General features: G+C 48.7%; 8 protein-coding genes across 13 annotated transcripts in view; 7 read left to right on the top strand and 1 right to left on the bottom strand.

Annotated features, from left to right (window-relative positions):
* FNBP1 (formin binding protein 1) overlaps positions 1 to 67,969 on the bottom strand; it is a gene marked incomplete at its 5' end in the record, with an annotated part of 94,585 nt that extends 26,616 nt beyond the window's left edge. The window contains 8 exons of the mRNA XM_080630541.1: positions 4,069 to 4,215; positions 5,150 to 5,278; positions 18,135 to 18,239; positions 18,970 to 19,032; positions 30,469 to 30,616; positions 33,180 to 33,236; positions 37,211 to 37,326; positions 67,946 to 67,969. Of these exons, the coding sequence (XP_080486667.1) occupies positions 4,069 to 4,215; positions 5,150 to 5,278; positions 18,135 to 18,239; positions 18,970 to 19,032; positions 30,469 to 30,616; positions 33,180 to 33,236; positions 37,211 to 37,326; positions 67,946 to 67,969 (789 nt within the window). The remainder of the gene's footprint in view (positions 1 to 4,068; positions 4,216 to 5,149; positions 5,279 to 18,134; positions 18,240 to 18,969; positions 19,033 to 30,468; positions 30,617 to 33,179; positions 33,237 to 37,210; positions 37,327 to 67,945) is intronic.
* A 5,651-nt stretch (positions 67,970 to 73,620) lies between these two features.
* GPR107 (G protein-coupled receptor 107) lies at positions 73,621 to 112,388 on the top strand (the record flags this gene model as incomplete). 2 transcript variants are annotated; one of them, XM_080630535.1, is made up of 18 exons in its annotated part: positions 73,621 to 73,747; positions 78,689 to 78,814; positions 79,407 to 79,457; positions 79,695 to 79,783; positions 80,452 to 80,618; positions 81,621 to 81,655; positions 81,859 to 81,915; positions 82,732 to 82,842; positions 84,342 to 84,475; positions 85,444 to 85,519; positions 86,467 to 86,540; positions 87,094 to 87,211; positions 88,181 to 88,311; positions 90,226 to 90,269; positions 98,569 to 98,618; positions 99,379 to 99,462; positions 100,287 to 100,411; positions 106,789 to 112,388. In XM_080630535.1, the coding sequence occupies exons 1-18, from the start codon at positions 73,637 to 73,639 to the stop codon at positions 106,883 to 106,885; spliced, it is 1,680 nt and encodes a 559-aa protein (XP_080486661.1). In that variant the 5' UTR covers positions 73,621 to 73,636. The 2 variants fall into 2 exon arrangements, with proteins under 2 accessions (XP_080486661.1, XP_080486662.1); XM_080630536.1 differs by lacking the exon at positions 106,789 to 112,388 and having other exon boundaries at positions 100,287 to 100,415.
* An 8,831-nt stretch (positions 112,389 to 121,219) lies between these two features.
* On the top strand, positions 121,220 to 136,918 carry NCS1 (neuronal calcium sensor 1; the record flags this gene model as incomplete). The annotated part of the gene is made up of 7 exons (XM_080630738.1): positions 121,220 to 121,283; positions 134,129 to 134,153; positions 135,434 to 135,572; positions 135,786 to 135,864; positions 135,996 to 136,084; positions 136,354 to 136,431; positions 136,820 to 136,918. 7 exons carry the CDS (start codon positions 121,220 to 121,222, stop codon positions 136,916 to 136,918), a joined length of 573 nt encoding a protein of 190 aa, XP_080486864.1.
* A 7,349-nt stretch (positions 136,919 to 144,267) lies between these two features.
* On the top strand, positions 144,268 to 178,630 carry HMCN2 (hemicentin 2; the record flags this gene model as incomplete). The annotated part of the gene is made up of 77 exons (XM_080630373.1): positions 144,268 to 144,502; positions 145,365 to 145,435; positions 146,293 to 146,451; positions 146,579 to 146,701; positions 147,482 to 147,653; positions 147,845 to 147,951; positions 148,169 to 148,289; positions 148,385 to 148,648; positions 148,813 to 148,957; positions 149,215 to 149,336; positions 149,429 to 149,701; positions 149,797 to 149,938; positions 150,556 to 150,683; positions 150,913 to 151,026; positions 151,129 to 151,278; positions 151,922 to 152,116; positions 152,448 to 152,543; positions 152,875 to 152,999; positions 153,276 to 153,420; positions 153,527 to 153,639; positions 153,840 to 153,996; positions 154,198 to 154,360; positions 155,173 to 155,300; positions 155,451 to 155,559; positions 155,682 to 155,851; positions 156,380 to 156,475; positions 156,582 to 156,758; positions 159,428 to 159,547; positions 159,708 to 159,869; positions 160,204 to 160,485; positions 161,067 to 161,234; positions 161,398 to 161,511; positions 161,683 to 161,769; positions 162,249 to 162,428; positions 162,837 to 163,010; positions 163,389 to 163,502; positions 163,996 to 164,138; positions 164,261 to 164,411; positions 164,626 to 164,844; positions 164,999 to 165,112; positions 165,180 to 165,367; positions 165,564 to 165,660; positions 165,911 to 166,072; positions 166,424 to 166,537; positions 166,652 to 166,783; positions 167,269 to 167,412; positions 167,507 to 167,666; positions 168,117 to 168,506; positions 168,692 to 168,789; positions 169,103 to 169,375; positions 169,467 to 169,657; positions 169,735 to 169,816; positions 169,923 to 170,059; positions 170,185 to 170,326; positions 170,498 to 170,645; positions 170,881 to 171,008; positions 171,136 to 171,292; positions 171,404 to 171,525; positions 171,747 to 171,911; positions 171,997 to 172,104; positions 172,209 to 172,343; positions 172,614 to 172,748; positions 172,870 to 173,060; positions 173,388 to 173,601; positions 173,763 to 173,897; positions 173,968 to 174,158; positions 174,235 to 174,316; positions 174,445 to 174,714; positions 175,536 to 175,685; positions 175,891 to 176,028; positions 176,196 to 176,317; positions 176,413 to 176,650; positions 176,930 to 177,058; positions 177,155 to 177,472; positions 177,704 to 177,823; positions 178,053 to 178,179; positions 178,288 to 178,630. The coding sequence occupies 77 exons, from the start codon at positions 144,268 to 144,270 to the stop codon at positions 178,628 to 178,630; spliced, it is 12,204 nt and encodes a 4,067-aa protein (XP_080486499.1).
* Positions 178,631 to 179,921: 1,291 nt separating this feature from the next.
* Positions 179,922 to 205,507, top strand: ASS1 (argininosuccinate synthase 1; the record flags this gene model as incomplete). 2 transcript variants are annotated; one of them, XM_080630662.1, is made up of 15 exons in its annotated part: positions 179,922 to 180,017; positions 182,511 to 182,622; positions 183,073 to 183,141; positions 183,407 to 183,595; positions 186,187 to 186,243; positions 186,714 to 186,788; positions 188,955 to 189,025; positions 189,383 to 189,413; positions 192,927 to 193,017; positions 194,754 to 194,838; positions 195,853 to 195,917; positions 199,878 to 200,009; positions 203,357 to 203,513; positions 204,886 to 204,951; positions 205,453 to 205,507. In XM_080630662.1, the coding sequence occupies 14 exons, from the start codon at positions 182,515 to 182,517 to the stop codon at positions 205,505 to 205,507; spliced, it is 1,251 nt and encodes a 416-aa protein (XP_080486788.1). The 2 variants fall into 2 exon arrangements, with proteins under 2 accessions (XP_080486788.1, XP_080486787.1); XM_080630661.1 differs by lacking the exon at positions 179,922 to 180,017 and having other exon boundaries at positions 182,515 to 182,622.
* Positions 205,508 to 217,819: 12,312 nt separating this feature from the next.
* Positions 217,820 to 255,397, top strand: FUBP3 (far upstream element binding protein 3). Of its 3 annotated transcripts, XM_080630898.1 has the most exons (18): positions 217,820 to 217,967; positions 224,801 to 224,906; positions 230,930 to 230,980; positions 231,457 to 231,490; positions 233,382 to 233,431; positions 235,018 to 235,089; positions 235,833 to 235,890; positions 238,450 to 238,612; positions 239,492 to 239,590; positions 241,548 to 241,652; positions 242,047 to 242,149; positions 242,790 to 242,890; positions 244,013 to 244,154; positions 248,639 to 248,799; positions 249,493 to 249,566; positions 250,057 to 250,133; positions 253,288 to 253,415; positions 254,436 to 255,397. In XM_080630898.1, the coding sequence occupies exons 1-18, from the start codon at positions 217,881 to 217,883 to the stop codon at positions 254,442 to 254,444; spliced, it is 1,620 nt and encodes a 539-aa protein (XP_080487024.1). In that variant the 5' UTR covers positions 217,820 to 217,880; the 3' UTR covers positions 254,445 to 255,397. The 3 variants fall into 3 exon arrangements, with proteins under 3 accessions (XP_080487024.1, XP_080487023.1, XP_080487022.1); XM_080630897.1 differs by having other exon boundaries at positions 231,460 to 231,490; positions 253,288 to 255,397; XM_080630896.1 differs by having other exon boundaries at positions 253,288 to 255,397.
* Positions 255,398 to 265,086: 9,689 nt separating this feature from the next.
* On the top strand, positions 265,087 to 272,165 carry PRDM12 (PR/SET domain 12; the record flags this gene model as incomplete). Its single annotated transcript, XM_080630571.1, has 5 exons — positions 265,087 to 265,300; positions 266,120 to 266,310; positions 267,208 to 267,363; positions 271,179 to 271,290; positions 271,783 to 272,165. The coding sequence occupies 5 exons, from the start codon at positions 265,087 to 265,089 to the stop codon at positions 272,163 to 272,165; spliced, it is 1,056 nt and encodes a 351-aa protein (XP_080486697.1).
* A 2,016-nt stretch (positions 272,166 to 274,181) lies between these two features.
* Positions 274,182 to 278,123, top strand: EXOSC2 (exosome component 2; the record flags this gene model as incomplete). Of its 2 annotated transcripts, XR_013958125.1 has the most annotated exons (10): positions 274,182 to 274,306; positions 274,391 to 274,492; positions 274,604 to 274,649; positions 274,904 to 274,993; positions 275,553 to 275,618; positions 275,765 to 275,833; positions 276,679 to 276,855; positions 277,040 to 277,168; positions 277,429 to 277,871; positions 277,974 to 278,123. XR_013958125.1 is itself a non-coding variant. In XM_080630540.1 (9 exons), the coding sequence occupies 9 exons, from the start codon at positions 274,182 to 274,184 to the stop codon at positions 277,507 to 277,509; spliced, it is 885 nt and encodes a 294-aa protein (XP_080486666.1). In that variant the 3' UTR covers positions 277,510 to 278,123. The 2 variants fall into 2 exon arrangements, 1 of the variants encoding a protein (XP_080486666.1); XM_080630540.1 differs by having other exon boundaries at positions 277,429 to 278,123.
* Between the last annotated feature and the right edge of the window lie 5,540 nt (positions 278,124 to 283,663).

The raw sequence follows: 283,663 nt of genomic DNA, 5'->3' as shown, positions 1-283,663 counted from the left end.
GCTAACAACTGAGCAGTCCAAGGTCATTCAAGCAGCTCAACACCTTGGAACTCCAGGCACTGTCAGTAAAACCATGCTCCCTCTGGCACCTACCACAAGTGCTAGATGCAAGCCAGACACATACTTGATGTATACTGTGCACGGTGGGTTTGCTCCTTTTTTTGATAGGGAAAAAAGAAAAAGTAAATCAAGGCAAGAACAATACACAGCATTTTTCACGTCTACAAACAATTAAATGTAAACTCAAATTCAGACCTCAGCTTGCCAAATGCATTTAAGTCTAATGGACTCACCAAATACACTTTAATATACTTCTCATCTACTTGACTTCTTGGGAAGAGAGCTTTTTATGTTACACAGCTCTAACAGTTTACTTCTAAGATCCTTAGAGAAGCTGTGCCACAGCACACAAATCTCTAGAGGAGCATCACCATCCTCTTCAGATAAAAAATATGAGCTTGTTTCTTTGAGGGCATCTCACAGATTCTGCTTATGGCCGTAGGTAAAACACTATCCATGAGAAATATAAACATATCCAGAGGCCAGGCTCTGCTGAGCAAAACACAGATACACCAAAAGCTTTGCCAAAGTCTTCATGGGATTACGAAGGAAATGAAGGTTTAAGATCCTCAACCTGTCAAGCGCACTGTGAAACTCATACACAGCTTTTAGGGAGGTAGAACAACACTTTCCATTATTTCATCCTAGTTTGACATTAAAACTTCCTGAGATCTAAACATTTTGAGAGATTTTTAATAACAGCCATGAAAGCAAGCTGAGGAAGGAAGAAAAGAAACTATAGCCATACACAAGGTTATATTAAATACCCTATTGGTATTTTATCCTATGGAGCTTTTCATTTTTTCCTCTTAATTTTAGTGTTCCTTCCATTTAGCCAAAACATCCTTCCACTACAATGGAGTTAAAAATAACCAGCACGCTCCATATATCACAGAGATAATGTCATAACAGGAACTCCATAACAGGAGTTCCATAACAAAGGAAGTCCATAACAAATTCATTTTATCTGCTGCTAGAGCCTCCCTGCACAGGTTCACCTAGCAGTCACTACAGCTTACCCTTGCAACATGACCTCTGGGTTGTCAGAGCTGCTAGAAACAGGACAGGAAAAAGAGGCATATTTATAATGGCATTGAAAACGCAGGGCTAACCAGTATTCCCAGCTAAATCCAGACAGTTTTAGTACTGTTAGCAGGAATTCTATACACTTCAGTGAAAGCATAAGGCAATCCTATTAACACAGTTGCAAATTCAGTTACTAAGCCTGAAAGATGGGCTGTTTTGCAAGCAGACATGAGGCTTTGTAATATTTAAGCTGCAGAAAACATAGAAAGTATTAAATCTGTCCCATAGATCATTCTGGTTCTTACACTATCCAATAGAATAGAGACCCTGGAAGAAATGTGATCTTCCAGAATCCTGCAGCATCTACAGACAGGGGGAACACAGAGCTGGCCATGGAAAGGAAGCCTATTAGCAGCCTGCACTTCCACAATTTCAAAGCCCCTATAGAAATACATCCTTCCTTACTATCGTACAGCACAATTCTCATGCTAGAAATCACAGTTTATCACTGGAACCCCACGCCTTCATAGACAGGTGTTTATAATGAACCTACCCAAAGCTAAAAACTCATTATCAAAAAGCTCTACAATACTTACATGAAATGCAAAGTTCTGCTGTTCTTATTTTCTTTTTCCTTTCTAAACAGTTAATGCCTTACCATCAGCTGGTAATATTCTACTGACAGTAAAAAACACTGCAGAACTTGCAGTTTCTTACATCCTTTCATCCAGAGTTGACATTTGGTACATGAGGTAGGTTACTGGAATCGGTGTTTTCTCCGATTTATTATTCCTTTCTCACCAATACACCTATATTAGCTGTGGTTGTTCCATTTAATGCCCTGGTACCTGAACTGAAGTGACTGCACAAAGAGCAGAGCTTTCATTGAACGTCTCCCCTTCTTCAGTAGCTCTGTATGTGAGAGCTGGGTAGAAAAAGGGAAAATAAAACCAAAGGATATCAACAGCTAAATAAGAACCCCAAATGCATCGCTGCCTTCTGTCAAGGCCACAGTGTCTGACCTTATACACTGCCAGTTTGGTGATACAGTACTTTTGTTTATGATTATCAGATCCTGGAGGTCTGCTCCCAGCTGGGAAACACATGTCCGTGTGGGCCAGAGTTTCACACAAAGCTTTTCCTGCTCAGCAGGCTCTTGGTTTTGCTCACCATTGTACTGGCTGTATTATCACCAGCTGTCCTTGAATTCAACTTTCCTGGAATCTGATCTCATTTTCAAGGCTGACTAAAGCACAGATCGAGTTGATTTTCCTAGGCAAAGCTTCTCAAGTTTGAAAAGATGAGTGAGTAAGGGAGACAACCTCCAATTTGAATCTTTCCAGGAAAAGGAGAAACTTTCCTGATGGGAGCCTAAGAGAGCCCAAATTTGCCTCTTCAAAAGGGGTGAGATATGAAAGGTCTGCTGGAACGCTCTGCATTAGTGACAAAAGCAGCATGTTAGATGTAAATATACAAAATGCAGCTTTTAAATTACTGTGTGCACCTATGGCCACCTTTAAAAAGTAGAAGGACCTCCTGTTCTGGAGATAAAAAAAGTAATCCTTGATGGTATTTAAAAAAACATAACCCTTTATAAACAGAACTGGTTTCCAGCCAAAGCCTTCTAAACCCTTTGTAATTGTTCAGATATGACAAATTTGGTTAAATACATTTTCGTTACATGGTGTTTACAGAAGATCAACGCTCAAAGGCACCATAGTCTACTGTCATACTGGTACACAAGAGGCATCAATCTGACCTGTCTGTGTGCAAGAGAGACTAATTGGAACATAAAATTCACAGTGATTCAAACACTCAGCTTAAGCCTTGTGTGTGGTTTACTAAGAGCTCACTTGAAGATTCAAGCAGAGTATAGGTTTAGGTATGAATCTCCCCAACACAATTTCAGCACCAAAAGCTGTACCTCCAGAAGTGTATGTTGTTCTAACATGGGAATCTGTGCCCCAAATCCTCTTCTCCCATTCTGAAAGGGTAATTTTCAGATTCTTTACTTTCCTAAGCTGCTCTCTGTGAGAGCAATTGCCGAGCAGAAAGCAGTGGATTAATTTCAGAACTTCAGCCTCAGGTCTATGCTGCCAATTAATGGCAGTCTCCAGGCTCTGAGCACTGAATAGCTCAGAAAAGATTCCAGCGAAAGAGACGTATGGGAAATGTGAACAGCCAGCAAGACACATGCTGTTTGTATTTGAAGCACTAATGTGATCCATGAGAAGAGCTGAAAGAGCAAGCACAGACTTCATTTACAAAGGGGGCACATCACTCTGAAAACAAAACAGAAAACACATTTGCCCTTGTGGTTACTGTACATCAGGAAGCTCAACTGAACTCGATATCGGCCTTTTTATCAGGAAGGCTTCTTTTTACTCCTACAGCGATGTCCACAAATCAAGATTTATGAGAGCTCATTTACAGATTGCCAGCATATGTCAACTCTGCAAAGACATCTTACAGTAAAGCAGACATTTTGAGAGCTGTTTGCAATAATTTATGTAGTCAATATTTTAAATACCTCCACTATTATAAACCTAACTGGAATGAAGACAGTTCAGCAACATTCAGTTTTCTGACTATTAGAGACAGAATCCTCTGAATAAAACCTGATGATTAGTTATCTGGAATTATGTCCACCATCTTCCTTATTCTACACAAAAGCCTGTTTTCCAATTACAGCATTTCAAAAGGGAATTATCCTAGTAAAAGGAAAAAAATATTGCGGAAAGAAAAAAAAAATAGGTTGAAAATCAAAAAATGTGGCAATAGAAGCATTTCTGGGTGTTAAGCAGATCTGGGAAATAATCTGAGCACATCCTGCCTCAGACAAAGCAGCTTGGGATGAGAAGCTGTGCTTTGTTTTAGTTCTATGACTATAAAGCTTCTGTGCAGCAGCCTGGACCCAGGATTTAAGTCTCCATATGTAAATGATCAATAGCAAAGATGAAAATCAAGAATCTAAACACTTACATTCTTGTGATCAATTGATTCCGCAGCCTTTGTTATTTCATCCAGACACTTCCCAATGATAGGGATCACTTGGCGGTCGACCTCTGCGAAAGTTTTCATGGATTCACCTATCCTCACAATTCTTCTTTCCTCCATCTCTTGTATTTTCTAAAACATCACGTTTCATTCAGATCAAATATCAAGATTACCTTCACAGTTTCAACCAATTTTTTTCCCCAGTATCCTTTAAAGTTCATGATTTAAACAAACTTGAGAACAAACTAGAGCAGCTGTTATCTCAAGACACTTGGTTGAAAATACCATGAAGCAAAAGGAGTTGCCCATTTAACTAAGGAGTTCCAGTTATAAGAAAATGTGTATCTGCTACGCAAATATCAATCATTTGATATCAGATGACAAGCATGTGACCTTTTCTCCCTTAAAGACGTTGTATTTTCCATTTCTGATGCTCATGAACCATTACAATGGAACAGTCATTTAGAACTTCTGCTGTACTACATTAATCTTCCTTGGTTCAGACAAGCACAAACTCAGACTGTCAGTTAGTGAAAATGTGATGGCTTTGTTCTCTCTCTAGTCTTTCTTCAGGTCCACTAAGACATAATCGACATTAAACCCTTTGACGTTCACTACTGAAGAATTATTGTGGTTTATATTTAAACATCTGTGAAGTCCGATTTGAACACGGGTTATAAAGGGCTGCGAGGCTTTTTGGATGTAATGATGCCCAGCTGATTCCTGCCCCAACAATGCAAATAATGCTCTCATTCCCCAGCTGCATGGGCACGAGTTTAACAGAGCAAGATTGTGAGGATTCCAAAAATGATCGTAATCTGTCATGCCAATTCAATGTCACCTTCCTCATTTATTACTGATCAGTTGATATCTAGTCTAAAAAAAGGGGACAATTTATTCTACCAAACTCTCAATTTTTGGGTTGGCAAATTGCATGCAAAATTTCCTAACAGCGACCAAAATCACCAAAAAGTAAAAGACAGGGTCACAGAAGTGAAGCAATATGCCCCTCTATTCTTACCAAAAGATTATGAGCTACTCTATGAGCAGTGCCAGTGACCCCTACCTGGAAGATGTGTGGTATGTGTGTGTAGTAATGGTCATGCTGCTCACTGTTGAACTTCTGTAGAGTGGAAGAATACTCTGCTTTGCTGTCTTCTGCCATTTGATGTCGCAGCTGGGCCTGCTGTCTTGCCTAAAGAAATGCCAAAAGAAATACAGAATTTATACTACATGGAAAGAGAATGCATTGTGTTACTCCTCATCTTACTATCCTTACCAGTAGACAGCAGAGAAACATAAGCATATGGGTCTCTGAACAGTTCAGCCATTGGTTTACTCATGATTTTTTAAGCAGTTGATCTATGCCTCATCCCTGGCAGTGTTCAAGGCCAGGCTGGATGGGGCTTTAAGCAATCTGGTCCAGTGGAATGTGGCCCTGCCTGTGGCAGGGGACTGGAACTGGATGAGCTTTAAGGTCCCTTCCAACCCAAACCATTCTATGATTCTGTGTCCAGCATAAGCCTGCAGTGTGCACACTGCTGCTGTTCTTTTCTTGTTTTACAACACACTGTTTCCACACACAACCTCTGTTCATACCGCATGTAACACACAAACAAGTTTGCCCCTTTACCAGCCCACTTAACACGCACACAAGTCTTGCTCCATCATATGCCCTGTTGGATGGCATCTGCTTTTTGTTAATAAACTACTTACCTGTTGCCTAGCAGTATTCTGGGGGAAGGTTAGAGACAAGAAACCAACATGGGTTTGTGTCATTTCAAATAATCATGACAAAACATCTGAACTGAGGCTCCCACTGTGCTCTCTGCAAAGTCCTTGATTTACACTTCCTTGAATAGCACTGGCATGGAGCGCATAAGGAAAGGGGAGCCTGAGGAGCAGCTGAGACACGACTCCCTCCCTATTTTTACCTACACGGATCATTTGCTACCCAGCATAGCAGAGCACTGGGCAATTAACCTCACTTCTTTCCCTGGAACAATCTGTCCCTGAGTGACCCTTTTATATTTTCATATTCCTCCCCTTTCAGTTCTGCTTCCCAAGGCCTCTGTTATCTGCTTTACTGCCCAGCTTTATTCCCTCACTGCCTATCCCATCTGTTTATTTTAGTTGCCTTTTCCTTCCTCGCTGTTGGCCTTCATACAGCGACTCTTCCTTCTCCTCCCTTCCTACATCTTCATCCTCTGGCTGAAGCTCCCCTCTTTCCCATTTCCCATTCACCCAGCTGGAGCTGTGCTCTCACCCTGCTCCCTTTTCCATGTGCCCCATGTCTGGGGACCAAATGCTTGCTCCAGTGAGAGCTCTGCCATTGGCTGATGTCAGCCCAGGACTTGGCTTTGTAAATCTAAACTATCCTGAGTTCACACTCATTTTTCAGGCACCCACCCTCCATTGCCAACCTAGCATTGAATTGTGAATGTCCAGAAAGTGTTGGGTTCCAATCACTTCCTCAATTTCGGAATAACCACTTTAAGGGTTATTTTATTTAATTTAAATTAATTTGGGGTGTTTCAGAGAAACCAAATAATTTTAGCGTATTTTAAGAGGGCTCCCATTAAAAACAGTTCAGAATGGGGTTAGTCTTTGAACTGTTCCAAGCAGACAATAGTTTCCTAACAATAAATCCATGAAATACCAAATCATGGAACATTTTAGTAATCATAACTGGAAAGCAACAAATTCTGCCAGAAGGTTTCAAATCTCAATTTGAAAAGAAATAGGCTTCACTCCCATCTGTCCAGCTCACACAACTCACCTAATAATTTATTTCACCTCAATTCAGCTATTTCTTTCGCAAGCACAGTCAACAGTAGGAATTTCCTAGATCCCCTTCATATTCTTCCTATGGTAATAATTCAAGTGCAGTGAGAAAATGCTGGGCACCGAGTGTGTAACAGGAGATGAAACAGTAGCACCAAATGGAAAAGACTGACTATAACCAAATAAATTCAGTAAAAGACTTTCAGCTTTGCTTGCTCCCCAGGAGTTTAAACTGTCCACTAGCTCCTGTAAAGGATGTATGTATCACTTCAGGATATATTTATCGGCAATGAAATTCCAACAAGCCATATCAATCCTTTTTCTGCCCGAGTGCTATAAAGCTTATTAAACTTTATCATCCATACAGTCATAGGTAGCTACATTAAATGAGTGGAAATCAAGATAGCCTTTGTACCACAAACAGCAAAACAAAGCCATGGCAAGGTGGACAGCTGAAGAGTAATGTGCATTCAGCTCCCAATCCCTCCCTCAAACCCCAGCTGCTATGGATCAATATCCATTTGTGAGGCCCATTCTCTTCATGTACCTAAGAGCAACCCATTGTCTGAGCCAGCTTCTCCACTAGCCCCAGTCCCACTCATACAGCTGGGGTAGTGCAACTCAGGAATTTGTCCCTTGACTCCATTGTTGAAGGAAGAAAACAAGAAATCCATTATTCCACATTTCCAGGCAGATCCAGCAAACATGAAGCCATCAGAGTTCATAGTCACGAGCAAGCTCTTTGGGTGGACATGAGCAAAGTAACTCGGAGCTAAATGTATACAGGAGTAGATGCTTGGTTTCCAAAACAATCTGAACTGGTTCATAAATAAGATGAGTAAGTAAAATTGGGAACGTTCCAAACCCAAGAATTTTTCTATGAGTGCCTCAGTGATGTTTTGTTTCTCCAGGTCACTTAATGCATTTGGCAAGCTTCAAACACAGTTCAAATATTTTTCCAATGAGGTATTTGGATCTTAAAATAAAAATATTTTTAAAAGCGCTAATTTTTTTATTATTACTTCATTTGAGTATATCACTTAAAACTAAAGTGATGCTGATAAGAGTAACAGAACTGTATTTCATAGCTTGGTTCCTGCACTCTGCTGAAGGACAGGATGATAAAAATGGGCTTGTGATGTGAAGCTTTACATTCAAAGTAATGGACGCAGTGGCCTGGCGCTGCACAGAGTCACAGGAGCTATTTCAGGAGTGATTTACAGTTGAGCTTTCCAGAGAATCAGGTTTTGCCACCTTTCCTGCTCACCTGTGCATGCAAAGAGCTTCAGAGAAGGTAATTTTGGGGTTTTTTTTAGAATTAATGTTAAATTATTTCCTTTGAACAGTTTTTTCAGGTGGAAAGGCTTTGGAATAATTGGTCTCTAAACCAGACCATGACTGTAGATGCAAGAGGATCATACTGTGAGGCAGCTTTCAGTCAACATACACTCTCCTTTAACTGGGCAAGGATGACTGAGCATAACTCCCATTTCCAGCACCACATATGAAACTATGATCCAGATGTTCTACAATCTATTGGAATACTCCATGGTAAGAAATGTCCAGGCTAGGTACATGGAATGCAAGGAAAGATCCTCTCCTTTCTTGAAAGGGAGAAAGAACAAGGTCATCTCATTCTCCACAGTCCTTGCAAACATGCAGAACTAGTAAAACTTTATATACTGATCTGAAATCAGTCCTTTGGCCATCTTTAAGATGGGTACTGTGGGCTCTGAAAGTGTGAGTAAATGTCAGCAAGCTGCTCTGCATTACATGCTGCCTCTTATGAGTATTTAGGAAATACCTTTGTGTAGTTTTCCTTGCATACACATTTTCCCCCTAAATCCAGTTTGGTATCAAAGACAACTGGTGATTCAGAGGAGGAGAAATCTTTAAGTACATTTTCTGCCATTGCAGTCTCCAATACTGAAAAGAATGAAGGATATTTTGCTGAGAACAATTTTCTAAGACGCATTCCAGAAACAGCAAGAGGGTCAATAGACACACTGTCTTCTGGGTTTACACAGACAAAAAATGCAGCTCCTTGAGGCTGTTATGGTGGGAGTGATATGAATAACTGAAAAGGGCAGAAAAAAAGCTTTGGCTGCTATTCAGCTGATCCACACTAAGTGGAACAGTTCAACTTCTCAGCAGTTGCTCGTGTCCGGAATGGCAGTTTCCAGTCAAAACTTTGGTGTAGTTTTCTTTCTTCTCTCTTTTCTCCCATTCTTTCCCCACCCCTCCTTTTTTGTTACACCCAGACACCATGTGAGATGCATCACTGCCAAGCCACTGCCTGCCAGCATTGAACTGTCTTTGGTAAATCCAAGATCAGCTTAAAGTGCAAACACAAAAAAAGTCATCCCTGCCCCCATCTCAGCTACCCAGTCCCTTCAAAACAGCTTAATGATAAAGGCAGACTCAGAAACACTTCACCAATTTCAGGAATGCTTTCCATTGCTCACAGAGTTTTCAGCTGCAGGCTCTGGTCTTCCCTCCATGCAAACCCGACATTGCTGCGCTCTGTTACAAGCAGGCACCAGCACCACCAGCAGCAACGCTGGCAGTGTTTGCAGAATCATTAACAACAGTGGGAATTCTGCCATGGACTTCAAAACACAGCCAGGGTTTCAGGCTCACATTTACATAGCCTCCCAATTGAGCTCTGCTGTTTACTATTTTACAATAACCAGTTTGGTTTCTCTGAACTGGCAAGCAGAAAAAGATTTTGAAATCTGCTTTCCTGAAAGCAAGAAGATAGAATGAAGGGTGCAAAACAGACAAAGGGGAAAAAATCCAAGGAGAAAAATCCTTTTAACATTAGAAAATAATCTGAGAATCTATGGATCCCTGAAATCCTCTGGCTGAATATAATATACAATGAGAGAATCGCTGGCAGGCGATGGAAAATCATCACAGATCACAGGAATTGTTATCTAGTGCAGTTGCACTGCACATAATTCTGCCAGACTACAGAAGAGCACACAAAGAGATATATCAAAGCAACAGAACACCAACAAAGCTCTAACAAGAAAAACAACCAAGTTTAACGGAGCTGAGACAGTAACAGAGCAAGCATGTTGCACAAGGCTCAACAAGGACTCCCCTGTGTCAGCTCTATATTCATAGGACCAGTCCTGCAGCATGATGGTTCTTGCTGATTAATGGAGTCTGACAGCTACAGCTTACTTGAAATTTAATTAAGTGAATGAGCCCAGGACTTCAGTTCCTTGGCTTTGGACCTCAGTTCCTTGGCTTTGGACCTCAGTTCTGCCGCAGACTCCCTTGCACAGATTTCAGTGCTGCATTTTCCACATATAAAACAAATGTATCTCTATGTCTTTTTTTATCACATCCAATCAACCACCTCAATTTGGTCTGCAAAGTGCTCAGAGCAGTCTAAATTGTGTAAGAGAAGGACCTTTATGTAAGAATTGAGAACAGCAGCATGTGCACCGTGACACGTGCCCGAGAAGCACCTCTCAGCATCCAACTCCAAGGCCCATGTGAAATAACTGTGCCTTGAATCAAAATGTTTCTCTCCTTGCACTGCCATTCTCATGTCACAAATACTAAACATCCAAACTCTGGGTGACCAAACTGTAAATTCCTGCTAACATCCAGCTCAGAGCAATGCAATTCTGTGAGGATACCCAAGAAAAGCCTAGTTTATTACAAAAGAAGGTGGTGTTTAGGGGGGGATCGAAGGCTATGTGGACTTGAGGGAGTGGTTTAAATGATTTCTGGAGTTCTGTTTAGTTGTACTACAGAGGCAGTTCAAGTCTGTGGGGTATAAATGTAAGTGTTGAATATAAATAATGGAAATTTTTTCTTGAATACACAATGGAAATTATTTCAGGACTGTATGTGTAATAGATGGCTTAGCTCATACTTTGAATACTGGGCACAGCTCTAGTTATCTCTCTCCAAGAAAGTACAAACACATCCAGTGCAGAGTGGATCGTCAGGGTCGAAGTTACCCGTACGAATTTGTTAGCATTAAAGCCTGACTTTATGGGTACAACATGCTGTGGAGCAAGAGACTCCCTTGACTTAACAGCAAGCTTCTGAGTTTGCTCAAAACCAGAAGAGAAGCATATCAGAGATGGAAACATAGTTGAATACCCATCAAGAACTACAAGGGCATTGCCAGTGCATGCAGAGATGCAGTCAGAAAAACAAAAGCTCAGCTCCAATTGAAATTGGCCAGAGATGTCAAAAAAGAAAGAGGTTTTCAGTTACATTAACACCAAGCAGAAACAGAAGGAAAACACTGGCCACTGTTAAAACAGGAGAGGGGAACTGGTCACCATCAATGCTGGAAAGGCAGAGGTTCTCAACACTTTCTTCGCCTCTGTCTCTATGAGCACTGTTGAGCCCCAGGCCTTGGGAACACAAATCCAGGTTGATGCAAACACAGACTCACCAACAGTGAATGAAGAGTTGGTATGTGAACTATTATTAGAAGCTTGACCTCTACAAATTGATGGGTCCTGACCATATCCACCTAAGGGTGTTAAAGAGAGCTGCCTGATGTCGTTGCGAGGCCGTTAACTTCACAAAGATTATGGAGAAGGGAGATGGGCAACATCCCAGAAGACTGGAAAAAGGTGAAGGTCACCCCCATCTACAAGAAGGGCTTAAAGGAAGATCCAGAAAATTATAGGCACATAAGTCTTACTCTTTAAGGGACTCTTGTCCCTGGGAAAGTTATGGAACGAATCCTCCTGGGGCTGTAACAAGTCAAATCAAGCGCATGATTAGGAAAAGCCAGCACAGACTCAGGAGGAGCAAACTGTGCTTGACAAACCTGATCATCTATAAAGTCACTTGCTCGGCTGAAGTGGGGCAAGCGGTGGATATTGTCTACCTGGATCCAAACTGCAGCTGATCCTTAATTCAAAATTGCTCTTAAGCCTCCCCTCCACACCTCCCTTTTCCTCCCTAACTTGTTTGCTCTTTTAGGAATCTACCTCCCAACAGAGTTGTATTGTTACAAAACTCAGTCAAAGTGCTAGGGAGAACATTACTGCAGAGAAGTACTGCTAAGAGGAAATATAAACTCAGATGGATTTCTTTATCTTACACTGGCTGTTACTTCTGTTCCTTGATCTCTTAACACCAAAAAACAGTGTATGCCGGGGATAGATATGGATATTTATTAAGTTCCCCAGCCACTCCTCCTGCACCCATTAACTCCTTATTGCCTAGAAATCAACAAACTTCCATTAGTCATGATTCCAAAAGGGAAACAGCTGCTATATGCAGAATGTCACAGACAGCAGGTTGTAAACAAGGCTCACTCTTCCAGAAATGCAAATTACTGTCCTGAGGGACTTCCCGTGTTCACACACTGCATCATCCACTAGGAAGGAAGCAGTTCAGGAAGGAGCTTGGGGTCTGCATAACCCAGAGGAATAACATTAGTGTGAATCTAATGGCCTTACATCACATTACCAAGAAAAGACTGCACTTGAATTGATGGGAGATTTGACCCACATCACAAGCAAAGACACAGAAAGGTTGATCCAGTTCCATCTGTGAAGCAAAAGAAAAGCAGCTGCCTAATCGAAATATGTAAAACTCACTACACAGAGAATGGGAAAATCTTAAGCGATAGCTAACTCCCAAGTAAGAAATGCACAGGCCAGGCCCTCTAGCACTATGTCAGGACTAAGCCTCATGCAGCTTGCCTGTGTGTTTCACTGAGCACTGCTGCTGCACTTTATACAGTCATAGCAGAGCATAGAAAAAGCAAAGCCTCTGGAACTACTCAATGCAGTATTTGCCATCCTAATGGCACAAACACCATGGAGCTTGTCCACCTTCTAATATTACCTCTACATGGCACTACATTTTCCAAATGTTGAGAAGTCCATTATTCCAGAAGGTGCCTCGAGGTGGGGAGAAGACAGGATACAACAAATCCCACTGTCACTGGGCAGATGGCTCTGCATCTCCTGAGAAACTAGGCCCATTAAGTAGTTCTGGTCTGCAGAAGGCAAGCACCCACAATCTCAGGTTATGCTCAACTTTACTGCTGATAGTCAGTCTTCACTGACTAAACCTCAGTGATGTACATTGCAACAACAGAGCACTTAGCTGGCGCTGTTCCTCTGTGGTTTGTCTGTGGGGTTCCGGTGATGCATGCTGCATCCAGCTCCGTTGTGACCTGACTGCTGTTCCAACAAGGTATGCTGCAAATGATGTATGCTGCAAATGATGTATGCAGGACAGGGCTGAAACACAGATCAGAGATTTCTGCAGAGCCCAAGTTAAAACAGCTGAATGCAAGCTTCACTGTAAGGATTTGTAAATTCTCAAAGAGAGATTTGTGTCCTGCAGCACAGCAGCCTGCAGGCTGGAAAAGCAGTTTACCACTTGACAGCATTTGCAAAGGCAGGAAGATCAGCTTATTCCAGTTTCAAAGTAGCAGTATTTCTACATGTGATCAGTAACACTTTGCCAGTGATTCAACCCATGGCTACCCAGGGCAATCTAAGTGGACGTATTTTCCATGGAGGGAGGTATAGACTCTTTACATTGCATTGAAATTGATGGAGGGCACCCAGGGAATATGGGCATAAGAAAAGAGGAGAAAATAAAACTTAAGTGTGAAACACAAGCATCTCTCTGCAGTTATGCTTACAGACTAGAGAATTAATGTCATGGTGGTATTGTATTACAAGGTTTTATGTCTTTATGCAAATCTTAAACTATTCTACGACTCCAAAAATGTTGGGTAGAGCAGGCATAACCTGATCTGAAAGCTGCAGAGCACGGGGGGAAGCTGCTAGAGATTGCAATGAGATGGAGATTACTCCCATTTCCCTCAATTTTTCCATTTCAAAACCAAAACAAAAAACCAAAAAGGCCAGTACATCTAAAACACGTAAGTATTTCAGCACAGGAATAGAACCATCAACTTTTTCATTGCTTTTAGATATGACATAGGATTGGGCAGAGAAGAGAGGAAGGAATGGAATGATAATTCTGTAATAGCAATTTTGGATGTAAGTTTGGATAATTTTTGAGTAATTTTGATTTCACACTAGCAGCTGACTTGCAACAAGCTCAAGCTGCTGTAAGCACGTAAGAAAGCAAATTCAGCAGCAAAATCCCACTGCCCCAGAAAAGATGTCTGAATGTCACAGGATCCAGAAAAAGATCTTACTACAGGCTCATCCTTTCTGGGAGCAGGTTGAAGACTTCCTAAAGATGAATCAAAAACCCACAGCAACACAAAATAGTGGGTTTTAGCGTGGTTTTAGCAATGTCTGAAACTTCTTCCCTTATGAGAGTTAAGGTTAAATTTGCACTTTTTGTCTTTCTAAATCTGTTACTACTACTTTCTAAATAAATACCACACTTACATTTATCTCAAAACCACTCAAGTGGAACCTTCCTAACATAACAGGAACAAAAATCAGAACAAGGTGACGAATCCTGACTTCAGGACAGCAGTTCTGGGAACTCAGGCACAGCTCAGTTTTTCCTGCTCAAAGTGGAAGTTGCTTTCTGGCAAAATCAGTCCCTAGGACACCACCAATACAACTGTGCTACTCTTCAGCAAAGCGAAGCAGGTACCTCAAACCGCTGTCCTTCCCCTCAACTGCTGTGCAAATAAAGAGGCAAAGCGTACACCCCCTCCTCCCATGGTTGGCCATGGTCAGCCACTTCCCCTTTAAAAACAGGTTCTGTCAAGGTCTACTTTGAAAACAAACCTTCAGAAAAGCCAGCTGAGTGCTGGGAGTTTTTTTTCCTCCTTATGACAAGTCTGCAAAGGCACCACCGGGTACCACATTATCCCATAAAGATGTCAGCTCTTTAGTGATTGCAGCTCTAAAGAGAAGGAACAAACAATAGTGCGCTTCCTTATATGTACAGCAGCTCTACGCTGGAGCCACAGACTGCTTCCCCAAATGGTCAAAAAACTGAAGCAGCTCCACTGTGGTTTTTGAATGAGAACAGCTTTAAAGTTCACATCCCACCATGATCCAAGTGACGCTGAAGCTTACGGTGATACCTACGCAGCTTCCCGGTACTGGCATCAGCAGCTTGCTATTTACTAACCGTTTACTTAGTTTATAAGGCTATTTTCACATTACAGCTTTCTGTGACCCAGTAAGTTCCTACCCAGACTTTGCTAAATTGAACTGACAAAAACAGCACCTTCTGTTGCAGTTCAACATCTCTCTGCAGACATCAGCTGCCAGTGATTTAAGAGGTTCAAGCAAACCCAGGAAAGGAGCTCAGGGGCCCAAATTTACTCTCCTGTGACTCCTGCATAAAGACCCTGACCACTGCAGAGACTGAACACAGCCTTTGCTCCATGTTCCTGCCACCAAAAAATGAGATTGGAGGAAACAAAACTCAACACCCTGCTTCACAAAGATCAACGACCAGACTGGCTGGCTGCAAAGATTATTGAGCCCATCCCGGCTACAGAAGCAGCACAGAAGGCATGTGCCCTCTGCATACTGAATCTGAGATGGTCCTACAGCAGCACACCGGACCCATATTCCATATCCAGCCCTGCCTCTAAGCACACAGCTGAGGCCCTACACAAAACAGTCCTGGAGAAATAAGGAGAAAAGTAACTCTTGATTTGCTTCTCTGCCACTAATCTGTTTGCTTACTCCTAGCAAACTGTAATACCAAGAGCTGTCCCTTAGGCAAGGCTACATTAAGTGCTGGTAGCTCACAGCTCTGTCACAGCATTTGCTGCTCCATTTGTCAAAGGCAACAAGGACTGAAATATTGAGAGACTTCAGCACTTCAGAGCCTCATACAGTCTAACTTTAGGTGCATTAGGGAATTGCTGCTATATATTCTTTCGATTGTATGTGTCATTGTGATCACTGCAGAATTTTAATTCCATTACTCTATAATGCAAGATGCAAAAAAATAGCTCTAGTGTCTGCTCATGTTTGCAGGTACAAGCTAAAGTAGCCAAGGTGTCAATGTCGAGCTGAAGAAATAAGGGCAACCAATTCCACTGCTTGAAGAGCGCCTTGTTCTGCCAAAGTGAATAGCACTGGCTCTGAACACAGCCAAACTGTCTGCTTTCCTGGCCAGACAAAGTTTTGGGAGCTTTTGAGAGTAGGAGTGCAGCAGCCAACCCATAAGGGGCAAGAGAAATCAGAACCTCTGCAATAGAAGAAGGAGGTGAAAGTCATCAGATTGCTCTGTTGGAAGCTGAGCAGCTTCTACACGTCCCTGGAGCGAGCTGGTGAGCGCTGCCCTGGCAGCAGCGCTGGGTCCAACAATGTCCTATTCTGCACCGTGGAGTTATGTCAGAGCGGTCCCAGTCACACGGGCAGAGGGAAGCAAAGAAAGCGCATTATTCACAGCCTGACATGGATGAACCCGGCCTAACACATGCACTTGGAAAACACTGTTCTCTCTGTTCAGTAATATTATTTCACATTCCATTCGTTTTGATAACCTTTTCCTTCTCCGTCTACCCTGCTGACGAGAAAGTCGACCAATGCCTTCTCCTGAGATTAGCCAACGCACAAAACTGCAACAGATACCACTAAGCCTCATTTCACAATAACTAATAAATGCATGTAATAAAAAGCTAGAGAAATTTAGAAGGGAAGCCCCCTTCCCCCCGGCAGCAGAGTAGGGATTGATTCTCAGAATTTACTTAATGCTATCAGATTGCTAATACACAGCCTTTCACTGTTACCGGAAAGGTAAGGTTTACAAAAGGATGTAGAGCTAAGGAAACTCAGACCTCTATTTCATGCCTCTGCGTCCCTCTGACATGGTCTCAGCTTTCAGAAAGAATCTAGGGCAAGTCCTAATTTTATCTATAAAAAACCCCTGTATTCTCAAACCACTTTATACAGATAAAGCAGAGATGATCCTCCTCTGTCAGGAAAACCCACATGTGGCGTTAGATCTGTAACAAGCCTGCATTCATCTGTGAAGTGTCCTGGCAAATCCAGAAGGCAACAAAGGATCAAATCTGCATGGTGAATTTACAACTAATAGCTAAGCAAATTACAAGACCACAGAGGTATTTTTTCCTGTGATGTGCTTTGGGGATGTTTTCTGAGCTGCTTATTCATTTACTGTCCTCATCTTTTAACAGCATCCTTGATGCTATCTGCTACCTCCTGGATGCTCAGTGTACTAGAAACATCTTAAGATCACACACGTATAGAAAAATTTGTATTTGATAGCTTTCCAGGATGGAATTCACTGAGAATAGAATGAAAAACAACTCTTGAAGAGCAAAAGCTGCATTTTACAAGGGCTATCTTGGACTGGAACAGATTCCTTACCTATAATTCAGTTTCCTTTCCTATCCCTGCAACAAAATGTTTGGTATATTTTAAGCTTCAGCTTTTTTTCCTTGGCTTTTCTTAAGAAACAAGCCTTTTCAAATGTTCTGGCTATTTTCTACCTATATGACTCAATACAAAACTGCCCTTACATATTGTAATGTGGTGCTCCTGATCTACCTTACTGCATCTTCTGAGCAGATGTGTAACACCAAAGAGAACCAATTTAAGCACACTTTCTCTCTCTCCATTGCTTCCTTCAGTTACAAAGGACATCACTGGACTTCAACATCTAAACTTTAAGCATCCTTCTGCACATCTAATCCTGAATCAAACTAAAGAAAGAAAATATTTCAAGACAGATACGCTGAAATAGCAATATATGTTTAAAATTAAGCATCAATTTAATGTATAAAAGCCACACATGACTCTGCAACCAGGCAGCAACTGAGAAATAAAAATAAAAGCTACATGGCATCTGTGAGAAGCACAGATTCCAGGATCCTGCATAACATCAAAATGTGTCCTGCTGTGAACCTAGGACCAGGAACAACAATCCTGGTCATACTTCATTGCAACCAGTGACATCAGGACATCTTCAAAGTGTTGCTCAAAAGGCAGAAGTTCACTTCTGCCTGGATCAGAGCAACCAACAATGTGTGGTAACTGCAAGCACTCCCCAGAGAGCCCCAAACTCAACTGTGTCACAATCTGGGATTAGATAAAATTTATTCTGCATAAACTCATTTAGAGCCACGACAGCTAAACTCAGATATCACCTTTTGAAGAAAACTGACTGTATTCATTTAGAATTTTTATGCAAATCAAGGTCTCTGCAAAGATCACCCTATTTTTAATTACCCTACAGACTACATGAAGCATTAAGCCCCAGAGGGTTTATCCTACCAGCAGGACTGAGGAGCTAAACCTATCAAATCTATTTACAAACAGCCTCTCCACCCTTTGGCTTACCTTTTCAACATCTGCTTTTGTAACATTGATGTCAGCATCCATTTTCTCAAAATACTGCTGTGCTCGATCAGCTTCTTTGCAATCACGCTCAAACCGCCTTTTACTCTGGAAAGGAAAAAAAGCCTTCATTATGGGAAAGAAACACAACACCAAAATCTACCCAAAATCAATACCTGCCCCTAAACTGTATGTCAGCTTAGCCTGTTCTTCAGCCTGCTTAATTCTACCAACATCATTAGCATTTCATGTTTTCTCCTGTTGGCATTTCTTCTGCTCTTGTAAGCAAGATCACTTCCTCCCTACGCTTAACTCCCTCATTTTTATAATGCACAAGGGAGTTCATAAGATCCATACATTTACAAGTCAGACTTTTGGTTTCTGATGTCCCCTTTCTTTATCCCTCCCTCCACTTACAGTCTCGCTTTTTATTCATCATATGAATGGAAATTCCAATGTACTTACTTTTGAGAAACAGCATCTCACTCAAAAGATGGTCTCGTTCCATCTCCTCACGGAGTATGAAGCTATTCAGCTTACAGATGAACAGCACCCTCAGGGACTCCACATTTCCAGCAATGCTTAGCACACTTTTCAAGTCATATCAAATGAAATGCTACTCATGATAGACATAAATCCCACAGAAAGCCAAATGTGCTATTAAACCAAGATTTTTTGTGTCTACCAATGTTATTTAAGACAGTGGAGTTTTAAATATCCCATTTCTACAGTTCTTATCGATACACCCTTGCCATTCCAAATATAACATTTGGAACCATCTCTATGAAAATAGTATAAAAATGACTTAAATGTGCTATCTAAGGAAGTTTCCACTTACTGCTTCAAGTTGTTTCCAGCAAGTTTCAATATGTTGTTGTGCCTTTCTGCCATCGTGGAAGTGCTGTTTAGAAAAAGAGAAAAAGCAAACATTTTGAATGACAAAAGAACAAACAGTCAATTATGCTCAAGGAGTTGCAGAAAAAAGCAGCAATGCTTCTGGCAGCTGTGTTCTGCAACGCTGGTGAATTGAGCAGGTGTATGATGAGTATCTGATGTCTCAGCAGGCTGCAGATGTATATTTGCATCCATTATAATGGTTAGTTAGACTAAGGCTAATTAATCCCTTTAGCAATTCTACCTTGCATTGTTCACTGTATCTCGTAATTATTGGTTTCCCATACCACAAAATCTGAAGCACTTTCGTCTGAAGACTGTTTCTTTGGTTTCTGAAGGCAAGCTCCAAATTAAAATCTTTCTTTACATGGCATTTACCAAGATGCCCTTGATTGGCACATTCTAACAACTGATGTTGGTCCTGATTTTCATTCAGACTCAACATAAAACCTTCTTCTTCCTCATCACTGGCTGCACATGCAAGGCCAGCTATTCATTTCTCTTGAGAGGTGCTCAATTCTCTGGGTTGTTCGTTGTTCCACCGCCCCCCTCCCGAACCCTCCTATCCCCACACAGTGGGGGTGCATGTGTGTGCACTATATATGTCAGTTCCATAATAAATGACAAGGAATTTCTCCTAACATGCTTTTTGGAGCAAGACTCTTAATTGCTGTTGGTTTAAATAACAGTTCTCAGCCCTTACACCATGCTCTTCATCAGAGAATCTAGTATGCAGTAGATATTAACCCCTCTATCTTCCACATGCCTCATTTTTCCTCAGGATAAGCGATTCATTCAAGATCTCCACATAAGTCAACGACACAGTTCTAAATAGGAATGTTAATGCAGCCCCCAACTGACCTCTAGAATCGGTTACTCCCCTGACAAACCACTTTGTAAAATAAATACTATGGCAAACTACAAAGAAGAAGAGTGATGCCTACAGCAGAAAGCCCTATTATGTACTGGCAATCAGGATGCTATATTCAAATACAGGTATGGCTTCATGCAGTAAACTTGGAAAATTAAGATCTGATATTGCCAGATAATCCCACTGGAACATGCTAGCATTCACACATTATCAAACCCACATGTAGTCAGACATTAGATGTATCTTAAGCAAAATGATTATCACCAGTTTGCTAGGGTAGATCAGCTCCAACTTAATAGCAGCCTGCCACAAACTGCCAAAAGCAGAGAAATGTACCTGCAAGCACTTCTTAACTGGCAGGTACTCAGTTCCCTGCATCTTCCACTGAAGATTTCTCCTATCAGAGGAAAAGTTCCCCTGGTATTTTCCTATCAGAGGCAGGTTTCTGAAGCAAACGCCCAGTGACATTTCCTAGCTGCCTTCCTGGCTCAAGGAGGCATATCAGCAAAAAGCCCCAAACCTGCAGTTCTCTGTCACGCCACATCCAACAGACTTGTATTGCCTTAAAAATCACCCCCACCTTCAACTTGCCTGCAAGAACAGACAACCACCACCAGTGTGCTCTGGATACTACTGCGTGTAGTCCCAAACGCTGGCTGTTAGGGACGGATGCTCACATACAATTGAAGAAACGGGCACTCTATAGCTTCAACTTTCTGGACAGTGTCTACCTCTGCACAAAGCAGAGAAGAGAGGCACAATGGCAGTGATGTTTTTAATTCCAGGCACGTGCCCTGCTCAGCTCTGGCTCTGCTCCTACCTACTGAGGAGGGAGAGCATGCAGCAGCCCACAGCCTGGCACTGCTGTGGCTGGGCGCAGACACCTTTTGCCATATATCCAGATGGTACTCGCGCAGCTCAGCCCCTTTTTGGCTTCTCCAAGAACTCAGCCACCACATGAGAGCATTAAATTTAAACAGATCGAACTGTAAAACTGCTGGGGCGGTGGGGAAAGGCTCCAAATCTCTTTCAGTTATTTTGTAGCTCCCTATTTCCTTTCAACTCTGCATGTGACAGACGGCATCTTCCTTGCCAGGGGGCTTTGAAACACTCCTCATTTCAGGCTTGCTTAGAGTTTAGGAAACCAGTCCCAAGCAGCAACAAAACCAGTCCCCAGAACCAACTGTAATTTAACACTACATTTTTCATCATTTTGCTAATGAGCATGGAATTCATGAAAGTCTTTCAGCAGTGAAGCTGCAAGTAAAATGACTTGGCTGTCTTCACAGTGCATTTCCTGCCTCCTCCCGCCTTTGCTTGTGTGCTCCCTTTTTCACACGCTCTGATCTTGCTGGAGTGTAGGAAGGGACTTCACTTGGGAACAGCTGGCCTGCATGGAACCTAATACTGTCAGCGACCCATAAACCGTAGGAAAACAACATGTCAGGTTAATTTAACAGAGCACAATTGAATATGGGATGAAAGATGAACCTGGAATCAAAAGCATATCAGATAACAGGACTATCCCAAACTCGTCTTTTTAAACCACTTTGCAGTTAATAATGTAATTGCAATAATGCTCTCTTATTTCCAAATTTGTCTTCCCTGTAAAATAAAAATAAACCCTACAAGCTGCTGGAAGTACATAGGAGAGAAGCAGAAAGCATGAGCAGTGCAGCTGCATCTTCATCAGATTTTGCCATATTTCCCTGTTTTTTTTCCCCCTCTCTTTTTGTAAAAGAAAAGATCTTTTACAGAAATGGAGCACTGGGATGTGAAATGGACATTACTGAAGATTATTAAATAGTGAAAGCGAGGACCTGATGCCAAGTGACAGTCTGATAAACGCAGGTGCATCCCAATTTGGAGGTTTCAGTGCAATATTGTCTTTTTTTAGTTCAACCAGTTTCTAAATTTATTACCCCCCATTCGCATCGTGTTATCCCATATCTATCCTTGTTATGAGATAAAGCTACACATGATAACATATGTAATACATACTGAGAGCACTTCTGCTTTTGTAAACCTTTTGCCCTCAAAGCAGGATTTCTGCTTTCCAAAAATTCATTTTTATATACAGCAACTAAGTTGGATGTTCCAACTCTCTGTATTTCTTCAGTACCTATCTTACGGGTAAGAAAATAGAGACAGCATGGTTAAGTGATCTGCTCAAAGTCATACAGGAAGCCTCCAGTTTCCTCAGACCCTGTAACTATCTTCAACTTCCGCAAACTCATTTCCTTTACAATCTTCTTAAACAGCAAATGTCTTTCAGCCTTTTTTCCTTCCCCTTCCAAAAAAATAAGGAAAAAATAACTAAGATCAGGTCCTCCTTCACAAAGCACCAAGATGCAGGTTCTGTTTTAAAATTAAATTAAATAATTGGTTTTTTGACACCTGATAACTCAGCAATGGAAAGATGACAAATGGATTTAGCAAATCATATGGAAAACTACCGTTATTAGTCACATACATTTCAGCAGCACACAGTGATGAATTTAGAGCAGTTGATACAATACAGAATATTGTTCGTTCCAATCCCCCGCCCCAAGCAAATGCTTAACCTAATACACCCTGATCAGGCTATTTCAAAACCTCAGATTACGAGCAAGATACTGAATCAGTGAATCACACTTCAAGTGTGCCAGGAAGACACTTGCAGCAGTGGTGTTGGCTGTTCACATGCTGTGATTTCCTCTGCACTTTTCAGCCACATCCACACCATTCAAAGCACATGTTAAAAACACAGTAAAGTGAAAGGTTTGGGTTTATGCATGTTCGTTACTCGACCTCCCTAAATTACCTTTTAATCTATACTTCGGAGTCTTTGGCTAGCAATCACCATATCAACTTTCAGATTTACCTGAAAAACATTTTATCCAAGCATTAGACCTACTAAAAACCACAGCAGCATCACCCAAACTCAAAGCAACCTGGCTACAGGACCACGACTGTGCTTTTATCCCAGTGTTACAGCACGGTGCAGTTCACATATCACAGGGTGCTCTGAACAATCTATAACTGGCCATGTTTTAACTGGCTATCTCCATCCATTCTATGCTCACATGGTAAGACCCAATAATGTAGTTTTTAAGTCATCTTGTGAAAGTTAAAAGTTAGGGATTTTCAGCACAGTGATAAGTTGCTTTATGAAGCCTCTGGGCATTACATTCTCAAAAACTCAAGGAATACTCAGCTACAGTAAAGGAAGAAAAGTTTTAGGAAGAACAGGAAATCCACATAAAGACCCACTGTACATGTGAGTTTTTCCCCTTTTAAATCCAGCCATACCAATGGGTGTGCTGCCCTCATTACCACGCTGTGCTTGCAACAGCTGGGAAGAAATCCTGGCTGCTGTGCAATCAAAGACAAAACTCTCATTGACTTTTGTCAGGCTCTGATTTCACCCATGTTGAGCAAAACACTGGGAGCAGCGAGTGGGGTACCTACAATCCAGCGCCTGTCACTGCCAACACCATTACAGTAAGCAGCAGTGGGATAGTTCTGCAAAACTCACACAGCCACACGGCTCTGGGAGCAGAAAACAAAAGCTTGTTAGAAGATGCCTCTTGTCTTTCTAACCTTTTAGAGGAGCAATAGAAAAGCAAGATGCAGTTAAAAGCATCTCCTAAAGGACAATACAGTACAGCAGTTCTGCTGAAGAATTCCTGGGCAGTTTTAAAAGAAAGAACTGCCTGAAGCAGGTAGACTACCAGCATGACAACGGAGCTGCTTCAATGCTGAATCAAAACCAGACCATGTGAAACGGTTTGAGAAAGGCTGAAACAAGACAGGCTTGGTTTTTCTTAAGTAAGTAAAGAGCAATTGATTACATGGTTAAACTTAAGACACATCTACAGTCTGTTTATGTTATAACTAGTCAGAAAAATACAGTTTTTATGCATAGCATATGTTGCATTTGACAACATCCTATTTAAGAACATTCAGAAAAGAGATCTATGACAAGGCTGCTTCATTCTCGTTTCTGTTTTCAAACTAGATCATAAAACACAGTGAAAAACCAGTTACAATTTGACTTCTGTAACTGTCACTCTCAGCTCACATTGATAGTCAATATAAACACACTCCCAGGAACTACTACCTCCTCCTCCAATCCAAACTCTATCTCCATTTTTGTTACAAGTGACTCCTAAAATAATGGCCAGCGATAAAGCAAACCAGAGATGGAAATTAGAGAACATTACTTCTTTTCCTCCTTGATTTTCTCAGCTCCATTTGCAAAAAGCCTTGTCAAATGTTGTTCTTTTCCTGGCTGCAAAGACAGGAAACAGTCTCCTCAGAAGAAATCTTTGTTTCCAAGAATAGCAATGTATTCTTGAGGCCTTATCGCTCTCATTTGTAGTAAGAGTAGCATAAGAGTCCTGTGAACGTTGACATGAAACACACGACTGTCTTCACACATGTTCATCAGTGCTACTTCATATTTTGGGATAACCCTGCTCTCCTTTGCAACCTTCCATAAGAACTTCAGTGTTCACATCTACCCATTGATTTGGTCAAATCTGAAGCAGGTTATATGAATGTTGTTCACAGTTGGTGTTCATTTGACTTGAACTGTCTCCTGAAACGGAGCATTCCAAACAAATTCCAGTTACAGACCACTAAGACCAAAGTTTCTCAGGCTTCAGACAAAGACCAGATGATAGAATCATAGAACAGTTAGGGTTGGAAAGGACCTTAAGATCATCATTGCACAAGACAACCAGAACTAGCTGCTCATGCCTCCTACAATACGTGACAACAGAGCAGTAGCGGTTAGCACAAACCTGGAAGACACTGTGACACTACGATTTGTAGTAACTTGTCATTTCATGCTACTCAAGTTTCTGTCTCTTCTACTTCCCAGTCTCATAACGAAGCTTCTCTTCCACTGATCCACAACCAAGAGATGACATCTCAACAGGATGTCTCTTCCCCCCATACAAATGGTCTATGATATCTGTACAACTCTTGCAGCAGTAAGAAAACTAGAAAGTGTACAGGCCAACAGGCAAGGAAGTATTTCTTGTTTCTTTAAATTGCTGCAACCTTTCAGCTGTTTCCATATAGCCTTCACGTAAATATATACTCACACATAAGTATTAAAACTGGCACCAGAAGTATAAAATATTGAATGTTATTAACTGACAGCTGAACATGCTCACACGTACCATTTACCTCTGGCCCTGGACAAACAGCATTCACACACACTTAAGGAATGCTCTACAAGCATACCTTTCTTGTTGCTTGTTCATTTTAGGTCAACATCTGTGGCTGGCTGGATAGAGCACAAAAGGGAAAATACACATGGTGTATGTGTATGCTCAACCCCTCTCACCCTCAGGCACTTCACAGTCATGCACTGAGCAGGAAATGTTACTGTCCATAAAATACATCTCTCATCTCGTCCCTCCCACAGGCTGTTGCTCTGCAGTGCAATATTCAGGCTAATATGCAGAAAATGTAACTACATTTGTTAGCAACCATATCCTGGTTCCAATCAGAATCCTGCATGGAGTAAACAGAAGCCAATATATTTATTTGAACTCTTATTTCATAGTTCAATGTACCCATTCAAAACTGGGAACAGCAGGATACTAATGCCCAGGGGTCTCACCTTTAACCCTGCTAAACTCAAAGTTCATATTATACCTTTTCAGCTGGATGGGATATTGGTGTTAGTTTCCCACATGTTTTTTTTTTTTTGGAAGCTTCTGCAATAAGCACTTGCTTTTTCCATCTCAGCACAGTCCTTCACTGCACAGTTAGCCGATGTGTGCAAATATTTAACATGGTTTCATTAAATCTGTACCACAGTTTGGAGAAAACCGACAAACACTCAATAAGAATACACAGAATTTATTATGATCTTTCCTAACCAGTTTTCTGCATTCCTTCACTTCTTACAGCTGCTACTTAACACTCTATGAGTACAATCTGACTTAATGAAATACAGGTGAAATATCTTGTAAGAACAAACATAGAGTTGGATCCTTGTGCCTTATTTATCAAATAGATAAATATTCCATAAATGCCCACTGGAGTTTTCTTTCTGTTCAGAAATGGCTCTTCATAAATAGCAATGCTTCTACCTGGCAACGTAACTATTTGTTTAATTTGTATACCCTTATACTTAGTTTTAACCTAAGTATTTCTAACTCCATTCAGGAAGTAGTAAACTACAAGTGGGTTATTCACAGAACAAAAGCTGGGGAAAACTCAGTTTCAACTTGAAGCTTGGTAAATCACTTCCTTCCTTGTCTCTTTTCCTCTTCCTACTTCCCGCTTTGCCTTTAGTTCGTCATTTCTGGAAGGCAGCAATATCTCTTTGTACCTCTGCAGCACAAAGCACAGCTGTGCTCCACACACTCCGAGACCTTGAGGCACAAAATGCAACAGGGAAGAATCCATTGTGCGCTTGATGGGGTTGTATTCTGCCATCCTGTCCCACGCCTGCACAGTGCATTATGCTGTGAGCAATCCTGCTGGAAACCACAGGACTGTTTGCAGAACAGGGCCCTATTCAGAATGAATGAATGTGGCAGAATTCCTCCATTTTTTTACTTTTCATCAACACCTGAGAGCCTACAAGAAACAGAAAGTTCTCTGACACATACTCCCCGGCATGAATACACACAGGGAGGGTGCACACACTCCACCGTAAAGAACCAGACCCATAAGGATGCATTCATTCCCTGTTCCCCTTCTACCCCAACACAAAATGGAATGTATTGACATCAGGTAAATTCTCTCCCAACCACAGAATCCCAGTGCTGCACCAGTCAAGTCTGCAGCAAAGCTCTTGGCTTCTACTTGACTTTCATGCTCGATTGTATGGAGCCAGCCTATCCCCAACGGGAGGTGTAGGTAGAGGTGAAAGCAGCGCTGGTAATAAGAGGGATAGTTCATGACTCCCAAAGACATTTTTAGCAAAGCTGACATGAGCAACAGCTACACAGAGCAGCTGCTGCCAGAGGAGACCATGAGTCAGACTTAGTTTGCGACCACAGATCTAAATCAGAATAGCCCCAGGAATTAATCCTAGAATTCCTATTCAGATAAACTACAGCATTGAGAGAATACCTAAACCAAGCTATCTCCTGTGAGACTTTAAGACAAAAAAGGGAATTCTGAATGCTTGCACAGCACTGGCTCCGTGTTTGCTCATGTAAGTACCACCCAAAGAAAGGGTTTTAACCCCCCCAGTGCCTAGGTTATTTTAATATTGATTTTTTAATAGAACAAAGCATGCTGAGTAACTCGGCAGCTGCAGCAATGTGGAGCAGCAGATTCCCCCAGATGAGCAATCAAAATGCTGCTATCTTTCTCTCCTATGGGAAATACCTGGTCTGCTTAGGAGCTATCACCACAACCATCAACTGCTGCAATGGGTGGGAGAAGAACAACTTGCCAGTGCATTTCCAAACTGCAAATGTATTACCTGTTAATGCTCATGAAGTAAAGCCCAAACACCTCTCTTGACATGCCTGGGATCATCTCCTTTTCCTCTGTCACAGAGAAGCAAGATTAAGACGCAATTTTGTACTGCTGCAGGGCCCCCAGCTCAAACCTGACACCTTCCACAGCCACCCCACAGCAAGGTTTTGGTGAAGTTGGGGGGCATGAAGAACGACCACAGAAGCAAGTTCTTTCCCTGAACCGCCCCGACACACAATCCCCAACTCATTTGAGTGGCTTGGTGATGGAGGTCTTTGGGTACTGAAGGGGAATTCAGTCACATGCATTTGGCCTCAATAACCTCAGAAGAAAGGTGGATGGGCATGACCTTCACATGTAGCACAGAACTGAAATTTCAGCTTTGAAGCAGCTAGCGAGACCATGACTGAAGAAGAGGATCGCTCACATCAGAGCAGGGACACGCTAAGATCAAGCACACACAGAAGCTGAAGAGAGAAGCGGTACTAGGAAGAGTTTCACTTCATTAAACAGCTCTAAAGAACTGAAACAGCATGAGCTCTCCTCACACACAGGCTGTGTGTGAAAAGCAGGCAGGGTATACACCTAGCTTCATACATAAAAACTGCATGCCAAGTTATTTTATCTAGCATAAAACCATTGCAAGGCTTCACGAACTATCAGGTTCTGCGCTGCTTACACACTACAGGCTTGTACTTGTCAAGGGAAAACAAAGAAATGTGATTTATTATTGTGCAACCCCAATAATCTGCCAGTGTAATTCCACTTTAATCAGAGCTAAATGAGCATGAAAACAGGGTAATGCAGGCATGCATCAGCCCCCACGTGCTTAAATCACCCTCACCCCTCATGACTATTAAATACATAATTCCTGTTGCACATCAAAGGGGTTTCCTTTGGAAACAGCTTTTAATTCTGATGTATTTGCCTGAGCACTTTCTGCTGTACTTGAGTTCATCTTTCACTCATTTATACTTATGACACCTCTGTGTATCATCTCCATCTTCCAGGCGGGAAATTACAGCAGAAAGAGCAAGGGTGATTATCTAGGTTAGTCAGACTGAAATCACTGGAAATTCGTACCATTTTACAGGTATCTGGACACCTGAATGACTTCATTCAAATCATACAAGACTGTAGATACAAGAATGTGGATCTCCCAATATCCTATGTGACCATAGCCCCAGAATCGATCATCTTTTCTTACAGCTTACAGCAATTTGGTGAACTTGGTAGTGCTAGGTTAATGGTTGTACTCAATCTTAAAGGTCTTTTCCAACCGAAATGATTCTGTGAACTTGTAACACAACAACAGCTGATGACAGATCAAGCAGCAAGCACAAGAACTCTGCCAGTAAAATTGCTGGAAATACCAAACCATTCATCAACTCCTATCATAAAAGGTTTTGCCAAAACATCAGCCTGTGTGATATTTACACAGCCACCACCTTCCCCTCCTGCGGATCCCAGCATGACTGACGTGCTTGTGTTCTACAGTATGAAGTGAGAGGCTGGGTATGAAAAATGCCTGAAGGAGGAAACAGTTTCCTTTTCAACACCATTTGCTCATAAATGAGAAATCTACAGGAATCAGACAAGGGTTTGTAATTTAGAAAGCTTCTATTCATGTTACAAGAACAAAACAACCAACCATGAGTGACAACCGTTTTCTGTTAAAGGCGGAGAATTATCAGCAACAGCAGGTAATACACTGCCGGTTTGTTTTTGCTGTTCCCATGTTGTTATCGTTCGACCTATATTAAAGCAATTTTCCTGTCATTCACCCATTACTTATGAGCCATACTTACTACAACAGTGTACAAACAAAACCAAAAAGCAATCATTACTACTCATGTTCTTCACAAGATAGACATTTGAAGTACAACAAAAGCAGGCTTGCTAACAGGTAATTCAATCACCTTATAAACCCATGTAATTGAAAAATTAGGTAAAAATATTACAAGTGACAGAAAAATGCCAAAGGAGAATGTTTCTTTTTGTTTTGCTTATTGTACAGAGTCTATGCTGAGTAAAAGGTCATAGATGTGACTAAGAAAACGTTCCCATCACAGCTATATGTAAAGCATCCTTTTATGCTGCTGCCAAATTATGTCCCAGAAAGATTACACACCATTCTATAAATTAAAGGTGTGTCTACGTATTCTATTACCCTGTTGATGACAGATATACCATCCTAATATCATACTCAGGAAAAGACTGTAACTTCCAGGACTTTGGTCCTGCACAGCACTTCAACAAGCTGAACTATTTATAAAAGCTTAAGTTCTGCTGGCCTGAGCATGAGTACTTCTGCACTTCCCACAAGGACCAACCGTCTGGAAATCAAATACAGTGCCCTGATGCTCCATCACCTCATTGCACTTTGCTTTGTCATTTTATACCTGCATTACAAGTATTTGTAACATTAATGCTTAGAATCATTATTTTATGCCCACTCATCCCAGGGATAAAAAAGTTCAAGGCAAGGAAAGAAAATCATATCTCAACTGTATGTCTTTTAGAGCTGGTGACATGCAAATTAATCAGCTTTGGACATTTACTGTAGCAGGCACATAGGTTCCTAAACTGTGAACTAAAATAGAGTACTATCACAAAGATCCTAAATCTACTCTTCCCAAAGGATAACAGGTTGAAAACCAGATTCCCCACCATCACAGAACACAACAGACCCCATATTTCTCATTAGAATCATTGCTTAGGAAGCTCTGTTAAGTTAGATCTGGCTGAGAAGCAGGAAAATGTGACCCAACTTCCTAATAGTTTGTTCAATCCGTCTCTGTCGCAGTTTCTCTGTTTATTTCAGGCTTTACACAGTGCTGCTGGACTCTTCCCTAAGCAAGCTTTTGGCTAACAGAGCCTTAAGCACAGATGGGCCTCTGACCTTATTTAGCAGGGATTCTCCTGAAGGCATTGCTGTCTGATTTTATAACGTTTGATTCAAATGCTTCAGTGACATGGCCAGGGCACGTAACCCACTTTTTTAATGCTTGGTTCATTAGTAAAGCTCATGTTTAATGAACTACAAATACGTTTTGCTTAACATTGAACTCCCCTACCACTAATTATCTGTCTTAAATAGCAATGAATTATGAATAATAAAAACCGATCCATTACCGATTTCCTCTCTTGCTTCAGCTCCTGCACATAGCGCGTTAGCTCTCCAGTGATAAGAGAGGTCATGTTCTCTGAGATGACCTCATGCTGTCCAGCATAGTCATTCATTTCATTTAAAGTGGCTAGGAAGGCTCTAGCTGATGTGTACCTGCAGAGGACAAAAATACATTTGGCTTTTAGTCCCTTTCTTTTCAGAAAGACACACTGCAAAGGGAGGCTGAATCCTTTTTTAGCAGTTTGTATTGCTGTGTGAGACTGAGTATGAATTAGCACCGATTCACTAGAAGGAAGTTCTCAAACACAAGCCTATGGCACACACTGACAGCTGTCTGATAAATCTATCTTGATTTAGATAGTTTGACATTAGCTCTTACAATACCACAGTTTTAAAGTGCCAGGTTTTTCATCAGCACAGCTCTGGAACTTCACTATTCTCATCCTTATTCAGCAAGCATCTCTACTTATACTCTTTCAAGTCCTACAATTCAGTGCACAGTAATCACTGTACCCTACCTGACAAAATCCTGGCTGAGCATCCAAATTTTTGGCTAGCATAGAGCAGAAAATAAGGCTTTTGATACTGCAAACTGGACTTCAATCAGCTATAGTTTATAAAGCTTTCAAATCCCGAGTTTATTCACCAGGTGTTCAGTGTCAACCCATGTTTTTAGTTCCTTCCATCACAAGGTTTATTTTTCATATAAAATAATCTCCCATACAACGTTGCATGTGTTAAGAGGAAGAAACGAACATCTGCGCACACAATTTCAAAACAGCAGATTATGTCACTAGCATATTCAGCACATCACCAACAGAGCCGCATTTAAATACCTCAGCTGGCTGCGCTGGTCAGCTGGAGAACAGCAGCTCTGAAGCACTGCACTTGTACATAATAAAACCAGCCCTATTAATATTAAATGGTAGTGGTCTACACTGATAGCATCACCTGAAGGTGAAAAGCAAAGAGGGAGAGATTTAAAGAGGGGAGTGGTACAAGTAGGGATAAAAAAAAACTAACCAGGAGAAACTGAGAAAGGAGACTAAAACTATAATCCAGTAGAAGCAGACGCTTTCACAGGCAAGCTGTGGTGCCTTGAAAGAAATCCCCATTGCAAAAGACAAAGATCAAAGCCACAGAACTACAGAGTGGCAACAGGCTTGAGCACTGATAATTTCTATAGGGGCTGTCTCAAAGCAGTGTTCAAGGCACCCAAAGGTCACGTGACAAACCCCAGACATTGCTTAGAGACATGAGGAAGCGATATTGAGGTAAACACGATACTTAAAAGGGCAAAGGATACACAGGATCTTCTGTGCCACATCATATGAATCATTTAACTCCAGTATCCTTCTCCAGCAATGAAAGATGTCTCAAAAATTGTTGTAGCAAGCTCAAAATACCCATTTATGGTAGAGCTACTCAAGGGTAGATTTATTCCTAACCCCAGGTACACACCAAAACAGCTGATGTGCTGGGAACATAACCTTCCTTGTGTAAACATCAGTATCTCAGGAAACAATGGCATAAATAATCCATTCCCAAACAATGTTACTAAAAATAAAAGGAGAACGAAAGGGCTGTTATCTCTGTTAATATGAGCTACTAGAGGAGCTGTATACAGCAGCTTGGGGGGCTGACCCCAAAAATCTCAATTAATATAATCATACAGTTGGATCCATATCCAAAGTCATTTGCAATGTTTCAAATGTCAAGGTCAAGGGTTTGAGTCTGCTGCTGGGCTTTCCAGAGGCAGAGCTGCCTCCTGCAACACAAGGCTGCAGGCTTGGACTTGGAATGCCTTTATTCAGAGCTGATGCATTACAAAGCACTGACACTGAGGAACTTCAGAGAGCTCTCAGGAAAGAAGTTCCTGCTCTGCTTTATAACCAGACATAGTTTGCTGGAAAGCTCATTCTCTGGAAAGTGCTCTCTGAAGTGTATCTTTATCCTCCTCAAAGGTGGGAATGTTCTTGGCAACATGGGGTCTATCACCCCCTGTACCCATGCCCGCAGTGCTGCTCAGTGAAGGAGCTGTGCTTTGATGCCACAGTCGCTATCTGTGAGCACATCAGTCCCCTGGCACCAGGGAAAGAGTCTCTGAATACATGAATCAACAGCAGACAGCTGAGGCCATGCAGCACCCTTCAAATGCAGCAAGTCCTGCATCGAGCCACCCCAGGATACTGCAAGTATAAACCACCTCCTTCATCTTACTCCTCAAGAACCACTGGTTTCTCCATGGTGTTATAACATTATCCCTTTAGTAAATTACAGATCTGCATTGTCAGTTCATTTGAGTAATGTAACACTTATACAGACTTCTTAAGTTTCATGCTAAAATTAACAACTGCTGCTGTTCCTGCTGAAAGTAGTTAAGGGTTTGGTCATTCACTTCAAAGAGCCAGGGTCACACAGGCTGACAAAGTTATTAAGGTAAAGAGAAAAATATAAAGCAAAAAGAAACTAAACCAGGCATCCAGAAGCCATAGCATTACAGAGGAAACTGAGTTTGAAGTTTTTTTTTACAGAACAAATCCAAGCTAAAAATCCACTCCTTAGTATCTGCCATATAAGTCTGCATCTACAATTTCTATACTCTTATACTTGACTTTAAAGTCTTTTCTTTAGAAGTCAAATCCTAGTTGGTAACCCAAACTTTTCCCCTTCCTCCATCAACACATGCTCACCCAGCAGTGGATCATGACCATACCTGTATTCCTCCTCCTCTTTGGAGTTCTTTTTGGGTTGATATTTCTTCGAAAGATTCCTAAAATTAAAAATACATACATAAAAAAATTACATTTTATGTCTCCTTTAACTTAACTGGGTAACCTTTGAATTCACACACATGCTGCGGAGCTGCAGTATTTATTGGCAATGATTAGACACCTTTTCAGAACTATGACTGTAATTAGGCTTTGTGTTGCAGTAGCACTTAACAGGCCACACAGTGCTTCTTCAGTCTCTAACTGCAAAAAGCAGCAGATTCTGAACCCAAGTTCCTAAATTAAGGTCATGACAATGATACACCTGAGTTCTGGTTCTGCTGATGCACAAGTCTCCTTCACCTGATCTAAAGGAGAGATCCTTTTCCAGAGAAAACACTGGTCCTTAGCTACACAGACATGCTTTACAAACTCTACCCAGCAGAAGGTGCTACTCCATATCTGAAGGTCAGACAGCCCCTTAGTCTGATTTGCAGCAGCAGATGACACTCCTGGCCAGTCAAATCTGCCAATTTTTAACAGGATGCTTCCAAGGAAAGGAACAACCTTCATAAACCCGCGGAAAGACGAGATGATGAAAGACGGATCATTTTATGATTATCAACTGATACTGGGGGAAACATGCAATTTGATTATCACAATTAGCACAGATGATTGCATCTCTCATTATATTTATAGGCTGCTTCAGCAATTAATAGCAACATACAAGTGGTATTGATGGAATCATCCAGAGGACAACAGAGTTTCATTGCCCTGTCTATACCAAACTCTTTGGAGGACTCCCAGAATGCATCCAGTTACAAAGAAACTGCTTTATCAGAGGTGTAACCCACTCCCTAAACTGGAGAACTGCAGGGCCTCATCTCCCATTTCTTGTTCCTTTTGTGCTCCTTAAGGAATTATGGAGCATCTGCCCAAACAGCAGTAGCCAGAACTCTGGCAGATTTGCACAAACATGCCTTTCTCAACATTTAAGTATCCCTACTGGAAGGGATCCAAATGAGCATCTCCTTTCCATTCCCTGCCTTCTCTGAAAAGAGCATCCTCTGAAACAACAGACTTGTCTCTAGTTTTACACACAGAAGCTTCAACGAAACAATACCAGCATGGGAAGAACTCTGCAAACTGTTCTGCATGATTACATTAAGTCTTACCGCCGCCTTCATATGCCATGGGAATGCCTCCTTCATTACACCTGCTTCCAGAGGAAAGGAAAAGCTACTAAAAAAAGTGCACAGAAGACTACACTAATACTGCATTTTCACACACACTCAAAAGGTTCATCTCCCTGCACTGTCGTGCTGCCCAATTAATTCTGACAGACACAGCTACTGTCATCTTGTGACTTTTTAAAGGTATAGAAATGGGGCAAAAGAAATCAGTATGATTTCACAGAAAAAAAATATCCTGAAAGCAACAAGAATTGGTATCTGGGTGACACATTTTATTATTTTCCAAGTACTTCGCAAAACATAAGACATAAAGTCTATGTATTTGAGTTCTTTAATTCCCCCCTTTATTCCTTTGTATATAAGCAATTATATTATTATTTCTTTGACATCTTGCTCTTTGTCTCTCATTTCTCATCCATCAGAGGTTCCCGATTCTCAGATTATCTTGATATCTTACACATTTTTTTCCCCAACACATCTTCCTCAAGGCTATCTATCCATCACAACCAGAGCTGATTGCAAATGGTACAAGCAAGACATGATAGTGCAGGCACAATGTGTAAGGGATGGGATACCTGGGAGTTTCTTCCACTGTAATCAGATAAATTTGATGCATCCTGTAATAACATAGATCTAACTCAAGACTTTCAAAAGTAAATATTACGCATATATCTGTGGAATTATAAAGTGAAGTAACAAAACATTTTTAATTGGAAGCCAACTGAACTTCAGCAGATGATCAGGTGGAGATGTAGACAGGAAGAACAGCTAGTTAGGGAGCCCAGACACCAAACGCAAGTTTCACAGAAGAAGATAAAGTTCAGCAGCTTTACTTACACTGTGAATAACACAAGATATTCCTGTGGACTTAGTCTTATCCTTTTCAATAATAGTATGTCTGCATGTTATGACATGCTGTGATATGCTGCAGCCCTTTGACACCAAACGGATGCCATACAAGAAAGGTTTGCACCAGGCTTGAGGACACTTATCAAAAGCAGATGCATGATTTTTGTTTTTAATGTCCAGCACTGTTTTATCTCAACATTTGACAGGTCTACATTTTTGTCCTTTTCTTTTATACCTCTAGCTTCTTAGTTGACTCCAAACAGCACTGGGCTTAAGAGCTCTCGAGGGACGAAGTATTTGACATCAAATCATACCTTGGGTGGTAACAAATGCAGCTATGTGTGGGGAATTAAAAACGCAGAGAGGAAAAACAAATCAACTGAGTTCAGTTTGGAAGTCTAGGACTGAATAAGAAATAAAACTTGGGAGTTCAGAGTTTCTAAACAGGCCTAGGTACAACTATCAGGTAAAAACATTGTTTTGAGTGTTTATTTTCATAGCTATGCTCTTTACACCTGAGATTTGTCAATCCTAAGAAACTCACTGAGTCTAGTGTGTGATTCTTCCTGAGCAGGCCTGCTCCCACAGATACTCTGCTGGGGCTTCCCAGTCCAGTCATATTCTCTTTCTTCCAGCTCATTTTGCCTCTGTAATTCAATCTCATCTCCATAGGATGTGAGCAATTTGTTCCTGCACAAGTCATCTTCTATTTCCTGCCTGTCTATAGCAGAAACCCTGGGGAATCCTTGTGGTATTCCCCTGAGAAAGCACATAACCATAAAGGCAGGGCATTATCAACTATGAGCTGCTTGTAAATAACAGGCTATTGTGCATCTCAGATCCATTCTTACACAAGCATCAAAAACTCTGGGTGATTTGTTTTTTCTTACAGACACTGTGGTTTAGATATATGCAGATCAGCTAGAACCTCAGCTCTCAATCTCTGTAAATACAGACAAGATGGAAGGAGCTCTAATATGTATTATCATAATTAAAAAGGCATTAGGAAAAAAAAGGTATGGATTTACTGGAGGGGTTAGGAGAGATGAGTCCTGTACTCTCCTCCTCAGATAGCTCCACTACAGCCAGTTTATCATCGTGGACACTAGTGGCTTCCGACAATATTGCAATCACAGCCTCTCTGGCAGCAGCAGTGCTGCCTGTGTGTTGTACTCCCTTCTAACCTCTCAGATTACCTCTCATTTCTTCTACCCTACTGGGAAAAGCAGGGTAAGAGCTCTCCTTGTGGGAGAGTTCTTAGTACCCCTTCCCCATTTACACTGGATCCGACCTCAGCGAATGTGTTTCATGGATCTGGTTCACATACAATCTCCTCTACCTACAACCTGATGGCCAAACCAGACACCTAGAAAGCATGCAGCAGGAATTTCCAATAATTTGGCTCCTTGAGATAAATTCACAGGCTCTCTGCTCTGCTCAGGAAACACATTGCAAGAACAGCGGCAAGATTACAGAAGTGCCAAAATTCAAACCTCAGGCTGCAACCTGGCTGACTACATGGATAAGTTTCCAAGGGCTGAGACTGACTTTCTGACCTGCAGTTTCTCCAACATGCATTAAAAAAGCCCGTCTTATGAAAAGAAACCCTAAGCGTTGCCTTCCAACAAATGATCATTATACTTTTGAATTCTCAAAGCCTGCAGCATTTACACACAGCAGTCCTAATTTCATGGAAAACATTACAATGCTATCCTCAATGCCTGAGCCATTAATCATGCAGAAGTTGCGAGTAAACCCTAGTATGCTACTCAGTCACCTAAATAACCTTTCTTGTTACAAAGCATGTGATTTTTAGCTGAGATAACAAAACAGTATCTTAAGTTAACTTTAGCTTTCCATTCTCTAAATTAAGGTTAATATCTAAAAGCCATTATTATAAACCAAATTGCACTCACTGAAACAGTAAACTTACAGATGATTACAGGCTCTGAAGAGATGCAACTCCAAGTCCAGAACTTAACATCTCGACTTACCTAAGCTGCTTTGCATAGCTGAGTTCAATCTCTGTTCTCTCTTTCACAAACTTGATGAACTTTTCCAGCACATCAATACCCCATTGCGTGTGTTTTTCTAAGTTGTCAAACTGGTCCTGCAATGAATCAAACAAAATAGTTTAGTCTCGTTGCACACAGAGATAACTAAAAATAATTTCTGAAGCACAGATCACCAAAGAAAGTGTTATTAATATTTTCCATTACCACAGACGGACATTTCTGTAGCAACATAGGTTTTTAATCAACAGAAACCTGTCTTTTAACATGAAACCCACCCAGTAACGTTCTTCATTCCTCATTTCTGAATCAGTTTCATTTCAGAAGTCCTGGCAATTTGACTGAACACTATCTTCTAATAAGAAGACATACATCAACAAAGGATAAGGAATAAAGACTCCTGCCAGTATTTTGCTTTACTCTGAGGAGCTAACAGAAGTCCCATGAATTTGCCTTCTTCTACTAGCTAATAATTCTGATTTTTGCCTGAAAAAAAAAATATAGCTTTAGACTCCAGCTCTGTGCATGATATACATTTAAACTATTCAGAGCAGTTAACAATCTTTTTACAGACTTTTTATAGACTGTTTTGTTCTAAAACAGAAGACATGCTAACAAATGATGCCACAAAAATGACATTAGTGATGTTTACAGCGAGTTTGCTTGTCTCCCGCCATTATAATACAGATGCTGCTTTGTTCTTCAAATATTGTTGCCCTCAGAAACGGTCACACATGTTTTCAATAAAACCTTTTTCAACCAAGAACATTCCACAAGTCAGTTTGGGATCTGCAAATGCCAAGAGAAATTAAGCAACTCTAAATCCAAATTAATTACCCAAGCCAGCTTATTCCAATCTGCAGATTTAACCTAAAATTACTTTCTTCTTTAAGATTTGGTTACTTCAGTGGCACTCAGATTCCATGACCATCCAACCCACGTGTCATTTCAGAAGCTGGTGTTTCTACACCACTTGAGAAATAGTTTTTCAACTGTGATACATGGAATACTCATCCTGACGGAAACACAGCATAAACAAGGTCTTTAATATCAGCCTGACTTATCTGGTAGCCTTTCCCGTTATAGTTCATAGGGAAAATACAGAATAAGCTTGTACATCTGCAGTACAAAGGTTGGGCTGACAACATTGTCCAATAGATTTGGGGCAGATGCTTTGCCGCCATAAGCTCCTGACAGAAGTGATGCTTCTTTCTGTCTGCCCAAGGTTTGGTCTTGTGACTTGCAGCCTGCAGAGCTATCATCGGATGTTATCTAAGCCATGCAAATCCACTTCCTTAGATGAACAGAGCAGAAAAGTAACAGAAAACTGCTACAAAGCCTAGCTTATTAATATATTGCTTCTAAGCAAATACCACTTTGTGCTCTGTAGCATATCTGGCTCTGACAGTAAGTTACATCAGCATCAGGAGAGATTCTTCCAGCACTGAACAGTTGTGTGCACAGAAGCTGCTACTTGCTAACAAAACTGCTTTAAGTGTGTTAAGGGGAGAAATAGAAACCGTGTTAGAGAAGGAAATTCACAAAAGCCTGGCAAGAAGCAAGTTAAACCAGCCGGTAATACGCATGGAATAGGACACAGGGTTTGTGTATCAGAGTATTTACTCTGGTTTAGCATAAGGTACTCTTTAAACCAATTCAGCCAAACCAGACCAGGCTTCAATTTAAATGATGTCAGTTTTAGTCAATTAAAGAGGCACTCGGGGCAGAACAGCAGAAGGGCAATAGTATAAAGTTACCAAAAATAGTAAAGAACTTCTCCAGGAACTAAGAAAGAGTGAAAAAGGGTAACTAGAGAAAAAAAATATTCAAACTACACAAAAGCCTGATTTCCAGCAATAGAAATTACCCTTAAACCCATGTAACATCACTGGCTCAAAAAGAGGATGCATGTATTCTGCAGAAAGGGAAGATGTGAACTAAGCCAGTACATATTTACGTATAGGTAACTCCTTATTTCAGCCAATTTCACAGCTAGACAGAATACAAAGATGACAAAAGGAAAATCACAGACCTGTCCTCTCCTGGAGGGCTCGGATCAGGAGAGAACACTGTGTGCTCTCTGTGCCAGCAGAGAGGCACCTTCTGCTCTCCTTCAAACATACCACTTCTACCTCTCTCAGATTGTGCTGGCGTCAAGAAAGCAGTGCAAACATGGCCTCATGAAGGTTGCTGATAAAGAGGTATTGCAGCTATCCCATACTCTTCTCTTCCAACCATTTACATTATTTAATATAAGCCCAGGCATATAAAATCAGTCCCCCACAAGGCAGGCCATTACTCACAAGTTTGCATGCGTTCACACACACTCCCACATTTGAGAAGGGAAATCTCAGGGAGGGAAATCCAATCCCTAATCACTGTAAGCAAATTAAACCACCTTCATCAGATAAACTATACCTGTAGCAAGAAACTAACTTGGAGTCCTGCTGTAACCCCATCCAAAGAGGAAAGGTCACGGTTTCCCGATAGGAAAGGATGTCTTCCAAGGAGATCCTACACTTCAAGATAACTCAGACTGCTGACCGCACAGAAAGATGGAGCAGGCTCACTCTGGAAAGGCAATCTTAGCAGTGGCTTGTCAAAACCTCCCCCCCACACTGTCCCCATCACGCTGACTCAGTTCTCAGAGCATCATTTAGATATGAGTGTGAATAAAAACCTGAAAATGGCTCCAGGTAGCTGCTTTGGTTTGGTCTGTTATCCCACAGATAGATCTGCTGGAGTGTTTCAGTGGCCTCCCTGTGTCAAGTTTGGCAACAGAAAACTCCATGATGGGCAGTGCAAAGGCAAATGCACAATGGTGTAGCTGCCAGGCAGACCGAAAGTGTGAGGATGCTGACTTTCTATTTATGAAGTGAACAGAGACACTTGTCCTGCCTCAAGCTGTAATCAGAGGAACCTTAACCATATAAATGACAAGCACTGACCTCCACTATCAACCAGCAAGGCAACGTGAAATTCAGCTTTCTGCACACTTTGCTAAAGAGAAAAGAGATCTTTTTCTGACAATGGAGCAGCTTTTGGCCATTTCACTAAGCAGCCAATGCCCCACAACATTGTGGTTACACTGGGGTCATGTACTCAAGTATTTCTTCTCTTTTCTGCTCCTTAAGGATGAAAAAAGTCAGTAAAATTGGAACACCATCACTTGCCGAGCATGAGTTTCCAAAGGAAAGGCACTGCAGCCAGAGGGACCCAACACAGATCGTCTGTTCCTTGTCTCATGGATCTGCTCAGCAAGCTGAAGGTAGGCAAGGGCTCAGTGTCAAAGCTAATGAATCAGAGGGATGACAGGACACAGAACGCTTTGATCCTAACACACAACCTTTAATTCATTGAATCGCAAAGTCCAGGGATACATGCAATCAATGCAAAACCAGAGCTTCTAAAAAGGAGATTTGAGAGTAGTTAATATCATGCCTTCAAGCAATTCATACTGAGAAGCTTTTTCTTTAAATTGATTTAGTATTTCCACAGTTCATTACAGAAATGCATTATCACATGGAATCTCAGCAGTTAAAAAGCCTCAATTATTCTGCAGCATATCTGGGCTAATTTTAGTATCCTTCATATTTTCACCTTTCTCCATAACAGACAACCTCCACACAAAAGGTTCCTGAACATCAGGACTAAGCTTCATTTCAGTTTTCACTAAAAACTCAAATCATTTTATAGCTTAAAAAAAAGCTTTTCACCGTAATTAAAAAGACGTCATAAGGGGGCAATGTCATCAGAGAATTAGCTAACACTTTGATTAACTTAATGAGAAACTTCTTATTCTCAAGCAGTAAAACTCAATGAGGATTTTCAAACATAGAGATCAATGAAGATATCAGTGTCCCTCTGAAGCCAGGAAAAGCTGGTGGCTGGGGAAGCACCTGACTTCCAAAGAGAAGCAAGAATGCAGCTTGTGAGCTGTCTTGGCTCCGAAGGAACTTGGCTCTACAACCAGTAGTCTAATGAGAGTTGCACATGGTTTCAGCTCAAAGCATGCCATCCCTGCCAGTGACAGATACAGGTTTAGCAGGTAAAGTGTGCCACTAGAGTCATGTGGCTCGGAGATGGCTCGAGAACCTCCACGAGTTGCTGTTTCACTTTTCAATTCCAATATACATACTCTCCTTGTGTTCATTCTTGCAGCCTGCTCACCCTGCCAGTTAAGGATAACATTAGGAAACAATGAATTCCACAAGGCTTTAGCATTCTTCAAGAAAAGCAAGAAAACAAGACAGGAAGCATGACAGAGTGTTCAGTGAGAACGCTCCCACCAGACCACAGTGAGGGGTGGAAACAAAAGGTCACTTTGCACCTGTTTTCTCTGAAAAATCACCACCAAAACATGTTCAAGAGCAATTACTACTCACCTCTGACTCAACACGCTGGCTTACTAAGAACTAAGAACACCCTTGAGCAAAACACAGCACTGACCATGAGCCATGTATCGCACAGGCTACTGCCACAGCTTCGTGTTATTGTCTACATCCTTTGGCCCTCCAACCTGCCAAATCTCATGTTCTCCCATTTTCACATCCCAGTAATATCAACAGATTAAGCAGCACAGACTTTCGATTGTCAGTCAAGATGTGCACATAATTAAACTGCTAATACAGATGTTACTTACTCCTCTTCATCAGATTCCACTGAGAATTCCCAATGAGAGCAACACGTGCCAGTACAAACACTTCAAGCCTTCCCCAAGCGATGGAGGAGTTTGAACCCACCTGACCTCACATGGGTGGGAAAGCAGAGCCTCTGCCACAAGTCATGTGCAACAGTGTCTTTACATTTGTTCAAAGCTTAACACATTCTTGGCTGTACACACAAAAACTGAGGCTCAAAAGAACTTTAGTCATTAACTTGAATGAGAATTTGACATCCAGGTACCCAGAATGCTTTGGCGGTTTTATCTCCAAGGCAAAGCATGTTTCCAGCTTCATTTCTGCTGCCCAAATAACCTCACATTCACGGATTCTTTCTGAAACTGGGCTGCATGCTTGTTACACTGACAATGCTTAAAATGGAAATAGTGCTGCCCATTCACTTTCCTTCATTTGAATGGCTACTTTAAGCTGTCAAATCCCCTCAACTTCTTAACCGTTCTACTGAAGTCACATTCCTCAGCTATGCAAAGTATTTTTGGAAGAAGAAACTGAGCTACTAAAGCTTTTTTCCCCATTTCTAAGTCACATAACATGGAGTACAACCAATTATTGAGCAATAAAGAAAGTGTTATTTGTGTGGCCTTTGAAGATCAGCTCAGTGAGGGAGTCCTTCCTCTTTCAAGGGTGTTCCCATCTATTGTGAAATAGTTCCACACAAGGCTGGTTCACATCTAACTGACCTTAATGGGGATGGGACCTTTATTTGCCACCAACGGGCTTCAGTGTTAACCTTCCTGAAATAAAGGAGGGGTCCTCACTCTTCTCTTGAATTATAGTCTCAGTTTCTGCAGCCAGACATCACTTGCTCGGGGTCACTGTCATCCCGTGTTCAGTAACTGCTTTCAGACAGATGATGTGGATTCCAGCTCCACCACACAGCTGGGCCAGAAGTCCTGGGATTTCTATTTGGTTTCTAGTGTGAACAAAACATTAGATGCTGGGAGACTTCACTAATTCAATCTGCAGTTTTAATTAGCACGTCGAACCTGCTCAGATAAGACTTACATGGCAGTGCTTACCCTACAGTAACCAGGCTGAACTGTCACCATCACACTGTCACTCTTCCTGCTGTTTTCACAGGTACATGTGCAGGAGTGTGAAATGAAGAATGCTAATACAAGTCATGAAGAAAGACCATGCTAAAAATTCAGATGCTAATAACAAGAAAAACAAAGCCTCTATATTTAGCATACTCCTCCTATCATTCTAATCCAGCAGTATAATAAAAGACCAATGACTTAAAGGCAGAGAACATTTTGGATACTTTCTACTGCCTCATTCTCCTGGGAGTTTGATTCTGTTTCCTCCCAAAATTACTTGTTTATCCACTGTCCTGAAAACATAAGTAGGAGCAGGGGAATTTAACGCTAATTTTTACCTCTGGTTCATACCTTCTCCTCCCACATCCCACTTATTGGTTTGGGTTTTTTTTAACACTCTCATCCATTTCCATAAGCAAAAAGAATTAAAGCGAGGATCAAGAATACATCACAGTGTTCAAATTCTAATTTTGGATTCCATGGTTTAACAACTTCTAATTATAAGAATAATTAACAAGACGACGAGACCTTCACAGCCTCGGTGAAGTCCCATATGGCACCCCAGTGCTAGCAGAGCACAACAGAATTCAGATCATCCATCCTCAGAGACCTACAATAAAGCTATATGCAAATGGTAAGTCTCCAGGCAAATTAATAATGAAATAAAAAGCATGAAATACAGCCTACCACTGCAAGAGCCTTCCACAAAACAGAGATGAGCAGAAAAAGGAAAGCACTTCAGCCTCTGTTGACCCAGCCACGACTGATGAGAGACAACTTCCCACACAAAACTGGTCAGCCATGGTCAGTGAAATCCTCAGTTAACGACAACTAAAACATCTACTTTTAACCATGTAAAGTATGTTATGTATGAAATGGAATACAGGACACTAACCTTTTGCTTCATGCAGCACAGACACAGAGGACTAAGAGTACCACAGAAGACACACCGATGGGACAGGGAGACCATCTCCTTTCAGTCTGCATTCAAATGGTGCTGTGGCTTCACAGGTTGTTTTCTGAATCTACCCTTCATTACCCTGGTGTATCCGGTTCTCATTTACAAAACTATGATCACATACATTTTTCATGCAGATCTCCCATCTATCCACATGTGTGTCCTGGGTTCATTTCATTTTACCCTTTAAGTACCAAAATTCTTCTTGATCTTTCACCCTAAACAGGGATATTTCTGCTTGAGCTGAGTAGAAAATACCCCAGGAAAAAAAACCATCCATTTACTTTCCCAACTCCATTCTCTCTTCATTGCTATCTCTTAAACTTATTTTTCCATAAAGCCTAAACAGTTTTTAACTCTCTCTTTTCTGATTCACCTCAGAGCTTGATTTAGTTAGGAGAAAACAGAAACAAAATGAAAGTTTCTGTGCTGCATCTTTAGGCAAGTGAGTGCATTTTGAACTTGAAAGGAAGGGAAATGCCAGAAATCAAGAGTGGAAACAGACTATGTTTTCTGTTGAAATATCTTTTATGTTGCTAGATAAACTCACCTCTAATTGTCCTACTTGTTCTAATAAATATTAGGAATTAAGCAGTTTCTGGTCTATATTTCAGCCTTGAAATGCTTACTCTTCACCATTTTGCTGAAGCTGAAAAGCAAAACTAAGTTCCACTGTTTATACCAATTTTAATTTGGATGTAAAATCAAGATGCCCCAGTACAATAGCAAGCAAAGGGTAGCAACAGGGAGTAACCCTCTTAATTGCTCCAGAGACCAACCACATTCATCCCCACCCAGAAAATTACCTTTCACAAACTCAAGAGTGACCCCTCCCGCTACTGAAGCAGAAGTGCTGTCTCAGGGACAGGTTTCAGCCATGCCCTGACCCAGCCTTGATGGAAACCTGATTCGAGGAGCACTTCTGGAAGAGGCCAGCTGAGCGTATGGCACAGAGACCAGCACTAGGACAGGAAAACGAACATTACAACCCCACTGAGACAAGCAGCACAACCAGATCGTCAAGGTTGACAGGGAATACATTAAATTGCAACATCTAACAAAAAGACCCACCTACAGTAAAGCTGCGTAGGTACATCCCCCACTAACGACAATGCTGAGCTTGTCTTCACTCTAGTGTATCTTACAACCTCATTGTAGGGAAGATGATGCACAACAGCAGACTCTAAAACACAGTGGTAGGTTATAGGGAGCACAACGAACACCAATGCAAAGCCAGCTTGTGAGCTTTGAAGGCAAAGGGAGGGACAGCAGCACAGAGCATGAAGTGGGCAACACAATGCAGCAGAAGCACAGCCTGAGCACCCACCTCCATGACCTATTTTAACACCTATTATGGAAGCCTTGCAAAACCGGACATGTGGTTCACGGGAGGCCGCTTCCCTGTGTGAGTACAACCAGTGTCATTGACTGCCAATACACTCACACACACACTATGTCTCAGTGTCTAGTTCTCTCTGCTGACAGCTCAAACCATGAACTGAAACTACTCCTTCCTGCAACAGCCAGAAGCCTCTGAGTCACTGCTGGCCAGTGGTGGTGCTCCAGGAGGAGCAGGTGCTCCTGCAGGAAACCTGCTCTTGGCTCCAAGAGCTACTCTCACCACTACAGCTAACAGCCTTCCTCACCAGGGCCTCTGGATACTGGTGTCAAACAAGCCTTCTCCTCCCCCTTAGTCTGTGTATCCTACAAAGGATGTGGTAAAGCAGAACTTGTGGTCCCTCTATAGCAACAGGGTAAGTAACATTGCTAACACAGCAGCCAGGAAGGAAGGTGAGAGAGAGGATGTGCTATACCAGAGAGGATGCGGTTGCTGGTACTGCAGCAGCTTAAAAAAGACACCACAGTAGGTAAGACAACAGAAATGAATGATTAATTCTGGGGAGTGGAAAACAGGAGGATGTGAACAATTCGGCTGGAGCAGGATGGAGCTGATGAGCAATAGGAGATTAAAAGAATCAGCAGCTGAATCAAAAGATACTGGATAGGCAGGGAAGTAAGACTCTCTTTTTGCAGGCAAAAAGGCTAAGGGAAAGCATGGTTTTCTTGGAACAAGGGAGATTTTGATGTGAGATTATGTAGTTTACATGCCCTGGATGACATGTATGGAAGAACAGAGTCCATCTAGTACAGAGCATTATAAAGGTGCTCTTTTTTATTCAATTACCTGAAAAGGTCATACAGAGGCACCATCTGCTGTTATCAGTGGGAGACAGTTCTAAGAAACTTGTGCTACTTCTCTAGAAAAATGAAATGTGCATCTGAAAGGTGTCAAAACTTCATGCTTTTGAAAATGAGTGTTAGTTTTCTTCAGATAACGAAATGTAAGGCTCAAAAACCAGTCAGCAATGTCCAAGCACACTAATAGATGGCCACGCTGCAGCAGCAATTCATTTCCTTCAAATAAGATTATACATGTTGAGGTTTGAGGCACTGCATGACTTCACCACAATGAGAACCATCTGTCATAAGCAGACCATTCAGAAATGAAAACTTCTTTTCAAGCACACAATTCTGCCTATAAAATACACACAAGAAACCCCAGAATGGGACACAGTTTTGTTTCAAAATACACTATAATGTGCAAATTATAACCCAGGATATAAGAAAGCTCTTAAAAAGCAAGATAATAAGAGAGAAACCTCAACTAATGCCAGATGTAAGGTCAGAAATGCCAAAAACTTATTGAAGGGCTGAAAGCATTTCAACCTTTTTCTGTACATGTTCAGCTCTTTAAGCTGAAGACAAACATGCACATGCTGCTTTTCCTTTTGGCAATACTAGTACAATTCAACTGATTGAACTTATTCCTAACTAAGTATGAGGATAACCAGCACAATCAAGACCTTAAAATCCAGACTCATTCGTTAAGCAAAGACGCCTAACTACTAAAATCTACTGGGGCCCAGAGAGATGATGCATTTCCACCATTAGCACTAATGATAACCACAAAACTCATTTAAAAAAAACAAAGCAGCAAAACAAAGCTATGCTAACCTCTTCCTTCTGCTCATCCTGGGGGAGCAGGAATGCAACAAGGATTTGGTTTTGCTGACAATATCCAGAGCTGCAGACTGAAAGCTGCACCAACCCACAGGGATTCGCTGTTCTGTGTGTTATAAATAAGAGCTTTGAAAATGAGCAGATTCTGGTGCGTTATCGCCTTGCTGCTGGGATAGGATAAATAATGAGCTGCAGCCCAACGCCAGACCCAAGCTGCCTCCCATAGGACTTGCAGCATGGTAACAATGCTAAATATATGTTGTTGTTCCAGTAAGGTTTTTCAGTTGATAGTGTTGCAACTTCTCACTGTTCCCCAGCACCATCCCACTTCCCTGATTCAATACACACCCATTCTCGTCCTCTGAAATTATTTGAACAAATGCAATTTTAGAGCTAATTCCCAGTAAATCTTTTGGTGCCTGGCTGCATCTCTGGATTAACTGTTGACTGATTTTCATCCTCTTTTTCCATTCAGCAAAGCTCTCCCTTAATAATACCAGCTGTTAAAACAAAGATCAACAAGATCTCTTACCCACACGGTTTCCCCTTTGGGCAGCTGTATACTAATAATTAAAAAGGAACCATAGAGTGTTCCTGATTATTGCATGGATAACTACAATAGAAAAACAAACAAGCCTCTGATCCATTTAGAAGATGACACACACACAAAAACAGCAAATCTGACCTCTCATCCACAGCAATACTGAATTACAGCAGTGGAATCTTATCCACAAGAACAATACTTCAAACCGTAGGAGGCAGTGGGAATGTATTTTGGGGAAACTAGCTTTTTGCCCAACTTCTTTGTAAACCAGTGTCACACTGGATTCATCATGTTGAATATCCAGGCCGTGCTAAGCTTTCCCAAAGTTGGGCTTGTTCAGCTTGAAGAAGAGAAGGCTCCTTAAGGGGAGACCTTAGAGCAGCTCCGAATGTCTAAAGAGGCCAACGGGAAACCTGGAGAGGGGCTTTGGACAAGGGCCTATAGGGATAGGACAAGGGGAATGGCTTTAACCTGCCAGAGGGGAGACTGAGATGAGCTCTTAGGCAAAAGCTCTTCCCTGTGAGGGTGCTGAGGCGCTGGCACAGGGTGCCCAGAGAAGCTGTGCCTGCCCCATCCCTGGCAGTGTTCAAGGCCAGGTTGGACACAGGGGCTTGGAGCAAGCTGCTCTAGTGGAAGGTGTCCCTGCCTGTGGCCGGGGGTTGGAACTGGATGAGGTTTAAGGTCCCTTCCAACACAAACCAGGCTGGGATTCTATCAAAGTGTACTTGTTCTGTCATTAGTATCAAACTTTCGTATACAGCACAGCTCTAACCACACACCTGAAGTTCAGGAACTCCTGAATTTTAATCCCATTCTGTTAAATTCCCTGGAGGAGTAATATTTGTGTGAGGGTTTTTTTTCTGTTTTGGGGGGATTTAATTAAATTATTTTCATATAAGCACTTCAAAAAAATCAGTAACATTGTTGAAATTCGCAAAACAAGAGCCCTTGATCTCTATCTATCTAAATGTAACCCACATGGGCTACACTTAAAAACCAAAGTAAAGGTCCCCCAGGTATGCCTGGTATTCTCAATAGCGGAACTTCTGATCTTCTAATCTCCATTAAATAAATCACCTGTCAGATGCAGAATAGAGCATTTGTACAAATCTCCTTGCTACAGTGATGCTGATGCAAAGATGTATTTATTAAACAGAACAGCCTTTACTCCTTTGATTCATTTTTGACTCCTCCGACTGTGCAGCACTGAAACGCAACCACCAAATCCACTGAAGGCACTGTGCCCCTGCGGGAAGTTTATGCAGACACTTGAAACAGAAAAACATTGCAAAAAGGCACTTGGCCGGAGGCTGCCTCCTGGAATCACTGGACCAATGGCAATACCCAGGGTCAGAAAAAAGCCCCCACCCAAGCGTGACCAAAGCCCTTCCCTAAAGTTCAAATGTAAAGTGAAAATCTGAACTGGATGTTCCCTCCTCTTTTTCCAAATTAAATGGAACTAACAGCTGAGAAAGACTAAAGGACTCCTTTGCAGATGGGGTTCAAAGACTATTTAATATCTTAAATACCGTGACATTACAAATACAATCCTAGATTTTTCAAGGGCTACTTCACACTCAGGATCAAATAAGATGACGGCTATGCCTTAAGTATTTCTATCTGCCCCTGCATTCCAATTTTAACCCAGAAATTCTATCAGTTGCTTCTGATCTGCTTCAAAAAATAGTTAAGTTTCCAAAGCAGAAGACTTCTCAGAGAGATGTACACAATTCAGAAAGTCTAATGTGATAGATGGAACAGTGTCATTCTGAGTACATAGCACTTTAAACGTCTGCAAAGCTAGGCATACATTCAACTTGGATTTCTGACACAAAATTGATCACTTCAAAATTTGTTAAACTCTGTTCAAAGTCATTTCAGAATTCAGCAGCATTCACTCATACACTCCACTCTGAAGTCAAGCACATTGGCACAATAAACCCAGATTAATTCTGCAACTAAGCCAGAATCAGAACACAAGCAAAGAGCTGAAGAAAAGCTGTAGAGAATATTCCTTAAATCCACCTACCGGGGTTTGTCACACAACTTTTGATTACTGCGAGACCCAGCTCTCCCTAGAGCTATGACAATGGCAACCAAGACATCCAGCCAACAGCCTGTCAAGTATTTTCCTATCACTTTTCTCATCTTGGCCTTTCATGGTAAATGGTTCAGAAAAAGGACTAACCCTGCATACTCTTCGTAGAGGCAGGCCACGGATTTTGACAACAACAGTTTCAGACTGATCCCACTTGTATGAAATGCTCAAACTTTAAGCTGAATCCTGCCATGCCTCTTCTCTGCAAAAGAAGATACCTGTATGGCCACAGAATTAATCCAGAATTAACAAGCTAAAATACGGTCAAACTAAAATGAATGCAGCAACTATATTACTGACACATCTTGCCAGGGATCAGAAACATCTACCTGTGCAGCAAAGCATATATTGCTGTCCATAAACAAAGGTTCCCTTGGAGGGAGAGAGCATATACTCATATTTATTCACACATGTCCGTTTCTATGAAGTTCATTCTCAGTTAAGAACTCCCATTAGTTATAGTATGAACTCACGTTAAATCAAACGTAATCGCATTTCCCTTCACCAAATAATCACTGTATAAAGCCTCTCTGAGACTCCAGTGGGTCTCCCCCCTCCTTCCAACAGAAGCCTCTCTCAGTTCTCAGTAATAAGATTGCAGTGAAAACAAATGAATGCGTCAAAGTAGGTGGAATAAAGAAGGGGAAATATTGTGCAAAATGCTGACCCACCAAAAGCACACAAAGCATTTCTTCAGTAGCCACAACGAATAATTTAATCTGAGGCAAATTACCAAACAAACATCAATTAAATTACATGCTGGAATACAAGAGAAAGTTCTCCCACACACATTTCAGGTTTGTAAAGTCAATAGAGCAGCATGCACACAGCTCAGCACAAGGCTCTGTGGACTATGGTGGAGTCATGAGAGCTGCTCACTCAAGGGTACTCCAGATTCTCCATAGGGTGAAACAATTACAGACATCTAAAGAGGTAAATATAACTTCATCACACTACTCTTCTTGTTTGAATGTTTGTTTAGAAAGAGCATGTGTCACTGAGCTTTGTAAAACAGGCAGAAATCTGCATTTCCTACCCTATAAACATGACATTCGTGAAACGTACACAACTAGAGCTTTATAACACAATTATCTCCACCATCCATAAGTTTTAAGTGCCCAATCACCTCACCAGAGAGCATCTGAAGCAAGTTGTAGCAGCAGCAGAGATCCCTCAGCTCTAACGGCAGCCCCATTGTGCTGAGTGCTGTCTGTATACCCAACAGATCCGAAATAGGGACCGGCTCACAGAGAAATCAGAGACAAGCACAACACAGCAACTAAGACGTAGTGGTTTTCTGACTCCCACAAAGATGCTATAGTAAGGCCACACTCCAAGCCCCAACAGACAGAGCTCAAGTTCAGTGTGTTAACCATACTGTGCTAACCAATACAACCCAAAATTACAGTTTCTAGAAAGTAGGGCATCCACTGACTGTGCAAAGCTTCCAGCCTGGCTCCCTACACAGCCTCCAGCCTCACGAAGTACAACACTCAGAAGATTTTATGGAAATAAAACACAATTACACTCTCTTTTGCCCAATACAACTTGGAAACCCGAACATCAGGAATAAATAATGCTTCATAATGTTTCACCATCCTGGGCAAGAAGAAAAACATTCTTTGATCCCTTAAGGACTGCCTCCCTCAGCAAGGATACTCTGCTCATCAGCTGGACAGGAAAGTCTAGCTGAGCAAAAATGGTAATTCAGTTTTCTTGTGACTACAGACTCGTGTCCTTGGGTTTCAAGAGACCCACAAGAGTATTTTATAACTCATGCTGTAGCAGTGGTGATGGTTCCACAACACAGATTTCAGGCCTTCACAATGCTTGAAGAAGCATGCAGCTTTACAACCCTAATGGGAATTATATCAGTGAACCCTATTAGTCTACTTTTTAGACAGTCGTGAAGAAAAGCACTACCCAATTTCAAACAGTGCGCATTTGAGCTAAGATCAAAAGCCACACGTATGACACACCACTCTGGTCACTTGCTTTCACCCATCTCATCTTCCAGTGCTACATATTTGCCTAAGTCCAGTATCAGTGAAACACAGGACAGCACAGGGTTTGTTTTGCCTTTAGTTCCCATTCTTAAACACGCAGCTGTGACAGGTTTATATTCAATTCCCAGTTCCAAACAGTGAATGTGTACCAGTTCATACACCTCAGATGGAAGTTCTGCTGCAGCAGTTAATAGCATATTGTACCCATCTAGGCAGCTCTCACTAAAAAGTTTGGATTTAATCTCATAGTAAAAGCACATTTTTGGACCCTAAAAATAGGCTTCTACAGTTTAGAACTTTTTAAAGTTTTAAAATCCATTTATACCCCTCTTCTACAAGAACTGCCAGAGAAAATACAGCATCTGGCGGGAGGAGGGCATTGGTTTACTACACAAAGATGACAAAAGAAAAATGGTTTAGAACCTATCTGACATTTAAATACCAACTTACAAACTTAAGCTGGAACGGCAAATACCCATGACAGAACTCAGGCTGACTGAATCCAGTCTCATTAAATTCACATTACGTTACTTTACCTACCTGTAAAGGCAACTATTTTTCAACATAAATCCTAGAGTGTCTATTGAGATTAAATGCTTATCAAAGCACGGAATAAATGTACCCTTTGGCATCGAGATAAAAGCACTAAGAGAAGCCTCATAAAATAATGAGTTCTACAGTAAAATCTAGAGCACAATGAAACTCCAAGACAATTAATACTGCCAGGAACAGATTCTTACCAACTGTGCTAAGCCCAGGACGCACAACATGTTTCAAATACAGATCTCCAAATTCTTTTACAAAGCTGGTAAGGCTACAGCAAGCAGACAAGAATTTCAAACTCTCTTTTAAGGAGTTTAGAACCAACAAAGCTCCTGGTATTTTAGTGCCATTGCAGGCTCTTGGAACACTGTAGGCATTTACAAGTGCTAGCAAATTAATATGCTGCACCAACTCATTTGGTGAACAATCTCATTCAGATCTTAAGCTGCTTGTCCTGTGTTCTGAATGTGTCACAGGCTGAAAAAATCTGAGGCACCAAAGATACTTTCTGAAAGGGTGCTGGAGCTTTTCAGGCATAAAGCCGCTTGCTGTACTTTGGACTGATTACTGGGCCAGTGAAAAAAAGGCATTCTGGCTTGCAGACAAACAAACCCAAGACCACCACATAAATCATGATGTTATTAGCCAAAGGACTAACACAAACTACAGTTCAATGTTATTAAAATCATCATAATAGCATTAATGGAGAGCTGCTGGTTAAGTTTGGAGTCAGTGTTATAGAACGGCCTGTTTTAAAGGAGTATTTCTTGATGAATTGCTCTACTAAGAGTATGTCACAGCAAAGAGTGCTGTGCACAGAGCACATGTGGTGAATATTTGTGAATAAAACTACACAGATGTGTGATCCCGATTTCCACTCTTCTCACATTCCTGGAAGATCAAATAGAAGGCTTGTGGCACAAGAACAACAAAAAATAAACAAACAGAGGAAACACTTACATTATAATGTGCTGCTTGTGCTTTCCTATCACAGCAATAACAAACCATGAAGTATCAAAAGAGAATGACAAGCACAGTGATGCTCTTTTCTATTACTGTTGTGGGAGGAAATGTAACAAATGTTTGCTTCATTTCCAGAAAGAACTCCACAGGTCTATTTGGAATAAACAGTGCCCACAAATTATAGGCAAATCTGTTACAAATTCACTTCTCCATAAGCCTGCTATTCAAAACAAGCAACTGATAACATAGCAATAAAATGAAAACGGCCAGTTCACGAGTAAAATACTGCAAACAGCTCAAGAGTAAACTGGTATCTCACAAGAGAACCATAAATTTAGGTCAGCTTGTAGCCGCGCTGCTCAACAGAACAGGAAACAACGTGATGTGCAGAATAAGATGTCGGTCACTTGGGCTCACTTTTTCCTGAAGCAAGAGAAGAATTGCAGCTCACTTTCAATATTACTTCTGCACACTTGCTTCAACTGGAAGCCTGCATGCTGAAAGGTGGAGACCAGCTCATCCCACCTGGGGAACAGAAACTCTTTCTGGTAACATCCACACACGTATTCACAGTGCGACAGCCTGCTAAGAGACATGAAGCTGTTTCCTACAAGCCATTATTTTTGAGCAGGGCAATGTAGGGCATCTCACAACTCCATCTTTAAGGACCAAGTAATTAACTCCTCAAATGAAAAGAAAACACACTCACATTCCATCTTCCATCAGGGATGTGTGAATATCACCCCTACACAACTTCAAAAGTTCAGACCGGGAGGGTTTTAAGCAGATGCCATTAAATATTGATGTTTTTTTGCATGACTGTTTATTTGAAGGGAATTAATCAGTATATTGGGAAAATAATCCTTTGAAATGTGGCTGTAAGACATACAGGCTTTATAGCATCCAGTGAGCACTGCAATTCTAGCAAGGAGAATCTATTCTGGGTATCTATCAGCATACTACACTGATTTTCAATGTAAGAACATACAATAAAATAGGTATACTCTGTTTTACTTTTTGTCTCAGAGTACAGTAGCTATACAGTAGTTTAGAATTTTAAAACACATAAGAACTTCCATAACAAACGTAGGCGCAAGAGAAATTACCCTCTTTTTCCCCAGAGTCACAAGATGGGAGAGGTTTGAGACCTGCATATCATTTCCGTGTCCTCAAGTGACATCCACTCCACCCCTCCAAATCTTGCTTAATTCATACATACTTCACCCGAGCTCAAGACTAAAGTATAGGGCATCTGCATGCACTGGAGAAGAATTTCTTAGTCAGGATATTGAAGATGCAAACACTTCAGCAAGCCACATGCCTGAAATGAGAGCGAAGGTTCTGAACATTGCCCTGCCTTGCACAGCCACCACTGCAAGCAGAGTGACAGATGTTCAGAGCGCAGAGTCAGCATTACTAAATTAAGCACAATGATCTAAATTTCTTATTAACCTAAAAAAAAAAAAAAAAAAAAAAAAAGAGCCAAAAACCCACAATGCAGACAGACAGAATGGATGGATGCAGAAACAAAAAGCCCACAGCTTCAGTTCTTATCTGCACTGAAGTAACTGAAATTACTCAAAGGGCTGAAGAATAATGTTTAGTCTTAGAAACTGTCATTTAGTTGAACAATGCTACAAAATATAAGCAATTGCTAAACTAACAGATGCACTAATCACTAGTTTTAGCAGTATTTCACACCAATGCAAGTGCTTCTCAAGACGAAGCTTATTACAAGGGCTCCATGTTAGAAGTGATAGTGGTGGCGAGGTAAAAATAAATCTCAGGAGTTTATTTTCTCTCTCAAATTAAAAAGCTGTAACTTAAGCAAAAATAATGAATTTCACTACAGGCAAAGTCCCCAATATTATCTAACTTTTCATATCTTTGCTTTCTTGTCACCTTTGTAATTCCTGTTCCATCTGTCTAGACTGAAGAAAATCACACGGTTTACGAACTTCAACTATTTTGAAACATGGATGTTAAGGCAACATGTATTGGCTCATTTCTACAACAGTAATTAACATTTGATCTTGGGCCAGGAAGATCAAAAATACCCTTTGCTCTATTGTCTTTTTAATGTCAATGCAAAATATAGGATAAATACCATCTTCTAAATCTGAACTTAAATACAATCCTTAGGTAACTGAACTGCCCTAGAAAAACAGACAAAAAGAGACAAAAATAAATTGTCAGAATGCTCACTGTCTGAAATGCTTACCCAGAAAGCAATTTCAAGAAATAAGAGCATCTATCATACCCAAAATGAATGTAACTATTGTAGAGACATGCAGCAAGACAATCACATTCAAACCAGAGCAGTCACAGATTTAAACTGCTCTGCAGGACTGAAACAGGAGCTTGGATCTCCACAAATGTTGTGCAAGGAAGAGCCCACAGCTGAAACGTGACTGTTCCAGCAACCGCTGGCACAACACAATCAAGGATCCCAAAGCTTAAGGTGGGCTGTCAGCTTGATATACAGCTGCTCCTCCCGACAGAAAGTGCACCTGTACCTTGGCAATCTGTATCAACTCCTGCTATTAAATATAATGATGTGCCAGCCTCCTCCTCCCCTTTCACTCTTCCTTTTATCTATGCTTTGCTTAATGTTGCTTTCATCCATTACATTGCTGCAGCTTTGTCTGTTGGAATAAAGGAGCACTCAAACACAGAAGAAATGCCTTTGCTTGAAGAACAAACGGGAACCTCCTGCCCAACCTTTGACTTGGATGCATCTGAGCTACTGATCTTCATAGAGCAACTGGAGCTTCTGGGCACAGTTCCCTGAACGTCCCATGACTCCCCAGCTATTTTATAACACAGGGATAGACCATTTGCTTGATGAGCAGTTGAATCATCTAAGAAATATGAAAGAGGATATTGACTTGAATCTACCAGATGATTTATCTGCCAAGCAGGGAAAGCAAGCTTGGCCTCTAAACCAGACTGATACAGATAAGGAGGAAAGAGGAAAACAGATGTGTGCTTGCCTATGTACACAGAGGGCAAATGAAAGAAAGGAAATTCCTCACAACTGGACAAGAACATCTCCTCCCACAGCAAGTAGAAAGGTCATTTGGCGCTTCTCAGTAACGACAATACCTTCCACTTAAAACAGTATTCGGAAGCTACAACTGTGTTCCAAAGGTTGACTCCAAACTACTATTGTATCTCAAAACTACTATAGCCACAAAGAGAAAGAGCTTACTTTTCACAAAGTTTAGATCCATCTCCCCAAATAAAGAGAGTTTTGGCTGCTAACAAACTAGTGAGCCATGAACCAGTAGTACCAAGATTACGTTATGGTAAAATGCTTTGGCAGAGCATGTCTGAAGTCAGAAGTCTTTAGGATGAGAACATCTGCCAGTTTCCACAAGGGACATTCAGGATGCCTTCACTAACATTAACGACAAAGAGTCATCCTAAAGCATTCCAGCTTCTCTAAAGTCCTCAGAGGCCTTTTGAATATATTTGTAAAGGACTCCAATATTCTGTAAAAATATTATTACTGGTTGCCTGACTTGGTGTGCAAAGCAAGATGGACTAAGACAACATGGCTAAGGACTAGGAGCAAGACTGGAGAAGCATCATGTGGTCTACCCTACTGCTTTGGGTTTTTTATTGGGGATTTTGAGTACTCTTGTATATGAATGACATTCATAATGATCAGTAAGCATATCCAACAACGCTAGTGACACATTATAGTTAATTCTTGCTTATGAACACCTATTATACAGACTAAAGCTCAGTCATGGTGTTTCACTCCTTATACAAGTTGATGAAAGCATTTCCAGAAAAGCTTAATGCAACATGACATTTTTATCCCCAAGAAATTCATGTGTAATTGCAGACTGTAAATACACACAAATAAACACAGTCTTAATACAAGATGCACAGGAGCCCACATTGCCTCAGCAGTGTCTGTTGTTAAGAAAATGGTGTATTTCCTGGCTCTGAAATGCTTTATTTTACTAATTTAATATTTGTGACCAGATCTATTTTTGGAACAGCTCTGGAACACACACACAAAGGAGAGGAAAAAAAAAGTTACGAATGCAATGCCATGAATAGAGCCATACAGTTCTCGCATTTTCCCCCTTAGAAGATTCTGAGCATTAAGCACTGCACCACACAAAGAAAATGTATTATAGTCCCCCTTTTTTTAGGGTGATTTGTGCCTGTGGCTTTTTTCTTTTCATTTTGGGTTCATCTCCTGATTATTTTCAAAATTCTCCTATCCAAGAAAGCCTCTTGACATGCATTAGGGCTTACACATCAGTCCCAGACTGTTTAATTTAGCCCTAATACCTTGAGGAAGGTTCAGGATGGATTGCTGCTATTCTGATTAAGGAATCAATCTCCCCCCCTGCTGAGAAGGTTGGATGAATGCCTCACCCCCAGAGGGAAATCAATATTGCTCCACTGACCAGCAGCTTCCATACACTGCATGTGCTGAGGTATAATGAATAAAGAAAGCAGCACTTAATTCTTGCATTATAATTATAAACCAGAAACTGAATTTCCACTGTTTTGACATTCTTTACTCAGTTCTTCAGGCACAGATTCTAGCTTTTTACCACTCTGTCAATAACCCAGATTTCTTTCTTTGTTCCCAGAGATTAACCCACAAGCAAACCACAAAACATAACTCTCCCAAGCCAACAAGATTCAACATTCAAGTCAACACAAATTTCTATAACCACATGCATGAAAACCATACATATCATCCAAAAGAGAATGTCTTCTGACCACTGTCTGATTGGAGTGCACTACTTCATCATGCTTTTCCTAACCACCAAGTATTTCAACTCAACTGCTAATAACCAAGTGAAATATATTTGTATTGTTCAGCTCAGCAAAGGCTTTTGTTAGCTGGAACAATTCAACACACTCCCAATTAAACATTGGCACTAGGATAGGCATGCTTTCTCTTTAAGACTAAGTATTTTCAAAGAGCACCAACAACTATGTAGATCGAGTCTCCAAAGGTACCTAAATCAGGTGCATGTGTTTCACAACAGCACATTTCTTGCAAAAACTGTCTTCCTCCAACAATTACAGCTTTCCTATTTCAAGACACTTTCATGTCAATCACACTGAACCTCTGGAAAGGGTGCTTCAACAATTTAATACAAATATAAGGATGACACAGACAAGAAGCAGAGCAAAAGCCACAATGCAGAAAGCAAAACCAGCTCACAATTAGCCAGGAGAAGTGACACAAAGGTGGTCATAGTTCAATCGTGCTGTATAGATGGATGATTCTACCCTTCCAAGACTGTTGTTTCCTGGGCAACTCCACTGCGTCTCAGAAGACTGCATGCAGCCATACAGCCAGAGAAGCATTATTTTGTCTTTAAATAGAGTTGGAACCAAGCTATCCCCCCCATGCCAAAAATAAGGCTGTAAATCCCCAGGGCACTGACTGAAATAGGAATGGAGTCACGCTTATCATGTGATATGCATTCTCATTACCTAAAGGATAGGCAGGTTTGCTCAGCTTACAATTTTGGTTTTCAGGTAAAGCAGGGAACATTTAAGTGTTGAATGCCTTGATCACCGCAGGTGTGCTGCTGTCCTTTGGGAGGATGCAGCCCTTCTGATCAGCCCATGACAGTGTTTTGGAGCAAAGCAGCAAAAAAGCTGCTAACCAATATACACACTGCTGAAACGTTTAGCTTAAGAGGTCTTTCGCACACTGAAAACTGAACTAAAGCTGTGCTACATGGTTTTTCAGCTTTTACATGTTAAGTTACAAACATATGCCAAAACGCATCCTCTGCAAACACAGATGTTTCACAACTGCAAAGAGCTGTAAGGAAATAAAGGCTCCAGACTAGCACATACAGCCTTTTCCTCTCTCCCTTTATTTTTAGGCTTTTCCAGTGACAACACACAAACAAAAGCATCTCAGACTGATACACTTGAAAGAGGCAAGATACGTGAAAAATAGTTCTGTAGTGCTCTACCACAGCTCTCCCAGTTCATCCACTGCAGTTTTTCCTTTACTCCAGCAAAACCTTAGTTACACATTCTTAATGAATGCCACTCCTTTAAGACCCACATTTGACAGATGAACAGCCCTCAAGAGGGCAAGAAATATTTCCCTTTCCCATTTAACTTTTGTCTGAGAAAACACACTTCCATTCACTCCCTGATGCATGCCAATCATTTCTTTCCTTTTGTAAATACATGATAAACATGTTAAAGCATTTATCTCTCAATAAGAGAAAGCATAATGCAGAGTGAGAAATATTATCTAAATGCATTTAAAATCTAATTGCTAAATAATTCCTCAAAGCTTTCTGCAGAGAATGATGGATGAAAACCATTTCTGCAGAGAATAAGGGCATGAAAACCAGCAGCACACACACTTCTGGACAGAGCTCTCAGGGATATGATTAAATATTCTTTCACAGCAAGTAAAGATACAAAACGCAACCACAGAAATCAACATACATACATTCAAACCAGTAAGTCAACTCTACTTAAATATTACATGGAAAAAGCCACATAAAACCAGCAATGCTACAAAGCCAAGCATGAAAAGAGGACTGCTAGGTTCCTTCACTACTTTTCTGCTTTACTTCGTATCTAATCTTCATCCTTTGCTACACCTGCTTTGGATCCCAAACTCTTGACTTGCTATTCCTAACGTGCTAATCCCATAGCACATCTTGTCTGATGGCAGCCACAATCCCACTTGTCCCATCCAGAGTCCAGCCCTGCTCTCCCCACATGCTCTTTATCTTCTCTTGATACTGATTCTTTGCTTTTTTGTTTAAATTCCCTTCCTACTCTTGAGCTCATTTTTGCTGTTTCCTTTGCCCAGTCAGTTAGTCCCAGTTCTCTCATCCTCCCTGCATTCACCATCAAACCACCGCTTTCCCCAAACGACCCCATTCCCATCATTCTCAGCACTTCAATCACAAGAACAGTTCCTAGATGAGCAGCTCCAGGTTTCTGTCACTAGATCCTAGCATGATCTCTACTCCTTCTTCCCTGCGACATTTGATCTGTTGAATCACCCAGTTTTCTCTCAGACTACCGCATCTCTTCTCTCATTCCTCATCCGAGGGCGAGTGACACAAGAGAACCATTGTGCCACCAGCAAAGATGGACCTTTAGCATGTCTCAGTGCAGCCATGCTTTCCATCCCCTCTCTCTCCCAGCTCAGTGATGCACACTATTCTTCCCACTCATGCAGGACCTTCTTCTTTCACTCCACTGAGTGCCAATAAGAGTCTGAGAGCAGGACAGGCTGACCCCTCCCTGGCCTGGAGCAGCCATGGCATAGGAAGTCTGGCTGTACCCTTGCAAGGACCAGACTGAGGCATGTTCAATTATTCTGTGTGTGACTCCATCACCTTGTCCCACAAAACCCCTCCAAGGCCAAAATATACTCAGCACATGCTGGAACTCTTGAAAACTTTGGCACTAGCATCTTGCACCAAGTAATTCAAAAGTTTTCGGAAAAATACCACTTAAGTGTTTGCCTAATTTGGGCATATTTTCTCAAGAGCAGCAGAAAGCATATCCCTGCTCACCACCTATTGTCTGCCAAATTTCAAAGCCTTGCTCCAATGAATAGGAGCACTACAGCTTTCCAAAACCAAACGCGCTTAGTATATGCAAGAAACTGGCCCTGGTAACAACTGAATAATTCTGACTGATCTGGGTTGTTCAGGCTGGAGAAGAGAAGGCTCCTTAGGGGGAGACCTTACAGCAGCTCCCAGTGCCTAAAGGGGCTACAAGAAACCTGCAGAGGGGTTTTGGACATGGGCCTGTAGGGACAGGACAAGGGGGAATGGCTTTAAACCAACAGAGGGGAGACTGACACAAGATCATGAGCAGAAGTTCTCTCACTGATACACTATGGCATTTCCTCAGCATTAAGGACTATATGGATGTAGCTTGTTGAGGACCATCCTTCTAAACCAGGCAATAATTCCCAAGAGACTCCATTTCAAGTTTTATTGCTTTACTGGGTTTCAGAGAGTGTCCGGGGAATTGCTGTTGTCCTTTTGGTTGTTTTTCCAATTAGGTTGACTCTTCCTCAGATAAATTAAGGACAACATTGCAACAGAGCTGCTTCTTTACGTGCTTTATAGCACGCATGTCTGCTTCAACAACCAGCAATGAACGCTGGGCAAGCAACATTTCATTCTTGCACTTAAACGCTGCTGCTCCAATGCTAGAAGTAATCTAGAAAGCCCATCTACAGCTTTGCCATCCTTGGATGCAAAAAGAAACATTTTATTTAATAATACCAACAAATCATCCTTAATAAACTGAGACAAAGGAAATTGACCAGATTAATAAGGTTACCCAGACAACACAAAGCTATCATGTGAAAGTTCCAAAGGGATCCCTAAATCATCCCTACCCCACCTGCTCAAGAAGACTAAAACCACTGGATCCCGTTTATCCATACAATTACTTTTTTGCCTATTCTACATTCTAGAGCCAAAGCCATTGATTGAAAAGAAGGACAAAAATACGCCAAAAAATATTGAAAAGAAGGACTGCAATACGCCAAGAGACAATTGCTGGTTTTCCTCCCAGTAATTTAATCAGCTTCTTGTTCTAACAAAAAGAAAGTGAAAAGCAGAGTTTCTAGGGGTAGGAGAGGAAGAGAAATTTCATATGAAATGCATACACTTATATCGAAGGAGGAAGTTATTTTAGCATATTTATATGAACACCAAGGAAACTCAACTGAGCAGTGGATTTTGATGGCTGGATTGGATTCAATGTATAACCCATCTCAGAGGCATTATTTCAAACAGGATGAAAGTGAATTTCCAAAAATTCATTAGCAGGTTACTTGTCCAGCAGTCAACAAAGGCAATAATGTAAAGCATGTTATTAAGTTACAGTGCAGCAGTGGCTCCTGCTCTTCATGTGGAGCATGGTTTTTGAAATTCTACTTTAAAAGACTGTTTCACAACATGAGTAACACTAATGAGCTGCAGAGAGTCCAGAAAAACATCGTCTCATGTTTGACTGCCTTCCCATATGGTTCAAGAAAGCAGGGGATCTGGAGCAGCCACAACACAAATGGGAAGAGTCTGCGACTGAAATGAGAAGTAAAATATATTCTGCAGTCTTGACTCGCACTGAAAGACCATAAATGCCCCAATTCTTTATGAATAGGTGGGAAACACAAGAATAGGTAGGTGACAATATTAAAGAAAACCTCTTTCTTAAAGCAAAGCATAAATGTAAATGAAATTACTCAGGCATTCATACGCAAAAGGCCCAGCAACTCCTTCAGGAGGCAGAAGGGAGTCTTTCTACTCCTAGTGCCTGGAAGTATCAAGGGGAGTACCCATGGACCTCACACATAACCCCATTCTCCTACCAACCAGCTCCTGTGAGCAGCAGGGGAGCCTCCACACAACACATCACCTTAAAGTTTAAAGATCATCTACTTTTAAGCCAATGAAAAGGACTGTGACAGCACTAATTTTAAAGCATATGTACTTACAGCTTCAGCAGCCTGAAATGCCATCCTGTTCCAGGCAAATACAGAGGTGTGTGCTTCAAAATTAAGATACTGTACAATGATTCAGCTTCTATAAACCACTTCTCACTTGGTGATCTGCATATACAAGCTGACCACTTAAAACAATGAGTGATCCACTGTGAAATGTAACACAACTTTGGTACCTCTAAACTACCAAAATAACTATGCAGAATGCTTCGCTAATGAAAAGTGTATTTGGCTTTGGAGTGACCATCTCCAGCACCCAGCACTCTGTATGCAACTCGTGCAAAGAGCCTTGGAATAGCCAAGCAAATATTGTAAATATGATGCTTTTATTCCTGACCTCAGCTTGTTTTTTTTTTTCCCCTCATTTCTTCACACTCTCTGCAGTTGTTTTTAGGGTGACTTACTCAGGGAGGATATTTTTGTGGGTGAAATTCCACCCCCTTGGAAATACAGTTTTAACATGTTACTAAATAGAAACCAAGATACTACTGAATACAAAGAGAAGGAGGTCAGGGGGGTCATCTCTATAAATTGTCTGAATGATTGCAACAATTTACACCTAATTAACAGGAACACATACTTTTCAGAAGAGCATTTGCCCTCACTACAGAACAAGATTTTCTAAGATACAAACAAATTATCCAACCCACATTTAAAGGTCAGGCCCATTGCCTTATATAATGGAAACTCTCAACTCATCATCAGAGTGAACTTGTGATTTAGCATGCAAGACAATACCTTAATCTGTGTCCTGGTCCCACCAGAAAGCAGCTCCTTTTCCTCTCAAAAAGTAGGAGGTGTGAGAATGGGATGTGTGGGATGACACACACAGATTTCTACTGTATGCAATCAACTACACTGGTGCATACAATAAACCTAAATGTTGGCTTAAGAAAAGAATCAATACATCAAACCTGGATCCAGCACTGCAGATCCTCTTATAAGGAACAAGCCGACAAGAACAGAACATTCCTTTAAGATCACATTTGACCACCGTGCCCAAGTAACACTACCTAATGCCACCAAGGTCAAGATCACCTAGGTACCCCAGTTACTTTCCAAGTGTGAGTCATCGCTACATACAACACCCATACATTACAAATACCAGTGAAGAACAACATTGCATTCAAGCAAATTTAAGAAACGCAAGGTTAGAGCTGTTTAAACACAAATTCTGCTGATGAAATAGAGACAAGTACTGAGAGAAGAAACGATTTATCAGCCACAGAAAGCAAGTGGGGCCTTTCAGTTCTCGTAGTTGCACCAATGTTTCATCTTCTACCAATGCAGATGTAGTTAAGAAAACATGATCTACAAGAATTCCACTTAGTTTAATACTGTGAATTAAGAAATTACTACCACTGAATATAATTTTCTAAACAAAACAAACTTTAATGGCAATTCACACTTACAAGTGGAAAGAACTTTATATGGCAAAAAAACCCCTGTATCTACGAATTATGTTTTTCATACTAACACATACTGGAACACTCTACAAACAAAAGGCGCGGTCCCCAAAGCATAACCTACGTGATGACTTTGCCAACAGAGTCCCTTGCACAAGGGCATCAAAATAAGCCGTTTGCAAATCCAGAATATTCACCTTCTTACAGTTTGAAAGGACAGTGACAGCTTCAGCAGCCACCCAGCTCTTCACAAAGGTCAAAGAAAATTTGATTCAATCATCCTCTTTCACCTTTTTTTTTAAGCCTCACCAAATGTGGAAAGAACCCCAACACCAAACCCACAGCATCTGCACCTCTGAAACATTCATCACAGAAAGATGAGCCTTCCCACATTTAATCACTTTACCACTTGCACTTGCTGTATGGCAGTGTTCCAAGAAGGCAGTTTTTCCTGGACCACTTAACCACAAATTTACACATAGCTCCCCCAAACTACATGCTGTATCAAAAATCATCATCAAGAAAGATCATTTCCTTCAATATACCAACCATGCAGCCACAGACTTCTTCTACCCAAAAGACAAGGACTGAGGTTAGTTTTAGCTCAGTTTGCCATGTAATTCCTACCACTTGATTTGAGGGCTTTGTACCACACAAAAGGACGCTGGTGGGAAGTGTAGCACACACTAACATTTTACTAGCTAAAGCACCCTTCAGAACAACTCTGTGTGCCATGCTCTGTGTCCTTCCCCATTACCCAAGAGAGGAAAAGAGTGGAAGAGATCTGAGCGTGCTTTTACAGCCTGCTGTCCCTAAGACATAGTTAACCGAAGGCGCAAATCAGGTCTGTAGAGTGGTACACAATCTTCACTTACCACTTACATTAGCCAAGTATTTAGAAAACAATACCAATTCCAAGAATCAGACATAAAATAACTATCTACAATACTCTCCTACCTGCTGGCCCTTAATGATACTCTTGAACTGGGCTGAAAAACAACATGACTGTACTTTGTCCCTCACCCACCGAATTCTTCCTCCAGCTCCTGAACATTTCACAAGTGTAAGGGACAGCAAGACTTCTGCAGGGGTTGGGGAGCCTGACAAACTGCACAGCTCAGCCACTGCCACACTGTACAGCATGCTTACACAGAGAAAATCCATCAACAGTTATAAAAGACCTTAAGGTTTTGCTCTGTAACACTGGATTGCTTGGATGCCCCAGATGATCTCATTGTCCTGAGTATTCAGTACAGGACATAAATGCTGCATTAGTACCTCTAATAATTCTGCTGGTTATGGGTCCATTTACAGTCACGGTGTCAAGCTCAAGATGAAACTCAAGTCTAGATGTGAGTGAAACATCAGTAGGAACTCTGCAATAGGATTTGCAAGCCAGAGGCACAGAATCCAAGGAACATCACAGTACAAGGCTAAAAGTCTGTCTTGGGAGTAACTTGCACGTTGCCAAAGGGATTTTATTGCTTCTGAAGTATGAGGCTTTCTGCAACCAGCTTTTTTTTTTTCCAGGATAAACAGAAATTCTACATAAATCCATGCACATTAACATTCTACATGCTCTAAAGAGTGAGCTCCATTTTACTTCTCCTTTGCTAAGTTTAAAGGGGTGAATCATAAATGCTCATCCAGTCTGGTAGATCAGCACATCAGAGACACGGGGTACAAGTCAAGCCTGATCAAACAATGCTGATCTCGCCAGGAAATTTTTCAACTGCTGTTGGAAACACACTTGTTACTGCTGCAACTTTCACCCATCAAATGGTTCCATCAAATTATATACCAGTCACATCATATAGGCAGCTGATTACACCACGTGCTCCTAAATACCCATCCCATGACTACCTGAAACAACTAATAAGCTTAAAGTAAATGGAAATGTAATTTTGCTTAAAAAGCATCCCATGATCAACAAGAGGAAATAGCACATATTAAATATAGGATACTTCTGTGCTTTCCTTTCCCCAGCGAACAGGAGAACATGGGGAGAGAAATCACTGGTCTGGCCTAAGTACCCAGTGCACTGGACACTGATGTGCTTTCAAAGCTCTGCCCCAATTAAAAGAAAGGAACTCGTGCCAATTTCATACCTAGAGTCATTTAATCTGTTGGTCCAACCCTTTTCTCCTCAGTAACCTGGAACACTTACCAAAGTCCTGCACTGAAGACATAAAAAATAATACTTTAATGCTGGTAAACACAATTTCACCCACAAAACGTTCAGGGGGAAGAAAGTGTCACAAAACCAGTTTGTATTGTTACCAAAGGCGAATGTAAGATTGCACACACACCTGCAAATATTTAAAGAAACAGAAAGAACTATTTATAAACACTACTCTACTACTGCTGTTTTGTGCAGAAACACCTTGGTATCACTTGCTCGCTTTTAAGAATGAAACATAACCAGGTTCATCTGGAGAATTCAGAGTTTATTTTCCTGTGTCAAACTTGTTATACTGGCTCACACTTTAATTCCACCCAAATTATTTTATCTCCTCTCCAAAGCACCCTAAATGCAGAAAAAGAAGGAAAACTGCAGATTTTCCCAGTAAGATTCCCGTGCAGCAGAGCTGTTTATATACTGATGATTCAATATAGCATCACTACAGTATTTCATCAGGATGTCTCACCTTTCTTCCCCTGGAGTATCCAAACATACCGCAATAACCTCTCTCAGTAAGCATTTGCGCCCTGATTTACTGTCTAGTTCGAACCAGATCTAGCTGTAACATGACTACAATGTCACAGCAAAAGGGGATGCTTGAACTGCCTGCCAGCAATGCAGCCAGAAAGGGCAACAATTAGCACATCTAAAATAACCATTTCTACACAGAGGCAGTTTAAAAGCTCAGATACATTGACATCTTAACTCGCACTGGTGATGAGCCACGGACAGATGAGCACAGGAGCAAAATCCTGCAGTGCTTTGCAATCCAGATGACCCTCTTGCTACTCATTCTTGACTTCTCCATTCAAAACACTATTTCGTTTTCCTCTTCACCTCTTTCCCATGCAGATTTTGCCCAAAGATTTTTAATGTCCCATCATTAAATTAACAACCGCTTGCAGAGGCTCCTGTCCACTATATAACCCCTCAATAACAGGTTTTGCTCCACCATTATGCCACCAAACATGGCTGCATCATGCCCTCTTTGTGATTGAATATGTATATCTCTTCTGCTTCCAAGATTTCTTTCATTTGCCTACCCTTAATTCTCTCAGATTAGCAAGGGACCATTCCAAATGCCATTATCCACTTCTAACAGTTTGGCATTTCACAGCAACGTTCCACCGTAAACGAAACGCATTTAGACTTCCCAGGTTCACTTCAGAAACAACCTAAGGGCTTTATACACCGAAACCCTCCCCACCATTAAAACGTACTTATTCACACACAGCAGAAAACTCTTCTAACAGAAACCTCCGTCCTCCAAGCGTGGAGAGAAACCCCTTCACAACAGCCAGAGGAAACGTTATCATCTGGCTTCTCTTCCCTGCAGCTCCCCCTCCTGAAATCGGACCCCCTTGGATATAAATCCACCTCAGAGCCTCTCCTCCAGCTACATACAAAACCCACCCCAGGCTTTGCTTTGAAAGCCTCCCTCCGCTTTCGAGCCGCGATCGCTTTTTGTGCTGCGGAGCTCTTCTAATACATATTTCACTTAAGAAAACAAACACAACTCCTCAGGCTCCGCTGGGATTTCCCCACAGAGGCTGCACGCGAAGTTTTTGGAAGCGGCAGACCCCCTGAGGAAAGCGGCCCCGGCCGGACCTCCCCTTCCCTCGGGGTGCCCCTCACAGCGGAGCCCGCCGCCCCGCCCGGCCCCCAGCCTCGCACTGGGACCGGCCCCTCCGCACAAACCGTTATGACACGGGGCGGGCGCGGCACTCCGCGGTAACCGCCGCAACGGCGGCCCCGCTCCCCCCTCATTCACTCACCCACAGCTCCGTGCCCCAGCTCATGGCTCCGCCGCGCCGCCGAGGGCCGGCGCTGAGGGGCGGGCAGGGGGCTCTCGGGGTCTGTTTGTGCCCTGGTTGAGGCTTCCTTTCCCTGTGCTCCCCGTGGGCTGAGAGCCGGGCCCCAGCGAAACGCGGTGCGGAACAGAGCGGGCCGGGCGCTGCTCACGGCCGTTGCTCACCGCCGCTCCCGCCTCATCGCGCCGCAAAATGGCCCGAGCGGCGCCGCGCGGTGAGGCGGTGGCGGAGCGGGGCGGGGGGAGGCGATTGACAGCTCTGGCGCACTGCGCAGGCGCGGCCCGAGGCGCGGGGTGGGTGCCAGAGGCAGGCACGGCGCAGGCGCGGCTTTCGGTCAGTCAGCGCGGTCCCGGTTCTCGGTGGCAGGGGGATAGCTTGGGCTTTGTCCCGGTTCCCCTCCGGTCCCCGCACGGGCAGGCAGCTCTGTGCTCCGAAGCGGGCCAGCGGGACGAGGTGGGTGCTCCCCGCCCTCAGGGCAGCTCTGTCGGACAGCCCCGCCCGGCCCGTTCTCAGGTGTCTGTTTCCAATTCCACCTTGAGCCAGGTGAGGCTCTTTATTAAAGCCAATGTTCCTGTTATGACCATTTGGGAGGGGGAGATCCACCCTAGAGAAGGAGGAAACATCCACCCTTCACACTGATTGCAAGGGCTGAGTTTAACTCAGCTCCCCAAATATACACACCCCAAAATAAACCAAATCCAGGAATATTAACTCCACCATCTGTCACCAATGCAATGAGCAAGCAGAAAAGTAGCCATATTATCTGCTCTTGCATAAATACGGGTTATTGTAGGAATTATGCAGGTCTTGCAGAAAATGGCTTATTCCCTTGCCAGAGAAATAAGATTTGGTTTATGCTCATCTTTCTCTATAACAGAATTTGAGCTGTTACTTCAGCTGATCTTAAATTTCTGTCTTCTCAGCTACGAGAGATGTAAAAATAGCTTTAGATGGGTATTTTATGTTGCTGCATCTGTTCATGAAATACATCAGGGAAAGGAAAGGATGTTTATTCATCTGAGGAAAAAGGTATCTGCTTATAGAGGGTGGGGATCCTGATGGCAAAAGATAACATTTGAGGAGCTGCTACAAGGAGCATTAACTCGTCTAGATTAATGTACTTCTTTCACTGAGGCTTGCCTATTACCCTGCGTAAGAAAGGACAAGAATAGAATAACTTATTAAGTAATTCCAACATTTATAAACAACAATGAAGACAAGTGTTATGTTAATAACAGAACTGTATGTATTTTTAACCTGACTCAACTGATTTGAACCTGAGTAGAATGCTGCTCTTCACACAGCTGCCTTTGAAGAGGGACAGGGAACAGGCAACGCTTTTGTTCATCATTAGAAGTTATTACTTTTAAAAGCAGACTTCATAACAACTAAGAGACAACGCTGTTCAACTCATTTCAGAGTGCTCCTTCCTGCTGCTAACAACACATTTAAATGTCTGAGCCTGCCACACTGCCTAAAGCACAACCACAATGTTCCAAAGAACTGTGCGTGGCTTTTGGAGAAGGGACACCAAAGCCCTCTGTCCTCAGAGCCACGTCCACCCAGAACACGTTGCAAAGCCAGACAACACAGTTACGTCATGACTTTAGAGCTTAATCCGTAACTACTTGAGTAAAGAGAACGTAGAGACCAAACAAAAAGCAGCGCTAGTATCATCTGAGGTAAATTCACTGTGGAATTTCCTTTTGCACAAAGAGCTGGGAGGGGAACAAGGCAAACCTGTTACACCAGCACAGGCGGGGAAACCTGTCCACGCCAGAAGATAGAACTGCTTCACCAGTTCCTGAAAGATAAAGGCCAGAAATGCAGGTTCTGTGTTGTGATGGCACGTTACTATCAGTCATGCCAAAACCTAGGAAAAGTTAAGGAAACTGCCAAATTAGCTGCTAAGTGATTCAGAACATATTTAAAGAACACAAAATTTGTGGGAACAGATGTTCAAGACAAACACTAAATAAAATTAATTTCAGATATTTCCAGAATGGGACTTTTTCCTATTTTGGCTATTATTTAGCTTGAAACTCTCCTAGACACGTTATTGCTTTCAGTTGTACAGTGCCCAAAACAGCACAGCCTGCACTTGGTTGGTCCTTAATTACTAATGTAATTAACAGCAATGGGAACATTAAAACTCCTTTTATGCTAAAGTAGATGCTGGAAGGCTCGGGAGGTCCCAGCCTGAAACAAATAATTCAAAATGACACTTGAAAATTACATTATCTGGCACGTCTTTACTTAATCTGCACAGTCCAAACCTGAGCAACAGGGAAGCTGGTGGGAGTTTTCTCTTAGCCACACCGAGGCCAAGACCATGTAGATCCATTATCCAGATATGGGCTTATTCCTGCAAATACTCTGTTTATCTCTCCTGTTGTTATAATTCAGAACACTCCCAGAGGTAGAGCCTAAGCCCAAGCAGAAGCAATTCCCTTTTTAGAAGGCCAGGACTTTGCTTAGGAAACCCCAACCCCACCTGAAAACAGCCAGATTAGCTGCTAAATGAATCAGAACATACTTGGAAAAGATAAATTTAACCCCTACACTACAATTCTGTCTAAACCCTTTTCTCTGGGTTTACTCATGCAAAGCAGGAAAACTCAAAACTTGCAGAGAACATACAAGCATTTCTGACTTCTAGATACAACAGGAAGAGGACCTACCTTCCCCCCCTGGAGTTATCACCCTCGCAGCTGCTTCCTTTTTAACTTTCTAATTCTACCCAGATCATCCATGTCCACGACAAGGAACACAGATACTGCTTATAACCTCTCCTACACTGGGACAGAAACAGCCCCAGGAAAGGAAGAGGACACACCTTTCCCTATAGCCATGGCCATCACAGCTGTTTCCTTTCCGCTGTTAGAACACTACACAGATCATTCAAGCACACAGCAGGGGGCCTAGGTTCTCTTTACATGCCTTATCAGGGCCCAGAGAGGCCTAATTAAGGCCTGATTAAGACCTAATAGCTCTGGCCAGTCTCAATTGTGGCCTTCACCTACACTATCTGCCTGTGGACCCAGAAACCCATTTAAGCTTTGGTCTGAAGGCTCAGTCTCCACTTGAGCAATGCTGTGGGGGTACTAGTTTCCGCTTCAGCCCCATGTAGGCTGTGCCTTAGTTATAGGTTCTTTTGATATGGAGCCTAGCTCATGTTTGATCTTGTATCAGCTCCATAGACCTGTCTAGCTACAGCTACCCTATATGTCAGATGTTGGTTGCCATCACCTGAACTGCGGATTGACTTTTTAACCCAGCCTTGGTGCTGTATTGTTGCTCTAAGCTTGCCTGATGACCTGGATTCTTATCTGCTCCCAGCTACTATCCCTGGGCCTGTTCCCCTCACCTTGCTTGATGGGACTGTACCCTGGGTGGTGAGACTCCTATCCTGTTGTCTGTGTTACTGTGCTCATCTCCCAACTCTGTGTCCCTCAGAGAGCACCTAGCCCTTTCTACTCCATGTCATGCTTACACCACAGCTCATGGAGTAACTGATGCTTAATCTGCTTTGCCCTGTACTGAGGCATATATGTAGACTATACCTACACCAGAATTTTTCTGACACTGCCAGTGTCTTACCTCCAATCTCAATGGTTGCTCATGATACACTTTGAGGAAAAAAAGAAAATAAATCTGTGAAGGGTTCTAATTAGATGTTTGGGTACAACAAAGGAGTAAAGAGAAAAAAATATGTTTAACTGCAGCTAAGAATAACTGTATGTGCTAGGAACAACACATGTAGAGCTGCGTGAATCTTGCCTGGAAGCTACAATGAAATGTATCAATGTAATGATGTGTTATAGCATGTTCATTACAGAAAGCAGCCAGTTTGCATATTGATAGACATGTAAGTTTAAGTACAGACATCTTTTTAACACACAAAATGCATAGCCAAAGAAAGCAAGCATGTTATAACTTCTGGTTTTGAGATCACTTAGTCTAGGTAAGTGGTGAACTTGCTATGATATCCCAATAGTTGGTAGAGTTACATTAAAACCCAGAAATTTTCAGACTTTGTGGCATAAAAATCCCTGATTGCTCTTAGGAAGCATCTTCAGACTGCTGAAGGCTTTTCAGCTGAACCAATCCTCATAGTTATAGGGGAAAGCCTCATGCTATCAAGTAAAAGTGGTATAACTTAGTGGAACAAGGTGTGAAAGGAAACCTGTGCTGCAGCTGTTTGTTGGGAGCCCAAAGCCTCCAGGTTTCCCAGGCGGTCCGTGCACAGGAATTATAATAATTAGAACATTAAAAAAAATTTAAATAAAATATCTGGACTAGCGTCACCTTTTCAGAATAAATTATCTGATGATTAATTATGTTGGCTTCTTACCGTCTGGGTGATGCAGCTACGTGCGCCTCAAGGCTTGATGCTGACAGGACATCTAGCGGCATGCACGAGTTACTGCCCTGAGTCCTACTAGAAAACAGATTGATTTTATTTTTTTCATGCTTCCAGGTATTTTCTGGTACCAGTCCAGGTTTCTTTGATTGGTGGTGGCATTTCTGTGCTTATTTTATCACCTAAGAGTATAAAAAAGGGGGGAAAAAGACAGGACATTCTACATAATCTTGCTAATTAGTCAAGACTACTGATGTTAATCTGCTTTTTCACCATGTCACTTGCACCTTACTCGTCTGGTCAAATCCAGTTGTTTATTTGGCTCTAGGTGAAGAAACTTGCACAGCTATTACTCCATACACTGAAAGGGAAAATCAGAATGTTTGAGTTCCAAGAGCTGGCAGCACAGAACTCCCCACTATAGAATTAGTGATTGTATTGACAGTTTCCCATTGCATAGTCTGTCAGAGCAGTTTAGCAATCTGTTAGCTTCAAAAACGTTTTAAATTGCTGCTATTCATGTTCACTTTGCTACTTGTGTGTCTCTGTTTCAACAAGTCACAGAAGACAGGCCCAATCTGCTTGTCATTTCATTTTTAAGTGGGATTTGAGCTATTAGTTCCAAATAAGTAGCCACAAAGCTACTTCTGTAAGGAAGCAGAAATCCCTTTGTTTTCTTATATATTTTTTGATTATGTTTGCTATTAATATTTAAAACCCAGCTTTAAACAGAAAGGTTTTCAGTTGTTTGGACTACCTGATGCCTGGGACATCTGCTCTCACCACACATCCCAGCAAGCAGCTGAAACCTCTTAAGTGATGCGCTTCTGAGCTGGAATCAACAAGCCTAACCCCTCCGTGAGCTGTGCTGCAAGACTGACGGGGGAAGAACTCCAGCTTTTACCTGGGGACAGCGCAACTCTGTCTCCTTACCCTAAGCCTTGCTGAGTACCGCCACAAAAGCTGTTCGAGGGGGCTTCTTTTTTTGGCTGGTGACCCCTTGTGAGAGCAGCGAGGAGGGAGCCCACCACAGGCCTCACTGTGGGGCCGGGGACCCTAGGAGGCGGCCTCCGGGCGGGGAACATGCGGCAGAGCCCAGATGGGCCCCAGAGAGGAGAGAAAAGCGCTGGGGAGCCTCAGAGTGCCGGTAACAGGGCACGAACCCCGGTGAGAGGAGACGAGCCTCTGGTACCGGTGGTGCCCGCGGTGAGGGGCAGCTCCGCCCAGGTCACGTGCCGCTTCCCGTGACCCCGGAAGTGCCGCGGGAAGAGGATGCTGATGCTGGACTAAACATGGCGGCCCGCGGTGCTGGGGCCGCGCTGTGGTGGGCGGCCGCCGTGCTGGGGCTGCTGCTGCTCTGGGCGGGCTCAGCCGGTGCCCGCGTCCATCATCTCACCCTCAAAGTAAGGTCTGCGCCGCACCCGGCCCTGCTGGCTCGGCCCGCGGCTGCGCTGAGCTACCCGCCGGGTCGCCTGAGGGGAGCGGTAGGGCCTGTCTCAGGCCGTCTCCCGCGGGCCGGGGTTCGCCGTCACCCGCCTACAGCTTCGTCCCGCTGCCTTCACTTGTCCTTCTTCGCTGCTCTCTGGGCTCCCCCCTGCCGCTCAGCCTGCTGAGCCCCTCTATGTTGTGCTTTCCTCGTTATTATCCGTTTTCCCCGCATCCCTTTAGCTCCAATCCCTGCTTTTTTGGGCCTCCTTTTTCTTAGTCATACGGAAAATGTGTGAAGGGGCATCAGAACTGTAGCGGGTTGAAGGCGGAAATGCTTCGCATTCTGTTGGAAGTGAAGCAGAAAGCTGTGTGCGATAAGAGGGCTGAACATGAGCTGCAGAGGATTTGGGGTGGCTTTTGCTTTTAATCTGTGGCCTGCAGTAGTATACCTGCCCTGATCACTGGTCTCTTGACTCTGAAGGGCTGGGTGGATGTTGTCATTCCAGATGTAGCTTCTTTGTACTAATCGAATGATCAGTAGAGATAGAAGAAAATACTGATGCTGATAACTCTCTATTTTGGTCTGGTAGACTTATGATTGTACTTTGAAAGAGTGTTGTGTCATTCTATGACTGTACCTGAGAAAAGCTACTTATTCAGGGTTGTGGTGGGAAGTGGTGCAGGTTGTGGTGAGGATCTGCAGCTCGAGTGCTTCTATCTATTGTGCTTTAAATGAAAAGTTGTGCGGTTGATGTGTGACAGGATCTGTGTGTTTGGGGTTGTGCTTTTTAAGGGCTTATGTACAGCATGCGAAGTGCTCTGTAAATCTTCAGAATGAGGTTGTTAATTATGTTTTTGTTGTCAACATCACAGATATTTTGCTAATGGAAATCTTGGAAGACGTTAATAAAGTGTGTGACTAGGAGTAGCATTACTGTGTTCTTGTAGCAGTGTAGGGAGAGTGCCAAACCCTTGCAGGAGCTCCCCTTCAGCCTTGGGATACAGTGAGTGCATGGGGGATGCTCATAACTTATTTATAGGGAATTTTCCAGATTAGTAGTTGTCTAATGTGCAACCACGTTAATATTGTGCTTCAGGAAAAGTGAACTGTTCCCTGAAGCAATAGATTAGGAGTTTGTGCTGGTTACATTACTGAGGATTTTGTGACCAGCTATTGAGTGCTGGAAGAATTTCTCCTAGGATGATACTTTTCCTTTACATAGAAAACTTTCAAACTGGCCTCAAGCAAATGTTCTGAGCAGCAAGCATTACAGCTTCAAGTCCTAATTAAGATATCTCTTAATTGCCTGTATTAATTACTAAACTGTGTTTGCCGATTTTCATGATTGGAGCACGGTTTTAGTTTTGTGGATGCTTTGTATGAGTTGCATCACTGACCTACAGAGCACTGTGGAAAGCAGAAGCGTAAATGTGAGCTTTATTGTTAGAGTACAGGCTCTCCCTTTCTGCTCCATCCAGTGCTTTATGGCATTTCTGTAAACATCAGACTCCAACAACTGCACCCTTTCACAATGAAATCTCCTTCCAGTGTTCTTGCCATTGGTTCCTTGATTGTAAGTGTGTCTTGACACTGTGCCAAGCCAAAGGCCATGGCTTTGTGCAAGTGTTTGATATTAGGTTTCCTCAACCAAGCTGTTACTGCTTAAGTTAGAACAGCCTCATTCTTGTATCTTTGTAATTAGTGTGCTAAGGTGAAGCTTTTTTTGTTTTCAGAAAAGCGAGCTGCAATCTGAGCAGTTTCCTGTTCTGAAAATAACTTTTCATCTTTATGAAAGCATCCAAAAGGATTTGTTTCTCCTGAGTAATTAAAACTATTTGTTTGAATCTTGCTGTTAGATTAACCTTGTCAAAGGAGACTGTCTTAGTAGCAGTTGTTATCTGTTTTTAAAAACCAAACACTACCAAACCTGGTTATAGGAGACTGATGGAAACAATTTTCAGCGGCCTTCAGAGGTAGCTGGGAGTTGGAACATTTCTCTTCACTAAAAATAAGATTTTTTTTTTCTTAACAGTCAAATGCATTAATACTGAAGCCTTACGTTTTGAGTAATGCAATGGCAAACTGTCTTACAGAATGAGGAAGCTGTCTAAACAAATTCTTTGTCAGGCACGCAGTTAAGTTTAACGCTAGGGAATAGCCCGATGTAGGGTTTCAAGAGGAGTCATCCAACTGACAGTGCTGTGTGGCAGCTGTGCTGTTAGTCTGATAAATGAGTTACCTTGCCGAATAACTGGCTTACAAAGGAAAGTGAGATCTCTTGTGTTTTATGATACTGTCAAGATTGCAGTTTAATTTTATTATTTGGAAGATGATCTTTTTCAGCAGTTGGTTGTAAATACTGGTGGCCTTTTAATGTTGGTGGGTCACAGGCTTCAAATGCTCAAGTTTAAAAATACCTTTCTCAATACCTTTTTCTGTGTTTCTTACAAAATACAAGTCTTCTGTTAGTCTCACACAAGTAATCCAATTCCTTCTGTGTAAGGATAAGCACTCTCTGATGAAACTTTCACTGTACTGATAGTGTGATCGCAATTAGATTCTGAATAAAATGTTAAAGGATATTTTTCTGTCTGTTCTGGGCTACCAGAATAGGCAGGATCTTTGTTACGATTTTCCTGTAATCTCAATCAAATGTTGTGGAATTGATATTTATCCTAAAGGAGCAGAAAAAGTGGAGAAGGCTTTTATGGAACTAAGCTGAGAACTTTATTGGTTTGACTGTAACCTGTTAGTGATGAGTCCCTACTCATCCCTTCTCAAAGGGGCAGGCTTAACCTTTAAATACATCCTACATAAATTAATATAACATGTATGTTAACACCTCAGATGCTTAAGTGTTCACACATTTGTTGTAAATTTGCAACTGAATGTTCTGAAGTCAGCAGTTGAGTGGTCATAAATGAAAGCTGGATTCTTCCAACCTGTTAAACCTCCGTAAGAGCTGAGACAACCATTAGTAAACCAGTATCTTTAGGCTGTTTATAATGTGGAGCAGTAGGTGCTCCTGGAGAGCATGGTGTTGCTTGGTGGCAACTGGTAGCTGTGTGGGGGGGATCATGTAAAGCTCAAGGATTTGTGAACTAAATCTGTCAACTCTAAGCACTCAAAGCTGAACTAAAACCAGGGAGGAATGTCTGTGTGTTGTATATTAATTATCTTTTGTTGGTTGGAGAATATTAGTAAACTGGCAGTGTAAATAAACTGAAATTGAGCTGAGCAGCTTTTGCACATACGCTGAACGAAGCAGCTGCCTCTGGTTGTATTTGCAAGGTGTAAAACACTTTGTGGCTGGATGACACTGTATTCCCAGCTCATATTCCTCTGTAATCACCCAGATAAATGCTTCTCTGTCCAGATATGTTTAAATACACATTATATGCTATGTGAAGAGCTGTATTAATCTTCTGTTCAGACTGAGAAAGTATGTTGAAAGTGGTGTTAAAGGAGCCAGATGGGCTCTTTTTTCAAGCACATTAAGTGACCTAGAACCTGAAGACAAGACAGCTATAATACTCTATAATACTCTATTAAATGAAGCATCTGCTATGAGCCATGTGTCCCCTCTCCTGAGCATTAAGGGAACCATCTAGTTATTTGCCAGGTTAACTTCATTCTATTAGGGTGATCTTATTGCAGCTAGCTTATAGGTTAGCTGTGGCAGGATTAGTGTCCTGCTGTTACAGTCAATGATATTTATGTGTCAGGAGTGTTTTAAGCAGAGATGTCAAAGTAGATTCTGAGGTGAAGCTTTTAGTTCTCTCACTTCTACAGCTCTTAGTTCAGTCTTACAGTACCTTGTCCAGAACATTTGTTTGCCTTTAGCAGCTGACTTCTCTCCTTAGAGAGTTCTGCAATCTGTTTATATTTTCCTAGAAGAAACAATTTTCTTATTGCTAGTGACAATCTGTAAAAGAGCTGTAAATCACCTGTTAAACTTGCTTTTTAATATTTTTGGTTCTATTTCTGCTTTTCTTCTAATTATTGATCCAGTAGGTTTGAGGACCAAATGCTTGCCTATTCATTGATTTATGAACGCAAAGCAACAGGGGTGTGACCTTTCATCATCTGATGTGGCAACTGTGTGTAATGTTTACTACTTCTTATGTGAGGTCCTTCATGACCTCTTTCTTTAAAAAAGAGCTCATTGGACTCGAACCTTCATCAGCTGAGCAAGGCATGGAAAGGGATCAATTTCTACATTTCTTTGCCAGACTGAGAGGAAGTAAACACACAAGTCTAGGTTTCAGTATTTATCGTACTTACAAGATGCAAGACCTTGCTAAAAATCATTTAGAGGAATGGGGCTACATTAGAAGTTTTCTGCTCTATACTACACACAGAGCTTTCTAGCGTGTTAGGTGTTTGTCCAAACACTGACCCTGCCTAATGTAGAAGATCTTGTGGGATAACAGTACACTGTGGTACTTGTTTAACACATGAGCAAAACCCAGCTCTCAGTTGGGTAAGATTACTGTAATCACTAATTCCTGTGCAGTCTGTTGCAATGGCAGTAGTTAGCATTCAAACAGCAGTTGTTAGTTGTCTTAATTTGTCTATAGTCTGTCTTTTTCCTATCAGTATTTTGCTTAATTAGTGATGCCTGACACTTAGTCTCTTCCAGACCTTTTTTCTTGTATATTTCTCAGCATTGTAGCTGGGTAATTAGCAAAGATATGTTTAAAGTTCTTGCTGTTCAAATTATTGGAAGAGTTGGTTGACTCCAGTGAAATAATCAGTTATATCCAAAGGTATTCTAAAGAAGTTTACTCTTGGTATGATCAGATAGATGTTTTGCACTTAAGTAAGTGTCAATCTCTGTTGTCCTGCTTCCTCTTTGACTGTTGCTGCAGATGACTGTGTATGTGAATGGTAAACTTACTTTCCTTTCTTACAGGATGATGTGAGGCAGAAAGTGCACCTGAATACCTTTGGTTTCTTCAAGAATGGCTTCATGAAAGTCAATGTTAGTAACCTTTCATTGAAGCCACCTGTGAGCTCTGATGACAAGGACAGCTTATCAGTAAGTTCCTCTGAGTCCAATGACTGCGTTAAGGTTCCTGTGAAATTGCCCTTGCACTGGACGCATTGTTTGAGGTGTCAGATCTGAACTGGTGATAGTAGAATCAGTGTTACTGCTGACAGTAACTGTCTCATCTTTAGATGACTCTTGCATTATATGTTATATAGCATATAATATTTTAATAGAGACTCTGAAATACTAGGGTAGAAGATAGACCTGTGTTCTTACTCTTTGGCACAGTTCAGCCTCTTTCTTTCTGAAAGCAATAAATGTTCTCTTCAAGCAGAAACATCCGGAAAAACACTGAAATAAGTTAAAAGTCTCAGGGGCAGAAGGTACTTCAGGTGAGTTCAGGATATTAGTTGTCCACTAGTATTTTATTCTTAGTGGATATAGATAAAGCAGCGAGTTTATTATAGCTGAATATTTTTTCTGTCTAATTAGATAATGAGAAAAATACCTGGATTCTGCCTTAAATGTAGGTTAATTTATTTAGAGAGCAGTATCTTTGACTCTGTGGTGATTTGGCTTCTAATACTACAGGAATGTGAGCTGGTTTTAATTTGACAGATTCTTCTCACTTGTCTCATAGGTGGGGTTCAGTTTGGATCGAACCAGGAACGATGGGTTCTCCACTTACCTGGTAAGAGATGTGAATTTGCTTTTCTAAGCTGGGGACATCTCATAGCTAACATTACTCCAGAAATGGCTGGAAGAAATAAAAGGGGCAGGCTTTAGGCATGGGCAGGTTGCTGAAGATAATTCAGTTTTACAACTTTCTGGACTAAGAAGAGTTATCTCTACATTGAGCGGGGGGGAAACATGTCCCACTTCTTATAAACAGGAGGGCACTTCAGAGATGTTTTCCTTCTATTACCAGGATGAAGAAGTGGATTACTGTATCTTGAACAAGAAACCAGATCAAGATGTCTCTGTTGTACTCTTACTTCTGGACTTCAAAACTGAAGTGTGAGTAAATAGTGTACTCTACATTTTATTTATTCAGTTCAAGCCAGTGCAACACTTGTGAAATTTACATAGAGGCTTGGAAAGCTGCTGTGCATGTAATTATTTGTTAATGGATTACATGAGAATTAAGGGGAGGTGAGAGTGAAGGAAAAAATCTGCAGTGTAAAATGGTCCAAGAACTCTTGGAGGATAAGGGGACATAGGCAGAAGGATCATACCTTAATTGTGGTTAATGCATAAACTTGAAGTCTTGGGTCACTTTTGCAGCTCTTGCGCTGGATATACCATTTTGTTGTTTGTCTTGAATTATCTTGAATTTTATGGAAATACCTTTGAGGCTGCGTTGCTTTCTTTTGCAAGAACAACTGTAACTGTTTGTGTGGAAACATAATGTCTAGTGAGACTCTGGTTACCAAAACTGAATAAGCTTATTTTTCTTCAGCTGCTCTTGTATTTGATGTAAAGATACAGTGTGACTTTTCCCACAGTGATGAGTTCAATGCCAGGCTGCTCTAAGTCATGATCTGGTGCTTGTCTGTCCTCTGTGGTAAAAAACCAAACAAGTTGATTTTCCTTTATTTGATATATGTAGGCTATGACAGCCTCTTTATGAATGTTGATTTACTTTCATTTTGAATAAAACCTCTTTGTTTTACTTATTTGTTTAGTGTGAAAGTACAGTTCTCTGCAGAAGCTGCTTCTTTGCTACCTAAAATTTCATTCACATCTGAGGAAAATGCTACTGCATTAAATACCAAGCTGCTAAAAACTTCTGAACAGAGCAGTGATTCTGATAAAAATCTTGCAAAGACCAGCCAAAAGACAGACAGCAAAGGTAGGCCTGCTAAACTTGACCTCTGTGTGCTGTCACCAAGAGTTCCTGGTTGATGTGGATCCAGCAGTGTGTTGTGGTCGCATTTTTGGAGTTGGGACTGCTGAGCAGCCTGATCTGAAGTAGCCTGAGTCTGTCTTGGCCCATCGTGTTCGCAAGCTTTTTAATATTGTTAAAACATTTGCACAGTTGTTCTAACGAGTCAAGAGCTAAAGCTTGGTGCCACTGAAGATGATTGATCTGATGGCTCTAGTTTTGCTTTCTCTTGCATTAAAAAGTGTAGCGTGCTTGTTGACAGTGCACTGAGGTACAGGAGCCAAAAGCAAAGCTGAAGTCTTGAACTTTAGCTTCCCGGTAGAATGGGATGACCTTATGTTTGAAAAGCTTCTCGCAGGAGTGAAGTGAAACTGAACTTGACATGCTGCTCTGTAGAAGTTTCCTGTCAGTATAAGTTTCTCAAGTTCAGAACAGAGATTGGCTCGGCAAAGGTCACCTATGCTTTTGGATTTTCTTTGATTCTTTTTTTACTGGGGCCTTACTTAGTAGAGAGCTGAGAACTTTTTCCTTCTCCAGGGCTAATCGTAACTTCAGTGTGCTTCTCAGGCCATGTATTAATGTCCAGATTAAGATTAGTCAGTGAGACTAACAAGTACACGGTCATAACGTTAAAAGTCATAGCTGTAGCCTGCATCTGTTATAGGTCGTCTGCCTCCTGGATCACTGTAATTGGAGGGGTTGGAAATATTTCTTGAGTATGCTTTTGTAGACGGTTTAATAGTAGAGAAGCTGATTCTAGCATTTGAAGATGCATTCAGAATGAATGCTAGTTGTGGGAAGTCCTGGGAGAGTTGAAGGAGAGACTGGAAAAGAATCTCTGTTAATGATTATCTAGGAAACTGATACGCAGACAACTGTTGGAAAGATTTGAGCAAGGTATTTGCAATGTGTAAAAGGATGTCTAAATGCCAATACTCTAAAATGTACTATTAATACTTTTATCTCTAGATAAAAAGTCCAAACGAAGTACATCATCCTCCCAGGTAAGAAACTGTCTGCTTTTCTATTTCAGAAAGAACCTTGGGGATTATTCCAGTGTAAGCATAGTCAGAAAGTGGAGAGTGTTATGCTTTCCTTAGCCTCCCTGCGCTGTAAATACACAGAATGCAGTTTTGATAGTCTGGATGATGTAGCCAAATGTGGTAGATAGCTGCTTAAATCTGAAAGTCTTTTCTTCTTTTCCCAGAGCATCATAGAACAAGAACATCCTGTTCACAATGACAGAGGAACTTTTTCATTTCAGGTAGGGTGCTGTCAGTGTCTGGTCTTAATGTGTGCTCTTTCACTGTATTACTGTTTGAAAAGTAGAAGCCTGTCAGAGATGCCTCTGATAGCTCAGGAAGTTTTTCAGTGGACTCTTGTTAAAAATAAATGCTGGAAATCTCTTTCTTCGTAAGGTGTGGAAGCTGTTTTGAACTGCCTTTGATATGATGCTGTTCTAAATGTCTTGGTCTGTGAGCCTCAGCATATTGAAGTTTACTGTGATACAGCTAGCGCATACAGATTGCTAACAACAGATAGCTGTGACCTGACTGGTGACTCACTTCAGGGGAAAATAATCTGTATGAAACCAGATGAACACTTTGTTTCAGCAGGCTGGTTCACTGATGATGGTTACTATAAAACAAACTCATTTTAAATCTGTAATGTGACACAAATCTCATTTGCATAGCTATCACAATTTGTATAATTGAGGGAAGAACAGAATAGCTGCTCCATGGCAAATATGATCAAAATTTTGTACTTTATCATATGATACATGATTCAATATGATACTTCTTGATGTCTTTTCTCTTCAGTGAACTAAGTTAGATACTGATACCTAAAGGTCTTTGATAAAGATCTTGGACTTACAGAGTGTATAATCATAGATAGGTGCAATGATTTTGCATGCAGAATTCTGTTGATACGCTGGTATCCCCAGACCAGTACACTTGCTGAAAGGAACAACTGACCCTCAGTGACAGACATTTTTCACGCTTCAGTAGAGATGGCTTCTTACCAGGGCAACCCTGTTGTGAATGAAAAGAATGCTAACTTTCCTTTTCCTCATTTCCAGTTCTTTTTTAACATCAGCTCTGATAACCAAGAAGGTCTCTACAGCCTGTATTTCCATAAGTGTGTTGGCAAGGAAGGGCCAGCTAATGATCAGCAGCTATTTAGTCTTGATGTGAGTATAGCTTCTAAAGGATAATTAACTCATTCACTTAGACTGAAACATGCAGCTTTCAATTCTGGCTTGTATATCCATGAGTATACAACACATGAGTGCATATATGGGGTGGGGAGTGATTCAGAGTTGTGCATTTAATCACTGTAGTGGCATTTCTGAAGGAAGCAACTACAATAAGAAGCATTGAAATACTGGTTTAGCAGAAATGTCTGGAAGTCTGAAGAGTGTGTGTGGGCTGGGTTCAGTCTACACAGTTGTGACTAGATGCTGTAATGAAATGGGAGCTAAACCAGCAGTTTGTGTTTTGCTATGCTCAAAAAATCACTTTTTTTTTCTTGACACAATTGCAGATGTTAAGGCTGTAGCTGCAGTCTAAATTGTTGGTATTTGTGAATTCAGTGTTTCTAATTTTTCTGGCCTAATTACAGATGTGTTCTGCAGTGTTAGAAGTGCATCTTAGAGACAAATGTCTTATCCCTTTTAATCATTCATGGGTTCGGTCCTATGTTCTTTTGAACCAGAGTGCATTATCACAGCTCAGGCTTTCCCTTTTTTCTCTTTCCTGTTCTCACATTGGTGTGTAGTTAGCTATTCTGTAACAAATCCCCTCATTGACCAAGGTAACTCTCAGCCAGATCAGCCCCTGACCTCCCTTTTACATGGGTGTGCTGATACTGCTGCAAGGAGAAAACAAGGGAACATGTAGGTGATAAAACTTAGCAGCCCTAACTTAGCTCAGACTAGGCTACATTAAATCTGCTTCTGAAGTTTTCTGTTTTGAAGACCAGTTCTTTTTAATTGCTGTTTGCTGCTTTGACCTGCTGAAGAAATTGGAAAGGAAAGAAAACCTGGATAACTAACCTGCTTGGTTTTATTTGTTGGTGCAGGACAGTTTTAGTACTGCAAACTAGTCTTGATGCATTATTTTAATGAAGTCCTAGCACATATAGCCAAGCTGGTTTAGGACATAATTAGGATGTTAAATAAAGCTTCTGTTTTCTCACAGGGTAATAGGCTTGCAGAAGAGTGCTTTCTTTCTCTTGCCAGGTGAAGAAATCTGCTGTAGTAAATGTAAGAGTGGGGTTTTCAGCTGTATATGACTCTCAATGCCTAAAATCAGGACTGTGCTAAAAATCGTGTTTGTTTGTGCAAGATTTTTTAGATACTGTTTGAGTCAAAGATGGGCAAACTCTTACATTTGGTATGGAGAACAAGTATTCTTTGGCAAAATTACTTTGCCTTTCTGAATTGTGTTGTATAACAGAAGCACTGGAAGGAGAACCTCTGTCCTTTTCTGGAAATTATCGTTGTGGATGTGATTTTGCAAAATATTTTGAGATTCTTGAGGATGGAGAGTTGCTTTAGGAGACTTATAACAGTCACTGCTTTAGAAAAGGTGATTTGAAATGAGTGAATTTGGTGAACTGTAATTGTTAACTCAGTGCTTTAACAAAATATTTTTTCAACTGTACATATAACACACCTTTAATATTCAGATAGAAATTACGGAAAAGAATCCTGAGAGCTACCTCTCAGCAGGTGAAATCCCACTGCCAAAGCTTTACATTTCCATGGCTATCTTCTTTTTCCTGTCTGGGACTGTATGGATCCACATACTTCGTAAGCGCAGGTGAGTGGACTGCTTCAATGTGAGTGAATGTATGGGCTTGCCCTCTTTGATTTGGGGGGGGGGGGGAGGTATTATTCCTTATATAATGCCTAATTCACACTCAGATTTCATCACTTAAAACTCCAAATCTGGCTCAATATTGTCTGCCTAACACATACAGCTTATATTGAAAATGATTGCTTGCATCAGCATCATGGTTGCAGACCGTTGTTTTGAAGTTATCAAGTATTATGTGAAGAAATTCATGTATTGTAGCAGCAAATAAGCAGGAAACTTCCTGTAGCTGGTGACAAAAGGAGAGCACTGTTTGAAAATAACAAGAAAAACTTGGTCAAGGGGTTCTTTGTATGGGGATTGGTAGCTTATGGCAATGGACAGCCATAAACATTTTGATTGCTGTTGAAAGTGGTAGGAAATCCTAATTGAAAACCATGCTTCTTCATAGTTAAAACATAGCAACAGAAGCCAGGAGCACCTCTGATTCCATTTTGGTTTTTCCTCTGACATAGTCTGAAGTTCACTTGGTGGCAGGATTACTTGGCAGTCTGGGTTCACTTGGTGATCAGATTATTTGGTAGTTTGAAGGTCAGTTGGTGATGATGATTTGGTGAGTCTGGAGTTCACTTTGTGGTGTAGAGTCTTGGGGGCGGAGAGATACTCATTTGAATTATGTTTAGCAAGTTTTCAAACAGTTATGGTCTATATAGGCAAGATGTTCCTATGAATTGCTATTTTTAAATAACCCAAGTATTAAAAATAGAGCTGCAGAACATGTAGTTGAAATGTTGTGCAGAATGTTGCAAAACTTGGACTGCAGCATTAGAGGGAATCCTTTTACACTAATAGTCAGCTCAGCCTGGGAATTACTGTTTGATATTTATAGGTTTTAAAGAAATACCCTTGGGAACTGGAATTATTACTGCTGGCTTTTAATTGATGCTATTCCTTCTTCTTTTTTTTCTCCCCAGAAATGATGTCTTTAAGATTCACTGGCTAATGGCAGCCCTCCCTTTCACAAAATCTCTGTCCTTAGTCTTCCATGCAGTACGTATAATGTCTCTGCCTTCAGTTACTCAGCAAGGAAATAGAAACATGGAATCCAGGGCATGCTGTCAGGGAAATCTGCTTTGTGGTGGGGGAAGAATGGGAGGGAGAGAAATGTCTTTCATATTGCAGCATTGGAACTCAACTGCAGCTGTTTGTTTAATTCAGTTTTCATTGACAGATTCTGACTTTAAATACAATTGAGATCGTGGCCTGAAGTGATGAGGCAGCAAGCATGCATGAGGGTTCAGTGAGTTCCAGGAATTCTAATGTTTTGGCCATCTGAGGCTGGCCTGAAAGCTTGAGCTGTGGTGTTTGAGCTACATGGCTTGCTATAAATGTTAATAAATAGAAACCTTGATGAATGTTTGTAGAATTCAAGGGCACTACTTTAGATGAAATATTTATGGTATACTGTTACAGACATAATGCTGTAAGCCTTAACACTTTCAATATGTAAAAGGCTCTATTGGATTGTGTTGACTTTGCCTTTCCACTGGAAGGGTCTCATAAACAAAGGTAATGGCAAGCTTTTCATCCTTCAGTGATTGTGCCAGCCATGATAACAGCTCCAAACATTTTTGGAGCCTAATGAACTTAATCTGATTTCTGATGAAAATGAAACTAGAAAGCCTCTAGTCACCCAGTGCAACTGAAGTTGAACAATGAATGAATAAATAGGTTAAAAATGCAGTTGTTTAACTATAGCTAAGTGTGGGAGGTGTGTGGGAAGGAAATAGATTGTATAAGATATATCCACTAACACTTGGAAAATTACCTCATTATTGCTAAACAAAACTAGAACAAGTTAGGAGGAAGAGCTGAGTTTGCACACACTGTTTGGAAAATGAAACTTGAGGTGGTTGTCAAGCAGACCTATTTTATAGACATGGATGGGGTACTGATGAGCAGCTTGTAAAGTAAGACACTGTATTTTCTGCTTCCAGATCGACTATCACTACATTTCTTCTCAGGGGTTCCCTATTGAAGGCTGGGCTGTTGTTTATTACATCACTCACCTGTGAGTATTAGCAGATTGTGGTGGATTCAAACAATGGAATTGAATTCCGCATGGGGCTGCCACCTCCTGAGCAAACTGGAAAATTGCTGATTTTTTTGGTACTATGGTCTGAATGACAAGACAACAATCAGCCCTGTGTGAAGGGGAAGGCTCTACTTACAAAGGGCAGCTGCAGAGAATTGGCACTTATGTTGGTGGAGGAGTAAAAGGATAAGAAATGCTTTTCTTTGTTCGTAGCAGTATTCAAGTATCTAATTTGCTCTTGGTGTGAATGGTAAGAGGGTACAGCTGCAAGTGTTTTCTCTTGTTCAGGGTGGTGAATGGATGACTCCCCAGGAAAAGATTGTGTATATTGACAGTTGTGAATGGAGCATAATGCTGCTGTGATACACAGTTGCGAGCAAATACATCTGCTTCACTGTTGTAGGATAAGCACTTGCCAAAATTATGCAAGGCATTTATTTGGGCTTGTGGCTTTACTGACTGTAGAAGAGAACCTGGGCAGAAGAGGAAGTTTGTTCAAGTCTTACTGCAGTATTTGTTTCTTTTTCAGACTGAAGGGTGCTCTTCTGTTCATCACTATCGCTCTGATAGGCACAGGCTGGGCTTTCATTAAACACATCCTGTCAGATAAAGACAAAAAAATCTTCATGATTGTAATCCCACTTCAGGTGAGGACTGAGCTGTGTCAGTACTTCCTACCTTGTGGGAGAGCTGCTCCTGCAAGCTGTATAAGACTGAATCCTTTACCAAGTACCACGTAGTTACTGCATTTATAAGCCTATTGGTTACAATAAAGTTGAGTTGGGATTTCCTGGGCCCTAAGTTACACTTTTCTTCCTATGCTGAGTATGAGATAATGGTGATCAAATGGTGTCAGCAGATGAACAACTAGCTATGAGGCAGGTTTATTCATGCTAGTGCAGAACTTGGGTTGCAGAACAGTACCAAACTACTAAGCAGAGATAATAAATGAAAGTTGTCACTTCTGACATGCTTGCTGAATAGGCTTAAGAAATAAAGAAGGTGGGGGGAAAACAGGGACTTGTAGGCTTGCTGGGTCTAGGGAAACCTTTCCAGCATGTTCAAAGTGATCAGTGCTTGTCTCCTGCTCCAGGAACTGAAGTACATAGGAGGGCAGCACTTCTATTTTCTTGTTGTAGGTAGAACAGCTTTTCTGCCTTTCCAGATGGGGTCCCTTACCCAACTGCAAAACCAGAAATAGATTTACTGTTTGAGGCTCTTAGAGCTCAGCTGTGGAGCTCAAACACGGTCAGTGTCCAGTCTGAATTATTGGTTTAATTGAGTACAATGAGTTTAAACTTTTAGCTATATGTGTCCTGTTTATTTTAATAGGTTTTGCACTTTTTATCTCTGAGGCAGTAGATTCAGCATAGCATATAACAAAAAGGACTACCTTCTGAAGCCAGTAGAAATAAGTTCCAATCAGTTTCATTTCTATAAATCCCGTGAAGATGCTGCTGAATCTGTGACTTTCTTGACACAGAGCTGCAGTAGAATTGATGTTACTGAATAGGCTTTTTCTGCAACTGTGCTACAGCTTTTGCTGAATTGGCAGCCTGTATCTAGTATCTCCTTGGAAAGCTGCTAAAACCATTAAACATGTTTTTGTCCTGTAGGTGCTAGCAAATGTGGCTTACATTATCATAGAGTCAACGGAAGAGGGGACAACTGAATATGGGCTGTGGAAAGAAATTCTTTTCCTGGTAGACTTGCTGTGTTGTGGAGCCATCCTTTTTCCAGTGGTATGGTGAGTCACTCACTGTATGCGTTCCTTGGTTTTTAAGTCCTTATGGCTTGAGCTGTTTCAGAATTAATAGATATTGACTGCTAAGTAGAGCTAAACGTGCTGCCAAAGCAAAAAATGCCAGTCCTTTGGAGTCAGGCTTTAAACTGTATCTGTCTTAACACTTCAGCCTTGTCTGTGGAACATGCTTGTTCTGGGGATGTTAAAGTGAAGATAAGGTAAGGTGGGTGGTGATTTAAGTGTGGCCAGCACAGTGCTTTGGAAACTTGGAATTTTGCAGAAGTGCTGACTCTTACAATGGGAAACAGGATTTTGCTTTGCTGACTGAGGCTGGAAAGGAGGCTGTTAGATTCAAAACCAGTAGTGCTGTCTAAGATCAGTGCTGCCTTCAAGCAGAGTGGCTGCATTTTTTACTTGACTGTTTAGAAGAAATAATCCCACGGGGAGTATCTCCCTGCCCTTCCTTCCACTCTACTTGGCAGGGAATAATGTTGGTTATATAAAACTCGACCAAAACACAGATAATTCAGATAAACACTATTGTTGCTTCTTGCCAGTTAGCCAGAACATTTATCTTTTGAATTCATTTTAGTCTTAATTGGATAAACAGCTGGCTATGAAGAAGCTTCTGGCTCCTTGGTTAGTAAACACATAATACTATTTTTCTCCAGTATTTTTGAGATGCAGAGTGAATATGAATTTCTAGCAAACATGTCATCACTCTAGAGTGTAACTCTTGAGTGTTTGTGAACTGTTTCATAATGCATGTGTTTGTGTGGCTGTATAAAGACAAAATACATGTTGCTCAATAGGCAGAAGTAAGCTTCAGCTTGGCTTTTAAGGGTGGGTTTCAGTTGTTCTCATCCCCAGTTGTCCTCTGTGTAAGGGCAAAATCCAAACACAGTGTTAGCAGCCTTCTGCCAAGGCTGAAAAATGTCTTCCAAGCAAGATACACTACCTAATTATCCCTTCCCCTACTCCATCCAAAATGCTGCGGCTCTTAAGAGCATTTGGTTAAGAACATTTGAGCATGGTAAATAAATCTGCAGGAATACTAACTTCACTTATAGACAGACTCTGATTTCCCATGATAAAGGTAGCTTATACAGTCAGCTTTTACGACCTAACGCTAGAATTTCTCCATCATACCTAATGATATGCAGGTACAGAACTTGCTTGCCATAAAAGAACATCTGAATATCTGAAGAACAACTGCATTTGGGTGAGCTGTCATGTAGCTGTGTATGTGTGCAACCACTGTTCCTGCATTGTCATGGTACCAACATAAACTGGCAGAGAAGCCCAGGACATAAAATCCTGTCCCTTTTTCATCTGGATAATGTTGCTGCAGCTGGTGGGCTGACTTGTGAACAAGGCGACTAAGGCTTGGCCCTTGAATTTACATTTCTGCAGGGTAGCTTCTGTTACATGAGTTGCCCGTGTAGACATACAAGCTATAATCAACTATCCAAATGAAAAGAGCTTAAAAGAGCAATAAGATGCCAAATGCTTGGCAGGACTCTGAGTAGTAGCTCAGCTTAATTGTACAAGTGGAAAGCATTATGATGGAAAATGCCCTAGTTTCTCGCCCTGCTCTCTCCCTCCCACAAAGCTTTCTGTAGGCTGAAATAGGTTCCTAGCAATCAGCTTTCTTAATCACAAGGAAATACATTTGCCTGAGCTGGGGAGATCATAGAATCTATGAATTAAGATCATCTAGTTCAACCCCATGCCATGGGCAGGAACACCTCACACTAGATGGGGATGAAATACATGCAGTGCCAAGCACGCTAAGCACAGCTAATTACAAGCATACTCCAGTCATAAAGAGCTAAGAAAACTTCTCAGTGTTCTAGAGGGCTACAGTGAAAATGGAGTGTAAAACTCATAGCTAATCCCCTCTCTTTTATTTTTCAGGTCAATAAGACATTTACAGGAGGCTTCAGCAACAGATGGAAAAGGCAAGTAATCTGTAGTGTCTTTTCTGTTGTGTGCCATAAGATAATGCCACAACTTCAAACACATGATGATTTAAAATACATAAACTAAAACTATGAATCTACACTGTGTCAGTGTGACGCTGCTGCTTTTCCTCAGTGGGAACGTAGGAATAACTTTTGGAAAATGACCCTTCTCATGTATTGGTTTGACCATCAGAACTTGTATGTGGCAGTAATTTTCTGGTACTTGCACAGCTCTCAGTGCTTGAGCTAGACATGACGTCTTGATAGATTTGCCTTCTTTCTTCAGGCTCGAGTGTTCAGAAACAGAACTAGAAATGAATTCCAGAATTGCTGACTATTAGTCAAAGTAGACCCCCTTATTTCAGTTTCTACAGAGGGAAACAAACCTGATTAGGAGACAAAACATAAACTGGCATTCAGTGTAACACAGTTCTTGACTTGTCCATGTTTGTACAGCAGCTTAAAGGATTGCTTGTGTAAGGTTGTGTTTATTGTAGCACTGCAAGTGATATGATGGATAGAAAGCAAATGTGGCTTTTGTAGAGTGTGCTTTTCCTGCCTTATCTGCTCACTTTATTGCGGGTGCCATCCATGGAGCATAGCACTGGCTTCCTTGTAATCTGGCAGCCATTTCAATACTCTTGTCTTTCCTTTCTGGAGATAGACTCCTAGATCTGGGTGCTTCTTCCAGCAATTTCCTTGGCTTCCACTGAGATACTTGTAATTCAGCACGTTGCTTCTGTGGTCTAGTAGGTAAAGTATAAGGCTGGGTTCTGAACTCTGCTTTGTGCAGACCACAGATAAGATCTTTTCTTGCTATCTGTTAAATTGAAACAATACTTAAGGTGAGCCCAGCATTTGGCTTTTTTTGAGATTCCATGCTGATAAAACAAACAAAGCCCAACCACTATACACACACAAAACCGCCACCAAATCTGAAGGGGGGAAATATTAATATGTAACAGAAACCAAGGTAAGAAACATACGTAAGGCCTGGTTCTTAGCAGAAGCCACTGGCTGTGATTGTAAAGGGAGGTCAATGTTCCTATAACCAAGGCAGAACTGTTGGGTGGCAGGGTGGGTCTGTGACTATTCCGATACTGAACACTCAGCATCTAGTGCTCGCTACTGAGACACAAACCCTCTAGATTTGAGGGGCCTCAAGTGATCACCCCATTGTCAATGCCAGCCTTGCACTTGGTGGTTCTTATCACAAGATGGTGCTATGGAGTTTGCTTCACTTCAGAACGTACTGACAGAAGGAGCAAAGCAAGGTGGCCAGCAGTGGGGCTGTTCAGCATAGTCTGGAGCTGTCCACAGTTCATTGTAATGGGTGGAATCCAGATATGAGTAAAACCAAGCAGTTCTAGAGGATGCATTGTAGTGTATAATGGAGGTAAAAGAAAATGGAGATTTGAGAAGAGCTGGTTGTGTCTTTATAGCCAGTCAGTGATAGGCACAACAGCTCTTAAGGATTGTTCTTGGTCCTCTGTTTTGTGCTATTCCCCATGGCTAATGGCACTTGTGAATGTTGCTTCTGGATCACTTACTGCTGTTACCAATGCTTTACCTTCTGATGTTACCATATGTACCATCAAGTTACAGATGATTGATCCTACAAGATCAGTAATTGTCTGTGGAGAGGGACTTAGCAGCTGTGTTATGCTGTACTAAAAAGAATAGCTAAGGAAAAAATGATCAAGGAAAACATTGCATAGGCTGCAGCAGATTGTTGACAGGACAGCCACAGTGCTGCACTTGCTTCTGAAATACAACGTGGTTGGAGTATTTAGAAGCTGTTGATAGGAGCCCACGGGGAGCAAGTGAGTGGCAACGTGATACCAGAAGCAGAATGTTATCTAACGTTGTCATGCTGCTAGTGTGCCTGTTTGAGAAAACAAAAAGTGATTTGGTTGCACTGTAATAAGATAAAATCAATCATGTTGGGCTTATCAATGAATAGTCTTGATTGGAGTCACATGCTCTTAACTCTGTAGGCTTCCCTTGGAGGCCCTTTTCTGCAGAGGCGCTGCTCTGTGTCTTAGCTTCTCATGAGAAAAACAGGACCAGTGCTAACTCTGAAATTACCAGTGTTTGGGTTTTTCCACAGATGAAGATGGTTTTCTCCTGAAGTGGTAAAAACTACTGGGTCCTCTCACATGCAGTTTAACTGCTGCACTGCCTGTGCTGTGAGCAGAGCTGACAATCTTGTGCAGACAGTTTTAGTTGGACTGCCTATTGCTTGTAAGGATTTATTGTCTAGTATTACCTCAGAGACAGTTTTCCCTGTTCTCTCACACAGACTTCATTAACTTATAGGGTGTCTTGGGGAATTATGTACTATAAATCCAAGAGCTGTTTTTCCTGGCACTGAGTCTTCTGGTGACCTTCTTGCTGGTGAGAAGGAAAATTGGTTTTGCTTCTTTGCGTCTATTAGAACTAACAACTCCAAGGACTTCATGGCTCAGTATCCTGGTGGTGTTTCCTAACTGTCTGTCTTGTCCTTTTCCAGCTACTTCACAACCTGTTTATTAGATAGCATTCCCTTGGGTCAAGTGCAGGCATGACTGCAGCGTGCGTGACTAGACCAGAAATGAAGCAGAAGGCTGTCAAGACTACCTGTCTTTCAGTCTTACAGTTGTGCTTGCCGTAGACCTTTGTATTAGCAAGGTACAATTGTTAAAATGGTTTGTTATATGTAACAGTGATTTGTAGCCACTAAGTAATGGCCATTTAAACTTGATTTTTCTTTTTTAAGTGGGAAAGCTGAAGGAATAGGTCTAAACCCAGAATCATCCAGAGAGACATTATGCACAGATGCTGTGAATTGCTGATGAAGGGTAGGCATGGCACAGTGATACAGCTGAGTTAGAGCTGTCTGGTTGTTGCTTTTTTCCCTTGAAGGTGATCTTTAACTCTAAAGCAAAGTATCTGACCTACACAGGCTTCTTATCTTGCACAGCAGTGGGCGTAAGCATCCTGGTTTTAGAAGTCTTTTTTTTCTTCCCCCTTTAAAAATCACCACCTTCAGACTTAAGCAAGTGCCTTGCTGCAGCTCTTTGGTCTGTCACTGTATCTTCTGTCAGTTGGAAGTACATGCTCTCTGCCCATTTTTAGGTCTGCTTTACAAATGTCTTGCAGATCTAAGGATATCAGCCTTGCAAACTGAATTGTTTGGGCTGAAAAGCTGCTCAACTGCCACTACCTTGTTTACAGGCATCATGAGAAAAGGAAGAGAAAGAGAGTATGTTGTAGTAAACTTGCTTATTCTAGTTTGGAACTCAAAGTTATTAGTCGCTGGCCTTCTCTAGTCTTATAACCCACTCCTGTGTATCATGTCATCTGTATGAGGGAGGATTGGAGGGCTGGAAATGCTGCTGCAGGTTTGATTCTGCTTGTACCTCTGTGCATGTGATGAGATGTGAAACTCAGTGCAGTCTGATCACGAACTCTTAGCTATTTTCCTGAAGCACTGCAGCATGTCATAGTTGGCAGCAGAATTAGGGGAAATACACTGCAGTGTGTAGCTCCCAGGCAGCATTCCCTCTGTGCTGAGCAGTGGGCAAACGATGATTAATGCTTTCACGGTTGCCCCCATGTCAGGAAAAACCATTTACCGTTTTCAGTGTCTTCCTGCTTCTGTACCATGAAAATGCTGTGAACAAAGAGCCTGGTCCTGCCTGGTGCAGAACACCCTCTGCTCAGCTGAACTCAGCAGACGCTGGAGGCAATGGTTTCGTGGAGACCCGTGACAAAACACCTCCGCAGCTTTAGAGAGGAGGAGGGGGTAAGCTTGCTCTAGGCAATACATGGGCATCTCAAACCTTGAGATAAAGCTTTAGTGATTTAAGTGTCAAGACCTCAATGGATAGCACTGGAGAGCTGGGAAATGTTGAGAAATGCAAGCTGAAAAGTGAAATAGGCCTATTGTGTTCCGATGTACCATTTCCAGGCACCCTAGATAGCTACCTAGGGTTGACGTAGCAGTTATGTGTTGGAGATACATTGCTTATCCTGTACTTTGGACTCCCTTCTAACCCTGGTGGGGAACTTCTGTGCCAAGTGGGTAATGTATTTCAGAATATTGAAGATTAACAAGTCTGTGCCACCTCCTCATGCATGACGCTGAGACTTACTGCATCTGGTTGCTTGACCTCTTTTTTCCAGTATAGGAATGCTTTTAAGCAGAGTGTTGTAGAGATTATAGAGCTATACTTCTCAGAGTTCCTTCTGGAGTTGCTTTTTGAGGTCTAGATCTATATGTGTGCCTTCATTCTTGGGGAGAATAGAAAAAAAATCCATTTACTATTTGGTAGCAGCACAGGTTGCATCTCAAATGCACCAGAGTTAGTATAGCATGCAAAGCATTGTGGAAATATTTAGCTGTACTTCAGTGTGTTCACTTCAGATGCATTATGGTTTGCCCTTGCATACTGTAGTGTCTGGACTTGAGCTCTCTGTGCCCTCAGTGCAGTCCTGTTACTGTTATTACATACATTCTAAAAAGGTCAGATTGATTGATCAGAAAGCTATTGTCTGGTGTATAAAGCTGTAGTGGATGGTGTGACTGGTTTTCTCCTATCTTACAGGCTGTCTCAGCATTTGAAGTTAGCACGAGGCAACCTGAAAAAGGGACTGATTATGAAAATACTGTGGTATACTGGTTTGATCACTGTGGATCAGACTATTGCAGACACAAGCTGTTAAAGTAAATGGTGATAAAGGGGGAGAGTGAAGGAAGAAAGGTATAGATGTTGTTATAAACCTTTTTTGGAGGATGGCTTTTATCTTTTTAATTACTCTATGAAAGGGATGGAACACTGGCCTGAATTCATTTGTAAAACCTTTGGTAGGAAGTCTCTGCTTTTTTGTGTTTTTACTTCTCTGCAGTTAAGTACTGTTCCTTGGAGAATGGTTATCATACTTGAAACATAAATTTACCCAACCTTTACTGCGTGCCGTGATTGCTGCTGTGTTGTCACAGCTTTACAGGTTGGAGCTGCAAGTGATTCAAGTTGTAAATGACAGCTGCTGGCCTAGCCTCTGTCCTTGGAAATGTTGCTGTCAGTGTCTGGACTGCCAGGCTGAGGTGAATCGAAGTCTAAAAGCGTCCAGCATAGCAGGACTCAAGTATTGCTGCTTGGAGCACGTTCAGCCTGTGAAGAAGCAATTCACAGGCGATGCCAAGCAATGATGATTTTAGATTTTTCTCCAGAACAGTTTGTGCTGTAACTTTGAGCTGTTTAAAAAAACTGGCAGAATGGTGTAGGCATGCATTAATACTGGCTTCAGTATCTGAGAGTGGAGAGAAGTATTCCTGAAGTTGAGACAGCCAGAGGAGAGCACCTCGTTGTGATAAAGGAGGAAGCCCGCTTCCAAAGGTGGCTCTTCAGTCTTTCTACCTAGTGGTGATTGGTTTTTTCCACCCCTCACCCTTCTTACTCATGCTCAGCTCTTTTAGATGTTTGGATGTACCAATTTGTGACTCTTTGGTATTGATTGCCATGATGAGTAGGTGAGCTATTGAGCTGTGCTCTGTCAGCTGGGAGAGGTGGCATTGTGATACTTCATTTGGCAGCCAGATCGTTGGCTTCATGATCCTTTCCTCCTATGCACTGTATGAATCCAACAGAAATGACTCCCCAGCTCACTCAGTTGTTGACTGTAAAGCACTGATGGCCTGGCAGTTTGAATCACAGCTGTTGAGTTGGTGTTCCTCTAACTGCAAAGCCTGGTAATTCTCATGGCCTGTCATTGCACCAGTTGGTGGCAGTTCTTGAAGATGGATGCGTTGAGTTCAAAATAGATCCTTCTGTGTATAAACTGGTATGTGGTAAATCACAGGATCTTTGTGGTTGCACTTAATGTAGCTCTCCTTTAAATAGGACAGTATTGCTTCTCTGCTTCACAATTTAATGAGCTTGTCCTGCATATTTAGATGCTCTAATTTTTCTCCATGAAAGGCTTTTATCATTAGGTTATCTGGTAGAGCACTGGACCCATAAAGTCCATAAGTTTTTGCTATTTAAATGCTGGGAAGTAGCTTTTCCAAGGGGTGGAAATGAAGAAGTAGTTAAGCAAATGTCTCAGTAGCTATGAAGGATTTAGTTAGGTTGTTCTAGCTGTTCTAGGTCTTGCCATCTGTTGCCCAGTGGAGTGCTCTGTGCTTCACTGCTGGTACTCTACAGATGCAAGTCTAGAGCTTGGCAGTGCTTTCTGGAGTCCAGGACTGTACATTCTAAGGTAGATGCTATTCTATGTTCAGTGTTTCATATTGCAGTTCAGAAGGGATTATGCTCCCAAAACTGGGAGCTAATGTGACGTACTGTGCCGTAAGATTGACCCCATGAGCACAGTCTTGCCCAAAGTCAACCCAGTTGGATTGGTGTTCAGATGAGCATTGTACAGGAGGAGTTTTAGTTGCATGGAAACAGTCCTTCTCAAATAAGGTTTGCTTTTATCCTCTTGAGCTCAGGCTCTGCTTTCTCTTACTGACATTCCCTGTCTTCTTGCAGAAGTTAAGCATGCTGTTTGGAAATACATAGAAGCCACTAACCAGCACTACATCAGAACTACTTTTAGTAGCTTAGTTTTATCTACCTGTCAGCTAGTTTATGGCTTGTGTTAGTCAGGTGCTATTGTTATAGTACATCTGCTGGAACAGGGTTTGTATCTGTCTCAAGGTGTCCATAGCTTTCAGTGGTTTTCCTGGAACACTAAAGGTAAGTTGGAAAGGGACTCTTGATCTCTGGATTGTACAAAGTAAGTTTAAAACAGAATGTTGTCTATCTTCACTGCAGCTAATGTAGTGGGAGCCTTTAAGAGTTTGAGTGATGCATTGGATATTACCTTTCCATAAGAAAAGCTTCATTTTTTTTTGCCACAGGAAGTAAAGCATTTCTCTGGTAGCTATTAGTCCTCCTCTTTCTCATGCATAATACTGTAGTCTTCACTGGTGTGAACCTGGAAGACCTTATGTGCAAATCCTTGCAAAAATCTGCTTTTTGCAGTGGGTGATTTCTGTGAGGGAGTGCAGGCAAACTTAAGCACAACGTGTTGCATTTCCACATCTGATAAAAAAAATGGAGGGCTTGAAGTGAATACCAACCAGTAAGCATGTAGCAGTACTTTCTAATTGGCAACTTGTATTCATTGGCTCTAAATTGCATTCCTGTATGCTGTCAACATATCTTGGACTCTTTGCCTCTCTTGTCACAAAAGCACCAGGAGTCTGTGTTTGTGATGCACCTATAAAACCTGACTGTCAAACCAGAGTTGACAGCTCTTCCATCTGCTGTTGACCTCTGCTCGGTCACATAAATATCTGTGTTCCTCAAGAGCTGATGTAATCTGTCCAGGTTTGCCTGAGGCCCCAGCTTACATGGTTTGTGAACTGAAACACATGCATTTGCTGGGAGAACTATTTAGTATGACTTCCCATTTCACTTGTTAGTTGTGACTGAGCTACAAATGATGGAGGATACTACTTGCTAAAATACTGCTGCTGTTGTTAAATAAGATGTAGTGGTTTCCAGAGCCATGGTTACCTCACAGTCGCTTGGATCAGCTGAAAGCACAGAGCAGGTCAGGAAGCAATCTAGAAAAGATATGAATTTTTTAGGAGGCAGTTATCCTGGTTTTGGCTGAGATGCTTCCTAGTAGCTGGTACAGTGCTGTGTTTTGGTTTTAGTCTGAGGATAATATTGGTAACGCGTCTATGTCTTTAGCTGTTGCTGAATAGCGCTTACCCTGATCAAGGGCTTTTCAGCCTCTCATGCTCTGTGCCCAATGAGAAGGTGCGTGAGAAGCCAGGAGGGAGCACAGCTAGGACAGCTGACCTGAGCTAGTTAAAGGGATATTCCATACCATAGATCATCATCAGTATAGAAACTGAGGAGATTTGGGTGAAACAGCAGTTGTGTGGTACTTAGCTGCTGGCTGGGGTTAAATGACAGCAATGGCCCTTCTGGCAGGAGTGAGGTGACAGTATGTAGTTAGCTATATATAGATAGAGGAAGGTTCTGTATTGCAGAGTGCATGCATATAAAATTTAGTGTAAAGATGATCTTAGTGAATTGCCTTTTTAAGAGAGAATGCAGCCCAGCCTAGGAGATGTCCAGCACATAGACAAGTCGGACTGGCACTCTTTGGAGCGCCCAGTGGGCTGTGGGACAAACCCTCTAACCTGGGATTACATGAGTCCTCGTTTTGACTACTTGCCTATTTGCAGACAAGCATCAAAAGAAACTGTCTCATTTTAACAATTTTCTGATAGACTTTTGTGTTCTCTTGATAGCTGCCATTAACCTAGCAAAGCTGAAGCTTTTCCGACATTACTATGTTATGGTAAGTAAAACATCTGTACACCTGCATACAGATGTACATTTAAATACAGAGTACTTGGAAGCCATTCAAGCCTTTTAACAGATTACTTGTTGGAAGCTACAATAGCTGGTGGAGATGGTGGAGATGTTCCTAGTTCTGTGGCAGTGCTATGCTTTAGCATCTTGGTCAGCTGGGTTATAATCCTCGAAGCAACTTCCTGTCTTTTCATACTGGTTGCCTCCTGCTATCTTTAAATTAGTTCCAGCTATTTGTAATGCTTACTGATTTCCTCTGGAGACAGCTTGAGCTGCCAGTTGAATTGATGGGCTTGAATAACGTACTGTAAACTCGCTAAAAATTAAACCTGGGACCAAATGGTGCCTTGAGATGCATGTGTGCAGTTTCTGATTAAGTCTGTGGGAGCCATGAGCATACCTCCCAAGAGAGCCTGAGCTTCTTAATGATTTCCAGCGGCCTCATTTCAGACTCTTGTAAGTAGGAAAAGTAATAAATTACAATCATGATTCTTCAAGTTCTACAAAATCGTAATACTTAAAGCATTTCCTGCTGTAACTTAAATATGTTAGCAACAGCTTGAGTCATTTGGATGTTCAACCAGCAGTAGAGCCCTCAGCCTACATCTCCCATGTTTATCGAGGAGCATAATAAGGCTAGTCTGAGTTAATGAGTTGCTTGGGAATTGCTTGAGCTATTTCTCTGGAAAAAGAGGTTCTATAAGGATGGTGCTATTGTTCTCATGCTTTCTCCTTTTCCTTCCCAGATTGTGTGTTACATTTACTTCACACGGATCATTGCAATTCTCATAAAGATTGCTGTTCCATTCCAGTGGAAATGGCTGTACCAGGTATTTGCCAAGAAAGGAAAACACATCCATTTCTTTCTTTCTTATTATTATTTAAATATAACTGCATCAAAAAATATTTGACTATAAATAACTGCACCATTGTTCCTCGTGTTATAGTACAACATCTCAAAGCACAGTCCTGCACCCTGTCTCCTCCTGATTTTTATTGCTAATGTCCCTAAGGTAACAGGAATATATGTTTTATGTTTGTCCAGCCAGTCTGCTGGATTATACCTGAGATGTCTGACAGTAATTGTATTATTGATTTTTAGTTTTTCAACTTAAAATGTCTGAAAGAAATTAGTCAAGAAGATACAAAGGGAGAAAAAAAAACTCCTCAGGTTTACCTTGTGTAATTGAGGCCCCAGGGAGCCAGTAAAATATGCTTTTGCTCTTCCATGTACAGGCTTATTTGCGTTGTGACTTTTAAATACTTGGTTTCTTAACGTATAATCCAAGTAACTGTGCAGAGAGTCTTTGGAATACATTAACTGTTGAAAATACCAAAACAACATAGGGATGATAGTCTCTCCCCGCTGCCCCCCCTTATTTAAAAGCCAAGTCTTGCCATAGTTATTTAAAAGCACTGGAGTGATGGCTAGAACTGTAACTGTATTTAAAGTGACAGGGGAAGGTGAAAGAACAAAGGGCTTGACAGCCTTTACCCTGGGATTAATGATAACAGGACAGGAATTGCTTTGTTATTTCTGCTGTGGCCCAGGCTTCTTGGCCCATTAAACCTTGAACCTCATGAATGAAGAGAAATGTTTCTTGACCATGAAGGATTACAGGACTGAACTTCAATCTTGTGTTTTTGCTTGCAGCTGCTGGATGAAATGGCCACCCTTGTGTTCTTTGTCCTCACCGGGTACAAGTTCCGTCCAGCATCAGACAACCCTTATCTACAGCTGTCTCAAGACGATGAGGATGACTTGGAGATGGAAGCTGTGTAAGAACCTTCCCCCCTCCTTTTTTTTTCACCTCTTCACTTGATTTGAGAAAGATGTTTAAAAACAGTTTACTTTAATCTCTCTAAATCCTCCTTTGGAAAAGATTAGGATCTGCCCACGTGTTTTAAGACAAGGTGTCTGTTTGCTGTGTGTTAAAGAGATTTGTGATATCCATAGGAGCCTCTGAGCAGGAGATTGCAGTAATGTGGAATAAGCTGGTAAAGCTTTCCATGAGACAAAAAGATGCTCATGAAAATATCAAATAAAAAAGCTTCTGTGTTTAATATATGTTGCTGAACACCAGCAAGCCTTACAGATTGTCATGAATGCTTCATGGTTTAGAAAACAAACCACCAAACCAACAGCAAGAACTAACAGTCTACAGAATGTAAATGAGCCTGATGTAAGGTCCCTTCTGCCTTGTTGTTCAGCCTCTGCAGAAACTTAAGTTACACTGAGCTGAGGAGATGGATTTTTACCAATACTCTTCCCTGTTCTATTCTTTGCTGTTAAACCATGAGGTACCACAAATGTGATAGGACTTCAGTCTGGAGAAATCATAAAGTAGGGCTCTGCTGAAGTCCCTGTCATTTTCTTTGCAGTGGTTTTCTGAGGACTTAAAAAATGAATGGCATTTCTGAATCTATACTAGAAACTGCCCTAAGAAATTCAGTATGCAAGAAGTGTTGAATACAGCTATAAATGTGACAGACTCTGTTGCCTTAATAGGAGCCAAGCTAACCTAATCTCTTCAGTAGTCACACATTTCATGCATAATTGCAATTCATGTACAGGCTCAGAAGCCTGTTCCTTAGAGTTTTTTCCACTTTGGCAAATCTTCTTTACTTGGGTGAAACAAATCAACATTCCAATTCTTATTGCAGGGGGAAAAAAAAAGGCAGAAAGTGTTTGCCATCATAGCTCGGAAAGAAATGGATCTTCTTGGGAAATAGCTACAGGGTGGTTTGAATCATAGAATCCAGCCTGAAATGTCATGCAAGGAGTTTAGTTTCTCAGAAATACCTCTAGTAACAAAGATCCTCTTTCCAAACGCATAGCTATGTTTGCTTTGAGTCCATAAAATCTGTCATTGTTGCAAGTGAGATTCAGTTAGTGCATACTGACTTCAGAATCCCAATCACTTAAATGTGTTTAAAATAGTTTCTATATGAAACTGGTTTCAGTTTGGAAGCTGGTAAATAGACAGTGCCTTTGTGATGCACATGTTTGAACTGGAAGATGTGGCAGGATTTGGGATTATACAGAAATGAGCTTTATTCCTTTTTGCCTATTAGAATGAATTTCAACCTTGCATTACATGCTTAGTGATTTTTTTATTTTGGCTCTTTTAGGACAAATAATATGGCACCTTTCAAATTTAGTGATTTCAGTAAATTGAAGAAGCTGCTATAAAGTTAGGAGAACCCGCCTGAACTAAGATGGTGAAAGTTTTAATGAACTAATCAAGTGATTTACATCTCCCCATAGTGAAATAGAGATGACTAGAAACTCAAGGATCAGAATTTCCTGTGAGCCTTTTCCTAGTAAGGCATTTTGCCCTTTGCCTTGGGAGTCTCCATTGTTGTGCCTTTTGTCTTGTTCCCCTTGGCTTTGATTGAATTCTTCTCATCTGATTCACCAGAAATTTTACTCTTTTGGGCATGTGGCAGGGTGCAATCTGTGTCTTGTTCTCCCTTCCCCAGCTGCAGCAGGGAGGTTGAGTTTGCACGTATTTGACAAGCATGGTGTATACACATTGTGACAGGTGAAGCGCTGCAAGTAAAGTGTATTAAGTTTCTTGTTGATATGGTCTTGCTGGTCCTATTTTTGCTTTTATAAATATTAAATGTTGTTTCTGTAGGGGAAAAATACCAAGGTTTATTTGAGCAAGTGACTAAGTGCCTGACAGCATCCTGACTAACCAGTGCATGGGTGTGTTTTGTCTTTCATGTGATAAATATCTACTTGTCTTCAGAGGCTATGGCAAAAGTTAAAAGCCTTCATACTTCATAATGTCCTGCTGTGTCTGATTGCCAGGTTTTATGGTTATTTTCCTCTGCAAGAGGACTTTTGTTAAAATCAGGCTCTTTAAAAGAAGGGGAGAGTTGTCTTTTCCAGGCTTGCTTGTTTTCCAGAAAAAATAGGCCATTTTAAGTGTAACTGTCTAGCTTATGCCTGTTTTCATGCAGTGCAAACTAGACAAAGCTCAGTCTGGCAGTAAATGTAAATGTTGTTAAGAACAGTGTGGAGATCTGCAGAGTTTCAAGACAAACACAAAGACTAGGTAGCTGTGACAGGAGCAACGTAAGGCACAAGCCTTTCCTGTGTAAGTTCTTATAACTCTCAAAAATAAAGTATAAATCAAGAGCAGCAAAGATAACTTGTAGTAAGTCATTTGAACTAACCTGCTTATATATTGGGAGAAAGCATCCCCAAATGGTATGGGACTTTCTTCAGTTATACCAGGCTCAACCAGGCTCTTCAGTTATACCTGTTCTCCTGATGGAGAGAAGAGTAAAAGTATAACTAAACCTGAACTAAGGACCAGTCTGTTCTTTTTCAAGTAGGGTCAATAGCAATTCATCATCAACAAAGTGGCTTCTGTGTATTTTCTGCTGGGCAGCCTCTTGAGCCCGTTCTGTCAGTATGCAGGCATGTCACTGACAGTTCGTTAGATTAAAGCACTCTGTTTGAGAAGTTGCAGCCACACTTGGCAGAAAGAGTTGTCAGACTCTCAGTCCTAATGCCATTTCTGGGGCATGAGCACAAATATAAATGGTACAGTAGATGATGGGGGGGTGACGAACGGGAAAGGAAGCAGGGTTTGGTTTGGGCTTCTTTATTCTGCAGTAAGTTATTTCATCAGCTCAGTAAATTTGCTTTAAATGTTAGGTACCAAAGTGCTCTTCTAAGGTCTTGGTTGAGAATGATGTTTATACATGCATGGGAGGCTAAGGTATTTCCACTGGAGGACGAATTGCAGGAAAAGCCATTAATGGTTTTGTTCTCAATTTGGGAAATCCATCTTGCTGAGTGCGTAGATACTAACTTTGTTTTTCCTTACTACCCAAAACAGTCTCAACATAGTGAACTGTTGTGGTAACACTGACCTACCTTTGCTTATGCTTTGGAATCTGGAGTTTCTCACTGAATCATGAGGCAACCTATTCTGTGCTGTGAAGTCCTGCTTGGTTGCTTTTCTCTGCTTTCTCTCAGGTTGTTTTTCATGGCAGACTGATTCATGATGCCCTTCATCAGAAGTGATTTTCTTCACCTAACACATCTTTCCCATGCAAAGGTCTGGTTTTTTGCTCTATGGCTGATCAGTTCTCACTCCAGTTCGCAACAGCTTGTGAAGGCTGGCTGCTGCCAGCATTGCAGGGGTTCTTGTTGGGCTATAAAACTAAACAAACAGAAAAACCAGGTGAAAAGACAGCTGAGATCCACCACAGTGGAGGGCTGAAGATGCTCCTGAATGCTTGGCCATTACTTGATACCTTGGATACAACACAAGTGGGAAGAGTAATGAACCCTGATATTTCCACAGCACATACCACTGTGCAATGTTCAGGGAGCTCCTTTTGTGCCTCATTTGTGATGGGTATCCCTTTGACAGCCACAGGAATTCTCTCCAGAGGGAGATGATTTAGTGAGGAGGATTTGTTGCACTTTAACTATTGCTAGTTTGGGGGCTAGAAATGCAATTCAGCAAACTGCAGGTGAGGAACACTTAATTGCAGTGTTGCAGGTTAGAACTGAACTGATACCCTTATTTTACTAAGCATTAAAACATGTTGGCTGAACTGACTTTGAAAGGGAGAGAACTTGCCCACTGTACACAATCTGATACAATGAGAATTCAAAAGCTATGCCATACACTTGTCATGAGACAAGAGCAGAGCAATTTAAATGGTCTTAAGTTTCCTTATTGAGGAATCCACCCCAAAATCTCTCCTAGTTCTTTGCTGCCGTTGCTGGAGGGAGACAGTAAATGGCTTCTGGTATAAATGACATGACTTGACCTGGCATCAATTTCAGTGTGTAGCTGTTTGTCTTGTCCCTCCTTGAATGTGGGAAGTGGATCATTCCCTCTTAGCCGTATCCTCTCATCACTTCTGTTATCATCTTGGTGTGCAGTGGGTTTATAATTGTATTAGAGTGCAGTGCTAAAATCCAGGCTGTGTGCCAGCTGGGGTCTTACTAGCTGTGACTCAAGTGGTAGGACTACTTTGGTGTCATGCATGTGGAAACCACCTATTTATATATCCCAGTATGTCTGCTGTTTCATTGCTATGTTAGATGCTCATTTTTGGTTTGTAGTCCATTGTAATCTTCAGCTCCTTCCTGAAGAATAGATATTTAGCTCCTTACTCTGTAATTACAAAGTTGATTATTTCTGAAGACTGAACTTTGTTGCTGTCTTGCTGCGTTGTCCTGTATTTTTCAGACCATTACTTCAATTTGCCAGAATCTGTCTGCATTCTAGTTCTCTTCTCAAATATGTAGCTCTTAGTGTCTTCTGCAGATTTAATAAGCAAGTTCTCTATTCCATTATCCAGGCAATTACTGAAAATATCAAATAGAAGTGAACCTAGGACAGACCTTTCTGGAACCACACTCCGTGTTCTTTCGTTTTTGACAGGAAACCATTAAGTATATCTCAGTGCAATTCCAATTAGTTATGCAGCTACTTTGGGTTTGTCTAGCTCACGTTTCCCCAAATTTTTTCATGTGTGACTGGAGGGGAATAACTTTCGTCAACAAGGAGAACTTGGGAGATCTTCATGTTCTCTGTGCTGATAAGCTTGATGTGATCTCTTCCAGGCAAGTGTTTGCTAATCCCATCTTTCTCCTTTAGGCAACCTGCTTGCTTTTCTCCCTTCTTTTTGTTTTTCATTTCAATAGGGAATAAAGTTGCTGTTTGATCTGTGCTCTTCTGACCCTTTCATAGAATTATAGAATGGTTTGGGTTGAAGGGACCTCAAAGCTCATCCAGTTCCAACCACCTGCCATAGGCAGGGACACCTTCCACTAGACCAAGTTGCTCCAAGCCCTGTCCAACCTGGCCTTGAACACTGCCAGGGATGGGGCAGCCACAGCTTCTCTGGGCCAGTGCCTCACCACCCTCAGAATAGTAACTTTCTTCCTAATAGCCAATGTAAATCTTTCCCTATACCTTAAGTTCATCTTGGCCTACTCTGAAGTGTCTGAACCACTGATGATCCCAGTACTGCCACCGCTAGAGAGTCACTGAACACACCAGTTTGAGTAAATTACTATTACAGTACATGAACAGAAGCTGTTATCTAAGGTGGAACTGTGGGCATGATCTGAGTGTATCTGAAGATGAGTTCTCTTGGGTTATACTGTGAAAATGTTGTTAGCTAGTCTGACCAAATAAAGTGTTCTTATGTGATAAACAGCAGATGAAAGCACACAAAGACTGACAGCAACATCTTTGAACAGGACAGTTTGATGTATGCTTCCAGGCATCCCTTGTGAATGCACTGAGCTATTGGTACTCTTTACTTTCAGCATCCCAAATAACCTTTGTAGCACATTTTGTAGGGGAAAAGATACCTGCATGGAATGAGAATCATACTGTGCAAAAGAATAAACCAAATGTCTTGTGCATGTCAATAGCCTGTTTTGTATAGCAACAGAGAAAACTGCTGGGCTGAAGAGCTTGTGGATAGCCAAGGTAGTTCCAAGAGAAGAGTGGTGCTGTTCTGCTTGGATAAACAGTTCAGTCTGTCTAATGTTTGAAGTGTATTATGAGGCTTTGTAGTTCAATGGTCAGATTGCTGTGGCAAATCCAGGCTTGGATGGTAGAAAGTTTTCTTCTGTTTTATTGCTGTTACCAGGAGTTGGTGTGCATTAAGCTAATAAGGTTCATTTGGGGCACTGTCCAACTGTGTGTGCAGTTGTATAATATGTTGTACCTATTAAAAGCATTGCAAATGCAGAAAGAAGTCTTTTAATGCACAGAATTAAGGGTGTTCTGCTGTAGAGCAAAGTGGTTTTTTTAAGCAAGCTGCTCAAACTGTAGTAAATAAACACCTGGTTTAACTGTTTAACCATCCTTGCTATCTTCTTATAGCAAATATTTGTTGGTTTAGTTTAACGATAGATGGGAAGAACCTTGAGGCTCTCAAGGACAGTGGTCTTGCTCCCAGCGTCCATCAGTATTATATCCAGGATGATACTTGGCCTGCAAAATGGTAGCAATAGGAGAGGCCAAGCATCAATACTGCTAGGTCTTGGTAAAGAGACACATGAGAAGCATTAGTTGGTATGCACAGGAAGTGTGGGGTATTGGTGCAATGGATGTGACAGTTCAAGTTCTGTTCTCTCACATTTCTCCTTTCTCTTCCAGGGTGACGACTTCTGGAGTAATGGAGGGCATGAAGAAGGTCAAGAAAGTGGTGAATGGTTCAGCAGAGCCACAGGGCGAATGGGAAAGCACAGCATGAATGGACTGGACTGAGGCAGCACTTTCACAGAGACTTTTTTAATTTATTAATATTCCTCTCAGTGGAAAGGGAGCAACTGGCACTTCCCAACACTGAAACTGCAGAGCAGGGTGTGCCTAGGGGGAGCAAAGCAGTGCAGAAACATAACTATTCCTCTGATCATAAGAAAATGGGATCTCTTTGGTACCTGCAAAGGAGCGCGAAGCTTTCCTAGGGATTTTGGGGTAGCTTGTTCTTTTTCCTCCTTTCTGGATTGGTTGGGTATTCCAAATTGTTTGAAGTCACATTCTTCAGAATGCATAATACTGATGTGAAGAGAGACCTTTAGCGTGTATGTAAAAGTATATATTTTATATAATGCGCATATATATCTACACAGTTGCTATGTAACATGTATGCTGGGAATTGCAAAGTGTGTCAGAAGGTGGGAAAAGAAGATAAGAGATGTAAGTATCTTATTTTTCTTTTTATGAGCTCTCCCTTTGGCTTGGACAAAGCATTGCAAAACAATAGAAACAACTGCAGTTATATGTGAGACTAAACTGGGTATTGGATCAGATGACTTCTGCCACTGCTCATATCCGTGGGAAAGTTAAGTATTTTCTTGTCTTATCCATGCAGGTACCCACTTGAATGTGTCAGGTTTTCAAACATATTGCTACATAGGAAACAAGTGACTGTTCTCCATTAAAAATGCTAGCCCATGGTGCAATAAGCATTAACATAGATTCTCCACTGCTCATGGTGTTGCTCTTGATTCACACCCTCCTGACAAGAAGTACACAAGAGGTGTAAGAGACTGATGCTTGCTCTTTAGGGGTCTGCTGTGCTATCTTAAACATTTAATTTCAAGCTGTGACCCAGAGCCCTTTGATCTGCTTTCTAAAATATTTTTAAGGTATTCCAAAAGACACTCTTTTCTGGCACAGCAGGACCAGTACCAGAATATCTCCAGTGGAAATCTGTCCAGCAAATCTGCTGCAGCCTATATCTCTGGTTCACCATTATCCTGAGTTACTTAGCCTCCCTGGATGGCTGCTTGTACCTCTCTGGCTGTGCAGGGTTGATGATGCTGCTGTTTGAGATGAGCTGAACTAGTCAAAATGGTACTGCCACCAAAGCCAGGCAACTGCAGCTCCCAGTCCTAAATGGTTTTTGTCAGGAAAGGAGTAGATTAGGACCAGAACCTCAGCCCACGGGAATACAGAACTCTTGACTATTCGCTGCAAACTTGCAGTGGAGTTTTTACAGACATACAACAAAAGCCATGTGTGTTTTATCTGTAGTACTCTGGTATTGTTAGTAAGGCAAGCTGGTGCCCATAGCTGGAGTATTAAGGCATAGTAAATGATTGTGAAATTTGGGGGAGGATGGAAGTGGTTCTCTGATGTGATGAGGATAAGCTTTAAGAAAAATAAATCAAGTATAACTCACTGACCCACTGAAGCCTTAATATTCATGTGGAGACATTGACATACGGTGCTGTCAAGCAAAGTGCTTCTAACAGGGTGACAGGGAGAGGTATCATCACAGAGCTTTGGATGTGCCAGCATCTTTTACAAGCTCCTTTAGGAATTGCTTTTTTGGCTGAAGGGACTACATCTCTGGGGCACAACTGATTAGAGTATTACCCATTACATTTGTTAATCTTTAAGTTTAGAAGGAGGATTTTCTTTGGAACTGTAAACCACTTTTGTCCCGTCTTGAACAGGGATTGTAGCGCTCTTAAATGAGCAATCTGTAACAAGACTTGTTGTTTGAGGGGCAGCTTCGTTTTCTCTGGGTAACACTTCTTTTCCCAGGTGTTGATTCTATATGCACCATGGAAATGGTAGAAATCAATCTGCCTGCTTTAAGACCTGGAACTCGTTTCTCTTCAGGTAAAGCATAAGAATAGCCCTCTTCTGGGTTAGAGAGTCCTCTTCTAGGTTGTTTTTTACTCCTCAGCTGTAACTGCATAGGAATCACAGCAGTGATAAAGTTTGACTGTTGCTGCCATTGTCTTGCAATGATACAGTTTTAGTATCAGAATCAGAGAGCCTACACCGCTAGAAAGACTGTTAGGTGACCTATGAGCATTTTAGACCTTCTGTATGAAGAAAACTGCATATGAAGTAGCTGAGGTGTGAGAAAATGGACTATAAAGAAACAAGGGCAGTCTCAGCTCATCATATGGCTTAAATACCATACCTGAAAAACTCATCCTCTCACTCTGCACTGTTCTTCTATCCCAGTGGAAATGTCACTGTCTTCATCCAAAAGGCTACTCAAACAGGCTGTAAACTTTGTTCAGCATAGTCCACTGGAGACCTGAAGTCTGTTGGCACTGAAGTATGTAAAGGATAAGGATTTGCTGTCAGGAACAGAAGTGCAATAACAGTGTTAATCTGGACATGATGCTTCCTTAGAACCTGTTAATACCTTTTGCAAATGAGGTGTGAAATTCAGATGGGTGTGTGGCATTTCACCCCAAGCCATGAGGGGCTGCACCAGGATCCCAGCACGTGCTGAGCTGGTTCCAGACAGCTGCCTGTTCCATACCTCAGCATCAGTGGAGCTGCTGATTTGGCAAATGCTTTTACCTTACTCTCAGGTTTCTGGTTTTTATACGCACTTTTTTTCCTCAATGCATATGGTGTAGGTTTATCTGCCAAGTCCCTGGCTCACTAGTCAAAGACCAAAAATGGGTGGTTTCATTTTTGCCTTGGCGTGAAAAGCCGTGACCATACTCTGAAAGTGCTTTTTAGAAGAGATTTTCTTAAGTTCAGACCTGAGCTTCAGCAGTCAGCTGTACAGCCGATCTCAGCTGGCACTAATGCAGGATGCTAACCAGCTGCAAAGTAGTAACTAGCGAGACCTAAGCATTGGTGTAGAAAAAGACAAGAGAGTGATAGAAGATCCTTACCGCAGCCATTTCCAAAGTGAATTTCCGCTTTCTTTAATGGAATTCCTTGGAGCAGGTCAAAAAATTTGTCTTGCAGGGTTGTGTAATGGATTGGACAATGAAGGGTGGAGAGGATGGCTGTGGTTGTGTTTCTCTTGCAGCACAGTGTGGTTTGCACTGCAAAGCATCAAAGGTTGCTCCCTCCCTCATCCTCTCAAGGTGAACCCACATCTGCAGAACTAGCTAGTGCATGGCTCTATTAGCAGTGTAATACAGCAGCTTAGAGCTCACCAGGCAGGATAATCACAGTGCTTGCTTTTCAGATGCTGATGGCTGCCTATCTGGTAGGAATATCTGTCTTTCAGGCAGGGGATATGAAACAGCTGCTTGTGGCTTACAAATAGTTTTGGGATGGATCCTTACTTTCCTGTTCCTGCCTTTTACTGAAGGGAGCAACTAAATCGATCACCTGCAAGTACACAGTGGTAGATTGACAGGAGTCCTGGAAAAGCAGGTGTGATGCAATTCAAAATAAATGGATTTAAATGTGTTCACATATGTTGCTGCAGTGGAGTCCTGTGCACCCTCTGCAGATGAAAATGAGATTGCTTCGATTTTCAGTTGTAATGCAGATTATGCCCCAGTAAATCCCTCTTGATGATGACATGCAAATACCACTGATGCACTCCTCCCTCCCACTGTAACTGTTCAGAAGCTGTCTTCCAGAGGAAACCTCCTTGCAGTGCAACTGCCAGACTCTTACATTCTTCAGGCTTGAAAATGTTTTCCTTGATGGTTCATCAAGAGATGTGCTAACAGAAAGCAAGACATAATGGGGTCATCTGGATCATTGCTGCTGCTCGCTCAAAACAGAGCGGTTCGGGCTGAAGAAGCCACACGCTGTCTTATTAAGATGCTCTTTCATGTTGTCATCTAACCCAGTGTGTCATGATCTGTGCCGTGCATTGTTCAGTGCTTCTCTCCAGCTGAGTGCCCTGTTCCTGGGTTTCCATGCTGGCATACCCTGGGAGCTTGTTGTAACAATTTGCTGCATTGCAGTATTTTGTCTTGGAGCTAGCAGTGTGGAAGGTGTATTGTGCTAAGCTAAGTGGACTCTCTGTAGCATCAGTGTGCATCCACTGTGTATCCTTCAGCACTGCAACATTCCTTCTGGCCATGAAAGTGCATATCCTGATCTCTTCAGTGTGCACATTTGAAAGTGCAGTTGAAGATTGTGTTGTCTTTTTCGTTTGTTTTCTTCCTTGCAGTATGCTCCTCTTGCAGAAGAGAAATGCAACCAGTGATAATCCAGTTGACAAGAAAGTTGTCATAAAGAGTTTTATGGTTGTCTATTTGAAAATTTCTTGTTTGCATTTGAAGCAAATATTGGGTATTTGTATGTTTTGCTCTGAGAACTGAAGTTGCTTAGCTATTAAAATAATCAGGTAGTAGCAAGGTATTGAAGGGAAGGAAGCCTCCTTCAGCCTACCTTGTTTGTCTCCTTCCATCTGACCTGTCATGGTAGCAAACAGCCTTCTGTTCCTTTAAAGCAGATGTGTTTTATTGATTCTGTGTTATCACCTCCAATCATCAAATGTTTTCCCATTTTCTCACCTTGGTGAAAGGAGCATGGAGCTGTGGTCTGCAGTAGATGGGAGGCACAGTGATATTTGAAATATAACAGCACTTACACTAAAACCTGTGATCTTGTAATTTCAGTACCATGAATGCTTCCTGAATGCTGAGGTGGTGCTGCCCAGAGACACTTGACCAAATGTTTCTTTGTGTTCCCTGGGGTTGATTTGCTCAAAAACATTGTTCTAAATTGGATGAATCTGGCTTTTCTTGTAGCTGCTGGATCTGATGCTGGTTGGGGCTTATGAATCGCTTTTACTTAGCAATGTTGGGAAGCTGTGTATTTTCCTTCCTTTAGTTTCTCACTTGGGTATAGCAATGATCCTGTAAGAACTGCCCATGATATGTACTTGCAAGTGGCTGGAACAGAACCTAAGAAAAATACTGAGATATTTATGTGTAAAGTGATGGTACTGGAAGAAAAGTGGCTGAGGAAAGAGTCACTCCTTGTAGATTGACTGCCTCAAGAACCCATTTATGTTTTGACTGCAGCAATCCTGTAGAAAGGACAACTCTTAATAAACATTTCCCTGTGGGATTTCATTCAGTTTTCTGCTCTCAGTGTAATAAAGTAGAGCCTGACCTCCACATTATCAGAAGCACTTTGTCTTGCAGCTAGGATACTGGAGCATTGGGCTGGTACCTGGTCTGCCAAAACAGAGTATGGGTCTAAATAGCTTCCCTTTCCCTTTAGTAACTATTAATAATTAATTCTAGATCCTTTTGTGTCATTAAGCAGCTTTAGGGCACCTTGTACAGTGTAACTTTGAATTCACTTAGTAAATGACCTCCAAAAGAACTTCAGAAGACTTCCCTGGGTACAGCAAGGTCCAGTTCCAGGGGTCTTGGTGACCTGTAAATATCCTATTCCTCGGTTCATGTTCAGATGTACAAATGGATTTTTTTCAGTATTTTTTTAAGCTTTATTAAACAGGAAACACAATTTGAAGAGAAGTTGAGCTAGACACATATCAGGACGGTCTGTGTAACTGGGTTTCCCTGCTGTGATGAAAACGTGTAAAATAAAGATTGACCAGAAAGAAGTTTAATGCATCACATTTTCTGCTTCTGAACTCCTAGTGACCAGGTTGACCTACGTATTTCTGCGTTTCCACATGCCTAACTTCCATTTGCAGCCATGAACATCTGTATCATGGATGCAGGGCCAAATCACGAGAATCTTGTGTGGAAGAAACTTTCTTAGGGGGAAAGCTTTCCTGCCAGGGGCCCACAGTGGGATTCCCAGAGGTGTATCCAGGTACTACAGCTGTGCTTGTATGAGCCTAGCTCCTGTTCTGGTTTTGGTAAGCTGAGCTTATGCACTAGTTTGTGGACTGAGTCTCGAATGGAAAGGTTTTCCTCTCATGGCTTTTTGCAATCTTGGACAAGGGGAAGGTGGGCATCTCCAGAGCTGGTTGCCAGTAGCCTTTCCTCATTCCACAGGGCTTGATATCAGCTTTGCAGTGGAAGGGAGGACAAAGAACTGGTGCTTTGAACTTTGGTGAATGGATACAAATTAAGGGTAGACACCTGAATTGTAAGTAATACCCTTTGTGGACCAGGCCACATTATCGCTGAGGCAAGTCCTTGACTTGTTTGCTTCAGGCTGGACTGAGGGATGCTGTGGGACTTCTGTAGACGTTCTTGTCCTGATACATCAGGGTTTAACCATGCATTTCAGTTCTGCAAACTAGTTGGGTTGGCAGGGATGAGGACAAAGGATTTCTGTGAAGTGTTCTTCCTGATAATCCCCCGCCCCTCAAAAGCATATGTCCTTCGTCACCAAATGTACGTCTTCAAGATGTTTTTTACAGTTTAGCCTATGGTTCTCATTCTGCCACCGAGGGGTAATGCCAAAAATAACCTGTGTTCTCTACCCTGTAAATCCCAAGCAGCCGGTTCTGCATTGCCTCAAGCCTTTGGGTGGGTGGTGTTTTACCAGGAACTAAACTATATAAAGTACATGGGTTCGGGACTTAGAAATACTGTAGAACAAAACAGACTGCATGTGATGGAGGGAATGGATGGCTGGTTGTTGTGCTGGGGTAGCCTAGATCTGTTCCATACAGGTTGTTCTTGGATGTTGGGTTTCTCCAAAATGAACATTCTCTACACTTTCTGTCTGTTGTATATTTGGCCTTAAAACATCCCACCTTAAAGTGACAGCAGCCGAACTCATCCCTGTGCACGTTGCTCCAGTGGAATTAGGTGTGCTAGGCCAGAAAATAGCTCTGCTGTAAGGAAAGGTGAAATGTGAGTGGTGGGGAGCATAAAGCGGGTCTAAATTGTGGGAAGACTCACTTGAGATGGAGCATAGGTTATTCTTGATTTCTAACCATCTTCTCCAAGGAAAGACAAAAAGACAAAGCCCCTGATTGCAGCAGAGCTCCTAATACATAAGGTCTGTTGCAAACAGAGATTGGTACACTGTGCTGTATTCGGGTGCAAGTTTATAGGTGTTCTCCTGTCCAGGGGAGGTCAATTGTTCTCCTTGCTTTAAGGATTTTCTTCTAGTGCCTGAAACTCTGAGCTGTCTTGATGGTTTGCTGCTCCTTGTTGCAGTGCAGGCTGCCTGCTGTCAGTGCTCTTGCTCTAGCAAGATTATCTTCAGGACTGCAAAGAGCTGCCTTCTCTTTAAATCTTGATTTTTACCTTCCTTTGCCTTCTGACTGACAGACTCTAATGAGCAGGAGCGTGTTATAGTGCCCTGTATAGCGAATGGTCAATAAAAACAAATTGTTTTGTACAGCAGAGGTAATAACACAGCTTGTGTTGGCACAGCTGATCCTGATATTAGGGTCCTTTGTTAGGAGACAAGGACTTTCATATGTCTTTAGTAACAAATGCGTGTCATCTCTTTCTTCTCTCCCCTCTCATCCATAGAAAATAATGTAATTTGGGGTGACACTGCTTTGTTGTGACTCTTTTCCCCTATGGAGTATTTTTAGTGGGATGGCTGAGACATAATAGATGAGATGCTGAAAAAATAGGGATGCAAGAGGAGGCTGTTAACAGTGGTGGTAGATGGCAAAGATGAGGATCAAAATGAAGGGGGTGGCTTAAAACCTTTTCTTACTGTTCACTCTTGGGATGATTGAGATGAGCTTGGCAAGGGACTTCTAGCATCCTTGATAAGAGGAGCAGTTAACAACATGCCTCCTCTGCAGCAAGGGCAGGTATATTGCTAAGAGGGTTTTTTGTCCCTGAGGACACTGTTGTGTGTCCTGGCTAAAGTCCTGAGTCATTCCTGTTAGGGTGGCACAATAGAATAAGGTTGCCCAGAGACGCTGTGGCTGCCCCATCCCTGGCAGTGTTCAAGGAATCCCACCCCTGGCATGGCTGTGAAGGTGTTGATCTGCATCTCCTGGGAGAAGCCAAACTTGTTCATTTGGGGCTGGATCTCATACCAGGAGGTGGTGGCCAAATTGGAGGGGCTACAAAGAACATCTGCAGTGACTGAGACAAGAGAACTGGGCAACGACAGCAGGTTGCAAGAATGAAAGCTGTAAGCCTGCCTAAGTGATGATTAAAGAGAGCCAAGGAGATGTAACACTCTATAAAATGGCTGCATGGGGGGGAATGGCAGAAAAGGATGGGGAATTCATTGATGTGGCTCAAGGCCTGAGCTGTGGAGAGGTGAGATGTAATGAAAGCGGAGGAAAACAAGATGTTGGGAGAAGACCTTTTGCCAAAGAGATAGGTTTGGCTGTGAACAATCTCCCTGCGGGAAATGGAGACGGTTCTGTGTTGTTTTAGGCAATCAACACTCGACTGGACATATCACTGCTAAATACACCATAGAGAGCAACCTCCTACCAGCTGTGAGCTCTGCCAAAGGCCCCACTCAGCCTTTTTCATTTGCTTATCTCAGTATGAAGTACATTGCGTGCATGGTTTCTGGTTTGGGGGCTCATTTTTGTGTTCCTATTAAACCTTGTAGATGCCTCAAGTGAGCTCAGCTGCTCCATAGGAGGACCATCAAAGTACAACGTTAAAATGAAGCTGGTACGTGTGTGTCCTCGTCTCTATTCCCAGTAAGTCAGACGTTTAACTGTTGCTGCAGAAGCTGAGCAGGAAGATCTGCTGGGATTCACTGAGCACACGATGCCCGTGCATGGCCATGAATCAGAGCAGCCTTGTGGGAGGCAATGCTTCAACCTCTTACGGCAATGGAATCTCAAAATAGGTACAGGTTGGTTTTGTGTGTCTGGATGTGATCCGAGCTGGGCTTTTTTTGGCTGCTTTGGGGGGTTTTTGGGGGGTGAGGGTGTTGGGGTCTATTTTTAAAGAGGGTAAATTTAGATCTGAGGCAGAAGCTCTTCCCTGTGAGGGTGCTGAGGCGCTGGCACAGGGTGCCCAGAGAAGCTGTGGCTGCCCCATCCCTGGCAGTGTTCAAGGCCAGGTTGGACACAGGGGCTTGGAGCAACCTGGGCTAGTGGAAAGTGTCCCTGCCCGTGGCAGGGGTTGGAGCTGGATGAGCTTTAATTTAAGGTCCCTTCAACCCAAACCAGTCTGGGGTTGCAGGGTGAACAGACATCACTGCTGCCAGTGCAGTTTCCTTATGAAGCTGGCTCAATAGGCTCATGTCTTGTTTCAAAACCAGACCTGCAGTGGCCCTGCTCCATGGGCTATTCCATGTCCATGGTGAGTGGTATGTGCAGCAGACAGACTCCACGCACTAAGAGACTGCCGATCTACCGTGACTCATGAGTGACCTTTGAAAGAGGCTGACTTCTGCCTGGCTGGCAACGGAAGAACCACCACCACCACTGCTCCCCTGCAAGTGCTGGCGGCTCAGCACAAAGATGCTGAGATACCTTCAGAGTGAAGCTTTGGGCAGGACAGACAGCTGGTGGCCACATACCTTCCCTTTCGTTTGAATGTTCTTATGTGTGTATATAGGCATATTTAAAAACCCCCTTTGTTCTGCTCCAGTTTTAGGGACATTTCTCTCAAAGAGGTTTTTTTCTGAGTGAAAACCTCTGCTGAAACCAAGCAGCGAAAGGAGTGAATGATGCTCGAATGACCTTGCACATCGCATCGCTCGCAGTGTGGGGAGCAGCCTCCCAACCTCCCTTTCAGCCCTGACAGTGCTGGTGAAGGCTGCAAAAAGCTGCTGCTCCCTCTGCGACTGTGATCTTATCTGAGGCAGACACAACTGCGCAGCGCTCGCTTGGTGCTTGTCACGAGGAGCCTCTTACTTTCTGTCCTGAGCAAACGCGCTTCTTGCTTCCAGTGCTGAGCCCTGGTTGAAGGCTCAAGGTGCCTGGACTGAGCTCTGCAGCTCCTGCGCTGCAGGATGAGGGTGGCAGGAGCAGTAAAAAGAAGGTGGTTTCCCAGTTGCCAGCTGTGATTTGTGATGTGCCACATGAAGGATTGCAACACTTCCTCCTGCTTGGCTTTGTCTCAGCCAACTGCTGCCTGCACACAGCAGGCAACCGGGAGAGCTGCTGCCGAGTTCCCCACAGCCACCCTTTCCAGGTTCCCACATTAGCATGACAATTGCAGCCCCAGAGGCAGGGAAGAGAATGCAGTCTTGGAAACAACAATATGCTAGGAATGAACAGAGAAATTAATAGCGTAGCAAATTGTAATGCTCAGCGCGTCAGCTGCGTGTCGGCCTTGAAACACAACAGCTCTATGTGCAGCCTTGGCGTGGTTGTGCTCATTTCCAAGCCTTCTATTGCATTTGGCCATCATTTCAATGCAATGGTTTCCTGGGGCAAGAGCCTGCAGGGCACCATCGCGGGTACCCAAAAACCTGATGTGTTTTATTCCTGTTGCCTTTTGTCCATGCTGTGTATTGACACAAAGATGCTGTGCTATCTGAAATGAATTTAGAACAGTGAGAGCCAGTGGGGCTGCTGGAGTTCAAGTCTCAGGGTGGTTTGGGTTATAAATCTTGATTTCCGAGGGCTTTCTTATTCAGTGGCATATAGCTCAGCTATCAACATGGTTACAGCAGTAACTGCCAGCGCTTGGTGCTTGCTGTGGCCTGCGGAGAACCCAGGGGCAAAGCAAGAGCAGCACTGCTCATCTCTTGTCAAGCTTAAAAGAGCTTCAGGAACACCCTGGATGAGGAGCTCGAAGCTGTGGAGTCCTATTTAAAGCTGCTCACATTACAACATACATATGTGTATGGTTTCAATGTGAGATTAGGGTGATGCCGGGGGAGCTGAGGTCCGGGCAAGGATGTCCCTGGCACTGGCTGATGCATTCCTGCATTCCCCATTTGTGGCTGTGGCACCAGGATGTTGAACTCATTCTAATGGCATTTCTTTTTCCAAACCCCTTTGAAAAGCGGCTCTTCAGTGGCTCTCTGTGCCAGCAGTGACCACAGCTTCTCTGGTGGAGCAGCCAGCACCAGTGCCAACAATTCCTTTGGCTCTTCTTCGAACTGAGTCAGTTCACTTAAGCATTAACCTTAAAATAGCAACTATTGCTGTAGTTGATGTAATTAATCTCGTGTGTGTGCGTTCCTTCCCCATCCTGAGCTTTGAGGCTTCACCACTCCCCTGCTGACCAACTCCCTGCTTTGGCACAAGAAAGCTCTTGGCAAATCTTGGCTTTTTCATGGAACAAACACCAAGTGTGGGCTGTGTGTGCTCTGCTCCCTGAGCTCCCTGCCAGGCAAAGGCTGTTTGCCTCCACCACCGCTGTCTCCAGTAGCAGATTCCTTGTTCCCATGCACCTTCTCGATCTGCTTTTGGGTGGGTGGATGCAGAAGGGGGATGTTCACAAGTGTGGGGTAGCACTGGCCCCAGAGATGGCAGTAAGAGGGATGGATGGGTGGGTTTAGTGATGCACTAGGGAAAAGGGGCTGGGGAAGCCTGACGTGTGAGTGGCCCTTGCGCGGTGCCTCATCCAGCCCTGGGAAGGGGAGGAGAGAGGCAGGGGCTGGGCTGGGATGTGGTATTTCTCCTCCCCTTCCTGGGGCAGCTCCTGCATCAATGCACATCCAAGCGTGCAAGTGTAGGATACAGGACACTACCCCATCCCCAATTTCCAGCCCTGCCTCATGGCTGCAGCTATGCTGCAGCGAGCTCTAGACAGTGCCGTGCTTGGGCTGTTGTACCACTGATGTGTCAGGTCTGAGCACATCAGCGAGGGCGAGGAAGGGGGAAAGAAAAGACCTTTTGCAGTGAAGCACAGAGAGGGAGTATGCTAGAGTGGGGGGACCGAGCCTCGCTGCTTGGATGCAGTGCTGTTCCCAGGGGGTGACTGGAATCCTGACACATCAATGAGGATGTGTTGGGGAAAACCCCCGTGGTGGTGTCTGGGGATGCTGCTTCAGCGCACGCAGCGCAGGGAGCCCACGTGGAACAAAAGGCTGCGCGGCTGAGCCTGGCAGACTCATTGTGTCCTGGGCAAAGGAGCTCAGTGGGTTTGTTAAACACTTTGAAGGGAAAACCCGAGGAAGGAAAAGCTCCCTGCAGACACAGAGCAGCCCACGCAGCTCCCGGCTTTTACAGTCAGAGCATGGAGCATCCTCAAGATCCCATCCCAACCTCTGGCGCTGGCGTGGTGGGAGAGGGTCCGGCTTCCCTATGAGCACGACCCTGCCCCGACCACAGCGCCGGCAGCCGATGTCTCCCAGGGAGCCATCATTTCCATGGCAGCACGTTGCAATATGGGGAACCGGCAGCGGATGCACACGCGGTTGCTTCATAAAGAAAGCAGCCCAGGAGCCCCTGCTGCAGTCACTGGTGATGGGGAGATGGGAGCACAGCCCAGGCTGCCTTGGAGAGGAGACACAGGGGCATTTGCAAAGCAAAGCTGCTCTCAGGGGCTGGCCCTGTGCTGGATTTTCCTCTCTGAGCAAACAACCCAGGTCCTTCCCTGGCGCGCTGACCGCATTCAGCTGGATGGGAGTGTTTCGTGCCCCAGACACTGTTCACATTTCAATCCCGTCAGCCCCCAGAGCCTTTCCAGGCTGGAGCTGTGTTTCTCCGGCTGTAGAAATGTTGCTGCATCCCAGAGAATGCCTCTAGTGCTGTTATTTAAACAATAGTGGGGTTAAAGCTAATAATTAGGAGGAGAAAGTAACTGGCTTGCACAGTTTCCGATTACTTTTCTCCTCTCATCTGTGTGATCTGAGCTCTCTCTTCAGCGTTCCCTGTGGTGGAGGCAGGGTAGGGGTTTAAATAGAATTAAATCCCTTTAACATAAGTTTTGCAGCAGCAGAGCTTGTGTTAAAATGCCTGTGCTGCATGGGGTGGGTTTGGGAGCTTGCTGATCCTCTAGCCAGGCATGGATGCAACATAGCTACAGATGAAGGGATATACAGCAAAAATCTGGTATTTTGCTGATGGACAGCAAAGGCTGGGGCTGCACAGGGTGTTTTGTAGCATATTTGGGGCTCACACTGGAATATGCTGAGCCTTTCTTCCCTAAAAGCTGTGCAAATGTTGGTAGTGACTGGGAGGGATGCTGGAGGGAAGGCAGGAGCCTTGATTGTGCTGCAAATCCCCTGTGTCCAGCACCAGCACACCCCGGGGGACAGCTGGTGCTGCGTGCTGATGGGGTGGTTTATACTCTTCTGCCTTAATGAGCTCATTTGTGGGAGGATGGGTTAAACAGGAGGATGCATTTTAGAAGCATCCACCTGGGGAACATGTCCCTGGAGAAGCGAGCATCAAACAACCGTTCGCTGGTAGAAATCAGGGTTGAATCATTGCTCCTTTGCCAACCCCCGAGTGTTTTGTGTTGAGCTCTCTGCAGCCATGCACACAGGTTTGACTGTATCCAAGCACAGCCTTTTCCCTCCTTGGCTTCACCCACAGAAGTCCAGGCATGCCCGGGCAGCTCCAGTGGGGCCTTCATTGCAACATAGGCGGGAAGAAAACTGTATTTATCATGTGCATCGGTACAGCTAATGAATGTGTGCACACACAGAGCTTTTGTAGAGGCAGAAAGCCCTGCATGGTTTTGAGGTGGAAAACAGCCGAGTGCCGCTGCTTTTAGCACTTGTATGGTTTCCTGGCTGTGCCACAAACCTGCTGTGGGTTCAGTCTGTGGGGTTTTGGAATTGGTCTCTGTTGTAGAGTGAGCTTATAGGAGACCTGAGGACCCTGGGGTACGGAGCACAGACCTGCCTTCAGCTGAGGGCTGCCAGGACTTCAAGATGCTTCTCCTCCGGCTGTAGGTGTCGGTGTCTCACCAAGGTCACCCCATCCCCAGGCCCTGAGCTTAGCCCTGCTTGGGGCTGCGTCCTCCCACCACCAGCTTCCCTCTCCCCATCCTCCTGTCCCCAACCCCCCCGGTAGGACACCCCTCAGCAGCGGGGCCCTCCCATCCATCACCTCCCCCTCATTTCCCGCTTCCCGACGTTTTCCTCCCGTTCCTCCCAGCGGAGCAGCTCGGGGTGCGTGTGTCTGGGATCCTCCCCCCACCAGGAATACCCCCGATTCGTGAAGCGGGGCCGTGCCGGAGCCCCCCCTTTTCCACTCCCCCCATCCCTATCCCGCAGCGCGGGGCGGGGCTCACCGCTTCCCCCCCCCCGCCTTCTCCGCTTCCCCCTTCCGCGCTCCCGCAGCGCGGCCGCGGCCGCTCCGCGCCTGGCGGCGGAGGGTGCGTGTAACCAGGGACACGCACACAGAGCGCGGCCCCGCAGCTCCGCGCCCATCGCTTTCCGGCCGAGCCCCGGTAACAAAGACCCGACCCGCACCCCCTCCATCCCGCTCCATCCTCAGCCCCGGCCCCGCCGCGGGATGTAGCCGGGCCGGGCGCGGGCAGCGAGGCTCCGCGGCGCCCCCGATGCCCCCGCAGTGAGGCCGGGCGCGGTGCTGCGCGCTCCGCCGGGGCTGCCGGCCACCATGGGGAAATCCAACAGCAAGTTAAAGCCTGAAGTTGTGGAGGAGCTGACCAGGAAAACGTACTGTGAGTGACCGCAGCGGGCCAAGGGTGGGCATGGGGGGGCCTTGGGTTGTGTTGGGCTCCGCGGTGCCGCCCCCCGCGGCCGCAGCGCAGGGCTGTGATTTCTCCGGGCAGCGGCGAGGCAGGGGCCGTTCCGCGGAGAGCGCGCAGGCTCGGCCGGGCTTTGTTGCATGGATCCGGGGTTAGCCCGGGAGGGTGATAAAAAAAGGGGCAAGGAGACAGGAGAACACTCTGGTTTCTCATTAAAACAACCCTTCGCGGCCTGTTTCTCAGTCTCCAGGAACCGCGGGCAAGGGCCGCATCCTGCCTTGCCCGGAGCAAGGCGCCTTCCCTTATTAACCCCGTACTCCGAGCATCTTTGCTCCCAGGGCCCCGCTGCCAGCCGGGGATGCAGGGACCGTGCTGGTTGTCCTCCGGCACTGCTTCCCAGGAGCCAAGAGGCTTCTCCATAAACAGGGAACCAAAGCGCCTGGGTGGGTGTCTTGCAAAGTTTGGGTGCTTTACTTGGAGGGTTTCCTTTGTTATTATGCTCCGAAGTGGAGCAAAGAGCCCGGCACCGGCGAGTTGGGTGTTTTTCTATGAGTATCTCAGTATCAGTTTAATAACCTGATTTTCTAAGTGAGTGGCTTTCCTGTCTGAACCTCCACTGTAATCTTATTAACGTGGCTGCTGTCTGAGCCATCCAGTTTTAGCACAATCAGATGGGTTTATTTCCCTGAAGGATGCACAAAGGAAACAAAGGGTTTGGTGGCTCAAGTTTGCCTCCCCGCTGGCAGGTCGGAGCTATTCCCCTCCTGTGTAGCAGCCCCGAGAGCTCTCCCCACCGTCATTGCTGCAGTCCCATGGCAGCGCTTACCCAAAAAGGCAATAGATCAGGATGCAGCAAGTTCTCCCATATGGAGGAGAGGCAACACTGGTGCATTGCACAACCCTGCTCGTGGGGCTGCTCTCTTGTCGGGAGCAGGCAGCAGGAGGGCAGGTTGTCTGCATAGCCAAACCGTGAGCGGTGGTGGTGGGGAGTCTGGAGTACCCCATTGGTCTCAGGGGGAAGAAACAGTGAGAACGTGGCAGTGATGCTGGGCTGGAGCTCAGCGCCAGGTTGGTTTTGGTGTCCTCACTGCAGCAGTGACCCGCGGCGGGTGCCGCCGCACTGGGTCAGGGGCGGTTGTTGCTGTGCTGCAATCACCCGTGTGGTTTGCTGCCACCACAATGATCCAGTCTCCAATGGAGAGGGATCTGGGAAGAGCCAGCCCCGGTGCAGCCTCATCACCTCTGTGCTGGGCTTTCACAGCCCGGGGTGGCTCCTCTCTGTGCAGGAAAGACACCAACCCCAGCAGGGCTGCTGCTGATGCCCCATGTCCTACCAGCAGCCGATGCCAACCAAACATAGCACTGTGAAACCACGATCTGCAGGCATGGGGATGTCTCTTTTGCAGGATAAGGCCAGCAGAGGGTCATTGCCTTTGGAATCACTTTATTCCCAACTTTTAACTCCTCTCTTTTGGGTGCCTTCCCCTTTCCACCACACCCCATCCAAAAACCACTCTGGTCCTCTGGTTGCTCCATCAATGACTTCCTGGCCTGCGTGGAGTTTTGCTGCCTGCTCCGTGTCTCTCGCTGCCTCTTTTTCAAGACCCATTTACCTGTGCAGGTGAGGCAGGAGCCCCGGCAGCAGTGCCATGGGGCAGCACATGGCCAGAGCCTGGTGCAGCATCCCAACGTGCTCCAGCAGCACGCGGCTGCTGATGCAGTGCCTGTCCGGGAGAGCCCTGGCTAATTCCAGGCTCAGTTTTGAGCTCTGCTCGTTCCACCTCTCGTCTCTGGGATTAATGACTTCTGCTGAGTGTTTTTGCCCCTTTTCTGCAGCTGTCAAGGCGAGCGCGCGTTCCCTTGTCTGGTGAAGCACTTCACAGGGCCCTCCCAGGCACGTCTGAGAGCCTCTGATTTATCTCCAGACCCTGGGAGGCTGGGAAGGTATTCATCTCCTTTAGCATTCTGGGGAATCCAGGAGGTGCAGGTAGGAGCGCAGGGTTGCACTGAGTGCAATGGGAGGGACTGATCCAGACCCCTGTGTCATGGCTCATGGTAGTCATACCCACAAATCCATGGCAAACTCAAGAATTCCTGGGACGTTTCTGCTTGGGAAAGGTTTTACTCCACAGCAGCGGCACCTTTCTGGCAGTGACCATCCTTCTAAGAGCATCCCTGCCATGTGCTGCCCATCCCGTGTGCTTCCTATCCCGTGTGCTGCCTGCAGGCGCTGGCTCTGCCTCATGTGTGGTGCTGTTTCTGCTGCTGTTACAACACATCTGGGCAGATACCTCCAGGAGCCCATACCTGGGTCCCACATTTTGTCCTGGGGAGGTTCCCATGGCACTGTGAGCTGTGGCTGTGGAATGTGCAGGGTTTCTCCCGCAATGGGATTTCCTTCCATTGCATCATTTTCTGTCTGTGCCTTTTCCAGGCAAAACGAAGCAAACAGCAAAAATCCCCTTCTTGGTTTTGTAGGACCTGAGAGATGGGGCTTTGTGGCAGATTTACCTCATCCATGGCACCCAGAGGACCCACAGCCTGTGCTGTGTCCCCTCGGGGCTCTTCCAGTGCCTGGTAGCTTCTTGCGTCCCCCAGCCACTGTCCTCTCTGGTCTCTCCATCTCCTCTTTGTGGCACTTCTCTGTCTTGCCTTGGTCACAGCACTCTGGGGGCAAGCAGGCGATGGGCTCATGGCACTGTGGGTGCATGGCACGGTGCTGTGCCGAGGATGCTGCAGGGCCTCCATGAGATGTGAGACTTCCTTCACTGCAGGCATTCAGAGGAGGTTGTCCCAGGCCCTGCTGGGGACTGCACACGGAAGGGCAGGAGTCTGTAAACCTCATCTCTTGGCTCCCCTTCCCACTCCGCTCCTGACTTACAGTGCTAGGGACCAGATTTTAATGGCCCTTGGACACCTGAAGGCGCAGGAGGACATCTGAGGGCTTCTTCATGGTGCTGGCTGCCCAGATCCTGTTGACTTGAACCCATCACCGTGAGCCTTTCAGGATCTCCAGGCACCTGATGCCCAGGATTGGCTGTCAGTGCCAAGCTCACTTGTCTGGCTGCAGGCAAGGATTTAACCTTCCTCGGAGGCCAGGCCGGTGCCATACAGGAGCGTGCAGGAGAAACCAATGCTGAGTGATAACAATAATGAATAATAAATCGTGTAATTCTTTGTACTTCCATGGAGCCTTTCATCCCAAAGCTCCTAAAGTGCTTTACGATCATTAATTTATTAATCTTCCCGGTGCCACATTGAGGTACCTCCCAGATGCAGTTTTGGCCTCCGTGTGTTTTGTCCCAGGAGGAGATAACACCCGAGGCTTGAAGGAGCCACAGTGCTCCCTCTGTCATGGCCCTTCTTTGGCAGGGATTTAAGCCTGGGCTTAACTTGGGCCAGGTGCTCGCTGCTCAGGGCTGAGGTGGGATTTGGGATTGTGCTTAAGAGCCTCGTGGGGCCGAGGGCAAAGGGTTCTGCTAAGCTGGAGCTTTATGAAGGTGCTGGGTACCACTGCTCCCTGCAGCCTGCTTGGAGCTGTGTGAAGGGCACGTGCGCAGCTGTGGGTGCACAGCATGTGTTGTGGGTGGAAGTGGTTCTGTATGGACCATGGGAGGAAAACGTGGTACTGAGCATTCCTACTCGCAGCAGCAATCCCAGCCACAGCATCTGCAACCCTTAAAATCATGAAATGGGCTTAAAAATAAGAGGTTGTTTCAGAAGAACACATTTTAGCTCCTATTTTAAGTCATTTGGGGCTGTTTGGATTTCAGGGTTCATTTTCATAATGATTTCCTATGTCCAGAACTCCTAACACTGGATTTTTCTAATGCTGGCTGCAATAGCCTTGCAGTCCAGCACCCTTGGAGCCATGTGAGTGCAGCATCATCACTGCTGGCACCAGGCACAGGGTCAGGATGATGGTCCTGGGGCTCTGGTGAAGGTGTGGGAGCCGTGTTGAAGGTACCAACATGATACCCACAGCGCTGGGAAGCCCCAAGCTGCAGAGTGGGAGCAGGGAGAAGAAGATGCTCTTTTCCCAAGAACTGCATCCCACCCACTGTGATCTATTTTGTGGATTCTAAACTCACTCTGGCAGCATCATTTTCTGCTCTTTTACAATAAGCTGCAGAATTGGCTCTGTGGCTCAACAGTAATGCTCTGAATTAATGGGCATTAGTTTAAGAGCAAACTACAAACATATTGATCTGTACTTATAGGGGTGCGTTGCGGTGGGGAGGATTCAGAGGGAAAGAGAATTCTCCGATTGCAGCAGTTTTCAGCCAGGAAAATGGGTCGGTTTTTCACTGGAAGCACTGGGATGGGGATTTGCTCTGTGGCTCCATCCTGCTGGTGGGCAGCAGCAGAGGAGGGACCTCCAGTGGCTTCCCATTGCTGGTTTGTTTTTAGCCTCCGAAGTGTTTGGCCTCGGGTACCGGGTTTCTCTGCCAGGTTGGTTGGTGTTGAAATGCCTCCTGTTGCTCATCCAGCAGCAGCGGGGCAGGACAGCCTGGTGGTTACGCACCCGTTGTCCCTCAGCAGCGAACACTGGGTGAAATACCTGAAGCACAGAGCCTCAAAACAGCCCCGAAGCTCCTCTCACCCTACAAGCACCCGTTTTGGGGCAGAGGACTGGGGGCAGGATTCCAGGCTGGGATGGGAGCCCCGTGGGACTTGCTCCTGGGAGAGGGGCATCAGGATGCTGAGGTGGATGCCTGCCTGGGTGTGAAGCTGGGGCTGGGCTGCTGCTCCCTGCTTCAAGTGCTCTCAGTGTGTAATAGGATTTGGAAGAGCCCAAAAGAAGAGTTTTGGGGGGAGGAGGAGAGCATCCACACAAGCACCCTGGAGATGCACTGGGGAGAGGGGATAAGGACAGGTGTGCTGCCCTGTGCCAGCCAGGGAGCCTGAGGGAGCGTGATGGAAGCACTGGAGGGATGCCCGTGGGCTGGCTTCTGTTTTGGGCCTGTTTTTACTGCTGGAACCGCGTGGAACCCAGAGCTGCAACGATGGGAGCTGCGGTGCAGTTTCACTGCGAGATTGATGTGGACCTGATGTCCCCAGAGGGCTGTGGGGGTCTGGAGGCATCTCAAGCCCCTTCCTCAAGGAGACCCCAACCTGCTCCCAGTGAATCTCATAACTGGGCATCCCTTGTGCATGTGGACCTGGGGCTTTGCAGATAGACGCAAGAGAAGCAAGTTTTGGAGTGTCCTTGAAGCCACTGGGAAGTGGGAAGGGGAATGCGTGCCCAAGGGTCCCTCGGGCTCCCTTTGCAGCAGAGCGGAGCAACAGTCCCCACCGGCCACACTGCTGCTGCTGCTCAGGCATCAGAAGAATCACATTTCATTTATCCCCTGGCATGTTAATGGATCTGCTTAACCACTCTCCTGACCTTTGCTGCTGCCGCTATAATTAAGGTTGTGAAACAAGAAGCTCTGAAGGCATCAAAGGAAGCGGCTGCTTCAAGGAGGAGCCCGCGGATGCACTCGCTCTGTTATCGGGGTGACACTTGCGGGGTCATTTTGTTCCTCCCTCCCCATCTCATCCTCCCGGGTCTTCTAGGGAGCTGGATGGGAAAGGAGCCAGGATCCATGCCCTGCATCCCTGCTGGAGGGCCAGGGGGACTGGGGGTTCTCAGCGTGGTGGGCATCACTCCTATCACCCCACTGCTCTGTGTTCCCAGTAGTGCGGGCACAGGACTCAATCCCCACACCTCCTGCACGTTGTTCTCCCTTCAAGGCACGTTTTTGCTTCCTGCATGGACAGAGAGCTGCCAGTGCTTCATCCGTCCGTGTTTCTCCAGCATCTCCTGGTCAGTGGCTGGACCTGTGGATTTGCCCTGGGTCTCTGTTACCTGCCATGGAGCAGCAGGTGTCCTGTGCCTCCAACACCATCCCTCAGTGCAGTGTGGTCCCTGCTGAGATAGGGAGGTGGCAGAGGCCCTGTTTCCAGTGAGGCTTCACCCTGCAGCATCCTCTGGACCTCTCCTTGGCTCCAGAGTCCCATGGCTGAATCACAGAGACTTCCCTTCCCTTGCCTGGGGCAGGAATCACTCCATGGGTTGGGACAGCACCTTGGAGCGAGGGACAATGCTGAAACCCCTGGTTCAGTGGAGGATAGAGCAGGGGGACACAGTCAATGGGGCTGCTCCATCCCTGCTCCCAGCAGCACTGCGGGTGCTCTGCCTTGCCATGGGGTATTGTTGTGTGGGCTCACTGGGAAGCTGTGATTAAATCCAGCCTAAAACAGACCTGAGCCACAGGCTCCTGCTGTGGGTGTGTTTCAGCCCGATTCAGTAACTTCCAAACGAAGGCACCGTCCTTTGCCCTTCCTCTGCTGCCTTTGCTGCAAAGAGCGACTGCTGCTTTTTCCCTGAACCCAATTTCCAAAGCCTAATGTTGGGCCCTTAAATATTTAATAAAGTCTAAAAAGGATTTTAACTGCATCTTGGCTTTCCTGTTGGTGCCAGCCCCAGGGGAGATGAGAACAGAGCTGCTCATGGACCTGTTTATCCAGTCTGGGAGCAAGACAGACCACTAATGGCAACCGCCGGCGAGAAGAGTGCCAAACGCACATGCAGTTCTCTGCACATATTGCTCCGTATCTCAGCAGTAACAAATGACACCAATAACGCTCTCGGGTTTGTGCTCTGAATGTCTCGGAGGCTCCCGAACCCGCCGTGCTGCTGGTGATGTCTGTGTCTGATGGGGAGAGGAGCCAAGTTGTGCATGGGGAGATAGGCAAGCTGGGATGGGGATGTTCTGCTGACAGGTAGGCAGCTCCGGCTGTGTTGTGCCTGCGTGGTGAGGCTGCTCTGACATCCCGTTGTGATGGGATGCTGCGGGGATGGGTGGCTTGCATGGGGATGATCCCAGCATGGGGACACTACTGGTGTATTGCATTGAGGCTGGGAGCAGGGATAGGGTGTGCAGGGCTGAGATGGGGGCACCGTGATTTGAACAAGCTGCCGCTGCTGGTCATCTCTGGGAGCAAACGGAGATGTCATCGGGCAGGCTTGTGCCACGGTTGTGCCCATTGGGGTGACCCTGGTGCTGCAGGAGGGGTTTGGTGTTTTAATGCTGCTTCCCCAAAGCTAATGCTGTGCTGGCCAGGAGCAGGAGCAAACCCCAGCCCTGGGGCTATCAAACCTCCCCGGAGCTGGGGTTGAGCCCTGATGGAGGGCAGCAGGAGGTGTGCTCTGTAATGTTTAACCAGGACACTGGCTGTGTACTGACACCTGAATTTGTTGCAATCTAGCTGGAACTGGATGATCTTAAGGTCCTTTCCAACCCTAACTACTCTATGATTCTATAATTCTATGAATTTGAATGGGCCCAAGTTACCGGGGCCAAACAACCCACGTGTCCAAGGTGCTGGTGTGCAGCCTATCTTAAAAGTTATCACATCAAATGGGGACCCGGGTGAGCCAGCACAAAGCCACCCGACAGCCCCGAATGGCTGGAGATGGTCTTAGCAGCAGATCCTGCCTGTCCCTGTGGAAGAAGCCCCACAGCTGCTGCACTCATGGGTACCTCCAACACCTTGAGCTGCCGCCGGGCTCTTGGGTTTGTGTTTTGTAGGGATGAGGCCTGAAATTGGTGATGACTGCTCAGGTTACAACGTGGTTACCCTCTGATAACCTGCTCTGCAGGGCCCTGGGTCCATCTGTGACTGATGGTACACCCTTGGGTCCATGTTTGCAGGAGCAAAGTGGGAAGCTTGCACTGAGCATCCACTCAGGCTGCTGTGCTGAGCTCTGATTGCTCTGTGGGGGCCGGGGGCTGATTCTGCAGTTTGGGCTGTGGTGCTGAGTCCCGAATCTGGGTCCCAGGACAAGGAGTGAAATCCACACGAGTGCATGTACTGTCACCCGCTTGGCAGGGAGGGAAGGGGGAGGTCGCAACTGGTCAATATTAACATCGTGATGATGTTCTGAGTGGGGTTTGTAGCAGGTTTGTGTTCAGACAATCCTTAAATACGTGTTCACAGAGGCGAGAGGTGAAACGTGTTGGGTGCAAATTGCAGGGTGTGCGGGATCGCCCCGGAGCGCCGTGGCATTTCATGCATGAGGGGCATTTCATGCATGAGCACCCAGTGATTTCTGCATCAGCACCCAACAAGTTCATGCATGAGCACCCAATTAATACACACATGAGTGCATAATTAACTTAACATAGAGCACCAGTTGGTTTATGCATGAGTGCCCAGTTAGTTCATGCTGGATTACACACTGGTCCATGCATGGGCTCCCTGTTACATGCTGCATGGGTGCCCAATTGATGCATTTGCTCTCCATCAGTTCATGCCCCAGCATCCAATTAATTTCTGCATGAGCACCTGATCCATTCACACCTGAGTGCCTCATTAGCACATGCACAAGTGTGTTACCTACTAATTACACTAATTCACCCAGGAGTGCCCAATTAGTTCATGCAGGAGTGCCCAGTGAATTCACACCTGAGATCTCTATTAGTCCACACATCACCACCCCATTGGAGTCAAGAGTGCCCATAAAATGTATGCATGAGCACCCCTTTCATTCACATCCGAGCACCCAGGTAGTTCATGCATGAGCACCCAATTAGTTCACCTAAAAGCATCCAAATATTTATGCTCAATTAGCCCGTGCATGATCACCCGGGTTATTTCTGCATGAGTGCCCATCTGAGCAGGCATGGTGCTCAGTTAGTGCATGCGTAAGTGCCCCTTTAATTCATGCCTGAGCACCCACTTTGCTCACGTGGGAGCACCCACTCTGCACATGCAGAGGTGCCAATTTGCCTTCATCTGGGCCCTGCACTGAACATCTGCAGCAGGTTTAGGCAGCCGCAGACCTGGATGGGAGCCCCAGGATGGGGCAGTGCTGGCTTCCCTAGAGCAGGATGCACAGGGACCTGTGGGGACCCCTATAAATGCTGCAGGACCAACAGTGCCATGCCTTGGTGGGTGATGCTGGACCTGTTGCCAGTGGGTTGGTGGTGGAGGCCAGGCCTGGCAGAGCTGCAGTGCCCTGCAGGGGAGGCAGAGCTGCTTTGTGCTGGAACTTATTAACTGTGGCTCCCCTGATAAGGCAGCGGTGGCACCATGGGATCAAGGTGCTGTTGTAGTGGCTGGAGCACAGGGGGACATGCAGGGGCTTGGTGCAGGCTCCTGCTGGCTGCTGCAATGGGACAGTGCTCGCTGAGCCTGTGGGAACCCAAAGGGCTGGAGCATTGTGTCACCTCCTGCATCCCACCATGGCCAGGGGTCTCAAGCCATCCTGAATCCATTCACTTCTCCTGTACTCCTTACTGCCATGGTCCAGTGAGCACCCAGCTCTCCTGCGGGCAGGGCGATGGATGGGGATTCCAGTCCCGTGTCCCTCCTCTCCTGCTGCTTGGCAAGCACAAATTAACAGGCTTGAGCACTGATTAACCAGAGCTTCTTGCTGCAGTGGCAGCTGGGTGGTGGGAAGAGAGGGGGCACGCAGAGGGCGGGTGGTGATGGAGCTGTCAGTCCTCGCTGCGCCGCTGGGGGTTGATGGAAAGGTGGGGGTAGAGACTTGGGGGTTTTTGGGTACCAGTAGCCTGGAGGAGGGGGCTGGAGGCTGTTTGTAGTGCAGTCACATCCGGTGCCTCTGCCCCTCTGTGCTGCATGAGATGTGTGGCTGAATCCCTCCTCCCAGAGGAGACGGGAATGGGGATGGATGGCCAAGGGGCAGCTCCTGTGCTGCTCTGGGGTCCCTGTCCCTGCCTGCGGTGTGAGCCCTGCACTCAGCGCTTCCCTGCGCTGTGCTAAGAGCAGCAGAAACAAAGGTGCTGCTGGCACGAGCTGTGTGCGGTGCTGTACGTGCAGGAGGGTGTCTGTGGTGCATACCCGGCGCTCCTGGCTCAGTGTTGCCTCTTACAGCGTTGTGGCTCAGAATGAATGCTGATACTTTGCCTTTATTTAGTGCCTTTCATCCCTAAGGATCCCGGGGCACGCTGCATCCTCTGACAAGCTGCTACGTGAGCTATTTATAGCCATTCCCATAGTGGCTGCGGGAACGGTGGTCCCTGTGGAGCACGGTTCAGCCGGAGCATGGTGAGGGAGCTGGCCCTGCTCCGGTGGGATGCTGCAGTGGGGATGCTGTGGGTCATCCCCGTGTCCTTGAGGAGTCAAACCTGGCAGAGGTTTATATCACTGCAAATTGATTTGCATGGGCTCAGCATCGCGCTGTAATCAATGCCAGGGGAGGGAAATGCAGCAGCCACTGCTGCATGGGTGCTTTCTATGGGCATGGTTGGGCTCTGTGTGCCAGGGAGCTGCAGAGGATGCATTGGGAAGGGTGGAGGGACAGCCCTGCCCCTGCATGTGTCCCCTGTCCCCAGCCCCAGCACGGGTGGATTGGCCTGGCCAGGAGTTTGGTGTCCCCAAGGCTTCCATGGCCACGGGTCCCTGTTGCAGGGATGGATGTGAGCATCCCTAACCAATGCCACTGGGAGTGTCGACACCCAGCGGGATCAGAGCGGCTGGAAGTGGCAGCACAGTTATCCTCTGCCTCGGATCCACAACAGGGATGCAGGTACCCGCCCAGCCCCAGCTTTGCTGGGTTCAGGACCGTGGTGTTTCCTTGCACAGGGAACAGTGCCCTAGGAAGAGGAAAAACTTGGTGGCAGCAAAGGGATGCACCCAGAGGTGGCGGTTTTCCAAAGGAGATGAGGCTGCGTTCCCATCCCAGGGCAAACCCCGCAGCTTCTCAGTGCAGGAGGTGCCAGTGCACTGGAAGAGGGATGGGGCTTTGCGTGGTCCCATTCCAGGGATGCACAGGAACAAATCCAACCTCGGGAACCCTGTGCTGACACCTGAACGTTCAGGTGTCATCACACATCTCTCTTCAGGCAAAGGGGAGCCGGCCCCATCCCTCCCCTCCCGCCCCAGCCCAAGTGTGTCATCACCAGCATTTCTCCTGTACCAGAAAAAGCACAAATTCCTTAATTGTTTCCTGCTGGAGTTGAAAGGCAGCTCCAGGGCCTGAAATAGCGCGCTGGGAAACACAGCGAATGAGGGAGAGCAGAAGGTGATTTGCCCGGAGGAGCTGAGCCGAGCCCTGTCCATAGCCCTGGGCGGCCCCTTTCTCCTGCCCCAGGGGCTGCCTGGAGCCCTGCTGCTCACCATCCTCCTCCTCCTCCCATCTGCCTTAGTCAGTGTCTGCAGGCACTGGGGCTGCAGAGCTGGTGCCTGGGGCATCCCCCGAGCATCCTTGGGTGCAGGGCTTGGCTGCTGTCCTGATGCTTGTGGGGAAGCCTGTTTCTGTTAGAGACATCACTCAGCATCTTTCTTTTGGAAGGATGTTTCTGCACAACCCTTTCTATTGGGAAGGGGAATCCTTCAGGACAGGCACGATTGCTGTTTTTGCCCACCCCAGCTCAGCTGCTGGATGCAGCGCATCCTTCCCAGCTTCCTCCTGCCAAGAGACCTCTGTCCTTTCCCTTGTCTGCTCTTCTCCTGCCAGGCAGCCCTGCCAAGACAACCCTCCAAATCCCTCCTGCGGCACGGCCAAAGCCCTCAGTGTCCTTCAGCCCAGGTTCTGAGCATCCCCGCGCCTGCCTCTCTTCTCTGGAGGTGCTGTGGTCCAGACACCCCATGGCAGTATGGTGGGTGCTGCTACCCTCCCAGCACAGCCCTGCAGCCCTTTGCCAGCTCCCTGGGGAAAGGGGGGAGATGCTGCCCCATGTTGAGCCCTTCTTGAGAGGGTTTGCAGGCTCTGTCCCTCCAATGGAGCCTGAGCTGGGATGGAGAGACCAACTGTATGTACAGGGACAGCAATTCCTGCCCATGGGGATGTGGGGCCCAACACTGGTCTGTATGTGAGGTGGGGGCCAGCATGTGTCCTGCAGCCCTTGCCTTCTGCAGTGCGCATCTTCTGCCAAGCATGCTATAAATCTTTATGAGGGAGAATTGCTTTCTTCTCTTTGCCATCCAAGATAATTGGCATCTGTTGATGTGTCTGGGGTCTCTATTTTTATCAGCCGTTTGCACACTGAGACATCTCCACTACGCCTCATTATCCCAGCGCGGTCCAGACCTATTGCTTTTGTGTTACTATTTAGATGCAAGACGCAAAGGAAATGACTAAAGGGGCTGTTCCCCCTGCCCCTGCCTTCTGGCACTGGGCTCTGTGCTGGCCAAGCGCTGCTCTTGCAGTGGGACATGAGGGGACAAGTACCAGTGCCCTGCCCCATTGGGATCCCCAGCATCCCGCATCCCTTCAGAGCCCTTCCTCTGCTGAGGACATTGGTGATCTCAGCATCTGTCCCCAGGCTGAGGACACTCGGTGTTGCCAATGCTCACCATTTTCCAGCTTTTCGTATTTTTGGAGTTTCTTCAGAGCCCAAAAGAGCTTCCTAGGGCCCTGGGATGGGTTTGGTGATGTTTACCCGTGTGGTTTACATGCAGGTGGTACGTGGGGGGATGCTGGCTCTGGGGCTGTGCCTGTGCCATGTTCAGTGTCTTGATGCTGGGGCCTGGCAGATGCTTGGGCAGATGTTTCCAGATATGTTTTGGCTTGGTCCCTGTGTGATCCACAGCATCTTGCAATGATGGTGCTGCACTCCTGGGGCAGGGAGCAGTACATCTTTGTGCTGTGATTTGGGGGCTGGAGGGACCCCATCATCCACACAGGGTTAACCCAGGCTGGGCCAGGATGGCAGCACTTACATGCAGGAGACACATAGCAGCGCAGGGGGTCCTGGGGCATCCCTCCCAGGGAATCCACTTACGGGAGGTGCAGGAGAGCAGCTGTCACTGGGAAAGCACTAAATTCCTTTCTTTTTCCTCTTTTCTCCTGCTTTCTCTTGCAGTTACAGAGAAGGAGGTGCAGCAGTGGTGAGTGTCCGGCGTGGTGGTGAGTGCTGGGGTGAGGGGATGGGAGCAGGCAAGGCTCAGCTCAGAGAGCAAACAGCAGAAACAGAGGGGTTTCCCTTGCACACCTTATGGTGCAGCTTGGCTCTGGCTGCTCTCAGCTGCCCATATGGGATGTCGCACACTCCCTCTTGCCTCTTCCTCCCCATATGGGTGGCCAAGGCGAGCAGGGACATGGGGACAGCCCAGCTGGTGGCCGTGGCCCTACTGGGGGATGCCGCTGCTGTCCCACCATGTCCCCATTTGCAGCAGGGCTGGGGCTGGCAGCAGGCTCTCACCAACCCATCCCCTCCACCCCACCGAGCGCGATGCCCTAGAAAAGCCACTGCTTCCCTTTCATCTCCCCACCAGTCAAGGGTTGCTTTCTTTATCTCCTTCTCTCATCCTTCCCCCCTCCTCGGTGAGTCATAGCTGCAGCAGCGTGAAAAAGATGTCACCGGCGCTTCGGTTTCCCACCTCGCCACCCCCTTCCCCTCCTCCTCCAGCCCTAGGCCTGCTGCAACGGGCGCCTGACAGATCTGGGAGACACGTTGCATAATATTCACACACCCTCTGTGGTCCCTGTGTGGTCCCTCCATGTCCCTGCCTGGTCCCTGCTTGGTCTCTGCATCCATGGAGCTGGCAAGCCTCTTCTCCTGTGCCCTCTCATATGGCGCTATGCAGCATCCAGGTCCAGACCGGAGCAGGGATCAAGGGTTTCGGGGGTGTTTAAGTGATGATGGGTTTTGGGAGATGCCCTGGGCTGTGCCCACGTCCTGCTGTGCCCACAGCTCCTCTGAGCAGCTTTCACTTGGGGTCCTCCAAATAATGCTGTCACAGAGTATGGTGCTTCAGGCCACTGTGCTGTTGGTACATGGCTGCAGCTTGTGCTGAGTGGTGGGGTTGCAAATTGCCTGTGGGGTTGCTGCCAATCCCAAGTCCCTTTCCTGGCCATCTCCGTGCTCGAAAGGCAGCTGGATGACTTGTAGCCATGGAGCAGCAGTGGAGGGGAAGGCAAGCTCTGGCCCTAGGGCACAGCTTTCCATTTGCAGCATCTTGCTTAGGAGCTGTGTGTATCCAGAGTTCTGAGAGAGGGCTATGAACACTGCTGCTGACCCTGTGATGCCTCAGTGCTGAGCAAGGCATCTCGGTCCCCGGCACCTCCACCTGCAGCAGGTGACTCTGCAGGGGCTTTTTGTCTTGAAGGAGGTTTCAAAGACTCCTCATGGTGCTCGTGGTGCCCATCCGCTGCCTTTCCTCCGCAGGTACAAGGGCTTCATCAAGGACTGCCCCAGCGGGCAGCTGGATGCCGCGGGCTTCCAGAAGATCTATAAGCAGTTCTTCCCCTTTGGCGACCCAACCAAATTCGCCACCTTCGTTTTCAATGTCTTCGATGAGAACAAAGTAAGTCTGGGAGTGGGGGGCACGGTGTGAGGGAGTCAGGGGAGTGATGCTGGGATGGGTTCGGAGTGTGGCTGCGTGGCACCGGAGGAGGACAATATTCCATCATTCCTCCCTCCCCATGGCCTTTTGGGATGTGCCTCCCAGGCATGGGCAGGGAGGGCTTTGCGGGGCAGGGGTGGCAGCGGTGCCCTCACCCATCCTTCTCTCCGCCAGGACGGGAGGATCGAGTTTTCCGAGTTCATCCAGGCGCTGTCTGTCACCTCTCGGGGGACGCTGGATGAGAAGCTGAGGTGTAAGTGCTCCCCATGGACACCAGAGGGCTCAGCCCCATGAAGGGGGTGACATGGGGACAGCTATGGGGGGGGTGTGCGGGTGCCAGGGAGGATGCAGTCCCCAGCACCTCGGTATGGCTCTGCCTTGCAGGGGCGTTTAAGCTGTATGACTTGGACAACGACGGGTACATCACGAGGAACGAGATGCTGGATATTGTGGATGCCATTTATCAGATGGTGGTAAGTGGCAGGGGGTGATGACGACTGTAGGGAGGATGCTGAACATCCCTGATTCCTTCCCTGGGATTTTTTGGTGGGTGTTTATGGCCACGGTGGCCAGAGCAAGGCTTGGATCTGGCTGCTGAGGATGGCTCTGGTGCCGGTTATGATTCTTTGTGCTCTGCCTGATGTGGGGGATTTCGGGGAAGAAAACACATCTACTTGCCTGGAGACACCATCCAGGCTGGGCACAGATCGGTGTGTGACCAGGTCCCATCTCGCTGCCACAGGGAAACACAGTGGAGCTTCCTGAGGAGGAGAACACACCGGAGAAGAGAGTGGATCGGATTTTTGCCATGATGGACAAGGTGAGGATGCTTGGGTGTTTTTTCCCCTGCAGTCAAGTGATTTAGGAACCAGTTGTGGACCCCCCTTGCTGCATCTCAGCTCTTGCATGTGCCTCCTTCCTTTGGCAATACAAGGTCTCAGCTGTTGCTGCAGACTGAATACAGGATCCCTGTATCTGGGATATCCAGGTCCCCAGTGTGGCATTGCACCCTCTGTGGTGCTCCTCCCTGGCTGCGGGCACTGATGACTTGACAGGGAGACTGAGGCTGCAGTGGTGATGGGGACCTGTGTGGGATGGCCTGGGTCCATGGTGTGGTGCCAGGGCCCTGGGGTGCTCAGATCTGGGATGCTCGGTCCCGGTATCCCCCTCACCAGGGCAAGGTGATGCTGAACAGGGGTGTTTTGCAGAACGCGGATGGGAAGCTGACGCTGCAGGAGTTTCAGGAGGGCTCCAAGGCTGACCCCTCCATCGTGCAGGCGCTTTCCCTCTACGATGGGCTCGTATAGTCCCGGGGCCAAGCGGCGGTGAGTGCAGTGCTGGGGAACCCGGGGGTGCCCCATCTCCCACCTGCTTTGATGCCATTCCCATCTTTCCCTGGGGTGGGTGGCTGGTTCTCCTCATCCCCCCCAGTCTAGCTGGATGGGGATGTTCCTACCCCATACTGATGTGTTTCTCCCAGTCCTCCCATCCCATAGAGCACTCCTGGACTGCAGCCTGTGAGGATGCTATAGTCACCCAGCTGGCAGGCATTTGCCTGTGGCACAGCTCAGCTCTTCCCTGTAGATGTGGCTGCAGAGGAGGCAGCTGGTGCGCTGAGGGCATGGGGATGCTCAGGAAAGAGATTAAATTAAATGTTTTATTTATATTATATCTCATTATATTGCACCCAGGAGCTGGCAGGGTTTGGCATGGCCGTGTCAGGGATGCGGTGCTTTGCTGAGCACACTGTGGTCCTCACCATAAAGCATGGGGCCATGCAGATGGGATGGTTTTGGTCATCACAGCCCAGGCAGTGTCCAACCATGGGTGGTGATGAGGGTTTTTTAACCCCACTGGAGTTCTGAGCTGTTCAAAACCATTATTGTGCTTCCAGCCTTGCCCTTCCAGCTGTGCTGGTGCTGTGTGCGGTGGCCGCGGTGCTTTCTGCCCTTATTCTCACCCTGTTTTTCTCCTCCCCACCCTCTCCTGCAGATGCCTGGGGGAAGATGCTCTCTGTGCCATCCGACCACCGCCTCACGAAGCTTGCCTGCCCCTCTCGGCCTTCCTCTCTGTTCCGCGAGCAGAGGATGCCCTCGAAGCGCGAGCTCTCTCCCCCTCTCCGCACTCCGAGCCAGCCGCTGCCATTCACCAACTTCTGCTTTTCCCAATACAAAACCCACCTCAGACCCCGGGCTGAGCGGCAGCGAACACCCGAGACTGCAGCGCGGGGGGAGCGGGTCGAGCATCGCTGCAGGCAGAGCCCCCCCCGGCCTCCTCACCCCCTTTGCTCCCCTTTTCCTATGTTTTCGGATGGGACTGTGGATGCGCCGGCGTTGTCCTCTCCTGGGAATCAGCTGGCTGGAGATGGAGCCCAAAGGTACCGGGGGACCCGCACCCCGGGGTGCTGCCTGCGCAGGGCAGGGGAGCCGAGGCACTGATGGCCATTGGGAACACACAGCGCTGGTGTCGCCAGCCCGGCCCGGCTCTCTAGGGATATATATTATTATATTATTATATTAATTTTTTTTGGTGAGACAGTATTGTGCTTTTTTCTCTTTTTTTTTTTTTTTTCCTCTTTCCTTTGGTGGAAAAAAAGTGAGGTTTGGGGTTTTTTTTTTACATGCCTATCTCAGCAATGGATATCCTTATTTATTTGTTGTAAATGTTGCTGCCGTGTTTAGTCTCTCGTGTGTGTGTCCGACCACCCAGGTGATGATGATACGTCAGGTTTACATGCTCGTACACTATTGCGGGGCACCGGGAGCCTGCAATAACAATGAAGCCAAAAAAATCTGCCTTCCCCTTTTCTCTTCCCACCCCCTGTATCCCGAGCTCCGTGGGCTGGCTGCTGTTTTAAGGGGGTGCTGTAGCTTCTTTTCCTCTCCCTGTTCCCCTCATTCCCTGTGTTTTTCTGTTCACCCTTCCCTTTGCAATCTCCGCCCAGGCTCTGAGCAGACTGAGCCAGCTCCATCCCTCAGCTGGGCAGGGTGCGGGAACCACGGGGCACCAGAACTTCCTCATTTCCTTTTCTTTTCCCTATTTTCTCTCTGCATGATGAAGTATTAATGGAGCCGAGAGTTGGGTTTTGCTTTCAGGGGGATTCCTTTACTATTTTCTGTTGTTCTGATGGTGGGAAGGTCTGTTGGCAGCCCAAGGGGGTGGCTGTGAATTGTCTCATATGTGGCAGGGCTGAGTGAGCAGAGGGGATGCCCATGGGAATGGCTTGCTCCATCTTCCCCATCCCAGCTGGGGTGATGCAGTAACTCCTGCCCTGTGGCCACTGGGCCGGGAGATGCTTGAGATGTCTCCTTATCCCCTTGCTCCCTGTTTAGGACATGGGAAGTTTTGCTTAATCCAAGGGCACAGCTCCAAAGCAGAGCCATTTGCATCCATGGTGGGAAAGAGCTAGGGAAAAGTGACTGGAGACACCCAAGTGTGGGGCTTGGAAATGGTCCCCTGTCCACAAGTGATACCTGTGTGGCTTCTCCATCACCTACCAGCACTCTGGATGTGCTCCAGCAGGGCTCAGCTCCAGGACACATTTGGCACCTCCACTGGAGGACAAGATGCTGCCGTAGCTCTGTTTCCATCTTCCTTGGTCCCTGCAATGATGAAGGAGAGATTTGCATGTCGACAGGAGCAAAGGGCAAGATGCCTGTGGGACCCCTAAAGCCAGCCGGGATGGCTCCAGCATGGTTTGTTCCTGGCCCAGCAATCCCAATGCAATGCTCCTACCACCCCAGGGGCTCACCCCTCTGTCCCTGGTCCGGTTGATGCTGGCAGTATCTCTCCACCCACTGTCTGCTGGGATGTCTGCAGCTCCCATGGCCAGGATTTGTCCCTGTAGTGGTGGGAAGTGACATCTGGACATGGAGGATATTCTCAGATGATGGAGGAGATAAGGCAATCCTCCAGCCGAGCGATGCTGGTCCTTTGCCATGCAGCCCTAATCCCCAGTTTTGGGGCCCATGTGCTGGTGGCGTTCTCCGATGCCCATAAAAAACACCCTTCCCTATTCCCCAAGGAGACTGACCTCATGTCCATGTGCAATATTTCTGCCTCCTCTATGGCTCCTGCCCCTGAGGGTGCCCATGTTTCCCTCCTGGAGGGTGTCACCTCGCTCCCTCCCATGGCAACCCCTTATCCTTGATGCTTTGTGGCCAAAACGCAACTCTCTTGGGTAGATCTTTGCAGTGCCTCCAACTTCTCTAATGCTTGTCTGCCAGACCGGTTCCTCTCTGGTGCCAATGTTCCCATTGAATGTGACACTGCTGTAATCTCCTCTGCTGATAAATGATGGACCCTGTGATGTTTGACACAATTCCCAGGCAAAGGCAAACCTCATTTGCTCTGACGCTTTGTTCTGAAAGGCTTTTAATTTTCAGAGGACCTGCCATGCTTTGAGTTCCATCAGTGCTTGACAACGTCTGACCAGGAAGCAGCCCCATCGCAGGGGGATGAAGGACCAACATCAGCCTGGGAAAGCTTTAGCCCCCGAAATACCAACATTGAGTGTCCATCAGGATGGTGCTGACATTTCTACCAGCAACCTCCTGCTGCTGCTGCCGCTGGGCTCAGGGATGGAGCCCAAGGCCTCGGCCTCCCCTGCCCCTTGTTAAATATTTGCACATTATCCCAGAAAAAGAGCAAAAAGGGAATAAGTTTTTGGCTGTATTCAAAGCTCTGCTGGCTGTGAGGACCCTGTTGGGTTGGTGGCAATGATGAGTGTTGCTGGGCAGGATTGGGGCTGGCTCTTGTCCCGGGTCTTGGCTCTGGCCCTGCAGTGAGTCTGTCCTGCTCTGCTCTTGGCATGCTCAGTGTCCCCATTCACATCATTTTGTCTCCAGTATTCCCCCCTGGCTGTGGATCTGGGGCTCCGGTTGGATGCTTCTGGCCTCCCTTTGGTGGCCCTGACTCCTGAACATCACCAGGACCTGCAGCTTCTCTGTGCCACTGACGACAAGGTTTGAAGCATCTCTCGCTTGGCAATGTTGGCCTTAACCTTCTCGTGCCTCAGTTTCCCCATTGATGAAATGGCCTGAGGGGTGAGCCATCCCCTCTGGAAAGTGATTCAATGCCTGTGCCCAGGGAGGCACGAGCACTGGATATGGCTCATGAGCTCACGGGGGTTTGGCAGGACCCACCAAATATCAGGCACACCAGGAGCAGTGCATGAACCACTGCGTCGGAGCTTACATCAGTGAATAGTCAATTCTGGTAATCGTCTTCCACCCGCTCATGGTTAAAGCAAACAGCCAGCAAGACCTGGGTTGTTTCTGTTCGTACCCGGGTTCCTGATGCCTGGATGAAAGTGGCTGCACCCTGGTGATGGGCAGGGGACCAGAGCAGAGCCGGGCACAGCGCAGGGTCCAGCCCCGGCAGCTGCAGTGTCCCCCCCCGCCCCATTTGTCCCGTCGGTGTTGCCCCATTAAACTGCAGTGTCTGCACTTCCCTTTCTTTTCACTCTTCTGTTCGAGCGCTGCCTGTTGCTGCTTTGTAACCGCCTTCCCTTGAGCTCTGGGGCTGGGCTGAGCTGTTCTCTCCCTGGAGAAGGCTCTGGGGGCAGATTCCAGTCCCCATCACGGCACAAACCAGGACCCAGGAGAGATGCAAAGCGGGTTTTTCCTCCACAGGAGCCCTTTAATTGCTGTGATTTGTAACAAGACCGGGTGGCCCCTGGAGTGCTCCGCATGGGGTTTATGGAGGGGGGTGTTTGCTTATGGGGTCCCCAGACCCTGTTTGTGCTGGGTACCAGCTGCATCCCACCCGACCACACAGAAGCGGATGTCTGTTGGTGCCTGCCTCCCATGCCACCAGGACATGCATCCCAGCTGGGTGCTGGGGGGGATGAGGCTGTGGAATCCCCATTCCAGAGCCACTGCTCCACTGGCATGGGCAGGGATGGAAGTAATACCACTGGCTGCGGTGGGGCTGTGCTAACCTGGAGGGTGGAATGGTCTTGGGTCTGGGGCTTTGAAGCAGGGCCATATGTGGCATGGGGGCAGCCAAAATCATTGGCATGGCTGCCCTCTTCCCATGCATTTAGGGTTGGGAGCGGTTGGATGGGATGGATGGTGATCCACAGCCAGCTCGCTGTCCCATTGTCCCCCTCCTGGGGGGACACAGTGAGACCTGGGGCATTTTAGGAGGGTATCAGTACACCTTCACAGTGGCATTACAGGGGATAGGTCCACCTGGGGTCCCCTTGCAGAGCAGTTCTGGCTCTCGATTCCATGTGCCAGCCTCAGCAGCACTGCAGGGAAGCCGTTTGTTCGTCCTCTCCCTGCTCCTGTAGCCACCAGCCCCGGGTTGAGTGCTGTGTCCCACAGGACCCCTGCCTGGAGCCCTGGGCTGAGAAAGAGCAGCTCCAGCAAAAGAGCCTTGTTTGTAAAGATGAAGCCTGTTTGTGCGTCCGTGCCGGTGTCTCGGCTTGCATGCCCTGCTGCCTTGTCTTGAGATGAATTCAAGAGCAAACCAAGCAAACGAAACAGTTTAATAATGACAAAGAAAACAAAACAAAACCCAGGAACTTTGTGACAGTGGAAATAAAAGCTTAATGACAATAACGAAGCACCCGTGGTCTGTGATGGTGGGGCTCAGGTCAGGCTTATCCCAGACTGGTTTGGGTTGAAGAGACCTTAAAGCTCATCCAGTTCCAACCCCTGCCACGGGCAGGGACACCTTCCACTAGAGCAGCTTGCTCCAAGCCCCTGTGTCCAACCTGGCCTTGAACACTGCCAGGGATGGGGCAGCCACAGCTTCTCTGGGCACCCTGCGCCAATGCACCGGGCTGGGAGCCATCGGGTTGCTTTGGGCATGCGCTGGCTGCTGAGGAAGCTTGGTTATTAATATCCCATAATAGTGCCCCAACGGAGGTGCCCCTTGGCAATCCCCCATGGCTGGCCGGGTGAGCAGGGGCTCACATTGGGCTTTTCACGTGCGGTGGGATCGCGTTTGCCGTTCTGCCCTGCCAAGGCCCCTGGAGCCCAGGGCCTCTCTGCCCGCCCATCTTCGTTTGTTTGCTCTCCTAACGAGCCTGGCTCATTGTTTCCAGGAGGCCAGAGCTGGTGCCCTCATGGTCTAAACAAGGAGGCTGTGTTTGCACAGGGGGGTTTGTTCGGGGGTGCCCTGTGCCAGCACCCAGGGATTTATCCCCGTGTGCCGTGGAGCGGGTGAGGATGAGCACAGGCTCCAAATCACAGCGGTTACCCAAGGCTGTGCCTTGCTTGGCTGTGCCCAGCAGCACAAAAGGGATTAAAGCCCAGGTAGTTCAGGTGGGAGCACTGGTGAGAGTGGTGAGGGATTAATTTGGTGATGGGGAGAAGCTGTTGAGTTTCTTTGTGCCAGCAGCACTGGAGAGAGGTGGTGGTTGCTGGGGTGCAGGATGGAGCTGGGTGTAAGGTTAGTGGATGGGGGTGCTCTGTGGTAGGTTTGGGGGCACTGTGGGGTGCGGGAGCCCCCCTGAGCTTGCAGTGATTGTGGGGCTGGGGGTGCCAAGCCTGGGAGGGACAAGAGGCTGCAGGTGGGTGCCTGCATCCAAGCCTGGTGGGGGACAGGAGAAGTCTCCAGCACAGCTCATGGCTCAGCCCCATGGAGCAGAGGTGCCATCCTCTGTCCTGCTGCAAGGGGGGTCCTTGCCTGCCCTAGGACTGTGCTGGGCTTCTAGGGACTTGTGGGGCAAAAGGGTGCACAGGAGGATCCCACTGTCCTGTGTGTGGGGTGTGGGATGGATGGTCCCCGATATCCCCCAACCCTGAGTCTGCTGCCAGTGAGGCCCTGGGGCTGGAGGAGGTGCTCAGTCCCCTGGGCTGGATTTGGTCCTTAGTGCACAGTTTCACCTGGAGCCAGCCCTTGGCTGTGGCCATTCCCTGGGTCCCGTTGGGAGAGAGTTGAGCAAGAGCAGAGCATCCCTCCAGAGCAGCCATGAGCTCAGCACTCTGCTTTGAGGGGAGCCAGGAAAAGCTCCTGTGCTCTGTCCAAGCGCTGCCTTTCCCAGCCAAGGGCTGCTTTTCCCACCCCTTGTCCTGGCTCCGGCTTTGTCTGTGCTTTACGTGGCTGTTTGCTCCCTGTTCTGGGGGCAGCTGTGCTGGGGAGCCCCCCCAGAACCCCTTAATCCCCACCAGCCCCATCACAGACCCCTATTCCAGGGAGGGCCCCTTGCCTAGCAGAGATAGGGTGATTCCTCAGTCCCTTTCCCAGCTGGATCTTCCGCTGCCTGCATTTGGCAGCGTGTCCCTGCAGGTGCTCAGCACCGAGCCCCCATGTCCTCCCCTAACCCCGGCTCCCCCCAGCAGAGCAGGGGCTCTCTGAGCTGGGGGGGGGGCTCTGAGATGGGCAGTGTTTCTGACAATCCTGTGGGCTGCAGGACCCGCTTCCCAACCCCTACATCCCCATCCCAGCTTCCTCCAGCTCCCACCCACCTCCCTGCCGCGTCGCTGGCTCCGAAAGTCCTGTTTTCCCTCCCTCCATCCCTGCTTCCCTCCCAGAAGCTGAACGCTGGAGGAGCCGGTCGGTGGCTGGGTGTCCCCTGGCCGGGGTCCCTGCTCTGTCCCCACTGTGTGTGGCCCCTTGCACCCTGTATCCCTCCCTAGCGCAGGGACGGTGACCAAGGGGTCTGGGAGAAGGAGAGGGCAAGGACAAAGGGGTGTCTCCAGCGATGCCACCCCATGGAGGGGTGTTTGTGGGTCTCTGGCTGCTGCTGGTCCCCAGTCTCGCCGAGCACCCCCCCAGCTCTGGCTGGGCCACCTTGGCCTTCGTGTTCGATGTCACCGGCTCCATGTATGACGACCTGGTGCAGGTGATGGATGGGGCCTCGCGCATCCTGGAGCGGACGCTCAGCAGGAGCACGAAGCCCATCAGCAACTACGTGCTGGTCCCGTTCCACGACCCAGGTATGGCTGGGACACAGGGATGGAACGTATCTTGCTTGTGTATGGGGCTGTGGGGAGCTGGGGTGTGGTTCTGGCCGAGTTTGGGGCTGGAACATGCACTTCACAAGTGCCTGCATGTCCCTTCTCTCTGTTTTAATGCCTTGATGGGGATGGCATTGCAGGAGGAGCTGCAGCTTGAGGGTATGATGCTGAGCAGGGCTCCCATCCCAAGCCACCCTGCAGGCACAGGGCAAATTGTACCTCTCTGCATTAATCCCAGTGATGCTGGCTCTCACATGTGGGTGGCTCTTCTACTTCCAGCCTGTTCCGATCTCCCCGGACTAATCATGGGGGGAATTTCTGTACAAGTCTATAACGTGCTGCTGCCAGAGGTTTTGGTAATTTACTGCAATTCCAGAATCATTTCTATCTGTCCCAGTCTTTGCCTTGGGATTTTTGTGCACACCCATAAATAGCAGCTGCTCTCCAATAGATCTCAGACCCCCTACAAAGAGAGCAGGATCGAGGGCTTATTCTCAGCAGAAACACTGAGTTTGAATGATAGTCACTGGAGCTGGACAGGGAAGGAGGCATTGGCAGTAAATGGGTTTCAGCATCTCTTTGGTGGGAGCCTGCCCCAGCAGAAAAGGGTTTGCAGCTCACCCTGGCTGGGTCCCCTGGTGTATAGAGGGGAGCTTTCCATGGGAACAGTGTTCCCACATCCACGTCTCTCTGGGTACCAAGCCAAGGTAGATGCTTAACCCCGAGTCCCTCAGGTCCCGTCAGGATGTTCAAGCCAGGGTGGGTGCTTGGGAACGTGGCACCAAAGGAGGCTGGTGCCGGTGGTGGGAAGGCTGAAGCAGTGGTGTCCATGTGCTTGCAGAGGTGGGACCCGTCACCCTCACCACGGACCCTCGGCTCTTCCAGCGGCGCCTGCGGGAGCTCCATGTCCAGGTAGGCATCCTCAGCCCCACAGTGCTGAGCTTGGTGCATGGCCCTTGGCACTCGATGGGAAGCCTGGCCCTGCATCCCTGCATGGTGGTGGGTCTCAGAGCAGTCCCTGGTGTCCCCTGGGAGTGTGGAGGAGCTCGGGGCTGACCACACCAGGGTGGGAGTAGAGAGGATGGTAATGCTGGCGCTGTGCTCCAGGATCCTGGGATGGGGCAGAGCGCTCCCAGTTCACAGCTCAGTCAGATAATGGGAATGCTTTGCCCAGGAGAGTTTGCACAGACTCTCCATGGAACCAAAAATCTCTTCTTCTGGAAGTGCCGTTTGAAAATCAAGTTGGTTTTAATGTATTTGTTAACAATTTCAAAACACTCTCTGGGAATTCAATCATGCTTTATCCATCCCTGCCCTGCCTCCCGTGCATTGCTAAATATCTGTGGTGTTTCCCTTCGAGTGCAGCTGTGTTTTGGCAGGAGGTGTAAAGCTGTGGCTGCAAATCGTTTCCCAGCCCTTTGGAGTGCAAAGCCCTGTGGAAACGGGAGCTGGTCCTCACTGTGCCTCAGTGCTTGCCTGGAGAGTGATGGGCAGGGGTGGGCATGAATGTGCTCACTCTGTAAGTTTGTGGGAAGCCAGCAGCTTCTGTGAGTCTGGATCCCAAAATGAGTGTTTTAATCATCATTAGTAGTGAGGCAGGGACGGGTCAATGTGATCCTGCATGTCCCTGAGGTCCCATCACGCTGCTTTGGCTGCGCTTGGGCTGATTGCATCAAGCTGGTGCAGTTCCTCCCCATGAGCAGACGCTGGGTGGGATCCTGCTGGGAGCGGAGCGCTGGGTGTCTGTGCCCCATCCCTCATGTGTGCAGGGTGGAGGGGACTGCCCAGAGATGAGTGTAGGAGCCATCAGGATGGCTGTGGAGGTCTCGCATCCCGGCTCCTTCGTCTACGTCTTCTCTGATGCTCGGGCCAAGGACTACGAGCAGCAGGAGGAGCTGCTGCAGCTGCTGCAGCACAAGCAGACCCAGGTGAGCTGCCTGTTAATGGTGGGGATTGAGCATCCCCTGGGCTGGCTCCATGGGAGCTGGTGGATGCTCCCTGGATGCACAGACACCTTGTGGCTGTGTGACGCTACGGGGACCGTTGCTGATGCAGGTGGTGTTTGTGCTGACGGGGGACTGCGGGGACAGGAGCCATCCTGGGTACCGCGTGTACGAGCGCATCGCTACCACCAGCTCGGGGCAGATCTTCCACCTGGACAAGCAGCAGGTCACAGAGGTGAGCGGGAGCCTGTGGGAGCAGGGATGGCGTGCCCGGGGTGCGTGTGGTCCAGCCCAGCTTGGTTGCTCCTATATTCTCCCTGCGGTTAATCCTCATGCTCAAAGCACCTCCAGATTGATTGAGAGCCCCGCTTCAGCCGGAAGCTGGAGAAGACTGGCTGCTCTTGAGCTTGCTGCTCGTATGATCCTTGGGATGAGTCCTGTGCAGGGGAAGAGTTTGCTTGGGGCTCAGGCTGGGGTGCTCCCATTGCTCTCAGCATCCTGGGAATCAGGCAGGTGTCATGGTCATAGGGAGAGGAGCCTCTGCCCATCCCTGATCTTGAAGCTCTTGACCGCCATGACATCTTGGAGACCTGAGGAACAGCAAGGCGCTTTTCTGCTCATTACTGGGCAGCATCTCCCTCATTGACCCTGCCCAGCCCCCAGCCCTTGTGTGTTTTAATGGTTTCTATTCCCCTGAGCAAGCTGGGGGTAATAACATGCTTGTTCTGAGTGTCTGATCAGGAGCCACCTGGCTATAACAGTGCCACTAAATTACTCAATTCCTTTTGCAACTGCTTATAGCAAAGTGGGGCTCAAGAAGGGCTGCCACCTTCTGCCCACCAGTCCCTGTGCCACCCTTGTGTTGGCTCTCAACGGACATGGCTGGGGCTGGTCCCTTGCCAGGGCACTGTTTCGCAGCCGTGCCTGTGATTTTGACCCAGTGCAACCTAACCCTGAAATGGTTGTGCCTGCTGGTGAATGGGAATCCAGGTTAATCCCCCCTGCATGCCCCCAGGTGCTGAAGTGGGTGGAAGAGGCCATCCAAGCCTCCAAGGTCCATCTGCTGTCCACGGACCATGAGGACGGTGGGCAGCACACATGGCCCGTCCCCTTTGACCCAAGCCTGAAGGAGGTCACCATCTCCCTGAGCGGTCCTGCCCCAGGGATCGAGGTCCGGGATCCAGCAGGTAGGAGCCCAGGGGAGGGGAATGGGCAGGGTGTGATGCTCTGCCTCCTGGAGAGCCTTCTATGCCAGAGGGGAGGCTGGGTGATGGGCTCTGCACTGCAGTGAGCCCTGAGGAAGGGGGCTTCTTGGTGGCTGTAGGGACCAGGGGATGGAGCTGGGTTGCCCACCCCAGAGGTTCACTCACTGTTGTAGGAAACATCCTTGAGAAAGGCCAAGGTCTGAAGGAATTGCTCAGCATCCCCAACTCAGCCATGGTGGTGGCTGTGGAGCCCCACGAGCCAGGGACATGGTTGGTCACGGTAAGCTGGTGGCAAATCCCTCACCCATCCCTTGAGGGACATTAAGCTCGGCAGGCTTTGCCTCCTCCAGCTGGGCAGAGGATGCAAGAATGGGCTGGAAGAGGGTGGCTGTTGCTTTCTCCCTTCCCCATCACCTCTCCCTTCCCCATCACCTCTCCCTTCCCCATCACCTCTCCCTTCCCCTGCCCTTGGTACATGCCTCTCAATCCACTTCCAGACCCAGAGCAGCGGCCGCCACTCTCTGAGGATCACGGGCATCAGCAACATCAACTTCCAAGCCAGCTTCTCCACCCAGCCAGACTTTGATGCCAGGCAGCTCAGAGAGCGGCCGGTGCAGGGTGAGGCTGGTGCAGCCCAGGGCCGTGGATGCTGCATTTGGGCTTCCTGCATCTGGGAATGTAGCTGGGTTGTTTCTTCCCTTCCCTCTCTCCAGGTCTGCCCATCTCTGTGCTGGTGAACTGCTCCGGCCTGAAGCCACCGGGGCACTTGCAGGAGGTTGAGCTCTTCAACACCTCTGGCCATGCCCTGCTCTCACTGCCCATGCGGCCCCTCTCCAACACCTCCTCGGGGCAGCTCTGGGTGGCCTCGCAGCTCCATGTCCCCCCGGGTGACTTTCTGCTGAAGGTGAAGGGTGAGGATGCTGAGGGCCACCCCCTGCACCGCCTCTCCGGGGTCACCTATACCAGTGTGATCGCTGGTGAGTGGTCCCCATGGTCCCCAAGGGTGCTGAGATGGGATCAGAGGCTCCAGAACTGCCTCTGCTTTGGTTTTCACTTGGGAACTCTTTTATCGTGCTTCCCAGTGCAGCTCTTGGTGAGCTCCTGATGAGTGCAATACGTGTGTGTGTCCAACTACTTCCAGGTCTACCCAAAGTGAACATCTCTAGCAAGATCCAGGCTTACAACCGTGAGCCGCAGCTGATCTCCTGCTCCGCACAGAGTGAGGTCCCTTTCCGCCTGCAGCTCAGCCGCGGTAGGACCAAGCTTGGGGAAGAGCAGCTCTTCTGGTGAGCCTTTGGTTTGACCCATGATGGACCTGTGGAGGCTTCAACAGCCCCCTGAGCTGTGCTGGTCGGGGGAATGCTGTGTGTTGGATGGGTGCCTGCAAGTTCTGAGCATTCCAAGGCAGAAAAATAAAATCCCATGGGATGTGTCTGCACCCTTCTGCCTGACTTGGATGGAAAAAGTCTGAGGGATTTGGAGCAGGGTGGTGGCATGGCAGCCATGCCATTGGGGTGACTCCGTAGTTTCTCCCTTTTCATAGGAATTTGGGGAACATCAGCTGGTTGATCCCTGCGGTGTCCAAGAATGATGAAGGGTTTTACGAGTGCACAGCCAAGAGCAAGGTTGGGGTGACGCGGGCTCGTGCCTACATCTCTGTCTCAGGTGGGGACTGTTTGTGCCAAGCCTCGGTGCCCACCAGTCTCTGCTCTGCGATGGGCACAGCCTCATCTCACCCTCGCATGCCGTGATTTCAGATCCACCACCGCGTCTCATAGCTCCGGCCAACATCACCGCCTCCCCGGGCCAAGATGTGGTCATGTCCTGCCTGGTTCTGGGTGACATGCCCTACAACCTGACGTGGAGCTGGGATGGGAAGGCGGCACAGCCAGGGAACGGCCGGACCCGGCTGCTGCAGAACCGCTCGCTGGAGATCAGCCACGTGCAGCCGGGGGACGGGGGCCAGTACGAGTGCACGGCACAGAGTGCCCACGGCACAACCACTGCTTCCCTCTGGCTCTTCATCGAGGGTAGGTTTTGCCCCACTCTGGCCCAGGTGATGCCTCACCCCACGAATGGGTGGTGATGGCACCCGAGGGCTGAGCCCTTCTCCAACCCCATGCAGAGGCTCCGTGGGTGATGGTCGATGCCAGCCCCCAGCGCTTTGGCAGGGGCCAGGAGCTGCGGCTGAACTGCACAGCCGGGGGCCACCCCCTGCCCAGCATCACCTGGAAGCGCTGGGGATGGGCGCTGGAGCAGGGCGAGAGGTATCCCATGGGGATCTGGGTGCCCCCATCCTCCCCGTCCCACCAGGGATGTGCTCCCTTTACGGGGATGTATTGGTTGAGGGAGAGGAGATTGAGGTTGCCCATAGCTCTGGAAGGAGGAGGGCATTGCAATACCCCCACACCCTGTGCCTGACATGGTTGGCACTCTGCTAGCCTTAATTTCATATGTTTATTTTTAAGCCATCCTGCCTTATCCACGTCACCGTGCGCACCGAGGGGTGTTTGAGGTGCTTTGTACACCCAGCGTGTGCTCCGCTCTCAAAATACTCCTTGTGCTTTCCCTTAATTTCTTCTGCCTTTTGGCTTCCACCTCCCTGCCCGTGTCAGGCTGTGAGTGCTGGAGTGGGCTTTGGGGAAGGTTTTTGTTGACTTTGAAGATGAAAAAGCCCAATTCTCAATGCTTTTCCCTGCTTCAAAGCAATGTCCTTCCCTGCAGCAGCTGATGGAGCTGGCTTTAAGTGCTAACCCACATCCGTCATACCCACCACTTGCTGTGTGTGTGGGATGGCCTTAAGCTTGCTCACTTATTTCAACCCGTTTTAAATTGGCTCTGTTTTCACAGGGCTCGTTTTCCCCTCTCTCCCTGTTTGCCACAGGGTTTTCACAGATGCTCAGGGTACCCTGCACATCAGGGCCGCCATCCCAGAGGATGCAGGGAATTACAGCTGCTACGCCAGCAGCGCGCTGGGCTGGGATGAGGAAGTCATCACCCTGGAGTTCACTGGTACCTGCTTCCCACTGGGAAAAACCCAGGCTCAGGGGGATTTATTATCCCTCCTTGCTTCCCTTAGCTGCCGGCTGGCACCTTGCAGCATGCAAGCCACGGGATGGGGCTGTCTGCAATGGAGGGTGTTGAGGGGCAGCTCCCAGGGCTTTGAAATTCCCTTGGGGAGAATGGCACCACACCAGCACTGTGGGGAGTCACTGGGGCCATGTGTCTCCCCACGGCACAGAGCCTCCTGTCATCCTGGCACTCTCACCCAGCCTGAAGGCACTGGCTGGAGAAGACGTGACCCTGGAGTGCTGGGTTTTCGGAGTGCCCCCACCCTACATTGCATGGTACAAAGGTGAGACTGGGTCAGACCTGGGGAGCAGACCCCCTCCACGCAGGGACATCAGGCACGGGGTCCCCTGGGGCACTGTGGTGCTGACGTGGGGTCCCGGGACAGGCGAGCAGGCGGTGGCGACGTTCCCCCCCGGCACGCAGCGGGCGGTCCTGCGGCTGCAGGCGGTGCGGGAGGAGGATGCGGGGCGGTACAGCTGCGAGGGGCTCAGCGAGGCTGGCGTTGCCTTTGACAGCACCGTGCTGGACGTGGGGGGTAAGTGCCTGCCTCTCCTTTCGTGCCCCACTGAGCCTACCTCCCTGCTGCCCCTCCAAGCTCATCTCCCACTTGCTGCTTTCCAAGGCTCATCTTGCCCCCAGTTCCTGGGTTTCGCAGCGTGGGAGCAAACTCAGTACAAGCAGGCTGACGCCTGGCAGGATTTCCGAGGGTTAGGAGGATGGATGAGGCTCAGTCATTGTCAGAAGACCAGCACGGATGCTATTGCATGGGGACGTGGCAGCTGGGGACTAAACTGGGAATGCAAAGCACAAGCAGTGGGGATAGGCAGACGTGGAGGCTGGCTTCTGGATATCTGAAGAACAAAGTACTCTAGCTGGTGCTCAGGGAGGCAGAAGGGATGGAAAAGCCTGGGAAGGAGGAGGAGACAAGGTTATGTGTTGGGGCAGCAAGGTTTGAAGCAGTTAAAGGTGGAAAAGTGCAAGAATTTTCACTGAGTGTAACTGTAAGGGATGGAAACTGCTATGTCTACAACAGCTTTGGAGAAACACCAAATGCTTTAAGTCAGTCTCATAACTCCTCAGGGCATTGGCTCGTGGGTTCTGCCGTCCCCTCTCTCTGGGCTATGGGGACACGGGGGTGCTGAACCTGTCTGACCCCTTCTCCCTGCTGTCTCTTCCAGCTGCCCCTCACTTTCCTGAGCCCCTGGGGGACGTGGTGGTGGAGGTCGGGGAGCCCCTGCGCCTGCTGTGCCGTGCCGAGGGCTCTCCAGCACCACGGGTCTCCTGGTCCCGGCAGGATGGGAAGCCCGTGCCGGGCTGGCACGAGCCTCATGGTGTTTCCAGCCAGCTGGAGGCTGCCGAGCTCCTCATGGACAGTAAGAGCCAAGGGCACATTTTGTGGCATCCAGCCTGGGTGATGCTTACACGGTGTCACCCACGAGTGTTTTCCCCCTGCCTGCTGCAGGCTGCTGTCCCAGCATTGGGATTAGCCCCTGCACGCACTCTTTCTGTGGTAGTAAAACATGGACATAGTGGGTTTATTGGCACTTTTGACTCATGCAAGCTTAACAGCCTGCAAGCCTTCAGTGTGGCAGGGTTGCTCCATTGGAGGTAGTGGTGGGGCAGGGGAGGATTGTGTCACCCCATCCTGGCGCTCACTCAGGGCTCTTCAGCCCCACAGGGCTCATCCTTCTCGCCATGTTCCAGGTGCCTCGCTGGATGACCAAGCCATCTACATCTGCAAAGCCCAGAATGAGTTTGGGAAGATCCAAGCGGAGATCAAGCTCACGGTCGCCGGTCACGGTTTGCTTTGACATGCTTTTCTTGATGTGTTGACCCTGGCTGCTGCCAGCACCGGCACCTCCGTGCAGCCACGTCTGCTCCTGAGCCGGCCAATGAAAGCTCAGGGTTGGGATCATGCCCTTCCATTTCTTTTGGCTTCATGCACTGACACACACTTGAACCCAAACCATAGATTAATATCCCCAAAGTCTTGGGGGAGCTGAGCGTCGGAGCTGACTTGTGCCAAGCCAAGGGCTGGACCTTGGAAGCAAGGCAATCCAGAGCTGTTCTGAGTGTTCTTGGCCAGTTCAGCTACAGTTAATATTGATTCCCTTTCCTGTCTTTCAAGCAGCCCCAGAAATAGCTCTTGCATCCCCCGTGGTCCGAGTGCTCCTGGGCCAGCCCGTGTCACTGCCGTGTGTGATCCTGGCTGGGAGGCCATTCCCGGCCCGACGCTGGCTGAAGGATGGGCAGCCGGTGAGGGTCCTGTGCCCACTGCAATGGTGGGAGCTGCAGTCACGGCCCTATGGCTGGGGCTTTGCTGCAGGATGGATGCCTCAACCTCCTGGAGCCAAAGCTGATGGTGAAAGATGCCAGGAAAACCCTTGGGTTGGGAGGATAATGTGGGTTTAACACCACATCAGGATGTTCCTGCTGCTCAAGGCTCAGTTTCTAGATATGCCCCAAAGACACAGGGGTATGGTGATGTTTGACCCCTGGTCTGTCCTGTTTGTGCTCTCTGCCTGTGCCCAGGTAGCCCCAGGCAGACGCTACTCCATCAGGGCTGATGGAAGCCTTCACATGGACCAGGCATCGCAGGGGGATGCAGGCAGGTACACTTGTGAGGTGACCAATGCCCTCGGCTCGCACAGGCAGGACGTGTCCCTGGTCATCCACAGTGAGTGGCAGGGTGCTGGGTGTCCCCACACTTCCTGAACAGCAAAGCATGGCTCTGGTAAATGTGGCCCTGGCCACAGCGATGAGATGCTTCTCTTCCTCCCCAGTTCCTCCCAGCATTGAGTTTGGTCCTGTCCTCATCACTGCCACTGAGGGAGCAGCCATCACCCTGCAGTGCAATGCCACTGGGGTGCCCCCCCCTACTGTCACCTGGACAAAGGTAGGTGACAGGGCCAGGCTGTCCCCCTGCCAGGCAGGCTGTGAGTCATCCTTGGGTGCAGGGCAATGTGTTTGGAGGGGGTATAGCTCACCAGTGTGGCTGTGGCAGCCTCTGATGGGTCCAGAGCTGCTGCCTTGCCCTTGGGTGCTCAGCTCATGAAAGGCTCTCTGTTGTCTTCCTCCCTTCCCTTTCTTCTGCAGGGCACAGAGCCCATTTCACTGAGCTCACGCTACCACCTTGACCCCAATGGGACCCTCCTGATCCCCTCATCCTCCCCTGAGGATGCTGGGACCTACTTCTGCACAGCTACCAACTCAGCAGGCTTCTCCAGCCGGGAGATGCAGCTCTCCATCAGCAGTGAGTGCCCCGGGCTGGCTCTGGCACCAGCTCCCAGTAAAGCAGCTCCAGAGGGTGACTGGCTGGGAGAGCAGGACCTGGGGACTCTCCTTGGGCCACCTAGCCCAGTGCCAGAGGGGTTTGTGGGATGGGAAGGGCAGCAGCGAGGGCTGTGGGGAACCTGAAGTGTTCCTACACCAGCCGTGTTCCCTTTCCACCCAGCAAAGCCCAGGATCAGCGTGAACGGATCACAGGCATTGGATCCCATAAGCATCCTGGCTGTGCTTGGGCAGGAGATCACCCTGCCCTGCGAGGTTCAGGGCTATCCTCCTCCCTTGGTGGTGTGGACTCGGGAGTCCCAACCGCTGCCTCTTGCCACCACAAGGTAAGGAGAGTTGTGGGCCCCAGGGCTATGATCCCTTAGGATTGTGTGTCTCCCAGAAGGAATTTTGGGCCATGACCTCTCAGGATTGTGTGAATCCCTTAGAGGGATGCTGGGTCCATGAAGGGACTCAGCTGCTTGGTAGGGAGGTGCAAAGACATCAAGTGGCTGATGCTCAATGCTCTGGCAGGAGCTGAGACAAGAGGTATAGCATTATCTCTGAGACAAGAGGTATAGCATTATCTCTGCTCCTCAAGAAGAGCAGAGCAAGAACCACCAAGCTTTTAATTTCGTCATACAAACATCTGCTGGGATGGAGCAGCTGTGGCTCGGGGAAGCAGGAAGGCATCTTGGGTTTCTCTTCTTGAGGGACCGTGGTGCCTTGTGGTGTGTTCTTGGTTGACTTGTGCTGCTCCTCACATCTCAGCTGCCTTGTCCTCATGTGCCCGGGTGATTTATAGAAGCACAGGAGCAGGGATCTGCAGTCATGGGCTGAGATGATGTTATGTCTGTGGAACACAGTGCTGGGAGCGAGAGCATGGCCAGCTCCAGCTGCAGGGGCTGTGCTCCATGGGAAGCCCTGTCCCCTTGCATCAGTGGCTTGTGCACTGCCTCGTGCTGAGCTCACATGGGAGCTGAGCAAAGGGGATTTGCCCCCATGGGCAGCTCTGCCATCCTACTTGTGCAGGAGGTGACCCTTTTCTTGGCTGTCTCAAGGCACTGGTGATGTCCCAGCCCTTAGCTCCTGCCCAGGGGTAGGTGATGGATGACATGGATGTTCCTCCCATCCAGCTTTTCTGTTCCCTTTCCCCAAGCTACAGCATCCTCCCTTCGGGGTCCCTTCGTCTGGCAGAGCCCCGGGTGATGGACGCCGGCCTCTACACGTGCACAGCCACGAATGCCGCAGGGAACGCCTCGCTCAGCTACAGCCTGCGCGTCCAAGGTCCATGTCTGCTGCTTGGAATGCTCCTCCTGCGGGCTGTGGGTCTTAACGTACCACCAGGATCCTGCCCCCTCCAAGCCCTTGGTGGCTCCCACATCCCTGTGCCAGGGTCTGAGGGTGATCCCAGGCTAACGTCCTCTTTCCCACCAGTTCCCCCCCAGATGCTGATCGGTGATGGGGAAAGCCACCTGACGGCTGTCACCAATGACTCCCTGAGGATTCACTGTCGTGCCATGGGCATCCCCCCACCCCGGATCCAGTGAGTGTTGCAGTGGTGGGTCCTGCTCATCTTCCCCCTGACCTCCCATAGGGGCTGCATAGCTCCCTGGGGGTGCCCTGCAATGGACAGGATGGACTTGCCCCCTCTCCTTTTCCTTGCAGGTGGCTGAAGGATGGGTATCCGCTGCACGAGCGGGATGGTGTGGTGGTCTCTGAGGATGGTGGGACTCTGCTGATCACCCGTGTGGGGCTTGATCATGAAGGGCTTTACATCTGCCAGGGAAGCAGCCAGGCAGGGGTGGCAGAGGCGGAGGTGCAGGTTTTGGTGCAAGGTGAGCACAGCATCTGGGGTGAGACCCACTATCCATCCCGTGTGTCAGGGAGAACGTGGCTGGTCAAAGGGGTGCATGCTCTTGGCCCTGTTTTAGGGAGGCGTAGGGTCATTAGCTTGATCCGTTGGGAGCTTTCTCTTTGCCAATGAGGCTGAGAGCTGGTGGGTGTTCCCCAGGGGAGGCTCTTCTCACAGCCCCATTTCCCCTTTGGCCAGAGAACCCCTCAATCAGCATTTCAGGATGTGATGCTGAAGGGTGTTGGTTGAGAAACCGGGCAGGGAGTGGAGTTCCCTGCGCTGGAAGGATGAATATCTCGTTAGGGCAGGGAACAACTCTGCTATAGCTGACTTGGGGAGCAGCAGTGGCACCGTGTGGTGATGTGATCCCCTTCCAGAGCAGGGAATGAGCTCTGGCTGCTCCCAGGACTCAATACATGCTGAGTGCCCCTGTGAGCCTGGCCATGCCCGTGCTGCTGCTCTGTGTGGCTGTGGCCATGCAGAGCTGCTGACTGCGTGTGCTGTGTTGCAGTGCCTCCCAACATTGAACCCAGCACCGTGGACCTGGTCATCCTGGAGGACAGCACAGTGTCCCTGGAGTGCCTGGCCTCGGGGCTGCCTGCTCCTGGTGAGCTGCTCCTCTCCTTCATCCCGTGTATCCCTGGGCCTTTCCCTGGTCCCCTTGGTGAGATGGGCAGCAGCATCACTCCTGACAGCTCCCTGCTTCCCTCCAGACATCACCTGGTACAAGGAGCATGCGCAGCTCTCAGAAGGACCAGGCATGATGGTGTCCGGGGATGGGAAGCACCTGGAGATCCAGCGTGCCCAGCTCTCTGACACCGGCAGCTACCGCTGCGTGGCCTCCAATGTGGCCGGTGTCACTGAGCTCTGGTACAGGCTGCAGGTGACCGGTGAGTCCGCGGTGAGCAGGGGAAGTGTCTGCTTCCCCCACAGCATCTATCCTATGTGCATGGGACTAATGTGGCTGTACCAGCCCTTGGGACACCCCCAGAAGATGCTTTAGCAGAGCCATTGTCCTCTGCAATCCCAGCCATGCAATTCCCTGTGTTCATCCCAATGTCCTAGAAAATCATGGCCCAATGGATGGGTATTGCCTGGTCCACACCAAGGTGTCTCCTACCTATCCCATCCCTTTTGCACCCTGCTGCTCCTGGTGACACTTCTCTGCTTCCCAGTGCCCCCACGGATCAGAACTGGCCCAAGGTCCCTCAGGGTGCTGGTGACAGAGCCGGTGACACTGGAGTGTGATGCCACGGGGACCCCAGCTCCGGTGCTGCTGTGGCTGAAGGATGGCAACCCGGTACCCAACGAGGTGGCAGACGGCCTGAAGGTGAGACAGCTCCTGATGGAGGGGATGTCCCTCCAGGGATAGGCTCCTTTTCCTCATTCTGGCCTTTAAAAAAGCAATTGCTGGAGCTGAACAGGTACAGTGCTGCCCAGACCTGCCCCGTGTTTGGTCCATGGGAGCATGAACCTGCTCAGTCCTGTGCTGAGCTTTCCTGCCTTGAGGGCATAGATGGGCAGAGGGTCCATGGGATCTGACAAAGACGGGCTCAAGGCAGGCTTATGCCCACCCATCCCTGCTCCTGCTGGCTTGCAGCCCAAGCTGCCTGTGAGTTTCTTTGGTTTCATGCTCACCTGGGCTCTCTCTGCATCCCGGGGAAGCACAGATCCTCTCCGATGGGCACGTGCTGTCCCTGCCCGCTGCTCGCCTCCAGGACACGGGGACTTACACCTGTGTAGCCAGCAGTGTTGTGGGGGAAGACAGACAAGAGGCTACCCTGGAGGTGCAGTGTAAGTACCCCTGTGCATCCCCAGCCGCTTCCCACCTCCATGGCTGTTGGGTTGGAGGTGATGCTCTGGATAACAGGGCTCTCCTTGTACCTCACACGGGTACAAAGGGGGTGTCTTGGGGAAGGTGTTGCCCTGTTGATCTGTTTTCCAGTGCCTCCCACCACGCTGGGTGAGGAGGAGAACATCTCTGTCATCGTCAACCAGACGGTGACCCTGGAGTGCCCAGCTCCAAGGGTCCCCGCTCAGGGGTCCCACTGGCTGAAGGATGGGAACTTGCTCACACCAAAGCCAGGCATGCAGCTCTCTGCAGAGGGGACCGTGCTCCAGGTGATGTTTTGGGGTATTGCAGAGGATGGGAGGGGAAATGGGGCTGAGAATATCCCCCATTTCCTCCTTCTCACCCTTGGGTGCAGAGGGAAGGGGCCCCCCTCCTTTCTGCCTGTGTTCAGCACCATTCACACCTCTCACACTGATCCCATCCCTGTGACTGCTTCTGATACCAAATCTCCTCATGGAGGGGCTGCATGGGTCCAGCTCTGCTGTGGATCATCTTAGTACCTCTACTTGTTCTGGTAGATCGAGCGAGCCAGTGTGCAGGATGTGGGCAGGTACACATGCCAGGAGAGACACTACAATCTCGATGTGTGGGGTAAGGTTGAAACAGCCCACTGGGGCAAAAATACATAGTGTGTGTGTATATATAATATATATACTTTATGCTATGCATATATATACTATATGCTATACTGTGTGTTTATATTTAAAATATGTACCCGGAGTACTTGAAAAACACTAAGACCCGAATATTTCAGCTCTGCAAACAAGGTGGTAGGGAATCCCCACAGAATAGGTGTCAGAGGGGAAGACCCCAATGTTTGCGTGAGTCTTGAGGGGAGATTTCAGTGATGATGCAGACATGGTGCCTTGCCCAAATTTGGGCAGGAGACTGATGGGATTTCCTTGGCATTGCCAGGACTCCTCTGTCCTTTCTTCACACTCAATCAGTGCAGTGGTCACTGCAGGTATTGCTCCCCTTCTCCCCCAGTGCCTGAGATGCAAGCCAGTGATGGTACCCAGGATACCCAGGATGGGCACCAGCCACTTTAGCTCTGATTTAAGCATCCTGCAGCCTCCCATCCCATTCAGCTCGTCTGCAGCACCCGGGGCTGAGCCAGGGCCTGGCTTTTCTCAGGGATGCTCTAGGCCAGTTGGTGGAAGTCCTGCAGGCAGGTAGCCAGAGAGTGGAGAAAATCCAGTTTGCCTGATCCGGGGTTGTTCCTGCGATCCCTTCCCAGGGAAACGTTTGCACGTCTGGCGGCCTGGCTCGGGTGGATTGTTTGGGTTCTGCTGTTTTTGTTTTCATGGGGTTTCTGGGTGTTGGGGTTTTTCTTCTACAAACTGATATCCCTCCTGGGAAGGAGTTACCATTTGCTAGCCAGCTGTATTTATGAGCAACTCAGAACAGCATCCGAGAATGGAAAGAGTTAGGTAACCTTCCCAGCAAGCAGCGCTACCTAATAAGGCTGTGTCTGGCCAACCAGGGTGGCTGGCACGGGATGCTCGATTGTCCTTTGCTGTAGGCCACGTGCAGTTGAAAGCATCACTTGCTTAACAGCTGCAGAGTCAAGATTATTGTTTCCACATGGAACCAGTGTAGAGGAGTCTTGCTGGTTCTTTATGCACAGCCCAGCTTAAGCTGCAGTGGTCAGAATTCGTCTTGTCTGGTGCCATCAGTGAACTGCTCCTCTCCTCTCTTCCCCTGCAGTGCCCCCGTCCTTCTCCTCATTGGAGCCCACCGCCGTGTCCGTGCTGGAGGGACAGTCTGTCAGGCTGGCCTGCGAGTGCCATGGGATCCCCTTCCCCACCCTGACCTGGTGGAAGGACGGTAGGGTCCTGCCCCTCAGCCTCATCCCTGCACACTTGTTGACCCACCAGAGGGATGTTGGTCTCCTTGGAGCAAGGAGTGCTTTGTGTTCAGCAGTATCCAGGTGGGAACTGGTCCTGCTGGGAACCTGAGAGGAGGTTGCTGTCCCTTCTCTGGGTAGGTGAGCCCCTCTCCACCCATCCCGGGAGCCCGAAGCTGGTGTCCACAGGAGGGAGCATGGTGTACATGGAGAAGGTGCGGCTGGAGGACAAGGGGACGTATACCTGCGAGTGCAGCAATGCTGCCGGCAGCAGCAGCAGGGACCATCACCTGGAGGTGCACGGTGAGCCAGGGGAGCCAGAGACACAGAGGAGCTGTAGGGGTGGCTGAGGGTGCCATGAACCACCTCAATGCAAGGTCCAGATGGATCCAAAAGCTCAGAGCCATTGCCTGCTGCCTCAGGTGATTTGGAAAGGATGTTGCTAGCTGGGCCAGCTTTGCCCCCCAGGGTTCCTCTTGGCTCCAAGCTGGTTACAGTTGGTTGTCACTGGTTGTACCTGCTCACATTTGCTTTGTCCTCCTGCTGCCACCATCCAGACCAATGGTGTTCGTATATCCACTTGCACATAAGGGAGTAGCTACAGCATCACCTCCACCCTGTGTCCCTTTGCCCGCAGCGCTGCCGAGGATCCTGGGCAGCAGCAAAGCCCTGAGGAAGGTTTCCGTTGTCAAGGCTGGAGAGGTGGTTTTGGAGTGCGAGGCCATGGGGACACCAACACCTACAGTGACGTGGGTGAAGGACGGGCAGCCCGTGGCCGGAGGGGACGGGCTCCTGCTTACGGAGCAAGGGAAGCGGCTGCGCATCCGCAAGGCAGAGGCGGCCCATGCAGGACGCTACACTTGCCTGGTGGCAAACACAGTGGGGCAGGAGCAGAGGGAGTTTGATGTTGCAGTGCATGGTAAGAGGGTGGGATGGGGCTGGTGGTTGTGGGGTATGGATGCAGGCAGGCTCAGGAGGGTGGTGGTGTCCTACCAAGTGTTTGATGCAACCTGATGTGGAGGAGATCTTGGACAACCCAGCACATAGGAGGTCAGAAGGGATATGCTCTAGGAACAGCTGTAGGACTGGCTCTATCAGCAGGAGTTTCTTTCCAGGGCCATCACAGCAGATCATCTCACACTTTATAAAGTCATCTACTTTCTAAGGCCTTGGGGAAAACTCATGGGTGAAGGCACCAAGCACTCGAGCTGAGAGAGGGCTGAGGTGGCTCAGACCCTGTGGCCAGGTTTGTGTCACACCTGTAAGCATGGGCTTGGAGAGCAGGTAAGTGGGACATACTTGCTGTGAGCCACCTGTGCCATGGCATCTTCAAAGCTGACAACTTCAGATGATGCTAATGGTCCTTCTGGCCTCGTGTCCTCAAACTGTACAAAGCAGGAGGGTGAGAACAAGCTGGATTTACCCAGTTTTCCCCATTTGACTTGCTCCTTGGATGTCTCGGCTGCTTTGCACATGGATGCCCATTTTCTGCGTCCCCAGTTCCTCCTGAGTTCGTTCAAGGATCAGGATCGACAACCAATACCAGTGTCTCTCTGCAAGGATCCCTGACACTGACCTGCGAGGCCACTGGCGTTCCCTTGCCCACAGTCACCTGGTCCAGGGATGGGTCTCCCATCACCCCCAGCGAGCACACACACGTGCTTTCAGGTCAGGGCTGAGGCAAGGATGCTGTAAGAGATGAGTGCTTTGGGAACGTGTTTTACCCTGATGCTGATGGGTTTAAATGTGACGGAGCTCTCTGCAGGAGCACTGTGGGATGGGCTGGTGCCTGGATTTGTGGCCATGAGACCTCTCTGCTCCTTGCTTCCAGGGGGCTGGCTGCTGAGGCTGACTCATGCCCGAGCCCAGGATGGTGGCCACTATTCCTGCCTGGCCAGCAACATGGCTGGGGAGGCCAGGAAGCATTTCTATGTGGAGGTCCTAGGTAAGGAGAGGGCTTCAAGGATTTCAGTTTCATCCTTGCAGGAAGAGGCACAAGTGAAGACTGGGCATGGTGGGAGCTGCAGTGCTGGACTCCTGTGTGCCTTAGCCTGTGAGCTCAGAGGCTCGGTGAGGCTGCCCAGCTGCTGAGGTCCCTGGTGCCTTGTGTTCCCAGTTCCTCCCCACATTGAGGACGCGGGTGAAGAAGAGATCACCAAAGTGCCCGAGGGTCACCCTGTCACCTGGTCCTGCCTGACTGCGGGTGAGCATCACGCGGGGTGGCACGAGAAGGTGGGAGCTGACCTGAGTCTCCCTTTGGGGTGCAGAGCAAACAGATGGCTCCAGCCGATGACACGAGAGTGGCTGAAGAGCTTTTTTGGGATAGGTCCTGGCTTTGCAGTTGGGCTGTCCGGGAAGTGCTGGGGAGGGGGAGCCCACGTGGGGAACTTGTTCCACAACATAAGCTCCGATCTTTCCCAAATGGAGCTAAACTTCCTCTAATCTGGTTTCTCCTTTAGTGGTGGGAATAATCAATCACCTCCTACTCAGGACAGCTTTCTTTCTTCTTGCTGGCTCATCCAGCAGCCTGTAAAATCCTGATCCAGATCATGACAATCTTGGATTCGGGCTGGTGTTCCGGCTTCCCAGAAAAGCTCCAGGGCAGTGACCCCGGTCAGGCTGTGCTCACACATGGAAAAACTTTACTGTTGAAGGCTAGAACCTGCTTTCCATCCCACACAGGCAACCCCCAGCCCCAGATCACCTGGCTGAAAGATGGTCACCCTCTGCCTAGTGGGGACACCTTCTCCGTATCTCCTGATGGCTCCAAGCTCCACATCCCCCGAGCCTCCCTGTCTGATGCTGGCCGCTACTCCTGCTCTGTGGCAAATCAAACCAAGGACTACCTGCTAGATGTTTTGGGTATGAGATGCCTTTGGATGGAGACAGTCTCAGGTGTGAGCAGGGGACATGGGCTTAGAGGGCTTTCTCATTGCCTGCCACAGGTAGGCGGTGAGGATCCCTTGGTCCTACAGCCAGCAGCATGGCATGAAGTCCTAGACCTGATCCCAAGCACTTGTGAGACCTCTTGGAGGGTCCAAGTAGTGCGGGATCCATTTCTGATGATGGTTTATGGGAAACGGGTGTATATCTTCTGGTTTTGGAGGGCGGCACTTCAGGGCAGAGTCTGAAGCTGGACTTGTGTTGTGCGTTCTGTGTGGCCAAGTCCAACTCCCTGATCTTGGATCATGATCTCTGGTTGGGAGGTGAAGCACTGGGAAGCCCAAGTGGGTGCTAATGCTGACCTGCCACACAAACACATCTCTGCAGCCAGTCCTACCTTTGCTGGAGATGCCCACAGTGCTGCTGCAGAGGAAGTCACAGTGATCATCAACAACCCCGTCTCCCTGGTCTGCGAGGCTCTGGAATACCCATCTCCCAATATCACCTGGCTAAAGGATGAGGTTCCCCTCAAAGCATCTAGAAACATCCTCCTGCTCCCTGGTACTGTGCTGGCATTCACTGACTGCATGACCACAGTGCCCCCTTGCTGCATGCCTGTGGGATTGGGAGCGGGGCTTCTCGGCCTGGCTGTGGTCCAGGGCAATGGGATGGTGAGGTCATCATCCTGCAGGACCCATCAAGTGGATGCTGGTTTTCCATGTGCTGCATCGTCTGAAAATCGCTAGAGCCTCCTCAGCAGCATCAGTGGGAAGCACTGATTTCCATAAACCTGGAAACGGGGCTCCTGAAGAGCATCAGAACCCCTTGGGTCAGGCTTGTGGGTGGTCAGCAGGTCCCTTAGGATGCCTCCTGTGCTGCTTGGGGATAGACAGCTGAGGCTGTGAGTAGAGACCCTCTCAGGAGATCCCCTTTGCTCAGGTGGCCGTGGGCTGCAGATCCTGAATGCCCAAGAAGAGGATGCAGGCACATACAGCTGCACTGTGGCCAATGGAGCCGGGGAGGCCATGAAGAACTACTCTGTGAAGGTCCTGGGTGCGGGAGCTTTCCATGTCCTTCTTAATTCCTGCAGCGATCCCACCACTGTAACCAAGCCGGTGCTCCTTCCTTCCCTTCCCATGCCTTCATCACGGGGAGCTGCACCTTGTGCACCCAAAAAAGCATCTGGTCTCCCCCATCAGGTTAAAGCCATTCGCCCTTGTCCTGTCGCTACATACCCTTGTCAAAGGCCCCTCTCCAGCTTTCTTGTTGGTCCCTTTAGGCACTGGAAAGTGCTATGAGGTCTCCTCGGAGCCTTTTCTTCTCCAGGCTGAACAACCCCAACTCTCTCAGCCTGTCTTCACAGCAGAGGGTGCACTTGCTCCCACTATGCCACTGATGTGGCACAAAACAGTACTGGTCCCAACACACCCCCGAAGGACACCGCTTGTCGAGTCCATCAGTATCCTGAGGTGCTGCCCATCATTGACTAGGGCAAAGCAAGGGCAATAAGAGCTCTTCTCTCATCTGTGCCATCTCTCCACACTAGTTCCTCCCTGGATTGCCAGAGATGAGCCTTCAGGGGAATATGCTGTGAAGGAGGTGAAAGCCAGGGTCAACAGCACAGTGATGCTGGAGTGCGAGACGTGGGCTGTGCCCGAGCCCACCATCCGCTGGTACAAGGACAAGCAGGTGAGGCCCTAAGTGTGACTCCTAAAAGAGGAGCTGCTGGCTGGGCTCTATCCCGCTCCTGGCTGTATAATCTCCTCCTACCATCGTTTCTTCTGTGCCTTGGGGCTGGGGTCCCCATGCAGCTCCTGGAAAGTGATGGCCACCTCCAGATCCTTAGCGAGGGGCAGGTCCTTCAGATCAAACCAGCCAGTGTCTCAGATTCGGGGCATTACACCTGCGTGGCCACCAATGCTGTGGGTGAAGATGACAGGGACTTCATCGTGCATGTCCAAGGTGAGCCAGTGCCCGTAGCAGTGGGTGTCTCAGCAAGAGGAGGTGTCCTTGGTGAGGTCCTTGTGGGAGCAGAGCAGGGAGCGCAGGAAGGGAGCTTGTACCTGCTGGAAAACAAGCATCTCCTTGGCCCTGGTCAGGCCTGGGCAGATGCTCTGGTTGCATGTGGAGGTGTGAGTCCCTATTCCCCACAGCTGACCACAGCCTGTCCCCGCAGTGCCACCCCTCTTCCAGCAGCAGACAAGCTCCAGTGAAGCCCTGGAGGTCTTCTACCGGGAGGAAGACCAGGATGGGGAGGTGACGGAGCACCGGCAAGCTGTCCTCAACCAGCCCACCGCCCTGTACTGCGACACCAATGCCATTCCACCTCCCCAGCTCACCTGGTACAAGGATGGAGAGCCCCTCTCCCCTGGCCAGGGTGTGCGGATGCTGTTAGGTAATAGGCATGGACAAACACTGTGGGGTTTGGAGGGGGCTCCTGCAGAAGCTTTGCAGGTTGAGAGCATCCATAGCATGGAAGAGGTTGGATGCTGTCTGTGGGACATGCAGGGATGCAGAAGGGACCCTCTGACCGCTGCTCTTTGGCACAGGGGGCCGGGTGCTGGAGCTGCCGGCAGTGCGGGAGGAGGATGCGGGCAGGTACACGTGCGAGGCAGCCAGTGCAGCGGGACGGGGCCGCCTGCACTATGAGCTGGAGGTGCTGAGTGAGTATGGGGCTGGGGCAGGGAGAGGATGGAGGCACATGGCAGCCCCATAACCGCTTGCTTCCAGCCACCCCAGCCATCCACGGTGCCACAGAGGACCTGGCTGAGGAGGTGACAGCCATCATCAATGGCACCGTCCGATTCAAGTGTGAGGCCACTGGGCACCCAGTGCCTGCAGTGTCCTGGCTCTGGAATGATGTCCCTGTTGGGGCTGGCCCACGGCATCAGCTCCTGGAGAGTGGCAGAGTACTGCAGGTTGGTGTTCCCCTCGGCTGGGTGGTTGTGCTGGGGGGGAGCACAATAGAGATCAGATGGAGGGGATGAGATGCTCTTCCCTCCTAAAGATGCTCTTCCCTTCCTCAGTCTTGCCATGTGCCGAAGTCCCTAAGGGAGCCCCAGCAGCTCCATGGGTCAGGGCAGCCCTCAGCAGAGCTCTGCTCCCCCTTTGCAGGTGGCTGCAGTGGAGGTGGGTGACATGGGCAGCTACACGTGCGTGGCAGAGAACCCGGCCGGGTCAGCTGAGAAGCACTTTGCCCTCACTGTGCAGGGTAAGGTGTTGCCAGCAGCCCTTCCCTGGGTTGCTGATTTACCACCCTCCTCCTCCTCTTCCTCCTTTGCCAACGGTGGCTCCTGAACCACGTGGCTGCCTCTGTCTCCTTTGTGCTTTCACGCTTACCTTGTGCCAGGAGGTTGAGGTGCCAGCACAAGATGCTCAGTATGCATTTCCTCCTGTGGAGAGCTCAGGCTCTGTGGTGATGGTTCCCCTTTGGCTCTGTCTTTTGGGGTCTTCTGGAGCAGAAGCTCCCTGGATTGCGGGCACAAACCCCGAAAACATCGACGGTGTCATCAATGGCAGCATCTCATTGGTGTGTGATGTCCGGTCCCACCCCACAGCAGAGATTGCCTGGTACAAGGATGGCCGCATCCTGCAGCTTGGTGAGGAGGTGACTGTCACTCCAGGTACATCAGGATGACAGCCTCTGCCCTGGGGCTGGGCATAGCCACGGGTGGTGGGCTCTAGCTCTTGTAATCAGCCCTTCTGTAAGCCACACGTGGGCCTCGAGCTCAGAGTTTTAGCTGTTCCATGCACTAACAACCTGCTGCTCTGGAGAGCACCAAGGGTTGCATCCTGCAGACTCTGCACTGCTACTCCCCAGGAGCTCAGCACCCTTTGTTGCTGTGCACCATGAGGCCTCGGACCTCAAAGAGGGTTTTGGATGGTCAGACACCTCTCGTATAGAGCTTGGCTGGCTGCTTTCCTGTAGGGAGGTCTAGACCTGCTCCTGACTCCGTGCTCTGTGCTTCCTGCAGGCTCACGGGTGCTGCAGCTCTCTCACCTGCAGTCTTCCAGCTCGGGCACATACACGTGTGTGGCGTTGAACGTGGCTGGCCAGGACGAGAAGCGCTTCATCCTCACTGTGCATGGTAGGTGGTGAGGGCTTCGGAGGGAGCTTTGATCCCCGAGTGCACGACGAGGAGCCGACAGCAAACACCACGTTCCTTTTCACACATCCCATCCCTGCTCCTTCTCCTCCTCAGAGCCCCCGGACATCCAGGACCCGCAGCAGGAGATGCTCGAAGCTGACATGGGGACCCCCCTCGTCCTGACCTGTCAGGTCACTGGTGTGACCACCCCTGCCATCACCTGGCTGAAGGATGGGAGCCCGCTGGGTATGTGCACAGCACAGCCTGTGCCATGCAGCCATCCCCACCCTCGCTGCCACCCTGTCTGAAGCAGTCCTGCTCAGTTTTCCCATTCTAATCCTGCTGCAAGAGACCCATAGGGCCTCACAGGGGAGGGGATGGAGCGTGAAGGGGCTGGTATTTTCCCTATATATTTTTAACAGGCCTCAGATTTGTTCCTGAGGCTTAAAGCAACGCGATGTGGGCACAAGATGTCATGGAGGGATGCAGGAGTGAGCCCTAAGGGTACCAGCTTTTGGGGTATCTGCTGGGACAGGGGTTTGTCCCAAAGCCAGTGGCCCTTTTCTCCTGCAAAGCTCTAGTGATGCACATTGTTCTGCAGACCCCATCCTCTGCTTTAACAATGTCCTCAGACCTGGGTCCTGGGGGTGGGAAGAGGGGAGCATGATAATATCCTTGGGAGATGGCTTGGTAGAGCATCCTGCAGCCACCTTCACCCTGTCTCCTTGCAGACAACAGCCGGGAGCAGGGCCTGGTGTCCGGGGGGAGCCAGCTCCAGCTCAGCCCCCTCCAGCCCTTCCACCAGGGCCGGTACACTTGCCTGGTGCAGGGCACAGGCTCTGAGACACGCAAGGACTTCCTGGTGCTGGTGCGAGGTAGGGCTTCCTGCAGCGGCTCCTCCATCAGAGGGGAGCCTTCGTTCCCTTCCTCTGCCTCACCATCCTTATCCTCCCTCTCTCCCCGGTGCAGTGGCACCCCGGATCACCAGCGCAGGGGTCCCTAGTGAGCACAGCGTGCTGGAGGGCGGACGGGTGATGCTGGAGTGCCAGGCAGAGGGGCAGCCCCCCCCCCGGATCTCCTGGCTGAAGGATGGGCAGCCCCTGGGGCTGCAGCCCCCTTCCCACGCCCGGTGAGTCTGCACTGTCCCTGCCTCAGTTTCCCCATGTGCAGTGGGAGGCAGGCTGAGCTCTGCTGCTGCTTTCCTCTCCGTCTGCTTGGGCTGGGACATGCCCAGGCTGTGGCTGCCCCATCCCTGGCAGTGTTCAAGGCCAGGCTGGACAGTGCTTGGAGCAAGCTGCTCTAGTGGAAGGTGTTCCTGCCCGTGGCAGGGGTTGGAACTGGGTGAGCTTTAAGGTCCTTTCCAACACAAACCCCTCTGTGATTGCTAAGGAACATCATCATGCATTAAGCCCTGGTGTCCTTGGTGGCCCTGCATCCTGGCAGAGTCCCAGCCACTGCCCTGGCCTTGCAGCGCATCCCAAACCCTGCAGCCTGGGTTTCAACCAAGCACAGAGCATCTCTGCCCCATGGGCACATCAGGGATGGACACACAGGTCACTGCTCCATCCTCCCCATGCAGGATGTCTCCGGATGGCAGCTCCCTGCTCCTTGAGGGTCTCCAAGCTGCCGACTCGGGGGCATACACGTGCCTGGCCCGAAACAGCGCAGGTGAAGACACACAGCTGCACACACTGAACGTGCTGGGTGAGCAGAGCCGGGACCTAAGGGCAGTGCCAGGGCCATCAGCCCCTTACAGCCACATCAGCCCCTCTGTCCCGTCCCCAGTCCCTCCTGCCATCCAGAGAGGTGCTGATGACTCCGAGGTGGTCCGTGGTGTCCTGTCTGCAATGGTGACACTGGAGTGCCAGGCACGGGGGTCCCCTCCACTGCACGTGACCTGGCTGAAGGATGGGCTGCCCCTCCTCTTGTCCCCCCGTGTCACCCTGCTCTCAGCTGGGCATGTTCTCCGGTAAGAAGCCACCCCTGGAGTGATGCTCGGATGCAGGCTTTGGGGCTGGTACCCAGGTTTGATTGATGGGGTGCCCATGGCTGCACCCTGAGGTGGCTGCATCTCAGTGTGGAGGCTTTGGCGGGCAGAGGGGAACCTGGAGCTGATGTCTCCACCCCATCCCTGTTTCCCATTCCATGGGATAGGATCTCCAAGGCACAGGTCTCTGACGCCGGGCTCTACACCTGCATTGCTTCCAGCCGGGCAGGGGTGGCCGATCGCAGCTTCGTCCTGCAGATACGGGGTATGGGAAATGGGGAATTTGGGGAGAGCAGACCAGAGGGTGCCCAGGCACTGACTCTGCTCTCAGAGCACGTGTTGTGCTTTGCAGCCCTATTTCCAAGTGGGGTCCTGAGCTGTCCCTTAGTCAGGGTGTGCTCAGAGATAGTGGAGCAAGGCAGGATCAGCTTGAAAGCAGTCCCAGAGCACCCTGTGGGGATGCTGAGCCACCTCTGGGTGCTCACAGGACAGCAGGGACCTGCCAAGCACATCCCCAGTGCCTGGGCACCCACCTTTCCTCCCATAACCTCCTGTAAATAGAATTCCTTCCTCCCCAGTGCCCCCAGTTCTGGAGAGCCCAAACAGCAGTGAGGAACAGATGGTGGCCGAGGGCTCCGATGTCACCTTCACCTGCGATGCCACCGGGTCCCCAGCACCAGCAGTGACCTGGCTGAAGGATGGAGAGCCCCTGCAGTGGCAGAGCACCCGGGAGCCCGGCGGCCCGCAGCTGAGCCTGGGGGCCGTGGGGCCGGCTGATGCTGGGGTGTACTCCTGCCTGGCGGCAAACGAGGTGGGGGAGGCCAGCAAAGCCTTCCACCTCCTGGTGATGGGTGCGTGCCGTCCCCCGGGGATGTGGGAGCAAGGATGTGTTTTGGGTGCAAGGAAGGGATGAGCCCACCCATCTCACTGTGTGCCTTGCAGAGCCACCCCGCATCAAGGCTGCATCCCAGCCCACCGAGATGTCCATCACTGTGGGCACTCCGCTAGAGCTGATGTGCGTGGTGACGGGGGTCCCCGTGCCCACTGTCACCTGGGAGAAGGATGGACGGTTGCTGGCAGGGCCCTGGCTTGTGTTGGGGAATGAGAGCACCCTCCACATCGAGAGCACTAAGGTAGAGGCTTCTCATTCTTCTTCCCACCTGCGCTTTCTTTTTGTGCCCCAGTTTTTCTCTCTCCTGGCTCTGTGTAGGTGGCTGATGCTGGTTTGTACACCTGCCTGGCTACTAGTCCTGCTGGGGAGGAGAGCAGGAGCTTCCACATCAACATCCAAGGTAGCATGGCCCTAGAATGGGGGCTTTATGCATGATGTATGGGGACAAATATGTGGGTGCCCAACACATTTACCACCCCCTGACTGCCCTGGTGCCTGTCCCACAGCACCTCTCAGCATGGCGAGCGTTGGAGAGACCCCCAGCATCACTGCTATGGCAGGGGGGCAGCTCATCCTGGAGTGCCCAGAGGATGCTGTGCCATCCTCTCACATCGAGTGGCACCGGGAGGGCTCCCCGCTGCAGGTGTGTGTGATGGGATGGGACCCGGGCTGGTGCAGGGGCTGGGGTGCACCTCAATCAGCCCCTTCAGGCTCGTGGTGGTGGTGATTGGGGAGAAGCTGCTGATGGGAGGTTCTGGGGGGTGTCAGGAGGATTCCCGCAGGCAGCTCCTGGCCGAGGGACGCTTCCTCCAGATCCAGGCTGTGGTGGCAGCGGATGGTGGGGAATACAGCTGCAGGGACAGCAATGCACTGGGGGGCACCAGCCGGAACATCCACATGGAGGTCCATGGTGAGCGCCACCCTGTCATGGGGCTTTGGTAGCGGTGAATGCTTCCTCCCCATTAGCTTGGGGATGTGCCATGTTACGGGGTGCCCTGTGGTTGGGGTAATGGGAAGGCGGGGTTGGGGCTGAGGTTCTCCATCCCCTGAGCCCTGTCTCTGCCTTTCTGCTCTGCCGCAGTGGCCCCAGAGATCCAGCCGGGCCCTGAGGAGGTGAAAGCACTGCTCAATGGCTCTGCCGTGCTGCCGTGCCGGGCGCAGGGGTGGCCCGTGCCCCGGGTGACGTGGCGGAAGGATGGACAGCTCCTGCCCCTCCGCGGGAGCAGCAGGTACGGGGCTCTGGGCACCAGGAGCTGGCTCTTGGGTTGTGCCACCCTCTCCATCAATGGGTGTTTTGATGTGCCTGGAGCACTGTCCCGCTACGAAAAGCTGGCCCCGCACGAGCTCAGTGGACACGTGCTACATGGCTGCAATGGCACGTGTCACCCTCCCAGATGCCTGTCCCCATGTGTTGCAGCCCGGACATGCAGAGCCTCAAGAGGCTGCTTTGCTCTCCTTCCCCAGGCTGCAGCTCTTGCCAGGAGGCTCCCTGCAGATCAACCCCGTTCAGGTCCAGGATTCAGGCTATTACCTCTGCATGGCATCCAGCCCCGCTGGCTCTGACTGGCAAGGCCTGGACCTTCAAATCCTGGGTAAGCGGATGATCCAGATGGATCCTTCCTGGGCTCATCCCTGTCCAACCCGTGGCTGCTGGGCAGCTCTCATCAGTGCAACGATGTGCTGCTGTTCTCTGCTCATCACCACCACATGCTTCCACAGTCCCTCCTGGCATCACCCCTGGGCCCTCCAACCTCACGCTGCTGGCTCAGCAGCCGGCCACACTGAGCTGTGATGCCTGGGGATCCCCTGAGCCCCACATCAGATGGGAGAAGGATGGTCACCCCCTGAACCCACACCTCCCGCCCGGCGCCTACAGGTACCCACAGCACCGCCCACCTCACCCACCAAAGGGTTCCACCATAGGTTTTCTCCCCTTCTCACTGTTCCCCATGGGGCAGAGGTTGACCCCACTGCTCTGCCCATGCAGTTTGCAGTCCTCGGGGTCGCTGCTCATCACCAGCCCTGGTCCCCGGGATGAGGGGTGGTTCGAGTGCATCGCTACCAATGCTGCTGGAGAGGCACGCAAGGTCTTCAGCGTGTCCATCCATGGTGAGTGAGCTGTTAGGGCTGTGAGTCTTGCTGGGAGCAGCTTTCCCAGGTGACGTGGCTCTGCTTCAGTCCCCTGTGGGGTTGAGTCTCCTCTCTAGAACTGGGCAAGACAGAAAACAGTCAATGTCTGTGCCCAAGATGAGCATGGAGATGGATGGGGATGGAATCCCCTTCAGCATCTGCCATGCAGCCCTGCTCACCTTCTTGCCTCGCCTCCCCAGTGCCTCCCACCATTGCCGATGACCTTACGGACGTGGTCGTTACCCGACTGTCCCCCGCTGTCCTTACCTGCTACACCTCCGGTGTGCCCCCCCCTGCAGTGTCATGGAGCAAGGAGGGGGCTCGGCTGGGCAGCCGCGGAGGGGGGTACCGCATCCTGCCCACAGGTACAGGCATGGGGCAGCACAGCCCCAGCGGGGCAGTGGGTCCCTGTCTGCCTTCTGCCTGCTGCCTCCCTCTGCTGCCTTCCAGGGGCCCTGGAGATCAGGCAGGCGCTGCCCACACACGCTGGTCACTACACATGCACGGCGAGGAGCGCTGCGGGCACAGCCCGAAAGCACCTCCGGCTCACGGTGCATGGTACATGCAGCTCCGGGGGTCCTGATCCTGGGGGTCCCGCTCCCTGTTCCTTGGCACACCTTGGAGGGGAGCCCTGGTGAGCAGCGCTGCCCCACTGCTTGCAGACCCCCCTGCCTTGAAGCCCCTGCCTGGCATGGTGATGGTGATGGTCAACACCAGCACGGTGCTGTCCTGCGAGGCGACAGGAGTCCCACAGCCGGAGGTCACCTGGCAGAAGGATGGTGTTGGCATTGCTGGAGGTGAGAAGGAGCCTGCTGGGGCTGGCAGAGCCCATGCTGCCTGCAGCCTTTGCCGGGGGGGGGATTGGGTGTCGTGGGTTGTGGGTCTCCTAGCAGGGTGCTGGGTGACACTGTGAATGGTCCTCCCAGCTCCTGACCAGGATGGGTGCAGTGGTTGCTGAAGCCATTCCCTGGAGTATCACCAGGAAGGGTGGGAAGCAGTCCCTGCACACCATCCATCCACATACTGGCATGGCTGTATTGCACCATCCTACCCTTCATTCCCCGCAGGGCCTGGGCTGAAGGTGCTCCCCAGTGGGCAGCTCCATCTCTTCCGAGCCTCCCCAAGGGATGCAGGCACCTACCTGTGTGTGGCTCGCAACCCTTCAGGCACTGCTGCAGGGAGGACCAGGCTGATTGTGCAAGGTAAGGCAGCAACCAGAGCCCCATCACTTGCTCTCTCCTCTTGTTCTGCTCCTTCCCCTGCACCTCACAGTGAAATGTGGCTGTCAAGGTGCAAGCAAGTCCCTGTCCTTGCCCCTTCCAGTGCCCCCCGTCATTGTGGCCGGCCCAGCAGAGCTGGCTGTGCTGGAGGGGTTGGAGGTGCTGCTGCCCTGCGCTGCCCGTGGTGTTCCTGAGCCTCGTGTGTCCTGGAGCCGGGATGGAGCCCCAGTGCGGGGCGGTGGGGGGAAGGCCACTGTCCTGCCCTCTGGGGACCTGCTGCTCCGGGATGTCCAGGTAAGGATCATCCCTTCCTGCTGCCAGGCCAGCTGTAAGGCCAGGGGGCTGAGAAACAAGTGTCTTCTGTGCTGAAAAGAAAGGGTTGTTCTGCATCATGCTGTGTCGCTGGCTGCTTTCAGAAACATTGGGTAGAGGGAAAACTCTGTTTGGTGCTTTGCAACAGGCTATTGGGTTGGGGCAGTGTGGGTTTGCTAATGTGGGCTTCAGTAAGTGGATGACCTATGGCTTTTTGGGTGCACAGAGCCATAGCCCAGTGAGCCAGGGCTGCATCTGGACCCCAGACTCAAGCTGGCCCCTCCTTATCCTCCCCTTTTCCCCGTGCAGGAAGGGGATGCCGGGAGCTACTCCTGCACCGCGGTGAACTCGGCTGGGAGCGCTGTTCGCCGGCTCTCCCTCTCCATCCACACCCTGCCCACCTTCACCCGCCTGCCCCAGGACATCACCCTGAGCCGGGGCGAGCGGCTGGAGCTGGTGTGTGCTGCCACGGGCAGCCCCCAGCCCCGAGTGTCCTGGATGTCCAATGGGCAGCTCATCACTGGTGCGTTGGCAGCGGGCAGGGGATGCTGAGCTTGGGGGACGATGTGATCCTGCTGCTATCCCAGGCCCTGTTCCACTTTACTGGAGTGCCAGCATGTCCGGTTGTGCAGGGATTGTATGGCTGGTCCCCAACCATGCTGTTTGGGTGTTTTGCACCCACAGATGGAGTGTCGGGGCAGAGTGGCTGGAGCACCCTGAGACGGGAGGCAGCCACACGTGCCGACAGTGGGACCTACATCTGCCATGCAGAGAACAAAGCCGGTGCCATCAGGGCCACTGCCTTTGTCTCCATCAGAGGTAGGTGCTGGCAGGGAACCCGGGGTGCTCAGCAAGCCCCCTACCTCTGCCATCCCTCTCCCTTTCCCAGAGGCACCCATCATACAGGGGGACCCCAGCACCTACCAGGTGGAGCATCCCGGGGATGATGCCCTCCTCCATTGCGATGCCCGGGGCCAACCCCTGCCCCTTGTCCGCTGGAGCAAGGATGGGGTGCCGGTGGTGGCTGGCGGGCGCCTGCGTCTGCTGCACAACGGCTCCTTGGCCATCCATGCCGTGAGGGTGAGTGGGGCTTAAGGGGTGCCAGTGCTTTTCACATCAAAGCCAAGCACCATATTGATGCTGTTGGTACCGCTAGAGCACAGACGCGGGTTACTACCGGTGCGTGGCAGAGAACGATGCAGGCACAGCGGCAAAGGTGGTCACCCTGGCCCTACAGAGTGAGTGCTGCCTCCTCTGCACCCACTTTGTGAGGGACTGCACATCACATCACCCCTCAGCCCCTCAGAGCATCCCTTGGGGAATGGCCGCAGTACCACTGGGATGCTCCATTGCTCTCCTTGCCCAGGTGCCCCCGTGGTGGTGGTGATGCCGCGGGTGGCGGTGGTGCGAGCCGGGCAGCGGGTGCTGCTGCACTGTGTCGTGTCTGGGGAGCCCACCCCATCTGTGGAGTGGCAGCGCAACGGGGAGCCATTGCCTGAGGGTCCCCGTGCCCGCATCCTGCCCAATGCCACGCTGCTCCTGCCCGCCGCTGCCCGCCGTGATGCTGGCAGATACTCCTGCCTTGCTCGCAACACCCTGGGGGCTGCTGTGGCCCATGCCTCCCTGGCTGTGCAAGGTGGGTGTCCTCCCCTGCGGCTGCATAGGATCATGGAATGGTTTGGGTTGGAAGAGACCTTTAGAGCTCATCCAGTTCCATGGGCAGGGACACCTTCCACTAGACCAGGTTGCTCAAAGTCTGGGGGGCTTCTTGCTGGCTCGGGGCAGGGGCTGCCCATAGTGCTGTTACACCCCAGGGTAAGACCTCCTGCAGGGTGGTTTGGAGGGATATTGTCTTTCCTTGCTTGCTCTAAACCCCTCGAGTCATGCTCTGGTTTGCCCTCTCTTCTCTTCTGCTGCTCACCTAAAGGTCTGAGCCCAGTCAAATCCTTATCCTACAGCTGCCGTGTGCCAGCCCACATCCCTGTTTGCCTCTCCTCAGCCTTCCTGCCCACGATTAAATTCCCATTTCCCAGGGGCTCTGCTTAATGTTCAGGCACATCCTCTCCCCTTCAGGAAGCAGAGGGCCAGGCTGGCCAGCAGCACAGAGGAAGCTCTGTGTGCTCCTTGCATGGCTGCTGGCATTTGATGCTGGACATGCCAGAGGAGAAGCAAATAAAAGCTTGGGGCTGTGGCCAGGACCAGGGGTTGATACAGAGGAGAATTTGGGGGGTTTTGGTGCACATCTGTGTGTACAAGATATGGAGCCACACTCACAGCATCCCCTGTCAATGTGGCGCCATGCTGCCCAGACCTATGGGGTCTTTGAGGGCTGTGCTTGCAGCCTTCACCTCCAGAAAATGAGGTTTTCTTAACACACAAACTATTGAGAGGGCAGATACCCCACTTTCCCAAGGGACAGCAGCACCAACACCACTGCTCCTGTCCCTCTCACCCCAGAGGAGCCACGCCGGGTGCGGGGCAGCCTGGCCGGGGCCATCAACACCCATGAGCTCGGTGTCACCACCCTCGACGCCAGTGTGCTGGATGACCCGCGGTCCGGCACCACCGCCATCCGGAGCAGCATCGGCAGCATCCCACCTGCTGCAGGTAGGTCACCACCTCTGCCCTCACCCCAGGGAGGGGTTTGGCCTGTGTCAGGTGTAAATTTGGAAGGAAAGATGCATTTTAGTGTTTTTCTGCCCAAAACCAGCACCCCAGAGCTGTGCAGTTCCCTATGGGAGAGGAGCCCGGGGTAGTTGGGGAGGGCTGGGTGCATGTTAGGAGGGTGACCCCTTTTCTCCTCTATCTTCAGGGCCACTGATGCGGGTGCTGGTTGCTGTCATCGCCCCCATTTACTGGTCCTTGGTGCACACCAGCAGGGAGGCCCGGAATGGGCTCCTGCTCACCCGGGGCACATTCCATCAGGAATCTCAGCTGCAGTTTGGCACAGGTAAGCAGTGTTGTGGGCCCCAGGAGTGTCTGGGGGCTCTGGAGCCTCCATCTCCCTCATGGCCCATTCCGGGGACTCATCTCCACACTGGGCTGAGGCTCCCATTGGAGATGGAGCTGTGTTTAGGGATGCTGTGGGCTGCTGCTCACTGTTCCCCACCATGGCAGGAGAGCTCCTGCGGGTCACCCACCTCTCCCGGGGCACAGATGCTGCTGGTGCTCTGCTGCTGGACACCGTAATCAGCGGCTCCGTGCCCGACAGCATCGGCGATGCCGCGGTGCTGCTGCAGGTGCTGGTCCTGCCCATTCTCCCTGTGGGGCAACCACTCCCATACTGGGAGCCTGGGGGGTCCATGGCCTGACCCCGCTCCCTGCTTCTCCCCAGGACTTCAGTGAGCGCTATGTGCAGACGGGCACAGGGCGGCTCTCGGGGGGCTCAGTGCAGAGATTCCTGAGTGATGGGCACATCATCCATGCCCGCTGCAATCACACCATCGTGTATGACCCCCCCGTGGGCCCGCAAACCCCCCGGGTGCAGCATGTCCGGGCCAGTGCCATCAAAACCTCTTATGACCCAGCCTCAGAGCAGCTCCGCTTCCAGCTCCGTGCCTCACTTGATGCTGGTAATGGGGGAATTCATAGGGATGGGGATGGAGACACCGGGATCCCTTGTCAGCCCTGGGTGGCTCTGAGGGCGCAAAGGCCATGTCCATGCAGTGACCTGTCCTTTCTCATCACCTCCACCTGATTCCCAGCAGCTGATGGAGACCAGTGCCCACTGGGATTCATCCTGAGCCCTGGGCAGCTGCACTGCATTGGTACGGACCCTTCCCAAGGGGGTGTGAGGGTGGTGCTGCATGGTGCTTCCTCCCCATCACCCCGACCTTGTCTCTGCTCCCCAGATATCGATGAATGTGCCGAGGGGTCCCACGCCTGCCGCTACAACCAGCTCTGCCAGAACACTGCAGGGACCTACCGCTGCGTCTGCCCTCCCGGCTACCACTCACTGGGCACTGGCTGGCCATGCCTGGGTACGAGCTGGGCACAGGATCACAGTCGCTCTCCTGCCCTGCTCCAGCCTCAGTTTCCCCATCCAGCTGCAACTCCCCATCTCTTTCCTCCACCAGACATAAACGAGTGCCTGCAGTTTCCTCCACCGTGTGCCTTTGAGTGCCGCAACCTGCGGGGCTCCTATAAGTGCCTGTGTCCCTCCGGCAGGACCCTGCTGCCAGATGGAGAGTGTGGGGCAGCAGAGGAGGATGGAGGGGACACAACAGATAGCACCCACCGGAACATCCCTGCGCGCAGGCTGGGGCCAAGCAGCCCCTGGGAAGGGTCCTTATACACCCAGCTTGCCCTTCGTCGGGTGGCAAAGGATGTGGGGCTGGGTGCCCGGGGTCCTCCATGCCCCATGGGCTTCATCAGGAGGAATGGCACCTGCACTGGTGAGTGTGCATCAGGGAAGGGCTTTGCAAGGAGTTCCGAGGCCATAAAGGCAGCTCCTGTGCCAGTTGCTGCCCTGTCTCCCATTTGTTTGAGCCCCTGTCCATGGGATTGGGGTCTCTCTGGGCTTGGCTGTGCTGGGAATGGTTGGTGAGAGCCAGGATGCAGCAGGGCAGTGGGTACCAGAGGGTACTGACACCTCCCAGCTTGCCTTCATCCCTCTCACCCCACAGACCTTGATGAGTGCCAGATGCTGAGGCAGTGCCAGCACAACTGCAGGAACACCCCTGGCAGCTACCACTGCATCTGCCCCCCTGGGTACCAGCTGCTGCCCAATGGGAAGAGCTGCCATGGTCAGTGTGGGGATGCAGGAGGATGCTGTATCCCTTGGGGTGTGAATGCATTCCCCATGGTGCCCTGGGTGTCACCGCTTTGGGGCTGCAAGTCTTTCTCCTTCTTCCTCCTTTGGTCTCTCTGCCCCAGTGTCTGAGGGCCCAGGCAAGGGGTGGGAAGTGGGGGTGAATCCCTATTTCATCCTGGGATGCTCCAGCACCATCAGATCTCTCTCTCTTCTTCCTACAGATGTGGATGAGTGTGCAGAGGGCACTATCCAGTGTGGCTCGGACCAGATGTGCTTCAACACCCGTGGAGGTGCCCAGTGTGTGGATGCGCCATGCCCAGCTGGGTACCGGAGAGGCTCCAGCCCCGGGTGAGTGATGCTGCGGGGCTGCTGGTGCCCATCCCACACTTCTCATGGCACCATGGACCCCAGTGTCCCAGCTCTGACACCCCTCTGCATCCCCCCGCTCTCGTGCAGGCTGTGTGTGGGTCTCTGCACCCCAGACTGCGGCTCTGCTGGTCCCCCCACGCTGCGGTACGAGCTGCTCACCCTGCCCCTCGGCATCGCTGCCGGCCGGGCCGTGGTGCACCTCACCCAGGCCTCTGCCCTTCACCGCCATCCCCTCTTCACGCTGCTGGAGCGGGAGCCGGGCAGCCCCTTTGCCCTCCGCACCGAGCGGGGACGTGGCATCATCTTCACCCTCCGCCTGCTGCGGGACCCCGGCACCCACCGCCTCAAGGTGCAGGCGCTGGCCCCGGGCAGGCAGCGGGCGCCCAGCATCTTCATCCTCATCATCTCCGTCTCGCCCTACCCCTACTGACACAGCCAAGGGACAGGAGCGGATGTGGGGTCTTGTCTCCTCCTGTCCCTCGCCGCCGCGGCTCAGGGAGAGCTGAGCTTGCACCTTTCCTCTCCCCCCAGACCCCTCGGTTGCCTTCACCCTTGGCTGGTCCCTGACTCAGCAGGGCCCCGGGGGGGATGAGGTGCCCCACCAGTCCCTTGCAATCGGGTTTTGTTGCAATCTGCAGCTCAGAGCAAACACAGCTCTGAGTGGCCTTGGCCATTATCAGGCCTTGGATAGGGGATGAGCTGGGTGAGAGGGGCCAGTGAGGGTCCTCGTAGGGTGCAGGGTGGGATTCCCTGCGCTGGGGCAACCTCAGGCTCGCTGACATTAACCTTGTTAAACCGAAATAGCCTTTTCTTTTTTAGCTCACTTGGTTTCTGTGTACACTTAATTATTTATGGTTTTTTCCCAAATAAAGGTGTTTTGTGGCTAAATATCAGCCGTCCCTGAGGAAAGCAGCTTCCTTCAGCATGGGGGAGGAGTGCCCTGACTTACTGTGTTAGACACCTCCCTGTGTGTCCTTGGATCATAGAAGGCAGATTGTCTGCATGGGGCAACGCTGGATGGCCAATGTCCAGCATCTGAAGGTGCAATCCTGCCCCATGGCCAGGTCCTTTGTTCAGCGTGAGCAGAACGTGGCCTCTCTGCACATGGTGCAGATTGAGGCAGGTCCCAAAAAGCTGCTCAGTCCTCCTTTGTAGTGCTGGCACCAAAGACCTGAGCCCACAGCTCCCCAGGTTAGGGCCATTAGGTGTGATGATGGGTGAGGTACCAGGTGAGGGTCACGTCACTGGAGCTCACAGGTGTGCTGACATTGCCTATAAAGGCTGTGTCCTTTGGGCTAGGGGCTTCACATCCTCTAGGGCCACTTCTGCTTATGTTGCATGTAACCCATGGGTACATACAATGGAGAAAGGTGGGTTTGCCCCGTGCACAGCCCCCTGCCCCATCCCTACCTGCCCACCCAGGCTCCTGCTTCTCCTCACGATGGAGTTTCAAGTAAGTTCAACCTTCCCCTACTCCGGGGAGGAGCACTGGGCATGGGCTCCCTTCTGCTCCCCTGTTTTCTCTGCCCTTGGAGCAGGCAGCTCTGTGGGGTTCCCTAGCGCAGGGGGTGCTCTGTGGAAGTCAGGGATGGGAGGACATTGGTGGCAGCACTCAAGCAGATGGATTACAGCCAGGCACATCCTCCCCCAGCTCGGGATGGGACCGGGCCCCCCCCTTTGTGCTGGGGACGGTGCCCACAGAGGGGACAGTCCCGCGGCGGCTCCGCCTGCCCGCGCCCGGTTATAAGGGAGGAGGAGGAGGATGCTCCAGGCACTGGACCGGAGCGACCAGGGCAGCCGGGCCCCGGAGCGGGTGAGTGCACACACGGCATGGGGCGGGGGGCGAGAGGAAAGGGGGCCCTTTGCCTTGCGGGACCCATCCCCTCGGCCATGGGTGTCCCCTCTCCACACAGCCACGGGACTCCCGCACCCCTGGGTGCTGGTGGAGGGCTTGCTGGTCCCTGCAGGAGCAGGGCAGCGGGGTCCCAGCCCCTTCCCCGCGCTGGGAGGTGCAGTTAAGCCCCTTCTACCTCAGTTTGGGGTTTCCAAGTGAGTCCCGTCTCACTGAGGGATCCCCATGTCCACCCCCAGGGAGGGGAGCTGGGACCTTGGCTGGTGTTGTCCCCACTTTAGGGATGTGGGGGGGGCAGGATGGGACCTCCGTAAGATAGAGGAGTGATGCTGAGGTGAAACCCAGTGCCAGCGAGCGCAGCCCCACATACCTCTGCAGCAGGGACTCCTGGGGAACCCTTGCTGCTGCCTGCCCCATTCTCTTCCAGCCTGGCTGGTGAAGGTGGTTCCTCTCCTTACCAAAGTTTCAGGCTTTTTATTCCTCTCCCCTTTGTTTTCTTACTTTTCCCTTGGTTTCAAAGCAGAAACGTGGTGTTCCTGCAGAGCAGGGCAGCCGCAGCCACTCCAGCCAAAACCCTGCCCTAACTCACAAGGAAATGGCTACAGAATAATAATCAGGGCTGAGAAAGTCCCGGCCACGTTCCCCTTCATTGAGCTTTGTTTGCTCTGATTTATTATCCCCTATCACCAAAAATCTGGGGCTCTCCCTTCCTGGGCAGGCAGGTTTGGCACAAGCCTCATTACTGGAGCTGGAAATACTGGTGGGCACACACCATTCCTGGGGTGCAGGATGTGTCCCCAGGATAAACTGCCCCTGCGCATCATGTGGGCAGCAGGACGTGTCTGAGCAGGCAACAGTTGGATGTTTCCTTAACCTGCTGCCCTGCCACTTGTGAAGTGAGCGTGCCCGGTCTCAGACATGTTGAGTCAGGACAGTGATGCTGCAGCAGGGATGGGTTTTGGGGGTAAAGAAGGGAATTTGCCCTGCTGGTGCAGGGTCACGCTTGGGCTGGGCCCTTCTGGGAACGGTGTTTGCCTTCCTGTAAATGCCCCGGAGAGGAAGGGACTGGCTGAGCCTCCCCAGCTCAGTGCGCTGCCTGGTAGGGAAACACCGGTTGCACAAGCTGGGTGCTGCGCGGGCAGCACAACGGGCACGGGCAGGCTCAGGGAGCTGAGTTGTGGTTATGGGGCTGCCAGATCCCTTTGCTTTTCAGCAAGAAACTGGCAGGAGCACGCCAGATCCTGCGACGGCTCCAAGCCGTGCCCTGTGGGATGCTGGCCCCACACGGCGCTGACAGGACCGGGGTGCTGGCATACACCCTGGCATAACCTCATCCTGCTGGGAAAGGTGCTGGGTGAGCGAGGCTGGGAGCTCGGCACAGCGCCTTCCCCACTGGCAAAAGCAGGATTGTGCTGACTTGGCAGCAGGACTGCTGCTCAGGATGGGATTCAGCTGGCTCTGTGGTCCAAGGGTCAGCTGGCATCGCCTCTTCGAGAGGCCCTGGGGTTCACAGGACTGCAGGAACAGCCCTGAGCCCCTTCCCACAGCAGGACCCCCATCACTCCCCAAGAGCTCTGGGGAGCTTCATCCTTCATCTCCTGGTGTTGGCTGAAGTCCTTGATATCCTTGGCTGAAGGGTGAGAGGCACCGAACCCCTATGTAGGTGTTTCACGCTGGCAGAAACGTCGGGGCAGTGTAATTAAGACAAATGCCCAATAAGCATTAATTAGACTGGGGGCTGGGCAGTGCTGGTGGGTGCTGCACCCATCTGCTGCGGCAGTGCCTATGGCACAGGGCTCTGATGTGCTGGGTCGTGCCTGAACAAAGCATTGGGCTGCGTCTTCCCCGTGGCTGAGTCCTGGCCCCTGGTGTTGCGGGGTACTTGCAGAGCTCAGGGCAGGCTGTGCTGGGAGAGCTGCGTGGAGCAAAGGTAAGAGCAAAGGGGACCTCTATCACTGCGCTGGTGTGCTCCATCACACTGCCCGGCGTGCAGGCAGGGTGCCCTCCGCGGCTGGGAGCTGCAGCCTGGATGTGGCTCTTCCTCCTGCCCCCAGCCCTTCCCTTGCTTGTTTTCATCAGAGAGCCTGTCCCAGCACCACCATGTGCTCTTCTACCTACTAAAGCCACTGGTGGTGTTCAGCTTGCTGTGGGTTGTGATTCTTGCTTTCTGGTTATTCACCCCCTAGGTAATGTTTGTGATGCCCAGAATATCCCACCCTAGGAAAGCCCCCAGCACCTGGCTGGACTGTGATGGCCCATGGCCAGGACAGGGCACTGGGAAGTGTTTCGTAGCTGATGACTGCAGCATCCCTGCGCCCAGCAAGGGCAGGGGCTGGTGGATCATAGAATCATAGAATAGTTAGGGTTGGAAAGGACCTTAAGATCATCTAGTTCTAACCCCCTGCCACGGGCAGGGACACCTTCCACTAAACCATCACAAACCCCTTTGCTTTGCTAGCACCATGGCTCAGACCAAGGGCACGGTGGTGCTCGCCTACAGCGGGGGCCTCGACACCTCATGCATCCTGGTGTGGCTGAAGGAGCAGGGCTATGATGTCATTGCCTACCTGGTGAGTTCTGTGCTGAATGCTGCCACATGGACCCTGTCCCCAAGGGCTGGGGATGGAGGGGATGCTGGGCTATGGGTCTGGGGACCTGGGTGGGAGACATGGCTCCTGGTGTGTGTACATCCGTGGCGGTGACCCTGCTCTCCCTGGTTAACCACAGCCCAGCCTGGGTGCTGCTCTGCTGAGCTGTCAGCCCTGTGCGGTACATCCCGACCTGCCAGCAAATAACCCTCTGCTAATGAGGGCAGCTCACAGGGCAGAGCCAAGGGGCTTGGCACAGGGTGGCGTGGCCCTGTGGTTTGTCATCCTGGGGAGAATCCGTCCTGAGTGGCCTCAAACCCAGCCGGCATGGGCTCTGTTGTGCCTTGAATGATGCTCTGTTCCAGGCTGGGCTCTCACTGTGTTTTGTGGTCTCCTTTCAAACTCAGCTTTGAGTTTTTCCCCCTATTCCAGGCCAACATTGGGCAGAAGGAAGATTTTGAGGCAGCACGCAAGAAAGCTCTGGCACTGGGGGCCAAAAAGGTAACGGTGCCCCCTCCCTACGGGTGCCTGGGGAGGCTCTGAACATCCTCTACTCACTGCTGGGGGGCTGAGCCTTAGGATCTTGCATCCCATGGCTGGGGCCACTGCAGGGAGTATGGACAGTGCCAGCGAGGAGTCCCTTTCCCAGAGGTTTTGCTCCAAAGGAATCGAGGAAAGGGGAGGTGAAGGGACCCTTGGCTGCACTGGAGGAGTGGGATCCCCCTGCGGCCACCCTCCCATCACAGGGCTCCCTCCATCCCGGCAGGTTTACATCGAGGACGTCAGCAAGGAGTTCGTGGAGCAGTTCATCTGGCCCGCGGTGCAGGCCAACGCTCTCTATGAGGACCGGTACCTGCTGGGCACGGCGCTGGCTCGGCCCTGCATCGCCCGCGGGCTGGTGGAGGCGGCCCAGCGGGAGGGAGCCCAGCACGTCGCCCATGGGGCCACCGGCAAGGTAAGGGGGAGGATGGGGGGATCGGGGGGTCTGGTCAGTCCATTGGCCAAGCTGTGGGTGCCGGGGGGTGCACAGTGTTTTGTGTAAAGCCCAACCGCGTTTCAACACTTCCTTCTTGTTTCTGGGAATTCTCTGCCCAATTTCGGTTCCATTTCCTCATCGGAAAGGTTTGGGTCATGGCCAAACCCTGCTTTTGGTTGCTGCTCTCTGAAAGCTGCTACTGACAGGAGCCGAGCCGGCACTCCGGGAAGGATGTGGGGATCCCGGTCCTCATCCCGATCCCCATCCTGGCTCCCATCCCGGTCTCCATCCCCCGCTGTCGCCGCCGGCCGCAGGGAGGCTGCATTGCCACTAGAGGCAGCCAGAGACCGTGGAAAGGATGCCAGGGATAGAGGAACACCCTATGTGGGCCCCCCCCCCAGCACCTCCAGCCCCTGCCCTGTACTGGGACACCGTGGGCAGGGTGGCACTGTCGCTAGAAGACTGTGCAGGGCCCTTGGGTGCTGTGGGTGCACGCAGAACCTGCCCCTTGCTCCCCATCCTGAAGGGACCCAAAGTGTAGACCTTGCTTGTTTTGTCCCAGAAGCAAAGGTGAGGTGTCTGCTTACCTCTCAGTGCAAGGGGCTGGGGTTGGGGGGGCTGGTTTGAGTGTCCCTGCCTATAGGGAGGACCCTGCTAGAAGGGCAGCCAGGTGATAGCCAAAGGGCATGCTGGCACTGGGGAGATGGGGCAGAGAAGTAACTGTGGGGCTTCAGGGCTAAAATAACTCATTTCTGCTGCAATGGGTTCCCCATATCTCTTCACCATCCAAGTCACCCATCTCCAGCAGCCCCCTCTTGAAAGCCCTCCCTCAATGGGAATAACCTCCCAATGTGATGATGTCCGCTTTGCCCCTGGGTACCACCAGCACTTATGTCCTCACTCACAGGGGCACCCTCGGGTGCTCTCCAGGCTCTGCCCACTCCCCAAGCCATTAAGGCACAGGCACTGACTGTAGGTAACTCAATCCTGGCCCTGGAGCCTTAAATGTGACCATCTGCGGTGTCCCCACTGCCCGAGCAGATGGGCTTGTTTTGGGCCTGTAAGGGAAATGAGTGCTTTGGTGAATGTACTTGCTTGTGTGTAATAGTCCTCGGGGATTTCCCAGCCTGGTTGTAAATGTATCCTCCAGAATGGGGCCAAGAGGAGGTGTGGAGGGGGGTCCTTACGCCCCTTGGAGCTGGTGGAAAACAGGCTTTGATGAGCACTATTCCCTTGGAAGCACTAAACTCCCAGGCTTGTTCCTCACCCCTTCCTGGCTACCTGCCCTCATTAGTGGGACCTCATCAGCACGGGCCAATTAAGACAAAGGGAGGTTCAGAGCTATTTAATTATGAGCTGCTGCATCCTCCAGCACACCATGGTCTTCCCCCCCCAGCTTGCCCTTTCCTTCCATGTGTCCTCTGATGCTTGCAGGGGTGAAATACCCCAGTCTGGGTTTCTGCTGGTTCAGTTTTTAGGAGTGTCAGCCCAGGGAAGAGTTCCACTCTTGGGTGAATGAGCTGCAGCAGGGTTTTGCACACCCAGCTGTCAGGAGTACCAGGAAAGGTGATTTTGGGTTCAAACCAGCCATAGAGAGGGACCAGAAGTGATACCACTGCACAGAGCTAGACCAGGCCGTGGCATCCTTCATCCTCTCCTGCTATGGGAATGGAGGACATAGATGGGTCCTCATCCCCGGTTTTTCCAACGAAAATTGCCAGCAATTCCATCCCATCCCAGTGGCATTCTCTGCTGAAGGGAATTTGGTCCTGGCCCTGTGCAGGGGCGGGGAAGCAGTGGGTCCTTGGCCACCATGCCAGAGGTCTCCAGTGTTGCATGGAAGACTTCATCGTTTCAGAGTGGGGATGATTTTCTGGCAAAGAACGGCCACACACCCAGATCAGCAAGTGCCTACGTGGAGTTTGACATGAACCAAGGGACAGCTAAAGGTGAAGGAGGATGGGAGTGAGGCGCTGGGAGTAACAATCCCAGCAAGATAAGAAGGAGCTGGAATTTACTGAGTTGCTAAGTTGAAGACTGCGGGCAAGCTTTGAAGGTCAGGGTCTCACACCTGTGCTTAACCAATTATAAACTAGTTGTTAAGGGCCTTAAGGATATGTATCCAACCACAATGTACCACATTACTGTAAACAGTTTTGAGCTACAGTATATAAGGAGCTGATTCTTTGTATGAAATGGCTTTTGTCTGGTCTCCGACTGAGTCCATTCCGTGACATCAGAGGCTGCACATACGTGCACTGCCACACGTGTGCTCTTGCCAGCACCCAGCAGCTCCTGAGCCTCCCAGCTCCATGGATGAAGCCGTGGAGCTGCTATTTCATCATTTGCACTTTTAATGCTCCTTTTCTTTTTTAGCAATTCCAACCAATTTTTCAGCTTCTTTCCCCAAATCCAAACCTGCAGCCGTGCCAAGTCATGTTCCTCTCCTGAGGATCCTCTATGGCTCTGAGTGAGCTGGTCCAGGGGTGATTCTTCATCCCCCATCAGTGGGACCAGCGTGGGGGCACCCACCTCCCATGCACCCTCAGCATCTCCCATTGATGTTTCAGGGCAATGACCAGGTTCGGTTCGAGCTCACCTGCTATGCTCTATGTCCTAAGATCAAGGTAAGGTCCCCAAAATTGCCCCCTTGGGGCCCTATCCCTGGGCTTTTATCCCCCTCCCCAGCCGGTGGGGAATTTTAACACCGATGCAAGCGGCTGTGCTTCACTTTAACAATCTGCCAGCTGCACAGAGCCACGTTTTGGCATTTGAGGGGCTGTAATGATCCTTAATTGACCTATTTTTACCCCAAACACCATGAGGCCACAGAGGAAACAGTACCAAGGCAGCTGTCGGATGATCGATGCTGCGTGTTTCCCCCATGCATCCAGCGCTTCGTTAGGGTCAGGGGTTTGGGTTACTCCATCCTTGAGCACTGAGATTAGATTTCGGCTGTGGGACCAACAGCCCGTGGGACCTTGTTCCCCCAGGGAGCCCTTTCCTATGTGGGAGCCCGGGGAGAGGAAAAGAGGACCAAGGTGCTGACAGGGGGGCCGGGGGCTTCTCATCTCATGCTCCTGCTTCCCACCACCAGGTCATCGCACCATGGAGGATGCCTGAGTTTTACCAGCGCTTCCCTGGGCGCCGTGAGCTGATGGACTATGCCAAGGTAGGAACCGGTGTTGGGATGGATGCGGGATGCTTGGGATGGATGCAGGATGCTTGGGGCAGCTGTGGGATGCTCACCATGGTTTACAAGCCCCGCACAGCATCCCTGCAGCACCACACTGGAGCTTCTGGTTGGGATTTATTCCCCCCCTCCATTCTTTTTCTCCTTACTTTCTAAAAGCTCCGTAATTACGTGGCTATTCATGTAACCTGCTTTCCAAGGAAACAGGTCCCAGCTCCCTGACTTGCGTAACAGACAAAGCAAATCCATTCACCTTTGTTGTCCCTTCCTTTTTGAAGTACAAGTTGCAATAAAACATATTAGAAGTTTTGCATCAGGTTTTAACGTGCCCACCAGGGTACCTTTCTTCCTTAGCGACTTCATGGCAATGCTTGACAACTCTGCTCAATCAATCAAGAGGGAAAAGGCAGCTCTGTGCATAAACCAGAAAATTACTTCAGGTTTTAAATAGCTGCCGTCGAGGCTGCCTGGGTGAGCCCTGCAAAGGCGAGGTGTGGAGCCAAAGGGATGCAGTGCGGGGCGAGGAGCCCTCTGAGCCCATTAGGGCCGCTGAGAGCAGCGTGTCGAGGATTGTGTTTGCCATCTGCTGTTGTATTATGAAGGGGCGAGTTTACGAGAGCTTTCCATATGTTGCCAAACAAATTGTCAAATAGGGGAGTTATTAAGAGCGCCGCGGTTGTATTATATGGAAAATGGAACATGTGTTTTGGGTTTGGGGGGTTTGTTTGAGGGGTTTTTCTTTGGGCTTTGTTTGGATGTGGGGAGAAAAAGGGAAATGAAATGGGTTGGGGCCCCGCTCCAAGAGGAAAGGTTGAGGGTCTGTAGTACCTTTTGGTCTCTGGTTATGTGCAGTGTTAAAAACAACAGGGGATTCCCTTCTCTTTCATGCTCAGGAGAGGGTGGTGAGTGGCCGGGTCCTTTCAGGACTCTGATGCATTCGGCTCAGTGCTCAAGGAGTTATAACGTGATGACATCTGGGGCTCTGCTGATGCTGGGGAAAGCGAGGATCCGTGTCCTTGTGGCACAGCTCTTGCTGTAGATTTGCTGCCCAGGGGCTGGACCCAGCCTTGCTGCTCCCAGTTCATCCCCACAACCAGCCAAAGCCAAAACACCTTCATGAGAAAGGTGAAGCTCTCCTGGATGCTGCTTCAGGATGAGCCATCAAGCAGGCAGAGCCCAGTGGGACACAGCAGAGCTGTTAGTCCCTCTGCAGCCTTAGGTGGCACCTCAGAACCTTGCTCTTATCTCAGGTGCTTGGGTCGATGACCACAATTTAACAACCACAAGCATTTCCTCCACTCCTCCTGGCAAACAAGGGGTATCCTCAGCTCCTGCTCCTCTATTCCTGGCAGAGCCCTTGGCTGACATCCCTGCTGTGGTGACACTGCACTGCCCAGGGATGGATGGGCTGCAGAGACACCCCAAGGCACAGCAGGAGCCCGGCGCTGCATCCTCCATCCCTGGCTCGCTATGGCAGGGCGGGCGATGATCCCGCTGGCTCCGGTTGTTGCTCGCCACCATCCCCTCTCCTGCTAATTCCCCAGTGTATTCACCTCGTCTTCACAGGCAATTTCCTCCATTGAAATGTCAGCGGATAATGGAGCGTGCTGTGACCTTGTTAGGGAGCTGTGCCGGGAGGCAGCCGAGCGGGGCCGAGTGTCCGTGGGCACCGTGGGCTCCCGGGAACGCTGCTGTGTGTCTGCATCACTGTATGTCCGCATGAGGACGTGGGGATGGGCGTGCTGTTCCCTGTCCTCAGCATCAGTCCTGTGTAGGCTGCAGAGCATCCGATGGTTCTGGGGAGTTCTGTCCCCATGTCACCTCCTCTTGCTGAGGAGCCCAACGGGGGGAATGCACCATACTGGACCTGGGAAAAGCACATAGCATCCCTGCTGGCATCGCCATCACTGGGGTTCCTGGGGTGCTTCCTGGGCTCCTTCTCCTCCCAGTCACACCATGTCCCTGATCGCCAAGGCAGCCCTCATGGTGGGAGCTGTTGTTGGCCAGGGTCAAGGACATGGATGCCCACCTTGTTGGTGGCCAGAGTTGTGCTTTTGGGCTGATCCCAGCAGGAGCTGGTGCTGGTAGGGGCTGGTTTTCCCTGTGGACTGTCTCACTCCCTCTCTGTTCCTCTTCTCTCTGCAGAAACACGGGATCCCGGTGCCCGTGACACCCCAGACACCCTGGAGCATGGATGAAAACCTCATGCACATCAGGTGAGAGGCCAGGCGGGTGGAGAACTCCTGTGGGGTGAGGACCCAGATCCTGGGGGCCCCATTTCCCCTTGTGCTGCATGGCCAGGACAGCTCTTTGTACCTGCAGAGCTGCCCTATCACATGCTGGGTAAGAGTGACCCCAAAACCTCCAACCTCCCTTTCTGCCCTGTTGACCATGCATCATCCATCTCCCAAGCCTGGTACTCCTTGCAGGGTTGGTGTTAAAAGCCCCTGGAGACCCATTCGTGTATTTACACCCATCCTCATGGGGTGGTTGGGACTGGGGGGGATTGTCCCGCTGGGTTTTGGGGTTGCAGGTCCTGCAGTGATTTCTCTCTCCTTCCCTGCCTGCTGCAGCTACGAAGCCGGGATCCTGGAGAACCCCAAGGTAATGGATCACAGCCACAGGGCCGGGGTGTCTCGTGTGTTTGCAGCCTAATTGGGAATTTCACGGTGCCGTGCATGGTGCCGAGGCCCTGCTGCCTCTCCCGGCACGTTAATTGCCGCCGGCGTGAAAAGGGGAAGGGACCGTTTCAGGGTGACACTGGAGGGGACAATATCATGGGGCAGCAATAAAGGAGCAATTAGACAGATGAGGTGCTGGTGGGAGAGCTGGTGGCAGAGGTCCAGGCTGGCCCCTGCAGCTCAGGTCCCCTGCCTGTGCCTGCAGGTCCCTCCATGCTTTCGCATCCCCAATATCCAAAGGGATGCGGGATAAAACATCCTCTTGCATGGGGTGATGCTTTGGACCCTTGGAACCACCAGCTCCCGGGCAGCATTGCCTAGCAATAGGGCTAGGAGCCTGGTGGCAATGGGTGTCTGTGAGCATGGCACATCAATCCTGGATGATCTTAAAGGTCTTTCCCATAGCTGATTCTGTGTGCGGGTCCAGCCCCGGCTGCCTCCAGCAGTGCTCGTGGTCCAGCTGCCTGCTGGCCCCTGCCTGCACGGTTCATGCTCCAGCGGGTCACGATGCTCCTGAAACTATCCATCAGTGCTAATTAGACAATCAGGGAGAGGAGGGGGAGAGAGACAGGAGCTGGATGGAGCTCAGCGCCCGCAGCCTGCGCACCACAGGCGCGTGCCTCCGGCAGGGATGTGGGGAAGAGGAAGGTGAAAAAGGGGTCCTGCTCCCTCTTCAGTGCCCTCCGGAGGGGTGTCTGTGGGTCAGGCTTTGAAAAGCTGGGTCCTTGGGGTTCTTCCTCTAGTCTGGTTGGCACAGGGGTGCGTTTTCATGCCTGTACCTGGAGCTAGTGAAGGACTAACCCGCGCCCTTACCTGTGCACCCATCCTGACCCCTCTACATCCAGCACCTCTTGGGGAAGACCCCCAATCCCAAGGCTTTGCCAAGCCTGCTTCCTTCCCAAAGCCAGCTCGGAAAACAGGGCAAAGCAGTGCCCTGACCCCCTTGAGCATCCTTCACTCGGGTACCTCTCCATCTACCAGCACTGGAGGTGGCTTCCAGGATCATGGCATCACCACCATCCCCTTCCCCATCCCGGGAAGCAGCAGTGGGCACCGTGGCAGGATCCGGGGTGCCAGGCGCAGCGGGTTCCCCTCCCCAGACCCCCGGGACCTGCCAAACGCAGGGATTTGAAAGCAGATGGTTGAGCTATTTTCTGCCTCTGTGAGGCCCGATTGAAGGGCAATGAGGCAGCTAATGCGGAGAAAGATAGAAATTTACTTGCTTTAACTTCATATGGCACTCTGAAAGAGTTCATTCAGGCCCGGGCACAACAATATCAGCCGGATGAATAAACCATTTGCGGCATCGATAGCTCTGCATCATGGTTTACTTCATGGACCATTTGCTTCCAATTTCTTCTCTTCTTGCCCCGTTTTTCTTGCTTCTTTCTTCCCCCCTCCCTTTCTCTCTTTCCACACACTCTTCCCTTTTTTTTCCCCCCTTTTTCCCCCCCTTCTTTCCCCTTTAAAGATGACATTGCAGGACGAGCCCCCCTGCGGGGAGGGATAAATAGAAGGCATTGATACACTGCAACAAACTATTTGTCATTTGAACTGTGCTTTTAGGAGGGAGAATAAAAAGAGGACAGCCTCGCACCGGTAATGATGGAATGCAAGCCAAATGTCACTTTTATTTCTATTTAGTTATTTTATTTAATGGGGGTTTTCATAGTTGGCTCGGAAAATTGGAAACTGCCTGACTTTGACTTCCAATGTTTAGTAAAGAGTTTTTAATACTTTCCAGTGTTCCCCCCCCCATCTTTCCTTTTGAACTCCAAGTTTTCCATCATCTCGTGCAGGTTTGTCTGGTTAATAAGTGTGATCAGGGCTAGGAAAGGCCAGATGATGTAAAATTGAAATCCTCAGCGCGTGTAATCTGTGCACAGGGGGCACTGGGGAGGCGTTTTGTGGTTAAAACAAGGGGAAAAGGGGCAAAAATGAGGTAAAATGGGCATCTCAGAGTGGTTTTGCTAGGGATTTGTGTCTGTATTCCCGGGATTTGACAGCAATTGCTGCTGGGATGTGTGTCCTGGGGTGTGCAGAGAGGTAAGGGGGGTCCCTGGTGTGCAGGGGATTGGGCTTTGCTATTTAGTGGGGGACAAAAAAAGGAAGTTACCACTGAAACGCTTATTGCCCATCCTCAAAACTGTGGGATAAAAACAACTTCTGCAGAGGAATTTATTTTCCCTTTAAAAAGCTTAAAATTCTTTCACAGCAATCACTGCTGGGTTTTTATTCTACCTGGCTTTCTACCTTGTCCTTTTATTGGAAAGGGAGAGAGAAGGGAGGAAAAGTGAGCAGGAGAAGAGTTGTGCTTTACAAAGGAGAGGAGAAACTGGTGCAGCCCCAAGTGCAGGCAGGGCCCTGCTGCCCAGGGATGCTCAGAGCCCCAGCTCCAACCAGCCACATTTTGAGGGGAAATATGAGTTTGCCATCACTAAACCATTTACAGGAGCAGCTTGATTTGGAGAACCTTCACCTGTGGTGCTTACATAGGGGGTTTAGGTCAGCGGAGGCTCCTTTGAATGTTCCAATGTTGGCCAAGCACAGCCCTGCTCTGTGGTTCACTTGCTCACTGTTTCCTGCCTTCCCACAGCATTGGATGCTCCGTGCCTCAGTTTCCCCTCCACCTTCCATAGCTGTAGCTGCATGCTGGGGGAATCCCTTTAGAAACAGGGCTTTGCAAACACTGGTCCCAAGATGTTTTGGGGTCAGATGAAATTGCAAAGCATTTGCTCTCTGGGATGGAAAGCTTTTTCTTTTAATTACATTCCCCCCCTCTCTTCTGGCACGCACTTCAATTGCAGCAATTCAGCACCCGAGCCTCTGGTGGCCTGGCTCCGACAGAGATAAGATGCCACTTTCCTATGAATCTAAGGGGGGGAGCGAAGAAAACCCCAATATACATAAAGGTTGATGTGCTCTGAAATGGGTTTTTGCTTCCTTCCTCTATTTTCCCCGTGTGTATTAACCCCGGGGACACCATGAAAGAGCCGGTGTGCCTGGAGCACCTGCTGGGGTCAGGCCTCCTCATTAGTTTCTTCGGTCAGCACGGAATAAGCCGGTCCCCGACGCGGGGACGTGCGGGCGCCCGCCCTGCCGCTCGCATCCCGCTTTTCCCTGCCTGACTTGCTCCTCCGCAGCCATCCCGCCTCCAGCTGAGGGGGCGGCGGAGGGAGAGATGAGATCAAGTTGAGGGGAAAAATTGGCTGATTCTTCCAGCCCCTTTGTTCCCGGGGCCCGGGTAAGCACCGGTGCTGTGCCGTGCTGGTCCTGTGCTTTGGGATGGGGGATGCGCATTGGGGATGAGGACTGTTACACCAGGGATGGGAGATGCACATCAGGGATGGAGGATATACACCAGGGATGGGGTTGCTGGTAGTGTTGGCCATGCCAATGCCATTGACTCTCTTCTCTTCCCTTCCCCTTCCTGCAGAATCAAGCTCCCCCTGGGCTCTACACGAAGACCCGTGATCCGGCCACCTCTCCCGACACCCCAGATGTGCTGGAGATCACGTTTGAGCAGGGTAAGCGTGTCCTCACAGCCCCTTGTGCTTCTGTCCCCCAAAGGCAAACCCCAGTGAGGACCGGGGACAGCCAGGACGAGCCCCAGCTTGTGGCATCAGGTCTTGGGATGGTGCATGCAGGGCACTGGGGGTCTTTGAGTTGTGCAGAGGGTCTTGGGGACATCTCAAGGGGCTTGATGTGACCCCCCCCTGGAGAGCAGAAAGGGGTTCAAGCCCCTACCCCAGCCATCAAGGTGCAGTGGGAACATGGTCCCTCTCTTGCTCTGTGGCATACAGGTGGCTCTGGCCAGTGTCACAGCTTGGGAGACGGTCCAGCAGGACATGTCCAGTGGTGCCATCAGCGTTGTGTGAAGATGAGGAGACCCCATTCCATCCCCAGGGATGAGCAGCAAGGCCCAGCCCTGGAGCCATCACCAGGAGATGGGACATGGGGCAGCCACGCAGTCCCCATGCCACCATCCATCCTTGGCAGCAGCAAGCACAGCCCAAGCTGGGGGTAACCCCTGCTCAAAGGATCACCCCCTCCCCTTCACCAGCATCCCTGCTCCATGATAATGATCCCCCTGCACGGAGCAGCCCCCCCCGCCCCCAGAGGCCCATTCATCCCCTACTTAATTTATTTGAAGTTTTAATCTAATTATTAACTATTTTAAAGGCTAAGCAGCTTTCACCAGCCCCGTCGGCTCTCTGCCGAGTGCACCCCAGCCAATTCCCCGCCGGAGGATGCGAATAGAAAGAGCTGGGGCGAGGGGAGGGCGCAGAGTGGGGGGGCCCGCGCCGAGAAGCAGCTTAAGGTTCATTATTGCCGCGAGTTACATTTAATAGTAATTTACAACTGAGTTTATAAACCCCTGGAAAATAGGGGGTTTAAAGGGGGGGTGCTTTGATTCGGGGGGGGGAGCTGACAGCCCCCATCACTAGACAGGACTGTAGAGGGGGTAATAAAGACTAGAAAGGGAGGCATTGAGGCTGATTGGCAACTGATAGTGCGTTAAATGGTAATGAGGAGGGCAGATGGAGGGGGGATTAGCCTCCAACTCCGCACGGCTTTTCTTTGTGGGCCCCGCAGCCCCCTTGTCAGCTTCCTAATACATTTATTGCTCATTTCACACCGCTAAAGGAAAATGCCTCTTTTCTATTCAGCATCACCCCCCCAGCTCCTGCCCAGTGCCCTTCAAATGAAAAAATTAAGGAAAAAAGAAGGGGGAAAAGGGAAAATGGGAAAATAAAAGGTGCGATAATGAATTCATGGCGGGGAGCACCCCGCCGCGGGGTGCGTGTGCATGCGTGTGCGAGCACAGGGGTCCCCCCGTAGACACCCCCCATGCTGGTAGGGGAAGGAGTGGGGGGGACACACATTTGTCACACTCCCCCCGTCCCCAGCGCGGGTAGGGGCTGGTGGGACAGAAGGTGCTGCGCTGTAAGACAATTGCGGAGCGTGAAATTCAATTAGTTAAGGGCCTGGTTGCAATTTCACAGGCCCCAAAAAAGAGAGAAGGAGAAAAGAGGGAAAAAAGGGGAGGGGGGGGGGGGGACGTTTTTATGGCCTTTTTTATTTATTTATTTCACTTCTCTCCCGAGGTGGGCCCCCCCCCCCCCCCCCCCCCGCACCAGCTTGGATATGCCTTTTTAAGAAGTTATTTAGAGTTCATATCTGTCACATCTATTTAACGCCTGCGGGGTGATGTTCCAGAGGGGGGATCCCGACACCGCCTGATCCTGCCTGTCCTCCGCAGGTGTCCCTGTGAAGGTCACCAATGCTGGGGATGGAGCCACTCATTGCACAGCACTGGAGCTCTTCGTGTACCTGAATGACATTGCGTGAGTGCCATGGTGTCCCCTGCATCCTGCCCCCCCCGGATGGCAGCATCCCCGGGATACCCAGTGTGGGGTGGAAGCGGGATGCTGCTAGCAGGCACCTCCCAGTGAGCACAATGGGTAGTGGTCAGCAGTGAGAGGATGAGAAAGCCCCGGTTGGGTTCTAGCTGTGTCCCACTTGTACCAGTCATGCCAACAAGCGGAGCTGGGCACTGAGGCTAGGAGCACAGGGGGTATTTAGGGCTTTGCTCCCTGTGCATGAAGGATAAAAAGTCCTATGAACATCCCCTGCATCTACTGTATGCCCCAGCTGCATGGCTGAGTGAGGGGGGGCTCTGGCACCCTTTGGCACCCCTACCTGCAGGACACCCTTCAGTCTGGACTCCATCTCCTGCATCCTGGGGGCATCACTTCACCTTGCATGCCCATGGGGCCTCCATGTCCCTTTTGGGTGCAGAGTTGAGGTTTCTGGGGCATGGACACATACTTGGCTGAGTCTCCCACCTTGTGATTTTCTGCCCTGTGCCACCCCGTGCCCAGTTTCTTTTAGCTGGCACAAGGGCATAGCCATCCCCAGGGGCTTACCCAAAAATACAGCAGCACCCACGAGGGCACCCGTTCCTCCCATCCCATGCTAAATGCCATCCTTCTTTGTGCCTCTGCCTTTATCCCTCCAGCACTGAATAGGAATGAACTTTTCCCATTCACTTCTTAAGTGTTAATTAAGTGGTTTTAAAATGACTTTGGCCATTGGGAATACAGCTGTGGAGCATCCTGTCTCCTTGCCTGCTCTGTTTTCCAGTGGCCCAAGTGGCAAGTGAGGACGGTGGCACAGCAAGGAGGAGAGGAAAAGGAGAGAAAATCCATCTCCTTGTCACCTGCCCTATGTGGGGGTCATTACTGATGGGCTCAGGGGCTGGCCACGCTGTCCTTTAGGATTTGTCCCCTATTGTCCACCCTTCTGACCCTCTGCGTGTGTCCTGCTGTGGATGCTGCAATCTCCCTTCTCCTTGGCAGGGGCAAGCATGGAGTCGGGCGCATCGACATCGTGGAGAACCGCTTTGTTGGGATGAAGTCCAGAGGTGAGCAGTGACCCATGGGCAGTGCCATCCCTGCCCTAAAAACAGCAGAAAAGGGAAAACCCTGGTGGGATGTTGCGGGTGCGCAGCATTGCTGGGATGCTGTGGCTCAGGTCACACCAGCAGCACTCAACTGCTTCATTCCCATTAGCTTCAGATTCCCCTTTGATAGGGACTTCTCATTGCTCTCCAATGAAGGCAGCTACCTGCTCGCTGCCAGTGCCACTGCTTGCACCAGTCTGGGGACCACCAGAGACCCAGGTCTTGGGTGAGACCTGTCTCCAGTAAGAAGATGCTCATGGGAGGTCCTGGAGGGTGCAAGGCTCTGTAATATAGGTACAAAGCACCAAAGGCCAATGCGAGTCACTGAGGGATTTTAAAGCCAATTCTTTGATTTATCCATGCTTTTGAGGCTGAGACTCTTAGTATTGATCATCCATTAGGATCAGCTTCATTGGCAATCTGCAGGCAGTGAGCTGCCCCGTGCAGAACTAAGTATCAAGGTTGCTCAGCGTCATTTCCCATCTCCTCACCCCTGCTCTTTTGTTTTAAATCTCATTAATACCTAATTAAATGCTCCCTTTCTTTACACTTGCCCTCTGTGCAGAGCAGCAGCACGTATTTTGGGAAGGCTCAGCCTGTGGTCTCCCTCCCCACTGCAGGGCACCAGAGAGCATCAGCTACGAGGCGAATCATTTGATGTGTGTTTGAATAACCAAATTAAAGCCAAAAGAAGGAAGGAAAACGAAACCCCAACCCACACGCACCAGCCTGTGCATTTGCATGCAGGATGCTGAGTAATTTGTCAAAATCTGGTTTATTTTTCTAAGAGGCACTGACAAGCTCTAGTGACCCTTCAGCATTCAATAATTTCTCTAAACCCCATTTATCTGTCATGTCTGTCTCCTGTGTGACATTGCCAAGTGATCGGTGCTGCGTGAGTGCCGGCAGACGCAGGAGGATCGGGCTTGCTGTGGGGACAGCAAGGTTGGGTGCTTCATGTACCAGAACCAGACCTTGACAGTGGGTTTTCCCCCTTGCTCTGAGCTGCATCCTGCCCCCATTTTGCTCTTTGGGATTAAGAGAAACCTCCCAGAAATCTGCTCTGAGAGATGGGGCAGGAGCAGGATGGAGCAGGAGGATGCTGCTGGTACCCACCTGGTTTTGGGGTGCACAGCAGCTCAGGGTGGCTCCACCACCTCACTGCCAGGAGCATTTTGGACCCCCATAGCATTAGGCTGAACAGGGAAGGAGACAGGACCTGGGTTTGCAGGTGGGACATGATCCCTTACATCCCAGCAGTATGTGGAGGCCCTATGGACTTGAGTTGTGCAGGTTACTTGGGGCAGCACAGGGAGCCCCTTCTCTCCAGGGAACCCACTCTGCAGGGGAAACTGAGGCACAGGCAGCACAGCAGAACACCTCCATGACCTCCATGACTCCTCTATGGCCATAGAGGTGGCAGCAAAGGTGCCTCCCCTCACTCACCTCCCAGACCCGGGGAGTGGGAGAGGAGCAAAACTCATTTCCATTGATTTTTACTAAGCTCCTAATTGAACTTCATTAAGGCCTAATGGGTGAGGGGCGAGCTGAGCGTGCCCCCCACCCCCTTTCCAGCCCTAGTAACTCGGTTTTGCCATATTTGTTTTACCGGGAGGACGGTGGCTGATTATGGGGTGCTGGGGAGCGGCGCTGCAGCAGGCTGGGGGGCACCGCTCAGCCGGGGGCTCTTGGCTGCAGGCAGGGGCCTGGTGCTGCCTCTCCCGCCTTTCACATCCTCATTATCAAATTATCTTTTTAACTCCGAAGGGGGGCTAATTAAGTGAAGTAAATGAAATCAGTGGGGAGGAAGCGGGAAGGAGGGGACGGCCGCTGCCAGAAGAGCTGAGCGCTGCCTTCAGCTGCAGCTTTTCCTCCCCTCGGCTCTCGCCTTGCCTTTTCCCTTTTCCTCCTCTCAGCGCACTGAGCTGATGGTGGAGGAAAGTGGAAAACCTTTTTCCTGTGATGAGCCCATAGCCGGCCACGTTTGGCCTCAACCCTGCACCAGCAGCATCTTCCCATGGGCAGCATCGCCATCCCTTTCCCCTTGGGAAGCCACCGCATCCCATCCTGTCCCAGGATGCCAGCCCGCACTCAGCACAGCAGAACGGTTCAGATGGAAGTGAACTGACAGCAGAGGTTACAGATTTTAAGCAGCAGCAGCAGCTGTCTCCTTGGCTGCCCCCTGCAAGTCCCCCCCGGCTCCGGTCCCCCCCTTCCCCAGCAGTAATTACGGGGTGATTGAAGCATCGCCAGGCTGCGGTGCTGACACCTCTGTCTTTTTCCTGTAAACACGGGGAGATGAAAATAGACACTTGGAGACGCTGCGAGTGTCACTTTGAAGGTGTCTCTTGTCTCCTCGGTGGCTGGGAGAGCAGATGTCAGCTCCTCTCCCCTCTGCCCTGGCTGTCGTGCTCTGGTCTTGTGGTCCTTTAGCATCAGGTCAAACGGGACAGGCAAGGCTGCAGGCAAACGACAGGAGGTAGGGGTCAAGACATAAACCCCTATCTTCGTTGAGTCCAAACTGGGTTTAACGCCTCCTAAGGGGAAGGAGAGGGAATATGAATTGTGTTAGTGGCATCTGGGCCTCGTGGTCAGGGGCTGGAGGGGGCAAACAGCAGCCTTCTGCACTCACCAAGTCCATGGGGATGGCTGGGTTTGGTGTTAACTTGGCTGTCTCCTCCTGTAGCACTGTGGGGATGTGTGGATGGCGAGAACCCTGAAGCTGCCTCTGGGGACCAGGCTGCAGCACTGCTGGGGTGGCCTGAGAGGAGGGTTAGCTCTTCTTTGGGACAGTCAGAGCCTGTCCCATGCCTGTGGGATCATGGACACTGGTAGGGATGAGGTTTGATGAAGGGGCTTGGGCTGCCATGGTAGACAGGGCTCCTGCTGTGTCCGTGGGACTGTGGCCACCCTGGGGCAGCACTCACTTGAGCCTGTGCTGCTCTCCAGAGCAGAGTGAGCAGATCCCAGTGCAGGTTTGAGCCCCCATGGGCTTCTCTCACCCCCTCTCTCTGCTGTTTGCGGGGACATCCCCTTTGGCAGGTATGGTTTCCTATAGGGTTTCTTTACGTGCCAGCAAAACCCAACTGTGCAGGTTCCCTTCACCATTCCCATGGCCGTGCCATTGGGAGGGGACAAGCAGGGGACGTGCTGGTGGAGCAGCCACGGGCATGTAACACCCACACCAGACTGTCTCAGCATTCCCCCCCACATCTTTCCACCCACATCCAACCTGAAGCCACTCTGTGGCCACCCTCATCTTAATGGTTGGACTTGATGATCTTAAAGGTCTTTTCCAACCTGGTTGACTCTATGATTCTACGATATTTAAGCACCAAGTAAACACGTTATACAGCAAATAATCCCCGAGCAGCTGCAACAAAGGGAGCAGCTCGCCCGCAGCGTTAGCCCCCATCACCAAAACAATAAGCATCCCTCCATCCCCAGGCCTCATGCAATGGAAAGAGGGGGGGGGCTCTACCATCCCCAAATGAGGTTGCCCTCCCAGCCCCCAGGTAGCCTCATTGCTTCCCAGCGGCCGAGGGAGAGGAGGGTATTTCAGGCCCTCGCTCCCCGTGCCTGTGCCCCGCATCGTTCCTTTAATTACAGGTTTTCAGCGGCGCAGCGCTGGGCAGGGATCGGCGGGGGGATCGGTTCCCAAAGCCTGTCATTTACCCTCGCCAGAGTGCCTCTTCAAAGAGGGGAATCTAGACATTTTCTCCGCAAGGTGCGGAGTGGACTGTCTCGGCCCCAGCATGAATATAATGACAGATGCATTTTACAGCGAGCCGGGACTGAATGCGCTCGACCACGGCTCCTTCTGTCAGCCAAGTCATTATTTTTTGTCATTTGCTGACAGTTTTGGCCTCATTCGTTTCTCTCTCTTTTTCTGTTTTTCCCCCTGCCTGGCAAAATGGCTAGGTATCTATGAGACCCCAGCGGGAACGATCCTATACCACGCGCATTTAGATATCGAGGCCTTCACCATGGACCGGGAAGTACGGAAAATCAAGCAGGGGCTTGCCTTGAAATTCTCCGAGCTGGTTTACAATGGTACGTGTGGTCCTCCGGTCCATCCCCGCCACCGCAGCATCCTCCCAGCCTTCCTCCTCTTCCTCCCTTGTTGCTACTGCAGGCTGCAGGTCCTACTGGTACATATGCTTTGGGCTGTAAAATTCAGGTGTGGATTCTAAGGCTGCTCACAGGGGTGAAAAATGGGTTTGCTCATGCCAGGGGCTGAGCTTGACCCCATACTCTGCCTGTTTACATGTCAAAAAAGCTCTATGCCTGCCTCCGGGAGGTGATGTTGCCTTCCAGGAGGGTTTGCAGATGCAGGATGCTCCAGGCATCTCTCACAGCCCAGTGCCACCGCTTTGCCCCATCCAACACATTCACGTCTCACAGGCTCTAATTCACTGCCCCTTTGTGTCCCTCCAGCCACCGTGGTCCAGGGTCTATGGGACAGCAGGGTCCTGGCCATGCTATGCGATGTGCAGCCCACACAGCGGCACTGCGGGTTGTGGCTTTGCAGGGATACAGCAGGGGCTCCCAGCATGGCCAGGCTGGGCAAGCACATCACTGTCTGTGATGGGCTGGGAGCCATAGGCGACAAGGGGACACTGGCCCTCACCCGCAGTTAGGGATAGAAACAAGCCCCTTGCCCTTCCTCCCGCAGTGCGGGTCTGCTCACGTGTGATGAGTTTGAGGGGTCTCAGCTCAGTCCCTGCCCTGCACTGCTGGGGTAGGTGCTGCCAGGTTTGGGGGACCGGGAACGGCACCCCCGGGAAGGGACATCAGCACTGCCCCAGGGTCTGCTCCATGGATCAGCCCCAACCCGGCTGCTGGTGCTGAGCTGAAGGATGCAGGTTTAGCCCAAAGAGCTGTAGGTGGGTTCAAAACCCTGCTGCTCAGAGCTGGTGCCTGCTGCATTGGCTTCAAGTGGTGTGTCCCCATGTCCTGTGCCCTGTCTAGCTCAGAGCTGATGTCCTTGGAACCCTGCACTGAGATTTTCCTGTCTCTCAGCCAAACAACACTTTTATTTTTCCTATGTCCTGATCTCTCAGCCTCCCAATTCCTCCTCCCATCTCTTTCCAGGCATTTCCCTCTAAGCACGGCGGCTGGCATGATTCCCTTGTGGTCTTATATGGGAAGATCCCACAAAAACAACCTGACTCTGGGAGCTTGGGCTTCGGGAGCAGCAGATCCAGTGGGACTGGGTCAGGCTGTCTTCTCCCCTCTAGTTTCTGATGCCTGTGCTTGTCCTCAGCACTTTCCCCTTCAAGGATGCTCCCTCCTGTATCTTCCTCTGCAGTGCCCAAGCCTCTTTGCTGCTTAAACCATGTTTAGGGCCCTAGCAGGGCAAGAGCTTCTGGGGCTGCAGGCATCTTGGTTACCTTCCCCTTGAATCACAGCCTCTGATTCACTCTCTGACGCTGCTCTTGCCTCTGGCTGGTTTTATTAGACTTAGTCCTGCACTGCCTTTATTTTGACTATTTTATTCCTTAGTTTGAGCATAAACCCACTGGTTTATTTCTCACCACTCACTTGTGAAGCCATCACATTAAAGAGTCACTCCGGGAATCATGATTTCGCTTCTCCCCCCCACACCTCTGTCAGGTGAAGGCTGCTGTTTACCTGGCTCCAGATGCTGAATCCCCAGGGATTTTCAGCATGGTCCCTTAGCAGCTGAGCCCAAATCCAAGGAACACCCTCAAAGGGGTGCAAGCAGTGCCCGTGGGTCCCCATGCCTTAGGCCAGGCTTTCAAGCTCGCTTTCCTTTAGCATCTCATTATTGCAACTAGTCCTGATTTTAGGAGAATTAGTGTTTATCTTCCCCCCCATCCCATTGATCCCATTGTGGAGGGGTGGCTTTGAAGCCAGTTCCCCTCCTGCAGGTACAGCCAGGTGTGGAAATGCCATTGTCCCTCCACCCGCACTGTGATTAGGGCAGGATGGAGGTTACAAGGCAGGAAGGTCATTAAGGGGGATCCGCTCCCAATGGGGAATGTGTGTGCAGTGGGGGGCGAGGAGAGGGGGGATGCTTCCTCACACCTGGAGCTGTCAGAGGCAGGATTTAAGTACCTGGTTATTACTTTAATGTGTCTTGGGTTGCTTTTTACAGGGATGCAACAGCCCTGCATCAATCCTGGCGTCTGAAGAGTTGTACCCGGGGGGTGGTTACCTAAACAGGGGTGTATTTGCCTGGATGTGGGCTTTCTGCCTGCATGGCAGTGCTGTTGATGGGATGGGGTCCCCGAAGCCCTCAGATGTGGCATGGTGGGGTTTGGGTCAGGGATGTGGTTTCAGTGGTGAGGGGCTGCAGGGCTTTGATACCGTGCTTTGGAGCAGGGCTGCGCAGATCCCAGGGATGAGGCTGCAGGACACGGCCCCGCTCAGGGGCTGATGAGAGCAAACACAAAAGAAACTGTTTGTTGCTTTAATGGCTTCGGTGGGAGCGCAGCTGGGAAGGGAAAGGTGAGAGGGCACCGGTGTGCGAGAGCGGGGGGCGATGGGGGAGATAAAACCTGGGGCTGACCGGACCGTGGTGAATGGGCTCTTTCTCTCTCCACCTCTATCTCCCTTTCCATCTCCCAGGCTTTATTCCAGGTCTCCCCAGCTAATTACCCCACTTAGGGATAGGAGGGAGCACAGGGATAGCAGGCAGGGCTGCGGCCCCTCCGTGCACCCAAGGTGGCCTCCATGGATGGCAATGCAAGGGGCTGCTCCCATAGGCTGTTATGGGGGGCTGTGGTGTGACCACATCACCCCAACACCCAGCCTGGGCACTCATTGTCTGAGCACTGGGGGAGCTGGGGTGCTGGGGGCTACTGTACCATCTGGAGCTGGGGTGGGAAGGGGAGGCACTTGCCATGGTCGTGGGCTGGATGGCGCTTTCTGTGGGTGCCAGCACTGGTTCCCTGTGTCCCACCAGCCTCTTGCTCAGGGAGCATAGGGAGAACAAGTCAAAGTTCCCCATGAGCAGAGCTTATGGTTGGGGTTGGCCCCTTGGGGCTGATCCCTGCCCATCCCAGGGGAGAACAGCTCAATCCCTTCCTTGGGGCTAGGAGTCAATCCCCCCCACCAAATCTGTGTCCCTCTGTCTCTACCTGACCCTCCTGAGGTGGTGTTTGTTGAGTGGCAGTTTCATACTTAACAAAGCTGAAAGGAGAATGGCCTCACTAACTCTTCTTCACCAGCCAGTTCCAGCCTCCTTTCCCACATGGGAACCCAAGGGCCATCAAAGGGAAGGGACACACGTGAGGTCCCCATCCCTCAGAGCTGAACCTCAGTGTCCCAGCACCTCACTTCCATCTCCCAGTCCTGCAACCGCATCCCTGCTTGGTCACGCTGGGGCCCCCCACCCTGCCTGCTGTTCCCATCACCCTTCCTCTTGCCTGCAGGCTTCTGGCACAGCCCTGAGTGCGAGTTCCTCCGGGAGTGCATCGGGCGCTCGCAGGAGGCCGTGGTGGGCACCGTGCGCCTCTCTGTGCTCAAGGGGCAGGTCTACATCCTGGGCAGGGAGTCCCCGCGCTCGCTGTACAACGAGGAGCTGGTGAGGTGAGTGGGGTTTAGGGGACCGGGGTGGTGGCAGCGAGCATCCCATCCCAGCTCACTACATCACATCATACTCAATCCCGTTGCATCCCGCTCCATCCCATCCCGTCTTATCTCATCCCCAGTGACGCCATCCTCCCAGCCAAAGCACGAGCCATGTTTTCAAGTCAATGTTATTCTTTTTCCCTCTGGTTTTCCCTTTCCTTCACGTTGTTTTCTCTTTCTCTCTTGCACTCACTCCCCCTCAGCTCTCCCTCAACCCCTTTCAATCTCTCTAAACACTTTATAAACCATAAGTACACCCAAATGAGTTTAGATCAGTCGGAGTAAATGTCAAATTATCTTCTCTCTTTCTCTTCTCTGGCTTTTTTTCCCCCTTTCCCTCCCCCTCGAAATCAACAGCTCCTAATAATCTGTCCCAACCCTTCATTATGCTTCGCACTCTCACTTGGAGAGATTAAATGAATAAAGTATATAAAAAAATCAGGGAAAAAAAAAGAAAAAGAGGGAAGAAAAAAAAGGAGGATGGAGGGGGGTGGGATGGAGGAAAAAGAGAGAGGGAGAGAAAAGCAGGGGCACTTATTCTCCCTGCGTCTCCAACCATTTTCCTTTTCTTTTTGATTTCTACATCGCTGGTTTGAAAGCTTTTGAGTGACGGCGTCACAGGAACCCAAGAGAAAGCTGTGAGAGGCAGAGCTGTGTGGAAATGCCTCTGCACAGTAGGTAGAAAGTAACGTAATTATAGAGCAGGTCAGAACCACTCGAATGAGCAAAAATAAAAGCACAGAGGTTTTTCTGTAGCCCGTCAGGGGAGGTAAAATCGTTGTAAACTCTTTCTGGTTTTTTCTTCTTCTTTATTTCCCTCCACTTCCTCCTTCAGGGTTTGTGGCTTCTGGGAAATGAGCCATGTGTTTTGGGGATGTAGGAAACCGTCGGAGCTGGGATGTGGTGGGTGAGGCACCAGCCACCGTGGCCATAAACCCTATCAGTGCCAGGGGTCCAAAGCACCACTGTCCTGCCCTGGACGCTGGCGTCCCTGCCTGGCATTCGACAGCCATACCCAGGGGACAGCTCTGGGACAGGGTGAGCATCCCTGCTTGATGCAAGGGGGAGAATGGCGATGATGCACATGAGGGACCATAGAGGGAAATTTGGGGCTGTGTCTCTAGGACTGACCTTGTGGCTCTGCTGTTCCCAAGGCCACGTGCCCCTTCTCCAGGGGATAATGGGGATCCTATCCCAAGCCCTCAGCAACTGCGGAGGGGCCGCAGCAGGCACTGGACCAGGGGGTCACCTGTATCCTCTTCCTACCCAAACCACAGCCCAAACCCCCCCAGGACCTCCCAGCCCATTGCTGGTGCCTTTCTCTCTGCAGCATGAACGTGCAAGGGGACTACGAGCCTGCCGATGCCACCGGCTTCATCAACATCAACTCACTGAGGTCTGTGGGGTTGAAATGGGACCCTCCCCAAGGGGGGCAAACCCCCTCCCAGGGGCTCTTCCCCTTTGCTTTAGGGGTGCACCAAGACCTCCCTCTGAGCCCTCACCAACCAGCCCTGCCTAATTACAGCTTTCCCCAGCACAGCATCTTGTTATTTGACTTACTCCTCAGACCCCACCATACAGATCATCCCCCCCAACACCAGGGCTGTAAAACACGCCGCATTTACATAATGGGCTCTTAATTTTTCCATTGCCTGTTAACGGCTTTGTTCTCCCTATCCGCCATGTGCCCCCCCCCCCCACTCCTCTAAGATAAATTAATTACATTATCTCGTGGAAAAGGGAACAAAAAGAATTAAACTGTACAGGCCTTAACAAACGCCTGCTCTTCACGCCCCTCATTCTGCTTCAATTAACTGAAAGGAAATGTGTGTTATTACTGTTAATTTACAATTAATTCATTTAGGGTGGTTTTTTCCCTCTAAACCCTGTTTTCCAGGCTGAAGGAATATCATCGTCTCCAGCGCAAGGTCACCGTAAAGCAGGATGAATAGCAATCAATCGCGCCGGAGCCTTCCCCGCTCGCCCCTGTTCTGATTTCTCTTCAGAACTAGCGCTAATTGTGGCGGTAATTTGTGATTGTAACTTGTCCTCCCCGAGGTGATGGCTTTGTTACGGGGCAGCAAGTGAAATGCAATCATTAAATAAAGGTGGTTGGCCGGAGGAGAAGTGGGGGGAAAGGAATAAAACCCCAGCCACGCGCGCAGGGTCCGCTCATTGAGAGCCGGGCTTTATTCCTGCCTTGTTTGTTTGCTCTTCTGGCCCAGCGCTTCCCCGAGCCAGGCTTTGTGGAATTTGTAATGGATTAAGTGGCTCTGAAGGATGTGGGGGGGGTTGGTGGTACCTTGGTGGGAAGGTGGGGAGCAAGGGACATCGCCCTGCATGGTGCTGGGCCAGAAGAGCGAGCAGGGCGGTGGGGATGGGTTAAGAGGATTTGATCCTTTTTGTTTTGTCTTCATTTTGGTGTGTTTGAAGAGTGGAGCTGGGGCTTGTTGAAACGGGAAGGACAAGGGGGAATATCTTCGGATGGTGTTGCAGGGCAGGCTGAGCAGTGGGGTTTTCTCCCATCCATTGTGCCTAGGTGGGTGGTGGGTCCTTCCATCCCTATGGCTCAGCCAGGATGCAGGGGTGGCTCAGTGAGGGACACGTGCTCCAAAACTACAGTGGAAGCAGGGGGAAAGAAACAAAACACTTTCTGACCCATGCAAACACCTAGGATGTGCTTCTGCTCTGACGAGGATGGGGAAGGACCTGCATTGGGATGTCCCTATGGAGGGTGTCCTCAGGCTGAGAGCAGAGATGCTCTGTGGGACTGGGAGTGATGCACCCTGTGGTGCCCAGGGCACAGCCACAGGGAACCAGTCACCCCCATCCCATTTTCCAATACATTTAGGGAGCAAAAGCAGCGTTGCCAGCAGAAAGGGGAATGCTTTTGGAGCCCGCAGGGGACAGCCAGGCCCCGTGGCCATTTGGGGACATTCAGGCGTGCCCTGCCTGCCCTGCTGCTGAGCCCGTGAGCGTGACAAGCTCTGACATCACAGCTGGGAAAATAACATGTTATTTTCCCAGCTTGGATGTGACTTTCCCTGCTATTACTGGCAGCGACCATCTTGGGAGGAGGCAGCAGCACAGGGCTGTCAGGTGAGGGGAGAGAAATGGGTTTCTGGGCTGGCAGAGCCTGGCCAACCCCTGTGGGGTTTGGGGATGCTGCATGAGGCCGCCCCATTCCATACATCCCATTGCTTACGGCGTGTGGCTTCATGTGAGGGTCCCACATGAGCTGCATCCCAGAGCCCTGCAGCAGCAGTGATGGTCAATGGGGATGTGGTGCTGAGCCCACATTGAGCCAGCACTGTTCACCCCACAGCAGCCCTCTTCCAGGTGGAGGAAAGGGCTTGAAACCTCATCAGGAGCCATCTCCTGGGGGCATTATCTAAAAAGCAAGACAGGAACATTGCTGCTGCCCTTCAGAATACTGTGATGGCCCATGAGACCTCCACTACTCACTCTCAGCAGCGACAAGGCTTGACGGTGCCAGAGGTCTCTGCTGGCAAAGTGGAGTTTGAAATAACTTGGTGCAATGAGGAGATGGTGTCTTATTCTTAGGGGAAAAAACCCCAATCAAACAAGAAAGTGTCACAGCAGAAGCTGCTTATGTCCCAAAGCTTGAGAAATGCCGAATGGGCTCTGGGAGGGCTCCTCAGACCAAGGCCACCTCTCCCTGGGATGCTTAAATCCACTTAACTTCAAGGCCTCAAACTGGCTCCAGCACTTGTGCTGCAGCACTGCGGAGCCCAGACCTGAGGGTCCTTGATTACCCAAGCCTTGCTGCACCCGCTGGGCTGTGCAATGAGGTTTTTGGCTGAGGCCTGAGGATGCTGGGTACCGTGGCATCCAGCTTCTTGGGCAGCACAAGGGATGCTCTTGCAGGTGGTGGTGGACATGGCTGTGGTCAGCCTTGGAGGAGCCGCGTGTGTTGGCTTCCAACCGGGCTGAAAACACATTGTGCTGGTAAAGCAGAGCTCAGTGTGTTGGAAAGGCCAAGTCAAACCCAGCGCGAGGAAATAAAACCTCTTGAAAGCCATGGGCTCACAGGATAGAGGAGACCCAGCACATGCCTGCCCTTTCCCCTTAGTGCAGCAACCAGTGGCTGCAGCAAGAGGATGCTGTGAGTTAAACACCACTTGTTTAATTACTACTCTAATTACCATCAGCCCTTCCAGGTCTTAGGATTTGGTGGTTTCTCATTATCCTCCTTGCATGTTCCCAGCATCCTTCCACCCCGGTGCATACTGGGGAGGTATTTCAGGGGCTGCCAGTCTCACGGTGCAGCAGGAGGTGAGCAGCATGGTGTGAGAAGCTCCTGAGCTGCCTGGTAATACCCTTGCAGAGGTATTTTTGGGTAATACATTGGTTTGTCAAGGGGCCAGGCTTGTTTCTGCAACACCCAGCTTTAAGAGCAGTGAGTGTGGGCTCCCCATCCCCAGGGCAAAGCATCCCTTGGGAAGAGACCTGCATCACTGCTGGGCTTTGGAGCTCTTCTCTGCATCCCCAGTGAGCATCACCCAAGCTCCAGCCTGCCCCAAGGCAGCCCCTGGTGCTGGGGGTGCTTTCGGGATGCCCTTGGGAAGCTGTACCCCCTCTTTACACCATGGGCCATGCTATGGGGCTGCTCTGCCACCCTCCCAGGCTGTGGGGAAGGGCTCATCTGGGGTCGCAGCAATCGATATCTCATCTGCAGGCTCTCCTAGCGGAAGTGATGGTATATTGGAACATGGTAATGGGTCTTGTCTAGTGGAAAAGGCTAATCTTCCCCAGCTGTACAGGATCTCCGCAGGTGTCCTCCGGCTCTCCCCGCTGCCACCAGCCCTGCAGCCAGCCAAGGAGCACACACGCTGCTTTAAAGCTGCAGCGCTCCAATTTATCCTGGTGTCGGTGAGGGAGAGCTGCCTCCAGTGCAGGCCCATGGGGTGCAGAGCCATGGCTGGGGCGTCCTGGTGAAGGACTGGCCCTCGGGGTGGCATTGTGCAGCTCACATTTGCTAGCTCAAAGAGGATAAGGTGGCATGGCCTCCACCTGTACTCACACAGAGATGGCATTTCCCCAGGGAGAGGAGGAGGAGGATGTGAGGATGATGGCAGGAAGGATGTGGCCCCCCTTGAGTGCCACCTGCAAGCGTAGGTGGGAGGCATGATGCACCATAGGGAAAAGCAGGGGTGAAAGCTCCTTGCTGTTAATTTGGCTTCTTTGACAATGCGCTTGCTGCCCCATGGGGCTCACTGCATGGGGCTTGGTCTGTTTTGCCCATCCCTAGGGATTGCAGAGGCAGATCTCCCCTTCCTGGGTGGCTCTTGCACCCAGTTGGGCTTTGTACAAGCGCAGGGTCCTGGTTTCTCTAAGCTCACCAGGCAATGCAGGCTACTGCAGCCTGCTGCATCACTATGGCAAGAACAATTTCCCTGTTTCTCTGGAGGTTCAGGTAATTACTGGGTTTAAGGTTTAATGTGCACATGGGTTTTAGCGCAAGCGTTGCCAAGAACAACTCAGAACAATGCACAGGTTTGGGCAGTGCATCCTGGGGGATCAGGTGGGGCCTTGGTGTTTGGAGCCCCTGGATGTGGTCTGCAAAATGGGGGGCTTGGGGGTGCCCATCAGAGGCTGAGATCCCATCTGATCCCACCATCTGATCCCATGGTTGTGCCAAAGATTGCGCTGACCTTGTCCAGGGAAGGGATTTTTACTGCAAAGGGCAGTAAGAATAGATGGGTTTTAAGAGAAAATTCCCAGGGGAACAGAGCAGCTGTGGGGCTGCTGAGGTTTTGCTTAAACTTTACTTTATTAGGCAAAGAAATGGTCCATATAACCAAAAGTGATGATGCTTTGCAGAAGGGAAGCAGGGAGGTCTTGTGTGGCTGTGCCCTGTGGGACTGTGTCCCCATCACGTTCTCTCCTGGGGCTCCATCTCTCCCAAATGAGGGAGAGAAGATGCTCTTGTGCTGCCCAATGCAATGTAGTGCAGGTGGTGGTCTGTGGGCTGCAGTGCCAAGGATGGAGTCCCCTCGACAGGGACACTGGTAGTGATGGTGCACTCACAGGAACACTATGGAATCCCCTTGATGAGCATTTGTCTCCCCTTCTCCTTCAGAGACGTGGCTCCAAGCAGTTCACGGGAGCAGGGAAGGTGCCCTGGGCCCTGCACCCGGGTCACAGGGCTGCAGCACAGCACCGCTATTGAGTGTTTCTATCTTTCCAAGGGAAAGCCATCCATCCCCCCGGTGCGGTTGGGAGTCGCCGGTCGTGAGCTTCCCAGGCAAGGCGGAGATGGCTGCCTTTGTAAACCCCTTAACAAGGTGGCTTTGTCTCCCCGTTTAACAAGAAGCTCCCTTGCTTCTTCCCGGGAGTTTCCCAACGCCGGGTCCCTGAAAGCCAGCTTTATGCTCCGGCCGGGGACTCGCTGCCATGGGGCCGGCAGGGATCAGAGGGACACAGGAGCCCTTCTGCACGCCCCTGACAAAAGGCTGCCCCGGGGGGACACAGCGTCAAAGCTCAGCCGGCACAAGGGGGGGGACAAGGGACCCTCAGAGGAGGCTGTGGTGTGAGCCCAGTGTCCATCTGGTCACTCGGTCGTGGCAGGCAGCGGTGCTCGGGGAGGGCCAGGGGGGTCCTTGTGGTTCATCCCCATGGAGAGGGGCACAGGTAGGTTTTGTTGGCTGCAGGTAACCGGATCTGCAGCCGTTTGTGCCTTCCTACCCTCCCCTCTGGCTTTGGTGGGGGTTGAGAGATGGGAGGTGGAAGCCAGGAGCTGAGGGCTGGAAACTGAGACCTCGGTTCAGAGGGGATGGAAATGGGTTTGGGGAGAGCTTAGGGTGCCTCTGCTCCAGCACCCTGCAGCCATCCCAGCTGGACCAGGGCACATGCAGCAGCAGGAGGAACCACTCGGGAGTGATGCTTGGCTCTCGGCTACAAGGGGCATCCCAACAGAGGCATCACCCAGCATCTGAGCTGTCCTCTCCCACCTCCTCTACCTTCCTCTGCTGGACTCCGCTTGGTTTGGAAGCTTTTGCCCTTCCCTCATCCCTCCACCAAGTGCCTGGTCTCGCATCCCCCCTCCAGCCATCTGCCTCTGAGCCCCCTGCCCAGATTTACTGTCACACGTTAAAGCCAGGGCTCAGCGCCAGGGTCACTGTGTCACAGCGGCCCCTCATCGATTTGTTTTACCTCCCCTTGGCAAAAAAGCACTTTGGCCCCAGCCCCCTCGATGCCGTAAGGGGCTTCCCAAGGCCCTCAGTGCTCCCCTTGCCCATCCTGGTCCTGCACAGCCGGACCCTATGGGCATGGGGCAGCGGGCGGCCAGCTGAGCCTCTGATCTCCTGACCCCGGGGGCACCTAATGTGTCTCCTGGTTTATCTGGATCAATATTTCTGCAAGAGCATGGATGACCCTTCCAGGGAGGGTGGAGAGGACGGGGGTCCCGCTTGTTTAGCACAGACCCATGGCTGGTTTAAGTGCTTGGCCAGGAGGGAGACCTCAAATGAGGATGATGGCTCAGACTGGGGATGTTCAGGGTCTCCTCCTTCCACTTTGCAGGTCTTGAGCTCTACACTGGAGTGCAAATGGACTAAAACCTGGAGCTGGGGTGGCTTCAACCATTGAGTCCCCCTCCCAGCAGGCATGGGGCTACCATGGGCAGGGGGTGGCATGGGTAGGGGTGCAAGGTGCTCACCAGGCCCTATATGAATAGAGGGATGCAGGAGGCTGCAGGAGGCTGCAGGAGGCTGCAGGAGGAGCACTCAGTGAGGTCTCCTTATGGCATTTGGGACTGGGTGAGGGATGTTCGAAAAGTCTTATTTGGTGCAGAGAGTGTGGAAGTGAAGGTAAAGGATGGACATTGGCTTAATAAGGCCATGCAGTGGGCTGCTGGGGGACATGTCTGGGACAGCACCCTCCAGCCCTTCCTGGTGCATGCTGGGGGACACTGGAGGCACAGGGGCTCTTATGGCTTGGCAAAGGGAATCAAGGCACAGAAAACATGGACTGCAACCACCTTGCTGAAGGCACCATGTCCTCAGACTCCCTCCTGTCCTCACCCCTGTCCCACAGCATCACCCCCATCACCACCGAGCCACAGGTACCATCAGCCAGGGCAGATGCACGGCAGTGCGTGCAGCCCAAGGAGAAAGCAGGGGCTCTTGGCAACTCTGCCTTTTGCTTTCAGCCTCGCCCTCTTGCTATTTATCAGTGACTTTTGTCCTTGGCCAGCTTAGCGGCTGAAAGGGGCTGTATTATATCACATGGAGGCAGCTCCTGGGGGGAGAGGGCCGCGCTTTCTGCTGGAACAAAGCGCGGGTTGGCTAATTCCCCTCTCCTCCTGCAGCACCCGGGTCCCATCTGGTTGACACAGTTTGCTCCAGTGTCTCCTGCTATTAAGCCCCCACTTGCCTTCCTGAATCACTCCCGCTCCCCCCGCCCCTGTACCCTCAGCCCCTTTTTCTTGCTTTATTTCTCGTTTTCCCCAAAGCCGGGCAGAACTTGCTCCATGCAGTGATGTCAGATGTGAGCGGAGCAGACCAATAAAACCTAATGCATCCCTGTCTTTGTCTGCTGGCCTCTCCAGCGCCTCACATTTTCCACTCAGAAAGCCACTCAAAACACATCAGCAACAATCCCTCACAAAACAGCCACTTGTTGGCTAATTGTGCCGGGGACCTGCATTGCGCTTTCCTACCGAGGAGGGTCTCTTGAGCAGAGGGTGATGGGGACCCTCAGTATTCACTGGGATCAGCCTCAGGGTCTCAGCTGCTCCCCAGGGTTTGGTCAGGCAGGGATGCAGGATGGGGATGTTGTTATTCCTCGTGGCCTTGGGTAGGTCCAGGTGAGCTGGGGAGGGTGGTTGCAGAGCCAGGAGTGGGGCTCAGCTCAGGATGCAGCAGGATGGACAAGCAGATGGACCCTGCTGGAGCTCTCTGTCCTACCTGCTAACTCCTATGCAGGCAGGAAAGCAGGGAGGTATGATGCCCGTGGGATGGGAGCTCAGGGGGGAGTTGAGAAGGATGCTGGGACCCCTCCAGGATGGTGACTTTTTGCTCAGTGCCTGTGATCCTGGGTGATGTCCCTGTGTCTGAATGCTGAGGAGAGAGCTCCTTGCAGCTTGGAAGGATGCCGGTGGGATTCACCAGAGGGGATGGAGACCCAGATGTGCACTGGAGGTCAGACAGGGTGAAAGTGAGAGATGCTCCATGCTGGGAAGGAGACAGAGGGGCCTGGACGTTTGCCTAGCAGAGAAGCATCCAAAAATCCCTTCCAAGGGATCTTTCGTGTCCTTTGGGATAGAAGAGAAGGGATCAGCAGGTGGTTAATCTCCCCCTCATGCATCCCAGGGGTGAGAGCATCCCTGTGGTGCAGAGGGTCCCTAAGCACACCCGTCCTTTTCCCAACACACAGATAAGTGTGTAGAGTAGCTGCATTTATTTTTCTGCTGGAAAACTCCAGCAGCTTTTCCTGCTGCCACCCCGGGGATCAGGATCAGAGCTGCATGTAGCCGAGGCAGCCTGCTCTTGGGGGGTATTGTCACACCTTTTAGCTTAAACCTGCTCAATTCCTCCCTGTTTTGGGGGTAATTGGGAGGCAAGCGAGGAGGTTCAGTGCCAAAGCCAGCAGCCAGTGGTAGCAAGAGGCTGCAGGTGGGTGCTGTGCTGGGCAGGCAGCCCAGAGCCCTCCCATTGAGCACTGTGCTGCAGAGCACATCTGCCTGCACTCACCTGCCTGCACTTACCTGCCTGCATAATGTCACACAGGCAGAGCAACACCAGGAGCCCAACCAGAGTGGGGTCCCACTTTCTGCTTTCCCCATAGGACCTGCTTTGGCTCTGTCTGGTGACCAGGATGAGCCTCTCTCATGCTGCCCCATCCAGTGATGCGGAGGGAGCTTGAGGGAGCTGCTTCCTCTTCCCAACCCCTTTCTTTGCTGCTGGACTCATCACATCTGGATGTGGGACCCCAGGAGCAGGTTGGACCCCACATACCTGGGGGCCAGGGGAATAAGGGGTTAAGCTGAGCCAGCGGCAGAAATCAGAGGATTACAGGTTTGTTGCGGGACTGTCCCATCTGTCACCAGCACAAAGACGAGCCCTGTCTCAGGCTGGGCTGTCAGCAAAGAGCCCACCACTACATTAGGACTCCATTAGGGGAGACTGGCGGTGGGAAATGGCAGCTGTCAGGGCACTATCATTTCTCCTGTAATTCCTCCCGCTCGCGTCTCAACGGCACTTAAATAGCAGGTCTGCCCACTGGGCCAATTGTGTGCTTTCTTCCTCCCGCTGCTCCTCTTCTTTCTTTAAAGCTGCAGCTCCCTGTGCCCCTTCCCTGGCAGCCTGTGTGGCCGGTGCTGGTGCTGCCCATGCAAGGAGAAGGGCTCATGAGTGTTGGCAGCATCCCGACTGTTGCGATGGCTGAGGAGCCAGCCTGGTCTGCAAAGGGACCGGTGGGCTCAGCAACGAAACCAGTGACTCCTGACCTTGGCACAGGGAGGAGGGGAGGTGGGATACAATCTCCAAGGACAGGCAGCATCCTTCCATCTCACATCTCTGAGCTGGTGAATGATTCCTGGTCTGTTCTGCCCTTGCCTAAAAGCCTGGATGCCCACGCAGGGCTGGTGTTGCTTGGCAAAGAGTAACAGGATGGGTAGGACCCCTGGCCGGTGACCGGGGTTGGAGACCATGTCCAGTGACCATGGGCTGTGCTGGAGAAGGGTTTCTTCCTCTTAATTCCAAATCTGTTCAATCCTTCAGTGCTAGGCAGAGCATCCTGGGCTGTACCCCTGGTGCTGTCATGGCCAGCTTGGGGTGAGATGCTCCCCCAGCACCATGTGGTTTTGGGATCCATCTCACCATGGCATCAAACCATGGACAACCAGGTTTCTTAATGGGACAACATCATCTGGAAACTCTCAGGAGCTGCAGACAGCATCTGCAACAGGAGGAGCCTCAGGGAAGCTTCTCAGCATGATGGGGACCCCTCTCATGTGCTCAGTGATGGTCTCCACACTCACACCTCTCCCAGGAGCCCCAAGGGCTGCCCACACCTTGCCCTATCCTCACCCCATCTCCCGCCAGACCCGGCGTTGCCGCCACGCTGGTTTTCCCTGTGGAGCCTCCTTTTCCAGGGAGGGATCAAAACAAACACTTCTGTAGGGGAAGTGCATCGCAGTGGTGCTCGAAATAAATAACTAATTTCTCCCTGTATGATCTCAAGGAGCAGGAGAGGCGTGAACAGCAGGGCCTGGTGTCGGGCTGACTGGACTCCCCGGTGCGGTAATTCAGAGGATGACAAACATAAGCCAAAGAAAAATGTTGAGAAATGGGCACTTCCCGCAGCCCTGAGCAAAGGAGCTATTGCAGGGTTTGGAAATAACGAAGGCAAAAAGAGGGAGAGGGGGGAAATTTTCTCATTGAGACCAAGTGAAGTGCCAAACAAGCTGCTATTATGGTGGCTTTGAGAGGCACAGGGAGGGGGTGATGGAGAGGAGAGGAGGGAGGTGGGGGAGAAAAGAGGGAGAAAGGGCTGGAGGGAGGGATAAGGATGGGGGATGATGGAGTAAGGGGGACATGAGGAGCCAAAGGTGGCATAAGGGAGATGGAGAGGGGACCAGGTCGTGTGATGGTGGCAGGGTCACCGCAAGCCAGCGCCCCATCTCTCACCTCAGATCCCCCGTATCTCCCCATCCATCCCTCATCCTGGTTCCTGGCCACCTTCCAGCCCCCGCACCCACCACCAGCAAAAGGGAATAAAAACCAAGCCAAAAACAAAACAGGGAAAAAAAAAAGAAAAAGAGACGGAAAGAAGGAAAACAAAATATCTCCAGTTGTCGAGACAAGGGGAGAAAAATAGAGGCAAACATCCATAATTTTCTCTGTGGGGCTTTGCAGTAATTGAGCCATTTGGATAAAAATAAAGGCAGCAGGCCCTTTAGGTAAGAGGAGCTTTTGCAATCCAAGAAGCCTGAATTATGCGCCTTGGATCACTCAAAACCCCCCACCCTATCACCCCCCTCCGCCTTCCCCAGGCGACACCAAACCACTTTCCTTTTTCTTCTGCCTCTCCTATTTTGTGGTGGGGGTTTTTTGTCCCCTCCTTTTTTAAGTACCCTGTCAAACGGCGTCCGACGAGGGCAGAATTTCAGCTGTCACAACTAATTTCAGTGTGTGTGTGAAGGTGTGTGCGTCTCCAGAGGGGGGGATGCGGGGGATGGAGGCATAGAATCACTCCTGGCTTTTTTTTTCCCCTCAAAAAGGAAGATTTACATCAGAAATTTGTTTCTGGAAGTGTTTAAGGCCTGTAATTTCCCTCTTTTCTATTGCTGCCTCATGTCGTCTTCGCTCCAGGCTCCCTCCCAGCCGTTCCTGCCTGTCCAGTGCTTGGGGTTGCTGTCTCCTTCCCAGCAGCCTGGTCCATCAGCCCTGGTCTTCAGCACCAAGGAGGTTCCTTCAACCCTTATTAGGGCTTGATGCTGCCAAAACTTGGCTCTCCCAGCCCCAAGTGCAGTGCTGGCAGTGGATGCTATGGCTTCTCCCTGCCAGCGTCCCAGCACTGGGGGCTCTAGGGTTTAGATTTGCGCACCTTCCTCTGCAGTCACCTTGAGGTTGGCATCAGCTATGGGGTCACACAGTGAATCTTGCTCAAAGCCAAGAGCTGAATGGGATTGTTGGAGGGATCCCCCCACCCAGGACCTGTGTGGGGAAAGAGGTGGCTGGTGCTGAGCCAGGGTTAGGAGGGGGAAAATCCCTGAATCCAGCAAAGTCTTTGGGCTGTTTGCAACAGAGGAAGAAGCAAAGCCCTGGGCATGGCTGGGGAAGGTGCCTCCACCATGGCTGGAAGACGATGGGTGGCTGCAGTGATACTGATCATCTTAAAATCCTTCCCCCATGGGCTCTGCTCCTTTCTCCTAAAATAAATGGGCATTTTGCTTAAGAATACGATTCCGAAAGGAAGAGATCAGCAAGCCCACTGGTGTAACATAGGTGAGCAGCAGCAGACTGTGCATCCCAGGGAAGAAGCGTGTTCCCTGCTCTTGGAAAGCCACCAGGCAATTTCATGGGCCTCAGCAATTCCTGTCTACTCGTGTGAGTGGGAATGAGATGCATAAAACTGGAAAGAGCAAGAAACAGCTGAGATGGGACTGACACAACCTGAGGCATAAAATACTTGGTGGCTTTGGGAAAAGTGGTCTGGGATCAGCGAAGGTTGGGCTGTTCCAGGCAAACCCAGCCATGCAGGAGCTGGATGCAGGCTCCAATGTGGGAGACTGCATCTCTCATGCAGCTGCTCTGCAATGGGGGGGTTACTCCAAGGCCCTCCATGGTGCCAGGCTGGGGGGGGGATCACCAGGGCTCCCATCACTGCCTCTTGTCCCCCCTGTGCCATAAGCCGTGCCATCACCCCACAGCCTGGCATTGCTCTCATATCCTGGAGGAATCATGACCCTACAGCCAGTGTGTACCCCCAACAATGGGATCTGTGCCCGAGCAGCAGGGTGGGTGGCAGCACTCATAGGGCACCCCAAATCCCCCCCTATTGCCCAGATCTATGAGATCAAAAGGGCTGTGCAGGGGCCCTGCAGCAGCGCCTTGCTCAGGGAAGAGGCTTTGCATGTTCTTTGCATTACTCCTTGACTAACTGGTCCTTGCATCATCCCGGAGCCTCCTGCTCCACTGTGCTGGAAGCATTGTGGCTGTATTGCACCTGGGGGCTCTGGCACAGGGAATGGGGATGCCGGGCCCCCCTGATGGCTCCAGCTCTCCAGCAGCAGGGCAGGGCTCCCCAGGATCCTCATGCAGTGCCACAAGCACCATGGCAGCGTCCATCCACCATGAGCCAAAACCATGGTCCCCAAACATATACACCAGAGTGGGCTGGAAACGGGCACTGTGGAATGAGGCGTGAAACGGTGGGGCTACCCCTGCGGCCACGCTACAGCAGGGATGAAGGGGCTGGCGCGGTGTGGCAGAGGTGGGCACAGTATGGCCTCGGCTGGAAGTTGTGGGATGGGATGAGAACGGGATGTCGCAAGCAGGGGCAGTATGGGACGGGCCGGCAGGGGACGGCTCATGCTAGGACGGGGCGAGGAGTGCCCGTGCCCGTGCCCGTGCCCGTGCCCGTGCCCGTGCCCGTGCCCGTGCCCGCGCGGTGCCGGTGGGAGGCGGTGGCTGCGCCAGGCTCCTCCCGCCAGCACGTGAGTCGCCGCGCCGAGCTCCGCGACCCCCCTCCCTCCCCGGCCCCGCCTCTCCGTGCCACTTCCGGCGGAAGCGGGGGGCTCTTTCCCTTTCCGGGTGCGGGTCCCCGGGGCGGCGCGACGGCGGGTGGGCGCGGGCCATGGCGGAGCTGGCGCAGGGGCAGAGCGCAGCGCCCGTGGGGATCAAGCCCGAGGGGTTCGTGGACGCGCTGCACCGGGTCCGGCAGGTAGGAGCTCTGCGGGCGGGCCGGGGGGGGAGGAGGCCGCGGGGCGCCGCTAGGCCGAGGCGGGGCCGCTGTGAGGGGCTGGGCCGCGGCACCGCTGCCCCTTCGCCCGCAGGCCGGCACCAGCGGCCCCGCTTGGGAGCACCGGGGTTGTCCATTGCGGGCAGCGGTGAAGGAGCTCCGGGGAGGGGGAGAGGCGGGGGGCGGCGGCGAAGTAGCTCTGTGACAGGGCCCTGCAGCGCGGGTCGCGCCGGGGCTTGTGACACGGCGGAGCGTTACGGGTGCAGCCGGCGGGAGCTGTCGTTTGTGGGGCTGTCGCCTTGCACTTTGCAATGGGTGGGTGGGGGATAACGATAATAATGAGGGTTTTTTAATGAGGCCTTAAGTGCGAGTTCGGCTAATCGATAGAAACCCTGGCAGAGGGGGAGCTTTGCATTCCCTCCTGCGAGGGAGAGACAGTGGGAGTGAAGCATTTCCCAAAGGAATCTCTGAGTTTACACGGTGCTAAAAAGCCAAAACGCCCGGACGTGCAAAAGTCAGCACCCTCGTTGTCAGTGCAAGACATTCCCAGAGTCTGTGCTCGTTAGCTGGTGGAAAGTGGTTCCAGAAACAAGGAGCTGCTGCTCACAGCACAGATTTTGTGACTGTTCGTTGCATCTCTTTTTCCATGTCTGTCACTGGTGTTTATTCCATCTCTGAACAGGTTGCACTTTATTCATGCTTAATAACTGCACTGCAGTGAGATGTAAGACAGGTGAATACCAGGACCACAGCCCAGCTGGTGCTTAAAGACGTGACTTTATTCCTTCCAGTGTTAAAGGCCAGGTGGGAGAAATCTCCTTGTTGCCCAGACTCACTTCTCTCGTGATGGGGAAGCTTCCGAAGAAACTAAACTGGACCTTTCAAGCGGTTGCTCTGATGGAACTTAGGTGGTTCACCATCACTCATGGCTCACTGGTGAATTGGTGTGGCAGCATGTCTGTGTTCTCTGTGGCCTTCAGCAAGCTGTACTGACGTGCTTGCTGTTCCAGACAAACACCCTGCACCTCCCCAGAGGAGACCACGAGCCGCTCTGCTCTTTGGTTGTTGATTTCTTTCTCAGCATAGATCCTGCAGTAGGCGGGTTGTGTGTTAGCTGCCTCTTGGAAGAGGCTGTGTGTCACTTTCTTCAGTGCTTACAAAGTGCTGTGGCCTTGGTGCTATGTGATGTCTGAAAGCTTTGCTGTTAGTCCAGTGTTATCTACTTGATGCAGTTAAATTGAGCGGTGTTGCAGCTGTGTTTGTCTCAACCTGGTTGTCTGTTACCGAAGGCCTCTCATTGCAAAAACATCTCCCTGAGTATGTGATAATATTATTGCCTGCTAGCAGCTGGATAATCTTTGAATAACCTGTTTATGTAGAAGAAAATGATTTGCTGCTAAGTTGCAACTGGTCTGAATTAGCATTGAGTGGTTGCAGTGGTCATGTTTGTGGGGTGACTTTGAGAGCCCCCTAAACCCTCACATAAAGGAGATGGAATATTAAACAATTCTGTAACCTAGCTGTGCTCACTTACTCCAACTTTGCTGTTCTGAAGTTAATCAATACTTGTGAGAATGGGTCAGTTTTCCATGAGCCTATGGCTTGAGTTAGTCTGAACTTGAAGTTAGTCTGAACTTGAAGTTAGTCTGAACTTGAGTTAGTCTGAACATCTTCAAGCCAGGCACTGCAGTGTAGCAACCTGTCCGCTGTCTTTTCCCCTTTGAAACAAGTGTGTTGAGAGGTGTGTGTGCTCTGCATGTGTTCGTGGGAGCACAGGGGCCTACATTTTTGTGCAGTGAGTTGTATGCTGTCTGTTGAGTGTGACTTTTTTTCCATTGGTGTTTGTGGGATGAAAAGAATTGTTGGCAAGCACTAAAGTATTTTCCCCCCTCTGCAAAACGACTTGGTTTAATCTGGTTCTATAGAGATGTTGTAGGTAGTCTACTGCAAGGCATGGCAGGACTGAATCGTCACTAGTGACTTGTTTGCAAATGTGAATGAAGATGGTCTTAATTGCTCAGAGGATGGATATGGAATCATAGAATCACAGAATAGTTAGGGTTGGAAAGGACCTTAAGATCATCCAGTTCCAACCCCCCTGCCATGGGCAGGGACACCTCACACTAAACCATGGCACCCAAGGCCTCATCCAACCTGGCCTTGAACACTGCCAAGGATGGAGCATTCACAACCTCCCTGGGCAACCCATTCCAGTGCCTCACTGCCCTCACAGTAAAGAATTTCTTCCTTATATCCAATCTAAACTTCCCCTGTTTAAGTTTGAACCCGTTACCCCTTGTCCTGTCACTACAGTCCCTGATGAAGAGTCCATCCCCAGCATTTACCTCATCACCCAAGCAATCTGTGATGGAACTTGCTGGCTGACAGTCAGGTGGGATTTCAAGGCAGTTTGACCTAACACTTGTCTGGAGGCGATGGCATAACTTTCACTGTGTGTGTTTAATGTTGTATTTGCCTGAACTACACTGATCTGGTGCATAGATGTCAGCTTAAGTACTGTTCCAGGCCAGTGCCATGGCCCTTTCTGAGTATTACTTTTGCTTTAAGGGGATGATGAAGCAAAGGAAAAAGATTCAGTTGTAGTTCTTGCTTCACGTGTTGGTGTGGCATCCCTGGATTGACGTTTGAACTCTTTCAAAGTTTAATCTTACACTTAATACTAGTCATCAAATTTACTAACTTCGGTTCTCACAAGAGCCATAACACTAAAATCTGTCTTAGTTGCTAATAACTAAATAATTCAGGACAGGGAAGACTTTTCTGATCAAAGAGAAGTTAACTGCATTCCTCAAAGTCACTGGGATACGAGATGACATAAGAGTAAGAGATCTGAAATAGCTTTGAAAGAAATTATTTGGACATTGCCTTCAGTGTTTGTGCTGGACTTGCTTGGATTTTTTGTGGACTCTTCAGTACTTGAGATGTGTGAAAAGTTACTTATTCAAGTGAATGCTGGGACTTTGAGGTGGTCTGTCCTGTATCTTCTAGACCGTACATCAAGTGAGGGGATTAGTTTATGGATCACTGATGGTGACTGGTCTGACTGCTCATGGGCAGGGTGGCTTTTCTTCTGTGGCATTTTGGGGTGGGGGGCACAGAGAAAGAGAATGTTTGCTTCCGTTTTGAGAAATGGGATCTGAAAATAAGCAAAGCTGCCTGTACTTTGGACAGAAATGGATTTCTGTCCAACTGTCCTTGAGTCTCGTTCTGACAAAACAGCATCTTGCTTGTTTCTTACCCTCTCCTGTTCTCCTTGGCAGTCTTGTTTTCAGTACAACACAGGTGTTTGCAGCGCTTACTGGTTCCCTCTTCTTACATTAGCTGTTCTTGTAATCTGCCATACGTACATTCTGAATCCAGATTTCTGAGAATGCTCTAAAGAGGAAAGGCCATGGCTTGGCAAGTCTGTTGCGTTCCATCTTGGGTACCTTGAAAGCAAATGAATATCCTCAGAGTTCACAGGCTGTATTCTTTTCTATTATGAGGCTCTAACTTCTAATTTCATGGGGATGGAGGAGTCTTAGACTAACTTTTGTTTATCCCTTGCAGTGTACTTGTTCAGCTCATCCTCTAGTATTTAGGAAAACCACCCTGCAACATGAAACTTCAGTGGTTGTGTATGGATTTGCACTGTCCTGCAGAGCTCTGGCGAAGTGTCTGGCATACAAACTTGAATGTTCTGCTTGACACATGGAAAGAGTAGCAGAAGCACTGGAATTGTTTGAAGGGTCAGGTGACAGCACCTTGTTTTGTGTCCTGTTAATACCTAGAATTGGTTCTTTTATCAGTTGCAGTTCTTTTGCAGGACAGCATGGAGGGATTCTCCTCAGAAGCTAGGCCCTTTCTCTTCAAAGCTGAATTCTGCTGATAATGGTGCTTGAGTCGTGCTGTACCTAGCAAAGAAGCTTCATATTTAAAACTGTTTTCATATTATATCATTTTTAGAGGGTGTTAAAGGTATAGGAGGACAGAAGAGCAAGGTATAGGAAAACATATATTCTCACGTAACTTTGTGGGCTGTTTTGTTTTTATTGGGTTTACTGTTGCAGTTTGTGCTGTCTCCTTTAAAGTGTTTGTTGGAGACACTTATTTTGGGGAAATAAGGTGCAGAAACAGGTAGTAGTGTGTTTTTCCAGTGTATTTCAGAGCTTAGTAATACGGATGTATTTGGTTTAGGAAAAAAAAGGGAGGGGAGGAGTAAGACCTGCATAGAGCAGGACAAAAGCAGTGGCTAGCAGTACATCACTCAAGGTCATTCAGCCAGATAAGAGCTAGGTCTGCTTACTTTTGCTGTGTCCTAACTTTTGTGCTTATCTCCCTGCTGAACCTGTAGTAAAAACTGAGGCTTCCATTTTAAGTTGAACATTAGAAGTTAAAATGCATTTTAACTGCCACATCTACTTTAAAAGCTCAACTCCTGAATTTTGCAGGGTGTTTTTCCCTGCTATTGTGAGGTGTTGTGTTGTGTGCCTGTAATCCCGTGGCAGCTGGGAGGCTGTAGAGATAAGGGGGCAAGTTTAAATAAAGTGTGTGAGGGGGATATATCCCGAAGGCTGATAACATAAGAATTGCTTTGACTCTTATTTTGCCTTTTAGCTGGAGGGTTCTGTGCCAGGGTGGTAATTCTGTGCTTAAGCACGAGTGGGGTTTGCAAAGGTTTGAGAGCAGCCAGCTTCAGTGCCAGTGATCTGTCATGCACACCTTTGTACACCGTGCTAGCTGCCTATTGTAGGCCAGCTTCTGCTATCCACAGGCTATTTTTTTCTTTCCCTTGAACTTGTAGTGTGTGATTTCAGCTCAAAGCTATCAGCTAGCAGTTTCCACAACAACAAACATATTTAAAATCAAGCCTTCCAAAACATGCCAGGGTATGTTACACCTGACACTGTTCCTTTTGGCATCCTTGTAAGTTACTGTGTGAAAGCTGCTGATAGATTGTTATAAAATATGTCTTAACATTTATTTTTCAGCATTGAAGTAGTCAGGAAGCATCAGTGCTCTTTGTACCTTCATTAAAATCCTCTGCATCCCAAATGTGAGGGGAAAGCAAAGGGCTCGAACCAGGGATGCAGTTCTACAAAAAGCAAGGCATCACCTGGCACTCCCTGATATGAAGTGTACAAAGTGTGTTGGTGCTTTCAGAATCAGATTTCTATGGGCTTATTAGTTTTTGGAAATGTTAATGTACAAGATGCTTGTCATTAAAGCTTCACTACATGATCACTGTGCTGGTTCTGCAGGAAGATTTTGTTCTCTAGGTCCTGGCATTTCTGACCCAGCAAAGTTGTTGACTTCCTAAAAGAGGACAGGACAGAATGGGCTATGAGATGAAAATGTTCAGAACTTGGAGCCCTTTTCGTGCAAGGCATTGAAGAGAATGTTTTCTGTTCTCTTTCTAACAGCAGTGCCCTCAATCTTTCAAGATTATTTCAAATAGCTTTTTTCAGTACCCTGTGGTTCTGAATCTTGGGCAGTTGTTTATTCGACTGCAGCAGCCGATAGTGTCAACAACCACAGTTACTGTAGATGTCTTTCCGTTGCAGTAAAACTCGGATTTTAGAAACACCTGTCGTTATATTTGTCATTTGCCCTTGTCTTCATTTAAAACCTATCTGTGTAAAATGCTCTCTCATCTGTTCTTGTAGCTTATTCTCTGGTGAAATCTCACTTATAATAGAGTGAGATCAGACTCCTAGTAAAGATCCTATCCATGCTGAAAAAGGAAGCAAATGCTGTAGCATACACTGTGCTTTATATTTGTTCTGTAACTACTTTGTTCTGCACATGCTTATCAAAGTACTTTAGGTAGTCAAGGGGTGCTGTGAGACCGCAGCTTCCCTGTCCCTGCAGGGGGTATTAGCGTAGGTGCAGCACCAAAGTAATGTACCTGTGTTTTTCTAGGGAGATCTTATATCAGTTAGCTTAGAGAGCAGGTGAATCTGTCAGCACCCATCTATATAGGTGTATCCCAAATGTCATTAAAGACAAGCTTCTATTAACTTCTATTAAGTGATGTTTAGGTGTTTCTTCTAGTTTATTTGCTTACCTCAGTCCCCTTACTGTGATACTTGACTGTCTCCTTTTCCTGTAAATATCCTCCTTGCATCCTGGCTTGGCAGGGAGTGGCAGTTACCCCTCTGTAAGGGATGAAAACAGGGATACAGGCAGCATTAGTCCTGTTTATGCTGTACTTACTACTGCAGGAAATTGAAACTAATTCTGGTCTAATAGTTTGCCCACTGGCTTATTCTTCATTCAGTAAACACAGGGTGATCCAGCCTCTGTGACAAGGAGCTCTCAAACGTGTCCTTGTACTATGTATTTTCATATTCTTCCCCCTCCACTCCCCCTACTGATGTGCATTTTGGTGTATCTGGATATGCATGGATGCAGGAGGAGGCTTGTGTCCTATGCAGCTACAGTGGTGGCAGCTTCACCAGGACAAAGCTGGTGAGCTAGTGCGAACTCTTCTCTTTGCAAGATTTAACTTGTCAGCTGTTCATTGAGTGAACAAACCTGAATATAATGTTCCAGGGAGTAAATACTTACTTGTGATCAGAAAGAGAAACTGAGTGAATGTGATCTTAATTAAACAAATATGAAAAGCAAGCATTAAATTGTTTACTTTACAAATGAAGCACTGCTGTCTTGGAACTGTTACAAAGCCACCTGTATAGTAAATAGGTGACAGAAGATTGGACTGGGGTAAATGCCTTATTGGAGGAAAGAGTGTTTAGCTGTGATGGCTGAAGCTTCAAGTATGCTAATCATGCTTTATCCCCTAATTTTTATAGATTGCTGCTAAAATTGGAGATATTCCTCACTTGAATAATTCTACAACACTTGTGGACCCATCAGTCTACGGTTATGGAGTGCAGAAACGGCCCCTGGATGATGGAGGTAAGCTGCTGTGATTAGTCTTGTGGATGCAGCCCCTGAAATTCAGCTATGGAGGCAGTTGTCTGCTTTAAGGGCATAAGTCAATGCATCTTCCTGTGTATATACATTTTATACAAGATGCCCTGTGCTGTTTAGTGTTATCTAGATAGCATGGAGCTCCTAGGCATTGGTATTATTAATGTAAAGCAATTCTTTCTTAGTTGATGAACTTTGGGAATTAGCAAATGAACTCTGTGATTTAAATCTTGTTCTGTGGTAGCTGTGGGATGGAGGAAAGAGGAGGATGTGCTTATTGGAACTGTGATGGAGCCTGTGTATACAGTACCCGAGGTACATAATAAAGCTGTTTTTCCCTGGTGACCTCTATTTTCTGAGAACAGGGGGTGTACAGGGGCAGCACTACATGTTCCTTGCCATGTGTAGCAGTGGCCACAGCACAGTAGTTGAGTCAGTGTCAAGAGTTCTGATGGCTTTGCACATGAATTTTAAGGAGAAAAGGTATTGATGTAAAGTGATGCAAGTTGGAAGGAAACTGCTTGCTTTTTTTCAATTCTTTGAGATTTCTTAAATCTCTGAAGCATTTAGCATTGGCCACAGCCAAAGAAGAATTTATTGGTGTACGATACCTGCTAATTGTAGTGAGTTAATAACAAGTGTTATAATTTTAAAGTAAGTTATTAATTTTTTATCTTTGGGAGCCAGAAAATGTTAGAGCAGGTGTTTTCTTTATTACAAACTAATGATGTGCACTCTTACAAGAAGTGTTTGAACTGTCTTACCTGCTGCTGCATAGATGAGAAGAGCTCACTTTTTCCTGTGGTTGGTTATTAAAAATAAGTGTGACTACATCTCCGTTTGCTATCTCCTCTAGTATTTTACTGACGCAGGTAGCCCTGCAGGGTGATTCTCTCCCCCACAGATATGGTCAGGAGTACAGAGGAGATAAGCCTAGCACCTCATTTTGGAAATAATCTGGGTTTTGACTAATACAAAGGCTGAAAAATACTGCATGTCTGCTTCTCATACTGAGAGCCAGAGCATGGGGGAAAGTTTCTTTCATGTGGAGCCTTTGGCTTGCTAACTTCTGGACACATGCCACAACTCACTTTGTTCTCTGGTGTTGGCTCTATTTGAGCAAGAGGTTGCAGCTCCTTTGGTTTGGTGTTTTAGGAAAGCATGGGTTTATGTGGGGGAGCCCCTGTGCCTTGTATCTCAGGGTGGAGCATCATTGTGTCCGTGAGCAGCCAGAGGCCTGGTATTACTGGTGTGTGTTCGTAGCCTTCTAGAAACTAGTCATTCGTCACATTGTGTCCTGCCCATTCCTTTCATTGATCCATCAGACTGAACTGGGAAACCTGATCTCTTGATGAAACGTTGTTTTGATGAACTTTTAACATGCGAAATGATCATAGTGCTTAATGACAGCACAACTTAGACTTTGTTCCTAAACTTTTACTCATGAGCAGCCCTATTACTTGCTGAGCCTTGTTTGTGTTGACACAACCAGTATCAATACAGTTGCAGTCTGGGCTATAAATGTACATTACTGCTGGATTCTTGTGTTGTGATAGATAATTGCATGGAGCAGGTGTCGCTCCTGGGAGTGCCTTCTGGAGCGGCTGTACTCCTCACTCTGGTTGTTCTGCTGGTGTGAAGACCTAGGGGTGCTTGCTCACCCTGTAGTTTAGTACTGGGCCTTGTCCATAACTGTTTTAAAGTGGCTTCAATGCTGTATTTGCCTTTAGGTTGTTCATGTACATCTGTAGATTTTAGAACTTTGTCCAAGATCTTAGAGGAGAAGAGAAATGATGGAAGTAATATTTTCAAGGGCTGGAATTTCACAAAGAAACAGGAATTGTCAGGGTAGGAGCAATGGTTGCATCTCTTCTTTCAGCTTTGCTCATCTTACCTTTTATTTCTAAAGGCATTAATAAGTCCTGTACTGAAATACAATTGGGTGATGAGTTCCCCACCTCACGGCGTGATCCTCCTGCGCTGCTAAGACTGCATACCCAGAACTGCAGCCTGGCAAAGGAACTCCTGAAGCCACAAATGCTTCTTCCTCTCTGTTTGTGGTATGATCCATAACTTAGACGACCTGCTCTTGCTGCCGTGGCATTAAAAGTCTATAATGCAGCTTTAACTTCAAGCACGTGGAAGATGGCAGTTGCTTTTAATAGGACACTTAAATTAGGAAAGCACTTCCCATTTGGATGATCTCTTAGTTGTCTGTTAGCTGCAAGCAAGGGGTGTCGGGGTTGCTTGCCCACACTCTTCTCCATTTTCTGCTTGTCTGTGAACCACAGTTTGGAGACATGGTTGTGAAGAAGCAATTATTTATGTTGTTATGCATGCTCCAGGAATTTTATGGTGCGGGGGTTTGGGTACATTCTGCTGCTCTGGACAGCTTGGAAACAAACCTGATGGTAAAGCATTTGATTGTTTACCTCCATATACTGTGTGTTCACGGCTGAGTGCAGATCTCGCTGCTTCCTTATCCCCCTGTAGCTGTTAGAAAATTGCTTCTTTTCCTAGTAATCCTGAAAAAAGGGGCCTGGAGGAAGTATTTAAGGTGACAGGAAAACTGTCTGCCTTTCCAGAAAGCCTTATTCTGCCTGTCCATTTTTGTAAGCAGCTGCTGGTATGGCTGATTGATGTCAGCTTAGGAAGTGGTCTTCAGACAGGGTGACAGTGCACTGTCAAAACAAACCCAGCTGCTTTTAGAGCATTTCCAGGAAAAATAGATTTGTCATAGTGTTGGAAACCAGAACATGTGGGTGCCTTTTGCACTTCCCTTAACATAACCTTCATCTGAAACAAAGAGCTGCTGAGATTGGCCCTGATGACCTGGCCTTTTTGTATTAGATGGGGCTCGAGACTGATTTATTTCTTTTTTCCTTGGCTTCTTTATTTCCTCTTTCTGGAAACAACTTTAAAGTAATCCTGCAAATAGCTACAGTGCAGGGAGGAGATGAGGTTTATTTGTACTGCTCACAGGAAATCGTAGTCTGCATTTACATGGCCAGTTGCAGGGGTTAATGTTTCTCTGTGGAGGTGAGCACTAGAGATGGGGTAAGTCTGAGCTGTGCGGAGACCTGGTGGCATCTTGCTTGTGGCCCACTTCTGAGGATGGATCTCATCCCTCCTGGTAATGGCCATGGCTGCTCCTGGCCTCCATTCTAATTAAAGGGTCTCTCTAATTACTAGCACGATTTCGTAAGTTTGTTCAATGCTAAATAATCCTTAAAGAAACAGGCTCCTTTTGTTCAAAGGAAACAGGGATCTAGCCTGCTGGAAAGAGACTGATAACCAGAATGATGGCCCTTGTCTGCCCTGGTTTGAACTGCTTTGCAGAAGTTTCCAGTGATACACATAGGGTTAAGCAGCAGTGTTGCAGCTGAAGGCTGGGGCATCCTTGAGGCTGGGGAAACAAAGGTTAGAGACCTCAGAAAAGCCTCAAGTCCCTTTGCCTTCCCCAAGCCTTTGTGGTGCAGATATGAAGGTGGCCTGTTTTGATGTAATAAAACTTGATTGTAGTAACCCAGTATGATCCTGCTGTACTTTATTCTTTTGCTTCAGTGTGTTTTCAATGAAAATAGTGATGGGCAGAAGAAAATCTTACCTCTGTCTTACTGCTGCTGAAAGTTAGTGGTAATGCTCCTTGACACATCTGCAGCAGCACTAAGACCAGGGCAAAAGTCCAGATCTCTTAGAAAAAGGTTTAGTGTAATACACAGAATGGCAGTGTTCTCTGAAACTGCAACTTCACAGTTCACTGTTACTTAAATAGGGCAGCTTAAAGGAGGAGGAAAAAAGCTGATGAAGATTTGCAGTGAAAATTATTAGGTTGTGAGCATTTAATTAAAGAAAAGTCTAGCAATATTTAATGGTGAAGAATCAGGGTCACTAATGTCTTCTTTTCTAAAATGTACAGTGATCCTATTTTAGTTTCAAAGTATGAAATGCAGCCCTGTTCCACTGCTCTCCAGGAGATGTGTTGCTCTGATTTTATTCTAGCCATGAAGATATTCTTGATGAGATTGTATATTCCCTCCATGCACATTAATTTAGTGGGAGGGAGTGCTCTGTTTTATGGGGTGGAAAAAAATCCACATTTGTTTTGAGTGTCTGTTAGGTAGAATTCAGTTAAGGTGAAGCCTAAAGAAGAGTGAAGAGTTTTCAACCAGCAGGTGCCATTAATAGGAAATTGTGCTGATTTTATTCAGTATTTTTCCTTATTTGCAGTAAAATGACTGCAGTTACGGTTAAATTGTACTCTATAGATGTAAAAGGGGGAAATATGTACGTGGCTTGTCAGAGTTCAGCCCCCTCCCTGGTGTCAAGATTGAGATAGTGGAGCTAGTACATCAGCTTTTGGTATTGCAGTGAGCATGGTCTGCCCAGCCCTGCCTCTCTGTTAGTCCCTGTCTTTCAGAGCAAAATGGGCATGTTGGAGAAGGAATGGACCTTTAGGCTATTAGAACCATGAGTTGTTTCTTTTTTCCCCCAAAATCAGGGAGAAATAACAACTGACTTCACCTAAATCACTCCCAGCTCTCTCCATCTGCCTTCTATCTGAGCTCATGGAGGGGTTATCTGTGAAACGTGGAAGGAGTGATCTCATCCAGAAGTTATTGTGGCTTAATTGTTGTTAACTGATTTGTAATAACTACACACTGAGGCTGATATCTGCTTGGGGTGGTGCGTGGCTCGCTGTGTTTGTGTAGCGCTTGGAATGGGTTGGAGACATTTAGGCCCATGTAAAGCATTATTTCCCTTTCTGATTTAACTTCTCATGCTCATACGTGTTTCCCCCGATGAAGTTGTCTTTTTCAAGTGTAGGATTGTGTTACAAAATGAAGGCTCTTCCGTTCCTTGCGTGAACTTCAGGAGTTGATTATAGGATGTGTGTCTGTCTCATAATTTGTGGGCAGCAGCTGCAGTGGAACAGGCTGCTAAAAGCTGTTCTGGTGAACTCAAATGTGAAGCGGATATTTAAATACAGCCTTGTCGTGTTAAGACCACTCTTTCTGGCAGCTTGGGATAATGACTGGCCTGGTCTGTGGCAGGGGCAATCCCAAACACAGCCACCAGACCTACTGTGCATACCCAGCGCACAGTTTGGGGCAAGATGGTGTGATCCTGCGTTTGGTTGTATTTGCTCGGCTCTGCAGTAGTATCTTATGAGCTAGAGCAAATATTCCTCATTACATCACCCATCTTTTTCAGCTGCAGTATTGACAGTTATCAAATTAGGGCTTTTTATATTCAGGGTGAGAATATGCAAAGACAAATCTAATGGAGTCAATAACACAGCAGTGGTCTTATCACTGAGCTGGGGAGAGTAATAAAATATATATGCTGTCAATATTTTGGTCCTGAACTATTATGAATGTATTGACACGCAGCAGAAATACAGTATTGACTCTCTTTGTCTGTTTTATTTGAGTGAAGTGTTTGGCCACAAACTTTATCCATCTTTCTCCTGGATTTAGAGAAAGTGGGATGCATCCGCTTTCTAACCCTGCCAGCTGATTGCCAATTTATTTCAGGTCAAAGAATGTGCAAGTTGCTGCAAGGTAGTTTGAAACAGCATCTTTATTATCGCAGCTCACATGTTGGCCGGTTTCATTTGGTTTGCTACTTGCGCCCTCCAGGCATGCAATATAATCTTTCAACTGGTTGTTAGGACCAAATGGTCTGGTTTTTAGCTGGTTTGCTGCAGGCAAAGTCCGGTAGGAAGCCCAGCAGGGCATGTGTTCTCACTTTGCATGGGGTGGTCTAATGATATTTTCCCCATTAACATTTGGAAGAAAGATCTAATCTGTTGAGGTTGGGTAGAGGGGGGGAAGAAATCTGGTTGAGGGTTGTCAGCTGGGGAGATAACTGCTAATCATAAACGGACCACCAGCTAACATGGCAGATACGTCTGGAATGTGTGCGTTCAGGAAAATGTGGTGGCTTTAAAAGCGAATACTGTTTGGGTGCCACAAGGTAACTTAACAGATGTATTCCTTTAACAGGTCTCCGTGTAAGTGGGCTTCATGGAGCACAGATAAGAGATGCAGAGAGAAGTATGTGCAAGCGGTCTTGAATGCTTTTTGCCTTGACAAATCTGAGGCTTTGGTTTCTGTTGTGCTTTTTTTAATGCACATCAGTCTGCTTGAACTGTCCTTTCTCCCCCCTCCCTCCCTCCCTTTTCTTCCTTTTTTTAGTACTCTGGGCTTAATTTGGGAAGGGGGGAGGTTACTTGCAGGGATTTGGATTTGGGCAGACAGGATTTTCTCCCATGACTCTCAGCATGGGGAGACGTGGATCAATTCCCTATCCTGTGTTCAGCTGGACACTGCGTTATGGTGTGTGCTGATCAAGAAATCCCCTCCTGTTTTGCACCACATAACGCATTCTTTTCAGCCACTGAACCTAAATTACTGTTTTGCTTTTCTTTCTTTTTTTGATGAAATGGTAAGAACTCTTTTTCTATAGGGATGAAGTTAGTTTATCCGTGCTAATGCTTTGATTTTTTCCTTTTTTTCTCCCTCTGCCACAGTAGGTAACCAGTTAGGGGCCCTGGTACATCAAAGGTAAGCAGTGGGTTATGTTTTATTATTTATTGATCAATTCTAATTGTTTATTGATCCGCCATCTGTAGTAGTGTTAGCAAGTCAGAGGTTGAGGATGTGGAGAAACTGTCAGCTTGGGTTTTCTCCAGGCTGGGGTTTCTGCTAAGCCTTTACTGTGGTTTGTTACCACAGTTGACGTGAAACTTGGATTTGATTCCTGTAAATGTGCAGGTCTGAGAAGTATAAATTCTCCCTCTTTCCCCTTTTCCTGCCCGGGTGTGAGGGGAGAAAGAAAAAGTGAAAAACAGCTCTGGCATTTTGACCGAAGTTGGAAGTATTAAATGGGCAGGTAGATGTTATCGTTGGTTCTAGGATTAGGATTTAGTTTTGTTGGTACCGGTATTTAGTTTTGTTGGTGTAATATGACCTGGTATGACTCCTTTGTCAGAGATGGTCTGGGGAGGCTGAAGCAAGTGTGAATTATCATGTATTAGCATCTAAGATAAAAGTAAAATTCTTAGTTCTTTTTGAATCCTGGTCTTAAGGAGTTGTCTGTCTTGTTTTGAGTAGGAAGAGGAGAGCATTTCTAAAGTTGGATTCGCCTTTGGGCTAATAGTAGTGCATTTCCATCATGCTTGTTGCAGGCCTCAGCAGAAAGGACAAGCAGTGTATGTGAAAACTGTAGAACCTTCCGTTTGTAGTGGTTAGGTTAATGCTGATGTCCAGCATGGGCAGCACAGAAAGGGGTGAGCAGTGTTACCTACCACCTGTCTTCTGCCAGGAGCGATGTTTGCGCAGGGAGTTGACGAGGCTGAAACACCTGAATTGGTTTTGGTGGTTGGTTTTCTACCAGGTTAGGTGCTTTGCCCTGCTGCAGCTGCTGCTCCAGCACAGGGTGGTTAACAAATGGTGCAGGATAGGACATTTAGGAATCAGGCATGTAAACCAGCAGTAATTCTGAAGCTCCCTGTAGCAGGTGAGTTCTGCAGTGAGTGAAGTGAGTGTGTTCTATTGCAGGTACGGATGGCACTGGTTGGTTTAGCAACACTGCTAGTGAGCCTCAAGACAGTGGAGTGTGCTTTATCTGCAGCTCAGTTGGTGAAGCCTAGTGCTAATTTTATACCTTCCCTAACTGATACAGAGCAAAACAAATGGGAAGATTTTAATACACCTCACCACAAAACCTGCATTAAGCTTATGCAGGTGTTTCATTGCTTTGGAGATTGCTGAACAAATTGTATATGATTCATATCTAAATGTATGCAAATTCCATATTTATTGTGTTGTGTTTTCTACAAGATAGTAATGGCTAAGCAGAAAACCAAATTTATTTCCTTCCAACCTGCCTATGGTCAGGTCTTATGAAATTGCAGAGACACACTGAAAAAGTCCAAAGAGCAATAGATATGGAAGTCTTGAGATAATGATGCTTCCAAGCATAATTGAAGACAGCTTTTATAAATTCCAAGAAAAAAAAATTATAAGGAGAAGCAGTTCCTTATCTGTGAATATTGGAGGGTGCATTCATATCAGGATTGGCTTTGGTTAGTGTCTGTTGGCAAGAGCATATCCAAAAGCAGTAGGCAGAGACTACAGCTTGGAAGGTCTAGGGTAAATATTAAAGAAAGCTTGCTGTTACTCTGTTAAACCTGTCTGGAGCAAGAATAAAGAGGTTCTTCCATTGGTTCTATTGAAGATGGTGGAGAGTAGACTGGAAATGTGTCCAGCATAGGAGAAATTAGGTGACCACAAGAGTTCCCTTCCAAAACAAATGATTTGGACTTGACATGGTGTTTATTTGTGTGCAGGAGCTTTAATGTTGTGCCTGTGCAGTGGTTTCCATGGCAGGGACGTAGTTGTCTTCCAAATTGTTCCTTGTAATGACTATTTGATATTTTTCCTTCCTTTTTAGGGCTGTAATAACAGAAGAGTTCAAAGTGCCTGATAAAATGGTTGGATTTAGTAAGTACCTTGGATGTTTTTGATGTTTCTTGATGTGTTTTCTGCGCAGGAATGCTGTTTATTCTGACATGGTCACAAGATTTTGTGTTTATTAGCCTTGGATAGGCCTTGTCTGATGCTGTCTTCATGGGGACCAGATGACCTGTGTTTAAAATCCAGGTGCATACAGCATGGAAAAGCTTCATTTCCCAGTAATAAGAACAAGACAGTGGTACAAGTTACTGAGGGTTTTAATGATTCTCTCCTTCAAATTCCCACTAGCATAGTACATAAACAAGTCAAAAGTGAATTTATCTCCCCTCACTGAAACGCTTCACTTCTGTTGACTATGCAAAACTGAGAGGTGAGGGAGGAAAACAACATTTAAATGTTAAATCAGGTTGAATCAAGGGAAATTAAACAGAATTTTATTTCATTAAGAAAACCTCATACATTTGCTGCAGGGAAACACAAGCAGCATGCAGTGCTCAGATGAGAATTTTTCCTAGACCTGCATTCCTGATGCTGTTCTCTCTCAAGCTTGATCCTGATTTCTCTCTTCCTCTTGATGATCATTACTCTTCCTTTCAATGGCACCTCCTGCTGATGCGTTACTACAGTGATTGCATAGATTCTTCCACTGCTACATCTGTGTGTATCTTCAAATTTGATATATGGAAAGTAAAAAGGAAAATAACAGGCCGTGATAATCACCCCTTAGAGTGAGAAGTTTTGTCCCCATTCTAAAGGCACTATAAAACTGTAACTCAAATTCCTGCAAAGGAAACACTCACTCTTTGCCTGACAGACCTCTTGATTTATTGGTCCTCGTGCCACATGTGGGGGAACATTGGAGGGATGCTGTAGCTCTGAGAGAAGGAAGCTTGCTCTGTTGGTGCATCATCTTTGTGTTAAGTCTAATCTTGGTTTAGGGGCAGACAGATGCAGGAGGGTGGCAAACCTACAGCTTCTGTGGGAGCATTTTGAGCCAGGCCTAGCTGTTTGACATGACAGTTTTGCTCTTTTTGCAGCCTGAGAAGGATGTAAGTGGTGATTGGCCCATAGTCTCTTCGTATCTTGCTGTGAAGCAATGATGTGCCAACTGCAAGAGTTAAGGAAGATGGGTATTTGTTCTCACTTAAGGTTGATAGAGCATTTCAGTACATAGCAGTTGTGTTTGAGTGCAGACCAGCCAGACAGTGTTGAAAAGAGGCAGGAAGAGGTGAATTTTAAAGAAATAAAAGTCTTTGCTTTTTTTTGGTACCCCAAATAACTGGTTTATTTTTCAAGCTGAACAAGATATACTTAAATGACTCTTCTAGCAGCACTCAAACAACTGCCTTATATCTTGCATACTGTGTATTTCCATTCCAGTGCAAGACAGGCTTTTTTGTTTCATTTTCTTTTTCCAAGCAAATAGAATAACTTTCAGCAGTATTTTAATGTTCTTCTGCTGTGATAAATCTGGCTATGCTGTGGATACCTCTTCTGCAATCCTGGAGTCAAACTGTTCCTTTATAGATAGCTGCAGCAGAGTTAAAGGGGAAAGGTGCTCTGCAGTTACTTGGGAAAATGGTATGTTCTGATGCTTGTTGAACTCGTTTCAGTAATCGGCAGGGGAGGAGAACAGATCTCACGGATTCAGGCAGAGTCTGGCTGCAAAATTCAAATTGCTCCAGGTAAGAGCCACTTTGTATGGTGGGTGAACAGGTTTTCATGTTGAAGGATGTTGTGTCCATTAGAACAGGCTTCTTGCCATGCTCATGGCGTGTTTATCGACTGATAAATACTAGGCTAACATGCATGGGGGAGCTGTTCTGGGACTGACCTCCCAACTAACATAGCAAACAGGTTTGTCAGGTGGTTTAGGGAATGAAACAATTAAGGAACTGTCTTTAGGCAAGAGATGGGTACAGTGCAAATAGACAATGTGTTGTACTTAGACCTGGAATTGCAACTGCTGAGTTTTCTCCTGGTTGACCGCTTGCCTCAGCTCTGCAGTTTGTCTCTGGTAGTCTGGTCAGCTCCAGCCCTTGACAGAAGACATCTCAGGAGGGTGGCAGCAACTCACAGTACAACTGGCCTTGCATTGAAAAACCGGGACCCTCCATTTGTTCTGTGCTAGTGCCTGTTTGCTTTGGGAAAGATTACTGCAGTGCTGCACTAGAAAATGTTGATGAATGTGGTCTAAGTTCTTACCCCTCCCTGTAATTGGTAGAGAAGGCTTTCAAAGAATGCAGACATCCAGCAAATAATTTAAAATATGTTGACCTTTGCATGTCTTAGAATTCATTAGCATGCTTTGTGTGCGGAGAGGAGGCAGTGCTTCCATTAGTGCTTGATGGTTACTGAAACTGCTGCCATTTTCTTGCCATCTTCTTTCTGCCATGTATTGAAAGTTTCCTTCTTGTTTCCTTTGTAGACAGTGGTGGGATGCCCGAGAGGCCCTGTGTGCTCACCGGGACACCAGAGAGCATTGAGTGAGTTCTGATTTCATTTCTCTCCTTTTTCCTTCTTTCTCTTCTCCCTAATGCTATGCTCTGTCAGTGGTGCTACTTAGTTAGCCAAACCAGCAAATGTTGGCCTAGAGAAACTTGAGGGTCTCTGGAGCATGGAACCTCTTGGTCTGATGCTTTAAACTGTGCACCTCAAAGGCTTTTTTCCAGTTGCAGTTTGAACCCGCTGCAGAAATTCCCATGGAATTCCCTTTCGCAGGGCAAGGTTGCTCTTAGGGCACCTAGGATGCAGTTTTCCAACTGCAGCTTTCCAGGATACTGAGCTAAGCTGCTGAAGGGCATTTCTCTTCTCCCCTTCGCTTCCCTACTCCTATTGAGATGACCATCCTTTCAGCTGAAGAAGGGCTGCATGAGGCCTCCAAAGCCTGTTGGTGCCACTCCAGAATACTCTGGAGATGTTGGTGTTGCAGAGCAGCATGAGGCCCATGGGTATGTGCTTGCCTCTGCATCGCTGCCAACAAGAAGCAAAGGACTGAACGAAAGTCTTGAATTCTGATCCCTGCATGGTACAGACACGTGGCCAGCCATCAGGGATTTCTACTCTTTAGTCCTATAGAAACTTTAGGGACAGTGTTTCCTCCCTCCCCCTTCCCAGGAGCTGAGTTTGAGACTCTCACAAACCAGTTGAGGACCTCCTGCTGGAACTGGATCCAGGATCCTCAGGCTTACAGGAACACACTTAACATATGGAGCTGCTCTTTCTCTCCCCAGCCTTTGGGTAGGTGGGTTTTTTAAAATCCATCTGGAAATCTTTGAGTTGCATTTGATAGTGAAAATACATGGGCGCAAAGACTGTCTCTCTAAAGAGAAGACGTTCATCATTCTTCCATTCCTAAGAGATTTAAGGCTACTTAAATCTCCTTATTCTACCATAATACTGCAAGCAGTGAGCCAGAATAAATGTAATTGGCAAGCTCATATTATAGGGCACACAGTGTATTCTTGCTGATATTGAAGTGCTTTTCCCCCTATAGCAAAGGCTATTTCAGAACAAGAGCAAAATATTAAAAAGCTGGGATGCTTTATGAGATGCAACTGGGGGAAGATGGGGGAGAAGCATAGTTAAAACTTCCTGGTTCTGAAATAAGCAGTTAAACGTAGTCATGTCCAAGGCTGTCTTTAAATAAAATATAGATAAGCTTTTAAAAAGCGAGTAATCAGTTTGTGAAGCAGAAAAGGTGTTAAGGGCATGGAATTAGGCAAGATTTAGTTTAGTTTTGTGCTAAAACTCATGTCAAGTTGGTTGGTTGAACTTTGTTTTCAGGCTACTTGCAGAAAAAGGGAACATAGTAAGGAAACCAGTCTAGGTGTTAAGAGTTCTTTGTGTGAGGATTGAGAGAGGAGTGTTTCCATTAGGCATATCCAGTAGCAAATTAATAGGGTTAATTTCCAAATGACCTCTTCTTATCTGAAATAATTGTGCATTAACTGTTGTAGTCTTTATATCGTCACTAAAAGAACTTTGTGCAAGATATGAAGGTAGATGAAGAAACCCTCTGAAAGAGTCTTACAGATTATTTGAAGTGGGCTTCCAGAACTCCCACCTTTTGACAAAGCAGTGCTCTGGTCTGTGCAGCCTCAGATTACCACCTTCTGAGCTGTTTTGGGTGACTATCTGCTTGAGAGGGGTGACTTTGTACTGTTCCTTCAAATCACCAGAGTGAAGGCAGTCATCTTAGAGTGCCTGACATGGCTTGGGGTGAATTGGAGAAAGGGGAAGATGCTGCTTTAGGCTGAATAGGGAACCAGTGGCTTTCTTCTACCTACTTTGAGAAGGGTTGTGGAAGAAGGACAGGACAGGGATATGTTGGTACTAGGAGTCTTCAGGAGGAAAGGAACATGGCCTAAAGGGTTTGGAAAAGAGTTCTCTAATCTCCCAAATGCTTCTTTGTGTGTCTCTTCTCAGCAGGAGTAGAAGAACCCAGTCTTTCACTGGTCGCTGCTGCAGTATCCTTGCCTTGCTTTGTGGTGTAGCTTCAGCACCTACTGCTTGGGGCAGCGGTTGTGTTAGAACAGTGTTCTGGTGCTGCTGGTAAGAGCAGGCAGAGAAGAGCAAGGCAGTTGCCTGTGATCAGAGAGAGATTAACCAGTGTGCTGTGTTAGTATCAGGGCAGTGTGTGTTTTTTGTCTTGACCAAGCAGAACAGAGCTTGAGTTTTACCAAATACTATATATATATATGTTAAAAAATTTAGAGAAGTTTAGAACCTAGAGAATCTTCATTCAAAATAAGCACCCCAAATGCTATAGCTCAAGAATTATCCTTAACTTCCAAAGAGGTCAGAGCATGCTGCTGCTCTTCCTTCTTTCTTCCCCTTTCAAAACCCAAACTGCTTATAAGTAATCATGATAGGGGAAAATATACATTAAAGAGTTAAAAGCAAACATTGTGCTAACTATGGTTTCCTCCATCTTTTCACTTCTTCTCCTCTCCCCGATCGCTTCCCATTCCGATGGTTCCTGGTCTCTTGGTCACATGGAACAATGTTGTCTAATGGTTGTTTCCCTCGATTCTTTTCCAAAGACAAGCAAAACGGCTACTGGGGCAGATTGTAGATCGCTGTCGGAACGGACCTGGTTTTCACAACGATGTTGATGGCAACAGTACGATTCAGGAGATTTTGATCCCGGCATCCAAAGTGGGTCTAGTCATCGGCAAAGGAGGTGAAACAATAAAACAGTTGCAGGTGCGCAAGATGCATTTCCTTAGGGCTCTCTTCCCTACTGCAGCTTCTCTAGATCAACAAGAGCGTGCTGAAGTGGAGAGCCTTAAATGCTCTAACCTTCTACAGCAGGGACTACTCTTCTGCCTTCGGAGAGCTGGACTCAAATCCAATCTTGTGTTACAAACCAAATCAGTTTGGCCCCAGCTACGCATGTAGTGTAGTTCTGCCAGAACTGAAAGAAACTCATGTGCTTTAGATAACATTTGGTGCGTGCGGTTTAGGAGGGGATCCTTGTAGCCAAGACAAGGTTATGTCTAGTCTGCTGCTGCAATAGTTTTTAATGCCAGCCATGCTGTCGTAGAGTGCTGTGCTTCTCTTTCGTTGCTGATCTGTGATAACGCTGGCGTGTGTCTTCTTTTTCGCTCATCCCACCCCTTTCTAATTCAAAGTGTTGTGTTGTGTATCAATCTGTGTTCTTAGACATTCTTTATTCCTCCATTTGGTGCAAGTTTCATAAAGGACAGGGTTTTGCAAGTGCACCTAGGTCAAAAATGTAGGTTTTTTTGAGTGCCCTGATTAGGCCCTTGTCATCCAATAGTTGTAAGGCTGGTCACTTAATGACGATTATATGCAGCCACAGATTTTGGAAAGGGCTGAAAAACCAGTTGTTGAGGTAGAAGGGATTCTCTTTGCAAAGGATTCAGCTGTTAGGGAACTTCAGGAGCAGCACACTTTCTGGCAGTCCTTTACACTCTGGGACTATTACTGAATTTGTGCTATAACTACCTGTGAAGAGCTAAAGTAGCGTTCTGATTTCACCTACGTAACGTTTAGTAACGAAAATGTAGTCCCTTGCTTTAGGGACTCTGCTTAGCAAAGTGCTCTGTGCTTTTTCTTCAGGAGCGAACAGGTGTGAAAATGATCATGATCCAAGATGGTCCATTGCCTACTGGAGCAGATAAACCTCTCCGTATTACTGGAGATGCATTTAAAGTACAGGTATGTAATGAAAGTAAGCAGTTGCCCCAGAGAACTGAGGAGAAATTGAAACTTTAGCTTATTTGTGAGCATCTAAAGGAATTGAATCCAACTGTAAATGTAATGGTCCTTGTTGGCTTTGTTTGGTTTGTAAGGTGAAGTTTGAGTCGAGCAAGTTAAACTACCAGACTAGCAAGTGCTGGCCTGTTTACAGCATAAGCTAGGAGTTCTCACTCCACACAGATATAACGCATGGGGAGGAGAAGAGCTGGGGAGGAGAGTTTGGAGAAAGTAGCTTTGAAATGCTTTCCAGTCTGTGTAAAATCATAGCTCTGATACTTGAGCAGATGGGTTCTTAGTGACTTAATCCCACATTTGAAGAAGTTCTGTGGAGGGTTTGTTATCTCAGACAGCCAACTGACGCAGGTAATTAAAAAAGTAATCCCACAACAACTCCTGAAGCCAAGGGGTTTGCTTAATAGTGGTACCTCAATCTCCTTGTGTCAGGGTTCTACGGATACATTCATACCTGCGGTTCAAAGCAAAAACCCATGATCAGCCGGGGACTGGAAGATTGCAGCATGATGGGAGTGATTGAATTACAGAATCAAAGTTTAGCTGTGGCACGTTCCACTTCTCAGCAAGTGCTTTACATACCTTGCTAAGTATTAAATCTAGCTAGTAAGTATTAATCTAGTCTGTTTCACAGGATCTCCCTAGTCTTAAATAGCTGCAGAGGTTGATGGTGTGTAGGGGTGGTGTGTTTGGGTTGTATTTTATTGCAAGTGGGCTTTTAGGTTTAAATGTTTTTTCAAACTACTTATTGTAGAGGCACAGAGATGCAAGAAGGTGGTTAATGGCAGTCTTGCTGCTTCTAACCAAATCATACTTCAAGTGTGGCTTCTTCTGCCTTGCAAAGATTTGCTGTTGTCACATCTTCCATGCCATAAATCATGCAAAGCAATCATGGAGACTGCACAGGCTGGAAGAGCTTTGAGGCACTTAGGAAAGTTGAGCATGCTTAGAAAGCACTGAAGAAGCTTGATGAATCCTTGGGTTTGGTGGGATTCTCTGGATGCTGCATTGCCCTTATTCCTGCCTTGGCTTCTCTGAAGTGTCTCGAGTTGTTTCCTTCTGTAAAAAATACCATGGGGGCATGGAAAATGTGGAAGGAGTCAGATTCACCGGTGTCCCTCAAACACGGATATAGAACCAAAATGTCAAATCTTGACTGGTGTTATATAGACACAAAGGCTTTGGTTTTGACATGTAGGCTTTTATTTGGTTTTTCAGATGGTGACTACTGTTGGCTTATTTCCAAAGTACACTTTTACTGGCAGGGTTATGTGCAAGCTTGTGAATGGCCTTGAGGGCTGCAAGTAGGTAGGAGGAATATTCATTTGTCTCAGAAAATGTCTTAGAATCATAGAATCACAGAATGGTTTGGGTTGGAAGGACCTTAAAGAGCATCCAGTTCCAGCTCCCTGCCATGGGCAGGGACACGTGCTGGATTGCTGCAGACTTGGACTTAACTTTTCAGTGTCAGTAGGATCACTTCTGCCCACCTGCCTCCTTGGTACGTGTTCTCTAGCTCTTAGGAGATATGATCTCTGCTGTGTTGTCACAGTCTCTACTATATTGGTTTTGGTTCTATCCTGTAAGAAAGGGCCTTTGCTTCCTTTAATTTAAAAACAAAACAAAGATATTTTAGAAGTTAAAGGGCCTTTTTGAAATCCTGAAGGAAGCAATTGCACACAATTGCCCCCTTGCACGCTGGGCAGGTTTTGTCAGACGTAGAAGATGCCATCAAGATCTCCATTAACTGTGGTAAAAGAGATTCTAAATCAGAATGCTATTTCCCTTGAGCAGATGAAGATCACCTTGCGTGAAGCCTGACCGTTAGCCACTGTTGAGGCCCTAACACCAAGATGGCAAGCAGAATCATTTGAAGCTAACTGTAACTTCTTTCCCCATGTAGCAAGCGAGGGAAATGGTACTGGAGATCATCCGAGAGAAAGATCAGGCAGACTTCCGAGGCGTACGCAATGATTTCAGTTCTAGAATGGGAGGAGGCAGCATAGAGGTATGTTTTCTTCACGACTGCTCTGCTAACCTCCCTGTGGGATGGGTAGTGGGTGGAAGTCATCAAATTGTACATGTAACGTGTAAGCTTATTTCTAAATGCATTGTGTTCTTTTGCCAGAAATGAGAGTCTGGCTGCAAAGAGGAGGAGTTCTCATGGACTCCCAGATGGCACTTTTCTAATTGACTTTTTAAGCTGCATTCTTGTAGTGCAGAGTTCATTTAGTGGGGAAGGAATTTGTGGCCACATGTTTGTTTTTCTTAAGTGATACGGTTCTGTAGCCTGGAGCTGCCTAACATGGCCTGTCCTCCGTAGTTAAGAGCATCTCCTTGTAAAATCAGAGTCATTCAGTTTAGTTCTCTGAGCTTTCATACTGCTTTGCCTTTCCCATCAGGTCTCTGTGCCCAGGTTTGCTGTTGGAATTGTGATAGGAAGAAATGGAGAAATGATCAAAAAGATTCAGAATGATGCTGGAGTTAGGATTCAATTTAAACCAGGTTTGTGTGAGGATGGAGAGCCGTTACTTTCCGACCAGTGTTCCAGTTTGGGATTGCCAAAGTGAATCTGATCTGAGGTTACAGCAGCTAGGCTTTCCTAATTTAAAGGTGCATTGGGTCTCTTTCTGAAACCCATTTAAATACGATGTGCTGCTTCCTCGTGTACTTTCTGGTTTTCAGCATGTAAGATTATATACAGCTGATTTGCAAACATTAGATGTCACAGCAGTCATGTCTGGATAAACAAAATAACAATAATAAACCTTTTATTTCCTGTTAAAGAGTTCTCCTTCAGGACGTTAAAGCCTTTGGGGATCAGGAGTTGATTAATTCTAAGTAACTTTCTCTGGGTCCTTGGCTGTCTGATCACCTATCAAAGCTGCCTTTGTCCTCTTAAAATTATATCAGTCTCTTCCATGGCTTTTTGACATTTGGAAGTGCTGCCTTTTGAATGTTCCATCTGTAATGTGGGTTGGGTTTTGTCTTCTTTCAGTTCGTGGAAGAGGGGGCTGAAGATGGAGGGAAGAGGTAGTTACGTTGTGTGAAAATGCTGCTAGCAGTGGTGGTGCTAGAAGGAAGCTTTTATTGATGGATGGATGTTTTCTGGTTTTAATTTAGTCTTTGCCACCTCTCTTCACAGATGATGGGATTAGTTCTGAAAGAGTCGCACAGGTCATGGGGCTTCCTGATAGGTGTCAGCACGCAGCACACATCATCAGTGAGCTCATTCTCACAGCACAGGTGGGTTCTGGAGGCTCCTGGGAGCAAAGTGCTTGTATGGGAATGTACTCTGCATGCATGCAGCTGTGTGGATGGATGCCACCATGTGAAGAACAGCACTGTGAAATTTTCCCTCTGGTAGGCCACATGTGCTGCCCAGGACGGAGCTGTTAGGCTTGGGCTTTGTTAATGTAATACAGGTTAACTGAGCTATGGAAGGTCTTCAATTCTTGGGCATTGTTATAAGGCCTCATTAGAGCTCCATGTTTACCCCCCATGTTTAGTTGTTCTTAAATTATTTGGAGATGGTGACCTGCTAGAATGGAGTCCAGCAGCAGCAAGAGAGAGTGACTGGAGTCTCTGCTCAGTGGGGCTGAGTAATGCTTAGACAGCAAGGCATTAACCGTACTCTGATGCTTGTGCTTCAGATACCAGTCACCTTGTCTAGTGGCTGTGGGAGGCAGGGAAAGGCAAGGAATGCTCACTGTCTTTGAGAAAGACACCAAAATATTGCATTGCCTGTGAGCAAGAAGTACAAAGATGGGTGAAGTAGTAGGGCAGACTCGTGAAGGAGAGAAGTGAAGATGTTAGGTCATTTCAGTTTTGAGGTCTCTCTGATAGCCTCTGACTGCCCATGGCCTGTGCTTTTGGAGAATTCAGTTACCCAGAATAGGTATGTCCTTTAAGTGTCTTTGAACTTAAAAGCTTCCTTTGGAAGTTTTGGAAGATGTGCATTTCAGCTGAGTAATTCCAGCAGTTCTTTAAACAATGATGCTTGAAAGGGTTTGGAAGCAACTTCTGTGTCAGTGCCAAGATCTATTGGTCGCTCTAAGGAAAGCCCCCATCACAAACTAAAAGTGTTTTAGTAGATGATGCTTATTTATAGGTTTATTTCAGCATATATAAAGGCATGCATTTAGAAAATACAAACATCTTCCTGAGTCAGGAAGGCAGCTGCACCTTGAGTTACGTGGCATTTCTTTAAAGTGCTTCAAAATCTTGGATGTGAGACTGAAGTCCAAGAATATCTTAATTCAGTGCTATTGATTACAAAGCAGTTTAACTTACCTTGCTTTATTTGGGTTTTAATGTGCATTGCACCAGCAAAAAATACCCACTGATACAGTTGTTTTGCCTCCCAAGGAACGAGATGGCTTTGGAAGCTTGGCTGTTGCCCGAGGAAGAGGTCGTGGCCGTGGGGACTGGAGTGTTGGGACACCTGGAGGCATGCAGGAGATAACCTACACCGTGCCAGCTGACAAGTGTGGCCTTGTTATAGGCAAAGGTAGGTGTGGTGACACTAAATACATCTTGCAGTCTTCTGCTCTTGGGATGGATGCATTCTTGCTACCTGCCAGTGAGGCTTTGGAGTTTTCTGTAATTGCAGGTATTTAGTGGCCAGTGAACGCAGCATAGGAATAAGCTGTAAGTGCTTGTGGTTGTTTTCTTTGTGGTGCTCTCACTCATAATTGTACTCTCTCAGCCCTTGTTCACAATCTGTAAGAGGGGCTCTTCATGCAGAGCTGTCAAGTAAGCTTGCTATAACAAGCAGCTGGCTGAAAACAGGCAGGTTCATTTGTGCATGCTTTCTATAGAGAATTCATTTAAAGAACAGTTTATCAGGGACAAGCAGAACAGTCATTTCGTCATTCTGGATGTCTGTGGGTGACATCTGATAAAACAAAAGGTCTTTGAATGTGGTAATAACAGGAGCTGCTTCCAGCCACGTACCTGAAGAGTCTGATAAGTAAAGTGAAATAGCAGTGTCTAGGTGTATCTAAGCTTGCATCTGAGCAAGTGCAACCCCAGGACAGTTTTGAAACCAGAGGATCAGCAGCAGTCTCAGTTTGTCATAGAGCATGAGCTACACATGGGGTAATGGCAGTACTTAGATTAGAGCCAGGAATAGAAGAGCTCTATCGCTCTGAATTGTTGTGATGCTTCACTGACGTGTCAAAGGAGTTGTATTTAATTTTTTCTCTCTGCTTGTTTCAGAAAGACTGACATATGCCTTAACTAGTATTTAAGTAATCACAGTTGGCTTTTAGCCTCAGCAGAGCTGAAGTGAATAGAATAGGAACCGATTAGCTACAGCGGTAAAGGAGGCAGAGACTTGAGGGCATTGTGCCATGTTTCAGTGGCATTTAGTTTCCTGCTGTCCTGTTGAGCAGGAGTGAGCTTGCAATGAAACGTGCTGTGGCCTCTTTCCCCTGCTGCACAACCCTGCTGTTCCCTTCCATGTGCCTGGCCCCTGTAGCACCCTGAACTCCTGCCTTATTGGGTGACAAGGGACGCAAGCATGTCGGCAGGGCATCTGCAGTCATTTTCAGATGATGTTCTTTGCTGTAAACCTGTTCACAAACCTGACAACTCCTCTCAGTATGTAAATACACCTGCTCTACATGTTACACAGAAATTGCAGAGCCATTGTGCTTGATCTCACTGAACAGTCCAGTTGGGCAAAAGATGAAGCAAAGCAAATTCGAAGCCCACAAGTGAGTTACATGTATGGAAAGCTCAAATTATAATGAAACTTTATTGCTGTATCCATTAGTCACCCTTAATAAAAGATCAGAAAAGGTCACTTGTTGTTCTGCAGTGCGCTGAAGTGGAGCATTTGTGACTACTGAGAGCCCTGTGTGCTGTAAAAATAAATGCAGGTAGTGGAGTTGGATGTCCCAGCGTTCAAGTGCAAGGCCTGGCACAGGTTCGCTGTGGGGGTGAAGTGTAGCTTTTTACCTTTGTTTCCACAACAGCAAAATAGGGATTCTTACCCAGCCAGATCAGAAGCTTTCTGGAGTGACTAATTACTGGTTGTATGGTGATTTGAGTGCTTGTAGCTTTATAATGCCACCTTGTAATCGATGTTCTTACAGTGCCTCTGCTCTTAGGCTGTTGCAGCCTTCATTTTTGTCAAGTGAGTGATGGCTGTAGCACTGCCTTTTGGGGCCTGGACCAGAATGGATGTACTACACTCTGTCGATTCAAGACACCTGATTGTTCTTATTTCATCTCCCACTGCCTGTGGGGCAGCGAAGGGAAGGGGGGATGTTAGTGGTGTTTTCGTAACAGTGACCAATTGTAAAAGTTTTGCTCCCCACTTGCAGTTTCTGAGCAGTTTCCAGCTTGTTTTGGTTTTATCCCCTATGATACAGGTGGTGGCTGTCAGCCTCCTCTGTAAAATCTGGCCGAGTCCTCTGTGCACAAGGTAGCTTGGTCTCTGAGGTTAACACCCAAGCAATGGGTACCTTGGGTGTAGTGTGTGTGATGTGGCCAGGTAACTGCCACTGTGCTTCCAGCTCCATGTCACCACTCAAGAAGAGGAGGAAAGAGGGAATGAGGTAGTTCCTCAGCTCTGTTTCTGTGGAGTATATGATAGAAAACTTAGGGCCCTTTTCTGATAGACGTCACTTCTCAGCTTGGGAGCGTGAGCCTTTAGGAGCCAATAAGAAGCATTCAGCTCCCTGCAAATCCTGTGTGTAGCTTTTTCCTCTAGAGGGTGGGTAGGTGCAGCTTTTCTTCTCTGAAAGGCTCAAGGAAGGGTGGAGATACATGTCAGGGGCTCTCTCTGTTTGGTGGTGCTTGGAAACAAACCGCAGCCTCTCTGGGCCCCCGCTGGATTTCCATGATAAATACAGCAATATTGACAGATACCGCGGCCGGCCTGGCTCTTGTCAGCTCTGCCTTTTAGCAGCTTTGATTAATTGCTTTACGATTTCACGTCCAGCTGGGGGGCCACTCTTGGATCACTTCTGCCCCCCATCAGGTAGAAGAATGGAGCTGGCTGCTGAATGTGTCTATAGACAGCCACCATGTGCCGCACGGGTCACCTCACCATGGGGGAAGATGAACTCCTTCCGGCACCGTGCACCATCGTGTTGACTTCGTCACTTCATTTGCATGCTCTGGAGGCTCAATTGGGATAGCTTGGATGGGAGGGAGCACTCTGGTGTGTTCAAGGCTGGAGGGTTAGGAGGAGAAGGGCACCAAGTCTCAGTATGGGGATAGGAGCTTGCAGCCTCTGAGCAAACCTGGAGAGCCAACTAACTTGATCCTGCAATATGGCCCAGGAGGGACCTGATGTGGCAGTGATCCCAACAGACTTGGTGCTGGATGTTAAATGGGAAAATTATTTGAAATCTATATTCTCCTTGCTTCCAGTTGGAGAATGCTTTAATTTTTAATCCCCTTTGGAAGGAGAAACCTGGTGTGCTGTGTGAGTGCCAACCATCGATTATGACTGTTGTCCAGTAAAGAAATTCTCCCCCTCCTTCATGATCCACATTGCAAAGGGGTTCTCTGTTTTCCTTAAGCTGATGAAGCGGCTGTAGATTCAGATCTCACCTCAGTGTGTAAAAACCAGAGCTTCAGAGACAAGTCTGCATCAGACAAAAGCATCACGTTAAAAAACCTTCTTGGTTTAGAAACTTCATCTCACCCTTTCCCATGCTTGACTTGAAAATAAGTGGGTTGGCTTTTCGCTGCACAGTACAATCGCTGTTGTCTGCCCAGGAATGCGACACGATTATCTTTTGTTAAATGCATCTTCAAAAATTCATTTAGAAAGAGTTAATTGCCCTTTGGCAACTTTTCCTCCTCCCTTCCCCAAGAAGGCTTTAAAATGTTAAAAAGGTCACGAGTCCATTACAATGAAATGAACAAGTGTCTGCAACATCCACCGTTTGTTTTGAAGTTGTGCTGGATGTATAGAGATGGAAATGCAGCAAAATTGAGGCCACTGTTTGTGGGGACTCTTTAATTAAAACCAAGCAAAAAGCTGGGCTTTGCTTCCTTTGCTCTTCGCTCCTCGCTGCATCCTTTTGGCTGGCGATTGTGGGTTTGTGGTTTAAAAGTTGTAAAACCCCTTCCATCCCTGCACCCTTTAATTTCTCCAGTTGAGTGGAGCTGGTCCCTAAGTTGTGTGAGCTTCCAAAAGAAGAATTGAACCATTGTAACATTGCCGAAGGCTTTTGTTAAGCAAATTTCATTAAGAGACTGGGACATAGCAGGGCTTGAGGAAACCAGATCTCCTTGGACTGACCCTGCTGCATCCTGCTCAAGGCACTCCTGTACCCAAATACGTTCACTGCACACGACTAATGCTGAAATAGCAGAGGACAGCCTGGAACCCTGCACTGCTGTGCTTGTGTGAAGGGATGCATGTGCTGCAGTGTGAATAGGGAGTGTGGTAAGCAGAGACTTCTTTAAGGCAACAACCTGAACAGCACATGATTGTGGGAAAGCTTAGGCTTTGTTTTTAAGCTACAAGATACGTAGCTGGTGGTTTTTGCCTTAGTGGAATGAAATGTGTAGTGATGGGGGGTGAATAAAAGTCTCACAGAAGCAAGAAGCGGCATTGGTTGCAGGTGACTTTTATGTCCTTGAGGATTATGAAAGCTGTGCAAACCCCCAGAATTCAGTCAGTTTTGGCACCTGCTTTGTCCAAGTGTATCTCAGCCACACAGCATTTTGCTGGGAGCCTGGCAGTGTACACACAGCAGAGCTGTGTATTCTTACAATGGCACCAGCCATGCCTCCAGAAGCCAGTGCAGTAGCTCACAGTTTAAGGTTATGCTTATGAGGCAGATTAAAAGGAGCAACATGAGCTCAGGTACTGTTGTTGCTTACGCGTTGCCATCCTCAGCCTGCTTCCCTTGAAGCACACAGAAGGTAGCTGAAACTATTCCATTACCAGAACCTGGCTTTGGTAACACTTATTGAAAGAGATGCTGGATATCCCTCCTTACATCTTGGTTTTCTTTTCTTCAGGTGGTGAGAACATCAAGAGCATAAATCAGCAGTCAGGAGCCCATGTGGAGCTCCAGAGAAACCCACCTCCAAACACAGACCCTGGTGTACGAATATTCACAATCAGAGGAGTTCCCCAGCAAATTGAGCTCGCTAGACATCTCATAGATGAGAAAGTTGGTGTAAGTTCCATCTCTGATCTTAGCCTTGTCTCTTTCAGACACGGTGTTTTCACTCTTAGGTACACGTGGGCCTGGACTTGGAGGATGGCACAGAACACACACGCTTGCATTATTCAGCTTCAAAACCATTTGCCTGTTAGCAGCTGTCTTGAACTTTGGCCCTCCAGGATCCATTGGACTAATTTGTGCTGTGGTCCCAGAAGGATCTAACTGTTTGCTGACATGATCATGGGTATTGTGCAGCTGTGTGAGAGGGAAGAACAGCAATAATCAGGTGTGAGAAGGCTGTCAAAGGAGATTTTTTGAAGGGAAGACAGTAGTGTCACTGCGTGAGAATGACACAATCCTGGCATCATCATCCTGAAAGTAACACTGAACTCCTTGCTCCAGTAAATCCAGGATGACTTTAACTTCCGCTTAATGCAGTGCTGTGGTATTGAAGCTTAATAATGTCAGGCTGGAACACTGCTGAAGGGGGACACTTGGGTAAGAGAAAGTATGGAAAATACTGAACTGGGGCATGGTAAAGCTGAAAAGCAACCTTTGTGCTGAGTTACCTGAGAAGAGAAGGCTTGATACCAACCTCAGGATCCACGTGTCCCAGGCTGTCTTCTCCCCTTTCTTACTGCTCATACTTGCTGCCTCCGCCTTGTGCTTAGAGCTGCCATTAAGTATTTGTGGATTCTGTGACAGGGTACCAGCATGGGTGGACCTGGAGGATTTGGTCAAAGTCCGTTCAGCCAAGCACCCGCTACACCTCATCAAAAGTAAGCTGCTTCCTCTCCTCATGGATGGGCTGTGGGGAATGGCTGGGAGCTATAAAAGCATTGGAGAAGGGTGGAGGGCCCTGACAGGGTGGAGCCTTTTAAAGATGGAGTATTCAGAAGGAAGAAGCAAGTGAGATTAAGCTTGAGTACAGGAAGGATTTTATCGATTAAGTTACAAAGAAGGCAGGTATCGGCATCTCCAAAATTCCTGTCTCTAGTGGGACAGTGAGAGCATGGAAAGAAACCTGAACTGCTTGCGACACAAGGAGTGCTGTTCAGTGTGATGTATCTTCATCTTGGCTTCATGCGCAGACCAGTATCGAGGCAGTCAGCAGTCACACCTGCACAGCATTCCCTTTGGTTCCCGTGTTCACCTGTTTGCTCGGCAGTTGCTGACTGTAAATAACTTCAATTTCTGTGGGCAACTTTATGTATGTGCCCTGTGAAGTATTTTATTGCCTACTTCAGCATCCCTTTTTGTCCCCTGCAGTGGTCCTCAGGCGTTCATGACGCAGGGTTGGGGCAGTACCTACCAGACGTGGCAGCAGCCTGGACAGCAAGTCCCAAGTAAGTGTCTAGGACCTGGGTTGGAGAAGGGTTGGTGCTCCCTTTGCAATTGCTGGTTTATGCCTGCCAAATGCAGGCTCACTCACGAGACCGCTTCGTTTTCCTGAGCAGAAGAGGTACGTGAAGACGTGTTGCAGTGTTTGAGCTCAGAATAAGCTGAAGTCCATTGAAAACTGTAATGTTATTGTGTGCTTAACTGCTTACTGCCTGTTTCAGCTGTCTGTGTGCCTGTTCCTCTCTTAACAAAAACATTTCTGCCTTAGGATTCTCCCAGCAAGTGCTTGCCAACCCCACTTCCCCCAGCAGGCACACAGTGGGCAGTGGTGAGCCTGCCCATCTCTTTGTTCTTGACCTTATCAGTTCTTGCTTATTTTCTTTTTCAAATGTTCCTTTTGAGCTCTTCTCACTGTTCTGTTCCCAGTCTGATGGAAAGACTGGGAAAGGAGATACAGAAAATGCACCCCAAGAGCACTGGACTTCCCTGAGCTTTGGGAAGCAGAGCAGTCAGTGCAGCAGGGAAAACTCTACCAAAAGTGGAATCTTTATCTTCCCATAAAGCCTCTGAATAAATGCTTATCAAAGGTACATTGCTGTTTGCCTTTGGAAACTCACTTCATAACTTGTCTTTTCTCCCTCCCTGAAACATCCTCTTATCCTGCCCACCAGCCATGGAGGGAAAAGAAATCTCCCTTCCTGCAACATCAGCTCATGTCTTGAGCTCACACATCCTGGCTTTGGAGCCTGTCATCATTTGGTATAATGGTTGCAGACCCTTTTAATCCCCCGGTTACCAATAGTGCAGTTTGTATCCCAATGGATACACGGCTGCCTTACAGTGAGTTTGTCATGTTTGTGGTGGCTCTCAAGACCAGTGAAGCATCCTGCCTTGCCATTATCCTTCCACTCTATGGGTTTAGTACCGTGACACCGTGTTTTGGGGCAGATGTTTTATTTCTACTGTTGAACCCAATGGAAAATGTTGGCTCTCTAATTCCACGTCTGCTGAGCACCCTCCAAGTTCCTGTTTGTAGCCAGGCTCACTGAAGGCAGTCTTGGTAAGGAGAGAGAACAGACAAGATAATGCTGTGCTTTAAGCAGCCTTCACCGCTTTCTTCTGCTGCAGATCAGGCCAGGTGGAGTCCACCAGGGCACGGAGGGTTATAATAAGACACTAGGTAAATACCTGCTTTTGCACTTTAATTTGACAACAGACTTGAGGAGGGTCCTTTCCCTGAGAGCTGCAGCCCTGTTTGCCTGCGGCTGTCAAAGAGCCGCCGAGTCCTCCGAGTCGCTTCCCAGGGACAGAGCCGAGAGTGCCCTTAGCATGGGAGGAGGGGCAGGCCCCCACCCCCTACACATGTATTTAGGTTTGAATTACTTCCCCCATCTTCAATAGATGAACTGGCTGGGGAAACATTTTAGTGGGAAGCGCATTTGGCTGCGCGTCCTTTCAGCCCGCTGCCGACTGTAAGGCTGCGCGAAGAAAAGGCATTGACGGCAGGGCCTTTGTTGGCATTAGCAGGTGGACAGTTGAGGCAGCCTTGACCTCTGCCAGAAAAGGTCCTGACTTGTAGCGTTGGTCAAGTCTTTTAACTCGCTTTTATGCCTCTGGACAGGACACGGCTGCCCTGTTCCCTCCACCCACTTCACACTTGCAGTGTATTATTGTCCCTCTTCCCCCCCAGCTTCAAAGCCCCCCTTAGGCTGGTGTTGCAGGGCAGGGCTGTGCCTGGAGCATGGCTGGGCTGGGAAGAGCTCTCCCCACTCGTGTCTCCTCTCCTTGCCTGCTGTCCATGGCTCCCGCTCAGCCTGTGCCTGTCTCTCCCTGCAGTTTCTGTTTGCTGTGTGTTCTGTTCAGGCCTTTTTCTGTTTGCTGTGTGTTGCTCAGGGCTCTTGGCTCTAACTGTGACTGAGGGAAGTGCGGGCATCCCGCGGCTGCACCCAGACTCTCCCCTGCAGTAGCACTTGGATGTGCTGGGTTGGAGGGGTTCCAAAGAGGGGCGTCTCTGCTAGTGAAGCCCAAGGTTTTGGAGTCTGCGAGGTCTCTCAGTGCAGGAGATGGTGTCATAGAGCTGGTTGTGGCTGTTAGGAGGCTGTTGTGGATGTGCAGACTGAGCAGCTCCCAACCCATGTGCTTCATTCAGCTTGAGCAGGTCCCAGCATGGGGAGACTTGGCTCGATGCCTTTTAACTGTGCACAGGTGAAGTGAAATCAGGAACTGGAGCTTTTCCTTGGCTTTCCCTGAACTGAAGATTCCCAATACTGTAAGAAAGTGAAAGCTGCACTGAGAAGTCTGGGCAACAGAGGTAGATCCAGGGCCTATCTAGTGCAAAGGTAGATGTCACTGGCTGGAAACTTACCTGTTCCACACTGATGGGCCCCCTTGTTGTCATCTCTGCACAGGCCAACAGAGCCAGCAGCAGAACAGCAAAGCATGGGAGGAGTATTTCAAAAAGCAGAGTGAGTGGAACAGGGTTACTGGAGATGAATAAACCCTTGTTTCAAACAGCTACTGTACTCACACAACTTACATCTCCATTCCCTGCCATTATTAGCTTCCAGTCCTCTGCAGAACCCTTGGGTCCCCTCCTTTTGGTGATGGTGCTTGTAGTTCTCCCAGTGAAAGCTCTCAGTTGTGCTTTCTGCTGTTGCAGCTCAGGAGGGGTGCTCCCATTGAACCACAGTCCGCAGCAGACCTCGTGTCCATGCTTGCAGTTGTTCTGCATGGGGAGAACGTAGTGCACAGGGAACAAAAGCCAGAAACCTGAAGCTGGGCTGTTGTGAGGGCAGGAGAGCTCTGCGCACGTGGGATAGCGTGGGCCTGGCTTCCTCTCTGTTAAGACGCGCTTGGTGCCGACTCCTGGATCTGCTTTTGCCACTGTGCTGCTGGAGCCTTTGGGCCAAGGAGGAAGGGTGCAGGTGCTCAGACCGTGTTCCTGCAGCTGCAGGAGTCACCTCTTGATGCTTTCTGGCTGCTGTGGGCTTGCAGGCCAGCTCAGAGCCTGTCCTGTTGTACCCACCCAGCAGAGAGCCGCTGCCGTTCTTTGATGTGTCTGCAGCTGGCTCTTCTTTAAGCTTTACAGAAGCAGATCCTAAGCCTGGGCTTGGTCTTACGGAATTGCTCACCTCTTCCTTTTCCCTTCTTTTCCTGCAGGTCATGCTGCCAGTGCCGCTTCTCAGGCAAGTTCCCAGCCGGACTACACAATGGCTTGGGCAGAGTATTACAGACAGCAAGCTGCTTACTATGGGCAGACACTAGGGCAGGCTCAGGCCCACAGCCAGGTCTGTATTCCTGTTCCCTGAACCCCACTGCTCTTTCCTATGGGGAATTGGGTGCATTGGCCTTGTCCTGGTGTGTGCACTCTGCTTTGGGCTCACACGATGAAGGCAGAGGTATTTTGTGGCTGAGGAAGTAATCGCTCAGCATCGAAATCTTATTTCCCTTTACAGATTGAGGGGTTTTTTTGGGAGGGGATTGAGAGGTTATTTCCTGGGGGCCTTTCCTTATAGGCTGCTTTGGGGAGCAAAGGAATGATGGTGCCAGGCTGGCGAGGTAGCACAACACTGGCACATGGCACAGTGCAGATCTGTGTGTGCAGGCTTTGCCTTTCCTCCTGCGGGCTTTGAGCAGGGATCAGTGGTGCTCTTGCTTGGGGAGGGAGCACCCTGTCCTGAAAGGGAGCAGGAAACTGTTGGAATAATAATTCGGATTAACCAGCTGCCAAGTAAAATCTCAGCCCAATACAGGGCTGAGTGGGATTTATCCTGCTCGTACCCGCAGAGCTTTCCCGAGTGCTGGGTTTGCAGAGCGAATGCCTTGGCATTTGGCAAAAAGCATGTGCAGAGCACACACACACCTTGGTGCGATCAGATCTCCCCTCTGATCCATGCTTGCACCCTGACTCCGCGGGGCAGGAGGTGGTTGGGATGCCCCTGGGCTGCCAACCCTGTCCTCAGGCAGCGGCTGCCGCTCAGCACCGCCGAGGTCGAGCCTGCTGCGGGAACCGGCGCTTGCCGCGGGCGCTGGCCAAGGGTGAGCTGGAAGCGGTGATGAAAGGGAGTTCTCTTCATTCCCCGCTCAAAGTCTGGCCCTCTGGAGAAGAGAGATCTTGTTCCGTGAGAGCCTTGCGGAGCCCAGGGCACAGATCTCTTCCATAGCGGCTCCGAGCATCACTGGAGGTGCACATCCCGCTCGGCTGGAGCGGGGAATGAGAGACCTGCCTGCGTCCGGGGGGAGGAGGCTTGGACAGCGTAAAGAATGTGCTGCCGCTGAGTAACTTTTCCTTTTTCCTCCCTCTTTAGGAGCAGTAGAACAAGGTCCTCGTGGCAATTTTATTTGGGGTTTGTTTCGGTATTTTTTTGTTTTCTTTTTCCTTGGAATCATTGTGGAAGAAAAACCTTTTTGTAACAGAGGTTTCTAGATTTGCAACCTTTTGATGAAGACTTTTCTGTTTGTGAAACACTAGTGGTAGGATAATCTATACTGAACTTTGCTAAGAATCAGGAGCAATTTAGTCACGTACTAAACTCATGGACGCGCTGGTCATTTTTGTTTCCAAATTCGTTTTAAAGAGAGAAATAATGAGAATCAATAATAATAAACCTCCGGGATCCTTTTTGGAGAGAAGCCAGAGAATTTGCCGGCACCAAAACGCACCCCAGAGCTGTGACATTTCAACACGTTGGGTTATTTTTCTGTGTGTGCTCTTATTTTTTGGGGGGGGGGGGGGGGGTGTTTGTTTCCCCTCCTCCTTTTTCATTCTCAATCTTTTCTGTTCCGACAGAAAGTGGCTTGGAAGTCTTAGGTGGTATGTAACAAATCCTAAAAAAAACAGGAAAAAAAAGGAAAAAAAAAAAAAAAGGTTTTAAACAGTATTTAAATATTCTTAAATATGTAAATTCCTGAAATGTTTTACTTCTAATTCCGTGTTCTTTGGCTGTCTTTTGATTTTTATTGCATTATTTTTTAAGGACTATGTATTGTAATTAATGATGTGAATTCTGTATTGAGACAGGGACCGTTTCGCTGTCAGGCAAGTGAGGGGCTGGGGTGGGGGGGGACCCACACATTTTGTAGGGTTTGTATAATTTCTAAGAGTCTAAAGGGGTAATATAAAGCGGTGTTGATTTTGTAGCAGTCCGGTTCCTCCTCCCGTTGCATTTCTGGATCTAAGACCTCCAAGCTTGGGTTAAAAAATAATAATTAAAAAAAAAAAAAAAAAAAAAGAAAATAAATTAAAAAAAAAAAAAATTAAAAAAATAAACCTTTCCTCTATGCTCAGAAATATAAATACTGTTATTTTTAATATTAAAATGAATCTGCTATTAGTACCTTTAACAAACACTGTGGAACGTGGAGAGAAAAAGAAACCGTATAAAAGGTAGTAACTATTTTTTAATTCCAAGGTGGTTTTGTTTTGGGGTTTTGTTTTTTTTTTGGCTTTTTTTTTTTTTTTTCAGTTCTTTTAAATATTTTCTTATCTAATATTTGTCAGATTACCTAGAGAGAGAAATGAATCTAGTATTAACCACAGTACGCGCTGAGTACTTCTGATTTAATAAAAGGGATAATATGATTTTCTGATGTTTACTGTAGTGGTTCTTGTACAGATAACAGTGTATTTTTAAAGGAGAAACGGAATTGAAGCTATTTTTTCTTGCCTTTTCCATTGCCCCGCGGGACATTCCGTTTTGCAATGTACTGAAGTTACCGTTCTTGGGTTCTTTTCCTTATTTTTGTTTCCTTATGCTTGAAATGTCTAACTATAAAAAACCAACCAGCTGCAATTGGGTAATGTTGAGCATGGTGTTTAAACACAAAAGTGTTCTTTTTATTTGACTGACAGTTGCATTTTACACTCTATATAATAAAATCTCCACAAGGTGTCTTGTGGCTCAAGTTATCTCCGGTCTGGTTCACTCGCTCTGCTCCCCGCGGCCTCTCGCCTTGGTGCTCGGTGAAGTGGGCTTGAGCCTTGACTCTAGTGAGGCTCCATCAGTGTCACATCAGAGCATCTCTGGGTACCGTCACACTGAGGATTCCCGCAGTGAGGTGCTGTGACTGTAGCTGTTACAGGGCTGGTTTAATCAAGGGAAGGTTTCTGTAAGAGGGGAGCCGAGTGGAGGTTTTAGTGCTTGTTGAGGAGGTGGCAGCGCCGGGTTTTAATGCTTTGAACTTGTTGCTCTTCCCTAACTTTGAGGCTGGATCTATTCAGGATTCACCTTCCACCCTGCCCATGGTGGGGGACCTGGCTCTGGTCATCCTTATCCATTAGATCACGTTATGAAGCAATAACTTTCAGTTATATCCAAGTTTGGCCAGAACTCCAGCGATCCCTTATAAAATACAAGTTTTATGCTCTTCCAACCTAAAATAGCCCCATCCACTGCTCCCAGCCGGCCATAGGGGCTTACAGATGGGGGAGGGAGGGAGGGAGGGAGGGAGGGAGGAAAGAAGATCCCATCTGCAAAGCAGGGAGCGGGAGGCATGTTGAGAGCCGGAAGAAAAGGAGATGTAACATCTCTAAATATACCTCCAGAGAATCAAGAGAGACATTGAAAGATGGGATAGTAAAAGCCACTTGGAAAGAAGGGAGAGGGGGGAAAAAATGGCTGGAGGAGGGCATAAAGGCTGCTGATGGGAATTGGGAGTGGGCATTACCGAGAAGACTTCCTTCTAATTCATCTTCCAAGCTCTGTGCCAAAACAGCATTTGGCATGGTTCACAGGGAGCAATTGTGTGATAATGAACCCTAAGGTGTCCCTTAATTGAAGACTGAGGATTACAGATTGTGCCCATGGTCGTAAATGGCGCAGGATGGTGGGAGGATGCATTTTCTTAAATGTAGCTGTAAGTACAGATGAGAGAGGCTCCCCAGTGAAATACCCGCCCGATGAATTATGGAAATATCTCTTTCTGATGCAAGCTTTTATCGAGGGGGTGGGGAGGCCAATGAAAGAGTTTGCAAGGCTTTGAAACTGGGCCTGTCATTAGGATGGTGCCGGCAAAGCTGAGGTTCCAGCAGCACTCCGCTGTCCTGGCAGCCCAAAGGGCTTGAAACCAGCCCAAGTTGTGCAGTTTGTTGTTCCATTACTGCTGCCTGCTCGGGGCAGAGGGGTGCAGCCGTTCAGCCTCCTTCTATTGGGCTGGAGAGGTGATGAAGAGAGGTTTTGGCATCTCACAGGGACTGGTGGCCTCTGGGTTGCTCCAAACGCTGCTGCCTTCTTGCCCTGGGGGCTGCTGTGATGGTCAATCCCACCCCATGGCACCTCGTGTCTTACTCAGAGGGTCTCTGGCAGCTCCTCATTGCACAGCTCAGAAGCTGCTGTGGTGCCTTCAAGCCACTTCCGTGGTCTCCAAGAGAGGAACTGAGTGTGTCCTGCTCAGCTCTGGGCCAGTTTAATCCCCCAGTGAAGTGGGTTAAGCGCCGGCTGCATTAGGGCTTGTGACGGGGTGGGTTTGTCTGCCCCTTGGGCAGGAGCTGGGCACTGCAAGGAGCAGGTCCTCAAGGTACCATGTAGGAGGATGGTGGTGGGGACAGCAGAGCCCTTTCTCATTGCAGGGACCAGCACGGGGCCATGCCTGGGTGTTAATCCCAGGGGACCGCAAGATGCTCCCGCAAGGAGACCTTCAGCGTGGGGAGCGCTTTGCCTTCGGATCACAGCATCCAGGGATGGAGGAACCATGCTTAAAGGTGAGTCCCTGTGCATTGGTGCATCGCTTCAGGCACAGAGGCCTGTTACTGAGTAGAAGTTTCCTGTGCTCCTTCTGCCCGAGCAGCAGCCTCCCAAAGAACATCACTGATGATGGGCTCACGATGACCCCGGCGCTCTCCTGTGCTCTATATTGGGTGTGCCTGAGCAGGCAAAGGCTCTTTTGGGAGCAAAGGGGAGACTTTCAGGCAGTCTAAAGATCTAAAAGAGCCTTCAAACAGCCTGAAATACTTCCTTTAATTTTGCATGATTTGAGAGCGAGCTGCATCACGGACGTTGCAGGTTAAACCGAGGCGGTTACTGAAGGAGACGAGCAGGCACGGGGCTGTTGGGTTGGGATCTTTTCCTCCCCAAGTGTTAAATATTTAATTGCATTGAAGCAACAGCGTAGTTACAGTAAATGTGGGGGTGACGGCAGCGTGGGCATGAGGAGAACTCAGGGTGTTTAACACGAAGCTTCTTGACGTGATGTGGATGCTGGGGAGGTCCCACTTGGTTCATCTCACCCTTGAGGGGATACTGGGGGCTGTTGGTCCTTACAGGTTGTGGTGCGGGGTGAGGAGTTGAGGTCTCACAGGGACACATCGGTCCTGTGCAGGTGACAGTGTTGGTGTATCCTTTAGCAGTGATTTATTCCACATAAGGAGCTGTTGAGCCTTCATTTGGCTGGTTTGGAAGGGTTTCCCCTGGGTTTGCAGTGAGGTGCAGGGTGCCCAGCACAGAGAGGGCATTTCTCTGACCTCCGAGGGTTCGGAAGCACACAAAGGGGATTTTCCATGACTTTCCATGCTGGAAATCAGCAGAAACTGGAGCTGTGTGATGTGAAGATGAATTGAAACAGCCACAGCTCTTGGTCTGTTGGTGAGCGGGCACTGAGCCCTTGTCCTTGTCCCAGCAGCACCTTGGTGGGTGCTGGGGATGGAGGGGGATCATGGGAAGGGATGAGGACCCTGGGACAAGGGGGACAGGGCAGCGGGTGCCCAGATCCTGCCCTCCATGTCTGGAGCACCAGATTCAAGGCAGGTGACCCAAAAGAGCATCTTGGTGTTGATGTGGGAGCCAGGTACCACCAACCCCCCCCCAGTTTATCTTCCCACCCGGACCCTTATCATTGAGGAAATCCCATTTCAAGCTATGAAGCAGCCTCTGATGTTCACAGGGGCCGGTTTCTCCCTTTAATCCCGGCCGGGCCGGGTGCAGGTGCCACAGTGCCAGGGGATTAGATGGTCCCTTCCCTTTATTGAGCCATCCCTCACCACCGGCCGAGCCCCGGTGAGCAGCACCGGCCCCAGGGCTCCTTGTTGGGTCCTTCACCAGCTCAACTTTGCTGCTGTGGAGTCACTCCATGGGGGATGCAGGAGCTGCTGCCCTGCTCTAGGGAGAATAGGGCTGGGAATGGGCAGGAGCTGCAGGAGGTTCGGCTGCATTAGACTGGAGATGAGGGACAATTCCTTCCCCAAAGGGTGCTCAGGCTTTGGAGCAGGGCAGTGCTGGGGTCACCATCCCTGCACGTGTTCACAAACACCCTGCCCCAGGTGCTGAACTCTCCAGGCTGGTGTCTCGGTACAGCCGCTAGTGTGGATTTCAGCGCAGCAGCACAGGCTGGCGCTTCAGGAGAGGTTATGGTGGGATGCAGGAGAGATGGTGTTGGGATGAGAGGTCCCATCTGCTCCGTGCTGCCATGGGGCAGAAAGGCCCTTGTGGGGCTGTTTCATGCTTGGTGCTTCCCAGCAGCTCAGCAAGGGCCCCACGGTGCAGGAGCTGGCATCCAACTGCCCCGTGCCTCAGCACCACGCACGGCCGAGGAGTCACACCACAATCATGTTCCTTTTCGTGCCCCATGAGGCAGTCGGACGCAGCCGGGAATGTGGTTTCTTTGCCTCCTGTTTGCTGTCGTGCGCCGGGACACCATCGCCAAAACAATCCTGGAAATGCTGCTTAAAGGGAAGGGAAAACAGGCAAGAAAGCGAGTGGGAGTGGAGGGGAGAGCACTCAGCATCTCTGCTCGGCTCTGCGGCCTCCCGCAGACAGAAATGGAGGCAAATAATGCCCTAAAGCTCCTTTCCTTCAGTGCAATCAGCCCGCCCGGCTCGGACGGGCTGCAGCGTTCCGTGCTGGAGGGTCAGGGCTTCACCGCACCAAACCCTTGCCCAGGGCCGCCCTGAGCCCTCCCGCTGCTCCTGGCCGCTCGGAGGGCAGCAGGGATGGGCAGCACGGCTCAGGCCTGTGGTTTGGAGGGCGATGAGGATCTGTTCGGCTCCACCCCATGGATGTGACACCTTGGGGATGGCCGCTCTCCTTTATGCCCCTGAGGAGGTGGTAGCGCATCCTCTCTGCCATCCACCCGCACTGGGGCAGGGAGAGGGGATGCTGAGGGCTGCCCTAGAGCAAGGGGTGCTCCCGTAGGACTCTCCTTGGTACCAGGCCAGCTATGGCCCCATCAGCACATGATGAATGGGGCAGGGGAGCTGTGTGCACCCCACAGGGGTAGGTGGAGGTGCAGGGCAGGGGGTTCTCACCCTATGGGGGGGCATGGGGACCGGTAAGGGGCAGCCACGCCGGACCCCCGCCAGCTGAGGCTCATCCCGAGCATCGCCTCATCCCCCCACCCCCCGGCTCCTGCTCCGGGGGTGGGAGCGCTCCCGGGCGCAGGTAACATTTGGGCGCATTCCCATAACCGAGTGCTGCCAACTGCTGCGGCGGCAGGGCCAGAGCCCCCTCTCCAGCGCTGCTGTTTGCTTTGCAGCCTCCTTAGCCCCTATTGAGGCTTTTCAGCTCTGGCCCCTTCAGAGGGTTTAAGTAGGTAAAACCTGAGGAAGAGGCTATTTTCCTCCCTCCCTTTTGAGCCCTGCCTTGTGCCCAAAAGGCCCCCTTGTTTCACGCGTGCCAGTCACCTGGCTGGGCCCCCAGCCTCTTTCTCTCCCAGCCTCCCTTTTCTTTCTCCTTTCTCTCTTTTGACTTTTCCAGGAGCCCTCGCTCTCCAAACGAGCTTCAGATTGGATCCAGATTGAGGTCCCTTTGTCTTTCAAGGGTTGTACTAAGCTAATTAAATGTGATCCCAACAAATAAACGCAGATCTCCCCATTACATTCAGGCCTGCCTTTCAGGCAGCACCGGGCGGCCCCTCGCCCCCGCCCGCTGCGCACAGGGTCCCCCTCATTGAGTCCTGGCCATTGAAAGCACTGCCAGGATTTCTTTTGTGCCGGGGGTCTCCGAGCCCTTTTTCCATCAGAAAAGACCCCCAAACAGCAGCTCGGCCTTTGTGAGTTTGCAAGCAAACGCCAAAGAAAAGCCCCCTGAATGCTTTAATAAATGACACATTTAGCAACTTCGGAGGCGCCTGGCTCCTGCGGCAGCCGCAGGGGTGCAATGATCCCTCCTGCCCCTCCTTCCCTCCGGCTCCCGGGGCATTTGCAGCCCGTGGAGGTGCGAGGGATGCGGCCAAAGCAGTGACCGGCCCCGCTCCGGGCCTGGCTCTCGCCGCCGTCCTCTTCTCCCGCGGCGCTCGGCAGGGAGTACGGGGCAGGTGATGGGGTCGCTCCAGCCGCACTGCGCCGGCCGCGGGTACCAGGGCCCGGGGCAGCAGGCATGGCGCAGAGGGGCGGCCGGGGACGGAGAGGTTTTGAACTCAGACCCCGGCTGTGCCTTCGCCTGGTGTTAGAGCTGGCAAATCCAAAACCGTGTTTAATGACACGCACCCCCCACACACACACCCCCACTCCGCATCGGGGGCTGCGCTGGACTTTTCTCAGCTCAACTAATATCTTTTTAATGACTTTGGGAGGGGGCAGAGCCCGGCTCTGCCCTAGAGCCTGGATTGCTCCAAACAGATGTTGGGGCAGAGGGAGGGGGGGATGCTCTTCCCTGCCAGGGACTTTCTTCTGGAGTTCAAACGAGAGGGGAGCTTTCAATCACCGCTAAAAATGTATTTCTCCCCATTGAACAATGGACTCCTTTCTGCGCCCGGGGGACTCGCCTGCGATCGCGTTTCTGCTGCCGGGGAGAAGAAACCTGCAGCTTTAGGGCAGGAAAACTCAGCTCCGAAAAGGGCTCTTCCTTGCGCCGGTTATTTCGTAGCTCCGTATCCCGTCCGCCTTCATCCCCCATCCATCCACCCCCCACCCAAATGATAAATTAAAAGAGCTTAATAACGAAGAATTAACATTGAATCCGCGGCCGGAGCCGTTCCCCGCCGCGCTCGGGAGCCGCCGCAGGGTTTTGCGGTAGAACTGGGCAGGGGGAGAGGAGCGAGCACCCATCGGCCCGGGGCAGCGGCGGCCCCACAAGAGTTAAATTTTAAAGCAAATCAAATTCCCATTGGCCACTGTATATTATCTCAGCAGTCTTCATTTGATACCTCTTTAATACAGAAAGGAGCTTTTCAAGCCCCTTTTCTCTCTTTTCTCCCCGCCGCTCTTTAAGAGCAATAAATGTTCGACTGCAATAACTATAAATCAATCTCCGCTCTGTTCAAATCCTATTCATGCGAAGGGCTGGAAGAGGGGCGAGAGCTCCCCCCCTTACCCCCCGCCCCCCAAAAAGCAGCTGCTGGGCTCTAATCTCCTTTCTTGCACTGTCATTCACCCTCATTTTTCCTCCATCACCCCATCCCTGCAATCTTTTCTTGTTTTGCTTTTCTTTTCTCTCTTTGCTGCATTATGATCCCATGTCTCCCCTCATCAGACCCCAACCTTGTCCAGATCCTGACCATCCCCTTGTAGGCTGTGAAAGAAAAGAAGAGTCCATGGATGTCAAATTGGTCTCAAAAAGACCATGAAAGATTGATTTGCTCCACTTTTCTTCTGCCTGACATTATTTCTGAGGGTCCTGAATGGGAAACCAGAAAGTCTGGGACTGGAATAAAGATGTTCTCTCTGTAAGGGGGAGACGGGGGGGAAAAATGCCCATTTACTCCTGGCCCATCAACCCTGCAAAACAGAGCAAAAGAAAAGAGGACTGTGGCTATTCAAAGTCAGACCAATATGTACACCTCCCAACAATATGCCAATATACTGAGGGCTTCTCTATTAACACCCATGAATATTAAAGTGCTCACTAAACGCTCAGAAGGAACTTTGGGAATATACACATGAAAATACAAGCAGCATTGTGCGGGGCTCAGAACAATGGGGCGGCGATAATGGCCCTTCTCTATTAACAGCCATGAATATTAAACTTGTTTCCTCTTAAATGTTAAAAAGGAGGGATAGCTGCGATATTAAAAAAAGGAGAGGGATGAGGAGGGGGCCACACCAAAGCACCTTCCTAGGACCGGGAAGAAGCTTTGGGAAACAGCTGGGGATATTTAAAACCACGCAGAAAATGGAAGGATTTTTCTTTCCCATCTTTTTTGTCATCACCCCCCTCCCGCATCCCCGCGTCCCCCGCAGCCGGGCCGAGCTGCAGCGCAGCCCCGCAGGGGTTTTAAGGGCATCTATTATATTTTTTTGTCCCGGGATAACTTGAGGGAGGGGGGAAATCATTAAGGAAAAAGGCAACGCGAGGGATCGGCTGCTCGGCGGCCGCAGGAAGCGCTGGCTGCGGGAGCTTTCCACCTGATGCGTTTTATTTAGCGAAGCTGCAATGTTCACACGCGGCTGGCGGCTCCTGTAGCCAAAATCCAGTGAAATAAACCCAAATAAACTCCTCTCTTAATGCACATTAAACCCCAAACCAAGCCCCGCAGGTTGTTAACCTCCCTTTTCCAGGGGAGCGCTGCCTCTCTCCGGGCAAACACGCTCGGTAACCTCAGGTTTGGGTTGATTCCTGCCGTTTGCGCCTCTTCTTGACTGGGTTAATAGAAATAATTGCACCTGGGCTGTAACATCATTTTCACTTGACAAGGGGAGAAGCCGCCCGACAGCCTCACCCGATAAATACCCACTGGGGCCGTGGGATTAAAGGATTGGATTGTGCCAGCTTCTTGTCCCGGCCCGGTTCGGCCCCGCGGGGCTACCATTGCAGGAGCCGCCTTTGAGAGCTTGAGGAATTTGGGGACCCATCCTTCTTCCCCCAGCTCAGCCCTTTACCCATGAAAATCAAAAGAACAAGGCTAAGGAGAGGGCTCTAAGCTCCGACACAGCAGGACTGGGTTTAAATCCAGCAAAGATTAACCCTTTGCTGAGCCGAAAGCTGCGGTCCCTAAGCGGGAGGAGGGAGGGAGGGAGAATCGAGTTTTGGGGGCTGCTCTAATGTCACATTCCTGGGGGGCAGGGGTGGCCGGGGAATCGCTTTGGGTGAGAGAATGAGGGTGCTGCGGTGGCAAAGTCCCGGAGATGCTCAGGATACGGTTGTCGTTGTGGGGAAGCGGAGGATCCACTCTTGCCTCTTCCACCCGTGGGCACAGTTCCCGGTCGTTCCCACCTTCCCAGTGTAAATGCAACGGAGACGCGGGTTTCGGAACAGGCCGGGCTGGAGGTTGCAGCCGGGAGAGTCTGGCCCTGGTTGCATGCGGGGAACAGCCCCGAGGGTGCGTCCCCTCTCGCTCTGTGCTTGGGGACCCTCCCCGGGATTTGGGGGGCAGCTCCAGGGTCTCCAGTACCGACCCTTCGGCCCGGGAATGCGGGGGGCAGCGGGGGTCCGCGGCGGCTCGGAGCTCAGCGGGGGAACTTGCATCCGTTCCCCCGGGGCCGCGGGGGCCCGATGCCGCTGAGCAGGGCTGGGGAACGGCCCCGGCGCCCCCGATTTCGTTGTGAGGCGCAGCTGCCCCAAAGCGCCGCGTTTCACCCCTCAAACGAGCGCAGGGAGCGGGTGGGGAGCGGGGCCGGGCCGGAGGGCGCGCCCCGTCTGTGGGGCACCGGCGTGGTCATTGCTGCCCGTTTCGTTGTCTTTTCGCCGTTCCCGGCGGGTGGCCGGGGGCAGGTGCCCAGGTTTGCGTTTGCCTGGGCCAGGGGGGTTCGAGAGGCCGAAGCGGTGCGTATGTACATGTGTGTACATGTGTATATACGTGTGCGTATACGTGTGTATGTGTGTGCATGCGTGTGTACTCGCCGTGTCCCTCCCTCCAGCCACCCCACCCCCGGGGAGGGGAGGGAAAAGAAGAAGGGGAGGGGGGGCTCCGACGGCTCGCCTCGCTCCGGCAGCCCCAGTCTCTCCGCCAACGTCAGGGAGGTCATTAATAACCAATTAGGAGGGTCAATGAAGCTCATATATAGCCGGGCGGGAGCCGCCGAGCCGCACGGAGCCCGGCCCGCCGCCTGCGCCCCGCCGAGCCCGGCCCGCCCGCCGCTGCCTCGCCCCCATGATGGGCTCGGTGCTCCCCGCCGAAGCGCTGGTGCTCAAGCCCGGGCTGAAGCCGCAGGGGCTGTCGCTGGCCGAGGTGATCACCTCCGACATCCTGCACAGCTTCCTCTACGGCCGCTGGAGAAACGTCCTGGGCGAGCAGCTCTTCGAGGAGAAGAGCAGCCCCAAGACCGCCTTCACGGCTGAGGTCCTGGCTCAGTCCTTCTCCGGAGGTGAGTGGGCACCACACACACACACCCGGACCCTCCGGACCCCCTTCCCCATCCCCGGGACGGGCCCCCAGTGCCCGGCGGCGGGACGTGGCTGCCGGCGCCCGGCTCTCTCCAGCCGTGTAATAGCAGTTGACTGGGGAAGAAGGGCTTTAAATTCATTTGGTTAACTTGGGCTTGACCTGAGAAAGTTCCCACTTAAACCGCGGGCTGGGGGGAGCCGGGGGGGCCCCGCATTCAGCCGCCCGGGACAATATCTTTTCTCTCGCCCTGGCATCGCCGGGGCGTCCCGGCTCCCTTTTCCCCCTCTCGGATTTTCTGTTCCTCTCTTAATTTACCATGAAGGCTAATTCCATTTCCATTCACTATATGTCAACCATCTCATCTCCCCATTTTGTAAGAGGAATTCCTGGGCCCTTTTAAACAAGCCCTTGCGCCATTCAGGCACAATGTACCGCTACAGCATTCCTAAAGGACTAATGAATTTAGAATTAGCAATTTCTTTCTAGTTGAGTTTAATGAATGCAGATCACTTTAACAGCATGACAAATTGCTGGATGGGCCGAAATAGACACCATTTAACCTCCTTTCTCAGCCCCGTTCCCTAGCCCGGCCGGGGCGGCTTTTCCCAGGTATCTCCTCAATGCCCCGGGGGTAACCTTGTACCGCTTTGTAGGAGCCCGGTTGGGCGTTTCAAAGACTCAGCCCCGGGATTTGGGTCCCCTCTCTCCCCTCATCGGGTTTCCCCGCAGTGGGGTGGGCAGGGGGTGAATGGAAGGAGGGCGGCAGGTCCCGGTCCGAGCCCTCTCCCGTTGCCCGCAGAGGTGCAGAAGCTGTCCAGCCTGGTGCTGCCGTCGGAAGTGATCATCGCCCAGAGCTCCATCCCTGGGGAAGGGCTCGGCATCTTCTCCAAGACCTGGATCAAGGCTGGCACCGAGATGGGACCGTTCACGGGCAGGGTCATCTCACCCGAGCATGTGGACCTGTGCAAGAACAACAACCTCATGTGGGAGGTAATGACACCCCCAGCCCCGGGGAGCAGCAGGGATGTGGTGCCGGGGCCCGCGGGCTTTGCCCTGTGCTTGTGTGCTGTCAGGCACCCTCCCTGTGCCTCATTTTCCCTGTCCGTGCGAAGGTCTGGCTTCCTCCAAGGCAGGTGGGGTTAGGGAACCCAAGGTCGTCTTCAGCTCTCAGGGTGCATCCAGCTCTTGGATGAGCCCTGAAAGGCTGTTGCTCATGTCCCACGCAGCAGGGTCACACCCTGCCCTTCCCTGTGCGCAGTGCATGAAACCAGCTCTGCCTTGCCCCTTGTTTTGTCCCAGCCCCGGTGCTGTTCACCTCAAGTGAAGCCGTAGGGTTCTGAGCTGCCAGGACATCACGCTGGTTTGCCCAGCGGGTAGAGAGGTTTTTTTCCCCTCTATTTATATTTGTTTCACTCGGTGTCAGACTTGCACTTCTTAATGATTATTATAAATTTATGCCTAATAGAAACTTGCCTCACCTTTCCTACCACACTGCAAAGCTTCTTCCCCTGAGCTCCAGGTCTGGCAGGCACCATTCCAGGGACATCCCGGCTCCCATGGGCAGCAGCAGGATGCCGGCCCCCCTTCTGCAAAGGGGAATTGAGGCTGGGAGCTGCATTATCCCTGTGGGCATGGGCTGGTAGGGCCAGCTGCGCCTGTCCAGTAAAGCAGAGCTCCTTTCTTCAGCTCCTACGCAGCTGTGTGGTCCAGCACCATGAGCAGGAAGGGTTTGGTAATTTCCTTGCTTCCTGAAGGGTCTCAGCCCCGATGCCATGCTGGCTTTGAGTTTGTCCCTGTCCACCCAGGGATGTTATCCCAGGTGCAGGAGGTGACGAGGTTCAGTCTGTTGTGACAGCATCGCTACCAAACGCTCTTTTCCCTTCCCAGGTCTTCAATGAAGATGGCACCGTGCGGTACTTCATCGATGCCAGCCAGGAGGACCACCGCAGCTGGATGACCTACATCAAATGTGCACGGAATGAGCAGGAGCAGAACCTGGAGGTGGTCCAGATTGGGAACAGCATCTTCTACAAGGCTATTGAGGTAAGCTGGACAAGGAGCAGCAGCAGCAGAGGACCGCACAGACCCTCCCTTTTCCTTTTGGGCGGTTGCTGTGTGTCTGTGGGAGCACAGGGCAGCTTTGTCGTACCCGGCACCCAGACCCCCTGGCATAGGAGGGCACTGCAGGGAACAGCCATTGCATGAGCTTCAGGGAACAGCAAAGGGCCCTTCTTCTCTCTGTCCCCTTTTGGTGGGTTCATTCTATGATGTGTGCTGAGCAGAGGGAGAGCAAATGACACCAAGCTTGTTTTGGGGTGTAAAGCATAGGAGCTGTAATCCTGACCCAGGAGGGACTTTTGGCAGGAGCAGGCTGTTGATGTCCTCTTGATTTTCGCACAGAACCGCCTTCTCTGTAGCAGGGGAAGTATGGGGAGTTCTGTGCCTCTGCACAGGGTCATAAGCAACTCTTTAAACAGCAGGAGAGGAGGAATCAGAGCTTTGGGAGCCAGGCAGTGAGCAGTGCTTGTACGCTCGTGCCTTGGGCTACCCACAGCGGGGCTGTGGAGAACAGACTGACCCTGCCCAACTCATCCATGTGCTCCTGTACCAAGTGCTGGCAGAGCAGCTGGGACAGACGCTGTGTCCCAGGGATGTTCCAGGGCAGTCCCAGGGCACAGCTTGTCATGCTGTGGGATTAAAGCTGGAGGTACTCACAGCTCCCTATAGGAGATGTTGGGACAGAGATGGGAGCCTGGCTCCCTAGCTTTATCAATACCATGTACGTACAAGTCACACAGCACCAGTGGTGTGACAGTGGGGACCAGCTCTGCTTGTGTAGTGTTCCCGTAACCCAGTGCTGTTGCAGGTGGAGAAAGGTGGTAGCTCGGGGAGGTGTCACAAGAGGGAACATCTCCCATTCCATCCCAGACTGGCACCGTGGGACTGTCTCTTTCCAGTACTGGGTCCAGACCTGCGTGGGCTGCTGCTCTGCCTGCAGCTGGGAGAGGCTCTTGGATAGGAAAGAGTGCAGGTACCACTGGTTCTTTGGGAAGGGCAACTCCTGGGATCAGCCAGGGCTCCTAGGCTGTCTTACAGGGGAGTGGATGCTCAAATGCTCCTCAGCAGAGGACCATGGCCCAATCCTGCACTGAGATAACATCAGCGCTGGGTGTGGGATTGCTGCAGCAGGATGGGAAAGCATGTTGGATGGGTAAGAAAAGAGCAGGTATTGTGCTGCGGGAAAGTCTCACGTGCCTCTTGGTTCTGCCGCCTTTCCCCGTGCAGCGCTCAAGCAAGAGCCCCAAGTGCTCCCGTGCTGCTCTCCCCATCCTGGACAACCCTCTGTAGGCTTCAGCTGTGCCCAGTTTTAAGATCTGATGCTCTCGTGGGCAGCTGTGCCATAGTGACAGCAGCTTAATTGCTTTTTATTACTGTTCTTATTCTGCAAAGAAGTAAAGTAATTCCACATAGCCATGGTGTAATTCAGCCATGTATCTCACAGCCTGTGTGAACATGGATGATAGGGCAAGTGAGCTGATATCTGGGGAGGTGCATGTAGAGGCCCAGTTATAATCATGGTCAGTTTGCAGGCTTGTTCCTGGGGCTGAAGCAGTGAGTGCCAGAGCAGGGCAAGTTTAATTCTCTTGTCATGAGCAGGGAATTTGAAATGTTGAAAGTGGTGAACCCCAAGTGATGGGGAGAACTAGGTGTGGGGATGAAGGGTGCCTGCGGCACGGTGCTCCTGCTCCCACTGCCACCAGGTCAGCACAAGAGGAGCAGAAGGGGCTGAGGCTTTACATGTTTGACTGCAATGAAGGGAAGCAAGGAGTGTTTGAGAAGCTGGGTCACAGCCAGGCATGACAGGTTGAGGATCTGCATCTTCTGTGGGCTCCTCATTCACCCCTGTACAGCACACATGTATGCATGCACACACACCTGCGGTCTAAAACCAATTGCTTGTTCAAACTCATTGGAGTCTGTGCACCCAACAAGAAAAGGAGAGGATTTTCCTTTTGTGCTTCTCTTTCTGCTTGTTAATCCCCTAACGTGGAGTCGCGGGCACACAGATATCTGTACCTCGGACCGCAGCAAGCCCCTTTGTCACTCATTTCCCTGCCTTGTCACTTCTCTCACCACAAACCCTGAATTGAGAGCACAGCATCACCTTGAGACCAGCCAGAACTGCTCAGTCTTGGGCAGGATATGCAGTGACCTGAACTTGGTGGTGCTGTGCATGGGCACTGTCACCCTCCTTCCCCTCCTTCCCTTTCTCAAGCCAGCCGTGAGGGGCTTACCAATTTCCTTTTCCCCTCTCAATGCAAAGCTTCCTGCCAGCTTCCCAGTGGGCACCATGAGCCACCCAGGCCATTGCTCTGTACCCACCTCTGCTGCACCATCACTGCAGTACAATATCTCTTAGGATCTCTTTCTCAACTATCCTCCACAAAATCAGACTTCTTTTATGCCTTTTTTGCCATTTGCCTTTAATATTTCCATGTGTTTTTTTCTGTTGCTGCCTTCAACAATTCCAAGCTGCTGCTGCTGGAAAATAAAATGAGGGCAGCAAGTTTTAGCCTTTGGTCTGAAGGCCACAAGATTCCTGGCAGGGCAGTTTAAATTGCTTTGGGGTGTAAACACAGGTGTGCTCACCTCTTGCTGGTGCTCCAGCAGAATAAAACCTGCACACACATTTATGCACCCCTGTAATGTGGTGTGTCCTTTCAACAATCTTTTATTCTAGTTGCTTGTATTAAAAATAAGTCATTTTTTGCTCAAAGAAAATGAGACTGCACCAATTTGGGATGCAAGATGATACCGTCTTTCCCTGCCTCCCATATTCCTACTCTGCAGCCCCAGTGAGGCCTTTATGCAGATGGACACTTAAACATATGAAGTCAAATTCCTGCTTTCCAGTGCCTAAAATTAGGCACATTTTCAGTCTTTGAGTGATGCAACTTAGGAGCTGTGTTTCACGTGGATGATGCTTTTCTTGGTCTACTTGTGTATGGAAAGTTGTCATCTGAAATGCAGGAGTTTCCCATTTCTAAATTATGTTCTTAATGCCAGGGACCTGCAAGGGGAAAATGTGTATATTTTGTAAAGTGATGTTATTATTAGTGTTACCTGAACCGATGTCAGAGCATCCAGCTTCCCAGTCATGCTTCATGCAGAGAGGCTTGAACGGCATTTTCTGGCTGTTTGCTCCGGCTGCCCCAGCAGTGCAGAACGTAACGGGAATAACAGAGGAAGCAGAAGTGCCATCATTTTAGGAAAACTGGAGCATGGGTGGTGCACAAACCTTTTCCTGGCCCTGTAGATCTTGGGCTGTTGCAGGCACCATGGCTTTGGTGTGAGCGGTAGGCAGCATCTCGCACCTGAACTACGCTCTCCGGTACCAGTCCCTGATCTCTCCTTTGAGCCCTTTGCTGGCTCCTTGCTTTGGTCTGTCACTTGTGCATCTGTGCAGTTCATGGGCCCACAAATGGTTTATTTCTCCAGGTCTCCAAGAGTTGCAGGGATCTCTGCATCCTTTACTCCAGAGACCCCAGCTTCACCTGGGTGCTCTGTACCCGCTTATTTGCCTGTCATGTTTGTGGCCCAGCCTGGGGGAGAGCCCGGTACAGGTTTGTGCTGGCAGTGGATGATGCTGAGTTGTGGCATTGCCTCCAGTGCTGCAGTGTGGGCTGTGCTGCGCTGTGCCTGCCAGAGGGTACTGGGGACTTGCTGGCAGGTCCCAGATGGCAGCAGGGTCTTGCAGAAGATGGGCTATAGTCAGGGTAGGTTTGAAGTGACCATTTAAGGATGTTCATCTCTGCTCATTGCCGCTCCCAACACCCCCTCTGTATTTCTCCTTATAGATGATTCCTCCAGACCAGGAGCTGCTGGTCTGGTATGGGAACTCCCACAACACTTTCCTGGGCATCCCCGGTGTGCCAGGGCTGGAAGAGGAGCAGAAGAAGAACAAGCATGGTAGGTAACATTGGAAACAGCCTTGGGTGCAGCATCTCTGCCTGTTCTGCATCCACCCTGTCCACAGCTCTGAGGCCACAGAGTGGGCATGGGACAGGAATATTCCAGAGGATATATCAGATTCTGAAAGGAACTGGGGACAACATAGGGACTATGAGACAGATCCATGCAACTTGAGCTGTAATACCCCAGTAATTCGGAAGGTTGCCCATGGCTGCTGTTGGTGCTGTGGTCCACTGCCTGACACAGTTGCATGGGGAAAACAGTGCTTTTTGTGCCCCTCTGTAGGGGACACATGTTGGCTTCAGTGCTTCCCCTCATCTAAATTTGCATGAGCCCGTTCCCAGCTCTGGTCCCATCCTAAAGGCCCAGGTACCAGCCTGTGACTCCAAAGGGAGCCAGTGAGGGAGCTCAGGGTGGTTATTTAGGACTGTCCCGTTGGGGTTCAGGCTGTGCGCTGGAGCAGCTCCTGACGGTCTCTATTGTCCCCAGAGGACTTCCACGCGGTGGAGACGGGGGCCAGCACGACGGGGCGCATGCGCTGCGTCATCTGCCACCGCGGCTTCAACTCCCGCAGCAACCTGCGCTCCCACATGCGCATCCACACGCTGGACAAGCCCTTTGTGTGCCGCTTCTGCAACCGCCGCTTCAGCCAGTCCTCCACCCTCCGCAACCACGTCCGCTTGCACACCGGCGAGCGGCCCTACAAGTGCCAGGTTTGCCAAAGTGCCTATTCCCAGCTTGCCGGGCTGCGGGCGCACCAGAAGAGCGCTCGCCATCGGCCCCCCAACGCCTCCCTGCAGGCTCACTCGCCGGCACTGCCCGTGCCCCATCCTGCTTCTCTGGCCCATCACATCCCCACCATGGTGCTGTGAAGCCCTCGGTGCAGCAGCAGGTTTTGGGACGGCAAAGACTGGTGCTGAGGCATGCAATGGACTAGGGGTGGTTGACCCATGGCAGAGCTGGGGGGCAGAGGCAGGGCTGCTTTGTGTCTTGGTGGGGTTTTGGAGCATTGCTGTTTGTGTGGGGTTTGGTAGGGGGCTTGGTGAGGGACACCCCCCCCCCCCAGCTCTGAGCTTGAGCTGCACCATGCAGGATGCTCCCTGGGGAGATGCGGTGCAGGGCGGGTGCTGCTGGTCCCTGGGGTGAGCAGGGGGACAAGGGACACAGCTGGATGGTCTGTGTGGGTTTGCTGGTGCACTGGGGCAGCCTAAATGCTGGCTGGGTGAGTCCCGCCTGGGTGTTACACGTAATCTGATGGAAGGAAAAGCTGCCCTTATCCCTTCTCCTCTGCTCCAGCAAGTGTCCAGCTGATGCATATCCCACTGAAAGACTGTCACAGCCCCATTCGGGCCTGTTTGGCTCCGGTGGCTCTTTCCAAGGGACCCAATTCCCTCCTCATTGAGCGAAGGGTTGCGTTTTCCCCCACCCTCGCCTGCCCTCCTCCAGCCCGAGCCGTGCACTGGGGTTTGCCAGCCCCCGCGGAGCGATGCCATGGGCAGAGGGCGAGCAGGCCACGTCCCACAGGGATGCTCCCCGCTGGAAGTGCCCATCCACGGGCAGGTCTTGTGGGGTCTGATCCCCGGAACGCTTCGGCTGTTCCTTGTGCTGCCCTCCGGGGACAGAGGAAAGCGGTCCCCGGGCCAGCTCTGTCCCCAAGGACAACTCCAAGCGCCCTCTGGAGTCCTGCCGCAGGCGAGCGAGGAGCGCTGTGTATCATAGAGCTCGACAGAAGGTATTCTAATATTAATTATAAGTCTAAGGTGTATAAAGTTCTCACTAAACGGTGTTTTACTTCCCGAGAAGAACAAGTGTCACTTTAACTGTGTAAATATTTATGTAAACATTATTTACAGAACTTTGATATTATATATTATTTGATTGTATATGTACACAGTGTAAATACATTTGTACCTCTCTCTTGTATTCTAAATAAAAATTACTTGGAACATTTATCGTTTAGAAGAGGGGACAGTATGGAGAGCTTTATTTTGTTAATGGAGGGGATGGAGTGGTTGGAATGAATGGAGATTTCAACTAAGTAAGAGGTGAATTAGGAGATGCAGCATCATTTATTGGACCAAATAGTGCAGTTGGGAAGAGGAAAGGCTCTCTTCAGGTATGAAAGAGAAGAGGTGGGTGCTGGCTGCAAGCAGGTACCAGTGTGTGGTCTGGTACCTCCCTGTCCCCACATGTACACTCTAGCTGCAGTAGCAGCTGTTGAGATCCTTCAGTATCTTCCATGAATTAATGGTCATATTCCGGCTCTGATGGGCTACAGGCACAAGTCCTGCTTGTAAGAATAGTTTGATTTTTTGAGTTAAGGAAAAGAAGGATTTGGAGAGGTCATTGCTGCCTTCTTTTTCCTTGTTATTTTCTCAGCACCTCTGAAAAGTCTAGCTGTGTTTGAATTAAATGATCAGAACTTCCGCACACCCCTATTATTTACCATTAGAAGACCTTTGCCAAGGGAACTGTCAACTCCTCCTTTAAGCCAAGTCTAACCACCACCTTGGGTGTATGCCTTTCTGCAGTCCCTACATGTGGGCTTGCAGCATTAAACATTGGGTTGCCTAATGCCCCTTGTCCTGCCTAATGCAGCAGGACAGGCTCATGGGTTAGGGTTAGCCGGGGGTGGCTTCCCAAAACGGAGCGCTGGGCCCTCCGAGGAGCCGGCCAAGCTCAGTCTCACAGCCTGCCCTCACTAAACATGGCCGCTCTCTGCGTTTGCTTCCCTGACAGGAACCAGCATGGCTGCCCGGACACCTCAGCACCGCCCTCACTCAAGATGGCGACGTCTGCGCCTTCAGGCGCCTTCCCGCCAGTAGCCAACATGGCGGACGGAAGGTGCCTGCGGACGAGGTCACGGTGCTGCACCGCCCTCAGTCAAGATGGCCGCCGTCACCATGCGGTTGCCAGTGCCCCGCAAGCCGGCGGTGCTGGACGCGCCTCGGGGCCCCGAGAAGCACTTGGTGGCTCCGGGGGACACGATCACCACGGATACAGGGTACATGAGGTGAGACAATGGCGAAGAGAGGCGGTGGGGAGGCGAGGGTTGACTGTCCTCGGGCTCTCCTCAGGCAGCCGCTTGTCTCCACAGGGGCCACGGCACCTATGTGGAGGATGACAAGCTCATCGCCTCGGTGGCCGGCGTGGTGGAAAGGGTGAACAAGCTGATCTGTGTCCGAGCGCTGAACACCCGGTGAGCGCGGCGAGCATGCACGCTGTGAGGGGCGAGGGCTGGCGGCCGGTCGGGCCTGGTGCTGGGCAGGATGAGGTGTGTGACGGGCTGCTCTCCCTGTCCCGCTCCCAGGTACAACGGTGAGGTCGGCGATGTCGTGGTCGGGAGGATTACGGAGGTAAAGCTCAGGGATGTGCCGTGGAGGAGAAGGGTGTCCCGCGGTCTGGCTGCGTGTCTGTGCCTTGGTCTGATCCGCAGCGCTTCTGACACTGCTGGAAGCACGGCTGTGCGGAAGCGCTGGGATGGGGTTTAAACCAGGCGAGGCTGGAGGCAGGCCCCCCATGCAGCCTGAGCTGGCCGCAGGACATCCCGCTCTGCTGAAGAGCTGCTCAGCTCTCAGTGCGTATCAGCAGATGATCCTTCCTTCTCCAGGTTCAGCAGAAGCGATGGAAAGTGGAGACGTATTCCAGGCTAGATTCAGTCCTGCTGCTGTCATCTATAAACTTACCTGGTGGGGAACTGGTGAGTGTAGGCCAGCAGTGCCAGAGCCCTGTTGTCTTCTGCTTGCGTGGAAGCTGTGGCACCTTTCACACAGTACCCAAGGGCAGTGTTAGGTTTGGGCAGTGGGTCTGCAGTGCTCCAGGGTCTTTAACTCTCGGTGTTATTTGGACATAAACGCTTTAGATGTGCTAGTCTGGCTTTCCTTTGGCAACAACACTGCATTTTGCTTAGCACCCAGCGGTCCCCCTGCAATGTGTTAACTGGTGTTTTCTCTTTCTGAGCTACACGTAACTTGTCTTTCATTGTGCAAGAAGAGGGGAGAGCAGGGGTGGCCATGAGGGGAGATCATGAAGGGACAGGTGGGGTGGCCATGAGGGGTATGGGCAGCAGCTATATAGCATGGGCCACTATGAAGGGACAGATGAGGGGTGGCTGGGACTGGAGATGAGGGGCAGCCATGAGGGAAAATCAGTTTGTCCTTAGTGACATGGTTTAGTGATGGGCTTGACAGTCCTGGGTTGATGGTTGGGCTCAGTGATCATACAGGCCTTTTCCAACCTGGTTGATTCTATGATTTCAGAGAAGGAGATCAATAGAAGATGAGCTTGCAATGAGGGACTGTCTGCAGGAAGGGGACCTCATCAGTGTATCCTTCCACTGCTTGCGCTCAGAAGAACCAAGGGTGCGGGGAGAACAGCCTGGCTAGTAGTGAGAGCATTCTGCTGCAGGCAGCCAGTGGCTGTTGGCACCGAGCAGCATTAGAGACCTTGTTTCCTTAAGCGGCACTGACAGGCAGAGGTGCAGTCTGTATTTACTGATGGGGCATTATCGCTGCACACCCGGAGTCTGAAATACGGGAAGGTAAGTTGTTCAAAAGCGCTTGATCTTGGCCTAATTCTGCTCCATGTGACATCCTTTTGGAGGGATTTTTTAAGAAAACGGCTCTGGAGTAGAGCAGATGTTGTTATAACCCATTCCTGCAGGTTAAGGAAAAATATTAGTTCCTATGTGGTTACACCGAGTGGAGTTTACCCAAAGTAGAGGAAGTGCCCTTGAGGTGCCCTTTGAGCTGTTGTTCTCCCAGTCCACAGTTACAGCCTGCAAACCCCCACTAGCCACTTGGGAATTAAACCCTGGGGAGAAATCTTTGGACTCAAACTTCATCACTGCTGTTCTGCAGGCCATTGCCCCTGTGACTTCTTTCTTTCTCTCCAGGGCTCTATTTTAGGCTTTATGCAGTTGGCATTTATCTCTGGTTTTGTGCATTGAAATAAGCCAAGGGGCCATTGGAGTGCAGGCTGCAGTTTGGGATTACCAGACCAAGGGTATTAGCATTTAAAAGATGAAAGGGAAGTGTTCTTATTGCACAAAGGGTGAAGGACAGTGATTGGATTAAGAGGGAAAGTGTTCTGCTAAATTGGGCCTCTCCTCATTTTTCTGCAGGGATGGTTGATGTGTAGTTACGATCAAGATATTAACATTTGTGCCAAGCACTTAGAGTATTCTTCATCTTCAAAGGACTGCACAGGCATTAGCTAATCCTCGCAGCACTCCCAGAGGCAGGCAGGTTTTATACTCACTGTTTCGCAGGAATAGGTGTTAAAATTAACTGGTTCCTAGATTGGGAACAGAGTGCGTATCGGTGACTTGATGTGATCTGTGGTGGCTCATGTCTCTCATGCTGAGTCTCATGGTCTCCTCTTCAGCTTTCCCAGGGTGTGCTCATTCAGGTCTCGCCATCTCTTGTGAAGCGCCAGAAGACTCACTTCCATGACCTGCCCTGTGGTGCATCTGTGATCCTCGGCAACAATGGTTACATCTGGATCTACCCAACTTCAGAGCAGAGAGATGAAGAGACAGGGGGATTTGTCACCAACTTGGAGGTGAGGGTTCAGGGAAGATCAGCCTTCTCCTACCAGTGATGTTTTCTTAGTCTAACATAGTCAGAGGCATGTGAACAACCTGAGACTTTCCAGATTTGGTATTAGGTTCATGGCAAAGCTTTTTTTACAGTAGGCTTGCATTATTTCCCTGTGTATTAATCTCTTTTCCTTTGTCCTTCCTCAGCCTGTTTCCATGTCTGACCGGGAGGTGATCTCACGGGTCCGAAACTGCATTGTAGCTCTGGCTACTCATAAGTTGATGCTCTTTGACACCAGTGTCCTATATTGCTATGAAGCATCCCTTCCTCATCAGGTACAGAAACTGGTGGTGTTTACTTTATTCCATGCTGTGGGGAGTTGCTGAAGTTAGGTGGTGAGGCTTCCCTTTGGCTTTCCAAAGCATCCTTGTAGTAAGTGACAATATGAACTTCCCCACTTCTGCCATAGTCTTGTTTGACCACAACCTACTAAACTCACTGCTCATTGCTGTGTGTCAGGGATTCTTGCCCCCATCGAGTGTGTAAAAGTAGTAGTTGATTTTTGGTGCCAATGTTACTTTTCTTTCCACTCCAGATCAAAGACATTCTCAAACCGGAGGTGATGGAGCAGATCGTTCTGGAAACCCAACATAGGTTGCTGGATCTGGAGGGATAGAGCTCATGCCCAGAAGCAGTCATTGGAAGTTCTGACATGGCAGCTTTTGATTCCCAGTATTTTATTTTTTTTCAGTGTTCTAGTCCCCAACATTCATTCCATGCTTCAGAAACCACCAGAATTCCTCATTTTAACTCCGAGGATACCTCCTGAGCCCTTTTAGTACGATAGTACTAAGCAGTACTTAAGTACAATAGCCTTCTAGTGCAGCATCCTGAAAAACTGCTATCTGACCTTTGTGAAGATTCAGGTACAACTGGGACATATCCCATAGCACTTGTAGCTGTGTCTAGTGCCCCTGAACCTCGTGCAGAGTGATGGAGGGGAAGACGTGTTTTCTGATGCTTCTCTCTCCCCAAAAGGTTTCTGAATGGTTTTGATTCTCTTTTTCTGTGATACGGATTTGCCAGTGTGGTCTTTGATTGACAGCTCTTGTTTTTCTCTTTTGTACCTCTGATACACAGTCTTAGGTACAGGAGTATCCACACCTTTGCTAACCACATTTTGGGTCTGGCTGTTCATGGCTCAAGGCTATGAAGTTGGAGGTGCTACGATGTCCACATGAACGAGTAGCCATGGGCAAGCAGTGTCTTCTCTGCCTGCATGTGTTCTGCTGGTCCCTGTATTACGACTACTGTAGTGAACTCCTCCTATGAGGAGGCTCCAGTATTGTTTTCTGTTAAATATTTTACATTTCAATAAATTTTTGAAACAGATCAGTCATTCAGGAGTGTGTGCATTAGCTTGTCTTTCTCCAGAATGAATTAGGTCTATCTGGAGAGCTACAGCTGGTTTGTTTCCTTGTGAAAGGAAATGGTTGCACTCAGAATGGTTGCAACATCCTGTTATCTCCCCCTCAACACCTGCTCTTCATCCAAGCAGGATTTAACCTTCCTCTTCAGCATATCCTCTGTGCAGAATTCCTGTGTAAGCAGAGTGCCTGCTGTAGTTCACAGTGGCTCTCTCAACACTGCTGCCCTGCAGGATCTCATGGAGGTGAGTCTTCCAGCATCTCTGTCTGGGGGGTCACAGGGAGCCCAATATGATGTAGGTGAAGATCCCAGGCCAGTGGTTAGAGGTGTGCATGCTGAGCCAGATGCAGGCAGCCACTTGCCTTCTCTGTACAGAATGGATGTGATGCTTTCCTTGGAGCATCCTCTCATATCTCTGGGGCTATATTAGATCTGTCTTTGTTATACATATTGCGTATGTATATTGTATTTGCATTGTATTAGAGCTGCTTGAACCACAGTGTGTAATTCTTTAAAAGGATGAAAAAGCAAAATGTCAGCCCTAATTGTCCCTGAATCTAATTCTAACGTTGTAAATTCTCATGCTCGCCCCAGGCAAAAGGAAAAATTTTTTGCTCAATCTTTTCCTGGGAACTAGAAATACCCTTCGGTGCTTGTCGCCTAATTGAGGCTGCTCTGCCTGTGGTCCACAGCAAGCACTAGGTGGCAGCTTCGGATCGTCTTTGTAGCATCCCCTTTCCCCGGCAGTTCTGCCTCATTGCCCTGCCAAATAGCAAAGGCTGGATGTCTGCCACGGGTACTGCTACCTAAATATTCGAGCATTATGGAGCTCAGTGGCTAAGGACAAGCAAGGACATGGCTAATCCGTTCTACTGCTGCACAGCTCCAACTTCTGTCCGTGCTGCCTCTGTAAAGTAACTTCCTGGGGATATTAGTGGAATGCTCAACACAAGACCTGGGAATTGTTGAGTTTTGTGAGGTTTCCCTAACAAGTGTTGCAACAATTGCATCCTCAGGATAACTTGGGACATCTGAAAACTAAAGCTTGATGGTGACACTTCCAGGTCTATGCATGAGGCTAGTGGCAGCATTATCCATATCTGTGTGGGCAGGAACAGTGCAAAAAGGCTGAAAGGTTTAGCAGCATCTGCATATCTTAATTAGAAAGGTACCTTTTTTTCCCTATCCAGTTGCTGTAGTTTAGCAGCTGTTTATCTTACTACCATATGGGGAGATTCAGGGATTTCTGCTGTGAGGCTTCTAGCTATAAGCAGATTGGGGATATATAAGCAATGAGATAAAGTATTTGATGCTCACTTTTTTAAAGCATTTTTGGAGGCTGATGGAGAGCTCTGTAGCTAATCCAGGAGATCTCTTTGCATCTTTGCCGCTTAAACAACTCTGTGTCAGTTAAAGAGCAAAGGGCTGAAGACACTATACTTCACTACCACCTGGAGAGATGTGGTACTTGGAAATGGTTCTGATGAGCTGGCACAGGAATGCAAAATGCTTCTTTGTCCTCAAGCAACCTCTCTGCAGGCACCTAACAGGTCAGAAAAGGTTTGGGGGAGGTTATGAGGTGTGAAGCACTGTTGGTGATGTGATAGAAGAGCTGAGGAAGTGTGCTTTGGGGGTTAATTTAGAGTTGGATCATGCTCATGTGTATTTAGCATGAGCTGTCAGACCTGCAAGGTGAAACAGCACCAGGTTCTCATAACACAGATCTTGATAAATGGGTGCTGGTGTCTGCAGCTGGCTGTGTGGGCTGCACAGCTGAGTTCTTAGAGGGATTCTCTTTCCTTTTTCCTCTATTTTTTTTTCTCTCTACAGAGCAGTCTTTAAAATTGTGGTCCATCTCCAGGCTTCTTATGCTCACCCTCTCTCCACATTGCGAACCTTTTTTGGTTATTTATTACCAATAAATGAATATACGACCTGCAAACCTGCTCAAGATCTGGACTTCAGATGCTTCAACTCTGAGCTTTCCAATTCCTCCTGCTTGCTGCAGCATTCCTGATATTTTGGCCTTAGGGATGTGTTAAATGGGGGGGGGGGGGGGGGGGGAGTGTGTGACTCATGCAGTTCCCATGCTCCCAAATACTTTTGTTTTTAAGCCTAAGCTGGTAAGGTTTGGTTATGGACCTTTCCTGATGTGGGCAGAGAACTGAAGGTACCAGTATTTTGCTCCTTGTCCAAGAGGGGGTAATTGCTGTTCTTTGCAAATTCAGCCAGTGTTGTGCCAAGCCCAGACTTCAGTTCTGTAACAAGCCTTCCATGAGGTCACTGTTGGCAGTTCCTGCAGCCCCATCAAGCACAGCTTTGCAAGCCAGCAGGTAACAAGAGATGACAGTGACAAAATTGCGTGGGGAGGGAGAAACTTCCTGAGCAGTTTCAAAGGTGTCTGAGAAAGGTACCAGGTCCGCTGCCATTTACTGTTGATTTGGCTGCATCCCCACGACTTTTCTTTCTCTTAACAAATGTCAAGGGCCAACAGTGCTCATCCATCTTTAAAGCAACTGGATGTGCTGCTGGGGCTTCTGGTTTCCATATGGAGAGGCTTCATGTTCAGTCATGACCCACAGTATGGCAAATGGCTCTTCCTGAACGCCGAGCAGATATTAGTGGGTTGTCAGATGGGATCTGGGGGAGGCTTTGGCAAACAGTGGCAGTGCCTGTGTTTCAGGTAGGTGGGGGAGCTGGGGCCCCTTTTTCCGTAGGTAGGTCCACACGAAGTGGTAGGCAGGCTAGACAAAAAAAAGACTTTGAAATGGGAAGTCCTCAAGATGTAAAGGAGGACTCCAGCAAAAGCAGTGCCCTCTTTAATCCTTGAAATAGTCTGTGGGATTTTGCTAGGCATCTTCTAAGCAGGAAGGGCAAAAAGGAAGAAACAATGGCTTCTCTGGTTTGAGAACAAAACCATAATTGGAATTGGGGTGGGAAAAACCTAGTAAGTCTTTGGTTTTTATATAAGAATCTAAATGCCAGGCATTAAAGCAGCTTAGACCAATCTGATTTCTTTGGTCACCAGTGTGTGACGGTGTGAAGCCTGTTTGTAAACAGGCTGTGGTACCTGCCTGTGCTGTTTACTCCGGGGTTAATACAGGGCACAGACGTGTTTGAAAGTGGAGCTAATAAATAGTTCCCTCGCTGGTGAGTGCTGCCTGCAGAAACAAGGACACAAAATCACTCACCTAAAGGAATAATTTTCCTGTTTCTTGGTGCCAGTGTTTGATTCATTTACTAATATGAAGAATGGCAACTCCTCCCTCTACTCCCAGTAATAACCATTGGGACTTTAAATTTGTGCTAATGGGTTATTAATCCAATTACTGCTGCTTATTATGTTACTTCTGTATCATCCGCGTGCAGTTTTGCTGTTCAGTTGAAGTGAATGGTATAAATACAAAGCTTTGAGCAGACCTTGGAAGATACCGAAACCCCACTGAGATTATCAGTCTTGAACTGGTTGTCTCAGGTTCCTGAGGACTGTTAATTAATCTGCTAAGGTTTATTATTTGATTGAAGCTTAAGGATACTGTTCTGGAGGAAGTGGAGGAAACCTCCCTGGAGCTGCTGAGTGTAACAACTCACACTTAATGGAAGTGTGAGTGCTTCAAAAAGCACTGACATTTCTTAAGAAATCCGTGGGATGTACACAGGCCACAGGTAGGGCTCGACTGAAAGAAACAGTCTGTAGGCTTTTACATTTATTCTGCATTCACACAAGCTTCTGTCTTTGTCTTTAACAATTTCTAAATCCATCAGGCAGCTTCAGCTTTGTTAACATGAGACAGTCATGTTCACAGAACTGGCAAGCACCTAGTCTATTAGATAGTACATTCATCTGCACAGATCTCAGTGAGGCAGCAAGAAGCCTATACGCAGCCTCTGTTGTCTACAACACAAGTCCTGCTTATTTGCAATTACTTGTAGTGTATTTTGGTCAAGGTCTCCAGAGCACACAGACCTTCTGGAGTTCACTCTGCTCTGGGATTGTTTTTAGGGACAGATTTCTCTGAGGCTGCTTGGCCTGTGTTGACAGACAGCTTTGTTCCCTCTGCTTCCCTCAGCCCACGGGAGCTGGTGTTAGATCACCGCAGTGAGAGCTGATCTCCATTAATGATTTAAATCTGCAGAAATTCGTCTGAGTTTAAGAGCTGTGATCCCGGGTTTATCTCAGTATAACGCACCCGAATTTCTCTCTCCTGCGTGTGTGTAACACAAAGAGCCTCAATGCAATTTGAGTCACTGATAGAGAAATGCAGTAGGAATAGTTTGGGATGAGTCTCAAGGCTACGAATCAGTGATGTAGGAGCAGGCTGGCATATCAGAGGTGGAGAATCCCATAGGGCCATATGAAACTCTACATTTCAGATGCTATTGTTGGAAGATGAAGAATACATGTCTGCTGGGGACCTTGAATATGGCGCAGGAGACACGGAGTATGTTTGGATTTGTCACAAGGGAGGAGTCAGTATAAACAAGCCGCTCCGTGGCCAGATGGTTACCCCGAGCAGGCGGCAGTGACACGAAATTGCATCTGTGTGTTCTCCTGTTGTGGAGTGGGAGCAACCACAGACCTTTGACCAAATCAGCCTGACCTCAAGCTGCTGCCTCAACCCTCTTCTATTCCCAAGGTGAACCGGAGAACATACGAGAAGCTGAGTATCTCCAGCGTCACAGCCTGTGCTCTTTAGCTCAGGGAGTGCTTGTGTTGCACACAAGGGCATCACAGCACAGGCTGAAGAATTCGGGGTTTTTACTTCACCTCTGTACTAAACGGCACCTAAAAGTAATTAGCAAAACATTTACTGCCATATTCATTGGCCTCGATGGCTGGATTTGGTTTTTTCAATGTGCTCTGAAAGCATCAGTAAGGAAGTGAAGTCCTTTGTGCAAGCCGGGTGTCAGATCCCTGGCTGTGGAGAAGCTGACAGTTCTGTGCATAGTGACACGGGGGGCATCTCTTCTTCCCTGTCCTCAGCAAGACATCGAGGGCCAGAGCTGGCCACGGGCCTCCCCAGCCTGTGCGCAGGAGGAATTCTGTAGCTAGCTCGAAGGCCACCGAGCTCTTTTCATATTCATAGGAAAACAAGTTGGGTCGCCCATACAAAGGGGCTAGGGATTTGACACGGCATTTCTGGGTCCTGGCCTAGCACTTGCTAGTGATGTGACACGAGCAACCCTTCTTCCACTTGTCATTTCCACCATCCTCCCCTTCACCCACTTCCCTCATGGCTCCCCTTCAGTTTCTCTCATCTTCCCTTTCATGCCTTCTCCATCCACTTCATTTTCTCCTCAGAACCCTTCACGGCACCCCCATTTCCCTCATGGTTTCGCATCCCCCACCCCCCTCTTGCCTCTTCTCCCCTCCATTCTCCTCATGTCCCCTCTCACGGCTC

This window comes from Psittacula echo, assembly GCF_963264785.1.
Source record: "Psittacula echo genome assembly, chromosome: 16".
Lineage (NCBI taxonomy): Eukaryota > Metazoa > Chordata > Aves > Psittaciformes > Psittacidae > Psittacula > Psittacula echo.
This window is presented reverse-complemented; position numbering and strand designations above follow the sequence as displayed.

Bases quoted from the DNA above. Each gene is read 5' to 3' on its own strand.
- FUBP3 (XM_080630896.1), top strand. From the start codon at position 217,881: ATGGCGGAGCTGGCGCAGGGGCAGAGCGCAGCGCCCGTGGGGATCAAG. The intron at 238,613-239,491 runs GTGCGCAAGATG...CTTTTTCTTCAG, and splicing joins AAACAATAAAACAGTTGCAG to GAGCGAACAGGTGTGAAAAT. The intron at 239,591-241,547 runs GTATGTAATGAA...TTCCCCATGTAG, and splicing joins GAGATGCATTTAAAGTACAG to CAAGCGAGGGAAATGGTACT.